At 45.9% G+C, this 288358-nt stretch overlaps 3 protein-coding genes, 1 long non-coding RNA gene, 1 other non-coding gene and 1 pseudogene across 5 annotated transcripts; 2 read left to right on the forward strand and 4 right to left on the reverse strand.

The window, feature by feature from the left end:
• Positions 1–20411: 20411 nt before the first annotated feature.
• Positions 20412–20540, reverse strand: LOC139014796 (small nucleolar RNA SNORA11). Its single transcript, XR_011472342.1, has one exon. It is a non-coding gene; the product is annotated as a small nucleolar RNA SNORA11 (small nucleolar RNA).
• Positions 20541–32477: 11937 nt separating this feature from the next.
• Positions 32478–39715, reverse strand: LOC139014366 (large ribosomal subunit protein eL18-like; annotated as a pseudogene).
• Positions 39716–41484: 1769 nt separating this feature from the next.
• On the reverse strand, positions 41485–43282 carry LOC139014489 (uncharacterized). Its single transcript, XR_011472234.1, has 2 exons — positions 43239–43282; positions 41485–42157 (listed from the first exon to the last, which is right to left on the reverse strand). It is a non-coding gene; the product is annotated as an uncharacterized lncRNA (long non-coding RNA).
• Positions 43283–55923: 12641 nt separating this feature from the next.
• SLC23A2 (solute carrier family 23 member 2) lies at positions 55924–190300 on the forward strand. Its single transcript, XM_070419956.1, is given in 18 exon segments — positions 55924–55971; positions 75114–75237; positions 107805–108066; positions 125599–125697; positions 140280–140396; positions 143835–143992; positions 158362–158450; positions 159416–159471; positions 159473–159487; positions 160370–160551; positions 169190–169310; positions 169829–169985; positions 173261–173408; positions 174535–174640; positions 180771–180900; positions 181552–181689; positions 183856–183951; positions 185525–190300. Coding segments are annotated over 16 exon segments (1953 nt in total). The 5' UTR covers positions 55924–55971; positions 75114–75237; positions 107805–107958; the 3' UTR covers positions 185758–190300.
• Positions 190301–213174: 22874 nt separating this feature from the next.
• RASSF2 (Ras association domain family member 2) lies at positions 213175–249203 on the forward strand. Its single transcript, XM_070419957.1, has 11 exons — positions 213175–213459; positions 231952–232042; positions 234018–234093; positions 236526–236677; positions 239219–239307; positions 240877–241037; positions 242035–242136; positions 243049–243100; positions 243585–243706; positions 244962–245059; positions 246468–249203. The coding sequence occupies exons 2-11, from the start codon at positions 231984–231986 to the stop codon at positions 246535–246537; spliced, it is 981 nt and encodes a 326-aa protein (XP_070276058.1). The 5' UTR covers positions 213175–213459; positions 231952–231983; the 3' UTR covers positions 246538–249203.
• Positions 249204–283339: 34136 nt separating this feature from the next.
• On the reverse strand, positions 283340–283888 carry PRND (prion like protein doppel). The gene has a single exon (XM_070421448.1). The coding sequence runs from the start codon at positions 283886–283888 to the stop codon at positions 283340–283342; it is 549 nt and encodes a 182-aa protein (XP_070277549.1).
• Between the last annotated feature and the right edge of the window lie 4470 nt (positions 283889–288358).

Below are 288358 nucleotides of genomic sequence, written 5' to 3' on the forward strand. Positions count from 1 at the left end.
GATTCCCATTTTTACTTCTTTCTGCACTTCCTCTCCTCAGTCTTGCCCCTTTGCTTTTCAGAGTGTTCTGTGGACCAGCAGCATCAGCATCACCTGGGAGCTCCTTAGAAACGCAGAATCTGGGGCTTGCCCCAGCCCTGCTAAATCAGAACCTGCGTTAACACGATCTCCAGAGGGTCCATTGCATGTCAGTGTCTAAGAAGCACTGGTCTGGGGTACCCTGCACCTTCTAGTCCATTTCCTCACTTTGAGACTGGACCTCGTGGCAGTCACTGGCTGGGGGTGGGAGGCACCTAAGGTATAGCCCAGTGGTCGGCAAACTCATTGGTCAACAGAGCCAAATATCAACAGTACGACGATTGAAATTTCTTTTGAGAGCCACATTTTTTAAACTTTAACTATATAGGTAGGTACACTGTTAGTAACTTAATTAGGGTACTCCTAAGGCTTAGGAAGAGCCACTCTCAAGGGGCCAAAGAGCCTCATGTGGCTCGTGAGCCGCAGTTTGCCGACCACGGGTATAGCCCCTTGTCCACCCACCATTACTCTCCAGCTAAAATAGCAACTCCCAGGGTCTTGAGGAAGTTTCACAGAAATGGCATGGAAATAACGCAGGGAGCTATGTGAAGGTGTTTTTTGTGAGCAGTGATAAATCAGAACAATCCCCATGGGTGGGGAGGGTCCATGGCAGGACTGGAAGCACACTTTGATTCTCTGAAGGCCAAGGGAAGGGAACAAGATGTAATTTATGACCCAGCGAAAGTCAAGATATCTTTTCTTTTGGTTTCTGTGGAAGGTAGGCCTGGTAGCTCAGGAGTTTAGCCTGACCCTGGAGGTGCTGGATTCTCTCCCCCTACCCCTCCCATCTCTGATGCCTCCCTATGTTCATTCCTCTCACTAACTTGAGAAGAGCAAATGCTAGAAAATGCTCCAATCTGAAGGATCAAGTTTCTTGGCCAAAACAATAATCCTTTAAGAGGGTTTTCGATAGGATTAGTATCTGCAGAGTTTGCTCTGAGACCACCACCCACATGACTAATATCCTCATGCAACTGAAAAGATGGAAGCAGCAGAATCACCAATATAGCTTAGGAGGGTGTGTGGCCTGGCAGGAGTGAGAAAACAACTTGCACCGGGTGAGAGGAGTGACTATGACGAGCTGGGGTAAGTCAGATCCCTCTCCGGACATAGCCACAGGCTCCTATCCTGCAGCTGTGATCTGGACGTTTTAAGACTTACTGACAGAGGACTTGCTGAGAGCTCAAGTTTCCCTTTCTTGGGGATGTCAGAAAAATGTGAGTTTCCCCCATTTAACGGTGAATGAAACCACCCACCATGAGACCAGGAGAGCCATGGAATGATGCTGGTGCAAGATCAAGGAATCCTGCTCATTTTGAACATTGACTAGAGGTGATCTTCCATCGTGTTTCTCTCCCAGGGATGTGTACCCTGCCTCCAGCAAGGGGCTGGGGAGCCTTCTCTCTCCTTCAGTCTTATCTCATCTCGTGGATTGGCAATAAAAGGAGTTAATTTGTCAAAGCACAGAGATTAGGACTTTGCAATCTTGGAAAACAAAGCAGGCATAAAGTCTATAAAGTCATATAGGGTGTTGGCAGGGTGGACCCACATTTACTCACCAAGGCCTGGGTCACTGAACTTGATACTTGAAAGTACTTTGGGGGCAAAATATCTTTATTAAAACAAGTCAACTTAAATATTAACCAAAAAATAGGCCACAGAGCTTTGAAAGCAGCTCTAAATACAATTAGGTCCTCTCCTCCACTTGTCTCAACTATTATCAGTCACAGCTGTAATCTAACCTTGGTCTTATCTCTGGAGTTTTATTTTAACTTGCCTTTTAATTCACCTTGAATTCTCCTTTTAAGTTCATCCATGAAACATGTTTGGGCACCTATTATAGACTTTGCTAGGTATCAAAAAAGAGTCATCTACTTGCTTCAGAAGTTTGCAATTTACTTAAGGAAAAAGATCCATACCGAAACTAGCTAACAAGTAATAGTAATAAACTAGAGGCCCAGTGCATGAAATCGTGCACAGGTGGGGTCCCTTGGGGTGGCCTGCGGGGATTGGGCCACAGCTCGCACTCCCAGCCCCACAGCCACGCCTGGCACCCACCATGGCCTGGCGCTGCCCCCTCACCTGCCCCACCATCCCGCCTGCGGGGTGATTGATCAGGGCGGGCCCCCTGCCCAGCTCCCTCAGCGCCTGGGAGCTGCTGCTGGTGGCCATCTGCGGGGCAATCGGCAGGGCCGTCGGCCCCCACTCACACCCGCCTTGGCCTGGCGCCACCCGCTCACCTGCTCCACCATCCTGCCACAGTCCTGCTCTCAGGGCCCATCGGGGATGGCAGTGTCATTCCATATGCTTAGCCTTCCATGATCAGCGCACTCTCTCAGTTATTAGACCTGGTTCATTGGCCTTGCTCACACTTCCGCTGACCTAGCCAACTTAGGAGACACAGGTACTATACTCATTGGCTTATATACCAAAAGTGCTCAATACTATAGACCAGGGGTGGGCAAACTTTTTGACTCGAGGGCCACAATGGGTTCTTAAACTGGACCGGAGGGCCGGAACAAAAGCATGGATGGAGTGTTTGTGTGAACTAATATAAATTCAAAGTAAACATCATTACATAAAAGGGTACGGTGTTTTTTTTTTTTTAGTTTTATTCATTTCAAATGAGCCGGATCCGGCCCGTGGGCCGTAGTTTGCCCACGGCTGCTATAGACACTCAACCAGGAATAGCTTCCCACCTTTTCAAATCTCAAATTCCCATTGGAAATACTGTTTGTTTGTTTTTTAAGGGAAATTTAATTAGAACTAATTGTGTTTGAAGGAACTTTTTAAAAATTTTCTTTTAATTTCAGTTGCTCTTGAGACCTTAAAAGCCCCTGGAATGTGCAGAGCCAGACCTGGCAAAGATTAGGTCCTGTGGTTCAAAACCCTGTGAGTGATTGACAGTCTGCAATTGAGGGTAGAAGGCATCAGGTCAAGGCATGGTTGTCTGTGGTCCAGGAAGGAGAAAGCTGCATGTTGAAATCTCTCGGGACATAGCCAAGACTGTGAGAGTGTCTCTGGTCATCTGCGGTCAGACCAGCGTTTTCCTGCTATGTGGTCATTCTCTGGGCTTTGAAAAATAATACTTTAATTTTTAAAAATATGGAATTGTATTAAGATTAAAGACCCCTCTCCCCATTAACATTTTGCCATTGTATTCCTCCAGAAAACAATGCATATGTAAAAATATGTATAGATGCTTTAAAACCCTTTTCATTGTGAAATATACCTGTACAGAAAAGTACATGAAATATAAATGTATGGCTTAATTATCATAAAAATGAAAACTCAAGCCCTGGCCGGTTTGGCTCAGTGGATAGAGCATCGGCCCGCAGACCAGGGGGTCCCGGGTTTGATTCCGGTCAAGGGCACATGCCCAGGTTGCGGGCTCGATCCCCAGTGGGGGGCGTGCAGGAGGCAGCCAACCAATGATTCTCTCATCATTGATGTTTCTCTCCCTTTCCCTTTTTGAAATCAATAAAATCAATCAATAAATAAAAGAACTTTTTTTTTTTTAAATGAAAACTCAAGGAAGCACTTCCCAAGTCAAGAAGCATGACACGGGCATCCTGGATGGAAGGGGTAGCATGGGCAGCATGGTAAGAGCTAACAGAGCAGATGTGGTCTGAGAACTGGCTGACTTCTTTATGGCTGGTAGGTTGTAACAGGTGGACTTAAGGAGGGAATGCAGGCAGGTGAGATCTTGGAGACCTCTCTATGCCATGGGAAAGAGTCTAGTCCCGTGGTGGGCAAACCACGGCTCGCGAGCCACATGGCTCTTTGGCCCCTTGAGTGTGGCTCTTCCATAAAATACCGGCTCTTCCACAAAATACCGACTTCTGCGCATGGGCCACGAAGTTTCAATCCACTGTACGTGTGCGCCTGCACGTGGTATTTTGTGGAAGAGCCACACTGAAGGGGCCAAAGAGTCGCATGTGGCTCTCGAGCCGTGGTTTGCCCACCACGGGTCTAGGCTATTGGGGGTCCAGCTTTACTCTTCACAAATAAATCCAGAGAAAGTATAACTTTTCTTCTCTAAGCCTAAAAGATTAGAACAGGAAACCCGTCTTTGATCAAACCCATGAAACTCCTGAAACTGTACCAAACAGTCTCCTCTGGGGAAAGATGAGAAGAAGCACTTGGCTCGTGAAAAGATTCAGGAATACAAAAGGAAAATGGAGCAGAAGAATTGGAAGAGAGTTGCTTTCAGTAACAGGGGAAGAGCACAAAAAGAAAAGTCACTTATGTGATGAGATTAGAGAGGACATTACAGGTGGCCACCTGGACTCTAAGAATAGTGCTTTCAGATGAAACAGGATTCAGGGGTAGACGCTCAGAAGAGATTATTGGGTACAACTTTAAGAGTTTAAAAATGGAAATGAAATATATTTTATTTCAGGGAGGAAGGAAGGAAGAGGGAGAGAGAGAGAGAGAAACATCAATGATGAGAGAGAATCATTGATCGGCTGCCTCCTGCACACCACCTACTGGGGATAGAGCCTACAATCCAGGCATAGGTCTTTGACCAGAATTGAACCTGGGACCCTTCAATCTGCAGGCTGATGCTCTACCCACTGAGCCAAACCAGCTAGGGCCAAATGAATGTTTTAAAAAGCACACACCAAATTCACTTATGAATGTTGATCTTTTTAAAATATATATATATATATTTTTTTTTTTCTATTGATTTCAGAAGGAAGAGGGAGAGAGAGAAACATCAATGATGAGAGAGAATCATTGATTGGCTGCCTCCAGCACGCCCCCCACTGGGTATCAAGCCCACTACCCGGGCATGTGCCCTTGACTGGAATCAAACCTGGGATCCTTCAGTCCGCTCTATCCACCGAGCCAAACCAGCTAGGGCTGAATGTTGATCTTAAAATTGTAAGTAATTTTTTTTTTTTTGCGGGGGCGGGGGGGGGGGGGGGGGGGGAGAAAGTGGTGGTTTATTGGTTTTGTTTTGTCTTTGTTTTTATTCTCTAAACCCAGACCACAGGACTTTTCAGTTGGAATCACTCACCCTAGGCTTTGGGAAAGGGAGGGATGCATGGACTTGAGGTGCTTGAGGAGAGGTGGGGGAGGAGGGGGGAGAAGGGCAGGGAGATGTGGCCAGGAGTCCTCCATTGGAAACTTCTTAAGCTTCCAAACCTAAATGGCCATTTCTCCCCAGAGGATCTAGCCCCTCCCAGTAGCCTCAGGGCAGGTGATACAACCTGCCACACCCTGCATTTTGAGATTTACATTGGAAACCAAGACAGAGGCCAAGTTTAAGAATCTGAATAGACTCAAGGAGCTCTCAGTGACTGGATTAGAAGAGGGGCCATCAGCCCTGCTATTCTGGGAACCAGACTGATAAAAACTCCTGCTTTCCAGACCACCCCATTGGTTTCTGTACAAGGATCTCTGTCCAACAAAGGGCAGAGTGATATTTTGGGCCACTCGCAGAGGAGTAACTCTGGGACAGGAAAAAACATCCATCATATTCCCTGAAAGTGACACAGCACCAACCCCACCTAAAGTCCTGTCAGAAACAGATGCTTGAGTGATTAAGATTGATAGTTGGCAGACAGGCAAAGAGGGCGGATTGGCCCAGCCTGCTTGCAGCCAAGGCCTGTGGGGACAGACACAAGCAGAGGTCCAGAGGAGCAAGCCCGGTGCTAAAAGACAAAAGACCAATTGTAAGTAATTTTTAAGATCAAATACAACTGTGAGTTAAACACAGGCAAAGTCAAAGGTATATTAAGAAAATCTATTGTGTACTTCATTACCTTAATAAGTTAAAGGAGAAAAATTATATGACCCTCTTGACAGATGCCAAAAAGGCATCCTGTATAATAAAAGGGTAATAGGCAAATTGACTGAATGGCGGAGCAACCAGTCGCTATGACGCACACTGACCACCAGGGGGAAGACGCTCAATGCAGGAGCTGCCCCCAGCCCTCAGGCCCCGATCACCTCTTGGTCTCTTCCCCCACCAGCAGGCTCCTATCACCCGATGGCGAATAGGGAACTGGTGGTGGGTAGTGGGTGGTGGTGGGGAGCGGGGAAGATGGCCCTGATTGCAGGCCAGACTTAGGGACTGCACCTGTGCACAAATTTTGTGCGCTGGGCCTCTAGTTAGATAAGATTGTGCATCTATTCCTGATTTAATAAAACAAATTAAATCTCTCTAGCCAACTTCATATAGATAGATCTTAACATTATAAAAAAATCAATAGCAGATGCCATACAGTAAAATACCAGATGCTTTTCTATTAAAATCAGCAAATAGGTAAAGGTACTAATATTCACCATTCTGATTAAACAAAGCAAAAGCAGACATCAATCTCAGTTCATAGACTCAAGTTTGGAATAAGGTGTTCCAACTTTTTCTATTTTTTCTGCTTTTTAAAATAATTCCATTGAAGCCCCAGCTAGTGTGGCTTAGTTGGTTGAGAATCGTCCTGTGCCAGTTTGATTCCTGGTCAGGGCACATGCCTGGGTTTTGGGTTCAATCCCCAGTCAGAGTGCATGTGGAAGGCAACCAATAAATGTTTCTCACATTGATGTTTCTCTCTCTTTCTCCTCCCCCTTCCTCTCTCTCTAAAAATCAATAAAAATAAAATTTTAAAAATAAAATAGCCCTGTGCCAGGGTGGTTCTCAGCATCTAGGAGGGTTCAGGAATCTGGAGAAGGGCTGCGAGTAAATTAAATAAACTAGACATGAAATATAAATTTGGAATACATGGGGGAGCCAGGGAAGGCTTAGTTCTAGTGACCAAGCTCTCTCCCAATCTCGGAATCTCTGAACCCAGGGCTTTTTATTCACACATTTTTGCCCTAAAGCAAAGCAAACACACATATTAAAGGTAAAGTTTGGTAAACAGTAAGAAGATCAGGTTGGGAGAACTGCCTCAGCTGTCTGGCAGCAGGCAATCATATATGCAGATTTTCAGGTTTGGGGAAATGCTTTCAGCTATTTCAGCAGCAGGTAATATGATTCAGCCCTGCTGAATATAGAAGCCCATCAACCTTTTGAGGACTTTTTGCATTTATTATGACATGCTGGAATTAGCCCCCAGCAGCCCTGGCTGAGGTCCTCAGTTGGTTAGAGCATTGTCCCAATAGGCAAAGGTTGCAGGCTTGATCCCTGACATACAAGAAGCAACCAAGGAATGCATAAGTAAGTGGAATAAAAAAATCGATGTGTTTCTCTCTCTCATTTCTTCTCTCTCTGAAATCAATAAAAATTTTTAAAAATTAAATTATTCCCTTGAATTTCAATCATGAGTCATCATTCTCTCAGGTGATTAAAATTTACCCTGACATTATGAGTATACCCTTTCCTGCCAGGTTTGTCATCTCTGTTGGAGAACGGGGTTCCAGCAGTCTCGGGGCCTCCAGGGAAGGAAAGCACACTAGCATTTTCTGAGATGTACTTTATTTTGTTTAGACCTCAGGTGTCGGTGCATACAGGTAGCTGTTAGTCACTGAAGGAGGAACACATGAGGCCGAAAGGGGTAAAGAATTATGAATTTATTAGGTCATCTGGAAAACCAGATGGGCTGAGCCCAAAAATGGTGCCAGCACCCAGTGACGGGGAGTCAAAGATTTTAAAGGACTCGAAGCAGGCTTTTTCTGGTTAGAGAATTCTCTGGGCCAGTCCTGAGGGGACAGATAATGGTCTCAGCAAGTGGAATGTGGCCTTAGCAAGTGAAATGTGGTCTAAGTAAAAAGGAATGTCGGTTGTGAAGCCTAAAGGTCAGTTCCCAGGGGAGTGGGTGTTGATTTAATTATTTGATCAGACCTAACAGTAGCTGTGGTGTTGTCCCTTATTCTCAGCAGCACATTTTCTTGAGGTCTCTATCTCTCAGCTTCTTCTGCACCCCACTTGGGCACATGAGAGCATGTGGTGGCTCGTATGCCTACCTAGTGAGTGTCCAAGGTTCTTTACTGCCTTTAGGCTCCTTCTGAACACTTAAGAAATTATTCTGCGGCTCCCAGTCCCATGATGGGGTGTGTGGGAACTGTGTGGGCTGTCTCCAATCCAGCTGTCCAGCTCTGCCTATCATAGCCTTTTCATTTCTCAAAGAAATGATAGGAACTTGCCGCTTCCCAGGCTCTACTTAGGAAAAGGGCATGGGTTCCTTCCGATTCCAATTTCCCAGTCTGTCAAGGATATCACTTGTTCTCCTGTTGTCAGCTTTCCCCTTCCACTCCCCGCCCCGCCCCCCTGCCCTCCATTTATGGCAATGCTTGGGCTTCTGAGGGAGGGGCACAGGATGTGGGGGACACTGAAATTTTCAACCGACTTGCTTCCTTCTAACTCCTCTTTTCTCTGAATCCAGAGCCTTTCAGTTAATAAAAGCACCAAACCAAAGCACATTAACTAAAGATCAAACAATCTGTGGTGAAGATCCTTTCGTTTTACTTGCAATTGTCACGGATTAATGTTTTTGACCTACACACTGTTCAGTAAGATGAGTCTGCCAATCCTGCATTTGGATATTGTGGCAACATCGAATTGCTATAAGTTTCTAAATTCTTGTTCTCAATATCTGTACTTAACTACTCACAGGCAGTGACGAAGAGCTCATGGACCAGCAGTGGTCCAGAGGTCACACTGAGTAACCTGATATAAAGGCTCAGTCACCTCATTTGCTCTTCTAAGCCTGATAAAGACATTCAAAACTAAAAATTCCAAGAACTTGACTTTCTTTTCCTGTGCATTCTTCTGTGTCATCCCTTCCCTAAGCCAGTAGGCAGAGAATACTGTAGCTGCTGCCAGACTGGAGAAAAGTGGTCTGGAGGGCAGAGAAAATAGTGGAAATGAAAATTGTACAGTTAACACAACTGTAGTTTCACTCTTGCTGCAGAAATGAGTATACATTTTTTTTAAATGAAGATAGCAAGAGACTAATTATAATTTGTAAATAAATATCAGTAGGATGCAAGCTACAAAAACTAAGAGATTGGCAATAAGAGAGCTCAGTTGGATGAATAGTAACAAACTGTTAAAGTAAGAAACATTCAAACCTGTAAAGAATTTTTGTGAGTTTATTTGAGCCAAACTGTGGACAATTGCCAGGAAGCAGAGTCTCAAGGTATTGAAATAATGCTCTGGAGAGTGGCAGCTTTTTACAATGTTTTATAAATTACAATTAAAGGAGGAAACTATAGTGGGTTGTGTGAAATCCATTGGTGATAGATTAGGGAGGTGGGAGAAAGCAAAGGGGGGACGTCCCCTCGGGGTGGATAAAAAGTAAAATGATTGACACATGCTTCTTTTTTTTTAAAATATATTTTATTGATTTTTTACAGAGAGGAAGGGAGAGGGATAGAGAGTTAGAATCATTGATGAGAGAGAAACATCGATCAGCTGCCTCCTGCACGCCCCCTACTGGGGATGTGCCCGAAACCCACGTACATGCCCCTGACCAGAATTGAACCCGGGACCCTTCAGTCCGCAGGCCGTTGCTCCATCCACTGAGCCAAACTGGCCATGGCTACTCATGCTTCTTTTACATAGGTGGGTGCTGGCTACCTTGGTGTTAACAGTCAATAATTAACATAATGATAATAACAATGAGGGAATTTGTGGTCACAGCCCAGGTGCATTGGTTGTGCCCTGAGGGGCCTGGAAAAAGGGAAGTTACAAGTTATCCTGACATTCCAAAGGTATGTTATCATAGTTGCAAAAAAGACAATAGGCTAGGTTAAAATCAAAGTTGATCTTTGTCAGGGAAGATACTGGCTTAGACTTGACTACCCACCATAAATTGCTTTTTAATTTAAAAAGTTTTAATTTCAACCTGAGCATGGCTCAGTGGTTGAGCTTCAACCTATGAAGAAGGAGGTCAGTTTGATTCCTGGTCAGGGCATATACCCGTGTTGTGGGCTCCATCCCCAGTGGGGGCAACTAATCAATAATTCTCTCTCCTCGTTGATATTTCTATCTCTTGCTCCCTCTCCCTTCCTTTCTGAAATCAATATATATACTTTTAAAAATTTTCATTTCAGACCATTCTTTGTGGTTACTCTAGGTCCGTGGTCGGCAAACCGTGGCTTGCGAGCCACATGAGGTGTTATGCCCAGATTTCAAGATCCCCAACAGACCAACAGGGAGCCGGCCAAGTCCGATGCAAAAGCAGAGAGTCCTTTATTATTATTACAGACCCGGGTCTGGCTCCCAGCCTCTTCCGACGCAAGGGCAAGAGGAGAGTGAGACCGCCGTGAGGAAAAACAGGGTTTTAATAGGGGGGTGGAGTGAGGGGAGGAGAGATGACCATGGGCCCTGCCGATTGGCCAGGCACAAGCCGGTCTTGTTACATAGGATGCGGTAATTTCTATGGTGCACACGTCCCTCGACTGTCATTGGTTAGTTTAAAGAAATCCCAGGCGTGGCCAGCAGAGGCCTGGGCTTCCAGGAAGAAGGTCTGAGCACATGGCTGCTGCCCCAACATGGAGGATACGGGGCAAGATGGAGGGCATAGTCCTCAGCCTTTCAGAGGCTCTTTGGCCCCTTGAGTGTAGCTCTTCCACAAAATACCATGTGCGAGTGTGCACGTACAGTGCGGCTGAAACTTCATGGCCTAGTGGACAACAGGGGGTGAGGGTGAGGGCAGGATTAGGGGGGTGAGGGGACATTGGGGGGATAAGGACACATTTGTAATATCTTATTCAATAAAGGGAAAAAAAAAGAAACTTCGTGGCCCATGCACAGAAGTCAGTATTTTGTGGAAGAGCCAGTATTTTGTGGAAGAGTCACACTCAAGGGGCCAAAGAGCTGCATGTGGCTTGCGAGCCACGGTTTGCCGAGCTGCAGTTTGCCGACCACTGCTCTAGGTCTCTGGGTTTGTAAGACCATGCAGGCCTTGCCTGAGCTAGTCAGGTTGGCATGTGGCCCCTTTTCTTCCACACAACTCTACTAAAATAATGATTAGAAAACATAAAATTAGGGTCTCATTCACATTAACTGTGAAACAAGAGATTTGGAGATCAAATTAATAGAAAGTTACTGAATAAAGTTGAAGAAAATCACAAAACCTTACTGAGACACTTGACTTAAAAAGCGTTTTTATTAAAGTAGTAAATACCATATTGTAAAGAAATGTATTCCATTCTAATAGAAATCACATAGGAGGGGTAAAGAGGACTTGACAAAGTGATTCTCAAATCTGTCTAGAAAGTAAAGGCATGATAATAGCCAGAAAACATTTCAAAGAAGAATCTTGAGCCCTAACTGGTTTAGCTCAGTGGATAGAGCGTTAGCCTGCGTACTGAAGGGTCCCGGGTTCAATTTTGGTCAAGGGCACATGCTCAATTGCAGGCTTGATCCCCAGTAGGGGGCGTGCAGGAGGCAGCCAATCAATGAGTCTCTCTCATCATTGATGTTTCTATTTCTCCCTCTCCCTTCCTCTCTGAAATCAATAAAAAATATATATTTTAAAAAAAGAGAGAAAAAGAATCTTAAAGGAGTACTTATGTTAGGGGCAGAAATAGAATTTTGGGGACTAGCTATAATTATAAGAAATATTAATTATGCTCTGTTAACCATGATTGTTTTGCTCTGATTAAAGAAAGCACCTTCTAACCTGGTTGGGAATTGTACGAGAGACCTGAGTAAACCTTGGAATGAGGTCCATTCTCATCCAAGAACTGCCTATTATCATGGCAGAAACAATGGAGGTACCCACTCTGCCCTTTTCAAACCTCCAACCTACATTCCCTGCATACCTACTAGTATTCTTATCCCTTTTGCCTACTTCCCCGTGCAATCTTTGTCTTACCCAATATAAGCAGCTGACTTATTAGGGGGAGGGAGGCTTAGATTTTTGTGGGTGACCTGCTGCTCTCCCATACTGTCAACATTACTGGAATAACTGTTCATATATGATTCAACCCTATGTCTGCTTATTTGGCTCAAGTAGCGACAGGCAGTCCAAGACCATTGGTTGTCCAGTCTCACTTACCCTTGTTGATATTAAATGGCATTATAAAGCTACAGAAATTAAAACAGGGCAATTCTATACAAGCATAAAAAGAGAAATCAGTGGAACAGAAAGACTACCCAAAAAGAGTCCTATCAATTAAAACTTTATGATATATGGGCAATTAAAATCACTAGAGAAAGGATGGCTTGTTTAATAAATGGTGTTAGAACAACTGATTAACCAATGTTTGTGGTTACTTTGGGTCTCTGCCTCAGCTAACAGGCTCAGTTTTCCTGGGTGTCTATTTGTGTTTTGTTTTTTTTAAATATATTTCTTTATTGATTTCAGAGGGGAAGGAAGAGGGAGAGAGAGATAGAAACATCAATGATGAGAGAGAATCATTGATCGGCTGCTTCACGCACGCCCCCAGCTGGGGATCAAGCCTGCAACCCAGGCATGCTCCCTTGGCCGGAATCGAACCTAGGACCCTTCAGTCTGCAGGCTGATGCTCTAGCCACTGAGCCAAGCCGGCCAGGGCCTGGGTGTCTATTTGTATTGTACTTCCTCATGCCTTTAAGCTGGGTGTTGCTGTGTGACTTTCATTGGCCAATGAAATGAGTTGGAGTGATGCCTCCCTTCTGAGAAGAAACTTGAAGAGCCAGGCGAAGGAATTGGGCTCTGTTCTCCTGTTCCCGTCTTTGGCTACAGGCCATGGGGAAGTGGAACTTCAAAACACTCAGGCACTTCCCTCTGAAGGTTGCTGGTGGTAGCCATCCACAGCAAAGATGGCGGGAGGTGGTTGCACAGAGCTGGTCAAAGGTGGGCCTTCACCAGAGTCTACTGCAGGGTGGGCATGGCCAGATCTGCTGTGAAAGCTGGTGCCAGATGATCAGGCCCAGGGAGCCCAAGAGTGGGGCGGGGGGCAAGGATAGTACCTTGAGGTGAGCTGCTGCCAGAAATGCACACAAAGGAGTAGGTGGCAGGTGTGGCATAAGGAGCAGCCCACCACGGGCCTGGGAGAATGTAGTTGTGGAAATGAGAACAGCAAAATGTGGGTTTGAGGGTGTGGGAAATGCTCACCTGTTTGAATTCAAATGTCGGACTCTGAGACAGAAAATATGGTGAAAATGAGACTTTTAATAATAGGTTTCGAGAACAGGTGTCTTTGGTCACAGGCATACCTGGTGCAGCAAGCATAGTCCATTTATTTAGTCCCTTCTCTGGTTCCTCATTGGCTGAGTACTGTTGGGTCACCTGTTTCCTCATGGGTGGCCTAGGTCTAGCTGTCTCCTATTGGGCCACTTAAAAAAGTCAGGCCGAGGGCTTTCTGCCTGCCTCCACCTCCCCTGTCTAGCTGAGGCTGACGCCTTGGGATTTTCACCATGACATAGGCCCATGGCCTATGTGCACAGTTCTTTGTTCCTCTTCCCTCCTCCCTACATTCTGTTTGCCCTGGGGATAGTCAGTAAATTCCATCAAAAGTAGACCTTGCTGGAGATGGATCACAGAGGTCCATTTCCTACCCTGGGGACAGGAAGGCCATTTCCAGCTTCCCCCATCTTGGTGTATCAGCCCCCAACAATCTGAGCCTCAGACTGGCCTTAGGCTTGCCTGTCTCTGAGCTGGCAGCCTGCTCACCCAGGTTCTGTGAGCTGCTCTTCACCAGGTCCCAGGGCTGTCACTGGTGCCAGGCCTCAGCCCCAACCTGGCTCCAGCTCTGATCCTCCAGCAGTGCCCTGACAACACCCTGGAGCCGGTAGCTTGAACCACCAAAGCCAAGACCCAAGGAAGGAAGCAGAAGGCCTTCCAGGCTGGCTCCATCTGGGGGCTCTGCCTCCATTTGCACAGTAGTTGCTGTCAGCACTGTATCCAGATCTTCTCACTGGGTATGTGTGCCCAACCTTGGGCACTTCCCTTTCCCATGCCTGTGACCTTCCTGGGAGAATTGCCCTGGAGTTTCTGGGGCTGTTTTGTAAGCACTGGATTTTACATCCCCCAGGCAGCCCTTAATCAATGAGTGATAGTATGGGAGGAAAGTTTGGTTCTCTTGCTTGGAAGCAGGATAACCCTGGGGTATAATAGAAACTAACAGCAGACAAATACATTCTTTAAAATTATTATAATTACTTAAAAATTTAATATTACTTAATATTATTTTAACAATTTTGCATCTTAGCTCGTTTGGCTCAGTGGATAGGGCGTCAGCCAGTGGACTAAAGGGTCCTGGGTTCAATTCTGGTCAAGGGCACATGCCCGGGTTTCAGGCTCGATTCCCAGTAGGGGGCATGCAGGAGACAGCTGATCAGCAGCTGATCAATGATTCTCTCCATTGATTTTTTAAAAATATATTTTTATTGATTTCAGAGAGGAAGGAAGAGGGAGAGAGAGAGAGAAACATCCATGATGAGAGAGAATAATGGATCGGCTGCCTCCTGCAAGTCCCCCCTCTAGGGATCAAGCCCACAACTCAGGCATGTGCCCTTGACTGAATCGAACCTGGGACCTTTCAGTTCGCAGGCCAATGCTCTATCCACTGAGCCAAACCGGCTAGGGCTCTTCATTGATGTTTTTATCTCTTTCTCTCTCTCCCTTTCTCTCTGAAATCAATAAACATATATATTTTTTAAAAAGAATATATTAGATAAGCAAAAAGGAAAAATATCTACCTGCAACCTCACCATGCATAGGTAAATAAACTCTCTTATACATATGAAACACCTTTTTATATTTTTCTGTATATCTTTCTCTAAATGAACATATTGGTATCTATATCCATCTTGCAATATATATCACTATATAAGTCTATATATCCTTATGTGTATATTCATGCCTGTCTTTCTCCATCTCCCTGTCTCCACATATCTGCTCTTGTGTCTGCTTCTGTCTGTGTATTTGTGTTCTTCTCTTGCCCCTGCTCGACAGTGAACACATACAGCCCAGTGATGCATTCTTCCTGAGCCGAGACCGTCACTAATGGCTGGAGTCAAATATATTCCCAGTTCCAAGTTTCACCATCACTTCTTTTTTTTCTTTTTTAAAATCCTCACCTGAGGATATTTTTCCATGGATTTTTAGAGAGAGTGGAAGAGAGCGGGAAAGACAGAAACAACAATGTGAGAGAAACACATTGATTGGTTGCCTCCTGCACGGGCCCCCGGCCAGGTAGGAGCCTGCAACCAAGGTACATGTCCTTGACCAGAATCGAACCTGAGACCCCTCGGTCTGCAGGCCGACACTCTATCCACAGAGCCAAACCAGCTAGGGCTTTACCGTCACTTCTGAGGCATCTAAGGATATGATCATCTATCTTTGGAATACCTCCTGGCAACCACTTTGTTCCATTCTCCTGAAAATGGGGCATTGTCAGCTCCTAGCCAAAAAGGAAAAACAGAGAAGAAGGAAATCTCACACATCTTCTAAGAAGGCTTTTTCTCTTCCTCTGCTGCACTTGCTCCAGAGCAACCAACAACAATAACAACCAACAAAACCTGCCAGGTTTTCTGCAGATATTTGTTGAGTCTTGTCCCACTCACTAACTAAATACTGCTTTCCACCTGGATGAGTGGAACCATTGTGGTGGAAGAGTGCCACCTGTCACCTGCCACAGCCCTTAGCTCACCTGGAATGAATATGGCAGAGTAGGTGAGCTGTGCTGTGCTCTCACAGTGAGATTTCAGGTGATCAAGATAACTTCCTTAGGTTCTCTTCCTTCCCTGTATCACATCCCCACTTTCTCCTGGAATCACTTGCAAACAAACTACTTGCACCCAGAATCGACTTTTGCAGGAACTCAGACTGAGACCAGCTACACGTCAATGGGAGCACCTAGAAGCTTTAAACAGGGGATCAGGTTGTACTGTTTGCAGCCGGGAATCCTAGCAGTCAAGGCAGGAGATTGGAAACAAAGAGGTCAGAGGGGAGATGAACAAGTTCATGTCCACAAGGGGTGGTGAGAGCTGACCCAGGTCAGTGTTGTTCTGTCTGATCCCAGAAACATTCAAGGTGTAAACCAAGTGAATCATAGGTCTGAGTAACACAGGAAGGAAGTTATTTGGGTATGTTCTTTGGGTTTTTTATGTGTGTTTTTAAAATTTTATTTATTGGTTTTGAGAGAGAGAGAGAGAGAGAGAGAGAGAGACATCGACTTGTTGTCCCACTTACTTATGTATTCGTTGGTTGATTCTTGTGTGTGCTCTGGTTGGGGATCTAACCTGCAACCTTGGAGAATCAGGGTGATTCTCTAACAGGGCTGATGTTTTTGTTTTTAACCAAGTGCAGTTTTATGTGCTTCCTGATCTTGCCATTTCTGGGACTCTCCAAAACTCTAGGAGGACAAAGGAGCATTTCACATCCTTCTCAGGGAATACAGTGACTTCCAAGAAGAGCGACCCCACCCTGACTGGCTGGTGGAATGGCCCAAGGCCAGTCCCAGGCGCATCAGAAGGAGGCCTGCCAGTGTGGCAATGATGTGTCACCTACTTGGTTTACTGCCTGTGACTGGCTATTTCTGGGCAAGGCTGTGAGTTTTCGCAGTCTGGGCCAGTGTGGGTGTGTGGGCAGAATGGAACTGGGGATGAGGGCAGAGACTGAGCAGAATGCCAAAGCTGGGAAACTGTGGGCTCTTTCCTTTACATGGTGGCCCCTCTCCACCCTTGCTCAGGTCAGCCCCTGCTTCTCCGGTCCTCACAGGGACAGGGGTTTCCAATGCAGTCCATTGCCAGCATGGCACTGCTCATTTCCACTGCAGCTTCGAGCTGGCCTACAGTTGTGGTTTCGGGCATGGCAGGGACATGGCCTGTTCCCCACACAACTGGTGAGTCACAGCATATGTGTCCAGTCTGTGGGCTGGTCACTTTCTCTCATTCATGCTGGAGTCCTGCCCCAGAGCCCAGTCATTAGACAGGCCCTGACTTGAACCCAGTTATTCTAGAAGCATTCCCACCCACTTGTGTCCAGGGAAACTGAGACACTGCTGGTGGTAAGAGACCTCTGCTTTGCCAGCAGTGTGGCTCAGTTGTTGAGTGTCGACCTGTGAACCAGGAGGTCACCACTAGATTCAGGTCAGGGCCTATGCCCGGGTTGCAGGCTCGATCCCCAATGGGGGGCATGTAGGAGGCAGCTGGTCAATGATTATCATTATTGGGGTTCCTATCTCTCTCTCCCTCTCCCTTGCTTTCAAAAATCAATAAAAAAATATTTTTTAAAAAAGAAAAAAAAAAGAGAGAGACTCCTGCTCTCGGGCCCCTTCTAGGCCCCAGCAAACAGGCCACACCCACTGACTCTCCTCTGCCCTCTCCTCTCTAAGAGACCATCAGAGCAACCCTGCTGCCCATAACAACAAGGGCCACTGGGAAAAACAATAAACAGCCAAGGAGGTGGATCATGGAAGTCAAAGAAATAGAGAATTCTTGTTCTAGTTCCCCCAAAGCACCAGCCTCATTGCTCCTGACAGCTGGTGTCTCAGCCAGTATCTGAGCCTGTGCTGTTCCCTTTCTAACACAGGTCATCCTATTCATGGGTTATCCCAGTCTGTTAGGAAACTGGTCCTTATAATGAAACCAAACTTGCTTTCCTATAATATTTTCTACCTTTTCATATGTTTACTGAGCATTTGTATTTCATTCACAAATATCATATCATTTTTTTCTAAATTTTCAAATTTATTGCTATAAAGTTGTGCCTAGTATTTTTTCTGTTAGATATCTATACATTGTTCTTCTTATTGAAAATGTTATTTTTATTTTCTTATTTAAAAAATAAATCTTTATTGTTCAGATGATTACAGTTGTTCCTCTTTCCCCGCCCCCCCCCATAGCTCCCCTCCACCGGGTTCCCACCCCACCTCCTGCCCTTAGCCCCGCCCCCCCCACTGTCCTGATCCATAGGTGTACGATTTTTGTCCAGTATCTCCCCACACCCCCCACACTCCCTTCCGCCTCGAGAATTGTCAGTCCACTCCCTTTCTATGCCCCTGATTCTATTCTATTCACCAGTTTATTCTGTTCATCAGATTTCTTATTCACTTGATTTTTAGATTCACTTGTTGATAGATATGTATTTTTTGTCACTTTGTTGTTCATAATTTTTATCTTTACCTTTTTCTTCTTCCTCTTCTTAAAGAATACCCTTCAGCATTTCATATAATACTGGTTTGGCAGTGATGAACTCCTTTAGCTTTTTCTTATCTGTGAAGCTCTTTATCTGACCTTCAATTCTAAATGATAGTTTTGCTGGGTAGAGTAATCTTGGTTGTAGGTTCTTGGTATTCATCACTTTGAATATTTCTTGCCACTCCCTTCTGGCCTGCATAGTTTCTGTTGAGAAATCAGCTGATAGTCATATGGGTACTCCCTTGTAGGTAACTGTTTTTCTTTTTTTTTTTTTTTTTTTTAAATATATTTTATTGATTTTTTACAGAGAGGAAGGGAGAGGGATAGAAAGTTAGAAACATCGATGAGAGCGAAACATCGATCAGCTGCCTCCTGCACAGCCCCTACTGGGGATATGCCCGCAATAAAGGTACATGCCCTTGACCGAAATCGAACCCGGGACCCTTCAGTCCGCAGGCGGACACTCTATCCACTGAGCCAAACCGGTTAGGGCTAGGTAACTGTTTTTCTCTTGCTGCTTTTAATATTCTCTCTTTGTCTTTTGCCCTTGGCATTTTAATTATGATGTGCCTTGGTGTGGTCCTCTTTAGATTCCTTTTTTTGAGGAGCTCTCTCCATTTCCTGGACTTGTAAGTCTATTTCTTTCACCAGGTAGGGGAAGTTTTCTGTCATTATTTCTTCAAATAGGTTTTCAATATCTTGCTCTCTCTCTTCTTCTGGCACCCCTATAATTTGGATGTCAGTACGCTTGAAGTTGTCCCAGAGGCTCCTTGCACTATCTTCATATTTTTGTATTCTTTTTTTCTTTTGCTCTTCTGATTGGGTGTTTTTTGCTTCTTCGTATTTCAAATCTTTGACTTGATTCTTGGGATCCTCTCCTCTGCTGTTGGATCTCTGTATATTATTCTTTATTTCAGTCAGTGTATGCTTAATTTCTAATTGGTCCTTTTTCATACCCTTAAGGGTCTCACTATATTTCTCGGAGGTTTCTAGAAGATTCTTGAGTAACCTTATAACCGTGGTTTTGAACTCTATATCCAGTAGTTTGCTTTCCTCCATTTCTTTCATTTGTGACCTGTTTCTTTGTCTCCGCATTTTGGCTGCTTCCCTGTGTTGATAGAGTGGCTTTGTGTGCTAGGTGTCCTATAGGGCCCAGTGGCTCAGCCTCCCCAGTCACCTGAGGTGGACGATCTTGGTGCATCCCTTTGTGGGCTGTGTGCACAGTCTTGTTGTAGTTAAGCCTTGATTGCTGTTGATATCACTGGGAGGAGTTGACCTCCAGGTCAGTTGGCTGTGAGAACTAGTTGTGTCTACAATGGGAGAACTTCTGTGCTGGAGACACCCTTATGGGGCAGGACTTGCTTCAGTGGGGCTTTGGTGCTCACTGAGTCTGCCCCCTGAGTGTGTCTCTTATGGATGTGAAGAGTTGTAATCTGGATGGTCCCACTCTGACCACTGGGTAGACTGGCTCTTGGATCTCCAAGGAGATGGAAAGTCAGCCACTACCTAATGCCACTGCAGGAGCTACAGAGAGATCTGCAGATTCCTCCTCTTTATTTGGGGTTTGGAGGTGCCCAGATGAGGTGCAGCTGTGAAGTAATGGAGGCTGCTGACGAGCCTTAGGCCTTCTTTTGGAAGCTCTGGGGTTCTCTGACCCAGCTACAGTTTGACAGGTTTTTAGGCCGAGAAAGGCCAGGCCATTGGTATGCAAAAGCCTCTGCGCACAGCTTGGGCGGGGTTGTAAATTGGGTGGGGCAAGGTCTCAGGGAATCACCAGGGTGGAGCAAACCGCAATGGCTGCCAGTCTGCTCTGCCTCGGAGAGGTCCCGGGGTCTGTGTCCCGGGGCCTGTGCAGGAACAATGAACACTGCAAGCACCTCTGCGATAAAGCTGCCCTCACATTCTGGTCCAATGCCAGACAGTCCAGTTTCTCTCCGTGTGAGTCTGGGTCCCCAAATTCTTGCCCGGAACTGGATTTCAGAGCATTCGGGAGCTTGTATCTCTCTCCCGGTGAAAAAGATAGCAGTGTATCCATCTGCCAGACCCTTTCATGGGCGCCTCTGTACCTCCACACTTCCACACCTCTGCACCTCCTACCGGACTCAATGTGCTTTTCTCTTTCCTTCTAGTTGTAGAATTTCCACTCAGCCAGCCTTCCTATGGTTCTGGGTGATATTTGTTTTGTCTTTTAGTTGTAGTTTTAATGTGGTTGTGTGTGGCAGCAAGTTCAGGTGTTTACGTATGCCGCCATCTTGGTTGTCTCTTTATTATCTCTTTTTTATTATTTGATAACACTTTTTTTTTTTTTATGTATAGGGCGTAATGTCACAGGAAGGCCATAGTATTCTGCCACCCATGAGGAGTAAGCCCAAGTTGCTGTTGGATGTGTTGTACACAGAGAAGCCATTCTTCAGGTACTCTGCTCTCTCCACACCCAAATAACACTTTTTTTAAAAAAAGTTTATTTTGTTGTTTTTCCTTCAATGAATTAGCATTTGGTTTGATTGGTCAAGTTTATTATTGGGTTTTGTTTTCAGTTTATTTATTTCTGCTTTTATCTTGAATAATTCCTGCTTAGACCTCCTTTGGATTTATTTTGCTATTCACTTGCTAGTTTCTTAGGTTGAACACTTAATTCAGCCCTGGCTGGTGCTGGCTCAGCTGGTTGGGTGCTGTCCTGTTCGCTGAAAAGTTGCCGGTTCCATTCTGGGTGAGGGCACATGCTTGGGTTGCAGGTTCAATCCCTGGTAGGGGGAGTGCAGGAACCAGCTGATTGGTTTCTATCTCTCTCTCTCTCTCTCTCTCCCTTCCTCTGTCACTAAAACTCAATTTTTAAAAATCTAAACACACACACACACACACAAACTTGCCTGGCCGGTGTGGCTCAGTGGTTGGGCATTGACCTCTGAACCAGGTGTGGTCTCACTGTCCTGGGGTTTGTTTCTGGAAATGTTTGAACCTTTCAGTGTCCCTGCTTAGCAAACCTATGAAGTCAACACAGTGCTCATCGGGCTGCAGGAACCTGGCACCTCCTCTTTTAGCCCTGGAGATTGTCCTTCTCTTTACATGTTTCAAAGGTAGCTTGGCTTTTCATAGCCCAGAGCATAAATTAAAGCACCAAGCTCATGTTTCCCATACTGTGTTCTATGGAACACCAATTCTGTAGATATTAACAGGGAAAGTTCCATTGGGGACTACTGAATTAATCAGAACTGACAAGTGCAGGCACCTCAGAGCTTCTGTATTACTTAGTGTGTTGACTGACTTTGTAAGAGAAGGAAAAAGCACAGTTGTGTTTCTCAAACTAATGTGGATGCAACCCTTCTGTGGGACACCAGGTTAATGCTCCAAAACAGACACTGTATGCCATGCTGCCCAAAGCCCCATTTTCAAATATACTTCTATGAAGTCTTTTGTTTGTCTAGTCATATTTTATGTAGCCCAGTGGTTAGGGTCAGTCCTTCACTCCACCCTCTCAAGGTGCTTGTACACAATCCAGTGTTTCTGCTACTGCTCTGAGATTGTTACTGTCGCAGATCAGATCAGCCTGCTACCTGTGTTCTCATGCGATGCACGGATAAGCACTTGGAAAGGACAGGACCAAGGACAGAGCCTTGCAGTGTGCCTCTGAATAGGGAAGACACACACTGTTCATCGTGGAATGACTTTGATTAGTAGGAACTGCCCAAATCAGCACTTGTCAGACTTCTTTGTGCAGGCGAATCATCTGGGAATATTGTTAAAATGCAGAATCTGACTCAGTGAGTTTGAAGTGGGGTCTGAGATTCTGCATTTGCAACAAGCCCCCCCGTGTTGTTGATCTGCCAGTCCTAGGACTATGTTTTGAGTACAAAGTATTAGAGCACTGAGTTGAGAAGGAACCTGAGGCAAATTTCTGCTCAGTGGGAAAGTGTGTCATGATTCATTAGTAATGTCAGCCATGAGCAGAGGAGCAACCTGTGAATATATGCCATCTTTGCCCTACAAATCTCTTTGTTGAAAATGATTCAAGACAGTAGAGAAAATATGTTATCCACACCATAGCATGTTATACAAGCATGAAGATGGCTCTATATATTCTAGATGGCTTAAATTCCAAGATATAATGTTATATGATTTAAAAGGCAAGGCTGGAGAATAACCTATATACACTTTGCCATTTGTGTGAAATAATCAATATTCATATACTCTCTGACACAATACCAAGAGTTGATAAAGCTGTGGAAAATGGGAACATTCTTACACTGCTGGTGACAATGTAAGCAGGTATAATCACTTTGGAAAACTGGCATTATTATTAAAATTGAATACATTATACTTTATAACCCAGTGATTCTCTCTGGGAATACACAGGTGAGAAACTCATGCATCTCTCCACCAAGACCCATGGACAAGAATATTCACAGCAGCATTTTTATGTAACAGCCCCAAATTAAAAATGACTCAAGAGGAAAATGGATAAATTGTAGCAAATTCCTAGTGAAATACTACACAATAATAGAATGACAAAACTACAGCTATACGTGGTTGAATATCACAAATAAAATGTTGACTGAAAGAAGCAAGAGACAAGAGAATACACTCTGTATATTCAAAACAGGAAAAGGTAAATTATATCACTTAAGGATAAAAATGCAGGTGCTAAAGCTTCTTTCTCTCACAAGAAAATAACTATCAGAAGAGTAAGAACCGGGGGTAACTAAAAGAATGAGATGGTTATGACTAGGGAGGGCCACACAGGGAACTTTGGGAAGGGAAATTCTCATTTCTATTCCTTCACCTAGATGTTGGTTAATTTTTTATTAAACTCTACATGCAAGGGTTTTTTCTCTTTATGCTATATACAACAAGCTCATGTGTATAACTGTGTGATTACTGTAGATAATTTTTTTGGAAGGAGACACAGGAAACTAGTAATCATGATTATCTTATAAAGGAGAACTGGGGGTTGGACAGGTTTACTTTTCATCTTATTTCTTTTTTAAAATCTATTTTTATTGATTTTAGAGAGGAAGGAAAAGGAAGAGAGAGATAGAAACATCAATAATGAGTGAGAATCATTGATTGGCTGCCTCCTGCACGCCCCTTACTAGTGATTGAGTTTGCAACCTGGGCATCTGCCCTTGAACGAAATTGAACCTGGGACCCTTCAGTCCGCAGGCCGATGCTCTATCAACTGAACAAAACAAACTAGGGCTCATTTTATTTCTTTAGTTTACTTTGAATGTCTTTACCAACTTTTTCTATTAAAAACAGTTCATTGAAAACCAGTATCTCCCATTGCCTGCCTGTCCTCCAGTTCTACAAAATAACAAATAGCATCACTCTGCCTAAACATAGAACCTGTAACAGACATTATTTCATCCAATTCCCCTCATATCTTGGTGTAGGGGAGATTCCATTGAAGTTGGGCATAACCATGTGACTTGATCTTGCTAATGAAATATGAATAGAGGTGATATGTGCCACATCTGAGGAGAAGCCGTTAACAGTGAGTGTGTATTCTCTGTCTTCCTTTCCTTCTGTGGTGGTGACCAATGGTGTGACAGATGGGGAAGTCTCTGTTAATTTGGGGTCCTGAATTTCAATGTACAGGTAATATGAGTGAAAAAGAAACATGTTGTTTTGAGCCACTTCCATTTTGGCATTATTTGTTATTGCAACATTACCTAATCTATACTGACTAAAATTGAGCCCTTGTTTTTCGAAGCAGAGTTTTGTGAGGGCTTGAGCAAGTTCATTTTCCCTTTCCTGGCCTTTTAACCTATTTCCTCTAGGGAAAGATAAATGACCATAAGTAACCATGGTGGGTTTTTTTAGGTATCTAAAAGATGAAAGTCAGATTCCTCTGAAGTTTAAAGAAAATCCAAATTGATGGTCATCTGCAGAAAGGACTGACTTACACATTTTCCTACAGGTGAACTCTTAGGTGAGTAGTATGTCTTCTTGTGGGGAGGAAGACAGTGGAGATCAGGAGAGGGACAAAGGATGCTAATAGACTTACTTAGTCCTGAAGGGATTTTTTTCTTGCCAGTTCCTCTGCATTTCCTTTCCCATAACCTAGAAGGCTGGTAGAGAGTGAGGTCTCTGTGTGGCTCACAGACCTAAAAATCTGCCACCTCAGTATTTTTCAAACTTACCAAATGGCAAGAATTACCCAGGTAATGATTGAAAATACAGATCCCCAGCCCAGCCGGCCTGCATCGACCTATGAACCAGGAGATCATGGTTCGATTCCCGGTCAGGGTATATGCCCGGGTTGTGGGCACAATCTCCAGTGTGTGGGGCATGCAGGAGGCAGCTGATCAATGATTCTCTCTCTTCATTGATGCTTCTATTTCTCTTTCCCTCTCCTTTCCTCTCTGAAATCAATAAAAATATATTTTAAAAAATACAAATCCCTGGAACCTACTTTGGACCCAATAGTCAAAAAGCAGTAAACAATAAAAATCAGTGGGTCTAAGAAAAATAAGCCGGGAAAAGGGGAATGACTTTGAGGAGACTCAGAAAGATCCTAATTGGATCAGTGCACCAGAAACTGCATTGTGTTACACACCTTCTTATGGTTGTAAACTTTAGCAGCTTAAAAAAGAAAAGAGCTCTGCCCTGGCTGGGTGGCTCAGTTGGTTGGAGTGTTATCCCGAATGCCAAAAGTTTTCAGGTTCTATTCCCAGGCAGGGCACATACCTAGGTTTCAGGTTTGATCCCGGTTGAGGTGTGAAAGGGAGACTGCCGATCAATGTTTCTCTCTCACATCGATGTTTCTCTCTCTCTCTCTCCTCCCTAAAATAAAAAAATAAAAAAATAAAGTAAACAAAACATAATCATTATAACTATTTAATTCAGCTCAGTATTACCCTACCAAGGAGGGCAAAAAATAACACTTTAGAGGTTCTAAATAACAGTTAATAAACTGATTTGTTAATTATAAATAAAAATAATTATTTTATTTATAATAATTTTTATTTTTATTATTTTTATTATATAAATAAATTTTTATTTATATATAATTTTTATTTATAATAATTATTTTTATTTATAATTATATGTGGAAACATACACTATGCAATTATATTCAGCATCCAAGGGACACTGGAAATATGCACTCTTTATTAAACTACAGAAATAAAAACAAAATCAGTATATTTCAAAAAGGAAAAGGGGGTGAAAATCATGATGAAAGTGAAAGAAGTTTAAATTTTTGAAAAGGCCTAAATAAGTAAAATGTGAGTTTAGAAAATAACCTTTATTCGAAAAACTAAGTCCAATGAGAAATTGTAAAAGCTACATGTATTAGTTATCTATTAATGACTGGTATATTACCTCAAAATTTAGCAACTTAACACTACAATAAGTACTCATTATCCCACATGGTTTCTGTGGGTGGGTCAGGAATTTGGGGGCAGCTTAGCTGGGTGAATGATGAAGGTGGGGGTGGGGCTGCTGTCATCTGAAGTCTTGACAGGCTGGATCCACTTTCTAGAATCACATGTCAATGGGCACGAGGAAGGCCTCAGTTCCTCAGGCCCTGACAGCTGGCTTCCTCCTATTGAGTAAAAGCAGATGACACGCGCCAAGACTTAGAGGCCTTCCATCATCACTTCTTTCTAAACATATGACCAGAAACAGCCATTTCTTTTTCTGTTTTTTAATTCTCACCCGAGGATATGTTTTGAGAGAGAGAGAGAGAAAGAGAGAAAAACATCAATGTGAGAGAGAAACATGGATCAGTTGCCTCCCATACTCACCCAACCCCAACCTAGGGATGTGCCCTGACCAGGAATCAAACCCACAACCTTTGGGTGTCTGGGATGACACTCTAACCAACTGAACCACCCAGCAAGGACCATCATCATTTCTATTATTCATTACACAGGTCACCCCTCAACCCCATTCAATGTGGGAGGGCTCTGGAGCTGGAACATCAGGAGGCAGGGATCTCTGGGGACCATCTTGGAGACTGAATATCATACTGATACTGTTGTAATTAACCTGTTATTAATAACAGGAAAGGAGCAAAGGGAAAGCCACATTTTTTAGGCATGTTATTTGTGCAGCTTTGCCGGGAGCTACCGATCTATTCCTGGTAGATCCTTGGAGGAAGGGACTGAACAGGGTGGGGAATAGACGCATGCCCAGTCAAGTCTGGGTGACATAGGAAAGGTATTGTCTGTCAGTCACACCTGGGAACAGGTCATTGGCCAGAGTAGGCCTGGCCACTGCAAGCAGAGGAAGATTTGAGATATTTAATCTCCTTAAAAAAGGAATTGGCTTTCTTGGCTCCTGGCACTCTTGGTTTGCTCTTGGTTTCTCTTGGCACTCTCTTGGATCCCCTGCATTCATCCATACCATGTGGACCCCACACACAATGGACTAATGGACTACAACTAGCCTGATACTATACTGAACCCAGTCCTGACATGGAACAGAAACTTTGAATCCTGGCTTTGATTTTAGCTCTACTGAATCCCCACCTGCATTTCTTTCAGGACTAGATTAAGGGAAGTGGAGCTTTGGAAACCCAGGGATGTAATTTCCCACAAATAAAAATCACTCATCCTCCAGTGCCAATCTCAGAAAACTGCTTTTTGCCCTAGCCAGTTTGGCTCAGTGGATAGAGCGTCAGCCTATGGACTGAAGGGTCCCGGATTCAATTCCAGTCGGAGGTATGTACCCGGGTTGCAGGTTCGATCCCCAGTAGGGGGCGTGCAGGAGGCAGCTGATCAATAATTTCTTTCATCATTGATGTTTCTGTCTCTCTTTCCCTCTCCCTTCCTCTCTGACATCAATAAAATATATTTTTTTAAAAAACAAAAAAACCCAGAAACCAAACCTATGCATAAAGGATACTCAGTGAGGAGGTCAAAAAGAATAGATAAGGGTAGGAAAGTCTTGCTAGAGGCAGCTGAGGAGAGACTGAAAGAAGGTTTTTAGGACACTTGACTCTCCTAGCCTGACCTAAAATAGACAGGAAAGCTTCGGGAACCCGCTTCATCTTCTGCCTTCATTCTCTGTGGCCCGGTCACCTTGGCTGGGCCCCTTACTTCCACCCCAGGAAGTCTGGGACAGAGTTTTCTAGAATACTGCTTCTCAGTGGGGCCCTTGAACCAGCAACATCTGTCTATGAAGCTCATTAGAATGCAGTCTCAGGACTCACCTTGGGCCCACTGGGCTGATTCAGCATCTGCATTTAAAATTATATATATATATATAATTTCAAAGAGGAAGGGAGAGGGAGAGAGAGAGAGAGATAGAAACATCAATAATGAGAAAGAATCATTGATCGGCTGCCCCCTGCATGCCCCATCCTGGGGATCAAGCCTGCAACCCGGGCATGTGCCCTGACTGGGAATCAAATCATGACCTCTTGGTTTATAGGTCGACACTCAAGCACTAAGCCATGCCAGCCTGGCCCAGCGTCTTCATTTTAACAAGATCCCAGGGGATCTGGGTGTACATTAGCATTGCTTTATAAGAAATAGCACATTTCTTTCTTTGCCTTTTAATTTATGACATATCTTAAATATCCAAAGAAGTATGAGAATAATGCAGCAAATGCTTAGGAACCTACAGCTCACATATTACAAGTATTAGCATTTTGACAAATTTGCCTCAGATCTACTTTTTTCCCCTTAATAAAACATCAGATGTGTAGTTTCTTCCCACACCCACCCTCCTGCCCCCTCAATTCTCTTCTCTTCCCTGGAGATAGCTGCTTCTATGAAGTTGGTATGTTTCATCCGCTGTACTTTATTTGCAACTTTATTACAAACTAGAGGCCTGATGCACGAAACTCGTGCAAGAGTAGGCCTTCCTTCCCCCGGCTGCCAGCACCAGCTTCCCTCTGGCACCCAGGACCTGGGCTTCCTTCGCAGCCAAGGCTTCATCTGGTCTAATTAGCATATTACGCTTTTATTATTATAGATGGTAGAATCCATAAACACAGAATTGTTTTGTGTCATTTCATTTTACATAAATAGTATCATACCCTATGGCTCTTTCTGCAACTTGACTATTTAACTCGGCATTGAGTCTTAAAGGTTTATTCGTGTTGATGTACATAGGCGGAGTTCCCTCATTTTCATAGCTGTGTAGAATTTCTTTGGTTGCATTTTGTGAAATGTTTCAGTTCTCCAATTGAGTGACAGTTAGGCTGTTCTCAATTTTTTGCTATTACAACAAAAAAATAAAGCTGAAATGGACATTTCGGTCTCTGTGCACATATGTGTTTCACAATTGCAGATACGTAGAAGGGGATTTTCTGAGTCACCTCATATTTAGATCTTCATTGGATATTGTCAATTGCTTTACAAAATGGTTGAGCCAATTTACTCCAGTCAACCATGTGTAAGCTTTCTTCTAGTTCAAATCCTCATCCACACTTGACTGTGTTCCTGTGACCAGGAATTGAACTGGTGACCTTTCAGTGCACAGGACGATGCTCAATCAACTGAGCCACATCGGCCAGGATTGTATAGGTGTTTTAGACACTGTGGGTGGCTAACCAAATACCTGTTCTAACCCTTTCTGTCTGGCTTACTTCGAATATAGATTTGGAATATCCAAATTGGTAGAGAATTTTTTAGTTTATTTGAGCCAAACTGACTATAATTGCCAGGAAGCAGGATCTCAAATGCTTTCAAGACCTGACAATATGTAGTTTTTTAATGCATTTGGAATTTAGGAGGGAATATAGCGAAGATTAAATGAAGACCAGGAAAGCAATTATCCCACCAGAAGGGTCTGCTTCTGGGGGAACCCAAAAAAGAAGTCTAAGTGTTTTATAAAATGGTTGATGAATTTGAACTTATCACTTCCTTTTTTTCTGAATCTACTGAGGTGACCATATGGTGTTTGCTTCTTTAATCTGCAGTTAAGTAAACTATATTGCTATCTTCTAATGGTCCAATTAATGACATCTTTATCTTCCTGGGATAAACACTCCTTGGTAATATTTGTTTTCAATGTTACTTCAATAACATTGCTGCAATTGGTTAGCTAAGAGTTTATTCATAATCATTACATCTATATAAGTGACACTGAGCTATCACTTTTCTTCTTTTAATGACTGTCCTTTCTGGCTTGGAGTCAGGGTTACACTAGCAGTAGCTAGTGTCCAGCCTCTTACCCATTGTCGACTCTTGTTTCTTGTTTGAGTAAGAGAGGTTTTCTGTTCCTTGAAGGTGATAAAAGTGCACATGAGGACATCTGGATGTGGTGAAGTAATCTGTGGCTAAAATTTCTTATTCAAACTCAATTTCTTTAATGTATAGTAAGCCTAGTCAGGTTTTTCATTTCATGAAAAATTTTTGGTAACTGATGTTTTTCCTGGTAGCTACCTACTTTATCTCATTTTTCAAACATACAGTTTAACATACAGAGTTCAAAACTTCAGAAGGACAACTGCTTCTCTGTCCTCCCTTGTCAGAGTTGGGCAGACATGGATAGGTGCAAAGAAAAAAAGATGCTTTTATTTGTTTCTGATGAGCCCCAACTTCAAGAAGACACAGGGGACTCTAGCCGGTTTGGCTCCATGGACAGAGCCTTGGCCTGCGGATCAAAGGGTCTCAGGTTCAATTCTGGTCAAGGGCACATACCTTGGTTGCAGCTCCTCCCCAGCCTGGGCTCTGGTCTGGGCTTATGCAGGAGGCAAACAATCGATGTGTTTCTTTCACATCGATATTTCTCTCTGTCTTTCCCTCTCTCTTCCACTCTCCCTAAAAATCAATGGAAAAATATCCTCTGGTGATAATACGTAAATTAATAAATAAATAAATACTTTTACTGATCTCAACTTCAGTTTAAAAAAAAAGAAGACATGGGGAAGAGCCACTAATTTCTCAAATACTCCTAGTTATACTCATTGTAACTTTTTAAAAGCTCACTAGATCACCTGGATGCTCTGAGCGTGTAGGGACAGGTGAACAGAGGTCCGCAGGCCGGGTAGGAACGCCAAGGGTGATTTCAGGCAAAGGTAACACTGCCTGGGCAGAGAGGAGGTTTTCCTAGCTGGGCTCAGAGATAAGGCAGGACGCTCACCTGGCACTACCTGGCACAGAGGCTGTGGCCATGTGATGGAGACCTGGAGCCAGGTCAAGGAGGTAGAATTTTATCCTGGAGTTAGTTGGCCTTCCACCTTTGGTCAAATGCATCATTTTGGAGAGAATTACAGGGAAGAGAGGAGGATGAGACAGACATTTTCTTGCTCCTTTTATTTTTCTCCCCAGAGGGAGGCCCTTTATTACAGGCGGGACTGGGGGGAGGCGGGGGAAGGGGAGAGGGTGACCTGACAGGCAGAGCCCCTTCTATTCACTGCCTCTTCTTGCTACTTTTAAGCCCAGTTTCAAAGATTGCTTGGGGGCAAAGGAGAGATAAGGTCAGGAAGAGGCAATAGGGGCAGTGTCCCCAGAAGAGCTGAGTGTCAGGTATGAGCAGGATGTAGAAAGCCTGCAGTTAAGTGGAGGCTTTGGCTTGGGCTGTTGGGAGGAAAGGTTGTGAATGTGGCCTTGAACAAGAATGCCCAGGGGTTTTGGGAAATCCAGGCCTTTGCAGCTGTTGTGACCTCCGGCAAGTTACTTAACTCCCAAAGTCTTGGAATACCAGACTGTGACCTTTTCTTTTCTTTTCTTTTTAAATATGTTTTTACTGATTTTTTTTTTAGGCAAAGAGGAAGGGAGAGGGATAAAGAGATAGAAACATTGATGAAAAAAAAAAAAAAAAAGAAGCATTGCTGAAAGAGGAACATCATAGATCAGCTGCCTCCGGCACACCCCTTACTGGGGATGGAGCCAGCAACCGGGGCGTGTGCCCTAACCAGGAATCCAACCGTGACCTCCTGGTTCATAGGTTGATGCTCAACCACTGAGCCACACAGGCCAGGCTGATTTTTCAAGAGAAGCATGAAATCAAGCTTTCCAAGTGAAACCTCCCAATTTAAGAAAAATGTTTTTATTGATTTTTAGAGAGAGAGGGAGGGAGACGAAGAGAGAGCAAGACACAATGATGTGAGAGCATAACATTGATGGGCTGCCTCCTGCATGCATGCCCCCTACCCAGGAGTGAGCCTGAAACCTGGGCATGTGCTCTGACCAGGAATGAAACCAGCAACCAGGACAGTGCCCAACCAACTGAACCACGCTAGCCAGGGCAAATCAAGTCTCCTGACTTTTTAATCTTGACAACCAGAATTTTTTATTCCAGTATCCAAAATCTGCCAGGGTTCTTATTCCAGCAGCGTTCAGCAATCTGGAGAAGGCTGTGCGTAGATTAAATAGGAGTCCAGACACGAAATATAATTTTGAAAGGCATTTGGGGGTCAGAGGAGCCTAGTTTAAAGGAAACTAAGATCTAAGATCTCCTGTCTCAGGACCCCATGCTTTTTTTTTTTTTTAACACAAATTGTCTTGAGGAGAGGCAGAGATATACACTTCAAAGGGTCAGGGTTTCTTATACAGAGGCATTGTCAGATTTGGGGGAATTAGCCTATGGCTGTTCAGGTGTTTGGCCAGTAGGAGGCAATAACATGTAGATTAAGATGCCCTGAGCTGACCTAACCGGTTTGGCTCAGTGGATAGAGTGTCGGCCTGCGGACTGAAGGGTCCCAGGTTCGATTCCGGTCAAGGGCATGTACCTTGGTTGCAGGCACATCCCCAGTGGGGAGTGTGCAGGAGGCAGCTGATCGATGTTTCTCTCTCATCGATGTTTCTAACTCTCTATCTCTCTCCCTTCTTCTCTGTAAAGAATCAATAAAATATGTTAAAAAAAAAAAAAAAAAAAAAAAGAAGAAGATGCCCGGAGCTGTCTGGCAGCCAACAATCAATTTAATGTGTCCTCTTTAGGTTTGGGGAAATGCCATCAGCCTTTCCCAAAATCAGCCCTGCTGTCATGCTGGAATTGGTTTCCGGCAAAAATCTATATGTATTAAAAGGCTAAGCGACTGACTGACTGGTCAACCGGCCAACTGGCTGGGAGTTACGATGCACACTGACTACCAGGGGGCAGACGCTCAACGCAGGAGCTGCTGAGCGACAGCAAGTTTGCAGAGTGCCCTCTCGCATTCTGGGACCCCTTGGGGGAGATTGGAGAGCTGGTTTCGGCCAATCCCTGCAGGCCAGGCTGAGGGACCCCACCTGCCAGAGAGGCTCCACCCACTCTGCAGACACACTTGGAGCCATGGTGCTGCCCCAGGTGTGGCCAGCCAGGGAGGGACCACAGGAGGTTGGCTCCAGGGCATGTCCAGCCAGTCTTGCCCAGTCCCGCCCCACCAGCCACCTTCTAATTAATTCCCTTTCAATGTGCATGAATTTGTGCACCGGGCCACTAGTCTTTTTAATAAAAACTTAATAAAAGGTTAGTTTTTGCAGCCTTGGCTGGTTTATAGGGCTCCAGAGGCCTTGAACTTCTGGCCCTGGGAGCACAGGTAGGATTTGATGTGGTTGTGATGGGCTCCTGGGACCTTCCGGAAATGCCTGTGCATCTCTCAGCCTTTGTGAGGACCAGACAGCAGGATCGTGCCACTGTCCTTGGGGGAGTCCAGGGTCAGACTGCCCAAGGTGAGAATCTTGCTCTGGCCTTGAGAATGCACCTCCTGGTGCAGCTCCTCAAAGGAAGTGCGCACACCTTTAGTTTGGACGTGTCCTGCGTGCCCACGTTATTGGTTATAGTCCCTACAACCACAGAGGTTTCACGTCCAGCCAGGAAGCTTCCTCTTTTGGAAAGGGACAGAGGCAGCTGGTTGGTGCAACTCATGAACAGACAACCACTACTTCAGCACTACTTGGCTGAAGGTGGGGTTGGCTTGTCTGGCTAGAAACCTGTACAGTTTGACCAACAGCCTTAGGCGGATGTCCTGGCTCTAGGGCGCCTCGCACCGGACTTTGGGTCATTGTTGTGGTGCATGTGGACTCATTCCCACGATGGGCCTCCTGCTTCACCAGGTCAGGAAAGTGACAATCGGGTTTTAAAAATTGTGCTAAATTCTGAGAGAAGGATTTGGGCGCAAGTGGTTTGTTTGTGAAGTGAGCTTGGGGCATGCTAGGAAGGGAGTGAGGAAGTGAGAGAGGGAAAGGAAGACAGCCAGGAATGGGTGGGCCATCCCATCAATTACTACTGCGGGCTACTGCAGCCAAAGCCTGCTGAGAAGCTCTGGGAACCAGCATAGAACGCCAACTCTGAGTTATCCCGCCAGAAGGATGGGGGGGAGCTGGGGTGTTAAGATACGCCTCCTGGGTGGCAATAATTACCCCTGCAGGGCCTGTCGCCAGTGCTTCCAACAGTTTTCCCCTTCCAAGCCCTTGGGCACAGAACCACACTGGCTGGCGGGTGAGTCTGTAGAAACACACTGAAAAGATAAGATCCAACCGATGCAGACATTTAATCTTTTCCACAATCTTGAGAAAGGTACTCGTTATGGGACCTCAGGCAATTACTTATCCTTTCTGAGCTTAGGTGTCTTATCCGTCATATAGGGACAATAATGGTGCCTATATCGGTTTGTTGTGAGAGTTAATCAAGAGTAACAATTGTAAAGTCTTTGGAACAATGAGTAAGTACCTCCATCACAGTAAAGTGCTCAATAAATGTTACTACCACTACTGTTATTTTTCACTATGATTATAATTGGCCCATTTCACAGGTGAGATATCTGATGCCCAGGGAGGAAGATTTTGTGGTTGAAAAAATTAAATAGTTAAGCCCTGGTCAGTTACTCAGTGGTTAGGGCTTTGGCCTCCAGACCAAAAGGTTTCGTGTTCAATTCCTGGTCAAGGACACGTACCTCAGTTGCAGGCTTATTCCCCAGCCCAGGTCAGGGCATGGGCACATGTGGGAGGCAACCAATTGAGGTGTCTCTCACATTGCTGTTTCTCTCTCTCTCCCCCTCCTCCGTCCGTCCCTTCCACTCTCCCTCCAAAGACCAATGGGAAAAAATATTCTTGGGTGAGAATTTTAAAAATAATAATTAAATAGTTAAAAGAAACTGGCATGGATATTCCATCTCTTCCAAGCTCACATAGCTGGGTTTTTCCAGTCTGGAGGGATGATAGAATGCCGTTTTTTTCATGCCTGTCCTCACTGCCATAGAATAAATTTATCAGTCACATCCGGACTTTTTCATCACTTTCTTCTTCTCTCTCTTTTTTTAATTCTCACCTGAGGATATTTTTTTCCATTGATATTTAGAGAGTGGAAGGAAGGAGAGAGAAAGAAAAGCATCAATGTGAGAGGCATTGATTGGTTGCCTCCCTCATGGGCCTTGATCTGAGTCGAGGGATCAAACCTGCAACCCAGGTATGTGCCCTTGACCAGGAATAGAACCCACGACCCTTCGGTCTGCTGGCCAATGCTCTAACCACTGAGCAACCGGCTAGGGTTATACTCTTTAGAGGACTGTCCTACATCTCTCTGGGCCACGGGAACTGCTCTGCCCACAAGAAAGGACAGGAGCTTATTTCTTGGCTGACAGACAAATGCTGGAGCATGAGCACCCTGCTCCCTTGTCTTGAGTAGGAACCAACTTGGAGCTATAATTTATGTGCCAGCCCTCCCCTATGGGATCGGGCTAAGGCCTCAAATCACCCCTGTCTTAGGTCCTGTTCCTTTCTTTTCTTTTTTTAAAGATATTTTTATTGATTTTTTACAGAGAAGAGGGGAGAGGGATAGAGAGTTAGAAACATCAATGAGAGAGAAACATTGATCAGCTGTCTCCTGCACACCTCTACTGGGGATGTGCCCGCAACCAAGGTACATGCCCTTGACCGGAATCGAACCTGGGACCTTTCAGTCTGCAGGCCGATGCTCTATCCACTGAGCCAAGCCGGTTAGGGCCTGTTCCTTTCTTATTCTGTTTCCCCCACTGCCTTAACAATGTCTCCTGGGAGCCGTTCCTTCATAAATCACTTGGAAACAAACTTATCTGAGGTCTGCTTCTGGGAAATCTGATCAGAGACATTGGTTCTTAAGAATGATATACAAGGCTCTCAGGAGTTTGGTCTGACCTCTTCCTTTAGTTTCCTGGTGCTTGACATCTGTGAATGAACCATGCCTGTATAGTCTTGTGGATTGCCTGGAGAAGAGAAAATTTGACTGCCAAGTGAGACATCACACTGTAGGTGAGCCAAGAAACTCATGGGAATGGAGCAGGGGCTAACCTGAGAGCAGGTGGGAAGAAATGACCAAAGAGAGAAGGGCAATGTGAAGATTTAACCACAAACACCAGAACTTAAAATCCAACAAAGATACTAAAAGTCACTGGCAATCCTACCATCCATAGAAAATTACTATAAATATTGATATTGTATTATATTCCAACTAGAGGCCCGGCACGTGATTCGTGATTGAAATCACGCGAGGAGGCGCCCCCCCTCCTGCTGTGCCAGGAGGCACCCCGCGGGCTGCCGCGGGAGTTGGGCTGGACCCAGGCCGCAGGCGGCCGGGACCGCGCCTGACTTTCGCTCCAGGCTCCCTCTGCCCCCCTGCCTGTGTCCACTCTGGGCTGCCGGAGCCACCCTGCAGGCTCGGACAGGCCCCGCTGTGTCTGTCTCCGCCTCCGCTCTGGGGCCTCACCTGCGTGTGCAACCTCCTCCTGTCTGGTCGTGACCCATTACGGCGTTCTGGACTAATATGCATATTACCTGCTTATATATATAGATTAGTTACATATTGCTGTACAACAAATGATCTCAAAAAGCAGAGGCCTAAAACAACAATAACTATTAACTCAGTTACTTTTGGTGGGTCAGGACTTCTGGAGCAGCTTAGCTGGGTGATTCAGGCTCAGGGTCTCAGGACTGTACAGTCAGCTGAAGGTCTGACTTGGACTGAAGGATCCTCTTCCAAGATGATATGCTTACATCAACTGTTGTCAGAAGGCCTCAGTTTCTTGCCACAGGAACCTCTCCATAGGACTGCTTGAGCATCCTCCAAACACGGCTGCTACCTTCTCCCAGGTACTAGGGTGGGTATGGGAGGCAACCAATTGATGTGTCTCTCTCACATTGATATTTTCTCTCTGTCTCTGTCTCTGTCTCTGTCTCTCCCTCCCATCCCTAAAAATCAATGGAAAAAATATCCTCGGGTAAGGATTAACAAAATGAAACAAAAAAGATGCATAGGAAAAATAGTCCCTCTTCTTCATTTGGGCATTACCATAAATGCATGTTACACCTGGACCCATGGAGCCATCCTGCAACCATGAGGGTACTTAGGCTGATATGTTGATGAAATGGATGAGATGGGATGGAAAGATGAAAATCACTTGCGACCTTGAAGATGTCATCAAACCTAATCCTATACTTACCTCTGGGCTTCTTGTTAGCAGGGAGAATACATTTTTATTACCTCTTTATGTATTTTATTCTTTATACATAAATAGGACCCAGCATTCTTTGTTATTTTCAGCCAAAAGTAATCTAATTTATATACATTTTAATCTGCTTTTGACTTAGTTTTGTGAACACTTTTTTCTGTTATTTGATATTTTTGTACATCATCAAATAAAATGATTGCATAGCACTTGTGCTGAAATGTACTTAACAATTTCCCTGTTATTCGACATATAAATTTCTAATTTTTATTATTACAAAAAATATATGTAACATATTTTTAAATGAAAAAAACACATTCTAAGTTGCCAATAATTATTTTTTAAAAATATATTTTATTGATTTCAGAGAGGAGAGGAGAGGGAGAGAGAGATAGAAACATCATTGATGAGAGAGAGTCATGTATTGGCTACTTCCTACACGCCCCACACTGGGTATTGAGCCTGTAACCCAGGCATGTGCCCTGACCGGGAATTGAACCGTAATCTCCTGGTTCATAGATTGATGCTCAAACACTGAGCCACAGAGCCGGGCTCATTTTTAATATTTTGAGAGAACTCCGTATTTTTTTCATAGGGCTATACCAGTTTGCATTCCCATCAGCAGTGCCCAAGGGTTTTCATTTGTCCACATCCTCCCCAACACTTGTTTACTGATTTATTAATAGCCATTTTGACTGGTGTGAGGTGATGTCTCATTGTGTAACATTAAAAGGTGAGTACCTTTAAAGTTTTACAATATATATTACTAGGATTTCCAGAAAGGTTGTGCCAGTTAAAATTCCCACCAATGTGTGGGAGAATTTCCATTTTCTCACATCTTTATCAATACTGGGTATTACGCTTTCAGAAATTTTTTTAAAAATATTTTTTATTGATTTTTTTACAGAGAGGAAGGGAGAGGGATAGAGAGAAATATTGATGGGAAAAAAACATCAGCTGCCTCCTGCACACCCCCCACGGGGGATGTACCTGCAACCAAGGTACATGCTCTTGACTGGAATCGAACCTGGAACCTTTCAGTCCGCAGGCCGACGCTCTATCCACTGAGCCAAACCAGTCAGGGTGCTTTCAGAAATTTTTGCCAATTTGAGAGGCAAAACACCAAGAGGAATGAGGAGAATACCCCCCTTCTATACTTTAGTTCTTCTGGCAGACTGGACTAGTACTAAAATAAAATTGACACAAGGCTAGATTAACAGGAAGAAAAAAAAACACAATTTAATGTGCGCACACAGGAGAATAGCAATAGGATGTTTAGGTTATAAAATGAGGTTCAAAGAAATTATTGACGTAGGCATCCTTTTATACCTTTTAAACAAAGAATAATAAATTTGTGAGAAATTGACAGGACAAAGAAAGTTAGTGCCCATTAGAAAGGAATCTAAGCAAGGTTTAGGTTTAGGCAGTAAATTAGTAAAGGAGGTACAAGGTTTGTTTATACAAGCTTTTTTAGACTGGATTTAAATAAACTCTTGGGATAAGGTTATCTTTCAGCCCTCAGGAGCAGGGAGAAACCCTGTCACACAGAGAATTATTTTCTGCATTTCCAGAGTCAGAGAGTTCATCCTGCTCCCACTGCTTCTCCAATAATTTTAATTCAAAGAATCAATATGCCATTAGAGCATATCTTGGGCCCTGACAACATGCTATTGTGGTGTGTGTGTGTGTGTGTGTGTGTATTATTGATTTCAGAAAGGCGGGAGAGGGGGAGAGAGAGATAAACATCAATGACGAGAGAGAATCATTAATTCCTACCTTCTGTACGTCCCACACTGGAGATCAAGCCCACAACCCGGGCATGTGCCCTTGACTGGAATTGAACCTGGGACCCTTCAGTCTGCAGGCCGACGCTGTATCCACTAAGCCAAACTGGCCAGGACTGTTGTGTGTTTTTGTGTGTGTGTGATTTTTTTTTTTAATTTTTAGAGAGAAAGAGGAAGGGAGAGACTAACATGGATTTTTTGTTCTACTATTTATGCATTCATTGGTTGTTTTTGGTTGTTTCTTGTATGTGCCCTGACTGGGGATCGAACCCACAACCTTGGCCTATCAGAACAATCCTCTAACCAACTGAGCTATCCAGCCAGAGCCTATTGTGTTTTATTTATTTATTTATTTTTATTAAATATATTTTATTGATTTTTTACAGAGAGGAAGGGAGAGAGATAGAGAGTTAGAAACATCGATGAGAGAGAAACATCGATCAGCTGCCTCCTGCACACTCCCCACTGGGGATGTGCCCGCAACCCAGGTACATGCCCTTGACCGGAATCGAACCTGGGACCTTTCAGTCCGCAGGCCGACGCTCTATCCGCTGAGCCAAACCGGTTTTGGCGAGCCTATTGTGTTTTGATTTATATTTCCTTATGACCAGTATTTGTCATGATAAAAATTAGAGATTATAAAAATGTTGTATCTTAATTATTTTTATCACTTAAGAAATCTGTATTTAAAAATCTAATTGTGGACTCTATTTTTATGCCCTGAGTAAGCATATAAGCTTTTCCACATATATCTTCTGTTTATAGAAACCAAGTAGAAAAGACACTATGGGGAACAAACAGGATAGTTAGCAGCTTGGGGACAGCATTTTGACATGTGGTGACAGAAGATTGCTCTAGCAGAGAATGTCCTAAGAGGCTGTCCAATTGTCCAAAGGAGTGCCTGCAGAACAGTGGCAAGGCAACCCCCAAAGGCAGCCATCACCGTTTTCTAACATGGAATTCCACATCTCGGTATTTTGGATCTAGATTCTAGAATAAACTTTTTATTAAAAAAAAATCAGGCCCTGGCTGGTTTGGCTCAGTGGATAGAGCATCAGCCTGCAGACTGAAGGGTCCCAGGTTCGATTCTGGTTAAGGGCATGTACCTTGGTTGTGGGCACATCCCCAGTAGGAGGTGTTCAGGAGGCAGCTGATCGATGTTTCTCTCTCCTCGATGTTTCTGACTCTCTGTCCCTCTCCCTTCCTCTCTGTAAAAAATCAATAAAATATATTAAAAAAAAAGAAAATCAGGCCTGGCCAGTGTGGTTCAGTGGTTGAGCATCAACCTATGAACCAGGAGGTCACAGTTTGATTCTGGGTCAGGGCACATGCCTGGGTTGTGGGCTTGATTCCCAGTGTGTAGCATGCAGGAGGTCGCCGATCAATGATTCTCTCTCTCTCTCAGCACTGATCTTTCTCTCTCTCCCTCTCCCTTCTTCTCTGAAATCAATAAAAATATATTTTAAAAAAGAAAATCAGAACAAACAAATAGATATAGATCTCACCTATCCAGAGATTGAACACCATGCTAAATGTCTCAGGAGGCTTTTCCCCCGGAACTACTTGTCCTGAGTTGATGGAGGTTCAGTTAATTCATGTTCTCCCCATCTTCTCTTTTCCATTCATTAAACAAAAATATTCTATTAAAAAACTACCATGTGTGTTCTGGCTGGTGTGGCTCAGTGGATTGGAGCATCGTCCCGTGTACCAAAAGGTTGTGGGTTTGATTCCTGGTCTGAGTACATACTTAGGTTTTGGGTTCGATCCCTGATCCGGGAGTGTAGGAGACAACCAATCGATGTTTCTGGCAGAGGATTAAAAAACAAAACAAAAAAACCCACCATGTGCAAAAATGAGTGTAGGTCTGATAGGGTTGCTAGATTTAGCAAATAAAAATACAGGAAGCCCAGTTAAATGTGAATTTCAGATAAATAATAACCAATTTTTAGTATAGTATAGTATGTCACCAATATATATGGCACCCTACTTAGAATGACTCCTACTTGTGTATTCTTTCCATTTCCTTGAAAAGATAAGTATCTCCTGATACTTATCTGAGGCTGTTCTGAGAACCATATAAAAATGAAATGCAGCCAAAACCGGTTTGGCTCAGTGGATAGAGTGTCGGCCTGCGGACTGAGGGGTCCCAGGTTCGATTCCGGTCAAGGGCATGTGCCTGGGTTGCGGGCACATCCCCAGTGGGAGATGTGCAGGAGGCAGCTGATCAATGTTTCTAACTCTCTATCTCTCTCCCTTCCTCTCTGTAAAAAATCAATAAAATATATTTTAAAAAAAGAGAAATGCAATCCTTATACAAAAGACTTGCACAAGGATGTTTGTTGCATATTGTAATAAATGGTGGTATTTGTGCAATGGAACACTGTGCAGCACTGAAAAAGAATGAACTACTGCCTGGCTGCATTGAACATCCTCCCATGCATGGTCACTGGTTCAATTCCCAGTCAGGGCACATGCCCAGGTTGCAGGCTTAATCCCGCAATTAGAGGGTATGTTTCTCTCTCATCATTGATGTTTCTATCTCTCTCCCTTGGCTTTCCTCTCTAAAAATAAATGGGGGGATAAAAAAAACCAAAAAACAAAAAAACAAACAAAGAACGAACTATTGCCATTTGCCAAGACACAGATTACTATCAGACATAATGTTGGGTGAAAGCAGCTAACTCAAAGAGCATATGCTGTATGATTCTGTTTATACAGAGTTAAAAAAAACAGCCCTCGCCGGTTTGGCTCAGTAAATAGACTGCTGGCCTACGGACTGAAGGTCCTGGCTTTGATTTCGGTCAAGGACACAAATCTCGCTTGCAGGCACCATCCTGGCCCTGGTGGGGGCCTTGCCAGAGACAACCAATCGATGTATCTCTCTCACATTGATGTTTCTTTCTCTCCCTCAAAAAACAAAAACAAAAACAAGACAAAAATAAACAAATAAATAAGCTTGGCTGGTGTGGCTCAGTGGTTGAATCTATGAAGTAGGAGGCCACGGTTTGATTCCTAGTGAGGGCACATGCCCAGGGTTGGAGTGCAGGAGGCAGCCGATTGTTGTTTCTCATCAATGTTTCTCTCTCTCTCTCTTTTCCTTCCTCTCTCTCTCAAAAAAATAAAAAACATTAAAAAAACTAAAATGGGCAAAACTCGCTGATGGTGATAGAATAGTGGTTTCCATAAGAGGTGGGTGATGATGGGCAGAGGGCACAGAAACTTTCTGGGGGGTATATTTGGATCTGGGTAGTACTTACACAGGTGCGCCCATATGTAAAAATTCATCAACCAACACCTTAATCAGTGCATTTTATTGTAACCATATTATACCTTAGTTTGAAAAAAGAGTCTAACCTCTCTCAGGCCAACATCTCCAGTTTTCTCTAGGCCGGTTTTGTGCATGAACCCATTTTTGCATCATGATTTTCCTCTCTAGTGCCTTCATCTTGGATGAGTACAAATTCTTTTTTTTTTATGTTGGGGTCCAGCCCCAGCGGGTCCAGGGATCCCCAAAGGTGTGAACGGAGTCGGCGAAGAATGAAGGACATGGAGACTGGTTTCAGTTCATCAGCATAGCGAGGTCCTCCCTCCAGGATCTCCAGCGAAGTTCTGGTTAGGAACTCCAACCAAGTTCTGGTCAGGATCTCCAACCAAGTTCTGGTGCCATGTTCTCTCGCTAGGTTCTCCAGCCATGTTCTCCAGGTTCTCCAGCCAGGTTCAGTCACCAGGTTCTTTAGCCAGGTTCTATCCAGGTTCTTTTGCCATGTTCTGTCTAGGTTCTCCAGTGAAGTTCTGTAGCCAGGTTCTGTCCAGGATCTTTTGCCATGTTCTCTGGCTAGGTTCTGGTTAGGATCTGATGAGGATCTGATGAGGGTCTGATCAGGAGCTGATGAGGAGCTGATGTGGATCTGATGATTATTGTCTTGTTACATCCGTATTTATACCAGCCGATTTTAATCCTGTCAATTTCTATTACAAAGGTTAGGGCGTTTCTTATCTCCATTCCAGGGAGTAAAGATTATGTAGCTTAACTACCCGCCTGGCACTTAATTAAGGGGTTGTATCCCCTCCCTAACCTCAGGGAAAAATCCCCACCTGGGGAAACAACCTTTCTTGGAGAGGTGACCTTGGTTAAAACACATAGCGCCAAGAAGGTGAGCAAACATATTAAGAATAGTATGCCATATATGCCAGGTCCCTTGAAATAGCAAGGATGGACCGGCTCCTGGCATTTTTAGAGAGAGAGAAAGAGGAAGGGAGGAGAGAAAGAAACACAGAGAGAAACATTTATTTGTTGTTGTTCCTATTCATGCATTCACTGATTGCTTCTTCTTTTTTTATATTTCATTGATTTTTTTACAGAGAGGAAGGGTGAGGGATAGAGAGCTAGAAACATTGATGAGAGAGAAACATCAATCAGCTGCCTCCTGCACACTCCCCACTGGGTATGTGCCTGCAACCAAGGTACATGCCCTTGACCGGAATCGAACCTGGGACCCTTGAGACCGCAGGCCAACGCTCTATCCACTAAGACAAACCGGTTAGGGCAACTGGTTGCTTCTTGAATGTGCCCTGACCAGAGATCAATCCCACAACAACCTTGGTGTATCAGGACGACACTCTAATCAACTGAGCTACCCAGCCAGGGCCTGCTGAGTACAAATTTTTAAGGGGTGTGTTATTGCTGGAGTGTCCCCATCATCTATGGAGATGATGTCCTATGTCCTCTTCACCTGCTGTCCTCTCCTGCCTAAATGAGTTTCCTGTGCTGGAGGAGCCCCCTGCCACTCATTCCTGAGCCTTTGCTCTTCTCTGTCTAGACTCCCTCCCAAATGATCCTATTGAATCCATTGGCTTTAAATACCACACAGTACTGATGATTCCCATGTACGTAACTCCAGCCCAGTCCTCCTCCCATATACATGAATCTGGTCTCAGTAATCCAATTGTTTCCCCTGGGGACATCACAGGTTGTAAGTCTCTGTCCTAGACTGACCCCCTCCTGAACCCTCCCCCATCCATCCCCTGGATGGAGAGGTCCCTCATTTACCTGGCTGCCCAGGCTCCAACCTTGATTCCTTCCTTTCCTTTATCTCCATATATAGTCCATTAGCAAGCCGTTTATGTTTATGTTCACAGGGTACTTTGACTCTGCCCTTTGTCTCCATTTCCACTGCTCTTACCCTAGGCCAATCCAATGTTTTCCACCTGAATTATGTAACTCTTCCTGAGCTATTTGCTTTACCCTTGGCCCCTCCAATCCATTGGGGACATCACAGGTTGAAGTCCACAGGGGAGTGGAGTGATCCTCTTACGACTTCCTATCATAATGAGGACTGCTCTATCTTGTCCTCTCATGACCTTTTCTTCAATCTCATCTCATATTATCTTCCCACTTTCCAATGACACCAACTGTTTTTCAGTTTCTCAAATGTGACATATTCTTTCCTGCCTCAGGACTTTTGTACTTGCAGTTTCCTCTTTTTTGAATGATCTTTTCCCAGCTCCTTTAATAACTGGCTTCTTCAAGTCTCAGCAATGGTGTTCCCTCTTAGTCCTTCTTTACCACCTTACCTGAGATGCCTGCCCTCCAGATCAGTCAGCCCCTTTTATTTTTCCTTTTTAGCACTTACAGCTGTGTGAATTCAACAGTCACCCCAAGATATGCTTCTTTAGTATGCAGATTGTTTGAGCTAAAGGCAACTTAAGCTGAAGATTCCACTCCCTGGCTCTCCCTTAACTACCTAGAAGAACTTGAATTAGGGACCTTGTCCATAATAAGAGATTATCAGAAATAACTTCTTTTGACCTTTCAATAGGAAAGAACAAACTTTTATTTACTAAGCATTTGCTCCTCTTATCACCCTGCAATGATCCTTTGAAGCCCCCAAGGTACCAAGATACCTCACCTCACCCCTAGCTCAGGATGTCTTAATACCCACGTTCCATTTTTATTTCTGAAGCTCTCTTGCATATGGGATCTCTGACTCTCTCATGTAAGCAGGGTTCCCATATATATGTATGTATTAAAATTGTTTATTTTCTCTTGCTAATCTGTCTCAATTCTATTTGATTATTAGACCAGCCAGATAATCCTTGAGGGTATAGAAAATTTTGTTCTCCCCAAAACCACAAATATAATTATTATTTTAAAAAATATGTTTTCCGCCGAAACCGGTTTGGCTCAGTGGATAGAGCATCGGCCTGCGGACTGAAAGGTCCCGGGTTCGATTCCGGTCGGGGGCATGTACCTTGGTTGCGGGCACATCCCCAGTGGGGGGTGTGCAGGAGGCAGCTGGTCGATGTTTCTCTCTCATCGATGTTTCTGACTCTCTGTCCCTCTCCCTTCCTCTCTGTAAAAAAGTCAATAAAATATATTTAAAAAAAAAAAAAAAAAAATATGTTTTCCCTACCCAGTTTGGTTCAGTGGATAGAGCGTCGGCCTGCAGACTAAAGGGTCCTGGGTTTGATTCCAGTCGGGGCACATGCCCGGGTTGTGGGCTCGATCCCCAATAGGGGGCGTGCAGGAGGCAGCCAGTCAATGATTCTCTCTCAACATTGATGCTTCTATCTCTCTATCCCTCTCCCTTTCTCTCTCTCTAAAAATCAATAAACATATTTTTAATATATTTTTATTGATATCAGAGAGGAAGGGAGAGAGATAGAAACATAAATGATGAGAGAGAATCATTGATTGGCTGCCTCCCGCATGCCCCCACCAGGGATCGAGCCCACAACCCCACACATGTGCCCTGACTGGGTGGGAATCGAACTGTGACTTCTTGGTTCCTCAAGAATGTTGACGCTCAACCACTGAGCCACACCAGCCAGGATATAATTATTTTTTACATGTTTATTTACTAGATGCCATTTTATGTCTTACAACACAGGCCCACTGAGCACTTGGAGCCCAGTCAAATACTGGGGGGTACAATTATTTGTCTTTTGTTCCCCCATACTTACTAGTATGCCAGCTCTATGAGGGCAGGTGAGGTGAATTTTTTACCCACATTTTGTCATTGGTGTCTAGACCTGTGCCTGCCAGGTAGCATGTGACCAGTAAAGAGTGGCTGTGCTAATATCCGAAGAATGAATGGTGCAGCCAACAATCTGGGCTCATAGACCCGAATTTCAAGTGACCTTACATAATCGGAGATCTTATCAAAAACAAAGAGAATGAAATTTAATGCAGACAGAGTACAAACATAGCCTATGGCAGTGGTCGGCAAACTCATTAGTCAACAGAGCCAAATATTAACAGTACAACGATTGAAATTTCTTTTGAGAGCCAAATTTTTTAAACTTAAACTATATAGGTAGGTACATTGTTATTAACTTAATTAGGGTACTCCTAAGGCTTAGGAAGAGCCATTCGCAAGGGGCCAAAGAGCCACATGTGGCTAGAGAGCTGCAGTTTGCCGACCACAGGTCTAGGGGAAGATTGAGTATGTGATATTATGGCTTAAAGCAAATTGGGGGTTTTGTCATTCAACTAGATTGGGTCTCTTATACTAATTAATACCTCGTATTTGTAAAGCACTATAGGAACATTTCCAGAAAGCACGTTCACAATAATTATATCATTTAATCCTCAAACTCACCTACGTGGTAGATGGGGCAGACAGAATTATCTTGAGTTGGCATATTAGGAGTCCTACCTGGAGATTGTGAAATAATTTCTCCAAGGTCACCCAGCAAAGCAGAGATGGGGCAGAGCATCCTACGTCTTTCCTCCAAGGCTGCATGAGTTGTATGATACATTTGTTCTAGGACCAAAGGGATATTCAAAATTAAACCTTTGCTCAGTGGTTAGAGTGTCAGCTGCTCACTGAAGGGTCCCAGGTTCCACTCCCTGTCAAGAATAGGTATCTGGCCGAAACCGGTTTGGCTCAGTGGATAGAGCGTCGGCTTGCGGACTGAAAGGTCCCAGGTTCAATTCCGGTCAAGGGCATGTACCTGGGTTGCGGGCACATCCCCAGTAGGAGATGTGCAGGAGGCGGCTGATCGATGTTTCTCTATCATCGATGTTTCTAACTCTCTATCTCTCTCCCTTCCTCTCTGTAAAAAATAAAAAAAATAATAAAAAAAAAAAGAATAGGTATATGGCCCAGCCAGTGTAGCTCAGTGGTTGAGCAGCAACCTATGAACCAGGAGGTCACGGTTTGATTCCCGGTCAGGGCACATGCCCGGGTTGTGGGCTCCCTTCCACTCTCCCTTCCTCTCTGAAATCAATAAGAATATATTATTTTTAAAAAAAAGAAAAGAAAAGAAAGAGCCATACCTGGGTTGCAGGTTCAATCCCCAGCCCTAGTTGAGGCACCTGTGGGAAACAACCAATCAATGTGATCACATCGATGTTTCCCTCCCTCCCCTCCACTCTCTCTAAAAATCAATGGAAAAAAATATATCCTCAAGTGAGGATTAACAACAACAAAAATTAAACCTTCACATCCTGCAGTATATACATGCATCTGCATTTCCTAAAGTGCACATTCCTGGAGACAGTAACTCGGACCAGTTCACCTCCCTGGGCCTAATTTTCTGTCTCAGGGCCCATTGTAGACGGGGGCTTTATCCCACTGCTGGAGATGGACCATGTCATCTAAAACAGGGAGCATGCAATTTATTAAATATAAATTTGTTCACTGGATTTTTTTCTAAGTCTAGTTGTTGCTTTTACCTAATAATTTTTTTTAGTATACGTACAGAAACATGCACATATCGTAAGTGTGCAGATTAATGAAATCTCATAAAATGAATATGCCCACATGATTGATCTAGGCATAGACCATGACCAGCTCCCCAGAAGACCCCGTGGGCCTCTCCTTTGTCATATACCCTCCCTCCCCCACTCCCCCACAGGGGGACAACATCTTGAATTCTAACAGTCGGGATTAGTTTTGCCTCGTTTCTACTTTGTATAGTTACTGATACAGTTTTGTGTTATTTTTCTCCAAAGACTAAGCATGTCCATGAGGTTCTAGGTTCAAATGACTTCTTTATTAAATAAAGCCCCATTAAAATTTTTTTTATTGCTTTCAGAGAGGAAGGGAGAAAGAGAAAGAGAGAGAGAGAAACATCAATGATGAGAGAGAATCATTGATCGGCTGCCTCCTGCACACCCCCACCAGGGATCAAGTCAGCAACCCGAGTATGTGCCCTTGACCAGAATCAAACCCAAGACCTTTCAGTCTGCAGGCCAATGCTCTATCCACTGAGCCAAACCAGCTAGGGTTAATGCCCCATTTTTTTATTGTGACATTTGAGGCCTTTTGTGTTTTGTCTCTAACCTATATGTCTGCCTTGGCTTCCAATTTTTCAGGAATTTGGGGGTTAATTCCTTCTCATCTCATCTTCCACCTATGGTCAGTCCATGTTGGTTCAGTCCAATAGCTGAAATCATTGAATTCTTACTGAGCATCTACTATGTCGCAGGCACTACATGAAGAGCACATCAATCAAGATCTCTGCCCTGGAGGAGCTGACAATTAGTGAGGCAGGAGAGTGAGACAGAGAAACAAATATTTTCAAGATAATTTCATTCTAAATGCTAGGAAGTACCCAAATACACTCATACCAGCCTAAGGGCTCAGGGGAGGTTTCTAGGAGAGGCCAAGAGACTTAAAGGATGAATAAGAATGAGCCAGAGGAAAGGTTAAGGTGAAGGGCTTTTGAGAGGAATGGACACAGCCACACTTCCCCTGCCCCCAACACCTGTGTTTGAAGCGGGGAGGGGAAAGGGGAGTGTGAGAAGGAGACAGAAAAACAGGGTCAGAGAAGTAGAAGAACCAGTAGGAAATGCAGCCACAAAACCAAGGGAGAAGCTTTTCCAGGAAATGCAGTGTCAACTGTGCCAAACGCCTCCAGAAAGTTCCAGTAAGATACTGCAGAAAAGATCCTCTGGACTGTGCAAAAGGCTAATTTACCTGGTGGTTTCCAAGGAAAACAGGGACAGAAACCAGATGGCCTGTTTTGGTACCAGCTAAGAATGGTTTTTACAGGTGAACATTTGCAATCAATTTGATAGTAGGAGACACTAACTGATTTTTGAGCAAAATCTTATTCCCTTCCCAATTCCATTATTATTATTTTTTTTAGTGGCCTGTATTGCAAAAAGATTAAACTCAATTATTATTGAGGAGAACCAAGATGGCGGCGTAGGGAGCGGACCTGTGTGTGCTGCTCTCTCACAGCATCATTGAAACTATCAACTATGAGGTAAACAACTGCCACTCAGAACCATGGGGAAGTTGGCCCAGTGGGAGATCTACAACTGGAAGAAAAGAAAGAAGCGCAGTGAGACTGAGTGGGAGCTACGGAGGCACCAAAACCAGAGGTACGCAGTCACACGCCACGCGGGCTGCAAATGGATTCTCTGTTTTTTACGAACCCTCGAATCCTCTGGGCTTGCTCGGGGCGGGTCTCTGAGGCCCCAGATCCCACAGGGAGAGGCGGCCACGGCCTTGCAGTGGTCGGAGAGCGAGGGAAACTCTGACACGCAGCTACTCGCCGGCACTGAGGGACAAGAAGTCCTGGTGTCCCGGGGAGGCAAGGGGCGCGGAGACGCCGCCATCGCTATTTCCTCCACGCTGGCGACTCCCTGTGACCCCGCCCTACCCTCAGGGCTGTGCCGGAGGCACAAGAGGGAATGACTGTGCTTTTACAAACTCTCAAATCCACTGAGCTGGTTCGGGCGGGTCTCTGAGGCCCCAGGCCCCTAGGCGAGAGACGGCACGGCCTTCCAGCGGTCGGAAAGCGAGGGAGGCTCTGGCGCTCAGCTGCTCGCCGGCACTGGGGGACACAAAGTCCTGGAGTCCTGGATAGGCAAGGGGCCGCTGAGTCTCCGCCCCGGCGACTCCCTGTGACCCCGCCCTACGCAATTTACATTCCCATCTGGGCTGTGCCAGACCCACAAGTAGTAACGCCTTTGCTTCTGCAAACTCTCAAATCCACTGAGCTGGTTCAGGCGGGATCATGAGGCACCAGACCCTACGGGGAGAGGCAGCACGGCCTTGCAGCCATCAGAAAGCGAGGGAGACTCTGTTGCACAGCTGCTCGCCGGCACTGGGGAACACAAAGCCCTGGCAGAGACTCAAGGGGCCGCGGAGACTCAGCCAGTGCTATTTGCTCCGCCATGGCGATTCCCTGAGACTCAGCCCTAATCAATTTACATCCCCATCCAAGCTGTGCCAGGTGCACAAAAAGACCCACCTGCGCTTTTGCAGCCTATCCCAACAAATTGCAGACTTCAACTGCTCGCAGCCATGGGAGACACACTCAAGCAGCAGACCCAGGAGAACCAGGATGGCGACATAAGGAAGAGACCTGTGCGTGCTACCTCACACAACAACATCGAAACTACCAAATATCAGACAAACACCTATCATACAGAACCATGGGAAAGTTGGCCCAGTGGAAGCTCTACAACTGGAAGGAGAGAAAGAACATTGAGACTGAGTAGGATGTGACACCAAGTACAGAGCCCAACCCAACAAACTGCAGATTTCAACTCCTCGCATAGAAAGAAGCGCATTGAGACTGAGTAGGATGTGCAGAGGCACCAAGTACAGAGCCCATCCCAACAGGCTGCAGATTTCAGCTCCTTGCATCTGGGAGGGACGCAATCGGGGGGCAGAGTCAGATCCAGGGCCGGCCAGGGCTGGGCCTGACTCGGCCGGCACTGTGGAACTGCTGTACCAGCAAGCGCACAAACATGCCCACTGGTCCCAGTCTCTTTGGGGCGCTGGGGGACAGCAGACAGGCAGTCTGTGCACTTGGTGGAGGGCAGGAGTGCTGGATGTTCAACCACCAGGAACGCCTGGAGATTTTGTCTGGTGGGGAGCCGCCGGCAGGGGACAGAGGGCCAAACTTCCTGATTCCCCGGTAAGGCTGGGATGGCCCCGGTGAGGTTGAAACGGCCCCGGTGTGGTAGGGACGACCCCGGTGAGGTTGAAACGGCCCCCGTGAGGTAGGGACGACCCCAGTCAGGTCGAAACGGCCCCGGTGTGGTAGGGACAACCCCGGTCAGGTTGAAACGGCCCGGTGTGGTAAGGACAACCCCGGTGAGATTGAAACGGCCCCCGTGAGGTAGGGACAACCCCGGTCAGGTCGAAACGGCCCCGGTGTGGTAGGGACAACCCCGACCAGGTTGAAACGGCCCCCGTGAGGTAGGGACGACCCCGGTGAGGTTGAAATGGCCCCCGTGAGGTAGGGACGACCCCAGTCAGGTCGCAACAGCCCCGGTGTGGTAGGGACGACCCCGGTGAGGTTGAAACAGCCCCCGTGAGGTAGGGACGACCCCAGTCAGGTCGAAACGGCCCCGGTGTGGTAGGGACGACCCCGGTGAGGTTGAAACGGCCCCCGTGAGGTAGGGACGGCCCCGGTCAGGTCGAAACGGCCCCGGTGTGGTAGGGACAACCCCGACCAGGTTGAAACGGCCCCCGTGAGGTAGGGACGACCCCGGTGAGGTTGAAACAGCCCCCGTGAGGTAGGTACGACCCCGGTCAGGTCGAAACAGCCCCGGTGTGGTAGGGACGACCCCGGTGAGGTCGAAACAGCCCCCGTGAGGTAGGGACGACCCCAGTCAGGTCGAAACGGCCCCGGTGTGGTAGGGACGACCCCGGTGAGGTTGAAACAGCCCCCGTGAGGTAGGGACGACCCCAGTCAGGTCGAAACGGCCCCGGTGTGGTAGGGACGACCCCGGTCAGGTCGAAACGGCCCCGGTGTGGTAGGGACAACCCCGACCAGGTTGAAACGGCCCCCGTGAGGTAGGGACGACCCCCGTGAGGTTGAAACAGCCCCCGTGAGGTAGGTACAACCCCGGTCAGGTCGAAACAGCCCCGGTGTGGTAGGGACGACCCCAGTCAGGTCGAAACGGCCCCGGTGTGGTAGGGACGACCCCGGTGAGGTTGAAACGGCCCCCGTGAGGTAGGGACGGCCCCGGTCAGGTCGAAACGGCCCCGGTGTGGTAGGGACAACCCCGGTCAGGTCGAAACGGCCCCGGTGTGGTAGGGACAACCCCGACCAGGTTGAAACGGCCCCCGTGAGGTAGGGACGATCCCGGTGAGGTTGAAACGGCCCCCGTGAGGTAGGTACGACCCCGGTCAGGTCGAAACAGCCCCGGTGTGGTAGGGACGACCCCGGTGAGGTTGAAACGGCCCCCGTGAGGTAGGGACGGCCCCGGTGAGGTTGAAACAGCCCCCGTGAGGTAGGGACGACCCCAGTCAGGTCGAAACGGCCCCGGTGTGGTAGGAACAACCCCGGTCAGGTTGAAACGGCCCCGGTGTGGTAGGGACGACCCCGGTCAGGTTGAAACGGCCCCGGTGTGGTAGGGACGACCCCGGTGAGGTTGAAACGGCCCCCGTGAGGTAGGGACGGCCCCGGTCAGGTCGAAACGGCCCCGGTGTGGTAGGGACAACCCCGGTCAGGTCGAAACGGCCCCGGTGTGGTAGGGACAACCCCGACCAGGTTGAAACGGCCCCCGTGAGGTAGGGACGACCCCGGTGAGGTTGAAACGGCCCCCGTGAGGTAGGTACGACCCCGGTCAGGTCGAAACAGCCCCGGTGTGGTAGGGACGACCCCGGTGAGGTTGAAACGGCCCCCGTGAGGTAGGGACGGCCCCGGTGAGGTTGAAACGGCCCCCGTGAGGTAGGGACGGCCCCGGTGAGGTTGAAACGGCCCTGGTGAGGTTGAGACTACTCCAGTGAGGTTGGGACAAATAAAGGGGACCAGTATGGACCGATGAACAGGGGTAGATACAGAAGCAGAGCAACATTGAACAGAATGTTAAACTACAGTGGGAAGCCTGGGGAGGGTTGGGGGGAGGATTAAGAGACCAACTGAAGGACTTATATGCATGCATATAAGATTAACCAATAGACACAAGACACGGGGTGGGGGGTTGGGGGGTAGGGGCCGGGGGAATGTCAAGGGGGGGAAAAAAGGAGACATATGTAATACTCTTTGTAATACTTTAAGAAATAAAAATTATTAAAAAAAAAAAAAAAAAAAAAAAAAAAAAAAACTCAATTATTATTATGACTAGTGGCCCAGTGCACGGATTCATGCACATTGAAAGGAAGTTAATTAGAAGAAAGATTCATGTGGTAATTACGTTACTGCAAAAAATTACATGTCAAAATAGTATATATATATAAAAGCCTAAGTGACTGTTATGATCAAATGATCAGAATGACCGGTCGACCGGTCCCTCTGCCGCGCACTGACCACCAGGGAGCAGACACTAAATGCAGGAGCTGCCCCTTGGTGGTCAATGAGCTCCCACAGCCAACCTCCTGCAGCCCCTCCCCCTGCCAAACAGCCCCCCTGATAGGTCCCGATTGGGGGGCTGGCTGGGCAACCTCTGGGGTCCCTCCCCCTGGCTGGTCAGCCCCTGATAGGCCTTGATCACTGGCTAGGCCGAGGGACCGCACCCATGCATTAATTCGTGCACCAGCTCTCTAGTACATAATATAGTATTATAAATTAAAATACAAAATATTTTAATATTGCTATTCGCCCTTTCTCTATAATAGAAGTGTCAGAGATGAAAGAAAATTAGTAAAATGTATATGAAAATAATATATAAATTGATTAATAAATAAACAATAACAAATGACATAAAAACAACAGACATGATATAAATAACAAAAACATGATATAAAAACAACACTGATAAAAACAATGATTGATAAATTGATTAATAAATAAACAACAACCACATGATAGAACAACAACAAAGACATGATATAAAAACAACAAAAACATGCTATAAAAACAACATTGATAAAAACAATGACTGATAAATTGATTAAATAATAGTTGGTCTTCAGATACATTCTGGCATCATGTGTGATTGGCGCCAGCGAGAGCTTTATATGTATCGTGCATGCACACGTCAACGTTTATTTTTAAATTGCCAGTGTGCATCATATGTACCGGCCAGTAGGTCAGTTGGATGTCAGACAGACGTATGGTCGGTCACTTAGCCTTTTATATATATAAGATATTTTGAATTTCATCAATAAAAATTTGTAGAAATTTGTTTTCTATAATTATATAGTAGTAAGTATCTATATAATGTCCTTGATTTTGCATCCTGGCCCATAAAGCCTAAAATATTCACTATCTGGCCCTTTACAAAAATAGTTTGCCAACCTCAGCTCTAGACTCCAGAGAGATACTGGATATAAATATTGTAAAGAAAAGCACTGTATGAAGATGGAATAGTTCCAAGCTACAATTACCTTTCAATAATAACACAGCCTGGAAATGATAGAACTTTCAATCAAATTATCCAGGTCACGAAAAGATCTTGATATATTCTGCTGATTTAGTTTAGAGAAGTTAAGGGGGGAGGGAAAAACCCTATTTGTGTCAGCTGTAATAGGAAAGGGAAATGAGTAGAATATAAAAGGAAAAGAATAGGAAAATCTTCATGTATTTTTTGAATTGATGATGATGATAAAATAATTATATAAAATAAGGACACTGATGGAACACTTACACAGTCAAGCACTGAATAAGCATTTTTTATAGACATGATCTCATTGAAGCATTACGACCTTGCAGGCAAGGTTGCAGCCAGGGTCATCCCCTGATACCAACTCCAGTCCACCAGCAGAAAAAAGTAATATTTTGTCCAGAAAAGAGAAATAGCTGGAGACTAGTTGAAGGGAAATGTCCTGCGAAATAGCCCATGCTCTGCTTCTTTTTTTCACCAGGTTATTGTATAGACTGGGAGGCTCTGAAGGCTTTAGAGAAGGGGTGTGAGGTGGTCAGTTCTGTGTTTGGGGAAGATAGCAAGAATGGCGTTGGGAGATAATTCTTGAGTCCAAGAGGCCAGAGAGAAGCTTTTTCAGCAATTCAAGGAAGAGCGAGTAAGGGTCTGGGATAATGAATGCTGAGAGGAGAATTTCAGACACACTTCCTTGTTCCAGTTGGTCACAGGTGACAGACTGATTGGTCATCGGGGCTGAGACAGGCAGTCAAAGTCGGCTTCAAAGTTTCTGGTGGCAAAATGAGAAAAACCCAGATAAGAAACAAGTTTGTGGGAGGAGAATAATGAGTTGAGTAGTGGGGAGGTTGTATTGAAAATTCTTGGCAACTATCCCGAGGAGTTTGTCTAGGGAACAATGAAAATGTGTATCTGGAAGTTCAGGGAGAGATTTGGGGACCAGGTGGAGATGGCTGACCTTTAGAGGGGGTTTGGGGAGAGAGCAGGGGAAAAGACGGAAAGAAATGAGAGAAGGAAAGCTAACACTTCTAGAGGTGAGCGTGGCCAGCTCATACATCACTGATAGGAAAGTGGGGGAAATGTAGGAAGGACAGTAAGCAAGACCAAGTGATATCACTAGGAAAGAGTTTCAAGCAGGAGGGCAAAGTCAGTGGAATGTTACAGAGCCATCCAAGAAAAAAAAAGGACCTTAAACAGGCAATTGGATTTGGCAGTTAGAAGGTCACTGTTGACGTCTGAGAAAGCTGGGAGAAATGGAGATCAGGGGGAAGGAAGAGGCATGAAGGCCAAAGGCTGGGAGCTGGGGCAGTGGAATTTTTTAGGATAGTTCTAAAAAGAACTAATGCCTATGGAGGGGGAGGGAGACACTGAAGATGCAACAGTTTGCTCCCAACTTCTGCTCCAGAAGATGTCAGCATCCCTGGCCGGGCAGAACACATAGTACTCCAAAAATAAAAAAATAAAAGTAAAATAAAAAAAAAAGGTTGTCGGAAAACCTCTTGCTGCTATTAGCAGGATGTGGGGATGTTACATGCTGTACAGGGCAGTGTGAATTTTTTCTCTAGGTGCCTGTCATAGAATCTTCATCTCTTCTACTTCCCATTTTCAATGGGGATCAAAACACCTGGCCTTCCAGTGTGGGCTGAATTTTACAAGCCAACTGACATATTTTAATAATACATGTTATTAGAGGCCACACCTATAAAGTTTCCACAGTTGCTGGTTCTCTCTCTCACACCCACTGACATGTGTGGTACCTATAACATGGAGTCCCCCAGACTGTAAAACTGGTAGAGGACTCCGATGATAAAATCTGCCCCCCCACCCCACGTGATATCAGCCACGGTCCACACTTCTTCAGCTCTCTCAAGAGTTGCCTGGGAACTGGTCAGTTATCATTGGGTTGTAATAGCAACCACACAGTGGTTTCAAGATGGAAGTGCTATGAGAGTGCTAATTGTTTTTGGGGTGTGGGGGCGGCGCTCTGTATTCAGAGGGTGGCTCGCTAAGTGCGATCCCCGAGAGCCGCAGCATCTGCGTCACCTGCGAACTTGTCGGAAACGCTCGTTTCGGAGCCTCACTCCAGACTTCCGGCCGCAGCGGCCCCGCGGCGGGGTCCGGCCGTCTGCGCCTTAAGGAGACGCTCCAGGTGAGGCTGCGGGCGCGGGAGGTGCTGCACCGCCGACCTCCCTGCAGCCTTTCCGCTCAGCGGCCCTCGCCCGGCGGCATCACCCCGCGCATTTTTAGAAACGCAGCTGCCCGGGCGGCACCTACACCCGCTGAGTCAGAACCGCACTGAAGCACGAACCCCAGGACTTTGGAGCCGGGGACCCCCCGGTCTTCACGATCCTGTGATGTAACGGGGAGCTCTCCGCCCGCAAGGAGAAACCCGCTGGCCCGACTGCAGACAAGGTGCCATCGCCTGACAACCCCCCACCCGCTCAGCCCCATGCCCCGCGGCTGCTCGATTAGCCTCCCCGCGCGCCGACCCCGCTCGAGAGAGGGGCGCCGGGAGGGGGAGACTCCGGGCGCGCGCTCTGCATTCCAGGTGGGTCCCCGGGAGCAGGTGTGCCGGGGAGGGGCGGGCCGGGGGGCCAGGTCCACGCCCGGGAGGGAGATGCAAGGAACAGAGGATCCGGCGCGGGGCGGGCGGGGCCAGAGGCCGGGGATGCCCGGCGGCGGGTTCCGGGTGCGGGGGCCGCCTCTCCCCTGGGGGGCGCCGGAGGGCGGGGGTCAGGGGCGGGGAGGAGGTGGGCCCCGGCGGGCGCGGGGGCGGGCGGCTTCGCGGCTCCCCGCCCCCGGCCCGCCCCTCCGCGGCGCCATTTTGCAGCGGCGGCTGCGGGGACCAGAGGCAGCAGCGGCGGGCACTGCGGCGGGAGGCACGCGGCGACGGGAGCCCCGCGAGCTGCAGCCAGGTGAGCGCCGGCCGCCGCGCCCCCCTCCCAGCCCGCGGGCGGCGCCTGCCGGACCCGACCGGGCCGCGAGGTGCCCGCAGCGTCCACGAGGCCGGCCTGGCACGGCCCCCGCGCGCTGTCACCGGCCCCGCGGCGCGGCCTGCGCGCCCCCACCCCGGCCAGTCGCCGTGGGGCCCGCGGGTGTCCGGCGACCTCCGGTCCCCGCCGGGCCCGGCCGGACCCCCCGGACGCTGACCGCGGGAGCCGCAGCTCTCGGGGCCTCAGGCCGCGCCGCGGGGAGTCCAGTGTGGGGTCCCCCCCGGGGCTGGGCTGGCGCCGCAGCCGCCTGCTCCCCGGCCCTCGGCCCGCGCGTCCCGGGGTCGCTTTCCCCTCGCTCCGCCGCGGGAGGTGCGTGCGGGCCCGCGGCGCCCCTGCGGGAATCGGGGTCATCGAGAGGGGCGGCGAGCGGCGGGGCCGGGGGTGCCGCCTGTTCCATTTTTGCTTTCTTGTCTCCTACAAAGGCTGCGCCAAGTAATTTTAGAAGCAGCTGCTCCGACCCCAGGCCCTTCCCTCTGGCCTGTCCCACCCTGGGGTCGCGGGTTCCCCTGGTTGCCACCATGCTGCAAAGAGAAACTGACATTTTTGAGTGTGACCACTTTAAGGGTGCAGAATTTCCTCCTCCCTTTGAGTTTCTGTGTCCCCTCGGATGGGTAGCTGTCAGGAACTGGGCCTGCAGGCTGGGGGTTTGAAGCATGACTGATGGGAAATTCTTGATGATCAGGGCAAAGGGTAAATGAGGGCAACTGCAGGTGGAAGAAAGGCACTCAAGGGATTTCCCGGGCGTTAGCAGTAGCTGCTACTTTTCTCTTGGAGCCGGGAGGGGGAAGATGCTGTCCCTGCTGACATTGGAGTCATCCGTGGGCAGAGAAGGCCGGGGATGTGGGACGGGGAGTCCCGAGTCGGTCGGTTTTGAGCTGTCATTAGTTGGCCATGTGACCTCCCTCCGCCAGCTTCTTCCTCTTTAAAGCCACAGGCTAGAACCTGGGGCATCTGGAGCATTTAAATTATGTTTTTGCATTTGAATGCTGTTAGGCAGGGGGCCTCACCATTTCCCGTTGTTGTCTACGCCAGCCCTCCACCTTCTCACTTGACTTTGTCCTCCTATAGCCCCTGAAGGTGTTTGATTCTGGTGGGATTTATAAAGGGCCTTTCAGCTCAAAAATCCTGTGCTGGGTTATTGTAGCCTCTGTCAGGATCACTTGTGAACCCATCACTGCTGGCCTCTTTTCACTCATCTGAAATTTACTAGCTTTTGGGCACCGACCTTTTAAAAGGCCAGCGGTGGGCATGCACAGTGTAAGCCCTCGTGGCACACCTGCTAGATACAAGGATGTGTCCCTCACCTGTTTCGCCTGCCGGCCTGAGCACGAGCTCTCTGCGTTTCAGACTATTTCCTTTGCTAAAATGGCTTCTTTCTTTGAATACCAGGGTATTTTTCTTTTGGCTTCTTTGCTTGGAATGGGGAGTGATTTTTTTTTTTAAGCTAGCTATTTCAATAACTTTTCATATTGACAGTCTTTTTTATTTCAGACGGTTCAATGACAGTTTTGTTTTCTGACTGTGACCCAGGTAATTAACACTGAGGTTGAATGTCTGTTAAGGTGTTTCAAAGATGCTCATGAAAGTCCCTGGCTGGAATACGGGAGAGGGTTTTGACAGGGTTTATGCTACCCTCCCTATGCTGTTCGTGTAGCAAAGGCTAGTGGACTTAGCATTGTTACCAGAAGGGGGACCTGGCCCTGAGCAGGTCTGCCTCGGGCGGTAGCATGTGATTTCTTGACTTTGTGCAGGAAAGATTTCACAACACAACTCCAGGTGATTTTTAGAGGACGTTTATTTTATTTTAAAAATATGTTTTATTGATTTTTTACAGAGAGGAAGGGAGAGAGATAAAGAGTTAGAAACATCGATGAGAGAGAAACACCGATCAGCCGCCTCCTGCACGCCCCTCCACTGGGGATGTGCCCGCAACCAAGGTACATGCCCTTGACCGGAATCGAACCTGGGACCCCTGAGTCCACAGGCCGACGCTCTATCCCCTGAGCCAAACCGGTTCTGGCAGAGGACGTTTATTAAAGCTGGGGACAGTGACACAAGGAAGGGCCTAGGACAGAAGAAGCAACAGGAGAGAGACTAGGCAGGGAAATGAGCCTAAGCTGGCCTACTTTGGCTAAGAAGAAAAAAGGGGGCCTTGGGGACAAGGGGTTAGCTGCTGCTGCCTGTTGCTCCCTGGTTGCAAGCCTCAATGGGGTCCCTTAGAGTTTGGGAGATGCATGCCTGTTGGGGGAAGAGCAAGGCTCCTGCATGCTCCTGGGAGGAAGTGCGAGCCTTAGGACCTTCCCTTGGGATCTTCCTTTTGAGGTTTTTGTTTTAAATATTTTTTTTTATTGATTTCAGAGAAGGAAGAGGGAGAGAGATAGAAACATCAATGATGAGAGAGTCATTGATTGGCTACCTCTTGCATGCCCCACACTGGAGATTGAGCCAGCAATCTGGGCATGTGCCCAGACCGGGAATCGAACTATGACCTCCAGGTTCATAGGTAGATGCTCAACTAGTGCACCACTCTGGCCGGGCCATTTTGAGGGTTTTTAAAGACTGGGCATTTAGGGGAGGATCTAAATAGAATATTTGTCAGTTTTATGCTGATGTGGCAAAATGAGATTTATTCCCTTAACTTCACCTGTCCTTCGATTTCTGCTCACCTATCTCCTGAATAGGGTGATTTAATGCTATTTACTCTCTGGTTGTGGAGAGGTATAAACCTTTTACTCTTAAGTGTCCTTGGTTACAGAAGAAAGGATTTTGCGATTTACTAGATGGCTGTAAACTGCTTGGCCATTTAACTATCCATCTCAGTTTCCCTGTTCCCACTTGTCCTGGCTTACTAGCCTGTCTCAGCATTGCAGAAATGAATTAGATGGCCCAGGAGTGAGCTCATGTGTAAGAAGTAAGCTCCATCAATCCATAACGCTAATTTGGTGCCAGGTGCTGTTGATCAAATCATTGTTGATAAAATTCAATCTTTTGCCCTCAAGGAACCTAAGGTCTAGTATAGACTCTAGTTTGTTGGATTTTGGAAATCCTGAGTTGGCTATTGTCAACTTCTTCAGGATCTCTAAAGACAAACTTGAGATCCATTTAGGGACTGATTTCTGGCACCACTCGTACCTTAAGGAATTTTCCCATTTTGGTTAAAGGAATTAAAAATCAGCAGTTATAATTTGCAGTTATATAGTGCTTTTTAAAGACGTATTTTTTAAAAAAAATTCTCTTAGGCTTTAAAAATTTAAACATTTTACAGTTCTTCCATGACCTGTTTCCAGGCCTTGCTTATAAAGCTCCCAACACACTAATCTCAAAGCCGGATAACCTCATTAATTCATTTTCACTCCCTGCTGTTCTTCCAGTTATTCTCTCTCCTCAGAGGGCCCCCGTGTCTGGGCTTTCTTTTATCCTTTTGCTAGGGAACATTGCTGCTCCAGGTTAAGCTGTGCATTACTGCCACGGGTTTTCTACAAGCCCTTTGTGTGCTTATGGCACTTCATTTTCTCCCTGGCTTTGCTATTAGTAGCCTGTTATTTATCACAGATTCTAGATTGTTGGCTCTCCAATAATTGAGGTCTGCTTGAAGCTTATACTTTCCATAGGCCTTTCACACATTTAATGCATTTATTGAGAGACTGCTGTGTGACTGGCAGTGTTTTGGGTACTCTGGATGCTGCATGGAGATTCCCTGCCCACATGGAGCGCACACACTGGTGGGGAGTTAGACAATGAGACTATGTGCTCTGAAATAGAATCTGAGAGGATTGGGGGTATTGAGTACTATTGGGGTGGGAGCTGAACTTTTAGGAAGGGTAGACCGGGAAGGCCTGAGTCATCCTTGAGTGAAAATGTGGAGGAAGTGCGTCATCGTTGGAGGAAGAGCATATCCAGTGAGGAAGACAGCAACTACAAAGGCCCTGAGGCAGGAGGAAGACAGTATTTAGTTTTGAGGTCAGAGAGACAATGGGAGTGGGATCATGTAAGGCCGCATGGAACATGCAGAGGCCTGTGGATTTTACTTTGTTTGAAAGGGAAGTGGGGGCCATTAGAGAGTTTTGAGTAGAGGAGCGATGTGGACTGACTTAGCTTTTAACAGGACATGCTGGTTGTTGCTGTGTAAGAATAGACTGAAGACAAGGAGGGCTGTTCTAGGAGGTGGGAATGGCACCAGGTGTCTGACCCATGGGGTCAGACCAAACCTGGGTTCAGCAACCTCGGTACTTGAATTCTGGCTAGGAAAGAATTCAGAGCCAAGACCCAAACTGTAAGAGAACATTTATTTGGTAAATCTGAGGTAGAAGAAGTAATTGCTAAAATAAATGGGCTTAGGAACTGAGTGAGGTAAAGGAAGCGCCCTTAGAGCTTGGGAGTGAAGAAGCTAATGGTGGCTTGCCTGAGGTAGGGAGAGGGAAGGAAAAGGCACGAGCATGCATCTGTGAGGGAGAGCCCTCTAGGTCTGGTTCTCAACCTTCCTAATGCTGCGACCCTTTAATACAGTTCCTCATGTTGTGGTGACCCCCAATTTCATTGTTACAAATTGAACATAATTAAAGCATAGTGATTAATCACAAAAACAATATGTAATTATATATGTGCTTTCTGATGATCTTAGGCAACCCCTGTGAAAGGGTCGTTCGACCCCCCCAAGGGGTCGCGACCCACAGGTTGAGAACCGCTGCTCTAGGTTTTCCTACCTAAGGCTTATAGGGGTGGAGATTTTAGAGGCGGTGCTAGGGGAAGATCTCAATAGAACATTCAGCAGTTTTCCAGGTGTGTCCTTTCTGGGTTGTCATCTCCCTGGATTGATTGGTTGGTGCCAGGAGAGTCATTATTCAGTGCATCTGGTCCTGATGTCAGCCCTGACTGCTTTTGTTGCTTATCTGGTCTTGGAGCTGAAATGCAACAGATGCATAGATGTTATCTCTAGGGAGGACAGGTTGGGGGTCGGGGCCTCCCGTACAATTGTACAATTGATTTCTAGGCACCTGGGTCTTTCCACCCTCCTTATCTGCCCTTGGTCCTTGCTCTGCTCATGTCTAATTGCCTGCAACACAGCTACTGCAGGGCTGAGGGTGGTGAGTCAGATCCGGGAGGTTGGGGATTGGGCATGGGAGGTAGTGAGAAGTAATCTGCTTCTGAGGTGGGTCTGAGGAGATTGCTGATGGACCAGATGTAGGGAGTGAGAAAGAGAGTTGAGGGCAATACCAGAGTTTCTTACCTGAGCACCTAGCACTCAGATGCTCATGTAGCACTCAGATGCTCATGGAGCAGATTTATTTATTTATTTCAGAGAGGGAGGGAGGGAGGAAAGGAGAAAGGGAGAGAGAGTCACCAATTCGCTGTTCCACCCATTTAGGCATTCATTGGTTGATTCTTGTATGTGTCCTGACTGGGGATTGAAACCATAACTGTGATATATTGGGACGACGCTCTGACTAACTGAGCTTCCTGGCCAGGGCCGTGGAGCAGTTTTAGGGCGTGTAAGTTGTCATGCCAATCTGTCATACCCAAATACAAGTGGTAAAAGAGGGGGCGGATGTGTTGGGGAGGTCCTTTTCCATGGAAATGTAAGTCTTCTTGGGAAGGTCTTACTGCATTTTGTCTTAATTTTTGCTCCTGACCTTAGGTAATTCCTTGACTTTAGGTTTAAAGTGTGACCTCTAAGTCCCTCTATAAAAACTTACTCCACGAGAGTTCTTTCTACTCATTTACTCATTAACCATTTCTTGTACTATTTAGTGGTGTTACATGTTATGTAGGCCTAGAATCGAAAGATGGCAGAAAAAGCAAAAATCTGGATTTATCAAAAATGACCCTTGACAAGTCCCTAAATCCCAGGAAGTGTGGTAGACATGATTTGCAAATATAGTCTATAAAGAAATATCTAAGTATTCAGGTGTAATGAATGCAGTAGCAGTAGACAGTATATAATTTCAGAGGATTCTAATTAGGACTTAAATCAAGTGTTCTCACTGCCATGAACATTTCAGAGACGGTGTAGCTCACTGTCTCTTCCTATTTGCCATCATTTTGACTCAAAATTTTCCTTATTCATTGTTTCCTCTCTGCAGTCTCAATGAGTTCTTCAGTTTCCTCCTTCAGTGGGGAAGAACCTCCGATTGCCTGGCTGCCCCAAACCATGGCTTTCTCTGATCGGTGATCAGGAAAACCTTCTTCATTCATGGTCTCTTTCCATAGTGTCTCCCAAAGCAGCTGATCCCTCAGGCTTTCTTGTTTCAGTTGTCCTGGGGCATCTCAATAAGCGCCTAGTAGAGGCTCATCCAACTAGAAGGCCACCTCTTTCATATGTATGTGAATCTTACAGAGTTGAATCTCCACATCTTCTAAGTTGAATATGAGAGCAGTTTAAAAGATGTACTTTGTCTCCCTAGGAGCCTCTTCAAGCAAGAGAGGGGACCCAAGAAAGACTAGACAACCTTATATGATAGGGCCAGTGCAGTAATGATGGTGCCAATGGGTATCAGCTATGTCCTGGGCACTTGAGGTCATCATTGTTTTTGTCCTAACAGTTGGCAGGCAAGGTGGTTCTGGTCTGCATTTTATCAGGGAAGGAACAGAGCTTGGTTAACTTCTCTAAGTTAACTCCTGGGTCTTGAATTCTGATCTTAATGCTCCAGTAATCCATGGCGCCCTCAATGATAGCATGCTATTCCCAGGTCTTGTCTGGGTTTTTAAATTCCTGTTGGCAGACAAGAGGGCAGAGAAGCTAGCATTAATCAGGTGGGTGCCAGGTGCTTTGCTGGCACTTGCTGTGTCACTGAAGTTGTTTAATCACAGCAGTTCTGTGGAGTAGTTATTACCGTTACCATTTGACAGCTGAGGGTGCTGAAATTAGGTGGGAGAACAACCCCTTGCCCAAGGTTATAGTGCTGCAAGTGGCAGAGTCCGAATTTGACTCCAGGCTGGTCGGATTGTCAGGCTCCAAATTAGACTTTAATCATGCTGTCTGTGACTTTATGTTCCAGGATGCTTTTCTTTTTCTTTCATTTTTTAAAAATAATTCTTTGTTGTTGAAAGTATTACATATATCGCCCTCCCCCCTCTTCTCCCCACCCCCAGGATGCTTTTCAAGAACTTGGGACTGAAGGTAGAGGTGGGCTGGGGAAGGTGGCATTCCAGATGGAAGGAGCAGCATGAGCAGAGGTGGAGAGGCATGTGAGGGGTTGACTGTGTCAGGATGCTTGGAGGGAGGCTGAGGATATGGTGAGTGGGAAGGGTGTACAGAGCATATAGTTCCTTTGACACTATATTGTGGGGCTTGAATTTTGTCTGGAAGGCCCCGGAGAGCTTTCTCGAAGGGCGTGTGACCGATTAAGATGTGGGTTGTAGAAAACTCTGGAACAGCTTGGAGGGTACATTGGGAGGAGACTGAGGACCCTTCTCTCCTTCTCCTGTTTTCCTCTTATCCCATCTGTCGTTCATTCCTGGCTACGGTGTTTGCCTCTCTGCACCCTGGCTTGAGTCCTTTGTTCCTCCATTTAGTTCCCCGATTTGTTCCTGGAAGAACCTTCCACAGCCTTCCTCCCCAACACATTCACTTCTTTCACATTGGTCTTTCTTTGAGGTGGCTTTTCCTTGATCAAGCAAACAACCACACCACACCGAGGCCTGCTTTAATTCAGCCTGCCTTAACTTTTTCATTCTGGGCTATCACTTCCCAGGGAGAGGTCTTGGCATTACAACTCCTTGGCTGGTCTTCTCTCCATTTCTGGTGGAAAGCACTGCTGGAAACTGCATTTCTCATACATTCCACTGTAGTTGGGGTTTTAGCCTCAAATGCGGTTTGTCTTTCTTGTCCTCTCTGCAATGCTGGCTCAAATCCTTTGCTCTCTCCAAAGGCAAATCACCTGGCAGGGGGTGCAACCTCTTCCTTGTCTAACAAGATGGATCTCAAAGGAGAGCTTCTTATTCAGAAGGTTTGGGTGGGGCTTGGTAATTTGCATTTCTAACTGTTGCTAGGTGGTGAGGATGCTGCTGGTCAGAAAACCCCCAGCATCTGTTTTTGTAAGTCAGGTTTCATTGGAACACAGCCACACCCATTCAAGAGACCATTTGTCCTGCCAGCCTAAAGTATTTGCTATTTGGCCTTTTATAGAAAAAGCTTGCTGCCAGGGCACGTGGCTCAGTGGTGGAGAGTTGACCTATGAACCAGGAGGTCACAGTTTGATTCTCGGTCAGGGCACATGCGTGGGTTGCAGGCTCGAAGCCCAGTGTTGGGTGTGCAAGAGGCGGCCAATCAATGATTCTCTCTTATCATTGATGTTTCTATCTCTCCCTCCTTCTCTGAAATCAGTACAAATATATTTTTTAAAATTTGCATTTTTTGGTTATAAGGTGCAAATATTCTATGCTTTGAATTCAAATCTGTCAGTCTTTTTTTCCCCATGATTATAATATTCACCTATATTTTGTTTACTTTTTTAAAAAAATATATTTTATTGATTTTTTACAGAGAAGAAGGGAGAGGGATAGAGAGTTAGAAACATCAATGAGAGAAACATCGATCAGCTGCCTCCTGCACACCCCTTACTGGGGATGTGCCCGCAACCAAGGTACATGCCCTTGACCGGAATCGAACCTGGGACCCTTCAGTCTGCAGGCCCGACGCTCTATCCACTGAGCCAAACCGGTTAGGGCTTACCTTTTTTTTAAATCCACACCTGAGGACATGTTTGGGGTGGGGGGAGGGAAGAGAGAGAGAGAGAGAGAGAGAGAGAGAGAGAAAGAAACATTCCCAACTGGGGATCAAACCCTCAACGCAGGCATGCGCCCTGACCAAGAATCGAGCCATGACCTCCTGGTTCATAAGTTGATGCTCAACCACTGTGCCATGTCGGCTGGGTAGTTTTTTTTTAAATTGGCTACAATCAATCTGTTTGTATATGAAGTAAGAATTATTTCATCCTCTACATTTATTCCATCACCATTTATTCAGTGTCACACTTTTCTTACTAACTTAAAATAGCACCTTAATCATGTGCTAAATCTTTAGATCTGTCATGGGACTTATTGTTTTATTTCATTTATCTGCCTATTCCTTTGCCATGACTTTGCAATTTTTGTCATTATAATCACGGCTTTACTAACTATCTGACAGTGCCTATGCTCAATTCCCCTCTTCTCCCCAGTATTTTTCAGTTTAAGGTTTCAAAATAATGGGTAATTTCATTAAATGTTTAAGTTCTTTTGGGGAGACTTATCATATTTATAATAAATATTTTGGTCACAAGCAAATCTTTTGATTTACTAGTATGCAGGTTTGTTTTTTTTTAATCCTCACCTGAGGATATGCTTTTATTGATTTTAGAGAGAGAGGAAGGGAGAGGGGGAAAGAGAGAGAAACATAGATGTGAGAGAGAAACATTGATAGTTGCCTCCCGTATGTATCCTGATTTGGCCCCAACTGGGGATTGAACCTGCAATCTAGGTTATGTGCCCTGATCAGGAATCGAACCCGAAACCCTTCAGTGCATGGGACAATGCTGTAACCAACAATGTTCCAATCAGCTGAGCCACACCAACCCAGAGCTATGCAGGTCTTTTATGTCTCTCATTTTTCTAGATTTCTTTTCCTAATATGTGGTCTACAGGTTACTTGTTTATTGCTCTTTATTTAAATTTAGAGTGAGATGATTTCCCTTTGGTCCTCCCTTCCTGCCACATACACTATTTCCTAACTGTATTATTCAGAGTAGTTGTGCTAGCAAAATCTGTGTCCTCATAAAATAAAAATTTGTTTCTTGCTCACATTTTTCTAGGTGGTTCCTCCCCACTAAGTGATGAGTTGGGAAACTAGGCGCCTTCCATCTTAGAGCACAACTGACTGTGGCCTCTAAGTTTGCCATGGAATTTTGTGCATGGAAGATGTTTTTATGGGCCAAGCTTAGAAGTAGTGGTATTTGCCCCAGTCTGTTGGCCCCATCCAAGGGAAATGGAGTTATTTTGTGTGCCCATGAGGAAAATGAAATAGCACTGTCTGCTATGCCACGTAACTAAGCTCTGTTTCTGTTTTTCAGTTGATTCTCTTGAGTTTCTTAGTAATCATAATAGCTGCAAATAATCACTTTTTTTCCTTATACAGTGGGGCCTTGACTTACGAGTGTCCCGACTAACGAGTTTTTTGAGATACCAGCTGTCTCTCGGAGGATTTTTTGCATTGAGTTGATAGAGTAATTTGAGTTAACGAGCTCCTTAATGAGCTCGGTCTCGGAACGAATTAAACTCGTAAGTCAAGGCCCCACTATACAGTTCTTATAATTTCAGAGTACTTACAGAAAAGGTTTAAATGTGACAGTCAATTTTTTTGGAATACCATATTGTATATAGTCTTTAATGATATTGAAAAATACCCTATTTTTAATATCCTTTTCACTAAATTACAGTATTATACATGGTGTTTTTTGAATGAACAAACCTTGTCACCTTGATATTGACCCTGACATTTTGTATACCACAGAAATTTTTGATAGTGTCTGTCCCTGTTATTGTGGTAATTTTCCAAGTAAGTTTAGTTTTCCTGCTGATTTTAGGGCGACCTCAAATTTCTTGCCAGGAAGAATTATATGAGTTATATCTTTCCTTTGGGTTCATCCCAAGGGCTTCTATTTTCTAGCCACGCTGTCATCTTTTGTGACCGGGATTCTGACCCACAGTCTTTTGAAAGTGTTCTTTCCCTCAGAAGTTTTGTGGGTTATTTTTTCTCTTCCTTTACTTTTTTTATCCCTGTGAAGATAAACTGAACATGCTAGCAATACCGATTTTACCCTTTCTGTTCAAGTTCTCCTTTTTACACCTGCTTCCTGACACCCAGTGTGAGCTCGGGCCCTGCATGTCCCCATTTTGAATGGTTGCTGCAGATTGCGGTGTTTGCCCCCTCATCTCCTGAGTTCCCGGTTGGATCTGCTCTAGATGATACCAGCAGGGGCCCTGAGTGTGGGGGAGCAGGAAGTTCTTTTCCTCTGGGAGTCACATGGGGTAGGGAATTTTATTACTTCAATTAACAACAACAACAACCACCACAACCACAAACCCCACAAAAAAAACACCACAAACAGACATGGGGTTCAATTTACTTTTTCTGGTGTTTAGTTCAGTGCCTAGGGCAGGGGTGGGCAACCCCTGGCACACATAGTGCCTTTTGCTGGCACTCGAAATCCTCTCTTATAATCTTCCATTTACAATTTTTTTCTTAATATCGACTTTTTTATTTTTTAGATAAATTCAGTGTGGGTGCATCTTAGATAAATAAATAATTTTACATAACAAGTTACCTTAAAGACCATAGACATGGATTGATGTATTTTTCATCATCATATACTGTGGTTTTGTCGCTCAGATGAATTTTATTATTTCTTCAAGGTTCTTCACATATGTACACCTTAAGAGATATCAACTAGGCGTAACATGTTCTCAAAAAATTAGGGTTGGCACGCAGAAGAATTTTGAGTCAGAGATTTTGCTCGTTTTGGCACGCACTCACAAAAAGGTTGCCCACCCCTGACCTAGGGTAATGCTCCAAAGTAGCTTCAACTTTTTTTCAGTTTCTGCTTTCAACTCTGAGCTCTTGTGCTTACCGTTTTGTTTCCTGAATAGATGCTGGCAAAGTCCTAAAATGTACTTGCCAGGCTTGTTTGTTTTTTTAATATATTTTTATTGATTTCAGAGGGGAAGGGAGAGGTAGAGAGAAACATCAATAATGAGAATCATTGATTGGCTGCCACCTGCACGCCCCCTACCGGGGATTGAGCCCACAACCTGAGCACGTGCCCTGACTGGGAATTGAACCAAAACTTGGTCCTAGGTCGGCGCTCAATCACTGACCCACACCGGCGCTCAATCACTGACCCACACTGGCAGATGGGCTCGTGACACAGAATAACATTGAAAAGAACATAGCTTTATTGATACGCTGTAGTTGTTTTTAGTATATTCGCTGAGTTCTATAATCATCACACTATCTAATTTCAGAACGTTTTTATTGCCCCCAAAAGAAACCCCGTACCTAATAGCAGTCATTCCTCATTTTTCCCTCCCCTCTGTCTCTGGCAATCACAACTCTATGCTATTTCTATGGATTTGCATTATCTGGACATTTTATATAAATAGAATCAGTATCTGTGATCTTTTTTTGATTGGCTTTTTACTTAGCATAATGTGCTTATTATGATTTATCCATGTTGTAATATGTAACAGTACTACATCTTGAACTTGAAGATTTTTCACATCATGATCCCAATAAATGGGAACTTTAAGTGGGATGGCCTGGAAGTTGGGTGCTGTAACGCTAACCCAGCGGTTCTCAGCCTGTGGGTCGCGACCCCTTTGGCAGTCGAACGACCCTTTCATAGGGGTCGCCTAAGACCATCCTGCATATCAGATATTTACGTTACGATTCATAACAGTAGCAACATTACAGCTATGAAGTAGCAACGAAAATAATTTTATGGTTGGGTCACACCATGAGGAACTGTATTTAAAGGGCCAGAAGGTTGAGAACCACTGCAGCAGTCAGAAAGGGAGGTGAGGTGTCATTTACAAGCTTTCCACTCAAGTGGATACTTTTGGTGTTTAGAGCTTTTCCTTTTGGGCATATATGATGTCCTTTCTGGGTTGATAGAGCTCTTGTGCCTTAATTTATGTGTTCCAGTAGAACTAAAAAAATAAAATTTGCATCAAACTCAGAGAATAGCCTGTAGTGACTCTTTCTAATTATGTCTTTTAGGCTTTTTTTTTTTAAAAAAGAAAAAGAAGAAGGGCTTTCCTTTGTGTTCCAGGTTTCTGAAATACTAGTCCTAACTAGACGTTAGGGCTTAATAGTCTGAGGTTGTGGCTGGGAAACTTAATTCGTGTAGCACACCACCGGGAGTAGGCACTAAGACCCTCCTTGCATTTCCTGGCAGTATTGTTCTCTCCACAGTTCCTAATAAGAAATGAGATGGGTCCTGGCCGGTGTGTTGGTTAGAATGTCATCCCGTGCACCAAAGGGTTGAGGGTCCGATTCCTAGTTAGGGCACATAATCTGGTTGCGTGTTCTATCCCTGGTTGGGGTGGGTGCAGGGGGTCAGCCGATGAGTTTCTGGTTTTCTCTCACGTCTGTGTTTCTCTGTCTCTCCCTTTGCCTACCTCTCTGTCTAATTTAAATAAAAAAACCCTTGTCCTCTGGTGAGGATAAAAAAAGAAATGAGATGGGTCTGGATTCTGGTTCTCCAGCTACCTCCAACTGAGTGGAGCCTCTGCTCCCTGTCTCTATCCCCCACTGCCCTCGGAGGGTGGAACTTCCGGATTTCTACACCCTTCGTGTTTTTCCTCCCACCCACCTTTCTTGAACCCTGTTCTCAGGCAGGGTGCTGGGTTAGACAATGGGGCACAGTCTGGGAGAAGTTGCCTCCCTGGAGCTTTGGCGTGTCCATCTCCAGGTCTTCCCTGGTTCTGAGTTCAAAGTTCTGATATCCAGTCACTTTAACCTGGTTATCATCTGATTGTGAGCACTCCTAGACATTTTGGAAAGGTTTTAGGAAGTTTTGGGTTGAGCATACATAAAATAAGCTTCTCATCTTAGTTGCACTCAACAGTGTTTGTTCACATGCTAAGAAACAGTTTATTAAGGGGAACATGGAACAGTTATGTTAGCAGGGTTTAACTTGACTACCACGGATAATTGTCATTGGGTTGCATGTTTAACTTGGCCATTTCGCCAGGAATATAAATCAGGTATTACTCCTAGATCTTTAGGTAATTAGGAAGTTTGGTGCAGCCCCCATTTTTCTTGAATTAAATGTTTCCCCTAGCCCTGGCCGGTTTGGCTCAGTGGATAGGGCGTCGGCCTGCGGACTGAAAGGTCCCAGGTTCGATTCCGGTCAAGGGCATCTACCTGGGTTGCGGGCACATCCCCAGTGGGGAGTGTGCAGGAGGCGGCTGATCGATGTTTCTCTCTCATCGATGTTTCTAACTCTCTATCCCTCTCCCTTCCTCTCCGTAAAAAAATCAATAAAATATATTAAAAAAAAAAAACATTTCCCGCTTAAAAAAAAAAAAGTTTCCTCTATGTGCCCCAAATGGGGATCGAACCCGCAACCCAGGTATGTACCCTGATTGGGATTTGAGCACACAATACTTTTGGCGTATGGGATGATGCTCCACTAACTGAACCACCTGGCTGGGGCATTGTTACTCTTGATATTAGGTGTCTCGCTTGCCTGGCTTGCCAGATAAGTGTAGTTTTATATAACTGGAGATGTTCTTTTTTTCCCCACTTCGTAACAAATTATGACCTTCTCCATGTCACTAGATAGTATACTATAGAATGGCTTTATAGAATTTTATTGTAAAGTATTTTACTGTTATATTTTAGCCATTTCTCACTTGTTTTACAAGTAAAGTGAATATAATTAGGCTCATCTATTTTCTTAGAGCAGTGATTTTATTGAATATGCATTTTTAAAACGATGGCCGCTCATCATTTTTAAATTATTTTGACCAAAAACATCTAGCTGAAAATGATGGCGAGTATTTCTCTGATCTTGGAACAGGGCGGGACTTTCACAGCATAAAAGTGATAGAAGAAATTTCGAAAAGATAATTAGATTTAACATCAGAGAGATTTAAAAAGTGTCTTTTATTTCAAGTGGTATAAACAGAATGGCAAAGCAGTCATTTGCTTTTTCTGGGGAAAATGTTTGCAACTTGACAAGGGTTAATGTCCTTAATTTACAAGGAGCTCTAACAAATGAATAAGAAAAGGCCAAACCTGCTGGAAAATGGACAAAAGGCACACATGGTTCATAAGAGAACTTATACACAGGGATCAAAGAAATCAAGACTGAAACCAGATACCATTCTTTTCATGCCACATTTGTAAAAGTTAAAATAATCTAGGAAAGGCAAGTGAGGTTAACATAGTTTTCTTCTCTTGGGCTTTCTTTGTTAATTTGTCTGTTTTACAATTAGGAATAGGGAAGGTTTCCTGTTTTCTGTTTTTTACTGAAAAGGTTAGGGAATAACGACAGTGAATTTGAGCCTGGCACCTTTTTTGAGCATAGTTCTTTGCTTTTATAATTTTCTCTATTTGTATGTTACTTGTTTAGGTTTTCAAAAAAGTTTTCATTTAAAAAATTGCCCATTTCACCAACCTTTTCAGGTACATTCATGTGCCCCTTTTGCAACTCCTTTAAAAAGTACAAACTAAAATAAGAAAAAAAAGACCCCCCAAAAATATTAAAAGTACAAGCTAAATATAAAAGCATGCTGAGTACGTAGCATTTTTATTGGCCCTTGTTTTCAGATGTTCTTTGTGATATTCAGGTATCATTTTAATTTTTATTGAAAAGGTTTTTGTTTTTAAAATCAGGCGTTGGAGTTTTGTTAGCTTTTTTTGGAATCTACTGAATTGATATAATGAGTTAGTTGCTCAGAGTTCCTGGGCTGTGAGTGGTATTGGCTCTGGGCTTAAATTCTTCCCGCTTCAGAAGTGTTAATGTTACCCTTTTTAAGGAAATGATAAAAGACAAAGACTAGAATTCTATATTTTTCTAAAAATTTTTTAATTCTAAAATTCACCTGAATTTTTTAGTGACTGTTTTTCTCTCTATGAAATAAAAAGTTGGGAATCACCACAGATAGCATTTTGAAAATCCCAATGAACAAACAGCAGAAGCACTGTGGACAGTTTTTGTAAGTTCCCAGTGGCCTTTCTGGGGGAAAGTCAGGTGTCTTTGTGCTCCAAGTGAGGTTCCTCTGACCTGCTCATGGGGCCTGGCCTTTGACCTCAGCCCGTAGCCCTGTGCGCGAGGGCTGGTGTTCATGCTTCCGAGTGTGGTGGAATGTATGAAGGGTGGGGTGTTCCAGTGGTGCTGTGACGCAAGTTCAAGGATGCTCACGGATGACGCAGGCTTGTTTTTGTTGAGTGACCCTTCCTGCTTAGGTCTTTCCTCAAAAATAAACTTGCGTTTTTCCAATATTAGAACTTCTGACTTAATTCTGTGTTTTGGTCTATGATAGTTTGGTCGGTGAAGTTTGAAAGCCAGTTCTTCCAAATACTCATCTTACCAATCAGCTTTAAGAAATATTTTCCAAAAATACATCTTCATGGTCTGTGACTTTTACTTATCCTTTCAGAATTTTCCCATGATTTGTAGCTAAAATGACATTTGGTAGATTTGCAGCTTTGCCTTCATGGAAACTTAAAAAAAAATTAACATGGTTTTTTCAGCTCTTTAAAGGACTTACAAAGGAAGCATACACATGTTGGAAAAGAATTCTAACTGGTCAGAATTGTATAAAGCAAATTTCAGAAGTCACCAACTCTTATACCCCCTAGACTTCAAGTTGGTTTGATGTTTACCCTTTCTAACCCTTTTCTCTGTCCACAAATATGTACTATATAATTATACTTTTAATAAAAGTGGGATTATACTACACGTGTGCAACTTGTATTTTTGAAAGAACAATATATATGATTAGAGTTTATGTAATGAAGAAATAAGCTGTTCTTCCAAAGCTTTTCATTACTTTTTTTCATGTTCTTTCCATTATTCCCAATCCTCACTAATGGATGTTGCTTTTGTGCCTCCCTCTGACTCTGTAATTTTTATTTTTATTTAAAAAAATATATATTTTATTGATTTTTTACAGAGAGGAAGGGAGAGGGATAGAGAGTTAGAAACATCCATGAGAGAGAAACACCGATCAGCTGCCTCCTGCAAACCCCCTACTGGGTGTGTGCCCGCAACCAAGGTACATGCCCTTGACCCGAATCGAACCTGGAACTCTTCAGTCCACAGGCCAACACTCTAGTCACTGAGCCAAACTGGTCAGGGCTCTGTATTTTTTAATAGACATAGCTTAAAATAGATTGTTAGTTACCAGTAATTTATTTTGGGAAATAAGTTACTTTATTTATTTTGCCTCACATGCAAAAATATGTTTTAGAGAAAAACAATTTCTCCATTCATATTCTAATCACTCAAACTTACTAGTAATATTTTTTGTCCCAAACAGCGAAAGGTTAATGTTTAGTGTCTGAAGTTAATTAAAAAATGAATAGGATCACTGGAGGTTCATTAAAGGCTGGGCTGCTACAAGTGTGATGCCTTTTATGTGCATATTGACTTTGGGGTCATTGGTGAATGGTGATGCTCACTCTCCCAAAACAAACAGTGGAGGTGAAAGATTCACAGCTTAAGTATTTTCTAATGAGGAATGTGTTGGTATCTGGCTAAACTATCTCTACCTCATGCAATTTTCTTTTCCAGAGACCGCCGCAGGAGTCGGGCTGTTTTATTTTAATTGATTTTTGGAGAGAGGAAGGGAGGGAGGGAGAGAGAGAGAGAAACATTGATCTGTTGCCTCCCGCACTCACCTGACCAGGTAATCAAACCTTTTGGTGTATGGGGATGCGCCAACCAACTGAGTCACCTGGCCATGGCTCTGGGTTTTCGTAAAATTGTGAAATATATGCATAGGTGCAAGTATGTATAAATACATTCATTTAATAAACAATAAAATGAGCATGCGTACCTAGTAATAGCCCAGCTTAAATAGAATGTGACCTGCTTTTATGGAAGCACCCTCCAATGTATTATTTAAAAGAAGTTGGTTTTTGAATAATTAAATCTTTGATTTCTCCACAAAGGCAGTATCTTCAGTTCATTCTAGGGGAGGCATTGGGGGCATTGTAGAGGTAAAATGAGAGGCAAGGGCTCTCACGCTGTGATGCCACATCTCATAAGCTCTGAGGCCTTGACGAGGAGCCCTTACCTCGCTTGAGTTTCTTACCTATGAAGTGTGGGCCCAGTGGTTCCCAGGTTGTAGAAGAAAGTTCTTAAAAAGTTTTTGTTTTGTTTTTTTAAAACAAAACCCTGTTCTAGAGAATATGGAATTAAAAAATTATCAAAGAAAATGCCCTCGCCGAAACCGGTTTGGCTCAGTGGATAGAGCGTCAGCCTGCGGACTGAAAGGTCCCACGTTCGATTCCGGTCAAGGGCATGTACCTGGGTTGCGGGCACATCCCCAGTAGGAGATGTGCAGGAGGCAGCTGATTGATGTTTCTCTCTCATCGATGTTTCTAACTCTATCCCTCTCCCTTCCTCTCTGTAAAAAATCAATAAAATATATATAAAAAAAAGAAAAAAAAAAAAGAAAATGCCCTGGCTGGTGTGGCTCAGTTGGTAGGAGCGCTGTCTCATCCTGTACACCAAAAGGTTGAGGGTTCAATTCCCTGTCTGGGCACATACCTAGGTTGCCAGTTTTGTCTCCGGCCCCAGCCTGGGCATGTGCAGGAGGCAACCGATCAGTATTTCTCTCTGATGTTGACGTTTCTCTCTCTCTCTCCCTCCCCAGTGCTCTAAAAATCAATGAAAATGTTCTCAAGTGAGGCTGAGAGGAAAAAATTGTCAAGGAAAAAAGCCCAAATGAGCACAAAATTGCTTTTTCCAGATGTTCTAAAATACCATCTTCCCAAATATTTGTGCAAATGGAGAGTTGATTTTTAAGGGGCCAAAGGTGCACTCTGTGATCCTGCCCAGGGCTGGGCTGGGCCTTGGAAATACTCCTTAGAAGCGAAGAAGTAACAGCAAGTTCCAGGAGTGAGAAGTGGATGCCGTCCATGCAGTGTGCCTCCTGCTGGGTTTGCTATTGCTCTTTATTTATCATCTGTTTCTTTTCTGGCTAGGTCTTAACTCTGCTCATCGGGACTCCCTGCCTGGCTTCGAGCTTGGACCTCGACAGCACAAGGAAATGGAGCTCAGTGGCGTGTAATGGAAAGCACATGGACAGGTCCACGTCCTGGCATTTAGGTGCGTCTGAAATACAATCTTTGTCGTCCTGTGTTTCATGATAGAGTCGTGCTGACAGCTTGTAGCCTTGTAGTGTTAGAGCTCATCTGCGCTTGACCTCACCCTTTGCATGTCAGCAACAGTCTAAGTGTAGTTCTGGGAATAATTGTTAGGTTAATGCTAATGATAAGGTAATGGACTTCTTTAGGCCGCATTCCACGTAGATTAAACTAGAAAATAAGTAGGCACAGTCTTGCCACTTACATTAATAACAAGGTAGGAGGTAAGTCTTTTTGTTTTACATGTTTTTGAGTGTTTGTTTGTTTTTATCAGCAAACACTTGAGTACCTACTATTGTTGGTGCTCTTGGTCAGGGTCATATGTATGAACCCTGGGTGTAAAGACATTTAAGACCTGTTCCCTTACTCTCCCTCTCAAGCATTCTGCAGTTTAAGCAATGAGGCTAATTATGTATACGTTACCAAGGAGCATTCCTTGTTTCCTTTTCTTTCCGCCTACCCTCTCCTGCTACCAAAGTTTGATGGGCATTTTGGTTATTTTAATTTTTTTTTCCTATTTTAAACAATACAACAGTGAAATTTCTTGTACATATTTTGTTCATAATAAATTCCTGGCAGTAAAATTGTTGGGCATAGTGCAGAAGGTCCTTCAGTTTTTAATTTTTGTCGTTAATCCTTACTCCAGGATATTTTTTCCATCTTTTTTTTAAAGAGTGGAAATAGAAAGAAAAAGAGAGAGAGAGAAACATTGATTGGTTGCCTTCTGCATACCCCCCAACTGGGGCTGGGTTTGAACCTGGGAGTCGAACCCAAGACTCTTCAGTCCGTGGGGTGACATTCTAACCTCTGAGCCACACCGACCAGGGCGTCAGTTTTACAATTTTGTTAGATATTGGCACTCTTCTGAGAAGTTGCAAGAATTTGCACTCTTACTGATAAACATTTTTTTCACTTGGTATTGTCAAAACTAAGTTTATTCAGTGTAGTGGGTGTAAAACATTGTTAATGGTATTTTTATTTATTTTAATTTACATATAATAAAATTCACTGTTTAGGTGTACAACTATAAGAGCTTTCACAAATGCTTAGAGGGGATCATTCTTTTTAAAAGTTTACTTGCATTTTCTAATGAAATTGTCTTTGTTATTTAAAAAAATAAGTAGAGCCTAGGAACTTCCAAAAATTAAGAAGAAAATATCCTTGATGTCAACACCTAATGACACCATTGTGATTATTTTTGCATATTTCTTTTAGTTTGTGAATGCCCCCCCACGTCCTGCGTGGTTCAGGGTTCGGACTCTGGAAGAGGGGCCGCACGCAAATGAAAGAGATAAGACAAGAAATAATAATTTGGAAATTGGGGGGTCAGGCGGGAGCCCATCCCAAGAGGAAGGACTCCGCTTGGACTCAGGCCTTGCCATCCTCTTATTCATTTTGGGATACATCTATAGCCCTTAGGCAGGCAAGTTCCAGTAACAGACAGACTATCTTATCAGTAAGGATTTACATGACTCTCTGGTGGGGAAGCTGCTTCAGCTACCATTGTCTCGACTAAACTGGGTGCCTCGCCCTGACCTAAGCCAGAGCTCAAGGGTCACCAGCATCCCTGGCTCCTTGTCCACACCTCTCTGCTAGAGAAGACAATAGGCGGCTTCCCATATCGTTTTTTTGTTTTGTAGCCTTTTTTTCCCCCTAAGCCATCATCATCAGATTGTATGAATTACATTCTAAAAGTAATACTTATTAATGATTAGGGAAGTGAGGGATACCCGCAAAATAAATGCTATCCCAGTTTCACTTACCACCCTTATATTTCAACTAACAAATTTTTCTCTGCTGTGTTGTTTCATAGAGCTACTTTCTCACATTCCTGGTGGTCTGTGGTGGTCACTTGTCAGACGGACGTGCCAGGACAAGCTCAGGTTTAACATATTCAGACCTTGACATTACTTGTCTTGTCAAGCCCACATCCTTACTTATTTCTGAAGGGGGCACTCTTGTTCTTTTCTTAGAGGTCCTCTTTGACACCAAGTTTTTGATTTGTTTTTGTGTTTTTTTTTGACATCGCTCCCTCTGTTCATCCCCTTTTCTTTGTCACTTCCATCATCCCAGTTGCCAAGATTCTTGTACTTGGATTAACACACAAGCTTCTTTTTTTTTTTTTTTAATATATTTTATTGATTTTTTACAGAGAGGAAGGGAGAAAGATAGAGAGCTAGAAACATCGATGAGAGAGAAACATCAATCAGCTGCCTCCTGCACATCTCCTACTGGGGATGTGCCCGCAACCCAGGTAAATGCCCTTGACCGGAATCGAACCTGGGACCTTTCAGTCCGCAGGCTGACGCTCTATCCACTGAGCCAAACCGGTTTCTGCACACACAAGCTTCTTGATCTTCCATTTTAAGATAATTCAGCGGTGGGCTCCTTCTGCTCTCTTCTTCTGCCCAGAAACCCAGGTTTCTTAAAGTTGTGTTTACATTGGACGTTTGAGAGTCTTTTGACTCTGCAAGGGGTTTTCTTCCTCCACCTCCCACAGCTGCTGGGGGTTGGCTGTGTTCATGTCCTAAAGACATGCCCTACTCCTACCTGTCTCTGGACTCCATGGTTGCCTCCCACTTGGGACTCTCCACCCTTTGAGCCTGACTTGAGCTTTCACTTCCCCAAAGTCATTTCTGACCAATCAAGCCCTGTTGAGTTCCTTTTACTCTGAGCTCTCACGCACAGCTCAAAAATGATGATGTTTCTGTAATTCATTAGTTGCCCCAGTCTGTCCAGTCAGATGGTAAATTGGCTTCACGTGTATGCCATTTCCACCTCATTGTTTCGACTATTGTGGCAGTGCAGGAAACTGGCTGAATGATTGGCTTATCCCATTTTCTTTGACGCTATCAGTACAGGTTCCAGCAAATTAAGCTCTTATTAAACAGAAAAGAGAAGGCTTGGTAGGAGGTCATGGTCCAATTCCTAGACAGGGCACATGCCTGGTTGCAGGCTTGATCCCCATGGTGGGACGTGCAGGAGGCAGTGGATCAGTGATTCTCTCATCAATGATGTTTCTATCTCTCTCTACCTCTCCATTCCTCTCTGAAATCAGTAAAAAAAAAAAAAAATGTATATATGTAAAGGAGAATACCAGCTCTGCCCAGTGCCTGTAGCCTGTAGACCAGAGTGCCTGGTTCAGGCTCATTTTAGAAGTTGATCCACATATGAGCGGGACTTGGATATAAACTGGATCAAAAACTTTGAGGATTGAGGAGAAATTTCTATTTTAGCAGCTTATTTCTGAGAGGCTGTCTGGTAATTCTGGTGTTTTTGGTTTATGGACTGTGTGCTATTGACGTCAATGTCCCTCTTATTACTAAACATGTTATAAAAGTGCTGCGTTGTTTGTAGTAGGATCAGTAGCAACAAGAGAATTAAATATTTACAGAAAAACTTGAGTTTTCGAAACCCTATGTAAACACTGATGATTTCAGAGCTTATATAAGAAGCTAAGGAAGGAAGGGTTGTGTAATGGTTACTATGAAAGTGATTCTAAGCATATTAGAACAACTCCAGTTGGACAGTTTTTTTTTTTTTTTTCTTAAGATGCGTTTAAAAATCTGTGTTAGTGTTGTTGGATAAACTGTCTGAATTGTATGCTGGCTTTCTGTTTGGTATGGGAAAATCTCATCAATAAACCTGTTCTATTCCTTCTATGATAATTTTTTTTATGTGCAGGGATTACTTTGATTTAGGTTTGCCTATAGAATCAGAGCTTGCCGTGTGGTCGTTATAAAGGCCCTCTAGATCTGAGTAGTGTTCACCCTTGGATGGACGCTGTGTTTTATTTAGATTTCTTGGTGCTGGTTTTGAGCTTCCAGAGAAGAGCTCCAACTCCGTTATGACCTTTCAGTTTGTGCTTGTGAGCATGTGGAGCTTCACTTTGGCCTTCCTCAGAGCTGGCTCCCTCCCTCCTTCCCCCAGTGCTGTGATGTGAGAAATTAGGTTATGGCACCTGCTCCCCTCCATCAGATTGCGTGCTGCACAGCCGCTTGAGTAGGATAGTAATGTAGAGTTTGTTTTGATGTTTGGATTAAAATATATGGCCATCCCTGTGTGGTATGTGTGTTTGTGAAGTCAGAGTGTCAGAGCACGTTCTTTGGATGGAGTCTGAGCGTGATTACCATGGTTGTGTACACTGAAATAGCATTTACTTTTCTCTTTTCCTGGTAGCCACTCTTTTTGGACCAGCGCTGTCCAATACAAGCATAGTGGGAGTCACTTACATAATTTTCTTGTTCTTTTTGGTTGCTGTTGGTCATTACTAAAACCATCCACCATAGGCTAGATGGCAGACCCATGTGATAGGACTGGGCAGGAAGCAGTGTTTTGTTGAGGTTGGATGTGCAATCTGCATGTGGTACCAGATGCAGCACCCGGCGATGCCATTCACTAATGTTGCAACACTAGAGGCCCGGGACATGAATTCGTGCATGGGTGGGGTCCCTTTGCCTTGCTGGCGATTGGGGGGTGGGGCTGTGGGAGGCTGGCCGGCTGCCCTGATGGGGCTATGAGGCCGGCTGGCTGGGGGGAGGGGCTGCACCAAGTTGGCTGTGGGAGTGCACTGACCACTAGGGGGCAGCTCCTGCATTGAGCATCTGCCCCCTGGTGGTCAGTGCGCATCATAGTGACAGGTCAACCAGTCGTTTGGTTGTTCGGTTGCTTAGGCTTTTATATACATAGACTAGAAGCCCGATGCATGAAATTTGTGCAAGGGCCTTGGTCCCAGCCCCTGCCGGCCCGCCCACCCGAGGCTGGGGGCCTCTGCCGCCTCTGCCTCGGCCCCTACCTGCTGTGGCTTTGTCCAGAAGGAAGGATGTCCGGAAAGATGTCTGGTCTAATTAGCATATTATGCTTTTATTATTATAGACTAGAGGCCCAGTGCATGAAATTTTTGCATGGGGCGGGGGGGTCCCTCAGCCTGGCCTGCACTCTCTCGCAATCTGACCCCTCGGGGGATGTCCGACTGCCACTTTAGGCCCGATCCCTGAGGAATCGGGCCTAAACTGGCAGTCGGACATCCCTCTCGCAATTCAGGACCACTGGCTCCTAACCACTCGCCTGCCTGATCGCCCCTAACCACTCGCCTGCCTGCCTCATCGCCCCTAACCGCCTCCGCCTCTGCCTCGGCCCCAACCTCTGTGGCTTTGTCTGGAAGGATGTCTGGGAGGTCATTCGGCTGTCCGGTCTAATTAGCATATTACGCTTTTATTATTATAGATGATTCATAGAAGGATAGTGTGCAGAAGTATTTCTCCTCTTATGTCTGGGCTGTTGTGCTTTTTCCAAAATCACCAGCCTTTCCACGTAGCATAGAAATTGCTCTCTGTGTCAGATGCTGCAGCAGAGGACGCAGTATCAGCTGCAGGAGAATTGCTTCTTTCTGGAACAACACTTGGATAGAAGATTCCAACAGGAGGAATTCTTTGCATAGATCTTGAATGTGTGAATGAGACATTTGTCTATAGCTTGTCTACCTTTGCTTCCAGTAGCTGGGATTTGGCATCAATAAGTTTGGCCAAGTTATCCATCATAACTTGTAAAGAGAAGATCTTCCTTGCCAGTTGCTTCTGGAATATCTTTGAATCAGCGTCAAGATCGCTTGCGCCATCATTATGTTCCCCACTTTTCTTCCATTTTGTTCTTGCCTCTCATTGAACAAATTCTTCTGTAGCAATTTCCTCCATTGCCACTTCCTGTCCTGGGACATCTGGGTATGATGCTTGGTCCTTTGGTCCCTGTGCCTGCTCTAGCCATAGGGCAGGAGACTTGGTGTGTGCTGGGGCAGGTGGTGGTTCCGCATGCTGCGTGTCTGCTGGATGGGAGTTTATCTGGAGGACTGCTTGTTTGGGCTGCATTGGTTCAGACCTCCTGCGCTGCGATTGTTTATTCCACATATGTAATATCCTAGTAGCTATATTAAATAAGGTAGAAAGATGCAGCTAAAGTGAGTTTTTAGTAATATATTTTATAACCTAATATATAAAAAATTATCACTTAAAGTAATCAGTGTTAATGTAACATCCCCCCGCCCCCATAGAAACTCTGAGGTCTGGTGTGTATTTTATACTTAACAGCCCAGGTCAATTGGTCTGACCTCATCTCAGTTGCTCAACAGTCACTTGGGACTGGTGGCATAGCTCAAGGCCCACATTATTTTATCTACTGCTGAGTAATAGGTTTTCAGCTTGTAAGCTTTTGGATTTTTGTGTATTTCATAATGTAAGCCACTTCTATGGACTCATAGTCAAATGGTGCTTCTGTCAGCTTCCCCTTTCTCATTCTTTTCCTGTCAAATTGAGAGGTCTCCCATTGCCTGGAAACACTTCTGAACCAGTTCAACAAGTACATTGATTGATAGGCAGTATTTCTAGCTGTTAATTAATTTATTCCCTGGCTTGAGAAGAAAAAAATTATTTTTAACATTTAAAATATACACTTGTATATATAATTATCTTTTAAAAAGTAATTTCTCTTTTACCCAGGATTCACAAATATATTTTGTAGCTTATAATTGTTGACATGTAAATGTGTAGGGTCCAACAAATATTTCTCATTTCTTTTAAAATAAAGAATGGATGATCTAGGGAAATGTGAAGAAGTGTAGTATTATTGTTAGATAAAAACAGCCTTTGAAGAATCGAGGAGAATGAACGGCTACGAGGAAATACAGGAACACTGGGAATCCCTGAACACAGCTGGTTTGCAGAACATTAAGAGTGCCCACCACCCTGACCACACCTTTGGTTAATGTTCCTTGTTCCTCAGGTGTCGGCAGCAGGTCCTCAGAAATAAGGAACTTAAGTCTCTAGTTACAGGGACACGCTGACCACCCTGCTGCTGCTGCTGAGGGAACACGTTGACTGCATCGACATGGTGTGTTTCTTCAGCACCGGCGTTGAGTGCCATGTCGTTTCCTAGTTTGCGTATTTATTCAGTAGTGCCCTCAGGCAGTGACTTCAGGTGTAAGTATTAAAGTGATGCATAATCTCCAAGTCCAAGTCGTTGGCTCTTCCAGCCTCCAAACCTCGCCAGCCCTTCACATGGTCTTTTCCAGGGAGTTTTACCTGCAGCTCACGTCATCCTCCAGGTGACACTTGTGGGATCTTGAGCTTGGAGAGTCTCCTGTCTGCACACATCCTGTCCTTCCTAGTTCTCATTTCTCCTCCTCCAGTGGTCCTTGTTCCGTGGGCACTGCTCTTCTCTGGTTCCTCTCGCCTCCCTCGCCCTTTTCCGTAGCTGGGGTCTCCACAGGGATTCATGTGACTATCGTCTTATTAGCCTCTGGATTTCCTCACCCTGAACTGGCCCTGTAACTTGCGGACCTTCCTCAGTGGCACAGTCCTACTATCTAATTTTTCTGTGTTTTTTGTTTATTGGTTGGTTTTTGTTTTTTCCTCCAGTTGCACTGTGCTGGAGAGAAACCGGACACCCAGGTCACTCTCCCTATTACGCATTTACAAGTTTGGGGCTCAGCCAGACGCTTGACTTTCCCCTCCCTCTTTATGTCATTCTTTTTACTCAGTCTTTCCTCAGTCTCATTGTTAGCCTCCTTCCTCTCCACCTGACTTCCACTTCTTGGTTCATTAAGAAAATAAGTCATTGGATAACTGCTCCCTCAACTTCCTGCCTCTTACCTCATCAAGTATTGAGAAATAGTAACTATCTGTACACATCTCTATCCACTTGAGTCCACAGAGGATATGAGGCAGTCGCACACAGGGTCATGTGGAACTGCTGTAATAGACTAAACGTTTTCCTGCCAGAGTTACAGGAGAACTACTGATTGCTTCCTGTGGCGTAGTTAGACCTTATCTCTGGTTTATGGAGATGACTTTGTGTGTGAGAATTGGTAGTCTTTGGAGAAGGGCAGGTTAAATCACCTCCCAAGAAGACATTGCTCATTCATAGCACAGTCAGGGCTGGAATCTCCATCAGTAGCATTGCCTTAAGTATTCAGTAATAGCAAAAATACTTAAGGTAAATTTTTTGGTAGTTAAAAAAAAAGTTGATAATGGATGTACACGCAACACACTCTGAAAGGTACACGAGGACAGACATGGAGCGTTAAGTCCCTCCGTCTCATCCTGGTCCCCTCTCTGGAGGCAACCACTTTTCCCAGTTTTTGTGTTTTTTCTGTGTATCCTTCTAGAGAACATCTTTAAGTTTGTTTTTAATTGTGAAAATTCAAATATAAGAAAGTAATTTATATAAAAATAAATACTCATATGCCAGATAACCAGGCCTAATAAATCCAAACATGTTGTTTTTGCTTTAGGATTAAAAAACCAAAAAAACCAAAACATTTTAGGTACCTCTTTGCTAATGTCACTTCCCTCTCTCTCACTCCTAGAGGTAACCATTTTGCCCATATTTTTACTTTTGTATTATTACATGTTTAGATATCCATAAATCATGTTGGCTGCATGATTTACAACCTTATTTTAAAAAGATCTCATGTGGTGTGTGTTCTGCAGCCTAGTTGATCATTCAGGAATATGTTTTCAAGCCACATTGACTAGAGTTCAAGTGGCTAGAGTCCTCCCTCTCCCTCCCCCTCCCTCCCCCCCTCCCTCCCCCTCCCTCCCTTTCCCTCCCTCCCTCCTTCCTTCCCCCTCCCTCTTCTTCCCTCCCCCTCTACCTCCCCTCCCCTTTTTACATATATTTTTATTGATTCAGAGAGGGAGATAGAAACATCAATGATGAGAGAGAATCATCGATCAGTTACTACTAGCACACCCTCTACTGGGATCAAGCCTGCAACCCAGGCATATGCCCTTGACTGGAATCCAACCTGGGACCCTTCAGTCTGCAGGCGGACGCTTTATCCACTGAGTCAAACAGCTAGGGCTAGAGTTCCTTTGTTTTAACTGCTGTTTTATTTTACTGTTTAAACATATCAGAACTTATTTGTACATTCTGTTGGTGTATTAGTCGTGTACTGTTAAAAATGGGGTGGAATAGGCTGAGAAGTGGCAATGCTGGACCATAGTGCATATACTTCTTCAACCTGCTAGATGTCAACAAATCGTTTTCCCAAGTATTTGAGCCTATTTACATTTCTGACAACAGAGTGGGGAAATTTCTGTTCATCCACAGCCTTGCCAACACTTGGTATTACTGAACTCTTTTGTTCTGGCCTTATCTAATGTGTGTGAAAGGACACCTTAAAAACAAAAGGGGGCCGAAACCGGTTTGGCTCAGTGGATAGAGCGTCGGCCTGCGGACTGAAAGGTCCCAGGTTCGATTCCGGTCAAGGGCATGTACCTGGGTTGCGGGCACATCCCCAGTAGGAGATGTGCAGGAGGCAGCTGATCGATGTTTCTCTCTCATCGATGTTTCTAACTCTCTATCTCTCTCCCTTCCTCTCTGTAAAAAATCAATAAAATATATTTAAAAAAAAACAAAAACAAAAAAAAACAAAACAAAAGGGGATATGCCACAGTTTAGTCACTAGTGAAGGGTGAATGTTGTTTCTAGGTTTGGCTATGGTAAATAAAGCCATGGTAAATATTTATATATAGGCTTTTGTTTGAACATAGTTTTCATTTCTCTGGGTAGATACCCTGGAGTAATATTGTTGGGTTTATATAAGAAATGGCCACTGTTTTTCCAAAGTGGTCATTTGATTTCACATACCTGTCAGCAGTGTGTGATGGTTCCACTTGCTCTGTGTCCTTATCACACTTGATACTGTCTTAGCAGTTTTTCTTTTATAGTTATTCTTAAAGGTATGTCACATATTTTTTTAACCCAAAGAGTTAAAATTCAAAATAGATTCTATTTTAACATTATCTAAAATAATTAATTTTTACCTTCTTTGGTCTTGAATGATTTTTTTTATCCCCTTTAATGAACAATCAGAGCATTGTGTTTGGGTAACCAAATAATGATAAAGAGGTGGCATATTGCAGCATAGCATTTGTAGGCTGCTGCTAGAAAATTAGGTAAATGTGTTTTTGTTGCTATTAAAGTTCATTAAGCTATGGAATCTTTGATTTACTGGTTGGGTTTTTTTGGGTTTGTTTTATTTCTGGAAAATACGTATTTAGACTTTATAGCAAAAGAGTTATTGAATCCACATTTTAATGATATCATCCACCTATTTGTGTAATTATTTTCCCCAATCCAGGCTTTTGATAAGATTTAATTTGAGGATGCTGGTTCCATTACTAAAAACAGAAGTGCAAAAACCACAGACATAGGCCAGCACTGCTAATTTACAGTGCAGGACATTTGAGGCCCACGGGTAATGACTTTCCTGCATTTAACCCCACCATGCATGGCCTACAGTGTGGGCTTCCAGATTCCCAGTGCTATTTTTCTCCTGTCCCTTGTATTCTTCTGCACTGTGCTGACCAGGACACCCTGTAATGTGTGTCTTAAGTTTGAAGAATGCTGTCTTTCCAATGCATTTGCTTTCTGAGTTGGATAAGCTTGTTTGTACTTTAATGCTGAATTCTGCCACATACTGTCAGCACACACTCTGCATTGTGCTTTGAGATTATGAATGAGTAGCCATCCATTAAGTGTCTGCCAGAGAAGCCAATTTAATGAGTCTTTTTTTTTTTTATAGTTATGCTATTCTGGGATGGCTAATTAAAGAAAAACATTTTAGCCCAAGCCGATTTGGCTCAGTGGATAGAGCGTCAGCCTGGGGACTGAAGAGTCCCGGGTTTGATTGCGGTCAGGGGCACATGCCTGGGTTACGGGCTCAATCCCCAGTGGTGGGTGTGCAGGAGGCAGCCGATCAATGGTTCTCTCTCATCATTGATGTCTCTCTCTCCCTTCCTCTCTGAAATCAATAAAAATATATTTTAAAAAATTTATTGATTTTACAGAAAGGAAGGGAGAGGGATAGAGAGTTAGAAACATCCATGAGAGAAACATCTATCAGCTGCCTCCCGCCCGCCCCCTACTGGGGGTGGAGCCTACAACCAAGGTATATGCTCTTGAGCCTGGGACCCTTCAGTCCAAGGGCCAATGCTCTATCCACTGAGCCAAACCAGTTAGGGCCAATTTAATGAGTCTTTGATAGACAAGTTGAACAGTGAATTTTTTCATCTTACCCCCTTTATTATGATCCTTCCATTTGAAGGAAAATAACATTCAGCTGGTTTGAAATATGTACTGATCCATTTCCTTTTGAAAATTTAGTAAGGGTTATTGCAAATATGTTATCTTACTAGATTTTTTTTCTCTCCTTTTTTTCTTTTTTTAAATATATTTTATTGATTTTTTACAGAGAGGAATGGAGAGGGACAGAGAGTTAGAAACATCAATGAGAGAGAAACATCGATCAGCTGCCTCCTGCACATCTCCCACTGGGTATGTGCCCGCAACCAAGGTACATGCCCTTGACCGGAATCGAACCTGGGACCCTTGAGTCCGCAGGTCGACGCTCTATCCACTGAGCCAAACCGGTTAGGGCTCTCTCCTTTTTTTCTTATTGTTTCACCATTCCCGTGGAAAGAGAGAAAGGAGAGGGTGTGTTTATTTCCACTCAACATCCCATTGGCTAAAACTTAGCCATATCTTGCTGCAAGGAGGGCTGGGAAATATTGCCTGAATTTAGTTGGTTGTGTGTCAGATCAAAATCAAGGGTTTTCATTATGTTACTTACAATTTTTAAATACTACAGGACTGTATTTTATTTATTTATATATATTTTAATCCTCACCTGAGGATAATGCCTCCGTTGATCTTAGAGGGAGGGGTAAGGGGTGAGGGGGGGGGTGGAGAGAGAGAGAGAGAGAATGAGAGAGAGAGAGAGAGAGAGAGAGAAAGAGAAAGAGAGAAAGGGAAATATTAACTGGTTACCTCCAGCATGTACCCTGTCTGGGGATTGAACCCGAAATCCAGGTATGTGCCCTGACCAGGAATTGAACCCAGAACCTTTTGGTGTATGGAACCATGATCCAAACAACTGAGCCAGCTAGCCAGGGCTATTATATTAATTCTTAATTGAATGAGAGAGAACTCTGAGAGATAGCTGGTGGTCTCTGATACTTCTGCTAATGAAATAGAGAAGTTGTCATGTGTATCAAAACAATTCATAGCCTGGCCCATGTGGCTCTGGTTGAGCTTCCATCCATGAACTGGGCGGCCTGTTTAGGGCACATGCCCAGGTTGTGGGCTCAATCCCCAGTAGGTGACGTGTAGGAGGCAGTTGATCAGTGATTCTCTGTCATCATTGATGTTTCTCTCTCGCCCTCTCCCTTCCTTTCTCTGAAATCAATAAAAATAGAAAAAAAATGCATAGTCCGAAATAAGTTGGCTATGAAATGAAAATGTATTCTAGTTCTACTTTTCTGTATGTTTGAAATTTTCCAAAATAGTTTTTTTATTTTTTTTAAATTTTTTTTAAAATATATTTTATTGATTTTCCACAGAGAGGAAGGGAGAGAGACAGAGAGTTAGAAACATCGATGAGAGAGAAACATCGATCAGCCGCCTCCTGCACATCCCCCACTGGGGATGTGCCCGCAACTCAGGTACATGCCCTGGACCGGAATCGAACCCGGGACCTCTCAGTCTGCAGGCCGACGCTCTATCCACTGAGCCAAACCGGTTTCGGCCCAAAATAGTTTTTAAAAACAATTTTGTTTTATATTTTACGCAGTACCATTTGAATATTGTAACACTAGAGGGTGCTGTTAGTTAATACATTTGCTTTCAGTGTTTATAGAATTTTATTCCGTTTATTTTATTCACTGTTTATTACGGAATAGTTTTTGTTCATCTGATAACCCTAAATTTCCTGGTTGATTTACTCAGTGCCCTACGGTTATGAAACTAAAATATCACCATGTAATATTTATTTGAAAGGCAGTTAAAAATGATCACCAAATGTGTAAGGGTATTTTTGTTTTTTAAAAGACATAGTTTAGATTTTGTCCTTAAATGGAAAACATAGATCAGATACTATATTAATCATATTCGATATTTGTTTTTGTTTGTTTTTTTAAGAGAGGAAGGGAGAAAGAGAAACATTGATTTGTTGTTCCACATATTTATGCATTCATTGGTTGGTTTCTTAGGTTCCCTGACTAGGGATTGAACCCATAATCTTGGTGTATTGGGACAATACTCTAACCAACAGAGTTACCCAGCCAGGGCCAAGTTTGATATTTTCAAATGCATAGTTATTTCTGAAGAAAATAGTCTTTTTTTCTCCCTGTATTTGGCCAAGCTTAATCTTTTAATTGTTTTGCCTTATTTTTTTGTCCTAAATTTTTATTACTTTACGTGGATACTAAAAATTGAGTGACTGCTAACTTTTGCTCTCTAATACAATAAGAGGGGCATAGCTAAGACTTGGAAAATCAAAAGAACACACAGAAAAAACAATTGTAATTCCATTTTGCAGAGAAAACCACTGTGAACTGCTTGGTTCAACACCACCTGCTTTGGGAGCACACCTGCATGTGTGTGTAGTATAAAAGGGGGGCACCATGTGAGTTAATGCTATTGTGCAGGATGTTTTTTCTATGTTCATATTGTAAATGGCTGCTTTTCTTTTTTCTTCTTTTTTATGTATTATTATTATTTTTAAATATATTTTTTATTGTTTATAGTATTACAGATATCTCCCCCTTTCTCCTCTCCTCCTAGCCTCTACCCACACCCCTAACTGGCCACTTTTCTGAAGTATCTTATTCTAGTGCCTTTTTAAAACAAAACAACACACTTCATTTTCACCCAGACTGGGTTGCTCAGTTGGTGAGAGTGTCATCCCGATACACCAAGGTTGTTGGTTCCATCCCTTCAGGGCACATTCAAGAATCAACCAAGGAATTCATAAATAAGTGGAACAACAAATTGATATCTCTCTCTCTCTCTCTCTCTCTCTATTGAGAGAGGAAGGGAGAGGGTGAGGGAGATAGAAATATCAATGATGAGAGAATTATTGATCGGCTTCCTGCTGTATGCCCCCTATTGGGGATTGAGCCCGCAACCCAGCATGTGCCCTTGACTGGAATTGAACCTGGGACCCTTCAGTCCACAGGCCGATGCTCTATCCACTGAACCAAACTGTCTAGGGCTAATTTCTCCCTTTAATTTTTTTTAATCTTCTTTAGGGCATTTTGCTGCTTATTTTTTCTTGTTTAATTGTAAGGGTATTTTTACAGTTTCAATTTAATCTTTGACCCAACAGTTAAGGGTGAAAATTGTGAAGTGGTTAGGCTTTCTTGGTTGATAATTATTTTTTCTCTTTTTGGCATCATAGTCAGGCAATGAGAAGTATTTTTTTGTCAGGGCTGAAATTTTCATTTGGCATGATGATCAGTTTTCACAGATGCTCTTTAGTAATTGAAAATACAGTAAGAGCTCTATTTTCTATGGGGTGCAAAGTTTAATACCTATTATATTAGCCTTACTCATTATATTGGCCAGATTCTCTAATGGATATAAAATATAATTAATGTGCTCATACCCTTCTTGCTCCTCATCTCCTTGGATATATAGTTAGGTTTATGAAGTGTGGTCATTTCTTCTATATTGCTAACCATTATGGGCCTTATTTCAATGAAATAATGTTCAGAACATAAAAATTGACATTATTTTCGTTGTGAATTTTATACTTTAGTAATATAGAATGATCATCTTTTCCCCATCTTATACTTTCTGGCAGGAATTCACTTTGTCAGACACTCAAAAAATAACAGTAAAGCAGCATTAATATTGTTTTATCTTTATTTCACTTTGTCTTATTCTGTAGTCTGTTTCAAATTCTAATAGTGGTTTTCTTTAAAAAACATTTTTAAATAGTTAAAATATTTTTTACCTCCCTTAATTTAGGTAAAAAACATTTTTTTAAACCTGTTTTCTGTAGTTGTTAGAGCTAAGATCTGATATTATTTTGCCAATAAGGCTTTAGCATCATTCCCTTTTCAGTCTTTATTAATGTACTCTTATTTGATCTGCTTTATCGTTATTAATTATATATTTTACATTGCATAGCCTATGCTTACAGAATAATTTGACACATGCATTTAGTTTTATGACTGGGTTTATGTTCCTTATTTAATTTTGTCCAGATCTTGATGGTTTTGGTTGGCATTTATTGTTAGCAGCCTTGTGTATTAGTGGTCTCTCAATCTTGCCTTTTGTGTGGTTGGAATAAAGTCTCAAGCTTTTTCTATTTTTTTCCCCTTTTCTTCCTCAGCCCATACATATCTGAGATTGCATATTTGGCTTTTCCATATGAAGGCCAACTTGTCTGGGTATAAAATTCTTTGGGAAAACCTTTTCCTCAGTTCTCTATAGAGCTGCATTTTCTATTGACTTCTGGCATTTAATCCTGCCTTGGAAAATCCTAGGGCTCATCTTAATTATTGTTGCTATTTAAGTAAACCAAACATGATCTCCTTTTCCCTGAATATTTCTATGACTTTTTCATCCAATAGTTAAATTATTTTATCAAGTATAGGTTTCTTCTGTCTGATTTTGTGATTCTAATGTGCCCCTGTAATCTCTATACTCAAATTTTTCTTCAGAATAGTTTTTTTATCATATACTTTTGTATTTAATTTAAGTCTGTTCCATTTGTTCTTTTTTTAAAAAAAATATATGTGTATATATATATATATATATATATATATATTTTATTGATTTCAGAGAGAGGAAGGGAAAGGGAGAGAGAGATAGAAACATCAGTGATGAGAGAGAATCATTGATTGGCTGCCTGCCTCCTTTGATTGACTGCCTCCTGCATACCCCGCCTACTGGGGATCGAGCCTGCAACCCAGGCATGTGCCCTTTACCGGAATCGAGCCAGGGACCCTTCAGTCCGCAGGCCGACGCTCTATCCACTGAGCCAAACCAGCTAGGGCCCATATGTTCTTTATAACAAAGTTTTATTGAGATATAATTCACATACCATAAAGTTATTCCACTTAAATTGTACAGTTCAGTGGCTCCGAAATCAGATTTATGCAGACATCACCACAATCAAATTTTAAAGCACTTTCTTCATCCCATAAAGAAATCCCCAACCTATTAACAGTCACTCCCTATTCTGGTCCCCCATTTCCACCACAGCCACCACTGATCTGCTTTCTGCCTCTAGCTTTGCCTGTTCTGGACATTTCATAGAAATGGAATCATACAACATGACTGGCTTCTATGTCCGTTTTGTCTTTAAGGCCAGTTAAGAAACACAGACTGCTCATGGCTTGGCTGTGCTCTTTGCTTTTCCCCCTCGTGGTTCTGTCTCTGAACTGGAGTTGCCTTTCAGGCAGTAATCCAGGCAGCAGCAGAGTTTCTCCAGCTTACCTTCCACCTTTCAGTTTTCTACAATTTCACTTCTCTTTTTTTCTTCTCAGTTAATTTTAGTTTTCTTATAATTCTTCCCCTTCCCCTTGGTTTCAGCCCATTTTCATCTGCTCTTCTTTCCTTTCTTTTTTCCCCTTTAATAGCAACTCTCTGGTTTGTTTTTCATTTTTTTCTCCTTGGTTCAAATGGAACTTTTCCTTTCTACAGTAGCATCTTTCTGAGGTTACTGGCTTCACAGAACATCTTGAGCACAGTTCTTGTGTTCAGGATACAGAAACTCGGAGTGTCTTTTTGGTTGTAGGCTGCATGCCGGATTGTTTTTCTTTTTGCTCACTGAGGAGCAAGGGGTGTGCTGGTCTACCTGGGCATGTTGACCCGATGGGCTGGGTGTGTCCCGTGTGACCTGTGGCACTTGTGGTGAATTCCTATCCAGTTAAAGTATTTGGCTCTCAGCCTTCTCTCCAGTTTCTCCTGTGGCTTCTCCTCCAGTCAAGTGGCATCTTCCTCTTATGCTCACTGCTGATTTCCTTAAGTTTATTCACAAGTAAGTAACACTTAGAATTCCTTTCCTCCAGGAGTTGTCCTGGCACCTCTTCTTTCTTTGTCCCAGAGACCCCATCTTCTAAGATGTGCTTGGTTGCTGGTAGTGCCCCTTCTTCCTAGCTGTTTCTTATGTGAGCCTTATGGTCCCTGTCTGGATTGGAGAAGTGTAGTCTGGGTTGGGGAGATGGAGGCAGGGATTTGTCCTCGCAGCACATTCCGAGGTGGGGAGGTGCCCACTCCTAGGTTTCTGGCAGGTTCTGGCCTGGCCTCAGGACTAGAAAGAATAAAGCCTGACTGCAGATGTGGCTTCTTCCCTCTTCTTTGTGTCTTCATGGGCATTTCATTGGGGCCTCTGTCACTGGCACCTGCACACCAGATGCCTCATCTAACAGTTTCACTGGTTAGTGCTCAACGTTACAGCGATTTGTTGGCTTTGCCTATCATTTAAGGAAGAGATCATACCTTGAGATCTATTTTTAATCTTTGAAAACACTTGTCTTTGGACCCCCAAATGGGGAAATGAAAAATTACCAGGGAGTAGAATTAATCCCCCCTTTTTACTAAAGCTGAAAGCAGTGTGGGCGGACTTGTTCATTTGAACGGAAGGATTTGGAAAGATAGGTTTTAATTTCCCTTATTTGTGTGGGTTTGAGAAATGTAATCCCAGCAGCTGCTTGATTTCCACAATAGAATATCCAGCCGGCCGTCTAGAGAGGTGCAGACACGGTAAGCAGGCTATGCTAAGGCTTGTAGCTACCGTTTGTAACCAGGTGGTGGCTGTTGTGTAACAGAAACAGATAGCATTCCTGACTGGGTGGTGTGGTTAGACAATGTTGGCAAGCCCAGTGTGGGGTTATAAAAGCGGGAAGTCCTTCAGCACCTGAAGTGTCTTGTGCTGAGCATGAGAAGGATCCCAGCCTTGCAGACGCCAGCACAGATTAGAGAACATTTTTGTGGACAGGGTATGAGTTCCCTCTGCAGGTAAGACCATTTCGTGGTACATAAGCTTTGCTTTGGGGAATTAGTGTCTTTGTGTCTGTATATGTCTGTGCCTGTGTGTGCATCTGTGAGTGTGTGCTCCTCTCTGTGTCCATGTGTCTGGTTTTCTGCAAATAAATGACTGTGTGTGTGTGTGTGTGCGCGCGCCGCGTCTGCGTTTCTGTGAGGTGGGTTAGGAGCCTGTGGCTTAGGTTTGCCCAGCTGGGTAATAGAAAATCTCCAAAGTCTTTCTCAGTGCTGTCAGGCATTATTTAAATAGGAATAACTGAACATTAACATCTAGGCAACTTTTAGGAGGCAGTGCCTTTCATTAAATATGGGAGAAAGAGTGATGATAAACATCTATTACAACCAATAAAAATGTCAGATTCTGTTTTTCAGGTGCTCAGTTACCTTATTCTCTGAGTTAGTCCAGTCCTGGGACTTCCAAGGCTCGGTGTGATCTTTTATGTTCTGTTTGTAAGGAGACTCTTAAGGGTTGGAGGAAAAGCACACAAGCCAAAGGAACATAGATTAAACAAACTCGACCAAGATCCTGGGTCTCTTGTAGCTGACTGCATCTGTTTTTAATCCTTTTAAGGTTTTGGGGTTATAGAAATATCAGGTGCAGACACACAGAAAGCAATACATCTGTGGCACAGGACTCTAAGTGATCGCAGTCTCTGAATTGAATGGGTATGTTTTTTTATTAACCGTTTGAGTCCCAAGCAGCGCGATCGTGCTGCTGAGATTTTATGTCGAGAAAAACATACGATTCGTTTGAGTCCCAGGGGGTATTGAAAAAACACTGTCGAAGAATCCCGAACAGCGCAACCGCGCTTTCTCTAAATGAGTATGAAAAGACCCAAACAGCGTGATAGCACTTGTTTTATTTTATGTCGAGAAATACCAAGCAGCGCTGCTTGGGACTCAAACGATTAATTTAGAGGAACATGCTTCTTTGCATAAAAATGTGCATAACATATTCACAGGCGTGGGATGTTTATGGAAGGTGAGGGAAAAGATAATTTTGATCACGGTGTACTTGGTGTTAATCTGGAGAATAATTACAGCGTCCCAGCCCCAGGTAATTGCAGTGCAGTTTAGCCAAACCCACTCTTCAACCATCAGGTCGCCCGGCAGGGTAGGTGAAATTTCAGCATGCCCTTCCCCTTCTCTTGGGAGACTCTGCAAGAAGGAGATGGAACTCTTGGTAGGCTGGACTAGGGGACAGTGGGGTTGGGGTGGGGAGAAAAAGGACATTCCAGAAGAGATTTGCAAATAGAATTTTTTCCAGACAATAGGAAGACAGCAGGTGGTTGAAGAACTAGTCAGTGGTCAGCAAACTGCGGCTCGTGAGCCACATGCAGCTCTTTGGCCCCTTGAGTGTGGCTCTTCCACAAAATACCATGTGCGGGTGTGCACGTACAGTGCGATTGAAACTTCGTGGCCCATGCGCAGAAGTCGGTATTTTGTGAAAGAGCCACACTCAAGGGGCCAAAGAGCCGCATGTGGCTCGCGAGCCACAGTTTGCTGATCACTGAACTAGGTAAATGTACCGAAGTCCAGCAAAACTGAGCAGGTGTAATGGGTAGTTAGGAAATAAGGGAAAGGTGGAGCTAGACCTCTCTCTGCAGGTGACAGAAGGAAATTTGGCTTTGGCACTTGGGACAGAGGAAAGGATGAAAACATGCCAAAGAGGAATGGTATGGTCTGAAGAGTAATTCAGGGAGCGGGCTGATAAGTACATTGAACTTGAGGCATGGAATGAACAGTTACTTGAAATGCTTCTCCTAGCACACAGGCAGCAGTGGCAACAGTAGCTGGAGGTGACCGAGGAACCATCAGCTGTGCTGCAAAGCAAGGATGGAGCTGGGTGCTAGAGCAATAGAAAGTGGGGGTACAGGGTTAGCAGGGCAGAGCCAGCCCCTGGAAGTTACCTTGGCACCCAAGGCTGTCCTTGTACTGGAATGTGGGTGAGAAGGGGCATCAAATGACATTTGGAGATGTGGAAGAGGAAAAAGCTTCTTTCTTTCCATTCCCTGACAGTAACGGGGCATTCCTTGGCTTCCTCCAGAATGACCTTCAGAAATGACCTCTGGTTGCTCATCTTCAGAGCCTTGTTCTGCTGGTCTCTAAGGGAACAGGAGCAGCTTTCGCTCCCGAAATAATTGCTGCTTTTGCCACTTGTCCTTGGCTTTTGTCCAAGGGTGAGTCAGCCTTTCCGTGCATGTTTTCTAAACTCTAGAACCAATAACCACCCTTCTTAGAATTTTGATGAGGACTACATGAAATCATGTTTGCACCACAAAATATTTGCTTTCAATTAGGAATCATGCTCACTATCCACCTCACCCCACCGATATGATAGGCAGTCAGTTCTGCGCTTTTTATGCTGTCATTAAAATTCTGTATAAAATTAACTTTTTGGTGTCCCCTGTAATGACTGATTAATACATTAAAAGTAGTGTTTTAAATGGAAAAAAAAATCATTTGCACAAGAGATGATACGTTAAGTCACACACAGTAGAAATAAATGCAGTAAAACCCATCTTGATTCTGTTTGACCTTTTTCAAATATACATTTATATTTTAATTCTGGTCCACAGGCTATACCTTTTGCTTCACTACTTCTCCCTCTTCCCTCTCTTGTCTCAGCCACACGATATCCTTGAATAAACCTGGAGGGCAGGGATTAGGTTTTGTTCCTAGTATATGACTAACTGGCCCATGGAAAAATGTGTAGGTTTTCTCTAAATATTTGAATGCCTTTCCTGTGATGGACACTGTGTTCCTGTCCCTATCCCTTCCTGGTCGGGGAGCTGGACAAAGAAGCTATGTGCCTTGGAAACATATAAGAAGGGCTGCTAACCCAGGAATGCTTCTTGGAGGAGGAGGCTTTTTGAGCTAAGACCTGGGAGTTGCAGGTCAGTGTGGACCAAGTGGATGGCACCTGGGGCAAGAGAGGAATGGTGAGGATGATGAGTCTTAAGGTCTTGTCATAATTTTATTGAAATAAAATTTCGGGAAGAGATTTCTGTTAGATCATCTTTCCTACAACAGTAGGTCAGAAAACAAAGATCGCTGGTGACTTTGTATTTTAAAGGCCCCACACCAACACGATGTCAGCAGCTTTGAGCTTTTACTGTACATTTGACTATCTTTTTCCTAACCGGGTAGTTGATGATTCAGTACCTTTTCATCTATATAGATTGGCCATTGCTTTTCATGACTCAGGCAGTGTAAACCAACATCAGCAAACAGCCATATTGGGCTGGATTTAAGTGCTTTTTAGGACTTAGAGTTTATTTTGGGACTAGAGCTTATTCTTTACCAAGGGCTTTTAGGACTGAAGGGGTCTTCTGAAGGCAGGGCATAGTCTTTAACATCTGTTTTGTTTTTATCACTTGTGCATTTTACTTGATGCACCAAAATTTTTTGCTTTCAATTAGGAATCATGCTCCCTACCCACTTCACCCTGTATATGATCCAGGAATATCTGCCACGTCTATCCAGCAGCTGTGTCCTCTCTTGCTCACAGTTGAGGTCCTCCTCTCCATTTTAAGTGATTCTTAAGTAATCCAGCACTATTTGCCCAGGGGCCCCTTTCTTCCACCTTGGAGCAGGGTTGTTGCTATGGGGCAAGTGAGTCTTATCACAGATTCTTTTTTTTTTTTTTAATATGTTTTATTGATTTTTTACAGAGAAGAAGGGAGAGGGATAGAGAGTTAGAAACATCGATGAGAGAGATCGATCAGCTGCCTCCTGCACGCCCCCCACTGGGGATGTGCCCCCAACCAAGGTACATGCCCTTGACCAGAACCGAACCCGGGACCCCTCAGTCCGCAGGCCGACGCTCTATCCACTGAGCCAAACCAGTTCGGCTTATCACAGATTCTTATTGTATCATTTGTGTTTATGTTTTCTATGTAGTATTCATTCAGTGCCATTTATTTGGGGTAAATGTGTATCATTAACATTTACTGAGAACCTATTCTGTGCTAAGAGCTGGGAATATAAAGATGAATTGTACACAAGGGCTAGTCTTGGGGAGCAGTCTTAGTGAGTAATGCATTCAGTGGTTGAATGCTTTGAACTAGGGACTACTACTAAGTGCTGATGATGGGAGGGCACGATTTCTTAATTTCAGGAGCAGCTCAGCCCTTAATTCCTCTTTAAATAGGCCCATCATGCTTCCATGTCAGGTGGGCTATGGGGGTGTGGCCTTGAAAGGACACTTCCTCCTGGGTTCTCAGTGGGTGGTTCCCGAGATGGAACCTGGACCCTAATCCTGGGTTCCCCCTCAGAAGTCCGGCTTTTATCTGGCTTATTTATTTATTTATTTTTTCAGAGAGAGAAACATTGGCTTGTTGTTTCACTTATTTATGCATTCCTTGGTTGATTCTTTTTTTAAAAAAATATATTTTATTGATTTTTCACAGAGAGGAAGGGAGAGGGATAGAGAGTTAGAAACAGCGAAGAGAGAGAAACATCGATCAGCTGCCTCCTGCACAACTCCTACTGGGGATGTGCTCGTAACCAAGGTACATGTCCTTGGCCGGAATCGAACCTGGGACCTTTCAGTCCACAGGCCGACGCTCTATCCACTGAGCCAAACCGGTTAGGGCCCTTGGTTGATTTTTTTTTTTTTTAAATATATTTTATTGATTTTTTACAGAGCGGAAGGGAGAGAGATAGAGAGTCAGAAACATCGATGAGAGAGAAACATCGACCAGCTGCCTCCTGCACATCTCCCACTGGGGATGTGCCCGCAACCCAGGTACATGTCCTTGACCGGAATCGAACCTGGGACCCCTCAGTCCGCAGGCCGATGCTCTATCCACTGAGCCAAACCGGTTTCGGCGCTTGGTTGGTTCTTATGTGTGCCCTGATAAGGTATCTAACCTGCAATCTTGGCATATCTGGTCAGTGCTCTAACCAACTGAGCTACTTAGCCAGGACTATCTGGCTTATTTTTTAATTTTCTTTTTAAGAGAATAAATCTACAAACCAAAACAGTGACAGAAGACTGACACAGCTCATGAGGTATAATAGGAGGTTTTCTTAATTTCTTCTCTCTTTCCCTCCCCCTCTCTGTCCCTCCCTTCCTTGATCCCTCCCTCCCCCTCCTGCCCCTATTTATTTATTTATTTATTTATTTATTTACTTACTTACTATTGGGGGTGACATTGGTTAATAAAATTGTATAGGTTTCAGGGGTACACAGAGGTTTTCCTTTTTTTATTTTATTGGGGTGATTTTGGTCAACATGAAGGTTTTCTTGATTACAGTTATTGAAGTGGATGGTTATTTTGGAGCTCGATAGATTTTTTAAAAATATATTTTTATTGATTTCAGGGAGGAAAAGAGAGAGAGAAACATCAGTGATGAGAGAGAATCATTGATTGGCTGCCTCCTGCTTGCCCCATGCTGGGGAGTGAGCCTGCAACCCGAGCATGTGCCCTGTCTGGGAATTGAACCGTGACCACCTATTTCATAGGTCAACACTCAACCACTGAGTTTGGAGCTCGATAGAGTTTGAAGAAAGCCACTCTGAGGCCTTGATTCTGGGCACTCCATCGTTGTAGAGCGGGGATAGTATAATATTAGTCTCAGTCACCTTTTACCACTTTGGCAAATTATCTTTATGGGAATATTAGTTGAAGCTCAGCAAATAACCTGATTTAAATTGGGTTCTTGGAATATGCCTTTTATGTTACTGGGCAGAACTTTAGTTACTTTGGTGACTTTTATGCCGTATTTGATGGGCCATAGTACAAAGCATAGTACAAAGCCATAGTACAAAACTGGGTTCCCTTGTGAGATGTGCTCTGAAGATTTTTGTCCTGTTATATTTAATCATCTAAACAATTCTGTTTGAGATCCACTAAGTTGATTTCATGGCCCACAAGTGGGTAGTGACTTGCAGTTTGAAAAACAAGAGCAAGAGTTCTTAGAATGTTTTGGAAAAGGCTGTAGGATGACTTGCGTTTTTTCAGTTACACCCTGTTTGCATAACCATTATCACAAGATCAAACAATAACCATGCCCTCACTCATTGCCGCTTAAGTAGAATAATGACAGCTAGGCTCAGTGTCAGAAGCGTCAACTTCCTAAGGCAGGACCCTATGTATTAGGCAACCATTTAATTAAGTACACTTACAGGGGGTTGGTCATATACAAATAGAGGTTATTTGTTCCAGTAATCTTTTTTTGGCTTGGGTTCAAAGGGTTCGGTCAAATGACAGCATTGAGTAGAATTTAATGGAGCAGCCACAGCTCAGCTATAATCCCCTAATGATGGGATTTAAGCAGCGAACCATGAATTGGCTTTTAAAATGTGCTTTATCATTGAACCTGGCCACCTCTGAAAGCTCTTGTCTGTGTCTTGGTAAAGACCAAGCTACCACTTGGCCAATAAAGGTTTTGAGTTTCTTTATCCCAGAGTCGTCTTAGTGATACTCTCACCTGTCGGGATAGGTTTATGGAAGCAGAGAAAACAGCTGTATGCCACACCAGGCCACCAAAGGTGTAGGGCAGTGGTCGGCAAACTCATTCGTCAACAGAGCCAAATATCAACAGTACAACGATTGAAATTTCTTTGGAGAGCCAAATTTTTTAAACTTAAACTATATAGGTAGGTACATTGTTATTAACTTAATTAGGGTACTCCTAAGCTGGCCTTTGCTAAAAACGTCCTCAATCTGATTGAGGTATGTTCGCTGAGGTTGACCCCTTCCAACTCTCCCATCCACACTCGTCTTGTATACTTGTTTCGTCTATCTCCTTTCGTTCATCCTCTCTATATGTCCAAACCATCTCAACATACCTTTCTCAATCCTCAACACTACATCTTCTTTCACTCACCTCCACAACGTTCCCTAAAATTAACTAACCACTGCACAGTGAGACTGCTGACTGACTGACTCACTCAACTCGTGCATGAATCGAGAGTGCCTCCCCCGCGCCGCGTCTCCCGTCGCCCGACCAACCGACACCCCCCACTTCTTCTAACACCACTTCTTCAAAATAGATTCGCCCAGGCCGAAAACCGACTTCTGCGCACGGGCCACGAAGTTTCAATCGCACTGTACGTGCGCGCCCGCATGTGGTATTTTGTGGAAGAGCCACACTCAGGGCCAAAGAACTGCATGTGGCTTGCGAGCCTCGGTTTGCCGACCACTGGTGTAGGGGATCTGAGGACCATTAGTTAACATCAGAACATTGTGCATTTGTTAACAATGATGGTTCCTGGGTTCCAACCCAGACCCCTGGAATCAGACTGTATGGGAGAAGACACTTAAAATTTTTTTCTTCAAAAATTGATTTTATTGAACTATAGTTTACATATAGTAGATGCATATACATACCAATGGGGCCACCAGAATCATAAGATAATCTGGTTATTTAAACCTCTTTTATAGATCTTAGTTATAGTTTGTAGTTTTATTAACCTCTTTCATGGCTCTTAGTAATAGTTTATAGTTTATGTACATTTTTGGTTAAATGTATTAAGTGTTTAAAGCTATTGTCATTTAAAACAGAATTCTTTTATCCTCTTAACCTTTTCTGTAAATATCTTAGGTTTTGTGTGCCAGGTGGCCTCTGTCACTTGTTCTTCCTTGTTGTTGTTTATAACCCTTTAAAAATGTGAAAACTATTCTTTGCTGGGGGCCATACAAAACCAGTCCAGGCAGTAGTTTGCCATCTTCTGATCTAGATGCTTATTCCTGGCATCTGGGGTGTGTTTCAGTCAACATCAAAGGAGGTTTGCTCATGTGTTTTCTACCTGGCCATTTATGTATAGATTCTCTCAGATTTTCTTACCTTTTGATATGGTTATAATTTGGTGTTTTCCTTTCAAACACTTCCCTCATCTGTTAGTTGAATGATAGCAGCAATGTCTGCACCCTGCCTTTTCCCTGACATTAAAATGTATCTCTTGTTAATCTCAGATATCAGGTATTTATTTTTGATTGTTTTCATTGATGAGAGAGAGAGAAAAAGAGAGAGAGAGAGAGAGATATCAATTTGTTGTTCCACTTATGTATGCATTCATTGGTTGGTTCTTGTATGTGCCCTGACTGGGAATTGAATCCACAACCTTGGCATATCAGGACAATGCTTTAACCAACTGAGCCAACTGGCCAGGGCCCTTTTTTTAAAGCATCATTTATTCATTCCACAAATTTTGGGGAGCCTTTTATATGGGTGCCAAATTCGGCACTGCGAGTTGGGGCTGCAGGCTGTGAATACTGCCTCTTGTTCTGTACCTGTCTGGTGCAGAACGCCGTCTCACTGTGTTAGAACCATCTTCATGGTTCCCAGACATGCAAAGAGGTGTGACCCCATCAAGAAGCACTGATGGGGGCTCCCCCAAGGGAAAGGATGCTTGTTTGGGAGGGACTGCTTGTGCAAGAACCCAAAGGCTAGAAGAGGACCCAATACCTTCAACACCCGAAAGACAGAGATGACAGCATGGTGGGGGCCAAGCTTCACACAGTGAACCTGTAGTCTTCCTAAGGAATTCGTTGTCATTTGTGACATCATCAAAGAGTGTGGCAGTTTCCATAGCATGGTTGTGCTGGCGGCAGTATGGACAAGTGGTAGAGATGGAATAAGAAAATGACAAGAGGCTGTTGTACTGCTGACAAGAGGATGGCTTGGGCTGTGGAGTGACCAGGCTGCACAGGTTTGGGACTCTTGGTCTGAGGAGGGCGGGCTTTAGCCGTCCCTGCCCCTCAGAGCTCCCTCACATCACAAGGAGGGCAGGGACTGCACAGCAGGCCGAGCAGAAGCAGTGCTTGCAGGCCAGCTGGCCTGGGCTGTAGTCCTCTAGAACAGCGGTTCTCAACTTGTGGGTCGCGACCCCTTTGGGGGTCGAACGACCCTTTCACAGGGGTCGCCTAAGACCATTGGAAAACACATATATAATTAAATATTGTTTTTGTGATTAATCACTATGCTTTAATTATGTTCAATTTGTAACAATGAAATTGGAGGTCACCACAACATGAGGAACTGTATTAAAGGGTCATGGCATTAGGACGGTTGAGAACCACTGCTCTAGAAGGTTGGTTGTCACTTGAGCATAATTTTATGTATTGTTTGTATAAACATTATTAGGACAGGACTATTGACCGTAGTTTGATCTTCCACGGCTTATAGCTGTGCATCCTTTGGCAAGTTACTTAACTTTACTGAAGCTCTGTTTCTACTTTTGTAGAGTTAGTGTGCAAGTCAAGTAACACTATGGGAAAAAGAATTCCATTTGCATAATGAGAAGGAAGAGATGTGCCTGGCACACGTAGGTACTTAGCTAGAAAACTGTTACTACTCTTAATGGGTATCCTCCTCATTTTCATTGTTGGTGAACCTGACCTTTCATCCGTCAGCCCCTCCTTTTCCCTTTGCCTTGAGGTCAGGGCCAAAATAGCAAGTAGCCTTGTTGATTTTTCTTTCCTAAGGAGTAAGAAGAGGGGTGATGGGGGACTGTGAGTGGTTAGACCCCAGTGTCAGATTCCCTGGGGGATTTTGCCTTTTGTTTTCACAAAAATTTTAACACATACCCTAAATTCCACTCTCCCCCTTCCTTATCTTTTGCTGTGCTTGCCTCTGAGCCTTGGCATTTCCCTGCACAAAAGTTCAGTCTGCAGGTTGGAACATTCTGATCTGGTTAGTGGGCTGTTTCTGCCCTCGAGGCTGTCTTTACTTCATCACTCCTAATGCTGGGCTGTGGATGCTGTCATTTTGGGACTTCCAAGGATCCGGTTCTTCGTTCAGTTTTCACTGTCCTCTCCTCTTCTTCCTTCCACTTGCCCAGGCTGTGCAGTCCTCTGCCCCAAGCCCTTCTCAGAACATCCTGCCCTGCGCTTTCTTGGGTCTCCTCCCCTCTTGTGCTCATTTGAGTTTTCAGGACACTCTAAAGCAGGAGTTCTCAACCTGTGGGTCTCGACCCCTTTGGGGGTCGAACGACCCTTTCACAGGGGTCGCCTAAGACCATTGGAAAACACATATATAATTACATATTGTTTTTGTGATTAATCACTATGCTTTAATTATGTTCTATTTGTAACAATGGAAATACATCCTGCATATCAGATATTTATATTACTATTCATAACAGTAGCAACATTACAGTTATGAAGTAGCAACGAAAATAATTTTATGGTTGGGGGTCACCACAACATGAGGAACTGTATTAAAGGGTCGCGGCATTAGGAAGGTTGAGAACCACTGCTCTGAAGGATGTTGCTGTGTAAGAGACAGGCAAAAGGAGGGGGTGGGTCCTCCCAGTACAGCTTGTAGAGTCAGTTAAACGCCTGGTAGGGAAAAATGTACAGACTACTTGGTGGAAAGTGTTCTTGTCAGGATGGAACTTGTCCCCTTTGTGCCTGATGCTGGGGACAGTGTGGAGGGTGAATGGCCATGTCTGAAACAAACATGCAGACCAAATTAACCTGGGAGAGTAAATATATTCTACATTAAAAAGTCCATCCTTTTGCCCTGGCCAGGTAGCTCAGTTGGTTAGAGTGTCGTTCCAATACACCAAGGTTGCGGGTTTGATCCCTGGTCAGGGCACATATAAGACATAACCAGTGAATGCATAAATAAGTGGAACAACAGGTTGATGTTTCTCTCTTTCCCTTCCTCTCTCAAATCAGTTTTATAAAAAAAAGTTCATCATTTCCCCTGAAGCTAACATGGGTCCTCATGGGTTGGAAAGCTCTTCTGGCAGGCTAAAGACGGTGGGGCGGGACTGTGGAGCAAAGAGCTTGTGGGTGTCTCTGAATATGACTGTATGGCATGTGGTCTTGTGAAAATCTAGCAGTATTTCACCATCTTCTTTGCCTGTCATATCTTTTGGAAAACAAGCTGCTAGCTGTCAAGGTAAAGATCCCTGGGACTACTTCAGGCAGATCTTCTTAGGAATGTTCATTGTCATGTTGTATCTCCACCCCTCTTACCCCCCCGCCAGATCTGGGGACGTTATGGGTGGCAGTGGCTAGATCAAGATGTAGATTGTTTATTATTTTTTGAATTGTTGCAGAACACTTTAATTAAAAATGTAGGGAAAAGATTAATTCTAAGTAAACACACACAATCTCTGTCAGGGCTACCAGTAGAGAGAGCCTTTAGGGTTTTCTAAGTGATGTTTGCAACTTCCCCTTTGAATATAGAAAGTCCCCACTTTTATGCTTTGGAAAGTGCATAAGTGGGTCTTCATATCCCCTACAAATAGCAGAAAAGATGAAGAAGAAATATAATAATCCACTTGTCCCTGTTCTTGAAAAAGGAAAGTTATTTAAAAAGTCACTAAGCCACAGCAAGTCCCATGGACTTGTTCTGTTATGGGCTTTGCTCTGTTTGGTGACAGGCATGTCCCTGCTTCTCGAACTGGCACGTGTCTCCCTTGGGGGACGTGACCTTGTGCTAAGGACCCATACGGCACGTTTGGGATGCCATTTTTGGGAAGAGGGAGGTACCTTTTTAAAAATACATATATACAACATAATAGGTTTATATTTAATATAGTATTTCTCTCCGTGGGGGTGTTCCTCAGTTAATAGGGCTTTTTAAAACATTAAACCTCTTCTCCATTTCAGTGTCAACACAAAGTATTTTTTTTATATTACAGTATTTTAAATCTTATTATTATTTTTAAATCATTATTATTATTTTCAGTGTCAACACAAAGTATTTTTTTTATATTACAGTATTTTAAATTTTATTATTATTATTATCGGAGCGTTTATTCTGATAATTCCAGCATTATGGGAGAGCAGCAGGTCATCCACAAAAACCTGCTCTTACATTAAATCTTTTCTCCATTTCAATATTAGGTACATTGAACTTATTTTTTAAAACCTTCCCTCTCGTCCTCAAATAAATTAAAGTTTTGATGGCCTGTATTTCATATCTAAGTATAGTATTAACTTTGGGGATAACAAAACAAAAATCTAATAGAAATATGGAGAAAAGATTCCTCACCGAAGTAAAAGGCAAGTGACTACAACTGAACAGTGGTGACCGCCTAGGGTTCTGGGCAGGAGCTTCCTTCTTCCAATTTCATGTGCTTTGTGAATTTTGATGCTATGAAATATTATTTATGAAAATTTCTTTGACCCTCTTTCTAACTAGCAGATATAAATTATATTCTACATATTCAGTGCATTATCTGTTGTGTGAAAAAAAAAAAAACTTCATGTAATACATATCAGTTTATTCCCATTTATAGGGAAACAACTACGAATGTTTCAGTACCCTAGTTACTGTTTCTTGGGAACTTTCAGACACCAAAAGCTCAGTTTTTAACCTCAATAGCACAAATGCTTTCAGGGCAAGTTTAATTCAGGAGGCCCTTCAGTGTCACATCTGTCCATTTCCTTTTGTGCATGTGCCTCCAAACAGGCACAAACGCCTGTAAGGCTGACAACCAGACCTAATGAGCGATTGCATCTCCGGCTTCTACTTCAACAACAGACAGCAACAAACACAGTGAACTGAGGACTAACAACAATAGTATAGAAACTGAGGTCATGATGTTGGTACCTTGAGGTGGCTAGATCTTGAGCACTGAAGGTTTCAAATAAATGATCCGTGTATAATTCTATCTGACACTTAAAACACTTCCTTCTTGGAGCTCTGAATGCTTAGGCTAAGAGGTTCCACGTGACGACTTGCCTTCCAGGAAGCAGCCATTACAGGAATGGCCAGGAGGGAAATATCTGAAAACCAGGATGCTGTCTTGGCACTGTTGATGTTTGGGCCAGATAATTATTATTATTTTTAAAAAATATATTTTATTGATTTTTTACAGAGAAGAAGGGAGAGAGATAGAGAGTTAGAAACATCCGTGAGAGAGATCGATCAGCTAGCTGCCTCCTGCATGCCCCCCAGTGGGGATGTGCCCGAAACCCAGGTACATGCCCTTGACCGGAATCAACCTGGGACCCTTCAGTCCGCAGGCCGACGCTCTATCCACTGAGCCAAACCGGTTCGGCCAGATAATTCTTTATTATGGGCTCTTTCCTGTGCACTGTAGGATGTTTAGCAACACCCCTGGCCACTACCTGTTAGACACAAATCATTCTCCCCCAGGTGTGATGACCAAAGAAATGTCTCGCTGTTGCCAAATGTCCCTGGAGGGAGAAATGACCCTGGCTGAGAGCCACTGCTTTAAACAAACATGATATGAACAAGAATGCAAAATGTGCATGAACATTTAAACCAAAAGAGCCACCTCAGAAAAAAAAAAAAAAAAAAAAAAAAAAGACGTGTGCACCCAGCTCCTCTATTGCATTGGGGCAGAACTTAATGTTCTGGCAACTATTTTAACTCTTGAATTCTGTATAAATCTTTCTCTTTTTTGTTTATATTTCAAAATTTCCTGGCTCACCCAAAGTATCTGTTGAATGAAAAGTGCCCTTAACAGAATTCCTTGAACGGGAGGTTTCCTACTTGTATTTCTAAACGTCTTATAGGTGCGTCTCCACATTTGCTGGACAGCTTGGCCAGGTTTATTCATTCTCAGCGGGAAATTAATTGGTGCTAAGACCTGACATCATTCTAATCAGGTTGCCGGTGAATGTGCTGTCTGTCCCTTCTCACCTAGAAGCCTGCTGTGCTCCTTTCCCCCATTAAAATGTAGGCATACCTAGGCATGTTTTATTTTACACGTGCCAGCCCTCGAAGGGAGGGATCCTTTGTGTCTTTTATTTTTGAAGCCATTGGGTAGATCTTTATTGTCCAAACTATACTCCTGTTGTTTGAAATTGAGGTTTTTATTTTCTTCTTCACCAAAACTTGGCTGCATAGGATTCTTTCAGTAATTTCCTGCTTTTGACTTCCGGCTAGGTTTTCTCTTAGCCTGCAGCATTGCACTTTTCCTTGTTAAGTGTCCGCTTCTCTGAGGTTCTTAGAGCACATCAGGTCCATCTTGGGCCCCAGTAGTGTTGATCTCCTACCTCCTCCCCCCTGTCCCCTAATCTCTCACTGTTTAACCTCCCCTCCATTGTGGGGGGAGGTGGTTGGATTTCTTCTTTATGTATATGTTGTTATTTAATAGATACTGAATGTTTTGGTTCTATTTTTTGTGTGGTATTCTAGCCCATTTAAAGTTCGTCTTGCCACTTATCTGGAATTCTGTGTGGTCACTCGATCCTAGATTGGTTCTATCCCCCTCCTTTTTTTATGCATTTAATTGGGCACCTATAGGGAATTTAGAATTTTAATATCCAGGCAGTCATAACAAACTGGCTATAATTGCACTGTGTAGTATGATTGCCATTAGCCAGAAGTGGCTATTTAAATCAAAACTAAAATGAGATACAATTAAAAATTCAGTTTTTCTTTTACACTAGTCACATCTCTTATGGAAAGTGACAAGGCAGCTGTAGAACATTTCCATCATTGCAAAAGGTTCTGTTGGATAATACTGGGCTATAAAACATAGACCATAATGCACGTCAAAGAAATACCTATTTCTTAATCCCTAGTATTCTGATATTTTTTATGAGATATGATCTCCTCTCCAGGGGATATTGAGAATCAGTGAATGACTGTAAATGCAGAGATGTGGGGACTTGAAAAGTGTAGTAAGTAATATGTTTTTGGATGTTTGGGCATAACTTGTACTTGGACTTTTCTGAAGAAAAATGCGATGACCATGTGTCTTGTGTTGTTTCTGTGCTTGTGGTGATTTGGCTGCTCTCTCTTTTCTAGGTGCTAAGAGATGGTGCTTGTGGGGTTCATCTCTGCCTGAGAATCAGGTGCTCTAGGCGCCAGAAAAGCCAACTCGGACCCTGGGATCGCTGCTTGAACAAGCCTTCTCTTCCAGCCAGTGCAGCCCAACAACCAAACCAGCCACTTTCTCTTAATGATGGGCATTGGTAAAAACACTACATCCAAGTCCATGGAGGCTGGGAGTTCAACGGAAGGCAAATATGAAGACGAAGCGAAGCACCCCACTTTCTTCACCCTCCCGGTAACAGCATTCCCCGTCTTCCTTTCTTCTTGGATCACTCTAGAGTAGTTTCTGTATTGAATCAACATAGGATTAGCTTTAATACTCATGTTTTCAGTGAAGGCTAAGGCACTTGAAAACCAAATGCTTTTCACGTGAGCCAGTCTCCAGGAGCCCTGTTGGCTGCGTATGGTTTTGGCCCTGTTCTCTGCCTAGAGCTCACCTGATGAGATTAACTCCAGGAAGGAAGCATGTGTTGCGGTCAATGTTGTAAAGCAGGCCCAGTGCTTACTCAACACTGGAGGATGTCTAAGGCTTAAGTTCATCTCCAAAATTGTGTTCTTTTGAAATCACCTGTAACCCAACGTCAGACTTGTATTTTAATGTGGGAGATTGAATGAATGACTTAATGAACCCAAATGGCCATGCTTTGCATTATGGCAGCAGCGTCCAAGATAGAAGTAGTTTTACTAGACAGGTGATATCACTCAGTAAAGACTAATGACACACATCATTATATTCATTGCTAGTATTTTCCAGATTAGGATTATGGCTTGATGTGTAGAAAGTTACCTAAAGTGTTGGTTTAAAAAAGAAAACCACTTGCCCTGGCTGGTTTGGCTCAGTGGATAGAGCGTTGGCCTGCGGACTGAGTCCTGGGTTCGATTCTGGTCAAGGGCACATGCCTGGGTTGTGGGCTCAATCCCCAGGGGGGGCGTGCAGGAGGCAGCTGATCAAAGATTCTTTCATCATTGATGTTTCCATCTCTCCCTCTCTAAAAATCAATAAAAATATATTAAAAAAAGAAAAAAGAAAACCACTCATGAAAGGAAAAGATGATGGAGTAGATAAACATAGTACTTACCTCCTCACATAACCACATCAGAATTTACAACTAAATTACAGAAAAACCATCATTCAGATGGTTGAATGGAAGCCTTACAACTAAGAATTGAAGAAGAAGCCACAATGAGACTGGTAGGAGGGGTGGAGGGGTGGAACAGGCTGGTTTGACACCTCTGTGTGGTGGTTTTAATTGGGAAGGATATCTTGGCTGCAGAGGCCCCTGTGAGGAGCAAAGGATCCAAGGCAAACTCCCCCCACACGCCTCCCCCCCCCCCCCCCCCCCCCCCCCAGACCCCTCAGTTCAGGGTTCCAGTGCTGGGAAGAGAAGTCCCCATAACTTAACCAGTGGGAATTGTAGCTGAGTGACACGAAGAGATGCTACTAGTAAAATTCCCAGGCAGTTCCTCTTAAAGGGCCCATACGTGGACTTATTCAGATTCACTCCCTCTGAGCTCCAGCACTGGGGCAGCAGCTTGAAAGGGTCCAGGTACGTACAGGGAGGAACTAAATTGTCTGGCATCCGTACAGGAACTAGGGGGCAGTTTTCTCCCAGACAAAATTACTGGGAGAAGTCATTATTCCTTTGCTGAGACCTCCCCACCATAGAGCCAACAGGAGCCATATGAATCTTCATTAACTTGGCCCACACTGTTTGCCCTGCCCTTGTGATTCCCTGAGACCCTGTCCCACCCAGTTTACAGTTCCACCTAATCTGTTTGCAGTAGCTTTTCCATATGAAGGGCCAGCCCTAGCTCAGGCTTCAGACTTTCCTGAAATCTCTCAAACAAGCAGCAGCTAGCCTCAGTGTGCCCCATACCTCTTAATAAGTGGCCCCAGGCTTGGCACTAGCAGCAGACTGCCAAGGTTCACAGCTTGGCCTCTCCTGGGCGCCTCCAAGCCCAACACAAGTAGCAGCCATCTGCAGATCACTCTGTAGCTTATGCTGGGTAGCCCAAGGCAAGGCACAGGCAGTAGCTGACTTTTACCTCATGGAGTCCCCAGAGCTAGGACACCTGGTTGGTCAGCTTCAGACCACGCCAGATTACAGCCCTACCACATCCGAGAGCGATACTCTCAAGGGGCGGACTCTAAGCACCAAAGCCCCACTGAAGCAAGTCCTCCATCAGGGTGTCACCTGCACAGCAGCCCTTTTGCTGTAGTCGCAGCTGGTCCTCACAGCCTATTGGCCTGGAGAGAAATCCCTCCCAGTGATGCCAAGAGCAATCAGGACTCAATTATAAGAGGACAGTGCACACAAACAGAGGCGCATCTAGAGTGACCAGCTCAGGTGACTGGGGAGGCTGAGCCACTGGGCCTTACACAGGCCACTCTACCAATTCCAGGGGACATAGCAGCTCTACCTAATACATAGAAACAGAGGGAAGCAGCCAAAATGTGGAAACAAACATGTCCCAAGTGAAAGAACAGAAGAAATCTCCAGAAAAAGAACTAAAACAATGGTTATAAGGATGTTCAAGGAACTTAATGATAACTTCAAGGAATTTAATGAGAACCTCACAGAACTTAGAACATCAACGACATAAAAAAGGATCAGTCAGAAATGAAGCCTACACTAACTGAAGTGAAGAATAACTTACAGGGAATCAGCAGTAGAGTAGAGGACACAGAATCAAATCAGCAATTTGGATTATGAGGAAGCAAAAAACACCCAATCAGAACAGCAAAAAGGAAAAAGAATCCAACAATATGAAGACAGTGTAAGGAGCCTTTGGGACAACTTCAAGCATCCCAACATTCCCATCATGGGGGTACTGTAAGGAGAAAGGAGGGAGCAAGAAATTGAAAACCTATTTGAGAAAATGACAGAAAACTTCCCCACCTGGTGAAAGAAATAGACTTACAAGTCCAGGAAGTGCAGAGAGTCCCAAACAAGGCCCATGCCAAGACATAATAATTAAAATGCCAAAGGTTACAGACAGAGAATCTTAAAAGCAGCAAGAGAAAAGCAGGTTACCTACAAGGGAGAGCCCATATGACTGGTAGCTGATTTCTAACAGAAACTTTGCAGGCCAAACAGTAGTGGTAAGAAATATTCAAAGTGATGAAAAGCAAGGACTTACAACCAAGATTACTCTACCCAGCAAAGCTACCATTTAGAATTGAAGGTCAGTTAAAGAGCTTCACAGACAAGCCTGGTCAGTCGCTCAGTGGTTAGGGCATTGGCCCTCCGACTGAAGGGTTTTAGGTTCGATTCTGGTCAAGCAGCTTTTTTTTTTTTTCCTGAGAGAGAGAGAGATTTGTTGTTCCACTTATTTATGTCTTCATTGGTTGTTTCTTTTCTTTTTTTTTTTTTAAATATATTTTATTGATTTTTTACAGAGAGGAAGGGAAAGGGATAGAGAGCTAGAAACATCGATGAGAGAGAAACATCGATCAGCTGCCTCCTGCACACCCCCACTGGGGATGTGCCCGCAACCCAGGTACATGCCCCTGACCGGAATCGAACCCGGGACCCTTGAGTCCGCAGGCCGACGCTCTATCCACTGAGCCAAACCGGTTTCGGCGGTTGTTTCTTATATGAGCCCTGACTCGATCAAACCTGCGACCTTGGCATCTTCTGAGGATGCTCTAACCAGGATTATTGCAGCTTGCTTTTAATTTGAATAGAGTTTTGGTAGTTTTTTTTTTTTTTTTTTTTTTAATATATTTTATTCATTTTTTTAAAGAGAGGAAGGGAGAGGGATAGAAAGTTAGAAACATCAATGAGAGAGAAACATCAATCAGCTGCCTCCTGCACACCTCCTACTGGGGATTTGCCCGCAACCAAGGTACATGCCCTTGACTGGAATCGAACCTGGGACCTTTCAGTCCGCAGGCCGACGCTCTATCCACTGAGCCAAACCAGTTAGGGCGGTAGTTTTTTAAAAAAATATATATTTTATTGATTTTTTACAGAGAGGAGGGGAGAGGGATAGACAGTTAGAAACATCTATGAGAGAGAACCATCGATCAGCTGCCTCCTGCACACTCCCCACTGGGGATGTGCCCACAACCAAGGTACATGCCTCCTACCGGAATCGAACCCGGGACCCTTCAGTCCACAGGCCGACACTCTATCCACTGAGCCAAACTGGTCAGGGCGAGTTTTGGTAGTTTTAAATGAAATTCGAGATGTTAGTAGTACAAAATGCCTATTTAATAATTGGGTCACATACAACTTGCTATGAGCGATCATAAAAGGACAGAGCTGCTGCCATCATTTCCTAGAGCAGGCTTACAATGGCGATCCTCCTCACCTTTGTGCGAGGCTGGAGTCACAGTCTCTTGGTCCTGGAAAGGGCCTGCAAGGGACATCTTGTCCATTCTGCTTGTCTTCAGTGCTTGTGATCAGACTGTACCAGACATGACAGGAGCACCACAGAAGTGGCTGCCCAGGCGTCCTGCCTTCCCCGCCCTGTAAGGCTCACACTCAGTGCCTTCCCTGCCGCCACTGCTTTCTCTGGGCCATTTCTTGTCTGTCATCATGACGCCTCCATATGGTCCTCCTGCCTTCCAGCCTCATTCATTTCCCATCCTGATTGTCATTTCTGCCTGTGTCTTTTGCATTCCTGGATTAATTAAGATCCTCTTCTAGGTGTAGATACCTACTGAACCCCTTACCTTCAAATTCTCCATTCACTCCTAACCTGTGTTCAGTTAAGCTAGGTAGGCAGGCTCCTGACCTTGAATGATTAGAGCAGCGGTTCTCAACCTGTGGGCCGCGACCCCTTTGGCGGTCGAACGACCCTTTCACAGGGGCCGTGTAAGACCATCCTGCATGTCAGATATTTACATTATGATTCATAACAGTAGCAACATTACAGTTGTGAAGTAGCAACGAAAATAATTTTATGATTGGGTCACAACATGAGGAACTGTATTTAAAGGGCCAGAAGGTTGAGAACCACTGGATTAGAGGAAAGATATTTCAGCTAATCAAAGCATAATCTGTTGGAAAAAAGAGCAGATTTCCTGTTGGGATTTGATAAGTGGTCTAGGAAGAAGATAGGCTATGGGAGGTTGCACGATGGTAATTACTGGTGGTTTCTTCCACCTCCTTTAATTTTACATGTTTTATTTTATTTTATTTATTTTTTAAAATATATTTTATTGATTTTTTTACAGAGAAGAAGGGAGAGAGATAGAGAGCTAGAAACATGGATGAGAGAGAAACATCGACCAGCTGCCTCCTGCACATCTCCCACTGGGGATGTGCCCGCAACCCAGGCACGTGCCCCCAACCGGAATCGGACCTGGGACCCCCCAGTCCGCAGGCCGACGCTCCATCCACTGAGCCAAACCGGTTTTGGCAATTTTACATGTTTTAAAGTATCCATATTTCTTCCCAGGCTTCAGGGTACACATGTATTGTCAGAGTGAAATGGAAACAGGAAGAAAACGTACGTGTTCTTTCACTATATCTTTTTAATAGTTTGCGTATATTTCTATCCTGTCATTTTATTATTTGCATAACTATTTACAAAGAAATACGTTCATTGTGGAACATTTAGAAAACATAGAATGCTTTAATGAGGGGGAAATCCAAATCATTTAAAATCCTGTGAGCCAGGAAAACAACATTCTTATATTTTGTTGTATTTCTTTCCAGAGATGAAACAAATATTTGGTGGTTTGTTTTTTTAAATTCTGCTTTATAAAGCCCTTTAACGTCATGTTATATCATGGCATATCAATGCCATTGAAAACATCTTGTCATTGACATAATAGCAAATCTTGAATCTAATTTTTCTACTTTTTCTTTTCTTTCCAATTTTTCTACTTTGTTGACGTAAAGTTCCAAATCTGCAGATAATTTTTGTCGTAATTTATTTGAGCCAAATTGACCAAGATCTCAAATGCTTCCAAGAAATGACAGTTTGCAGCTTCTTTCATGCACTTGGAATTAAGGAGGATTACATGAAGGTGGGAGAAAGCAAGGTGGGGATTAGATTATAGGACAGCCAACAAGATTATGAGGGTGGGTGAGTTTTGGAAGGCTCTGAAAAGAAGCATTTCAAAGGTGTGTTAACCTAGATTCACAGAAACAATGGATAGGGCTTGCTTAAGGCAAAAATAAACCTTGTACTACAGAAGTTATATGCCTGGGACATGGCTACCCACTGTGACCTGCCTGGTTAGGAATTTACAGTCCCATTACCCTGCGAGGTCACTTTCTGTAGAACCTGCTTTTGTCCACATCTTTCATTGGGACCTTGGGTTATTTCGAATTAATTGATATCATAAATGATCACTTGGTGTATGTAACCTATCGCAGTGGTTTATACTCCCAGCAGCTCTGTGAGAGGACCCTCCCCTGCCAGTGCTGGATATTAGATTTAAAAAGCAGGAAATTAGTAAGTGAAAGACTTAACAACGTTTTAGTTTTGCATTTCAATGAGTTACGACACTTTTATCCCTATGTTCCTTGGCCATTTATATTCTCTCTTTTGTGAGTGTCTGTCTTCCCTACTCTACAAGTTAACAATTGCAGAGAGAATCCCTGGATCATATGTAGCAGTTTGAGGGAAAAGCTAAAGCACTGCCTGCTTTGGCAGCGCTGAGCCTGTCATGACCCATAGCCCCAGGGAAGAGGGATATCTCACCTGGCTCCATCTATGGAGAGCAGCTCCATGTTGGCTTTGTGCCTTAAGTGTCAGCCTCAGTTTACAGCCCTCCGTGCCTGTAAGAACCTGTGCACTTACTCATGCTGGAACCGCAGGATGATTGAGAGTGCATGAGCTCATACATATCAGCACCAGATCATGTACCCAGTAGGCAATTAATCAGTGTTTGTTCCACTTCTCTCATGCAACTCCAGCATGCCCCTTGAACCAGGGAACAATGATGCAAAAGGGCAGGTAGGGGTCTGAAAGGGAACTAATGCTAGGCCTGTTGTACAGATGTAACTAAGAGGCTTTGGGAAACAGTCTTGACTCCCTGAATAGGCTTCTTCCATCCAGGGCTCACAGGTGGGCCATGGAGGGGTGGGGACCACATGGGGAGTGATTATGTAGGGGTTTTGGTTTTAACATTTTCTCCCCTTTTTGATTTTTAGAGAGAGAGATAGAAAGATAGAAACATCTATGAGAGTGAAACATCATCAGTCGGCTGCCTCCTGCATGCCCCCTACTGGAGATTAAGCCCGCAACCTGGGCATGTGCCCTGACTGGGAATCACACTAGTGACCTCTTGGTTCTGAGTAGATGCTCAACTGTGCTGAGCCACACTGGCCAGGCTGTAGGTATTTTTAATAGCCTCAGTCAGGATCCTGGAGGAAAGAGCTTATGGTCTGGAGTAAGGTCTCAATGCAAATGTGACAAAAACGGAAGGAATTACTTAAGCTCTCTGGCCATTAGTTTTCTACATCTATAAAAAGGGACTAAGTATAGCATTGGTCTCAGGCTTGTCACAGGGGTTAAATAAAAGCATATGTAAATTTATGAACACAGTACCTGGTACATATGAAATGTGCCATAAAGAGGAGAATAAAGAGAAACTAGTGGTTAGTTTAGCTAAAAGGTGAAAATACTTGACTTTTTTTTTTTTAGCAAAATACTGAGATGGGGGAGAATCCTTTTGCTTCATCCCATCTTGAAGGGACTTCCTTGTGGCCATATTCATAGAAATCAGAAAAGAAAGGGATCCAGCTGGAATGGTTTCCACTCTCACGCTTGATATGGTGGTGTGAGGGCCAGGAAAAGGGTTCCACGTGATACATGGTTGTAGGCAGAAAGCACACTTCTGTTGTTATGTGTGTTTTGCTTAAAAGGGCTGGTACTTCTGCAGACAGTTCTGTAACCTGCTTCATCGCATTTAACAAGACACCCTGGACCTCTTTCCCAGAAAGTTCATATGTATTTGCCTCATCTTCCTTTGCAGTAGCCGGTACCATAATTTTGTTAATTGTTCTTTAAAGGAGTTCTAATTTTACATTTTTATTTATTTTTTAAACACTAGGTAATATACTAGAGGCCTGGTGCACGAAATTTGTGCATGGGTAGAGTCCTTAGGCCTGGCTGGTGATCAGGGACGATCTGCAGGGCAACCAGCGGGGCAATCTCGGGGCCCCCACTTGCACCTGCCTTGGCTGGCCTGGCGCCACCCGTTCGCCAGCCCCGCCCCCCACTGCCCCTGCCACCGCCACTGGTTGGGGCCTGCAGGCTAGGGGCAGCTCCTGCGTTGCCCCCTGGTGGTCAGTGCACGTCAGAGTGACTGGTCATTCCGCTGTTTGGTCGATTTGCATATTAGAGTTTTATATAGATAGATGATTCAAAATGTAAGAGTATAAAGGGTATAGAGTGAAAAGCCCCTTGCCTGGCCTTGTATACACCAATTCTCCCCACACACCACTTTTCAGAAATGCCTTACAAATGTGTAAGCAAATATATTCTCATCTCCTTTTATACACACGTGTGTGTGTGTGTGTATCTAGATGTCTATATCTGTAGTTCTGCTCTTGTTTTTTTCACTTACTAATATACAGAGTGGGTTTACAGTTGTGAGTATGCAAAACAGTTTATTCTTGTATTATTATTATTATATTATTTTCCATACAAACAACTGTAAACCTACTTTTGCCCATCCCCGTAATGTTGTTGATGTCTGTACATCCCTATCAGAATGTAGAGTGCCCTATATATAACTACAGATCATCTATGGGGTGGATGTCCCATAATTGATTTATATATTCCCATTTGATAGATGTCCATTGTTTCTAATATTTTGAATAACCTTGCACATAGGATGTTTCACTCAGATGTAAGAAAAAGATAAATTTCCAGGAATGGGAGGGACTGTTGGGGCAGAGGGTGTGCCTTACTAGGTTGAAGGGCACCACTAAGTGCCCTGTGTTGAGATCATTTCATTCCCATCAGCAAGGTGTGAGTACCTGTTTTCCTACAGGCTTGCCAATAGAACATGGGTTGGACTGGTTTTCTTGGCCAATTTAGTCTGGAAAAAGTTTTCTGTTGCATCTTCGTTTGAGTGAGGTTGAGACTCTTCAAATGTTCAGGAGCCATTTATATTCCTTATTTTCCTTTTGGGATGTTGATTTTGTTTCTTGTTGGTTCGTATCCTATCAGAAATATACCTTTGTCAGCTATAATGTGTTACCACCTGGAAAGAATGGAAGATGACGGCTCTCTTGGGGGGCGTGCTGGAACTGGCTGGGTACCTTTGGGATCTGTTTTGGAATCAATTTGTGAATGGGGCTTCATAGCGACTTCCAGTTCAGCTCTTGCAGACATCACCTTGAAGGGGAGATGTTCGGTGAAGTGGCCAGTTCAGCGCCACATGAATCTGTGCACAGCAAATGTTACTTCTCACCATCGTCATGGGATGTGTGGGAGCAGGAGCACCAACAGGGTTTTCAATGTGGGCCTGTGACAGGCACACCAAACCGCCTCGCCCTTCAGGATAGGGGCCAGGAATGGGGAGAGGCAGGCATCTTCTGGCTCTTTTCAAAGGGCAAGTTGTGCTGGGGAACAGGTGGGACGAGCTGGAACCCTGAAGGTGCTCTGGCTGCTGCAGCCCAGGAGCCCTCTGGAGGAGGCCGGCTGGGAGAACAAGCGAAGGAGGCTGCGCTTTGCAGGATTGGCTGAGCTGTGGGTGAAGTATTGGTTGCTCCAGAGGTTTTGCTTGCATGTGTCCACCCTGGGCTGCCATGTTTGAAGAGGCAGTGAGAACAGATTAGGGGCTTTGCTGCCTCCACCAACTTTGGGATTGCTAGTGTAACATTAAACCTGTCAGCTACATTTTTTTGGGTTGTCATCTAAGATTGACAAGCTCTGTAGGTTTAGCATATGCCATATTATACTCACTTTGATTTATTTTTCATGGAAGTTAATTTTGAAATTTCAGGTAATATTGAAGGCAGGTGGGAGATTTTTATGTTCAGTTAAAGGACTTGGGTTAAAGATGGGGAAACACTAATCTTGATATCTTTAGTCTATTCAAAACACATTTTAATTGTGGATATAGAGGAAATCGTGTGTGTGTGTGTGTGTATGTGTGTGTGTGTATGTGTGTGTGTGTGTGTGTGTAGGGAGGGTAAGAATAGTGTGTTATCTTTTTATTAAAGAACTAGAGGCCTGGTACATGAAATCATGCATGGGTATGGTCCCTAGGCCTAGCCTGCGATCAGGGCCATCTTCTCCAGCTGTCAGCAGCCAGCCACGTCCCCCGCTGCTACCCACCCCGGTTCCCCATTTGCCATCCAGCAATGGGAGCCTTACGGCTGGGTGAGGGACTGAGAAGTCAGCCGTTCCCACCCACTTGCCGGCCCCAACCCTGCCGCCGGTCGCCCTCTGTGTGTGGGGTGACCGGTGGGGCAGGGGCCTTGGCCTGGCACCGCCTGCATTCCCCCTACCCACCCCGGGTCCCCGTTCGCCATCAGTGATTGGAGCCCGCCAGCCAGGGAAAGGGACCGAGAGGAGGTCAGTGCATCTCATAGTGACTGGTCAAGCGGTCGTTCTGCCTTTATGGTCGCTGGGCTTTTATTATATAGGACTAGAGGCCCAATGCATGAAATTCATGCAAGGGTCTCAGCCCTCACAGCCCTGGCTTCGTCCAGAACGTCCGGCTGTCTGGTCTAATTAGCATATTACACTTTTATTATTATAGATAGAAAGCAGTCAATTTGAGGAACTGTATCACTATTCTGAACATGATTATTTTAATATAAAATGGTTCACTTAGCTATTAGACATATGACAGTGGTGAGCAAATCATACCAGATCCCAAAGAGAAAATAGATGCTAGTTGAGCCCTGAACCCTCTGATCAGAGGTTCAGGGTTTCCCAGGTACTTGAACTTTTCACCTTACAGGTACCTGCAGCCACTGACTGATTCCCTTTGGCTTCTGTTTGAGTAACACAGGCTTATTCCACTGTCAGTTTAAACAGGCATTGCTGTGAAATTGACATTCAGCGTGATCAGCTTCACAATTGCTCCTGTCATTCCTGTTTCCTGTACATTTGACCGTTTTAGGATTACTCTTCAAAACACATACTTAAGCATTATTGTCTTAGCTTAGTAGAAATAAAGCAATAAAGGCATGATTTTTATTGAGCAATCGGCACACTCCTGCATCCAAAGGCAACATAACCCTGTATATTGGAGACAAGCAGAATCAGCTGACAAACTTGGGCAGAGAAAACCTGCTTTCATAGCTGATGGAGTGACTGTGCAGTATTACTTTAGGAGGGGCATTTAACGCCGCAAGTTTGGTTTCAAATAATTTTGAGAGAGAAAGGACATGTTGTTCCCAAAGGATTTTTAAATCATCTGTGGATATTTTTAATAAAAACCTGATCAATTTCCTGAGATGGAAGATGCCAAGATTCCCCTCTGTTATCTGTGATGCTATTAATAACACAAAAGGAAAGCTGTTTTTATTAAGTTTAGACAGTTTTCCAAGACATGTTTTATTTCCCAATTGAACTAATGTTTAGAGGTTTAAAAATATGAAGCTTTGATAGTGTCAGACACATTTTTTATCCTTTTAAAAAATAAAGAGCTCAAGGCCTTTCCTGAACTGATTTTAGCATTATTTTTAAAATTATATTTTATGTTTTTAAAAAAGTAGACCATCAGAATAGCTAACTTAAGAAACCAAAGGAAAAATAGTAAAACAAACTAGTGTTTTACTCCCTGGTGCCCTGATGTATCTTGTGTTCAGTCAGTGGGTGCCATTAACCTGGTACCCACCCATGTGACACTGAGGGGGCTCTAGGGGTGCAGATATGTGGCAGGACTGCATCCTCATTGCCTGGGCACAGCAGGTGCTCAAACACAGTTTGTTGAATGAAAATATGAGTCCTTTCCTAGCCTGGGGAGCATCTGAATTTTATAGCACTTATTTAATTAAGTATGGGAATGGAATAAGTCTGGGGGAAATCTCCTCTTTTATGCCACATATACAGATTAAAATTTTTTTTGAGGTGAAATTCACACAAAATTGAAATTTAAAAGTGAGCAGTTCAGTGACATTGAACACATTCACAATGTTATGGAGCCATCACCTCTGTCTAGTTCAAAAACATTTTCATCACCCCAAAAGGAGACCCTGCGGCCACTGGGGATGAATTTGGGTGAAGGTTAGTTTTGGCAAGGATAGGGCGTGAACTCAGATATGGGCTTCTCTGATGATTTAGTAACTAAACATTATTGTTTTAAGACAGTTCATCCTGAATGTATGTACCTCTTGGCTTCTCAGTGGGTGGAGTGCTGCTGTGCTAGGACTTGGAGCCTGGTTCTGATAGTAAGGTAGAGTTTCGTTTTGTGGACGTAAACTTGTCTGGGAACATGTATCCCGCTGGCAGCTAGTTTCACAGGCAAGCAAACTCCACAGACCCTGTTGGCTTGTGTAAAAAGACATAACATGTCTTAGAGATAGTTTTAAAAGCAATCTTTGGCCTTGGCCGGGTAGCTCAGTTGCTTATAGCATTGTCCCGATACGCCAAGGTTGAGGGTTCAATCCCCGGTCAGGACACATACAAGAATCAACCAATGATGGCCTAACCCAGTGGTCGGCAAACTGCAGCTCGTGAGCCACACGCGGCTCTTTGGCCCCTTGAGTGTGGCTCTTCCACAAAATACCACGTGCGGGCGTGCAAATACAGTGCGATTGAAACTTTGTGGCCCATGTGCAGAAGTTGGTATTTTGTGGAAGAGCCACACTCAAGGGGCCAAAGAGCCGCATGTGGCTCGCGAGCCACAGTTTGCTGACCACTGGTAACCGGTTTGGCTCAGTGGATAAAGCATCGGCCTGCAGACTGAGGGGTCCCAGGTTCGATTCTGGTCAGGGGCATGTACCTTGGTTGTGGGCACATGCCCAGTGGGAGGTGTGCAGGAGGCAGCTGATCGATGTTTCTCTCTCATTGATGTTTCTAACTCTCTCTCCCTCTTCCTTCCTCTCTGTAAAAAAAAATCAATAAAATATATTTTAAAAAAAGAATCAACCAATGAATGCATGAATAAGTGGAATAACAGGTTGATGTTTCTCTCTTTCTCCCTCCCTCCTCCCTCCCATTCTCTCGCTCTCTCTAAAATCGATCAATAAAAAAAGCAACTCTTTATTTGAAATGATATAAGAAAATTTGCCCTGTAAGAATGATGTACCAGTTAATCGAGATCTTTGGCATACGGTAAAACTAGCTTCAGACTGGGGTTGTAATCGGTGTGACCTTGAATGAGAAATTAAATTTTTCTTTGGTCCTGTCTTCAATCACAAAAATAAGTGGATTAAATCTCTCTGGACTGCTTCAGTCTAAGCTGTATTGGAACTTTAGTCTTTCTAATTTCTTGCTGTTGTAAAAATTAATTGTCCTCATTATAGAAAATTACCAACATATATAAAGGGAACAAGAAGGTAAAAATGGTCCCACTGATTAAAGACAACCACTGTTAATATTTTGGTGTACACTTTTTTATTACTCGTTTAAAACAGCAGTATTCAAATAACATATGAATATGTACTGATTATGAAAGATCCAAATGCTAAAAAGGATGGTTGGGAGTGAGAAATGAAAGGTGCCCATCTTTTCTCCTTGCCCCTGGGTAAGCCTTCATACTGGTTAGTGACTGGATCCTTTACCAAACATTTAGACACAGGGAGGTTATTACATTTTTATCTTATTTTATTTTATTTTACTAGCACAACTGGGATGATTCTAGGCTTACTGTTTTGTGACTTTTTTTAACCGTATTTCTTGGAGTTCTTGTCAGTACATCAATTTTCTTTTTTTTTTTTTTTTTTTTTTTTTTTTTTTTTTTTTTTATATCTTCAGTTGGTCTCTTAATCCCCCCCCCCCAACCCTCCCCAGGCTTCCCACTGTAGTTTAACATTCTGTTCAATGTTGCTCTGCTTCTGTATCTACCCCTGTTCATCAGTCCATACTGGTCCCCTTTATTTGTCCCAACCTCACTGGAGTAGTCTCAACCTCACCAGGGCCGTCTGAGCCTCACCAGGGCCGTTTCAACCTCACCGGGGCCGTCCCTACCTCACGGGGGCCGTTTCAACCTCACCGGGGTTGTCCCTACCACACCGGGGCTGTTTCAACCTGACCGGGGTTGTCCCTACCACACCGGGGCCGTTTCGACCTGACCAGGGTCATCCCTACCTCACAGGGGCCGTTTCAACCTCACCGGGGTCGTCCCTACCTCACGGGGGCCGTTTCAACCTCACCGGGGTTGTCCCTACCACACCGGGGCTGTTTCAACCTGACTGGGGTTGTCCCTACCACACCGGGGCCGTTTCGACCTGACTGGGGTCGTCCCTACCTCACGGGGGCCGTTTCAACCTGACCGGGGTTGTCCCTACCACACCGGGGCCGTTTCGACCTGACCAGGGTCGTCCCTACCTCACAGGGGCCGTTTCAACCTCACCGGGGTTGTCCCTACCACACCGGGGCTGTTTCAACCTGACTGGGGTTGTCCCTACCACACCGGGGCCGTTTCGACCTGACTGGGGTCGTCCCTACCTCACGGGGGCTGTTACAACCTCACCGGGGTCGTCCCTACCACACCGGGGCCGTTTCGACCTGACCAGGGTCGTCCCTACCTCACGGGGGCCGTTTCAACCTCACCGGGGTCGTCCCTACCTCACGGGGGCCGTTTCAACCTCACCGGGGTTGTCCCTGCCACACCGGGGCTGTTTCAACCTGACCGGGGTTGTCCCTACCACACCGGGGGCCGTTTCGACCTGACTGGGGTCGTCCCTACCTCACGGGGGCCGTTTCAACCTGACCGGGGTTGTCCCTACCACACCGGGGCCGTTTCGACCTGACCAGGGTCATCCCTACCTCACGGGGGCCGTTTCAACCTCACCGGGGTCGTCCCTACCTCACGGGGGCCGTTTCAACCTGACCGGGGTCGTCCCTACCACACCGGGGCCGTTTCGACCTGACCAGGGTCGTCCCTACCTCACGGGGGCCGTTTCAACCTCACCGGGGTCGTCCCTACCTCACGGGGGCCGTTTCAACCTCACCGGGGTTGTCCCTACCACACCGGGGCTGTTTCAACCTGACTGGGGTTGTCCCTACCACACCGGGGCCGTTTCGACCTGACCGGGGTCGTCCCTACCTCATGGGGGCCGTTTCAACCTCACCGGGGTCGTCCCTACCTCACGGGGGCCGTTTCAACCTCACCGGGGTTGTCCCTACCACACCGGGGCCGTTTCGACCTGACCAGGGTCGTCCCTACCTCACGGGGGCCATTTCAACCTCACCGGGGTTGTCCCTACCACACTGGGGCTGTTTCAACCTCACCGGGGTCGTCCCTACCACACCGGGGCCGTTTCGACCTGACCAGGGTCGTCCCTACCTCACGGGGGCCGTTTCGACCTCACCGGTGTCGTCCCTACCTCACAGGGGCCGTTTCAACCTCACCGGGGCCGTTTCAATCTCACCGGGGTCGTCCCTACCTCTCGGGGGCCGTTTCAACCTGACCGGGGTTGTCCCTACCACACCGGGGCCGTTTCGACCTGACCGGGGTCGTCCCTACCACACCGGGATTGTTTCAACCTCACCGGGGCCATCCCCACCTCACCGGGGCCATCCCAGCCTTACCGGGGAAACAGGAAGTTTTGCCCTCTGTCCCCTGCCGGCGGCTCCCCACCAGACAAAATCTCCAGTCGTTCCTGGTGGTTGAACATCCAGCACTCCTGCCCTCCACCAAGTGCACAGACTGCCTGTCTACTGTCCCCCAGCGTCCCACAAGAGACTGGGACCAGTGGGCATGTTTGTGCGCTTGCTGGTACAGCAGTTCCACAGTGCCGGCCGAGTCAGGCCCAGCCCTGGCCGGCCCCGGACCCGACTCTGCCCCCCGATTGTGTCCCTCCCAGATGCAAGGAGCTGAAATCTGCAGCCTGCTGGGATGGGCTCTGTACTTGGTGCCTCTGCACATCCTACTCAGTCTCAATGCGCTTCTTTCTATGCGAGGAGTTGAAATCTGCAGTTTGTTGGGTTGGGCTCTGTACTTGGTGTCACATCCTACTCAGTCTCAATGTTCTTTCTCTCCTTCCAGTTGTAGAGCTTCCACTGGGCCAACTTTCCCATGGTTCTGTATGATAGGTGTTTGTCTGATATTTGGTAGTTTCGATGTTGTTGTGTGAGGTAGCACGCACAGGTCTCTTCCTTATGCCGCCATCCTGGTTCTCCTGGGTCTGCTTCTTGAGTGTGTTTCCCATGGCTGCGAGCAGTTGAAGTCTGCAATTTGTTGGGATAGGCTGCAAAAGCGCAGGTGGGTCTTTTTGTGCACCTGGCACAGCTTGGATGGGGATGTAAATTGATTAGGGCTGAGACTCAGGGAGTTGCCATGGCGGAGCAAATAGCACTGACTGAGTGTCTGCGGCCCCTTGAATCTCTGCCAGGGCTTTGTGTCCCCCAGTGCCGGCGAGCAGCTGTGCAACAGAGTCTCCCTCGCTTTCTGATGGCTGCAAGGCCGTGCTGCCTCTCCCCGTAGGGTCTGGTGCCTCATGATCCATCAATTTTCTTTTAATGGCTGAATATTATTCTCAAAATGCATATAGCACAATTTAAGAATGTCTTTTTGATGAACATGTAGGTTGTTTCCAAGTACTCAGTGTTTTGAGTAATGCTGCAGTTTTCATCCTTGAACATACACTTGCATGGCTCTGTTTGAAGGATAGGTTTCTCTGAGTAGACTTGCTGGCCCCAGAACATGCCTGTTCTAAATCCCAGTGCTAAGTTCCCCTTCACAAAGGGAACCAAGGTACCCCATTCCACCAAGAGCATAGTCTCTGTAATACCTTAAAGTAGCTTTTCTCCCACACCCTGCTCAACACCAGATTCCCCTCGAAGAATTTCCCCCTAATTTATGCTACAAAACTCAATTTAATTTTAATGTTCATTTCTATAATTTTAAGTGAGGTTCAACAGCTCTCTGTGTTGTGTTTTTTTTTTTTGGGGGGGGGGGGGCAACTTAATTTTTTTCTGTGAATTTGCATGCTCCTACCCTGTGCCATTTCCTTTGGATTGTGTGTATGATGGATTTGCAGGTGTTCTTTGTGAAATTCTGATGCTGATCCTGTTAGGTGTCGCACCGTATTTTCTCTTATGCCATCACTCATCTTTCACTTCCCTTTATGGTAGTTCACAATACCAGAATTTAAACATTTTTATACTTTTCTTCTCGGTGTTTTTAAAATGTAGTTGTTTGATTCATACGAACAATTATTTTCAGTATTATTTTTCAAGACAGGCAACCAGGACCTAAGGTGCCTGTGTCACAGGGCATGCATGCAAGGGGGTTGTTACTAAGTCAGGAGAGCGCAGTGTGAGAGTGCTGTTAGGCCACTTCCTGCCGTATGGATGGCACTTGGAAGTCATTATCTTTACTCGGGAAGGCAGCTCATTATGTCTCTCCCTGGCTCAGAAACAGCAGTTCTTCTGCTTTCTTTGGATGTTCTATTTTGAGTCTCCCTCAGCTGACCCTCCTGTTCACGCAGCCTCCCTCTGTGGGACACGTGCTATGTTTCTCCTCTATCAAAACACACGTGGTTACTAATGCAGCACACACTTGTTGCGAGTTTCATTTAAGAACACCGCAGATTTGGCTAAATTGATAGGTAGAGAATGCACAGTTTTTGTCTCTTATGAGAATTACAAACAACTTTGGGGGGAAATGTTTCTGTACTGCAGAGAGAAATACTGTGAAACAGCCTTTAAATGCAGTGTTTCTCTTCAGGTGGTGATAAATGGAGGCGCCACGTCCACTGGTGAACAGGACAATGAAGACACAGAGCTCATGGCGATCTACACAACAGAAAACGGCATTGCAGAAAAGGTACCCACTTCCATCCCACCCCCCCCCCCCCCGCCCGCCGCCGCTGCTGTCTCAGGTTCTGTCCAGGACGTGTTCTTCATCTGGGTTTTGTCTCTACCCTGCGGAATGGGTGTTCTCTGTATAATGGAAATAGAAGTGATGAGGAGTGGAAGTTACTAATTTTTTAAAATCCTCACCTGAGGATATGTTTATTGATTTTATTTTTTTAGAGAGAAGTTGAGAGACCAAGAGAGACAGAGAAACATTGATTGCTCTCGTACGTGCCCCAGGAATCAAAAGAAGTTACTAATTTTTAATTGTCTTAATGGCAATTAAGCTAAGTCTCATATAGAGGCCCTTATTTATATATTTTTAAAAGCCTCAGTCAGCATGCCAGAGGGAAGGGGTTAAGAGTTTGGGTCTGGGTGCTAATGTGACTCAGACCCTGATAATTACTTAAACTCTCTGGGCATCAGTTGCTTCATCTCTAAAATGGAAGTAAACAAATTTGTCTTAGGGTTGTTGTGAGGGTTAAATGAAATAATATATGTAAAGTTATTGGCATTGTGTCTGGTACATACTACGTATGCATTGACTAAGAGAATGAGAGAATCCAGTAGCTAGTTTATTGTAGACTATGAAAACGCCTTTAATGAAGGAAGCTCTGACCAAAGCAATAGAAATCACACTAAAAGTGGGAGAATCTCCTTTTGCTTCATTCTGTCTCCTTAACGGTCAGTCTGTGTGACCATTTTCCTAGATGCCAGGAGAGCTGCCCAAAGAGGAGCCACATATCTGGATTTTTTTTTCTTTGTATCTAACACATGTGAAAAGTTTGATAATATGGCATTTTCAGATTGCATTGCAGTCCTGAGACTTCTCACTTTCATTTGATAGACTTATTTGTTGATTTTATTTTAGAGAGACAGGAAAGTGGGGGGAAGAGAGAGAAAGAGAAAAACAGTGATTTGTTGTTCCACTTCTTTATACATTCATTGATTGATTCTTGTATGTGCCCTGACTGGGGATCAAACCTGCAGCCTTGGGGTATCAGGACGATGTTCTAAATAAATTTTAAAAATAGATTTTAACTTTATGGTGACAATTACTAATTTGATGCACTTATATAATGAGGCATTAATTCCAGAATCACTGCTTTGTATTATAGACAATAGATTCTGTATATTCTACTCACAAAGACCACTAGAAAGTTGACACATGCAAACATAGTACCCAACTTGGCTGAGTGCAACAATTTTGCAGTATAGTCACTACAGTGATAACAAATATTCTATTGGAATTTTGGAATAATCAAATTTTTATGTATGTGTGGTTTCTTTTTAAAATTTCTAGTCTGTGAGATAGACATTTCATTTTTGGGTATCTTGATCAGTATTGCTATTATTTGGTTAAGCTATTATAAATTAGACTAGAGTCATGCTGAATGTTGAAATTCCTGTGGTGTTGGATTCCACACTGCTCCTCAGAGTGCAGAGATGAGAGCAGCTACGGTCATCGTGTAGACTGATGCCTGTAGACTAGGCTTGCTTGGGTCTCAGCATCTTGTAGCAAAGTGCTTCCGAATTTATAGACTTGTTGGGTTGCATCCAGTGCTAAGGTCCTGGGTCCTTAATCACAGAGTTAGATGTTTCTAACTCTCTATCCCTCTCCCTTCCTCTCTGTAAAAAAATCAATAAAATATATATATAAAAATAAAAGAAACATCGATCAGCTGCCTCCTGCACACCCCCCACCGGGGATGTGCCCGCAGCCAAGGTACATGTCCTTGACCGGAATCGAACCTGGGACCCTTCAGTCCACAGGTCGACACTCTATCCACTGAGCCAAACCAGTCAGGGCTCATTGTTGTTTTGATTTGCATCTCTCGGACGATTAGTGACTTTGAGCATGTTTTCATATGTTTCTTGGCCTTCTGTATGTCCTCTTTTGAAAAGTGTCTATTTAGGTCCTTTGCCATTTTTTGATTGGATTGTTTATCTTCTTTTTGTTAAGTTGTATGAGTTCTCTATAAATTTTGGGGATTAAACCCTTATCTGAAATAGCATTGGCAAATGTGTTCTCCCATACAGTGGGCTTTCTTGTTGTTTTGTTGATGGTTTCTTTTGCTGTGCAGAAGCTTTTATTTGATGTAGTCCTGTTTGTTTATTTTCTCCTTAGTCTCCATTGCCTTAGGAGCTGTATCAGTAAAGATATTGCTACGACATATGTCTGCTATTTTGCTGCCTATGGAGTCTTGGAGGATTTTTATGGTTTCCCGTGCTGCTCCCATTTTCTGATACTGAATGTGGCAGTGAAGAAATGTGATCAGTCTTTTTCTTCTTATCAGTATATTGATCTTTTGCCTGTCTTATGGATTCTTTATCTTTGATATTCAGTAACTTTACTTAGATATGTGTTGCTGTTTTTTTTTGTTTTTTTGGGGGGTGGTGGTGATGGTAAAGAATTATGAATTTATTAGGTCATCTGGAAACCCAGATGAGCTGAGGCCCAAAATGGCGCCAGTAGCCAGGGACGGGGAGTCAGATTTTAAAGGACTTTAGGCGGGCTTTTTCTGGGCGGAAAATTCTCTGGGCGGTCCTGAGGGGAAAGATAATGGTGTTAGCAAGTGGAATGTAGTCTTAGGGAAAGGGAATGTCTATTGTGAAATGATTTGAAGGTCAGTTCCCAGGGAAGGGGATATCCATGCGATATTTGATCAGACTTAACATTCCAGCCTTTTGTTTTATGGAATAGGGGGAAGGTCATATCTTCCGTAGTTACTTCCTGCTGAGGGATGGACTTGTAGTTGGCTGGAACACTATAGATTTCTCATGGTTGGAGCGAGGGGTTGCAGCAGCATGATTTCCCCAAGAGACTGGTTAGTGAAGGCTCAAAAGCCATCCTGTTGAGTGGCTTGGTAGGTAAAAGCTGGTCCTGAGGCTACCAGTGTCACTTGTCTGGTTTTGCTGCTTTTCTGGACCTGGATCTGAAATACAACTGAGGCCTAGATGTTATCTTTAGAGAGGAAAAGATCTGGGGTCTAAGCTGCCTGACTAGTGATATGAAAGATCAGGGGTCCAACCACATGACCAGTTAGTTACCCTGGGGCAAGGTTCTTGTTTTCCCAGTTTGCCCCTTGCTCTAGGCATCCAGAATTTTCTGACCTAGCCCATTGTCCTTGCTCTGGGAGTCAAAGGGAGATGAGGTCTGGGCACAAAAGGCGGTTGTGATGGTGCCTAGGGGTGGTATTTCCTGAGTACAAGTAGGGGTTGTAACCTGTGGAGACAAACTTTTGTACATTTTAGTATTACTGGGGCAAAAGCTGGAACAATAAGAATTGACAAATGGTCTGATGGAAGGAAAGAGACATTAGTTTGGAGGGTTGTAGTCTGAGATACCAAAATGAGGTTTATTCTCTTGGCTTCATTTGTCCTTGGTTTAGGAAGATAGAATTTAGTAGATGGCTGCCGACTGCTTGGCACCTGGCTTTTCTAGGTGGCTGGAAACTGCGGTTTAATGATCTCAGTTTCCCTTCTGCTTGTCTTGGCTCAGTGCTTACAGATTTAACTCATTTTCTTTTTCTCTCAAAATGCCTGCCCATGCCTCTGCCTTTTATTACCAAAACCATACACTTTCTTTCCAATTTAATTAGAATTCTTAACTCTTAGAAACCTTAATTTTCCAATGATAACCAAGAAGTAAACAGCCAGCACGTCTTAGATTGACATTTATGAACACTCTCACTTTCAAGAAACACAACTTCAATAAGGCATCACATTAACACTATGGTGTCGGGTGAATTTCCCGCCAAAATATAAGATGGCGCGGGCAATTATTTAGGTTTCCCGCGCAAAATCAGGGATTTTTATGATACCTATTACCCCAATGGGTATGAAACGGTTCGCATACGCAGGTAGGTATCTTTGTGAACGGCAAACAAACAAATATTTGGTAATACGCAGTTACAATCGGCCCGAGTTTACACGTTTCCCGCACTCCACCGCAAATCTATATGAACCGAGTTAAGACGGCTCCCGCGGAGTACGCGCAATTCACGCGAGCCGACTTAACTCGTTTCCCGCACTCCAAGTGTTAACAGTTCCAAATCTACTTTATAGATTTTCTGTAACAAAAGCTATAATCAGGTGAACTTAAAATGTGTTGAAATATTTAGATGTTTATCATTTAACCCAGCAATGTGCCAAAGCTTTTAAGAAGACTTTGGAAAATTATGTATAGGCCCTATGAAGCTGGAGGTGGGGGGGGCGGGGAACAGGCCCCACAGCCTGTTCTAGGACGGTAGTTTCCAGGCCTCTGGCCACTTGTATTAAAAGTAGCACATTTTTCCTTAGAGATAACATGCTAAGATTTGGGTAATAATGAGTTCAGCCTCTGATAATAGCCACTGTTAAGTAAGAATTTGCAGTTTTGCAGTAAAGAAAGTAGTTCTTTGGGAAGGGCAGGGAGGTGAGAAGGTGCTGAGGTGAGAGCAGCTTTCAGAGCATTAAAGGGAGTGAGAATGCTGGCCTTGGGATCTAAAGGCTCAGTGAGGGGGTCCCTTCACTGCGTCATGGAGGAGCTTTGTGAGACGGCTGAAGTTGGGAACCCAGAGGTGAAAGTACACAGCGAGCCTGAGAAAGGAGAGTATTTCTTGTCTAGAGGAGGGGACAGTTATGGAGGAGATAAGGTGTTTACGGTCCAAGGTAATGGCTCGACTTTGCGGGGTGAGAGTGAAACCAAGGTAGGTAACTGTGGTTTGGGACAGCTGGGCTTTATGAGGGGATACGTGGTAGCCCTGGTTGGGCACGGAGGTAGAACGAGGAAAGAGTGGATAGAGCGGGTATTTTAGTAAGATGCAGTGTAGAGGTGAGGTGCGGCTAGTGGCTGTGAGACTAATCCTTCAACCCCCATAGTAGAGACTGAGGAGGGGACAGTGAATTCAGGGAGGGCAGAATGAGTGGCCTCCGTGTCAGTTAAAAAGGAGACCAACTTACCTGCTCCACAGTCGTCACCGAGGCTCTGTTCTAGTGATATAAGTCTGTGGGGCTTTGTCAGGGCCTGGGCAACTTCAGTTTTTGGTGGCCAGTCCCAGGAGGTGTGGAAGCTCCAGACCGGATCCAGAGGGCGGCCTTGCTGGACTGGCTGAAATTTGACTTGGAGGGGCCAGACTACAGTCTCATTTCCAGTGGCCTTCCCTTCCGCACCTTGGGCAGGGTCCAGGCGGGGTTCTCGAGTTTGGGCAGGACTTGGCCAAGTGTCCTTCCTTCTTGCATTTGAGGCATGGGCCTGGAGGAGGCTTAGCCCCTGACTTCTCCTTGGTTGGAGGACCGGCACTTCAGGAGAGTAGTGGCTAGGAGCTGAAAGGCTTCCCCTGGGCCCCAGCCTTGTCCTGATCTTGCTTTTGTTTTTGGATTTGTATCTCCACATCTCTATTGTTAAGACCTTAAAGGCCAGATTAACGAGGTCTTTTTGAGGGGTTTGTGGACCTGTGTCTATTTTTCAAAGTTTGCGGCGTATGTCGGGGGCTGATTGGGATATAAAGTGGGTGTTCGGAAGAAGGGTTCCCTCTGGGGAGGTGGGGTCCAAAATGGTAAACTTCTGTCAGGCCTCCGTGAGGCGGGAGAGGAGGAGAGCTGGGTTTTCGTTAGAGCCTTGAGAGATTTCATTAAATTTGTCATAGTTCACTGCCTTATGGGCAGCCTTTTTGAGTCTAGCAATGAGACAGATGATCATATGACTACGAAGCCGGCGCCCTGGAGAATTGACCTGATAGTCCCATCTCGGGTTAGTTTGGGGGAACCAGTCAGCGCCAATCGGGTTGGCTGGCGTGTCCTGTCTATGGAGGGCATCAGCATGGTCCTGAGCTGCTTGCCAAATGCACTCCTCCTCTGGGGTCAGAGAGGAGGACAGGATGACATAGATGTCGTGTCAGGTCATAGGAGTGGGTCAGGTACCGGAATTCCTTAGTAAAGGTGGTTGGATTGGTGGAGAAAGACCCAAGACGTCTCTCAATCTGTGCGAGGATGGACATTGAAAATGGGATATGTACCTGGACAATACCCTCGGCCCTGGCCACCTCTCGCAGGGGAAGGACAAGGGCTGGAGGCTGGCTGTCTGGAAAATAGTAAAAGGGGAACTTGGTAAGGAGGTTGAAGGGGTGGACAAAGGGGTGGAGTCTGAAAATGGGGGCATTTGGAGGAGGGACATAAGGAGGTGGGCTTGGGGGATCTGTAGGGGAGTGGAGAATCAAGTGATCAGGAGGGTCTGAAGGACCTGGCGGGTTGGAGAAGGACGATCAGAAGCCTTAGGGTGTAAAGGTCCGGGGTTGGCAGAAGGGCGTTTTGGGTGGAGTCGGATTTGATAAGGAAGCAAGTTTGAGAGAGAAGGATGATTGCGGAGAGTAAAGAAGGCCTGGACGTAGGGGATCTCTGACTACTTCCTATTGCGGTGACAGAAATTATTTAAGACGCAAAGAATGTTCAAATCGAAAGCTCCATTCTCGGGCCAATGCGAAAATTTAGATTGTGGATAAGGCGCTTTGGCCGGACCTCCGTGGAAGGGCCGAGTGTGTGAAGATTATGGGGGAGACATCCCAGAGGAGTTTTTTTGGGGGGTGCGGGGGGGAAGAGATGGTAAAAGAACTCCCAGTGGTGTAAATTAGGAAGAGGAGGGAAGAAACAAAGGGAGACCCGGGGGAAAAAAAACAACAAAAAACAAAAAAACAACAAAGGGAGACCCAGGGAGCTAGACTAGAGGGAGGGCGTCCCCGCCGGCTAGTCAGGCTCCAGAGTGAGGAAGATGGTCTAATCCATGTGGTGGGCTCCTGGGGCCGAGGCCGGACTGGCGAGGCTTTCTGGCCTAGCGCTAGGTCCTTTGTCTGAGATGGCAAATCAGAAACCCAGAGGGCTGACCCAGTGTCACTTACCGGAGATGAAATGCGCTGGTGTTGAGTGCGGGGTCAGTACTGAGAAGGAGAGAGAGGTCCCAGATCTGGCAACCTCCCTGGCTGGTTCGGGCGGGCCCGTGAGGGAGGGAGGCCTAATCGAGGCCACAATCATGTCACTCGAGTAGGATTTGGAGGTGAGCCCGGGTCAAGCTGCTGCCGACTAGCAAACTTGGGGTGATTGAAGCCAGGGTGATGGCTCCCCTTCCCCATGGAACCCTCCCGGGTTTCTGCACCTAATGCTAGGGTCAACGAAGGAGGAACGCATGAGGCCAAAAATATAAATAAAGAATTATGAAATTATTAGGTCATTGGGAAACCCAGATGGACTGAGCCCCCAAATGGTGCCTGCCTGCGTAGATATGTTTTGATGCTGACCATTCTGGGTCAGTTTTTTCTGGCACTTTTAATATGTAGTGTCTAAGCTCCTGTTACTTTAGGAAAGCAGTCTTGAATTATATCTTTACTTTTTGTTCCAGTCTGTTCTTTTGATTTTATTCCGTGGCTCCAGTTACAAATATTTTGGATCTCCATTGCCTGCTTTCTCTAGCTATCATTTCTCTCTAATATGTTTTTTTCACTTACATTGTTTTATTTTATTTTTTATTTATAGTCTGTGACCCTTACACTTCTTTTAAATGTCTATTTTCTCTTGTGCTCTCTGTCTCTTTTTTTAAAAAGTCCTCACCCGAGGATATTTTTTCCATTGATTTTTCAGAGGGCAGAAGGGAGGAAGGTAAGGGAGAGAGAAAACATCGATATGAGAGAGACATATTGAAAGGCTGCCTCCTGTAAGTGCCCCTACTAGGAATGAGGAAAGAACCTGCAATCCAGATACGTGCCCGTGACCAGAATTGAACCCGTGACCCTTTGGTGCACGGGCCAATGCATTAACCACTGAGCCACGCCAGCCAGTGACTTTCATTTTTCTTTTTCCCCCTTTACTTTTGTCCAAATTCTGTCAATTCATGTTTTATTTCTGTTTGTCTTTTAATTTCTGTTTTAAGGTCTTCCTAATAACTTGATTATTATTAATTAAAAAAATATTTTTACTATTGATTTCAGAGAGGAAAGTAGAGGAAAAGAGAGATAGAAACATCAATGATGAGAGAGAATTATTGATTGGCTGACTCCTGCACTCCCCCCACTGGGGGTCGAGCCCTCAACCGGGCATGTGCCCTTGACCGGAATCGAACCCGGGACCCTTCAGTCTGCAGGTCAACATTCTGTCCACTGAGCCAAACCAACTAGCTAGGGCTACAGTTGATTATTGAGGTTTTTTTTTTTTGTTTTTTTTTTTTTTAATATATTTTATTGATTTTTTACAGAGAGGAAGGAAGAGAGATAGAGAGCCAGAAACATCGATGAGAGAGAAACATCGATCAGCCGCCTCCTGCACATCTCCCACTGGGGATGTGCCCACAACCCAGGTACATGCCCTTGACCAGAATCGAACCTGGGACCTTTCAGTCCGCAGGCCGATGCTCTATCCACTGAGCCAAACCGGTTTCAGCATGATTATTGAGTTTTTAAGATATCTGAATTGTTCTTTATAATTCACTGAGTACTTGGAGGGTCTTTCTAATTTATAAAAATGTCCTTTATTTCTTGGAAATGTTCTTATTTCTTTGATTAATTCTTATATTCTGTTATCTTGGTTGTATTCTGACTTTTAAAACCATTACAATTTCTTATCCATATTTGTCTTTTTGTTATTTTTGGAACATATCTATCTTGTTTTTAGTTTGTAACACCTCTTTTGTCTTTTTTTTTTTTTTTTAAGGAGAGAGGGAGGGAAAGAAACATTGGTGTGAGAGAGAATCATTGATTGGTTGCCTCCCGTTCACACCCTGACTGGGGATTGAACTGCACCCTGGGCATGTGTTCTGACCGGGAATCAAACCCTCAACCCTTTGGTGCATGGGACAGCACTCCAACCAACTGAGCCACACCAGCTAAGGCTACTGTTGTGTTTGCTTTTATTTACTGATTAGAGCTTTTTAAAATGGCATTTATTTCTTCCCAGGTTCAAATTAAATTTTTTTTCCATTTATTTTAGAGGGAGAGAAGGGAGGGGAGGGAGAGAAGAAGGGAAAGAGAGAGAGAAAGAAATATGGATTTGTTATTCCACTTTTTTATGCATTCATTGGTTGCTTCCTGCATGTGCCCCGACCAGGGATGGAACCCCAAATCCTGGCGCTTGGGGATGACTCTCTACCCAACTGAGCTATCTGGCCAGGGCCAAATATTTTTCTTTTTATGATACAAGTTTTATTTTACTTTAAAAGTTTCTTCATACTACATTGGCCTTATTTCTTCTTATTTTGGGAGGCTTCCTTTGTCCCAGGTTTGTGAGGCAATAAACATGAGTGTAGGGTGGTTGTCTGGGAGTGAGGTTTGTCTGCTGGTGGGAGTTGCCACTGAATAACCAGGAGGAAAGCTGTCTCGTTGCGGTGGAGTCTAGATATCAGCATGTTGTCTCGGGCTGATCACAGTTCCTGTAGAGGAGGGTTCTTCTAGTCTCCTGCGAATAAGCCTGGTTTCTGTAACCTGCTCTGGCATTCTGGAAGCAGATGAGGATTCCACTGGTCATGTTTGCATTTAACCCCACCTAGTATTCCTGAGTCTGATGTCTTTCTGGTTTATATTCTTCAAACCAGTGGTCGCCAACCTTTTGGACCTCATGGACCACCAGGGGTCCGCGGACCACCGGTTGGCGACCACTGCTTCAAACAGTACATTGTTGTATCTTGAAGGATGAGGATAGCAGCAGGCAACAGGATGTCTGCTTGTTTTGCATAGTTAAAACCTATCCTCTTCCCATCCTTTTCTGTCTTGTGCCTCCAAGCTTGGAACCTTTCTGGGCTCCTGTTGGTCACTCAGCTCACTTCACACTATCCTCCTGCAAGCACACAGATTGTCTATTCCTTCCCTCTCCCTTACGAGTTACAGCTCAGGCAAATATTCCAGAAATGTGTTCATCTCATTTCTTTTCCATATTTTCTTTGTTCTTGTAGATTTGTGACATATTTATTCCTTCTGTGTGTTTTTAGGAGTTAGAGGAAATTGACACATGTGGCCAATCTAGCATGTTTAACTGGCACTCAAAAGCTGGTTCTTTAAAAAAAAACCACAACTGATGAAATTGATTAAGGAAATAATGAGAAAGCACAAATAAATATTAGCAGTGTGAAAGGAGATATAAGAAAAATGTATAAGAGAATATTAACTATGACATTATGATAATCAGTTTGAAACTCTATAGCAGGGTTGGCAAGCCATAGCCCATGCAAGCTACATCTGCCCAACACCTGTTTTGATAGTTTCATTGGAATATAGCCATACTCACTTGATAAATATTGTCTAAGGCTCTTCTGCATGACAGTGGCAGAGTCGAGCAGTTGTGACAGAGCCTTGATGACCCACAAAACCTAAAATATGTACTGTATAGCCTCTTACAGAAAGGGTTTGCTGGAGAAAATGATTTCCTAGAGAAAAAGAGACCGCAATTGACCCCCAAAGTGCTGGACTAGCTAAATAACCATTGAAGAGATTGGAAAGGTTATTAGTGATCTTAAGAAGGCTTCAACCAGAGAACTGAGTTCTGAGTTCATTAATCTTTGAAGAACAGGTAATTTCCTTGCTCTCTGATTATTTCAGACCATGGAAGAAGATAGAAAAGTCTTCCAAATGACATTATTAAACTATTAATGCAGTCGTCTTTTAAAGAAACCTTGCTCTTGAAAGTTATTGTTATTGAGGTTTTGCAGTGATTTATATTGTTAACGCAGTGATACTGACTCTGGTACCATAGCTTCTAATGACCGAGCACACGCCTGTCTCAATGAGGGCAGCAGCGTTTATGTGACAGAATTAACTGATCCCCTTGACCACACAGTTCCCTAGTCAGTGTCATCTTAATACTATTTGTACACATTTACATTTGTTCCATTTCTGTGTTATAGAAGCACCTTCATTACTAAGAAAGATAGAGATAGAGATAGAGATAGAGATAGAGATAGAGATAGAGAGAGAGAGATAGAGAGAGAGAGATAGAGAGAGAGAGAGAGAAAGAGTGTGTGTGTGTGTGTGTGTGTGTGTGTATTTGTACGTACACATGTCTTAATCTTAGTCTGCCAGGCCTGAAAGAGGACAGATATAGTCTCTTCATTTCTGTGCATTAAAACAATAGTTAAAACTAGTTGTACTAAGGGACATTGTAGTGTTACTGTACTTTCAGATATCTCTCTTTATTACTTTGTGAGCAGCAACACTCCCCACTTGGAGATGCAGATAATGTGATGGTGTTGAATTGCACAAATCCAATATCCACAGTAGCATCATGTTAGCAAAATGGTCAACTGAGTGTAGTGATTCCCAAGACCTGAGTTGGGGGTTCTCTAATCAGGTTCAGTGATTTGCTGAATTCAGAGAAGCGGTTGCACTCCTGGTTACAGCTTTTTTCAGAGAGAGGATACCGATTAAAATCCATGGAAAAGGCACGTAGGGAAGGATCCAGGAGACACCAGTTCAAGCTTTCAATTGTCCTCTTCCCATGGAGTCGGGTGGGCACTGCCTAATTTTCCCAGAAACAATGTGTGGCAGTTCTCAAGGAGTGTGCCAACCTGGGAAGCTCACTGGAGTCCTGGTGTCCAGGCTTTTATTGGGGAGCAGTCATGTAGGCGTGGCTGACCTTAATGTCCAGCTCCTTCAGAGGTCAAACTGATACCACGTAGCCCAAGGCCCCACCCCCCCAATGGATCACATCATTAGCATAAACTATTTGGGGCAGTCCAAGGCTTCAGGTAAACAAATACATTCTTTTTTTTTTTTAAATATATTTTATTGATTTCTTACAGAGAGGAAGGGAGAGAGATAGAGAGTTAGAAACATTGATGAGAGAGAAACATTGATTAGCTGCCTCCTGCACATCTCCTACTGGAGATGTGCCCACAACCCAGGCACATGCCCTTGACCGGAATCGAACCAGGGACCTTTCAGTCCGCAAGCTGACGCTCTATCCACTGAGCCAAACCGGTTTCGGCAACAAATACATTCTTAAGAAGCAGGATGTCCCAAGAGGGTAGGTATTACCTCCCAGGTGCCAAAAGGGCCAAACCTTTCCCTGACATGCAGGTTTGGACATCCCACACCTGCTGAGTTAATTCTTCACTGCATATCACTACGTATCAAATTCTTCACACATGCGTACTCTCTCTACCAACAGATGTTTAAAAGACATGCATATCCCATTTTACCCATTCAACAGTGAACTCTCCCACTATCCACTTTTTGAATGGAGAAAAAGTTCTCTCGGGAAGGTCATATTCAAGTCACATTTGGATTAGATCAAATATAGACTTACACGGGATTTACCTTTAGGCTTCAGAAGGTAAGCCTGAATTGCATCACTTCTTTTGTGCAAGGGTATTTGTCCTCTAAGTCCCTGTTGTCCTGTGCATGGAAAATTGAGTAATAATACATGGAGTCACCATCTTTCTATGGGTTAGATGTGGTCAAGGGTCAGAATGTTTTGTCTCCTGGTAGACACTCTGTTTGTTAGGTTATAAAAGATTTTTTAAAAAAATGCACATCTCAGGTCCCAAGAAATTGTTCATTGGGTTTTAGGAATCAGAGCAGTTCTGAGTTTTCTGTTTGGCTCAGATGCTGGATGACTTCAGAAGTGATGCTGACTTGACTTGGAATGATGAACACACAATACAATATACAGATGCTGTATTACAGAATTGTATATCTGAAACCTATATAATTTTATTAGCCAACTGGAGGCCCAGTGCATGGATTTGTGCACTCGTGGGGTTCCTCAGCCTGGCTTGCACCCTCTCCCAATCTGGGACCCCTTGGGAGATGTTGGACTGCCAGTTTCGTCCCGATTGCTTTCAGGGATTGGCCTAAACTGGCAATCTGACATCCCCGGAGGGATGCAGCAGTGCACAACGCAGGTGGTCGGGGAGGAGCCCAAGCTGGGCACTGTGCCGCTCCCGCTCATCCCGGTCCTGCTGCACCTGCCGCAGTTGCCTCTTGGTAGCACTGCAGCTGAGGTGGGAGAGGCTCATGCAGCCGCAGCCGCAGCTGTAGCTGCGCTCTCCAGCCGTGAGCCTGGCATCTGGCACCTGCTGAGCGGTGCTCCTGCTGTGGGAGCACACTGACCACCAGGGGGCAGGTCCTGCATTGAGAGCCTGCCTCCTGGTGGTCAGTACACGTCATAGTGACCGGTCATTCGGTTGTTTGGTTGCTTAGGCTTTTAGATATAGATGTTACCCAATAAATACAATTGAAAAGAAAAGGAAGTGATGTCGATACTGACTGGGAATGTCTAGACTATGACCTAGACCAGTGGTTTTCAAACTTTTTCATCTCATGGCACACATAAACTAATTATTAAAATTCAGCACCATACCAAAAAGTATATATTTTGCCAGTGTGACAAAAAAAATAGGTATAATATTGATTCATTTACACCGGATGGCTCTTGTTGTGTTGGCTGTTGTCATTTTTTTTTTTTATTTGATAATCTAAGGGAAAAGAGGTCAGTGCCCCTAATAGTCAGATATTGCATGTTGTAAAAATTCTTGTGGCACACCAGTTTAAACTTGGTGAATGAGACTATAACCTAAAGTGTCTGGTCTTTGTGAAGATTTTGTCTCAAAAAGCATGCAACACTTAATATATATAAAAAAAAATCTTTAGTAGTGGTGGGAAGAAGAAAAAGAAAATTGCCCCCTGAAACTAGAAATTCATTTTTGGTCTGTTATTTTAAGTAAAGTATGAGTCACTTATCTGTACACTGAATTTCGTTCTTTTCACTCACCATTGTGTCTGAGTAGCAGTGTTTTGGTACAAGGTTGTAGGACTTTATTTTTAGGTACAAAAAATTCTCTTTGCAGGGATGGGGGAGGGCGGGAGCAACAGATTAATGCTCTCTGTTTGAAGTGGTTAGCATTTCATATTATTTCTTCATTCTGGTCACCACTGCTCATGTCCAGGTATTACTTTTTGGTCCCATCCTGGGAGCATCATCTCCACCCAGGTGGTCTCTAGGCTGGGGAGAAGCTCTGAGCAAACTGAATGCTCTAGGGCAGTGGTTCTCAACCTTCCTAATGCCGCGACCCTTTAATACAGTTCCTCATATTGTGGTGACCCCCAATTTCATTGTTACAAATTGAACATAATTAAAGCAGAGTGATTAATCACAAAAACAATATGTAATTATATATGTGTTTTCCGATGGTCTTAGGCGACCCCTGTGAAAGGCTCGCGACCCACAGGTTGAGAACCACTGCCTCTAGGGGTTGAGAAGATGGCAATGGATACTGAATCCCCAAAGCCTGAAGATGGGGTGTCCCACTGAGCCAGTGTGTTTGAGTATTGTGTCAAAGGTAGCCAAGGCTTAATTTTATGGGGAAGTGGCAGCCACTTTATCAAATTGTGTTTTAGTAGTGGGCCTGTACTAAACTGAGCTAACGTCACTCCTTACATTTATTTATTTAGTTATTTAGTTAGTTAGTTAGTTATTGAGAGTGAAAGGGAGGGAGAGAGGCAGAGGGAAACATCCATGTGAGAGAGATACTGCTGAGCCAAACTAACTAGGGCAGTCCTTGTTTTTATTAAACAACTCCTTTGTCTCTCTTGCTTACAGAGCTCTCTGGCCGAGACGTTGGATAGCACTGGCAGTCTAGACCCCCAGAGATCGGACATGATTTACACCATAGAAGACGTCCCTCCTTGGTACCTGTGCATATTTCTGGGGCTGCAGGTAAGATGGTTCCTTTAGGATGTAACCACCAGCAGATGCTTGAGTTCTCTGTCTGGATGTTTTTTAAATTCAGTTTTGATTTTGATTTATTGAGGACTTTATTATAAACTAGAGGCCCAGTGCACGAATTCGTGCACAGGTGAGGTCCCTCGACCTGGCCAGTGATCGCAACCTTCTCGCCCAGTCCCAATCGTGGCCAGTGGGGGCCAGCCAGCCGGGGAGGGACCGCGGGAGGGCTCCAGGGTGTGTTCGACCATCTCACCCAGTCCCCATCAGCCGGACCCCTGCAGCAAGCTAACCTACCGGTTGGAGTGTCTGCCCCCTGGTGGTCAGGGTGCGTCATAGCGACTGGTCGAGCGGTCGACCACTTAGCATATTAGGCTTTATATATATAGACTAGAGGCCCGGTGCACGAAATTCGGCCTGCACCCTATCCAATCTGGGACCCCTCAGAGGATGTCCAACTGCCACAAGGATCAGGCCTAAACCAGCAGTCGACATCCCTCTTATGATCTGGGACTGCTGGCTCCTAACCGCTCGCCTGCCTGCCTGATCGCCCCTAACCGCCTCTGCCTGCTGGCTGATCACCCCCTAACTGCTCCTCTGCTGGCCTAATTGCCCCCAACTGCCCTCCCCTGCCGCCTGATCACTCCCAACAGCCCTCCCCTGCCGGCCCGATCGCTCCTAACTGCTCTCCCCTGCTGGCCTGATCACATCCCTAACTGCTTGCTCCCCTGCCAGCCTGATCGCCCCTAACTGCCTCTGCCTTAGCCCCCACCACTATGGCTTTGTCCGGAAGGAAGTCGGACATCTGGAAGATGTCCAATCGACCCGGTCTAATAAACATATTACGTTTTTATTAGTATAGATTACTCTCTTAAGAATGATGAATGGAAATTGTTAACATCAGTTTCATAGTAGTGAAAGGAAGAAAAGAAAGGAGGAGGAGATTAAACAGAATGAAGGAAGGAAAACGGAATAAGCAAAGGAAATGACATGGAAGGAAGGACTGAAAATTGTAGAGATATAGAAAAAAGGAAGAACAGAGGGAGAGAAAAGTAGAAGAGAAGAGAAAAGAACTAGTTTTCATTTCTCATTCCCGGCTTAGTTAACCAACTCACAGTCACAGTCAGTTCTGCCATGAAACATGGGCGACACTGAAAAATGCCATGTTGGCCAGATCGTAAACGGCATGTTTCAGTCTTTTTAAAGAAAGGCAAACTTTGCCAGAGAAGCAGCTGCTTTGTCTGCTGTGGCTTCCAGTGGGAGCAGAGCAGGGATGCTGCCAGGGGAGGGAGTGGAACAGGGCTGGGCTCCTATGATTTTGGTGCTTTCCCTCATCTCAGCACCCTCTTCCCACTTAATGGACTGAAGTGGCGCTCTAGAGAAAGGGGACAAGACAGGAAGCTCTTTTCTAGGATTCACACCCATGACCTGGGTTTGCCTTGGTTGTTTTATCCGTGTGAAAGCTGCGACCTGCATGGCTAGGGTTCAGGACCTAGAGAAGGGCTGTGCACAAATGACGAGACTAGACAAGAAATACAAATTTGGATATCATGGGGGGCCGGGCAGTGAGCCATTCTTTAGTGGAAAGGTTTCACTGGTGCCCAGGCCCTGCCAACCTTGTATTCAATTTTAGATACACATATTGCCCTTAGGCAGTAATCCCGGCAGCAGACAGATTATCTTAAAGGTCAGTAAATATTAGTAAAGATTTACTTTGGGACTATTAGGTCAGGAAATTGCTTGAGCTACCATTGTCTTGACAGAACAATGGTGCATAGCTTTAGCCCTTGCCAAAGCTCAAGGTCCATCAGCCTTCTGGGTTCCTTGTTTGCACTTTTCCGATAATGTAGACCAGTGGTCGGCAAACTGTGGCTCGCGAGCCACATGCGGCTCTTTGGCCCTTGAGTGTGGCTCTTCCTAAGCCTTAGGAGTACCCTAATTAAGTTAATAACAATGTACCTACCTATATAGTTTAAGTTTAAAAAATTTGGCTCTCAGAAGAAATTTCAATCGTTGTACTGTTGATATTTGGCTCTGTTGACTAATGAGTTTGCCGACCACTGGTGTAGACAATGGATAGCTTTCAGCATAGCCAGACTCTGTTCTCAGGTCTGACTTTCCATTCTTCATTTTTTTTAAGTTTGAATGACAGTTTAACCTGGCGTATTTCAAATGCTGAGAAACTCAGTCTCATTGCCCGGACAGGTTTATGCACTTGGAGGTGAGGCTGTACCTGCCCCGACAGCTGATGCTTTGGTCTGGGTTTCCAGCCCTCCCGACCCCCTTTAGGTATCACAGCACTTGGTTACCCGACCTGAAAGGTGTCTAATAAAGGAGAAGTCACAACCCAAGGAGCTGAGTGGTCGTGGGGATAATTTTCCTTGGGTTGAACATCCTGAAACAGAGTGAGGAGACTTGCTTTTTAAAATGTTTATATTCTAGGTGTTTCTAGAAGTGTTTCCTGGTCAAATGGGATTGGGAACCCTGCATGCATCATGGCCTTCTTGACGATGCACAGTGTTCTTAAGCTTGTGAGCATCCCTGAGAAGTCCTGGATGGGAATGTTCTGTTTCCCTGCACGAAACACCTGTTAGTGTTATGAAATTTGGGCTTTATGGGCTGCAAGCAACACATTTTGGCAAACAGGAGCAGAGATGGGGAACTCTTGGGAATAAAATTGGGTTTGCCGAACAGAAGCAGGCACTGAACAAGCAGGCCCCTGGGAGGAAGGGAAGTGAGCGTGGCTGCTAGGAATATCCTGCTGGGAGTGGAGGTGGGGCCCCCAAAGGAGAGTGAGCTGGCTCTTTGTGGAGCATTCTCCAGCTCCTGTGTGACCTTAACCCTTCCCTGATTGTTATGAAACAATGCCACCATAGAAAAGGGGGGGGGGGGGGAACACCCTGTGTAAGGAAGCTTTAACCCCCAGACCCATTATTTCAAGAATACAGATGTAGAATTCTACATAAAATATTGGCAAGTCAAACTGCAGAAGAAAGATATAGCAAGACTCCTAGAGTTTGTTTCAAGAATGGTTCCACGCAAAATAATTAATGTGCACAAATCAGAGGAGAAAGACGTATGATTTTAGCAATTGATACTGAAAAGCATTTGAAAAAAAGCAGGTAATTCCAGTAAGAATTGCAGGAGTAAAATATTAATAAAATATGATTGCATTAAGTGTTTCCTTTATGCTGACCTGGACTCATGTGAATAATAAGTAATGATACAAGTATAATGGAAATGTAATGGAAAGGAGAAATACTGAAAAAGAAACGTGATTTGGTATATGATACTAGTGTGTACCTAAGCAAACCAAAGAGTTCCTTTTTTAAAAAACAAAACAAAACAAAACATTTTAGGGGTGAGTTAGGATGAAATCAGAAAATAACGAGGAAGGGTTTACTCTTTCCTCTGTCTCCCTGTCACCCACAGCACTATCTGACTTGCTTCAGCGGCACCATCGCAGTGCCCTTTCTGCTGGCCGACGCCATGTGTGTGGGGTATGACCAGTGGGCCACCAGCCAGCTCATTGGGACCATTTTCTTCTGTGTGGGAATCACAACTCTGCTGCAGACAACGTTTGGGTGCAGGTGAGACTGGAGTACTAAATGGGATCCCGAAGCCCCTGTAAGGAAGGCATCGAACGACACCGTTTACCTAGGCAGCTTAGGAGGACTGACTGGTGGGTGGGTGTTGTTGTAGTGAGCCCTGCCCCCGCCTACCCTGCACCGTGTTTCTTCTCTTGGTGGATGGCACCACCCCCCACCTGGCTGTGCACGCTGGAAAGTCTGATGCTCTCAGCTCCTTCCATCCCTCCAGCTGCAGGGCAAGCTCTCCAGTGCCCGTCCTGCCACGTTCCTTTAGTCAGACCTGGGCTGTTGCACTAGGTTCCCAGTTGGTTTCCATGCCCCCAGGGCCACTCTCCTTGCCCCACTCTGTGCACCAGCCCCCCGAGCCTTCTTTCCAACATTGGCATCTTCCTCGGAGCTGCCAGGCTGCAGCCCCACTCCCGGTGTAAAACCAGGATGTGCCCACTTTTGAAGCTTCTCCCTTGCTCTCTGTCTGTCCTGTCCCCTGCCTTTCCAGCCATGCCTCTGATCCCTGCTGTCCCCTTCTCTGGCTCTCCCTGGGGTGGCCTCCCTGAGCCACCTGCTACTTCACCCTGCTGTGCTTGTGTGCCCCAGCACCCCATGCACCCTGCTCATCCTTCCAGTCTGGCTTGCTCCTCTCCTCGCTGAAGCACCCCGACTCCTCGAAGCCTCCTTTGTTCTCTCAGTTCCCACACATGCATCTTGTGTTCATTCTTCTAATGTGGCTCTTCTTCCACTGTGTCCTTTTTTGTTTTTGTGTCTTTTCCTGTTGGATTGTGCTCCCTTCCTTGATGCCAGGGCTCTGATTGTTCACCTTTGCTTCCCTGCTCCCGGCTTAAATGGGCAAGGAGCTGGCTGAGGACGGGAGGAGAGCCCCTCTCTCCTGCCGCCTCCTGCGGGCTTGCTGTTTTCTCCTGCCCCCTCTTTTGCTCTCTTCACACTGTAGCCTCTTCCTCTACCCGGAGGCTGCAGGGACAGACTCTTCTTGGGAAGGGTAGGGAGTAAGCTTCTGAGTTCTGGTTCTGTCTCTTGCTCTATGAGAGAGATGCTGGGGAAGGGCTTCGCCTTGCCTTCTGGGGGAAAGAGAGGGCGATAGTACAACGGCAGCCTGGGAGTCATGGACTGTATTCCAATGAGTCAGAATCCACAGGGACCTTGAGCGTGTGGGAGACCCAGGAGCAGTGTTAGGGTGTCCCAGGTGGTGGCACAGGCAACGCCTGGGAAGGGAAGTGGTCGTTTCCTTGCAGGTCTGCTGATGGGAGGGAGCCATGTGGTCTGAAGGCTGTGGGGTTGGCCAGCTCTTGGAGTTCTCAAAACCCCAGCCTCTGCAGGACTGACTACCTGTGGCCACCATGCTGAGCAAATCCCTTACCTCAGAAGGGAAGGTCTCCTTAGGGGACGCTGAAAGGAAGGTCAGGGTGCCATTGACCTAGAGCAGTGGTCGACAAACCGCGGCTTGCGAGCCACATGGGGCTCTTCCACAAAATACCACATGTGGGTGCGCATGTACAGTGCGAAGTTGACTTAAAACTTTAAAGTTTATTAAGTTAATTTTAGGGAACGTTGTGGAGTGAAAGAAGATGTAGTGTTGAGGATTGAGAAAGGTATGTTGAGATGGTTTGGACATATAGAGAGGATGAACGAAAGGAGATAGACGAAACAAGTATACAAGACGAGTGTGGATGGGAGAGTTGGAAGGGGTTGACCTCAGCGAACGTACCTCAATCAGATTGAGGATGTTTTTAGCAAAGGCCAGCTTAGGAGTACCCTAATTAAGTTAATAACAGTGTACCTACCTATATAGTTTAAGTTTAAAAAATTTAGCTCTCCAAAGAAATTTCAATCATTGTATTGTTGATATTTGGCTCTGTTGACTAATGAGTTTGCCGACCACTGACCTAGAGGAAGGAGGTGTGTTCTGGGCATTCCAGGGAGGACTTGATTCATTTTGTCAGTACCAGGAAGCAGGAGAAAACAAATCCAGGTAGTTAAATTTGGCTGACAACAGCTTTCATTCTTTTGATATGCACTTAAGGTTCTGTATTCCAAGTCCAGAGTGGACTAAAAAGCTTTTGTTGGCTGACTCGGGAGCCTTACTTTGTACATAGGGCACTGGTTCTCTGGGGGAATTTTTATTTTTATTTTTTTCTCTAAACAGCTGATTCATCAAGGAGCTTATAGCAGAAACTGTAAATTTGGGCAGTGCCTGTAGTTGAGAATTGTTGGTTGATAGGAAGAAGGAATGAAGACATCGATATTGTGGTATAATATGCACGGTGTGCAACTCAGGCCAAGGTCAGCATGGTCAGCGCATTGCCAGTGCTGGTGACATCAAGTTGTTGGATATTTTAATGATAAACTGTAATCCCATGGGCAGTCAGAACCTACAGTTCCCCGTATAAACCAAGAGTTTACACAGTGTGGCAAATGATGATTTCTTCTCCTTCATACTCGGGGCAGTGGAACAAGCAAGCATGAGAGTTAGTGGGGCCTGGGCAGGTGAGTTCTCCAGCTTGGTTTCCTTTCGTGAAAACGAGAGGAGGCTCTTCCTAAGGTGTTCTGTGGATGACATTGGCCATTATTTGAATGGACCTATTGTGCTTTCATGGATTATAAACTTCCTGAAATACGTTTGGGGAGTCATCATGCACGAATAACAGGAAAAGCCTTTTAGTTTTGCTAAATGCTAACATAGACACTTATCATAGGCTGTGAGTGATCATTTTAACAGTCTTGTGTATTTTACTTACTGGTCACAACAGGATCAAAGAAACAGAGAAAGCAATTGGGACTGAGGTTTGTTAGGTTGGGGGGCAGGGGGACCGTGCAGGAGGGAACTGCTGACTAGCCAAGAGTGGAGTTTATTCCCAGTGTCAGCCATGGATTGCAGATGGCCTGTTCATGTGTTTGTTGTTGGTTTTTTGGGGGGGGGGGGGGGGGGGGGGGGGGCGGGGTGATGCTGGTGGGGCAGTTCAGCACTTAGGCTTAAAGCAGCAGGAGAAAAAGTTTTTCATGTTCAGCTTTCATGATTTCTAAGATGGATTTTCTGACATTTCTGGTTTATAGTATTGTGTGTGCGTTCTGTATGCTTCTTTGCTATTTGCCGACCACCTGACGAGTACTGGATAACTCCATTGCACTGGATGCCGCCGGTGCCTGGGACCTAGAGACCAACCGTGGTCTGTGCTTATGAGGAGGGGGCCCTTTATTTTGAGGAAGCTAAGACTGCTGCAGGTCTAGCTCAGAGGAAGAAAGTGTAAGCATCCCGAACTGTGGGCAGCGGCAGGCCATCACTCTTCCTCATTTCACACGGGTACCCCGGGGAAGAGGGGCCCGCTGTTCTCAGACACCTGCTTCATCCCATAAAAAACTCAGAATTGGTAGGGAGACAGTGAAGGGGACACAGACGTGCGCTTCTGCAAGCCTGAGCATGCGCTCTGACTGCAGCTGTCAGCTGTCACATCACTCCTTTGGAGGCTGTTTCCCACGGGCCGGGCTGAGGACACAAAAAATATGTCTGGGCCAGTGTGGGCTGCAGAGCCTCCTTCCTTCACTGCGCATCTCCCCTGGCACAGGCCCCGGGCCCAGGTGTGGGACTTCGGTGGCTTTCCTGCTTCCCAGAGCTTCTGCTTGCAGCGGGCGGGCGGTCTGTGCCCTGCCTGCTTCTTTCACCTTCTCCTGCTCCCACCTTTTCCTCCTCCTCCTCCCTTTGACCTTGACCCGCACTTTGCTTTCAACTAGGTTTTCCCTGAGTGAGGTTTCCTTGAGTGAGGTTTCAACATCTCTGGTTCTGTTTCATTATGATGTCAATCCCAGCCACACCTTGGACTTGTTCCAGGAATTAGTACAAAGCCTTTAAAATCCTGAGAGATCAGGGCAGGGGTACGAGCCAGCTTGCAGCCGTCTCGGTGCATCATCCCCACCCCCCAACCCCTGGGTGTCAGTGCAGAGCTGGGGGTGAAAGAGGTCCTTCGGCACCTGCCCCTTGCCTGCCACACTGACCTTCCCTGAGGTGTGGCAGGCTCTGTGTCAGGGGGTCACTTGCAGCCTTTTGCTTCGGGCACCTCTCGGAGGCATCACTGAGCTCTCCAGCAAAAGGAAAGACTAGGCTCTCCTTGTTGTGGTAGCCACTGTTGTCATCTGCCCTGAGAAGGCAGCGTCCCCCACTTCCATCTCCTTGGGTCTGGGGGCCTGTATATGTTGTGTGTCACTAGGTACGGGGACCACTCCAGGATACTTCAAGGTCTCAAGTCCAGGACTTTGAACTATTATTGATGAGACTTGGGAGAATCGAGGGGTGCAGTGCTTAGATTGAGGTGGGGAGACTGGGGTTCCCCCACACTCTCTGTATATGCACTTTGTGTGGGGGGCATATGTACTTTTTTGAACTGCTTAAAAGTAAAGTTGCAGACAACATGCCAGTTCACCCTAAATATCTCCTGGGAATGAGGGAAAGTCTCCTGTGTAATAACCGCTCACAGCAGTCGTTCTGCCCTATCATCCAATATGCAGCCACAGTTAACTGCCCAAGTTGTCCCTAAAATACCTTTAGGGCTAGTCCCTCCACCTCCCTGAACCAGGATCCAGTCAAGTTCATGTGGTGCATTTGTTTGTTGCATCGCTCTGGCCTCAATAATAAACAGTCCCCACCTTTTCCCTCCAATCACCCCCTTTTAAAGAGTCTAGGCCAGCTGTCTGTCAAGTGTTCTGTGGTCTGAATTTGTCTGTGTCCTTATGGTGGTATTCGATTTGTTCCACAACCTCCCCCCCCCACCCCCCTTATTTGTTCTAAACTGGGAGGTGGGGCTAGAGGCATGGTTGATTCAGGGTGAAAATTTTGCAAAAATTACTAGATAGGTGACTTTACATTGGGCTCTCCCCCACCAAATTAAAAAAATTACTGTTACTGTCCATTTACTACAAGTTTTAGGTAGTATAGTGTGGGGCAAAAGTAGGTTTACAGTTGTGAGTATGTGAAGCCATTTATTCTTGTATTATTACTTATTAATGACTATATTTTGCATATGAACAACTGTAAACCTACTTTTGCCTCACCCTGTATATTAATGAAATGGGCCCCGTGAGAACCTGATGCTAATGACCGTGGAGGAGGGAGCTTTCCCGCACCCCTGACTGCTGCAGGGCTGGCGGAGACATCGCCCTCGTTCCACCTTTTTCATGTGACTGTGGGCAAGCCGCCTGATCTCTCAGGGCCTCCTTCTGGTTAATCCTGGGCACCTGTCCACGCTTGCCTGCGGGCGCTCATTATTTCAGGGGCCTCTGGAAGGGGAGGAGGCAGACAGGCGCCGGGGAGAGAGGTTGCAGTGAGCTTGGGGCTGGGGCAGCTGCCAGCAGCGTCTCTGATGAGCGTAGGGGTGGTTGGGCATCGTGCTCCATGGCCACTGCCATCAGCTTTGCTCCTTCGACTCGATCCTTGGTGGTCTTCCCCCTTCTCCTAACACACTGCTTCTCTGTTCATATTTCTGATGCTCCTGGGGACGAGGAGACTGACTGTGTCCTCTGAGGGTATATGGGGTGAATGATTCTAGTTCTCCAGTCTTTTTTTGATGTCACATCCTCCTTGCCCGGCACATTCTCACATGCTCTGAATGGCTCCTCCTTCTCCTCATGGCCCACTGCCCCTCCCTCTTAGCCATCCTCGCAGACGCTGTGCAGGATTAGGGCAGCTTTACACAGACCTAGAGGACAGAGCCGCTCACCAAATACCAAAGGGAAACTTTTGTCTTTTTCCAATATTGTGGTTTTTTGTTAACTATTTAACATCACTCTAGTATTTAAGGAATGTGATGTCATCCTCCTCCCATTCCTTTTTAAAAAATATATGTATTTTTATTGATTTCAGAGAGGAAAGGAGAGGGGGAGAGAGATAGGAACATCACTGATGAGAGAAAATCATTGATCGGCTGCCTCCTGCTCGCCCCACACTGGGGATTGAGCGCGCAACCTGGGCATGTGTTCTGACTGAGAATTGAACTTTGACCTTCTGGTTCATAGGTTGACATTCAGCCACTGAGTCACGCCGGCCAGGCAAGACACTTACTTTATAGACATAATTTAAATCAAAACTATTGAGGGGTAATTGACATACAGTAACATTGAACCTTTTTTATATGTACAGTTATATAAGGTTTTACTCAACGGATACAGTCATATAACCCACCCGACAGAACATTGCCACACCCCAAGGACTTCTCTCGTGCCTCCCTGTGACTCCTTAGATCTTTAAGTAATAAAAGTATTTTAGGCTACTAGCCCTTGACCTGAAATAGGTGATACTATCATGTTTGAAAAGGAGGTTATCAAAATCACACCCAACTAGCCCTCTGGGTTCCTGCGCACTGTCTGAGCCAAGCCTGCTGCTATGAGCTGTGGCTCTGTGGGGGTGGGGTGGGGGGGGAGGGTTGAGACGGGTGCCAGTCAGCTGCTTCCTCCCCACCGAGGCTCTTCAGGAGCCTCTCTGGTTGACAGTGCTGACCAGAAGAGTTCATATAGTTTTTAGTGTTTATCTATAAAACCAGAATAACATGACCTTGAAGATAATGGTTACACTTGCTTTTAGTTGAGTTTTTTTTAATCAACTCAAAATGAATTAGCAATAAAATGCAAGAATCATGAAAACTGTAAGTACTAGAATGAAATCAGAGTGATTTCCCTTTTTAATCTAAAAGTGGGCTTTTAAACTTTTAAACGCAAACTCTAGGAACCATACAAGGATGGTAAATTTGATGACACTGAATATAAGAACATGTTTTTAAACTTTGTAAAAATACACCGTAAACAGACAAAATGACAAACTGGAGAAAGTATTTGTATCATATCCCAGAGAAGCTCTACTGTCTCCACTATAGAAAGAACTTTAAAAAATCAGTGTTAAAAAATAGCAAAAATCATATAGAAAAGAGCAAAAAGACATGAACAGACAGTTCACAAAAACCATTATGCCGTGGCCTTTCTTCACCCTGTGAAAGGATCCTCATCAAACTGACGGATAAGAGAAACATAAATGAAAGCCACCCTAAGATACCATTTCCCCTTTGTCAGACACAAAATGAAAACCCCGACAAGCCGCTCTTTCGCCAAGGCTATGGGCGTGTAGGGTTTCTTACACATTGCTGTCAGGAGCGAAAATAGGGCAGCCCTTATGGAGAGGAATTGTACAATCTAGACTGCATATGCATTTACCATTTGATCCAATAACCCCACTTCTAGAAATTTATCCTGAAGATACATGCCCACATGTGCAAAATAATACACCGAAAGTTATTTCTTGCTGTGTAATTTGTAATGGCAAAATAGTTAACAGCCTAAAGGTCCATCTACAAGAGACTGGCTGCTGTGGGTCAGCACACAGCAGGGTCCTGTGCAGCCCTGAGAAAGAATGACGAAAGCCTCTCTGATCTGTTTCAGGATATATTGAAAAAGCAAGTTGCAAAAAAGTTATGTGTATGTATGTTTGGTAAGAAAGAAGAAATACCAAGGAGAAGTGAGGAACAGGTGAAAATGATTAACTACAGTAAGAACGGGTTGGAGTGGCTAGGGATGGGAGTGAGACCTTTTAGTATAACTCTTCATATGGTTTGATTTTTAAACTGTGTAAATGTTCAACATACTCAAAACATAAAATCCAAAAGGATGAAGCAGAGCAAACCCTAAAATTGAAAATGAACAGAAACAAATTAACCTAACTATATGTCAAATTGCTAACCACACAGCAGAAAAGAATTAATTCACAGACTTTAGAACAGTACTTTGCATACCTTGAATAGGATATTTTCTAAGGACAAAAGAAAAGAAATTTTATACTCAGTAGTGTTGTTGTTAGTAATGTAGGTATAATTCTGGAACTGTGTCCTGTGATGTTATAGCATAGAACAAATCAGTAAGAACATTGGAAATCAGGATGCTCAGTGTAGGAGGAGAGATGTATATGAGAAGAAGGTAATCTTTCAATTGTGTTGAAGTGGAAGGGTCATTTTGATTTAAAAATATTGTATCTCTGTTCACTAAATGATACCAGTTTAAAAAAAAAAAAAGGATACCCAGTAACAGCAAGCCACCTAGTGCTCAGATCTTGGTTTCTAATAACATTTTCTGCCAAAATGAACCTGGACTTCTTGGAGAAGTGCTTGACGCCAGGGCTGAAAAAAGTACAAGTTGAACCTGAAACATCTAATGCCAGAAAGCAAGGAACAGCTCGAAAAGTGAGGGAGAGGTGTGGGAAGAGGGAACCTGCTTGAACAGGCTGCTTTGGGCAAGTTCAGGACAATTTAATTATTGAAAAGAACAGTCATGGAAGTGAGTTATAGAACTGAATATAAAAAGGGAACCCATTTATCTGTAGTGATGGTGTAAAAAAGAGGGAGATAAAATTGGACAAAAAGGAAAGCTTTTTTTTTTTAAACAAAAGGACACTAATAAATATGGATGGAATGATAAAATTGGAAACTAATAATTTTTAGGCCCACTATATAAGGCTGTTAATAAGCTAGTGGGAATATAATAATTTCACAGACTAAGAATCACTCTACAAATTTATTAATTGCAGAAGGGAAAAGGTACTTTTAGAAGTGGAGAGTGCCAGCAGTCACAACCCTAACCAAGCATTGCACCTGGTGGGGACACCTGACGACAGGCCTCAGGCCTCCTGATGTGAGGCAATGAGGAGGGCACCGCACCACAGCAGTCTCCTGGCTCTAAGCAGGACATTGGATAACCACACACAGTATAGGGGCTCTGATGAGATTGGGGGAGTGGGGCAGACGTAACCACTTTTATAAGCAGAAATTTATGGTCTGAATATTAGATTACATTATTAACTTAGTTTCACATTTCTTGGGTGTAATGGGAGGGAGGCGATGATGGAGGAGAATACACTCATTCTTGGGTGATACCTGCTAAAGTATTCCGGTGGATTGCACCACATCCACAAGCTACTCTCCAGCGGTTCAGCTGACTGATGGGTATATACGGACAATAAACAACAGGGCAGTGTTATCAATCGAGAGAAGGTTTTTTTGGGGGGACAAGTTGTGTTTTGCTTTTCTTTATAGGCATTTAGGACACACACTCCTAAAGGCAGATTCAGAAATGAAACTATAGCTCCTCAGAGCCAAACCCCTTTATGTTTCTTAGAGATTGTTTTACAATGGCAGTCTTTGGGGACTGGAATAGTTACCTGCTTTTCTCTTGAAAATTGATGCACATTTTACTCTCTACTCGCTCTGTCCAGTGCTTTTCATCTAAAAGTCCTCTCTCAAATTTGCAGTTAAAATCAACATGCGGAAAGACTTAGCCTCTTATTTTTACTCTAATAAAATTCCTTTCAGACAATAATATTTGTAAATAGCACCTTCAGTTTATTTTTTATTAAACTTGGTGCTGGGGATACAGTGATGGCTGGAACAGTCCCAGTTCCCGCTGTTAGGGCGACTTCAGCCCACAGGGTGAAATCAGCATGTAGGGAGCTTGTCTGAACAGATCGCTTTAGTGCTGTGAGGGGAGCAGACAGAGGCCCAGCTGCATGCAGAGACCTACCCTGGGCTGGGGGCTGGCAGCTCATCTGAGCCAACACCATAGGATGAGTGAGACCGCAAATGATGCCGGGCCACACCCTGTCGGAATGCCTTCAGAGAACAGCTTTGGGGTTAAGGATTAGCTTTCCCAGTTCTCCCAAAGTGGACTTTTCAGAGCAGGGCCCTCTAGTAGTTTTCCCCTGGCCTGCAAGAGGAAAGCCAGGTGTTTGCCCGCCGGCCCCCTCTGACCGTCGCCACTCCAATCCCCGCTTTCCCCATAGTAAGGTCTCTGCAGTTCTCCAGGATTCAGGTCTGTTTGTAGCTCTTGATTTACACTTGCTCTTCTCTCTGCCTGGACTACTCAACCCCTTGCACATGTGATGGCGTGCTTCTCATCCTTATGCTAAGTGATTCTTTTGCAGACTCCCACAGCACCATGCATCGCCTTGTCACCCACCACTCTTCACGTGTGGCCACAATTAGTGTCTCCTTCACAAAACAGAAACTCCTCAACAGCCTAAGGATAGTTTTTTCTATCATCATACCTGCTTATAATGTGTTAAGCAGACACCCAAGAAATGGTTATCAAGTGACCAGAATAAATCCTTTCATTTGACATAGGGGTTGTCTGTTTTTTGGTGCCTCAGCCACCCCCAGAAGTCATTGTTCAAAATCCAGATGTGAGGACCCCACATGTGACTCCTGTTAACCAGGACTAAGTGGAATGCAGAAATTTCCATTTTAAAATTAAAAAAAAATTAAATGACAGTTGACAGCCAATATTATATTAGTTTTGGGTGTATGGCATAGTTATTAGACATGTAACTTATGAGTGATCCCCTCAATAAGTGTAATACCCACCTGGCACCATGCATAGTTATTACAGTATCACTGGCTCTATTCCCTAGGCTGTACTTGACATCCCCTTGACTATTTTGTATCTACCAGTGTGTACTTCTTAATCCCTTCACCCTTTTCACCCAGCCCCCCGATCCCCCTTCCATCTGTCAACCATCAGTTGTTCTCTATGAGCTTGTTTCTGTTTTATTTTGTTTTTTAGATTCCACATTTAAGTGAAATCATAAAGGTATTTGTCTTTGACTTATTTCACTTAGCATAATACCCTCTAGGTACATCCATGTTGTTGCAAATGGTAAGATTAGAAATATACTCTTTTTCTTTTTTAAACCCTCACCTGAGGATATTTTTTTATTGATTTTTAGAGAGAGAAGAGGGGCGAGCAGAGAGAGAGAGAGAAGAGAGAAGAGAGAAGAGAGAAATAATGATGTGAGATGAGAGACACTTCGACTGGTTGCCTCCCACATGTGCCCTGACCTGAGCTAGGGAACGTGCAACTGAGGCATATGCTCTTGACCAGGAATCGAACCTGTGACCCCTTGGTCTGAGGGCCAATGCTCTAACCACTGAGCCATGTCAGCTAGGGCCAAAATTATCCATTTTTAACCAGTGACCCCTGGGGAATCAGAAACCAGCTTTCTGACCTGGGGGTGGGTGACTTTTATAGAAATCATGGCTGGAGAGTCCTGACTAAGAACACATCACAAATCCCAAGAAGGAGATCTTGGAATATTTCCTAGAGGAGATGGTATTTGCCTGTTCCTTGAATGATGAATAAAAATTGAATATTAGAAATGATGACAAAGAGAAGGGATGAGCAAAGGCTCAGAGGCAAGAACCTGGACCAATTTGCTTGGAGTGCAGGTGTGTGAAGGGGCTGGTGAGATGTGAGGCCAGAGGATGTTTTGAGGTCACCTGGGTACCAAGAGGGAAATGGGATACCTCCAGCAGGGTTTCTTTTTTTTCTTTTCTTTTCTTTTCTTTTCTTTTCTTTTCTTTTCTTTTCTTTTCTTTTCTTTTTTTAAATTTATTCAGAGAGGAAAAGAGAGAGAGGGAGAGGGAGAGTGAGGGAGAGGGAGATAGAAACATCAGTGATCAATGACGAGAGAGAATCATTGATCGGCTGCCTCTTTCATGCCCCACACTGGGATCGAGCCTGCAAACTGGCCATGTGCCCTGACCGGGAATTGAACTGTGACCTCCCGATTCATAGGAGCCACGCTGGTTGTCGGGCTGGGTAGGTTCTTTTGCTGTCCTGGGGTAAAGCCCACCGTGGGGATGTATCATGACAAAGGTGCCTGTCTGCTCAGAATTTTTCTTACATCTAGTGACACTATCAACTTTAAAAACTTAAGTCTGAAAAAATCCACTACCTCTTCACATATTTAAAATATATTTTCCTGTAAACAAAGTCAGCCAGCTTTTTCTGTCAAGGGACAAGCAGTAAATATTTCAGGCTCTTATCGTCTCTGTTGTGACTGCCCGACTCTCCCATCGAAGCTCGAAAGCAGCTGTCAACACCTCGGAAATAGATGAGGGTGGCTGTGTCCCGTAAAACTTGACTCATAAAAACAGGTAATTTGCCAGATTTGGCTCATGGGCCCGTTTGCCAACCCCTGGTGTGAAGTAGGGTAGGGATTAATTGGTTTCCTTCCCAGTTGTCAGTACAAAATAAATGGCAGGCAGTCTTGGCTACCTGGGGAGGGTCAGATGCTGGTGTGAGTGAGGTGCAGAGAGGAGAGCCGAGGGTTGACCGTTAACCGGGGAAGTGCCTCTTGTTCAGTGCAGCCACATGCCCTTGTAGCAACTTCCCTGCGAGTAATTCAGCCCAGCCGCTGAGTTATGCTGCCCGTTATGGAGACCACACATACCTGCTGGGGTGCTGACTGCTGCCTCCTGCAACACGGCCGCGTGTCTTTCAGACGGCACTGCTGTGGCAGACAGTGTGTGTGGCCAGACGTGGGCCATCAGCCGCCACGTGCAGCCTTTTCCCATCCTCGGGAAACTGTGTCTGGGGCAGCACTACGGGAATCATCACCCACTTTCGGAGAAACCCAGGGTCCTGGTGGTTTGCAAGTGAGTGAGCTGGTTTGTTTGCTGCAGTGCTCTTAGGGCTTCTGGTCGGGGTGACGCCATAAAATGCTTGCCCAGAAAGGTGCCTCGGCCACGTGCAGACTGAGGTCGAGTATAGGTCATGCCCCAGAAGGAGAACCCAGAGCCAGTGCTGATTGCAGTGGTTCCCAAGGACAAGCTCTCTAAGTGCAACAACCCATGGTACCTGGTCCTAAGATGCATCGCTTGAAATCAGAAACAACAACAAAACAGGTGCCGCTTAGACCATTTGAGATGGCATCCATTTCTAACTCGATGCTGACCTCCCTTTACCTTTTCTGTACATTTCTGAAAAATTATGCTTAAGGAATTTGTCTAAATCAAGCATTTTTTTTCCTCTTTTGATATACTACATTCCCATGTGAGGTGACTTCACTTCCATTTTTTTTTTTACGACTTTTTATTGATTTTTGAGAGAGAGAGATCATTGTGAGAGCAAAACATTGATCAGCTGCCTCCTGCATGACCCTCATTGGGGATCGAGCCCACAACCCAGACACGTGCCCTGACTGGGAAACGAACCCGCCATCTTTCGGTGCACGGGACGGCACCCAACCAACTGAGCCACACCTTCGAGGGCCACTTCCACTTTTGACGGTACTGTGCTCTGGGATGGTTGGTGGAGGGCATGCCCATGCGACTGGCTGCCAGCAGTGCATCTGGGCTGTACCGTGCAGCCTGCCTCTGTGTCTTGAATTTCTGGCCCCTGCCTGCTCTCAGCCTGCCTGCTCTTAGTTGATTCCATTGCATGATTAAAATGGCCAGAGAATGAGAATCTTGACCCTCCTCTGGCTCAGAATGATGTGTGCCGACTCTGCACTTGTAAAGCAGATGCTTGTCCTCCAGCCAGAGCCACTCTGTCTCCCAGGCCAGTTCCTGTTTCAGTCAGGGTGGGACCTGCTGTCAGCCCAGGGCGGGATGCTGGGTTCCCGCCCCGCTGGCCAGGGCACTCACACAAGGCTGCTTCGTGGTATTTAAGAAGGATCTGGACACCTGGGAGTTCCCAGCCCTGCAAACAGGAGCCAGTTTTTCATTTTACCCTGAAGTATGTTAACAGTAGCGGTCAAGGTCTCATGTTAGCCCATAAAGCCACCTTAGCAATACAGCTGTAGCAACATCTTTTGAATTTGAGTAGCTCAAGTGTTCATAAAGTTAATGTGACATATCTCAAATACAATTGAATGATGGAATCTGAGTATCTGCATTTAGTTGGAGGATGGGGGCAGGAGATTTTACAGAGTCTGCACGTTTTCTGGGTCCTTTAAAAATAAGGTTTAGAATGTTTGAGTCTTTTCATGAATATTATATCTACTGTTGGTTTGTAACTTACAGCTTTTCTTTTCCTCAATAGATGTAGAACCCTAACATGATTTTGATGCTTACCTCTGATTTAGGGCAGTCTTTGACTATAATATGGAACAACAGGAAGATAAATGTTTTTCTATGCTATTCGATAATTTGAAAGGGAGGAGAAGGGTGGTGAAATAGAAGACATACACTGATGTTTAATGAGGAGCTCACAAGCTCAGCAGGAAAGAGAGACTCCCAAATGCAAAACACCCCACCCCCAAGGGGAAAGGTGGCGATGGCAGGGCTCGTCTTGGGGTGCTGGTGCTGACTCCAGGGCTCCCCAGGGCCTGCCCCGAGGCTGTCTGGGGGAAGAGCAGCAGAGGGGAGGATGGAGAAGCCAGTGGCCCTGGCTGCCTGGCCGAGGCAATCTTTGCAGACCGGGGTTCTTTCTTCCAGGTGTGCCTGCATTTACTCATGTGCTGTTTGTCTATGGAAAAGACTGTTAAGCTATCAAATAGTGAACTACCTCGGTAGTTCCTGATGCCGTGATCATGGTTTTGGTCTCGTTTCTTTTAGGTTACCCCTGTTTCAGGCCAGTGCTTTTGCATTTCTGGCCCCTGCTCGAGCCATCCTGTCTTTAGATAAATGGAAATGTAACACCACAGGTAATTGCAGTTATTTCCACATATGTCCTTGGGGTCCTTTAACTCAGGTGATAAAAGGGAGGCCTGGACATGCTGCCCTTGGCAGCCTGAAATCCTGTCTGGAATCAGGCACAGAACACACAGACCAGCAAACAGCTTAGAGCGCTCCCATCTGTGGATCATGTTTCTGTCTCTCTCTGTCCACTCGTTCATCCCTAACCCCAGAGCAAGTGAGGACCAGAAGGGACCGCATTTCTCTATGCTAATGAGATGGATATGTATGGGAATGAAGAGAAAAATATTTGTGCTATTTTTCTGCCTCTTTCTTTCAGTGGATTTTATGAACCACCAGTAATCACTCTCTTTGCTGCATCAGCATCCCTTCTCTGAAACATCTCTGCTTTTTAAGGATCTGGCTGCTTTGGTTTTCTGCAAATGACTTTCACCTCCCTCTCCCCTTTAATGATAAGATCAGGAAAAGATAAGATAGGGGACTTGAGAAAACCAGACCTGTGGTACTCTCAAAAGACTGTTCCGTTTTTAGGTTCTAGGAGCAAAGTTTTCCAGCTTTCATTTCCTTCCATGCTCCTTGGAGTTACTTGGTGACCACTGAGTTGATTTGGAAAAAGGAGAAGGCCCTCCGTTTTATCGAGGTTTTTAAGTCTTAGGCAGCCTTGCTAATGGTTTGCAAGTTAACTGCTTGCAAGGGTTGGTCTTTGTGTGAGGCTGGCACGAGCCATGTGCATCACCAGCTCAGTCAGCTTCTGACAAGCTGGGAGCTTCAGCCCATGAATACATTTGGTTAAGTTAGCGCTGGGGAACCCGCCCCTCAGTATGGTAAGCCACACTGTTGAATTTCAGGGATGGGTATTTACACACATATACTTAAAACAGGGAGGAGATTCTTCTTAAGAGTGAAATGAATGTGTCTTGTGAAATGTCAGTGTTGTTTCAAGAAAAATTTTGTCTTTGTTTTTGTTTTCAAGATGTTTCGTTTGTCAACGGAACCACAGAACTGCTGCACACGGAGCACATCTGGTACCCCCCGCATACGCGAGGTAACGGCCGAGCATGCCTGCCTGTGGCTGCTTTGTGTTTCTCCTCAGCTTCACTGTTGATTGTGCCCAAGAAATTGCAGTTGCTTGACTAAGCCGTCCCTTTCTTCTCAGCTACTGACATGTTTATCTCTGTCATTAAAGATGTCGTTCAGTTTAGATGGCATCCCTGTAACATAAAGCATGCAGAAATGCTTTGTGCAACCAGACAGTCTTGTTTCTCACCCTTCATTTCCCTCCTCTTTCTGGTGCACCCACAGGCCTGCCCACTGGCACCCCCAGTGGAACCAGCCGAGGGGCGTGGCTCCTTTGGAAGGAGCTACAGAGGCTTGTCAGCAGGCAGCAGAACTATTCACTCCAGCCTCCGTGTTTGTGCCTGTATTTGTGGAAAGAATTAAGATAATTGTCTATTCAGTGCACTTGAACAGAACAGGTCGTGGGAATCCTTAGGCATGAGAATGGCTGACAGTTTATTCAGATCTTTTAAAACCTGTAAGATCATTCACCCTTCATTCGGAATCAGCCCAACTATTCTGTACAATAGAAACATTCCTTTAGCATTTTTGTCAATTGTGCTGTCTTTTAAGTGTCCTGTAGGGACTCACTTTTTAAAGTCAAGAAGCTTTATATTGCAGTGTCCCTTAGGAATTATTAATTACGCCTGTCTCATTTATCAGCGGAAAAGGCAAGTTGCATCCAGTGCCCAGTCCTATAATGCTATTCTTACATTAGTCCGGTCATACATCACACCGGGAAATTTCCAGCCGTGTCATGCCAGTTGTATAATGACTTGATGCTTCACAAAATTGTCAGTTTTGGATGTGGGTGACATTGAGTAGTGACGTATAAGCAGCTTACTCATGCCTGTGCCCGCTCTTATTCCAGATCCAAGGAGCCATCATCATGTCCTCACTGATAGAAGTGGTCATCGGCTTCTTAGGCCTGCCCGGCGCTCTGCTGAAGTACATCGGGCCCCTGACCATTACGCCCACAGTGGCCCTCATTGGCCTCTCTGGTTTCCAGGCGGCAGGAGAGAGAGCGGGGAAGCACTGGGGCATCGCCATGCTGTAAGTGTTCTGACACCACTCAGTTGTGGACGGTAAAACTCTCCCCTCTTAGCTCCCCCAAGGGGCAGCCTCTTGGAACATTCTGACTTTAGGAGATAGGTTTTGTTTTAAGTCAGAATAGTCTGACAGTTTGAACTTGATTGACTTCGTGCCAGGGAATTGATGGTGTTTTAGAGTCTGAGTTGGGAAGTGATTTGCCGTCAAGGTATGTCAAAGACTTGGCAGTGATGTGTAGGGGAAAGGATGTAAGGTTTCAAACTTCGCGTGGTGCCATTAGCTCTTGACTTTTGAAGTCATACCAAGTCTGCATGAATTGAAATACCTAGAATCCGCCTTAGCTGGTTCGGCTCAGTAGATAGAGCATCGGACTGAGGACTGAAGGGTCCCAGGTTCGATTCCGGTCAAGGGCACATGCCCAGGTTGCGGGCTCGATCCCCAGTTGGGGGAGTACAGGAGGCAGCCAATCAATGAATTCTCTCTCATCATTGATATTTCTATCTCTCTATCTCTCTCCCTTCCTCTCTGAAATCAATAAAATATATTTTTAAAAAAGAAAAATACCTAGAATCCTTTAGAGGAGACTCAAAAATATGTCTCGACTAGCAGGAGACAGATGCAGCAGGAAGGTCTGTTGGTATCGGAGGAGACATGGCTCCCAGGCCAGGCAGAGCTCTGCACACATGTGTGGAGGCCAGAGTCCTGCTAGTCATCTCCGGTCCTTCTGCACAGAGCTTCAAGCCCATTAAACATGTCACTTACCCCTTTAAGTAATGTCAGTAAAGATGTCCAGGACTTCGATAATAGTGTAAGGTTGATTATTAATTAAAGCCACGGAATTCTGTATACCACAAATAGAACTCACTTTCTCTTGTGTGTCTGTAGATGAGTTGATCATATAATATCGAAATAGTTCCAAGACTGGAATTTTACCAATCAGTAAGATTTCTGAAACAAATTAATAACACAAGAGGATTTCCAATTGTTTTTGTATTGCTTTGTGAAATATTCTGTAATTATTCTATACCAGGCAGCACTTACTGAGCCTATGCGTCACTGCTATACATAACACTTGCACATATTATAAATTAAGGTAGGTATCAGTGTTGTCCCCACTAAGGAAGCCGAGGCATAAGGATCTAAAGCAGCGGTTCTCAACCTGTGGGTCGTGAACAATGAAAATACATCCTGCATATCAGATATTTGCATTACGATTCATAACAGTAGCAAAATTATATTTATGAAGTAGCAACGAAAATAATTTTATGGTTGGGGGTCACCACAACATGAGAAACTGTATTAAAGGGTCGCGGCATTAGGAAGGTTGAGAACCACTGATTAGCTGCCCAGGGTCACACAGCTAGTAAGCAGCTGGCCTGGTTTTCAAAACCCATTAACACTTAATCCTGCCTCTCTGTGTTAAAACATGCTATACCAATAAAGTGGATCCTGGCATAATCATCACCCACATATCATTACAAATGAAGGTATGTGAAAATACCCAGGATTGTTCTGAATTTTCTCATTTTATTGAAGGTTTAGTAATACACACACCAGGTTTGGTGTAGAAGGCATGTAAGAATGCTCAATCAGTGAAATGCAGTAAGTTGCAAAAAGGAGAAATTGTATTTACCATCATATAGTTAATTTAGAAATCAATAACAAAATGGTGAACAAAACCCCCAAATGGCTTAGAATCTTAAAAAACACACACCAAAAAACAAAACAGTTATCAATAATTTGTAGTTAGAGTTATATGTAACTTATTTATTGAAACTTCAGAATTGCTTAATTGAGAAAATGACGATAGTAACTGCACTGATCACACTTGGCCGAGTAGTCAGCGTGGTCTCCGGCTTCTCTTCTCCCTTCCTGATGGTTCTCAGTGCTGTAAAGTGCTTGGCCATTATCTGTTCAAAGCCGCCTCTTCTGCAGCCTCCTCTGAAAGCTTCAGTAAGACACATGCTAGACTTGTGGAAGCTGCTAGGCTTGTCATGTTGTCTGAAACCTCGCTGGGCACTCAGGTGTGCACAGGTGGGAAACGATCTTATTTCACAAATCCTTCCTCCCTCCATTCCTGCTCATCTCTTTCTGGTACTTCTAGACTGTTGGACCCCGAACTCTTCCTCTGCTTCCCTCTTCTGGTTTTTATCTCTTCATCTTCTTTCTGTATTCATAGGAATTTTCCTCAGCTTTATCTTAAATCCTTCTGTCGAGCTTTTTATTTTTGCTCTCATGTTTCTGTTTTTTTTTTTGTTGTTTTTTTTTTTATTGATTTCAGAGAGGAAGGGAGAGAGAGAGAAACATCAATGATGAGAAAGAATCATTGATCGGCTGCTTCCTGCACACCCCACACTGGGGATTGAGCCCACAACCCTTGCATGTGCCCTGACCTCCTGATTCATAGGTCGATGCTCAACCACTGAGCCGCGCTGCCGGACTCTCACGTTTTTTCATTGCCACGAGGTCATCTTCTCACCTGGGGTGTTCACTGTGCGAGGGCAAGGCCTCCACTCTGTGTCGATCACCAGGGCACCCTGAAGCACCTGGCGCGCCGTCCGTCACAGAGGAGGCAGTTAGTAAGCACACTGTAAGTGAGGGGAGGACTGGAGTGGGGGTGAGACTTCACCCATGGCCCTGGGAAAAGTCGAGACTAATGTCAGAGGACTTTTATCCCTAAAAGAAGCGCTGGTCTCCAATGGTGAGACAGTGAGTGTATTACATCTTCAAGGAAGAGAGAATTCCTGCACTATTTAAACTTTTCTGGAGCTTTAGAAAAGAAGGGAAGCAACTCAGTCAGTTTTATCTTATTGGCAAATACCGACAGAGCTAATGAAAAAGAGAGTCTGACCAACTTCTTCCTTCCTGGGGTGTGGAGCACTCAGAGCCGAGGGCAGATATGTTCAGGCATCTTTCTCTACTGTAAAGCTTCTTAAAAATGTTATTTTAAAACTTATTTTTATTGTTGATACTATTGCAGGCGACCCCATTTCCCCCCTTTGCCCACTCCCCTCCATCCCCCACCCCCGGCCATCCTCACACTGTTTCTGTGTCTATGGGTTATGTATATATGTTATATGTTCTTTGGCTCATCCCTTTACCTTCTTTCATCCAGTCCTTCCCCCCACCTCCCCTCTGACAGCTGTTGAAATCTTTTAAAACACAAGTGTGCAGAAGATTCTCCCAGAAAGGGCCTTTGGATCCAGCTCTGCATACATCTAATTTATTTTTTTAGAGCCACATCTGTAAACATCTGGGAAGAATGTCGCTTACAACGTGGTTTGGGAAAAGGCTGCTATAGATAATACAATAAAAAGACAATGAATTTTGTGTTATTTCAGGACCTCAAGGAAGGATGATTATTAGAAAACTAGAGGCCCGTTGCACGAAGAGATTCGTGCAATAGGCCTTCCTTCCCCTGGCTTCCGGCACCCGGGATCCAGGCCTTTGCTCCGGCCGCAGCAGAGAAGCCAAGCCTCTTTAGTCTTCAGTTGTCTTCAGTCTTCGCTCTGGCGGAGCTTTCAGTCTTTGCTCTGTGCCTGCATATGCAAATTAACCACCATCTTTGTTGGGTTAATTTGCATACTCATCCTGATTGGCTGGTGGGTGTAGCAGAGTGACACCAATTTACATGTTTCTCTTTTATTAGTCTAGATTTATTAATAAAACCGTTATGGGTCCATGTTGATTTTATTAATAAAAACTGCAGTTACAAAAAACAATAGAATTCAGTTGTATATCTCTACCGCAAACTGTTTGCAGTGTGGGAATAGAATAATCTTTCATGAGTAAGATTTTTAATTAAAATGCCTCATTCTTTAATGACAAAAGACTTAAACAGGCCTCCCTATTGTAATCAGAAACCAAGATAAGCATGCTTATTACTACCGTGTCATTTAAAGTTGTCCTGAATGTGCTAACCAATGCCTAAAACAAGAAAACCTATAATAATAAAAGCATAATATGCTAATTAGACCAGATGTCCTTCCTGACGAAGCTGGGCCAGAGGGAAGCCTGCATCCCAGGTGCCAGAGGGAAGCCAGTGCCAGCAGCTGGGGGAAGGAAGGCCTACTCTCGCATGAATTTCGTGTATTGGGCCTCTAGTCTACACCAATAAAAGAAACATGCAAATTAGTGTCACTCCGCTACGCCCACCAGCCAAATCAGATGAGTATGCAAATTAACCCAACAAAGGTGGCAGTTAATTTGCATACGCAGGCGCGGAGCGAAGACTGAAGACAACGTGGAAGGAAGCCAAGCGCTGCAGAAGGGAGTGAAGCTGCAGAGAAGCAAGTGGGGCGGTGGAGGTGGGAGGGAAGCAAACGGGGTGGCCGAGGCAGGAGGGAAGCTCGCCTTGGCGGGTTTCGCTCCCTTCTCTGCTTCGCTCGGGCTGCAGGAAGCCCTATTCCTGCAGGAATCTTTCTGCAACGGGCCTCTAGTTTAGCAATAAGAGGAAATACAAATAGCTAATTAGTGTTTTAAAAGGGTTACCCTTCCTACCCAGTTATCAAAGCGCATATTCACAAGGATTCCGTTAGCTGTGTGTGTGGGGGCGGGGGTGCAGGGTGGGGATCAGGTTGTACAGCATGGATCCCTTAGTCACTCCAATAGAAATGGCATTTAGAGACACTTCTTAGGGGAAGGTAAATGTGGTGACATTTCTAACACCTTGCGTAGGGCTTTAATGGGAACTGCTCTTTTCTTGAGAAAACTTTTTTTTATTTAGGGATAATTTCAAACCTTTTCAAAAGTAGAGAGAATAGTGTAACAAGCCCTCCTGTACCATCACCAGACACTCATGAGAAGTCTCATTTTATCTGTACCCCCCAAATATTAAATTCTTGCCATTTGAAATTTAACAGTAAATAAACAGGGAAATCTAAGGTAAAATAATACCCATCCTCAAAAAAATCTGCTCATGATTAACTAGTAAAAAGTTAACATTTATCCTTTCATATTTTTGTTGTTTATGCATAAATATAAGCATATATATACATACAGCTTTACCATTATATTATTTTATAATTTGATTTTCACCCCAACATTTTTTGTTGGGCTCACCTTCCCAAGACAATGTGTTTAGATCTATTTCATTCTTTGTAAAACTGCACAATGTTAAATAGAAAGAAATAGTCTGTAATCTCTTTAACCATTCCCCAGTTGATACTCATGAATGTTGATTAAAGTATTTGCTGTTGCAAACTATGCTAAACTAAGTAATTCTTTTGTAAAGAATGAATGTTAAAGTACATGATGGTAAGTTTTTTTTAATTGATGAAATTGGTAGAGACTTTAAAATATAAGGCCCTGTGGTACAGAGAGCAACAGATGAGTGTTCTTGGTCCCTGGGTGGTACTGTAAGTTCACCCAGCCTTTCTGTTCATGTTTGGCGGTGTGCATCAGGAGCTTTTACGTAAGTTATTTACTGTTTGACAGATCTGTTCTAGGCCTGGGAACTTGTCTTCAGGAGATACTCAGGCAGGCACCAGGGATGGGCCATCCGCCACAGTTTCTGTTGCTCCCCGGGTCGCACCTATGGGAATTGTTAGACAAGACGTGCTGTGTCTGTAAGATGGAATGCTGAGCAGCACGAAGGTGCTGGTGCAGATCTCTATCTTTCAAGGTCCTGGCATTAATAAGGCTACAAGCTGGCTGGGCAGCAGCATGTAAAGTATGATCCACTTTGGGTCAGAGGATGACCTGTTTGTGCTCCGAGGGCAAGGATCACTGCAGGCTGTCCTGTCTCCCTTTCTAACCCCAGGATGACCCATACGCATCCCAGGATTGGAAGCCGTTCACTATTAATAGACCAGAATGCTGCATAGTTGATACCAGTGGTGGAATGATGGGTGATCTTAAGGATTTTGTCTTTTTTTTTTTGCTTATCTGCCTTTTATAATTTCCCTGCATTTTAGTGTATGTTTCTTGAATAATATTTGTAAGGTAAAAGAAAGGTCAACAAACAAGCCGTATATAAATGTGAAGTGGGACTAGCTGGCTGTGGTGGCAGAACCCTGGCCTGAGGATGTGGGGCTCAGATCCTTGTCTCTTTTCTGTTCAGCCAAGGTATGTGAGCATGGGCACCCCCCCACCTCGTGCCTCTGCTGTGAGACTGCCTGGCTTACCTGCCCCACAGGTGTATTTGTGGATGAACATAAATTAGAAGCAGACTAGTTTTAGAGTGGAAAGAAAATGAGCACTCATCTGCCAGTCTACTCCCTTAATTTGCATTGCAAGATTTGGGCCCAAGATCAGGGTGTCCTTCCCTGAATTCTGGGTGTGTCCCTCATCTTTTTAAATTAATTAATTAATTATTTTTTGGGTAATCTTCACCCAATTCCATTGCTTTTTAGAGAGAGTGGAAGAGACGAAGAGAGAGAGAGAGAAACATCGAGAGAGAGAAACATTGGTTGTCTTCTGCACACACCCCAACTGTGATCCAGAATCTAACTCACAACCCTTCAGTCAGTGGGCCGACGCTCTAACCACTGAGCAAAATCGGCTAAGGCCCTCACCCTTTTTAATTAATTTAAAATATGTTGTTATTGATTTCTGAGAGGAAAGGAGAGAGAGAGATAGAAACATCAATGATGAGAGAGAAACATTGATCAGCTGCCTCCTGCACGCCCCCTACTGGGGATCGAACCCTCAACCCAGCCATGTGCCCTGACCTGGAATTGAACTGTGAACTCCTGGTTCATAGGTTGACACTCAACCACTGATGCATGCTGGCCAGGCGGAGCATTCTTTTTTAAATGTGCTTTGAAAAATGACCACCATAGTGCAGGTGTAATTGTCACATGGGTGTCACCTGCAATAATCTATATATGTAAAAGCCTAAATAACCGTTATGACCGGGTGACTGGCCGGTAGCTATGACGCGCACTGACCACCAGGGTGCAGAGGCTCAACGCAGGAGCTGCCCCCTGGTGGTCGGTGCGCTCCCACAGCCAACCTCCCACCCACGGCTGGCCAACCTCCTGTGGTCCCTCCCCCTCAGCCAGCCAACCTCCCGTGGGGAGGGGTGACTGGACAAGACGGCCCCAATTGCTGGCCAGGCTGAGGGACCCCACCCGAGCATGAATGCGTGCACCGGGCCTTTAGTGATAATAGTAATAGCAGACATGGGGCCTTTTTGGCTCTAAATGTTCACTTTGAAATAAATCAATAGCATTTTTTAAAACATGAAAATTTCATGTTGGTCTAAGTTTAAAATAAATCAGTTTTAGTGTCATTGCTATACCATTTTTGTTGTTCAACTTCACCACCCCAGAGAAATTGGAATCACTTGGGTACTATGCATGTTTTCAACCTTGAACTGGTACTGGCCTGGTGACCTTGTGGTAGGGCAGAGACCCACCCCCGTCACTGGGATAGCGAAGCCCAGGGTAGGCAGGGAGACAGCAGAGCACAGGCCTGTGCTCCAGCCGGCTGCAGCCCCCACCTCATTAGGAGTGTTACAGTGAAACTGCACTTGACTGACCGCTGTCAATGAAGCGGATAATTCCATCTCAGCCATGGGAACCGTGTCCAGGAACAATTAAGCTTAGCTTTGTTCCCACTCTTCCTGCCAACTCTATCTTGGGTTATAAGTGAAAGAGTGAGTCCCACTGGATGATGAAATACATCACTGTGCACCTCTATTGTTTCAGCAATGGGAAGCCATCCCACACCTGCCACACTCGGGCACTGGACTGAGGATGTGTCGGGACCTGCTGCAGGGAGGGCACCCGACATCACTGCCTCCTGTAGCCCTCAGTGCAGCTGGGTCAGGAGTGTGGGTCAGGGTACAGGGGCCCCTGCACCTGCCCAGGCACCCCAGCCCTTATGGCCCATGTTGCAAAGTGGTTCAGAGTTCAGGCTGTAGAGTCCTGGCCCACCCACCCAGCAAACTTGAGCGACATGATCTTGGACTTTGTCTGTCAAAAGTGGATGATTATAGAAGCTACTGCAGAAGGTTGAGATGATGGGTGGGAAGACCTTTGCATAATGTCTGACATACACAAACATCTCACAAGTATTAATATTAATATTGCAATCTACTGTATATAAGTTTCTTAAATATTGAAGCTTTTTTGCTTTTTAAAAGTAATTTTTTTCCTTATAAGTAAACCAGAAAATACAGAAAAGTAGGAACAAATTTGCGTATTATATTGCCACCGGAAGCCAATTCCTCTGAGCATTTTGGGTCCCATCTTCACTGTTTGCACGTATGTGTGTGCGTGTGTACACGGACACTTGTGCGACAGTTGCTTGTTTTTTAGTTAATTTGTAGTTATAATTACACTCCACTCTGTCTTGTATCTGTCAGCCTGTCTTTTTCTCTGACATAGCATGAGTGTCTTCCATCAGTGTGTACATTCTTTGGGTTTTCTTGTTCTATTTTGGGAAATTTAGCCAAAGCATTTACATGGTGACTTTCATTTCTATATCAAGAAATGCTAAGAGAAAGAGTTCTGATATCTTTTCAAAAATGGCCTTTACAAAATATATGATTTCCCAAGTAATAGTTAAGAGGACTAGCCACTTTCTAGAGAAGTGAGTTGAACATATGTGATCACTTTGCCATTGAAGGTTTGAGTAATATTTTAAAATATGGACAAACAGCTTTGGAACTAGTTTATTTTCTCTCTCTCCTCAGGACAATTTTCCTTGTATTACTGTTTTCTCAATATGCCAGAAATGTTAAATTTCCCCTCCCAATTTACAAGTCCAAGAAAGGATGGACTGCGTACAAGTTACAGCTTTTCAAAATGTTCCCTGTAAGTAGTTACTTTTTTTTTTCTCCTGACATATTGCCCTTGGTTCATGATGTAAAATGTTTAAGTGGAAGGAGGGTTTCAGCAGGTCTGCACAGGGGCCCTAGGCTGTGTGGTAACATTGAGGTACTAATGACCCCCCCCCCCCCCCCCCCCCAACTTGCTGTGCACTTCAAGTCTGAAAGTGGTAGAAGCTTCCGATTCTGAAATCCTTTAGGGGGACGTTGGCTGTCCTGGGACTGAGGGCGGTCTGGTTCCACGCTGCCTCTGAGGGACATTGTCCGTTATCTTTATTTTATTAGCCAGACTTAGGGTGAAAGTAACTACCTGCAGACAACTCCTCTCTCTAAATCTGATCCCATTCAAGCAATAGGCTTTCAGCAGATCTGTTACGGGTGTTTTGAGTGAAATAGTGGCAATGGTGGGTTCTGGGCTGTGGCACTCAGACTGTAGGAAGGCATACGTTTTGGCAGCAGCCGCCCCCTCTGTGGCTAACAGAGCCTTTGTTTTGACCCCTTCAGATCATCCTGGCCATCCTTGTGTCCTGGCTGCTCTGCTTCATTTTCACAGTGACAGATGTCTTCCCTCCCGACAGCACCAAGTATGGCTTCTACGCTCGAACAGACGCCCGGCAGGGCGTGCTTCTGGTGGCCCCGTGGTTTAAGGTTCCGTACCCCTGTAAGTATTCTCGTGGCACGGGGGTCAGGAGATCACGAGGGCAACTGAGAGGCCTTGGAAGTTAGCAGAAGGCTCTGCAGCAGGAGAAGCCTTCTTGTCCCTGTAGGTCTTACCATTCTGGTCATTAGAGGATTCAACCCCCAAAGAAGGGAGGTCCTGTCCCTTCATGAACACACAGAGACTAACCAGCTCCCTTCTCAGGTTAACTAGTTGGTTCTTTGGGTTCCACTAGGGTGAAATCCTAGACAAGAGGCCTCTTGCCAGGTTTGAGGTCTGGTGGCCTGGATTTAAGGGCAGCTCATAGAAATACAAGTACAGAGCCATGTACCCAGGCCCAAGCCTCTGAAGTGAGCAGACTAGAGTGGGAGGGTCCTGAAGATTAGCAAGCAAACTGCTCAAGCATGATGGGATTTGTATAATCTTATAATGGGGAGCTCTAATCTTTTAAAATTTGGTCCAGCTGTCAGAGGTAAACTGATATTCACAAGTGCATGGAAGATGGATCATAAGTTAAGATTTAAGTGTTGGATAACCCTTGGCAAGGTGGTGGGGGAGGCAGTCCCCAGCTGAGGTATCATTTGGATTCACTGGTGCTGGGAAGACCCCTCCCCAGTCGTTATAAACGCTGAGTTGTTCTGTGGCGTAGACTCCGTTCTGACATTTGGGGCTTAGTTACAGAGCCTGAGCTTGTTCATTCCCCTGCTCATAGCAGACACATTTTCACGTTTATAATGACAAGGAGAGAAAGCAGGAAAGGCCAAGAATATTAGGGCTGGGTCAGAGACAGCTGTTGTACACCTGTTAAATGATGGCAACATTGGCAGTTGTCCTTTCTGTTCTTGACACATTTACAAACACTTAAAAAAATGTAGCCTTTCTAAAATAACACTTTCATCAGATCATATGGTCAAGTATATATGTATGTACATAATGTACTCCTCTCCTTTTTAAAAAAAATGCATAGTTCATAAATCTGTAATAATAAAAGCATAATATGCTAATTAGATCAGACGTCCTTCCGGACGAAGCCCGGTGGCAGGGCCGAGCCCCTGGCACAAATTTTGTGCATCGGGGCTCAAGTATACATCTAATCTGAGATACAGAGATGAAAAGCCAGTTGTTGAGGCAGCCAGGAGGTGGCCTGGGAGGGCAAGTAGGAGGAAGCCCCCACGGCACATGCTGGGTGGTCCTCCGCCTGTGCAGGTGGCTCCTGAGAGTAGCACAAACACGGGCGCAGGTGGGCTCCTCGGAGAAGCCGCTGAGAGACAGCTGTCTGGCTCCCGTCCTGTCACCCCCAACTGCGTGAGCTGCTGTATTGCCTAGGGAAAAGCTACCCCAGAAAGCCAGGTGGATTTGGCTTAATTTGGAGCCCAGCTTTCAAATATGTCACTGTCTTTATGTTCTGTCTCTAGCATGCTAAGAATTTCCTGGACTGGCTGTTAAAATACAGATTTGGGGCCCAAAATGTCACCAGTGCTGAGGTTGAGAAACCCTGCTGTAAATAAAGGAGAGATGAAACAACAGTAAATATAGAAGGCTGGAAGCCAACAAGGTTTTAAGTATATATCATCTGAAGAAAAAAGGTCCAACATGTAAAAGATTACAAATTTAAAATGTTGAAGTAGATGGAATAAGGATCTTATAAATCAAAATTAAGGACTTCAGGCACAAGGGGGCAAAAAATAGAAAACAGAGTAAAAGGCAATTTCTGAAAAAATAGTAAGTAACAAAATGAAATAAAAATTTCTCCCCTAAATCAAGACACTAAACTGAAACCACAACATGACATCAGCAACAAGGTAATCATAGAAAATATATTAAAAATACAAAATGTTGCTTGATAAAGAAATTATCTGCATGAGAAAAATCTGTTCCAAACCCACCGGAGATGAGCTGTTGACCAAGCCCACTTAGGGTAGGCATAGAGCATGCTGGGCCGTTGCCCGTGGACGTGTACCTTGACCCTCTGACCACGGGCCTCTGAGTCCTCTGTCTGCTCCCATGGAGTGAAGTAGCCCAGGTGGGAGCAGTTAGTTCTGTCCTCATGCACACTCCAGGCATATTGTGCACATCTGACTTCATGTGTCACCTTTTTCTTCCCAAACTTGAAGTTGCTCCCCATTACCTCTGAGACAGAGGCCAATCACCTCTAGGTGGCGCATGGAGCCCTCCTAAACATGCCTGCCCCCCTGGTCCTGCCCACCTGCTGATGGGTGGGCGCTGCCCTTCTGAATGCCCTCTCCACTTAGCTCTTGCTCTCTAGACCCTCTCCAGACAGGGATTGCCCTCTTCCTGCCTTCCCAACTTCCTCTCGCTGTGACCCAGTTTGGGTTGCCTCCCTTTGATGTCTAACCATTACACTGTTCTTGGATCATTCATCAAATGACCTTAATGACCCCTGCACAGGAGACCATTTTATCTTATCCATCTTCCTCTTCCCACTGTGTTTTTTCTTTTTTCTTAGTGACTATATTATAACTAATGGTTCCAGGGAAGAAGGTCTAGGTACTTTATCAAAGAAGTCTATTCACCTTCACAGTGAAAGCTCCTCATGGTATTTTTATTAAGATCTATGGCTTGGAAAGTCCAAAGAGATTTTTTTCCTGTCAAAGTACAGCTAATGAAGAAGGAATCAAATCCATATCCTCAAATTGAAGCTACCTGGGGACTTCTCTTTGCTTTCTTAAATAAATCATTTAATTTTCCATAACATGGTTTACAAATAATAATATGAAAGTGCTGCTCGAACACTAGGGAAGGGTTATCTGCACCTTCCATGCTCTGTTGTTGGGATCTAAATTTAACTGGTGACTTTTCACTGCTTTTTCACTTGATGCCAGTCCCAGAGCAAGGGCACCATTGGTTTGTACCATACTTTGCACAGCAGGGTTAAAGACCTTTTGCACAGCAGGGTTAAATTCGTAAAAATACAAACTTCTATCCCAACACAGCAGACTGTTTAAATTGTAATTTAGACACTGGCTTTGAAGCAGGAAGAGAAGCACCCACCTCTTTCTGCCGAACAGTGTCTTTTAAATAAGGACATAGAACAGGCCGAGCCTGGTGATGGACATCTTCATCCGACTCAGGAGCCCTTCCAGGCATCCAGCCATTGGTGATGTAGGTTTACTAGTAAACATCAAGTTTCCACCATGAGCTTCAGATTCTGAGTGGACCTTGTGGAGTCCTTGGGCGTTCTGAATGTCTTGGTATGCGGTAACATTTGCCTGCCCCTCCAAGCAAGTGAGGATTTCACGTTTGTCGTCTTTCCGCAGTTCAGTGGGGCCTGCCCACCATCTCTGCGGCTGGTGTCATTGGCATGCTCAGCGCTGTTGTCTCCAGTATTATCGAGTCTATTGGGGACTACTACGCCTGCGCAAGGCTGTCCTGTGCCCCACCGCCGCCCATCCACGCAATAAACAGGTACGTTCCTGAGGACACAAGTAATTCACTGGGCCCACCACCTCACTCTGTTAGCTTTGGTTTGGATAATCTTGGAGAAGAAACCAAGAGTTTCAGCATGGAGGCAGGCAAGAACAGGGCTCTTCCTTGGCTATTTGTCTTCGGACAAGTCACTGCCCTAATTTTGCCCTCATTCTGCCCTCGTTTCCTCATTTGTAACAATGAGCAGAATTCTCACCCTTTCTTCTTCACAGTGACAATTGCATAAGGCATTCTCTGAGGTCACTCTAGACCTTAAATTCATCTAAACACAGGCCAGACACCACCACTGTTACTTGCTTGGCTTGGGGTCATGGGTGTATGTCCCCTTTATTCCTGTTTTCCTCAACTGTTCTAAAGGGTGGATGCTGTGTCATCTGTTCACATTTACAATTTAAACGTTTTTTTATTGATTTCAGAGGGGAACTGGGGCGGGGAGGCGGGGGGGGTGGGGGTGGGGGAGAAACATCATGATGAGAAAGAATCATTGATTGGCTGCCTCCTGCACGCCCCCTACTGGGGATGGAGCCCGCAACCTGGGCATGTGGCCTTGACCCGAATCGAACCTGGGACCTTTCAGTTCACAGGCTCACACTCTATCCACTGAGCCAAACCAGCTAGGGCAGCATTTCTTATGTTGGTTCTGTAAGGGGTGTCAGTCCTGGATTTATGTCTTTCCCCAGGTGAGCTGTTGCATATGATTAAATTACTTGTATGTTGATTCTTTTAAAATGTGTTAATGTTTACAGAATTACAAAGCATGTCCTTCCTGGTGAAACTATATATTAATAGCAGAGGAATCAAATCTATGGACGGCCTATATTTGTCTTAGATTCCAACAAATGGCTCTGTTTTCTGGCTAAAAGCTTTTAATTTGGAATGTTGTTTAAACGCCTGTGTCTAATGGGTGGTTCACAGAGGTGCTTTCAAAGCTGAATGAGCATGGAGGTCTGGCATGGGGCTTGAGGCTGCCTTGTTACCCCTCCCAGGCGTGCAGAGGCTGCAGATCTGTGGCCCAGACCTTTGGGTCATGGCCACTTAGAGCCTATTGCAGAGTGTTCCCCCATTGAATGAATGTTTCTTTTTGCCCCATTCCTTTACATTTTAGGGGGATTTTCGTGGAGGGTCTCTCCTGTGTTCTCGATGGCATATTTGGTACTGGGAATGGCTCTACTTCATCCAGTCCCAACATTGGAGTTTTGGGAATTACTAAGGTACAAACATTTTACTAATTAAATGGTTGGGTCACTAAGCGTTGATCCATTTCATTCATCGGTCTGACCACATGAGTTCCACAGGGAAGGCCTCCAATTCTGAGATCGTCTTCCCCACCCCTATCTCCTTCTGTTGTTGTTGATGGATTTTTGGAATGCTGGCTTATTAAACTGTCTTCTTTGAGATTCTGTAGCCAGATAAAAAGAAACCAAATATTGAGTTTGATGGATCTTGACTGTAAATTCAGGTAAGAGGGGCAGGGCATGCCCAATACACACCGCTGGTTTTCCTGTAAGTTGGGGGGCCATCACAGAGCTCAGCCTCACGCGTGCAGATGGCGCCACCTGCTGCCCGTTGCTCCTGATGCAGGGCATGTGAGGGCTGCCTGATGGGCACTTCCTCTAGCCGCTAGCGCCACCGCTGGGTCTGTTGCTGCCAGTGGTGAGAACCAACGCTGCACAGGGTGTCTCACATGGACACCAAATGGGGCACAAGTCACTCACTTTTATTTATTTTTAAAGTATTTTTATTGACTTCAGAGATGAAGGGGGAGAGAGAGAGAGAGAAATGTCAATGATGAGAGAGTCATTGATTGGCTGCCTTCTGCATGCCCCACACCGGGGATCAAGCTCAGAACTTGGGCATGTGCCCTGACCGGGAATCAGACTGTGACCTCCTGGTTCGTAGGTTGATGCTCAACCACTGAGCCACGCCGGCCAGGCTCTCTCGCTCTTTAGCCAGTTTGCTGCATGAACCTGTACACATGGAACTAATCTGAAATAACATCAACATAAAATTGTAGACGAAGGGACTGTTAGGGGAAGACAGTTTACTGAGCCAGCTCCCTTTCTGTGCCCCTTCGGAACACACCAGGAACAGGGTCACTGTAGGAGTAAGTGGTGCTGCTCGCGGAGGTTCCTCCTAAGATAGGACTGAGGTGGTCGGGGGAAGAATTCTCTTTATTACAGTTTGAATGGTGCCAGCTTATTCTGAAAGACAACCTGCCAGCGCTGATTTTCAATGAGTTAAATTGATTTTCCTTCTGAATCCCTTTGGGTCACTCACCTCAGGCAAAGGCTGCATCCATTCAAGGGCAGCGTCAGCCCTGGAATCGGTTTTCATCGCCTTGTGTAGATGGTACAATCCAGTCATCTGCACAGCTGCCTTGGTGGGGAAGTGGGACTGGCAGCAGCCTTCTTTCTCTGTGGCCTGAGCCATGTAGCTGATGGGAGGTCCCGTCTAGAAGAAAGAGGCGCGGGTTCTGGGCTGTGGTCTGCCTCTTATCCAGCTGAAGGGCGAGTCCTTTGCTGAGTAGAACTGAGGTCTGACATCAGACGATTCTAGTCTGCACTGTCGGCGAAGGATTGTGACAGCCACGTCCTGCGTGGCTTGGGTTCAGGACCCGGAGAAGGGCCGCGCACAAATGACGAGACTAGACAAGAAATATGAATTTGGAAATTACAGGGGGCCAGGCGGAGAGTCTTTCTCAAGAGGGAAGGCTTCACTGGTGCCCACACCCTGCCAACCTTGAATTCAATTTCGGATACACATATTGCCCTTAGGCAGCAATTCTGGTAGCAGACAGACTATCTTTTTTTTTTTTATAATATATATTTTATTGATTTTTTACAGGGAGGAAGGAAGAAGGATAGAGTTAGAAACATCGATGAGAGAGAAACCGATCAGCTGCCTCCTGCACAACCCCTACTGGGGATGTGCCCCCAACCAAGGTACATGCCCTTGACCAGAATTGAACCTGGGACCTTTCAGTCTGCAGGCCGACGCTCTATCCACTGAGCCAAACTGGTTAGGGCACAGACAGACTATCTTAAAGGTCAGTAAATATTAGTAAAGATTTACTTTGAGACTATTAGGTCAGGAAATTGCTTGAGCCACCATTGTCTAGACAGAATAATCGGAGCATAGTTTAGCCCTTGCCAAAAGTTCCATTAGCTTTCTAGGTTCCTTGTTTGCACTTTCCTGATAGTGTAGACAATGGGTAGTTTCCAGCAACTGTCCAGTATGGTAGTCAGTAGCCACATGTGGCCATTTAAGTGTAAATTAGTTAAAACAAAAGATTTAGTTCCTTGGCCACACTAGCCACCTTTCAGGGGCTCCATGGTCACTTGTGGCCAGTGGCTGCTATAGGACAGCACAGATACAGAATATTCCCATCAGTGTGTAAAGTTCTGTCGAATGGCTCTGGCCTGGGCCCCTGCATCAGAATCCCAGGGCATATAGGAAGAGGGTGACCTGTGGCTCTTGCAGAGAATCTGCCTCCGTTTCCTGGCAACTCTAATAGTAGCTACTCTTTATCCAGTCATGGATTTCCATGGCCATGGACATTCTAACCTGCTTGATCAGAAGTTGGGGCTGCTTACCCCATTGTGTTCTGAAGTTGTAAGGGGTCAGGTTCACAGGCAGGACTTCTCCACTGTGTGTGTGCCAATGTGCGTCCACAGAGAGGGGCAGGCATGGGGGTGGTGGCTACTTTGGATTTCGGTCCTGGCTCCATCACTTTCCCAATGTGAGGTCATCTCTCTAAGTTTCCAAGATAGTATGCAAGGCTCTGGAATTAATAACTTGATGTAATGCACTTAGCAGAGTCCACCATGTGGTGGGTGTCCATACAGTAAGCTATTGATGTCGTCTTCCTATGATATTGTCGAGTGAATGCAAAACGAGCTGAAGGCTTTGGCTGGAAATAAATGATATTTATTCAAGGGTCTTAGAGTTTGCAGATTGGGAATACAGCTAAACAAAAACCTACAAGTATTATGAAGAAGAAGGAACATTTAAGAGTTCTTACAATAAAAACGATACTCTTAACAATTATCAGTCCTGCATTCTTAGCCCTAGGATTGGTCCAGAATGGTGATCAGATGTCAGGAAGTCAGAAAGATAGGTGCCAGGAGGTGTGGTTGGGATAATGGATGTCAGGTGGTCTGGATACATGAGTCCTTCAGGGGGTCATCAGAGGGTTACCTGGAGGTCTGGTGTATGTATATCCGGGATTGACACAGGACTGGAAAGTTCAAAAGTTTAAGCTCCCAGGCTAATGAGAACAAGAAAAAGCTCATTTCCTCATGCCTCAACCAGCTTGATTTTAGTAATTTGGCAGCTCGACTATAGTCACTGTGTATTATTTCTTCATCCTATTCCTTAATATGTAGCTCAAAGTTTATTTCTAGAAACAGTGAGCACCATGACTCCTATGCTGCATTCCACACTGTGCAAAGCCTTTGGGAAGTCGGAAATGATGGCCCTACAGGCAGAGCCGAAGTTCAGGAAGGAGGTCAGGAGGGAGGTGGGCAGCAGGAACGTAGACGAAAGGCTCTTTGTCAGCAATGGGAGGCAGGAATTTTTTTGTTTTGTTTTTTACGATTTTTAAATGGAATTTTAGAGCGAGAGAGGAAGGGAGAGGGAGAGAGTAAGAGAAACATTGATGTGAGAGCTTAACATCTCTTGGCTTCCTTCTGTACACCCCCTACCTGGGATCGAGCCCACAGCCCAGGCATATGCCCTGACCAGGAATCAACCGGCAACTGGCAACCTTTCTGTGCACAGTACAGAGCTCAGCCAACTGAGCCAGTGCTGGCCAGGGCGAAGCAGGGGTTTTAGAGCTGTGTTTGGAGCATCAGTATATAATAGGATTCAGTTCATATTCGTTAAACACAAGAATGGCTCCATTGCTGCTTTGTTTTTGTTGTGGTGGTTTGTTTTTTTTGTCCGCATCTAAGGTGGGTCATCCTTCCAGGCATGGTTTGCATGTAGGATTTATGGTTTCAGGCATCCCAGAGGCCGGCCTGTCCCTCTCCTTGCATACCTGCAGGGCTGCCTGACCCTGCTGGGAGGTGGTCTTTGCACAGGTTGTTTCTTTTACCTGGTTGGTCTTCCTCCAATGAATTCATCCCGCAAGACCATCTCTGGGGACCCCTTTCCGATTCTTCAGTTTTCCCCACTGGGTTCCCACACAGAGAAACTGCAGCAGTACTAGACTTTCACCACAAGCTTGTGACTTACTCATCTTTGTATCTGCCCTCCACCCCCCAGTTTAACAAGTGGTAGTTACATAGTAGGTCCTTAAAATGTTTGCTGAAAAATGAGCCATTTATAAATGAAAGTGTTCCTTATCATGTAATACAGCCAAGCACAGGTCATTTTTACTGGATTCGCCAGTTTCCTGACTCTTTTCACTGCTTCTCTGCATTTGGTGCTGTGTGGGAGGAGCCGGAGATTGAAACAGTCGAGACAGCAATCTGCACCATGAGAGTCCACTGACTCTTAGTCAGCTGATCCTTGGGTCCCTAGAGAGGCTGTTGGACGCTCTGGCCCAGCATCACCCAGCAGAACACTGTGCAGTGGGGGCGGTGTTCTGCACCTGTGCGGTGGGGGTGGTGTTCTGCACCTGGTGCGGGGGTGGGGGCAGAGTTCAGCATCTGTGCGGTCACATGTGGGCCACCAGCCACAGGAGCCTGGGGAGCCCTTGAAATGTGATGAGTACAACCGAGGGAGTGGATCTTAAGTTTCATTTCACCATAATTAACCCAAATGTAAGTAGGCATTTTCTCACTGTAAGTCACACTTCAAGCCAGTGAACATTCCCCCAAACATTCTGGAACCTCCTATGTATCAGTGCGTCTTCCTGGGAGAGGCAGCACAAAGTAGAAGCCAAAACACAGGGTTCTTGAACCCAGTGCCATCTCCACCTCCGCTGCCTGGGTGCAGTGGGCTAGATGGTAGCTTCTAGAAGGCCGAGATCAGATGTAACAGATAAAGATGAGACCACATTGAAATGATAAGTGGTGCTGCAAAAGCCAAGGGTGCATGGGGGGAGGAGGTGGGGGGAGCCTTGGAATGGAGGAAGGCTTTGCGGAGGAGGTCACATTTGGGTTGTGCTTTGAAGGATGTGTCTGGGATGCAGCCAGAAGGGGGCTGGGGGAAAGGGTGTTCCAGGCAGACAGGCCGGGGCAGGCAGTAAGCCCCCAGCATGATGGGGCGGGGCCTGGGGGTGGGGGAGGAGTTAGGGAGCTTGCCGGTGTGCAAGGGCCTGAGACTTGTTTTAATTCATGAGCACCAGGGGACTTGTGCAGAGGACTGACTTCCCAGTGTGTTTGAAAGGTCCCTTTACCACTGGACAGAGACGGAGGAAAGCCAGAGGCAGCAGGCCCAGTGGGAGGCTATCAAATAGCCTGATGCTGCCAGGTGCTGTTCGAACTATTTTATACATCATCTCATTTAACCCTTAAAGTAAAACCACAGGTTTAGCATTCTGACACCCAATGAGGTTGGGTAGCTTGCCCAGGTCACGTGGATAGAGGTGGAGTGGAGATGCCATCCAGGCAGTGGGCCCCGAATTCTGTGCCTTGTCCTCTAGGCCAGCAGTCACCAACCAGTGGTCCGCCGACCACTGGTGGTCCATGAGGTCCTAAAGGTTGGCGACCACTGATTTAAGGAAACCTTTGGAGCAATGGTCGCCAACCAGTAGTCCGTGGACCACTGGTGGTCCGTTAGGTCTGAAAGGTTGGCGACCGCTGCTCTAGGCTGTGTCACTCTAATGGGAAAGATACCATGAGGAGGTTCCAGAAATATTTGGGGTTTTGTCTGATTCAGGGTTCAGGGAAGAAGGGGTTGTTGAGGCTGCAGTGCTTTGAGTAGGTTAGCTTGCTGAGTGAAGGGTGATGCTAGAAACCCAAAGGACATGGAGAAGCAAAAGTTAGCTTTTACGTTTTGCATTTGATACACTAAAAGTTAGTCCCTGCCAGTGACTGTGGGCATTCGAAATGCAGGACCTGAGCGCTCCTAGGAGCAGGCCCACACCACGGGACAGCATCCAGGGCTCAGAGAAGCAAAACTAAGTCCTGCCCCGCCCCCTCCCCAGAGTCATGGGGGGAGAAGGAGCCCAATGGGAACAAGGAAAGGTAGTGGGAATCTTTTTACTCTGGGTGCTTTATAGTAATTTATAGTAAATGTACATTGAGATCAATCCTCATGAAATGAGACTGATCCCTCTTAACTAAATATTTTTTAGAATGATCTAGATTTTGAATAAGAGTTTTGTTACATTAGCCCCAAGGGGCTGGGGAATTCATGTTGAACTGAACCCCTGCCTCTGCCTCCGTCCTGCAGGTTGGCAGCCGCCGGGTGATACAGTACGGGGCCGCCCTCATGCTGGCCTTGGGCATGATCGGCAAGTTCAGCGCCCTCTTCGCCTCCCTTCCGGACCCTGTGCTTGGCGCCCTCTTCTGCACTCTCTTTGGTAAAAGGCCATTTCCTTGATGGTGGGCTGCCCCTCTGAGGCTCCTTTTCTTCTTCTTTGCTAATTTTTCATAGAGATTATGGTTTTTTGCTAAATCTCTTCAGTAAGATTGGAGGTAGCAATACATTTCTATTTTATAATATAAAAGGATAGACATTTAAAACTTAAAAATCTGTATCACTCTTTGAGTTGAATTTATGTTGAAGGTACAACCAAAGGAAGAATATTTAGTCTAGGAAAAATAGGATGACATAATCTCTTTAATTGGTGATTTAACTGAATGGACTGTTTAAAACAGACCATCTTTACAGTGGGTCTCTGTTTGGTCTCTGTTTGGCCATTTAGTAGTTGTAATCAGGGACCAGCTCTTTGGGTGGGTTTCCCAATTTAATAGCAATGTTTGCATAGAAGTGTCAAGGGGCAACCCGTGTCCTTAGTTTCCTGTATGTACAGCCTTAGAACAGTGTGATGCTTACGCCTGTGCACAAGCCGAGCGGCCAGCTCGTCACGTCCCCGTCCTGCCCTCGCCTGGGCTTCTGACCTGTTTCTGATGGGACAGAGGAAGGACATTGAGTCATCCGTCCCCCATGCTGTAGTGTAAGCTCCTCCATGTGAGTGACTGGAACTTGCTATCTGATGTTTTCTTTCCAGGAATGATCACAGCCGTTGGACTCTCTAACCTGCAGTTTATTGATTTAAACTCTTCCCGGAACCTCTTTGTGCTTGGATTTTCCATCTTCTTTGGGCTCGTCCTTCCAAGTTACCTCAGACAGAACCCTCTTGTCACAGGTAGGAAAAACGGGCCTTGAATCTTGCCCAGGGGCGGGTGGTGGGGGGGATGGGGAAGGCAGGGGTAGGGAGGGGTGTTGGAACCAGAGCCACCAGTTTTCGAACAGCTCATCACGGTTGGAGAGGACGTGGGAACTTCAGGATTGGTTTGGCGAACGTTCACCTGCGTGTTTCATTTGAATCTCACTTTGCTGCACTTTCTCTGGAAGCCCTTTGCACTTCCCACATGGGCTGGCGTGTGCATGCAGCTAACATGCATGTCAAGGTCTCTCTTTTCACCACCAGGACCCTCGCCTTCGGGAGAATGCCTGTGTGTAAAACCTTAGATTTCTCAGACGAAGGCTAAGTTGAAGTTTATAATTCCTTGAAGCTCTGTAGACTTTGAAATACTTGTTTTTCTACAGGAATTATAGCTACTTTGAATTCAAGATGAACCTTTCAGACCCTTTCTTTTAATTTTAATTCCCCAATGTCATGGGGAATGAGTAAAGGGGAACCATCTTAAGAAATAGCCGTTGCTGCCAACATTTAATGTGGAATTGGGGACCATTTTATATATATGTACATACTTACATTTTCTGAGGGGAAATTCACATAACATAAAATTGACCATTTTAAAGTGAATGCTTGAATGGCATTTTAGTACATTCATAATGTTGTATAACCACCATCTTACACCTAGTTTTTAAAACGACCTCATCACCCAAAATAAAGACCATGAAGAAGTTAATCCCTGCCTTCCCTCTTCTCCCAGCCCCTGGCAGCCAGCAACCTGCTTTCTGTTTCTGTGGGCTTTTCTCTTCTTACATTTCATAGAAATGGACTCCTGTGAGGTGGGCCTGGCTTCTTTCACTTAGCGTAGTGTTTTTGGGACTGACCCATGTTCTAGCATGTATGAGTATCTCATTCATTCTATGGCTAAATAACATGCCATTGTATGTATACGCCATAATCCGTTCATCTGTGTAGTCATTGATGGACATTTGAGATGTTTCTACCTTCTGACTGTTGTGACTAGTGCTATTATGAAATTTGATATTCAGTCCAATCAATTTTTTAAAATTTTATTTTTCAATTATAGTTTATATTCAATACAATCGGTGCTCATTCTTGGTAGTTATGTTCTGTGAGCGTGAAATTAGCAAATCCTGGCCCATTGCTCCCAGGGGGAGGCTGCCGACAGCACTGTAACTGATGCCTGAATGAAGCTTATCTAACACGTGTTTCTCCACGAGGCAGCTCACGGCCCTCTTGCAGTTAGGACACTAGACAGCACTTCAGCACAACACTTGGGGGCCATTTTAATCAGCAAAATCAACAACAATAAAAGCACAGAAATGTGAAGCGAGTGGTACTGAATAGACTGCTAAAAGGACGTGTGTTCACAGGACAAGCTGAAGCAGAAGGCAGGGTGTCACCTTGTTTGACCCCAGCGGGGAACATGCGTGCTGGGCGACTCAGGCTTTTCACTGCTCTGTTCGTGTCCACAGATGACTGAATGCATCACTAGTATACATCTTGGGCTTACAAATAAACTAGTGTGTAGGCAAATTCACAGGCACAGAATTGTCCAATAATGAGAATAGACCGTATTGTTTTGAGTAACTGTTTTTAATTCTTTGGGGTATACACCTATGAGTAGACGTGCTGGCTCATGTTTTAAATAGAGAAAGTATGTGAACTTCTAATAGCAAGGAGATTCTTGCCGCTTTTGATGTTTTTACATATCACATTCACGTAAGGACATTTTTATAAATCCAGTTGTTCCTAATTAAAAGCTATGCACAAATTAGTAACTGAGGATTCTGAAAACCTTTTTTTGATGGCAGATACCACAAATATTTTAATTGTCTTATTATTCATTCACTTTTAATTTTTTCAGCCTGACACAGCCTTCTTTATATTGATTTCTTTTTAAATCAGCAAACAACACCCCCCCCAATGGCTTCACATTTCATTGTAGGGTGACTTCACCCTATTAGGTGTTAAGGATTTCCCTCTGGTTATTATCGAAGGTATTCAGAGTAGTTGAAAGCATTACTACACATGAACACGAGGGCGGCACACTTCGTGCCCTGCATTGACTGGCGGCTAGTGCCCACCCCAGCGCTCCTTTCCAGGCGCGTCCTGGCTGACAGTGACCCCACCGCTGTGTTCTGTTTCCAGGGATATCGGGCATTGATCAAGTGCTGAACGTTCTCCTCACAACGGCTATGTTTGTAGGAGGCTGTGTGGCTTTTATTTTGGATAACACCATCCCAGGTATGTGGTCGATGTCCAACATGCTTACTACTTATGTGAATTACTTTTTTTGCCAAATAAATATAGGAAGCAGGAAGAGTGAGTCTGTTCAAAGCCATCACTGGTCAAAACTATCTTTTCTGAAGTGGTTAAGATGACACTGCCAGCCTTCTTTATGAAGTCAGTTTTTTGCTAATAAACTTATCGAGCTGTTTTCCTTCTTGCTGAGCTACTTTTTAGAGAAATTCCTTGCATGGGGTGAAATGGCAGTGGGCTACCCTGGGCACACTCTAGCCTGCCTGCCCTCCCTGCACAGCCTTGCCCAGCACCCTGCAGTTTGGTTTCATTGGCAACAGTCTTTGGCACTTCTCCTGCTTGGGGAGCCTGTCCGTTGAATGAGTCCAAGTCCTTCCTAAGGCAGGTGCCAGCCAACTAAGACCAAATGCCACGAGGACAGTGGGCACAGGCTGCTGCCAGGATCAGCAAGTGGCACAGGTTGGGAGGCAGCATTTCTCCAACACCCATAATCCTTGTTTCTCAGCTGGGAGATGCCAAGTATTGGGTGGTGGACCAGGATGTGACCTGTGGCCTTCCCAGCTTCCTACAGAGGCTGCTCTGTACTGTTGTAAATGCCACAGAAACACCGGTAGACTTACCTGCCAGCAAGAAAGGGTAATGTTTATTCTTGAGCTTTAAGTCTTATTGAGACGACCTCCCCCTCCCCCCTAAATCCTCAATCAAGAGGATGCTGCGGGAACTGGGATGAACACATACATGAATAGGTGGAAGGTGTTAGATTTATGAGGGTCAATAACTAACACCCTCTTTCTCTCCTAAGTCAGAGCTAATTGAAGGAGAGACATATGAGTCAGAGATGGAAGTTAAAGTCAGTTTTGTTACTGAAACACCAACGGGGTGGAGACATAGCTTAGATGTAAGAAAATAATGAGGATCCTAAATATTGCACCATAGACTCAAGATCATCACCCAGGCTCGGGCACAGCGGTATATTGTTACATGGTCTGTTGTAGCTGAGGCAGGCAACAGTGCTCCTCTGCACCAGGCTCATCTGTCAGAGCCCAGAGTATTAACCAGTAGAAGTTCATCCTCACAGGAGCACGGCAAGTGGGGCGTAGCCGAGTGCAGCATACACACAGGCGCACTAAAATAGAGGGAAGCAGTATAAAACTCAGAATGTCCGGGTTGGGGGGCTGCCACGACCAATTGATGAAGGCATTGTGTATAACAAGTACTCGGGGTTCCATTTTGCAAGATCAGATTTGCATTTGAAAGCAATGACACTTCCTGGGCCAGACTTCCTCAGGAAAAACTGCAGTAAGAATATGTATCACGTGGAAGGATGGGGTGAGGTAGAGACCTCGGAAGATCATTTGGACATGGAGCACCAGGAACAAGATGGATTAGCGATTCTTAGATTTCTGGGTTGGGCCCCTGGATAGCCGAGTGCCGTCAAGGGTGCTTTGCTGTCATCCTTTAGGTTTGCTCTGTGGGACGGCATGTCAGACTCTCTGCTTCTGGAAGAACTGCTAAACTCAACACTCCATTGCTTTGTTTTGATGTGTGTGTCCTGTAGGTACTCCGGAGGAAAGAGGAATCCGGAAATGGAAGAAAGGCATAGGCAAAGGGAGCAAGTCGCTTGATGGCATGGAGTCCTATGATTTGCCATTCGGCATGAACATTATTAAAAAATACAAATGCTTCAGCTACTTACCCATCAGCCCAACCTTTGTGGGCTACACGTGGAAAGGCCTCGGGAAGAGCGCAAACAGCCGGAGTCCGGACAAGGACTTGCAGGCCACGGTATAGCCGTAGCTTGCCCTGTGGCCTGGCCGCAGTGAGGCATGATCTGTAGTTTCTTGCTGAGTAACAAGCAGTGACATATATGTTTGTGTATCTGCATTTACATTCTGTACCCCAGAGCTAAGACAGATTGCAAGTAGCTTTTTTTGTTGTGAGTGGTGATCGTGTCTAATATAGTGTCTCACCTCTCTCCTTATTTAAGCCCCAACCCCTTGCCCCTGAGAATGTCCACTGCTGGCTGTGGTCACTGAACTTGAAATTCCTGTCCTCCTGTGGGAGTAGATGTCTGAAATCCACAGCAATTCCTTGTTTTCAGCCCCCCTTCCACCACCCATGCTAGCTTTCTTACAGGCTGCCTCCAGGGCAGGGGTGGGGAACGTCTGGCCCTGCCAAGGCAACCTCTGGCAGGACTCGAAATTCAATAAATCTAGGAGCTTTTTTCATAGCAACATTAATTTTTATTAAGTGAATTAAGTGAACGGTGTTATAAACATCCAAAATGTCCCTTGGCAGAAAAAAGGTTCCCACCCCTGGTCTGGGGGCTTTCTGTCCTGGAAGCACCTGGACCTGCTTGCTTTGTTGGTTTGTTGGTTTGTTTGTTTGTTTTTATTTGACCTCCGCCTGAACCACAGAGCCCTCCTGTGGTGAAAGGGCACCAGTATCCTCGCATTGTCACAGCTGGTCAAATGTGATGCGACGCTCCCTGCTCCTCCTGTGGGGAACAGCAGCATGTTGTTGTACCGACCTATGCCCCATCTGCTTGGGGAAGGTCTGTACACAGTGTGTTAGCATGGAAATGTGTTTTGGGGGACTAAGGAGGAAGGAAGGTACCTTGAAGTCAGTATCTGGTTCTCAGCTGCTCTATCTCGGTGCCACCTGGCCCAGGCTGGGCCAGCACATTTCACACTGGCCTCTCTCTTCACTAGCAGCTGGGACACTCTATCTGGCGCTTCTCACTCCTGGTGGTGCAACAGGTGTGGAGTGCCACACGGAGGCACCAGCCAGACGTTTATGGGTGTCTTGGCTCTGCTGTCATGTGGATGTCGGTTATTGTCACATGTGTCTATAAATACAAGATTTTATTCCTATTTAATATTACTGACTATAGCAGATTTTTGAAATCAGTGTTTTTCCATGTGACCCTTTTACCTTCCATCCTTATTACTGTGCCCCTCCCACTTCTCCCATTAAAGCAAGAAAGAACCAGCATTTGTAAAGCTGTGGACACCATCAGGGAAGCTGTTGTCATGGCTTTTAAGGGCCAGTAACCATTACTGTGGTTGTATTGCTTGATACCATGAAAGTGTAAATACTGTAATGCCTAATCTATTTATCAAAACTAACTACTGGACCAGAGCCCAGAAACCATGGCTTACTTTATACGTGAATTTGTTTTGTGAAGAAGGGAAGCCAGGGAAGGTACCAAGCAGCTGCCATCTCGAATGGTGGGTGTGCTGGTACACCCACCGCTGCGGTTCTGTTGCAAGTCGTTCCTCACAGTTAAGAGGGGATTTCTGTGGGTTGTCATGTGGCATGTCCACTGGGTCTTGATTTGGCAGAGGGGAAGGTTAGATCCCTGGACATATGCTGCCGTTCTTGTTTTAAGTTCCTGAAGAAGGTGGCGGTGAGAAAGGCAGCATGCAGGTCTCCTCTGTTGAGTTCTAATTACATAACACTAAATTCTTTTTTGGGGGGAAAAGAAACTTCTTGAATTTGGTTTGAGGTTTTTCAGCCAGAAAATTCTGAGACATAACGTAGTGAGCTCACTTCATGAGGTCATGCTTCTCTTCCTGTGTATTCATTGACCTGGCTGAGGCTTGAATGCAGTGGGTGTTGCTGTCTCCAACAGCGGGCCATGGGTCTGGGTCTCAGCCCTATTGTGTCCATCTCGTGCCCTTCCTGTCCCCTGGCTGCCTCTGTGTCACCTCCTTGACTCCTGGGAAGTTGGGGACTTCAAGGCTTGTTCTAGCAAGAACTCTCTTCGGAACCACTTCATTGTTTTGCCAAGACCTTATTGCAGATTAAGTAAAGAACTTAGATTATAAATTACATTTAATTTTGTATGTTACTTTTCTTTGATGTGTATTTGATGCCTAGTTTATTTTGAAGCACATCCGTTAACCATTTCCATCCCTTTAACTTGGTATGCCCTCCAGGCTGACAGTCCTTTGATACTGACTTGCTCTCTGTTCCTTCTATTTGTATTTCTGCTCAGCATCTAAATTTCTCAGCTTTGAAAAATGGGGAAAACTGTTACACCTCCCAAAGATTTGCAGTATTCTAGCTCTATAGGTGAGCAGAAGAACGAAATACCCAAATAAAAGCATCCGGGCCATCAGTAATTCAGAAACAAACAAGTTCCTTTCAACATAACTTGACCGGGCTTGTCCAGAAACCCACTCCCTTCTGAAACCCCTCCTTGGGTCCGTTTCAAATCTGCAAGCATTCCTATGTGGAGGGATGTGTGCAAGCATTCCTATGTGGAGGGATGTGTGCAAGCATTCCTACGTGCAGGGAAGCCCTGTACCCACACCGCCTTTTGGAAAGGGGTTTTGCCCTTCTTGTTCCATTGTCCAAGGGAGGGAGTTGAGCCTCAGGATGACGCATAAATCTTGCACAAGCAGCACACACCAACCATTTTAGGAAGTGATCCTTCTGCTAGCAAATATGCCACAGAATGAGTTTAATAGAAAAAAAGTGTGTTCATCTGCTGCCTGGGTTTGAAGATACCACCTGTAGGGAGGTTTGGAGGGACACGGTGGCCATGCATGATCTGTCCCTGTGAGCTCACTCATGTAAGTGCCCTTGAGCAAGGCATTTGCTTCCAGTTTCCACAGTGACCACCTACCCACCATCTTCACATGTATGTGAACCATTTTGATATAGAAAAGAAATGGAAAGTATTTATAAGGATAGTTGATGCTGCCATATCCCAGTGGGGGTGGGTCATGGGGCCCCACCACCGGTTTTAATAAAATACCTAACAAGGTTCACAGAGAAATTGGGAAATAGCTCCAGTCTTTGTAAGCAATTTTCATTCTCATTCTCACTAGGGAGTTCAGTGCAGACTCATTAGAATCAAATCTTTCTTAAGAGGGCGTCAAATGTTAACTTTTAGTGAGTTGGTTGTGATGGATCAAAGCAAGAGAAGTGGCTTAACCAGGTCAGCCGCAGTGAAGCATCATGGGTCCTGATGGTTTCCCGTTTTCATGGTAACAAATTCACACACAGGATTTGCTTTATACTGTAGAACTCTGACTTTCATGATGACAACTTGGTTTATGCATGAATATTGCAGTATTTCCATATAGTAAAATAACATTTCTGCCCAGGATAATAGTTACCGTTTTCCAGGGAGGGAATGATATAATTTTCATGACAATGTCATGTGATGATAGAATTTCTCCATTGATGAATCTCTAGTATGTGTGTATACTTTATTTACCCATGCGTATATTTTATGACCGTCAGCTAAGTTGTTATTACTTTAATTCATGTCCCTGCTGAAATACTGGTACTAGCAACCTAGACTTGAAGTTGGCGACTATTATCTTCCTTAATACTGATGCCGCTAAGAGTGGCCAGGCCAGATAGAAGGTGAAAAGGGAGCTGTGGCAGGAACCTCGTTCTAGAGCCTGTCTGGTGCGAGGAGAGGCAGCATCCTGTGGGCCGCTGTGCTTGGGGTGTGCGCTCGGCTGCAGACACCACGCCTGGTGTGGCTGTCACTGGAAGCCTGGTGTGCACCCAGCCACGCTTCCTGGACACCGTGGCTGTGCGAACGAGCCTGAGCATTGGCAGTTCTCCGGGGAGCTGGCCCTTGGCTTTGGAGAAGAGCCTGGATTTTCACCTGCTGCATGTGTAGTGCTCTGTCCACTTACGACTTGAACATGAAGAACAGGACATTCCCCCCCCGCTACCCGACCTGCAGTCACCATCCGACAGTGCAAGAAGACCTCGCGTGTTTTGCCAACGTTTCCGCCCAAGGACCCAGAGAGCACGCCCTTTTCAGCAGCCTCACACACATTCCTGTTCTTCTAGGTTGTTCTTGACTGTGCCTCGTCGTCACTCTGCATAAGTAACTCCCAGCGTCCTTAGAATTGTGTGTGTTTTCTGGCATTTAGGACACCCTCACCAGCCTGGTCATGTTACTGACAGTTCAAGTTAATACCCTCCTTCGTTCGTGCGTAACAACCTTTGTTTGATACGTTAATAAATTTCTGACTGTTTTTAACACAGTGGGGATGCCTATATTTTCCTTGAGTTTTTGTGGCTGACTTTGGCTACGTACCTTTTTGGGGTTTTGTTCGTTTTTTTATTTTGCATACCGAGGGTATTTAGGGTGGGGTTGTTTTTGAGATGTGTAATTCTTTTATGGAGTTTTTAAAAAGAAATTTCATATTGTTTTTCTAACATGGCTTCATTAAACGTTTAAGTATTTTAAAAATATGTAATATTTGGACCAGACGTTGTGAATAATAGTAGAGATAAAAGCTATTTTATTCTGTATTTTTAAAACTGTTCCGTACAAATAAAAGCTCTCCTGGGCACAGCTCTGCTGTTCACATGCCTCCTCCTTTGGCTGGTCTTTAAGACACTTGTCATCACCTCGGGGAGGGAAATCGGCTGGTGAAAAGTTCAGTTCATCAAGTTCACAGGCATCATTGTTGGGTGCCGGGGCGATGCCTGGAGAACCACGGCGGCTCCTCGGGAGGATGCCTGAGGGGCACGGAGACCTGCTGATGCTGGACTTTGGAGTGAAATTGAGTCTCTTATTAAGGCAGCACAAACGATTGGGGATCGTTTAGGAGCCGGTGATCAGAAAGCCTATCTGTCCACACGGTGGTGCCAAAGGCTCTGAGAGCAGCCTCGGCCGAGTCAGGTGCACTGAGTAGACAGGCAAGCAATGTTGGGATCCAAGCCTCAGAGCAGCCAGTGCCGGCCAGTCATGGGGCGTGCACCCCCCCAACCCCCCCGCCCCCCATGAGGTGTGAAGATGAGTCCAGAGGTGCTTCAGTGTATTTAGAGAAGATGTAGAGCTCCCAATCCCATCCCATCGCTGATTCGTCTCTGGCAGTTTGGGCCATGAGTGGCCACCACAGCTACCATATTCCCAATATCCCGACCTGTGAGCCGTTGCTAGACAACCAACCACAAGATGACATTTTTACATGTGTGAAAATAGTCAAGTATTTTTAAAAATAAAAAGAATACCCATGTTTTCAGACCCCCTCTCCCCCATCCCGTGGGCCTCTCTCCTGTTGCATCCCCATCCCTCACAAAGAGAGAGCCACTGCCTGAATTTTGGGTTCATCTTTTCCTTGCTTTCCTTCACAATTTTGCCATATACAGGGGTTGGCAAAAGTAGATTTACAGTAGTTCATAGGGAAAAATATGTAACACAAGAATAATACAAAATAAACTTCCACACACTCACCACTGTAAACCTACTTTTGCCCACCCCTTGTATACATATTCCTAAACAATTTACTGTTTTGTGTTAGTTTTGCATGTTTTTGAACGTTATGGAAAAAGCATGACACATTGTATGTATCATCACGTTCCACCCGCTGTTGTGAGGTTCATGTTGCTACATACCTAGAATGTAGTTCATCCACCTTCCCTGCAAGGTAGTGAAATTTAAGATAAAATGAAGACCATCCTGAAAGCTCCCAGAGAGAGTGAGCAGAAGGCAGGCCTGTAGGGCGGGACCAGTGGGTGTCGGTCTCCACCAGCCGCCCTATCTGTGGAGCCACATGCTTGAGGACTGCAGAAACTAAACTTGCAACTTAGAATGTTACATCTAGCCACTCAAAGGCCCCCATTCACATACTTTGGATGAAGAACTTAAAAAAGGAGAAACCTGGGTAGTCATAGGAGATGCTGAGGAAAGGTAAACAAGGAATATCTTGCAAAACTTGGTTTCTTGGTCCGTTCTGTTGCTATCACAGAAACCCATAGACTGGGTATCTTAGAAACAAACACTTCTTGCAGTTTCGGAGGCTGGAAATCCAGGCATCCACAGATTTGGTGTCTGGTGAGAACCTGCTTCCTGGTTCATGATGGCCATCTTTTCGTGGTGTCTTCACCTGGTGGCAGGGGTCAAGGGCCCCACTTTGGGGCCTCTCTTAACGACTAAACCCATTGAAGAGGTATCTGACCTCATGACAAAATCACCTCCCAAAGTCTCCCCCTCACACTAGGGATTAGGTTTCTACATCAGAATCCTGGGGTACATGGTCAATAGCACCTGGTCATAAAAAAGGGAGGCCAAAGGTAAGAAAAAAGTCCATAATGATCTCAAATTACAATTCAAGGCCATATCACCAAATCTGTGGATGCCTGGATTTCCAGAATTGTATTAATACACTAGAGGCCCAGTGCACAAATTTTGTGCACTTGGGAGGGGTCCCTCATCCTGGCCACACTCTAACATCAGTGTTGTAAACAGCGTGTATCAGGATTTTGTTCTGCCATCTGGTCCAACAATCTACCTTTTAATTGACAAGTTTGGTCCTTTTAGCTATTGGTACACTTGGGCCCGTTTCTCTCATCTCTGTAAATCTCCTCTTTCCCCATCACCAAGGTGATATGGCCTTGAATTGGCCATAATTGTTGAAGGCTGCAACAGGTATGTTCAGAAGTTGATAGTGTTCCAGAAACTATATAAAAGTTTCTAAGCAATTTGACAGTTATTCTATGTGTTTAGTATTAAAATATCTGGCTTATCCTTTAATTTTAATAAAATAAACTTCCAGAATTTTATTAATATACTAGAGGCCCAGTGCACAAAATTCGTGCACTTGGGAGGGGTCCCTCAGCCTGGCCTACGCCCTCTTGCAATCCGGGACTCCTCGGGGGATGTTGGACTGCTGGTTTCAGCCTGTTCCCCACAGGCCGGGCGAAATGGGCAGTCCAACATCCCCTGGCTTCTAGCTGAGTGGCGCTCCCCCTGTTGGAGCACACTGACCACCAGGGGGCAGCTCCTGCATTAAGTGTCTTCACTACCCTATTGCCCGTGTCCATGGGCTATGCATATAAGTACGTAAGTTATTTGGTTTATCTCTTCTCGTCCCCCCAACATCACATGGAGGTATGTCAGGCTGTTCCATGCCTCTCTGCTTCGGGTCTTATTTTGTTGGTCAAAATTTGACTTTGTAACTGTGTTTCAAATTATAATCTCCCACAATGAGATCTTTTCAAAGATGCAATACCTCTCAAGTTCCACTGAAAAGTATATCCTAGGGACTTTGCTTAAAACTTTTCTCCCATTTCATATTTTTGTTTCATTGGGGAGTGTTTTTTCCAGTTCCTCAGAATAAACCCTTCTTTTGGACTATTGAATCTTTTCACATATTTGGTGATTTTTAAAAACTGCTTATACTAAAGAAGGAGGTCTGTGTTCGTTCAACAATAGGATTTACTGTGGATTTGATTGAGTACTTTCCCTGCAAAGCTCACAAGTTGAAACTAAAATCCTTTAGTCCTTTAGAGTTGGCCACTCCTTGGACTTTCTTCAGCTCGGTTCCATCTGTATCCATTTATTCAGCAATAACTCAGAGATATTTTTCTAACATTTCAATTGTATTACAAATACCTTCATAGTTATATGAATGTATGCTTAAAAGAAAGTAATGAAAATATATTCCAAACCTTTGATTATTATCTTTGGGGAGTGGGGTTACAGGTTACATTTATTTCTTTTTTTTTCTATCTTTTTATTTTTCTTTATTTTCTAACTACTTTAAATACAAATTACTTTTATAAATGTTTTTTTTACACAGAAGATGAAAATTGTATTATAAATATTCAGTAATACTGTGGTTTAAGAAGTAAGAAAGCCCCTGTTCTTCTCTAATACTAATATAAAATATTGTACTTCCTCAAATTATACTTGACATTTAAATAACAGTTGTAGCCAAATATATCTCAGTAAAAATATGAAAGTGCTAAAAGTACCATGTATGTATTTGCCATTTTATGTCCTATATAGGAAGGTTTTGTCTAATAAATGACGTGGCTTGGTGGATGAAGTTTTCCAGAACATTCCATCCTGGGGGTGGAGGGGGGTGGGGGAACACAGTGGGGGATGACTCTCAGAGGGTGGGATTTAGGCATCTGCCCCTGAGCTATACCCAGAAGTATAGTGGCCACCCCTGCACCATCCCCTGCCTCCCAAACACACATGCCAGGGCAGCCCTCCAGACACATGCCTGGGCAAAGGGACAAAACTTCTCTTGTTAGAGCCCCAATCTTCCAAACACTGTGGAGTTGGTGAGCCTCAACATCCCAATTCATATCACCTATGAAGCAGCTGTATTTGGAGACTCAAAGATGCCAGAGTGCCGTGTGTGTGTGTGTGTGTGTGTGTGTGTGTGTGTGTGTGTACAAATATATACACATGTACCATTTATTTGTTTTGGGTAGTAAGTGATCCATTGTGGCCTTGGGAAAATTGTGGGAATGAGTTTGAAACAGGAAGAATAACCTTCAGAGAAATCCTCACAGGAATGCTTAGATGATAGATAGATATTTACATGGTTGTATGAATATAGAGAAATGTATGAATGACACAAAGCAAGTAGCTAACATGGATTAGTAGAAGAGTGCAGGAGGATGGGCAGAGAGAGAGGCAAACGAAAGTATGGAAAAAAGAATGCACTAAAAAGAAATCAGTGTATATAAGATTTTGTTTATGATAAATTGTATCTCAGTGCATAAAAGATCAGGAAAAGAGAAGATAGATCTACATCTTCCCATCTGTAGGAATGTGGATGCTATACTGTGAAGTGAAAAAAGCCAATACAAAGTGTAGTCTGCTATTATTCTATTACAATAAAAACAGATAGGCAAACACAACCCTCCTATATGTGTATTTATGATTGTGTACTAGTAAGTAAGGAGATCACTGCGAACGGGTACAGGTGGGTAACAGTGGTTACTGTATGGTGATGGGAGTGAGTTGGCGGGGGAGTGGGTTGGGGACAGCTTATTGCCTAACAGAAAAATAAAAATATTTTACCCCAGGTAGCATCCTGAGTGTGATCATGTGACCAGGCTCTGGCCAATGAGCTGTAAACAAGGCTGAAGGTGCAACTTCTGGGTTGTGTTCTTAAAGGGTAGATGTTTACGCTCATGCTTGCCCTTTCTTCTCCCTCCCCATGGCTGGAAAGCAGAGGTGGCAGCCAAACAACTTGGTCCATTTAGACTAGGGCAACACTTGGGGTGGGAAAGGGAAATATGAAAGAGCCTGCACGGCTCCTGATGACAGAGAGCAGCCCAAACTTTGATGTGAAAGAGAAATACACTTATTTAAACTATTATTACCTGGGTTTCTGTTGCAGCAGCCAAAACCACATTCTAACTATTAGAGATTTTGTAGATCAAAAACAATCTAAAATTAGACGAGCAATTCATGCGCTTCAACCTAACAATTGACCACCTGTATAAGCTTCAGCGTGTTACCTAACCTCTGGCCCTCTGTTTTCTTCTCTATAAACTGAGGGTGATCCTCACCCAGAGTACTAGAATGGATTCCAGGTAATGAGCCTCAGCAAGCCCGGCTCCACTCCTCCTCAGCTCCTCTCCAGGCCCTGTCGGCACACACAGCTGCTGTTATAGAGCCACAGTCACAGTGTGAGTGCTTTGGGAGAATTAGCCAGGCCAGAGCTGCTGATACTGGGGGTGTCACTCTGTAGACTGTGGGCTGCATCTCCAGTTCCTCTGTGTTCTCTGGACTAGTCAAATCCTTAAGTGGGCCAGAACTTTCAAAGGACCTTGTGAAAGGTTAACCTCAACTTCCTCTGCAAAGGGGACTCAGGCGTCTACACGGGTGAGGTGGACTAGGACAGGGTGGCAGCTGGGGTGGGGTGCTGGGCTACGTTCAAAGCCAAATGTTCAGGAAGGAACAAAGAACAAGAGAGAAAGAAACCGATTACTACTTTAGGGTGTTTTTTCTCTACTGATGTTCTGAAACGATCAAAGTAATATGTGCTTAATTGTGACAAGTGAAATAATGCAATCAACACAAAGATGTGAAAATTGAAAACTATCTCCCTCAACCCACTCCCGAACCATGCAGTAACCATTTTATCCACCTGGTATCTCCTTTCACCGTGATCTCTTTGTTCCACAAACTTACACAGTCATAAATACGCATATAGGGGAGTTGTGTTTGCCTATTTGTTTTTATTAATATTGAATAGTAGCAGACTACATTTTGTAACTTGCTTTTTTCACTTCACAGTATAGCATCCACATTCCTACAGATGGAAAGATGCAGATCTATCTGCTCCCTGGTGGCCAATGCGCGTCATAGCGACTGGTCAAGCTGTCATTCGGTCACTTAGGCATATATATATAATGAAAACAGGACACAAACCACTCCTATCACTCCCCCTCAATAAGTTGAGACAAACATAATACTTTCATTTTCCTATCTTCCCAGATGAGACATTTAGAAAGCTTTCACTTCTGGATCCTTTAATGTCTAAGTTTTGCTGACAGTTTAATACTCTTCATTCCAGTTAATATTTGAATTTCTCTTGTAATATGTCTCTCCTATTTATAAGTACGTACTTAGTATTTATGCTACACAATTTCACACAGTGTTTTATTCTGTTAGATTTAACAGTATGTGTTTTGAAAGGCCCATTGTTCGCCCAAAGGCCCAACAGATGTCTGTTGGGACAGAAAGAATAACCCAGATCCCTGGAATAAACAAGGTCCCAATGATCAATACAAGTTCTACTCAGTGAGTGAATGTAAATTACAGCAAACTGAAGAAAGAAGGGCTGGACTTCTCAACGAAATGTTTCACATTAAACAATAGAATAAAGGTCTTCCAGGAGCCATCCAACAATTTTTCACTTAACCAGGAAATATTTCCTTCCCAAATACCTGAAATCATGTGGTGTATTGTGTTGAGGTTTACACTGGATGAATAAATATGTGAAAAAAAAATGTAAAGCCTTCAATGGCAGCCCAATGCAATTTCTTAAAGATCAAGTACTTTTTTTTTTTAATCCTCACCCGAGGAATGAGGATATTTTTCCCAAGATCTTTAGAGAGAGTGGAAGGGGGAGAGAGAGAGAAACATTGACGTGGTTGTCCCCCGCTTGTGCCCCAACAGGGGCCGGGATCAAACCTGCAACAGAGGTACGTGCTCTTGAGCTAGGCATCAAACCAGTGATTCTTAGGTCCGAGGGCTGACACTCTAACCACTGAGCCAAACCGGCCAGGGCAAATAAAGTACTTTCAATGATAAAGTCATTAAAGGGTTTAAGTGTGCAAATCGCAAAATGATAAACAAAAGATAGATGCACTTATCAAGTAAAGAAGGAATTCAGTAAAAATTGAGACCAAAGAAATCCTATGCCATCACTTCTACAAATAAAATTTTTATAAACAGCATTTAGAAACAATGCTAAGTTTGTATGAGTGCATTTGGAATATTAAACAAAACCAGCATTAGAGAAAGCTCTCAATTTATGCTACACCCAGGTCTCTATTTGGGAGTCTATGGGAGCTGGTACTGTGTCAACCAAGCTAAGCTGGAGTTACATTTCTCAGCATTCCCTTCACTGTACAGGGCCGGATCAGGGTTGGCCACAAGAGAAACCTGTGCAAAATTTGGAAAGAGACATCAAGCAGCAGCAGGGGATATTACTTTTGGAAGACGGGTGCAGGGTCCCGTGTCACTGCAGTGGCTTCCGTCCTGGTCCCTGATCTGCTGGATGGCCTCATTGGTGGCAGGGAGAGGGGGAGTGGGAGGGGGGGGAGGGCGGAGGGGGGCAGTCAGGCCACCAGCTCCTCTTCCTCATGCTAAATTCATGCAGCTCTGAGGTGAGTGCGCTGGTGTGTCTGCAGGTCACCCTCAGGCTGTGAAAGACAGATGCAGGTTCCGGTTTGTCCTCATGGATTCTGGTGTGTCTTTGTGGGTTCCCATTCATTCTTCCTGTCCCCCACTTTGATCCAGCTTTTTTTTTCAGCCTGCACTGGCTGACCCAGGTTTACCACTGATTACAGGGGCAACAGCCTCTTGTAGATTTCTTCATCACTTCCCCTGCTTTGTGGTTCCGGTTTGTGACTTTTTTCTGATCTCCAACCGTCTCCTTCCAGATGTTACCTCCCTGGCTTCCCCCACAAAGGTGGAAGGACTGATCACTGTAATAAAGCATTCTAAGGGCATCCCATCGCTATATGAACGCAACCCCACACTCCTCACTGTAGCCTACAGTTTAAGGCATGACCTGACCTCTCCCACCTCATCCTGTGCCCATCTCCCCTTGCTCTCCTCCCTGCCTGCCGGGGCACTGTTTTCACAGCACAAGAGCCAGGTGACTGGATGTTGGAAGTTACATTCTCCGTCTAGTAAATTAGCTATTTCAAGATGGCCTGGGTCTGGGGAGGAAGAGGTTAAGGTTGTTGGAAGGCCTGGACAGCCCAGGCCTGTTCTCAATCAGGGGCACAGCAAGAAGGCGTGAGCTGCTTGCTGCATCTGGGAAGTCTCCATAGCAAAGTGATTAGGGAGTGTGGGAGAGAACATGCCGAACTTTCATTTCTGTGCACGGAGAGGATGGGGTGGGCCAGGGCCAGGCAGGAGGGGCTGTCAAGGTCTCAAAGTGGTGACATTGGGCGATAGCCCTGAACACTGGCTTTGCAACTGCAGAGATCTGGCCAGCTCTGGGCGGAGGGTCAGTGTCTCACGAAGCCTGGAAGAGGCCCATGGACCAGTCCCGCTGGTTTGGCTGTCCTGCTCTCCCTTCCTTGGCTCCTTCCAGAGGCTTCTTGGCCCAGTAATCATATTTATCCTCCAAGAAACTTCCCCCAGCTGGCTCCTCTCAGCCGGGCTGCATCTCCATGAGAGAGGAGGTGTTGGCTCCCTCTCTGGCCATGCAGTTTGGACAACCTCCACACATTAGGGAGGGGCAGGGCAGCTGTGTTTGAAACACTGCAGGCACCAAAGACCTTGACTGGTCTTGAGTTTTCTTTTTTGGCTGCAAAAGTGGAATATAAAACACCTCTCACTTCCCACCTTCTGTTCCAGCCACACTGGACCACATGCTGATCTCTGACCAGCCAGGCTTTTCATGGCTTTGAACTTGCTGTAGTGCTGCCTGGAATGTTCTTCTCCATCTAAGCAATTCCTGCTCAGTCTCTAAGACTCAACCCAGGTGTCACCTCCTTCCTGAGGGCTCTCCTCATACACCCTGTCTTGTCTTCCTAGGCCAGTGGTTCTCAACCTTGGCTGCACATTAGAATCACCTGGGAAGCTTTTTAAAATCCTGATTTCTGGGCCTCATCCTCCGGAAATTCTGTTTCTTTGTTATGGGGTGGGGCCACAACATTAGTAACAAAGAAACAATTTCCGGAGGATGAGGCCCAGAAATCAGGATTTTAAAAAGATTCCCTAGTGATTCTAATGTGCAGCCAAGGTTGAGAACCACTGTCCTACCTAGGCGCTTCCGTGTAGCACCTGAAAGTATTAAAACAGGTGGTCTCCATCTTTAGCACGTACGCAGAGCACCTGGCCATCTCGTTAAACTTGAACATGGCCTGAGACCTGGTTCTGTATTTATAGCCAACTCTTGACTTAGATGATGTTGATGCTGCTGGTCTAAGGACCACATTCTAAGCAGCAAAGATTTTAAAGCATTTCTCTCATTCTCTTACTTGAATTTTTAAGTCAAATGCTTTGACGACAGATGAAACTTAAAAAAAAACACACCAAAAAAAACCCCACACAAATTAATTTCTACTCTTTACCTTCATTTTTCTAGAGCAGAAAACATCTTGGTTAATTTGTGGTAAACTTGGTCATTTTAAGTTAAATTCGGTTAATTCTGAAATGTTCTTTTCGGTCTGCCCATCCCCACCTTCCTGGGTCTCATTTCAGTTTTGCTGCTGCTGCTGCTGCTGGTGGTGGTGGTGGTAGGGTCATAGAGCATCTTGGCAGTTGGGGGTGGGAGCAGGCATCTGGTCCTGGTGGGTGTCATGCTGGTTCTGGGTACAGCATCCTTCCACCCTGACTCCCTCAGCATGTCTGAGTTCCAGTGTGGTCCCTGGCATGGCCCAGACCACTTCCTTTTGTGGGTCCTCTTGTCTCAACTGTGATATATCCTCAGGTCCCTCAGCTTTCTCCCATCTGACTTCCATGCCCTCCTCTGGGGTATAAAAATGTTGGTTGTCTCCCATGCCCTCTATAGCCCCCAGAGTTTTCTGGGTCTGCCTAGGTCCCTCCCCTCCTGAAGATGCCATGGCTGCCGGGTTACTCCAGGTTATGCCTGATAGAAAGTGGCATAGTTCTTCTCCACTTTCAGATCCAAAACTGTGCTTAAATCTGAGGGTCTTATTGTCCACCGCCATCCTTCTGGGTATAACTCTATTGAAGAGGCAACATGCTGGACACTTCAGAAATCTCTACCAGTGCCCTGGCCAGTGTGACTCAGTTGGCTGGAGCTTCGTCCTGTACATTGAAAGGCCAATTCTGGTCAGGGCACATACCCAGGTTGCAGGGTTGGTCCCTGGTTGGGGTGCAAGTGGGAGGCAGCTGATTGATGTTTCTCTCTCTCTTTTTCTCTCTAAAAATCAATAAAAAATTTAAAAAAGAAAGAAATCTCTATCAGCATCTAACTGACTTGCTTCACTATCAGCCCACCACTTCCTGCATCCCATAGGACTATCTTTTTAAATTTTTTGATTAGTTAATATATGCATATGAAACAATTCAAATAGTACAAAAGGCACTCAAATTGCTATATAGTTTAGTTAATCTTCTTAAGACAATATCCTTTGACTCTCCACAAGTGATGATGAATCAGTGTGCTTCTACTTTATCCCATCTCTCTTCTTTCCTCTCCTGCCTTCCCCTCCCCTCCCTTCTCCACAGTTTTGGTTGGTTATTACTACTGTTAGTTCCAGTGCTTTATTTCTCCATGGGGATGAGTGAATGTTTTTATATGAGACAAATCTTCTTTGTGCAAGACTGTTGAGCGCTTTGCAGTTTGCTCATTTTCTTTGATCCCAAAACACAAAATGACATCAGCGCTGCTCAAATTTCAAGACCACCAGTGATGCAGGCACCCCCCACCCCCACCCAGCTGAAAAGCGCTATCTAGTGGGTATTGTACAACTTTATATCTCTACTAGAGGCCTGGTGCACGAAATTCGTGCGCGGGTATGGTCCCTAGGCCTAACCTGCAATCAGGGCCATCTTCCCTGGCTGCCGGCAGCTGGCCCTGCCCCCCGCTGCCACCCACTCTGGTGCCCAGTTTGCCATTGGGTGATCGGAGCCTGCCGGCTGGGGATAGGGACCAAGAGGTGGTCAGTGCACCTCATAGTGACTGGTTGAGCAGTCGTTCTGGTCATTCTGCCATTATGGTTGCTGGGCTTTTATTATATAGGGTTACCTGGGCTATTTACTTTAAACATATCTTTTTATTCCCCTCCTATAAAAAGTGAAATCTGAATACTTAACAAATTCCTACCTTCATTGGTTTTATAACTTCTACATCATAAGAGTTTATATATTTTTGTTGTGTTTTAACTTTAATCCCAGTAGTCGTTTTACCTATACTCTCAAATATAAATGTATTCGGTACCCACTTTGCTGCTTTAGCCTATGATTCTCTATTCATTTGTTTTCCAAACTTGGTCTTTTATTATTTTCTTTAAGGTGACTGAATTTCTGTAATTTTGAAAATATTTGCATGTTTTTAGATTTGAAATGACAGTTTGTGATGACATGTAGTTAGTTCCTGGGTCATATTTTCTTTCTCTAAGGACACCATGGTTCTTTATTTATAGCCACTTATGACATTGTCTCTTAGCTTTGAATGTTTTGGTACTGAAGTCTTTAGCCAGCCTGCTTTTTTTTTTTTTTTTTTTTTTTTAAATGGGTGATTTGACCTTTCTGCTGGGGAACCAGAGGAATCTTTATCCCTGCAGTGTGGTGACATTAATAGTGTGTGTCAGTGTTAGTTGGTTTATTCCTTCAGCAATTCAGTCAATGAATGTTTATTGGGGGCTCCTAGGTGCCATGCATTATTTTATACATTAGGGACATTGCAGTGACAAATAGAACAAAAATCCCTGTCCCCATACCTCCTGGAACTTACATTCTGGTGCAAGACTTAGGGGGAAGAAAAAACTATATCCATTATCTCAGAACATAGTGTGTTCTTTCAGCCAATAAGTTCAAGTTCTTTTGTTTTAGAAAAGTTTTTTAAGTGTATAGGGTGTTCCCAAAGAATGTATACTTATACTTTGAATAACTATAAAGGCAGTGTTTATTAAAATACATTTCATTTCCAAAATTGAGCTATCAACTGTTAAAGTGTGTATACATTTTGGGGGACACCCTGTATATAATTGGATGCCAATTATACATATGTTGGATTTCCTTGGTCTTTGTTCGATATCTATTATTTCTTCTTTTTATTTCCAAATTCATTGCCATCCTGCATGTTATTGTGTTCATTTTTCTGAAGTCGACCTTCCATGTTCTTAGCTGAATTTTCACTAGCGTTTTGATGCTTCATTGGGTCCTTCATGTCTATGATGATTTATTTTCTCTTTCTTTTTTTTTTTTTTTTTTTCGTCCCTACCTCACGGGGGCCGTTTCAACCTCACCGGGGTCGTCCCTACCACACCGGGGCTGTTTCAACCTGACCGGGGTTGTCCCTACCACACTGGGGCCGTTTCGACCTGACCGGGGTTGTCCCTACAGACCGGGGTCGTCCCTACCTCACGGGGGCTGTTTCAACCTCACCGGGGTCGTTCCTACCTCACGGGGGCCGTTTCAACCTCACCGGGGCCGTCCCGACTTCACCAGGGCCGATTCAACCTCACCGGGGTTGTCCCTACCACACCGAGGCTGTTTCAAACTGACCGGGGTTGTCCCTACCACACCGGGGCCGTTTCGACCTGACTGGGGTCGTCCCTACCTCACGGGGGCCGTTTCAACCTCACCGGGGTCGTCCCTACCTCACGGGGGCCGTTCCAACATGACCGGGGTTGTCCCTACCACACCGGGGCCATTTCGACCTGACCAGGGTCGTCCCTACCTCACAGGGGCCGTTTCAACCTCACCGGGGTCGTCCCTACCACACCGGGGCCGTTTCGACCTGACCAGGGTCGTCCCTACCTCACAGGGGCCGTTTCAACCTCACCTGGGTCGTCCCTACCACACCGGAGCCGTTTCGACCTGACCAGGGTCGTCCCTACCTCACAGGGGCCGTTTCGACCTGACCGGGGTCGTCCCTACCTCACGGGGGCCGTTTCAACCTCACTGGGGTCGTCCCTACCTCACGGGGGCCGTTTAAACCTCACCGGGGTTGTCCCTACCACACCGGGGCTGTTTCAACCTGACCGGGTTTGTCCCTACCACACCGGGGCCGTTTCGACCTGACTGGGGTCGTCCCTACCTCACGGGGGCCGTTTCAACCTCACCGGGGTCGTCCCTACCACACCGGGGCCGTTTCAACCTGACCAGGGTTGTACCTACCACACCGGGGCCGTTTCGACCTGACCAGGGTCGTCCCTACCTCACGGGGGCCGTTTCAACCTCACCGGGGTCGTCCCTACCACACCGGGGCCGTTTCGACCTGACCAGGGTCGTCCCTACCTCACGAGGGCCGTTTCAACCTCACCGGGGTCGTCCCTACCTCACGGGGGCCGTTTCAACCTCACCGGGGTCGTCCCTACCTCACGGGGGCCGTTTAAACCTCACCGGGGTTGTCCCTACCACACCGGGGCTGTTTCAACCTGACCGGGTTTGTCCCTACCACACTGGGGCCGTTTCGACCTGACCGGGGTTGTCCCTACAGACCGGGGTCGTCCCTACCTCACGGGGGCTGTTTCAACCTCACCGGGGCCGTCCCGACTTCACCAGGGCCGATTCAACCTCACCGGGGTTGTCCCTACCACACCGAGGCTGTTTCAACCTGACCGGGGTTGTCCCTACCACACCGGGGCCGTTTCGACCTGACTGGGGTCGTCCCTACCTCAAGGGGGCCGTTTCAACCTCACCGGGGTCGTCCCTACCTCACGGGGGCCGTTCCAACATGACCGGGGTTGTCCCTACCACACCGGGGGCCGTTTCGACCTGACCAGGGTCGTCCCTACCTCACAGGGGCCGTTTCAACCTCACCGGGGTCGTCCCTACCACACCGGGGCCGTTTCAACCTCACCGGGGTCGTCCCTACCTCACGGGGGCCGTTTAAACCTCACCGGGGTTGTCCCTACCACACCGGGGCTGTTTCAACCTGACCGGGTTTGTCCCTACCACACCGGGGCCGTTTCGACCTGACTAGGGTCTCTCCCTACCTCACGGGGGCCGTTTCAACCTCACCGGGGTCGTCCCTACCACACCGGGGCCGTTTCAACCTGACCAGGGTTGTCCCTACCACACCGGGGCCGTTTCGACCTGACCAGGGTTGTCCCTACCTCACGGGGGCCGTTTCAACCTCACTGGGGTCATCCCTACCTCACGGGGGCCGTTTCAACCTCACCGGGGTTGTCCCTACCACACCGGGGCTGTTTCAACCTGACCGGGGTTGTCCCTACCACACCGGGGCCGTTTCGACCTGACCGGGGTCGTCCCTACCTCACGGGGGCCGTTTCAACCTCACCGGGGTCGTCCCTACCACACCGGGGCCGTTTCAACCTGACCGGGGTTGTCCCTACCACACCGGGGCCGATTCGACCTGACCGGGGTCGTCCCTACCTCACGGGGGCCGTTTCAACCTCACCGGGGTCGTCCCTACCACACCGGGGCCGTTTCGACCTGACCAGGGTCGTCCCTACCTCACGGGGGGCCGTTTCAACCTCACCGGAGTCGTCCCTATCACACCGGGGCCGTTTCCACCTGACCGGGGTTGTCCCTACCTCACGGGGGCCGTTTCAACCTCATCGGGGTCGTCCCTACCTCACGGCGGCCGTTTAAAACCTGACCGGGTTTGTCCCTACCACACTGGGGCCGTTTCGACCTGACCGGGGTTGTCCCTACAGACCGGGGTCGTCCCTACCTCACAGGGGCTGTTTCAACCTCACCGGGGTCGTTCCTACCTCACTGGCGCCGTTTCAACCTCACCGGGGCCGTCCCGACTTCACCAGGGCCGATTCAACCTCACCGGGGTTGTCCCTACCACACCGAGGCTGTTTCAACCTGACCGGGGTTGTCCCTACCACACCGGGGGCCGTTTCGACCTGACTGGGGTCGTCCCTACCTCACGGGGGCCGTTTCAACCTCACCGGGGTCGTCCCTACCTCACGGGGGCCGTTCCAACATGACCGGGGTTGTCCCTACCACACCGGGGCCATTTCGACCTGACCAGGGTCGTCCCTACCTCACAGGGGCCGTTTCAACCTCACCGGGGTCGTCCCTACCACACCGGGGCCGTTTCGACCTGACCAGGGTCGTCCCTACCTCACAGGGGCTGTTTCAACCTCACCGGGGTCGTCCCTACCACACCGGGGCCGTTTCGACCTGACCGGGGTCGTCCCTACCTCACGGGGGCCGTTTCAACCTCACCGGGGTCGTCCCTACCACACCGGGGCCGTTTCAACCTGACCGGGGTTGTCCCTACCACACCGGGGCCGTTTCGACCTGACCAGGGTCGTCCCTACCTCACGGGGGCCGTTTCAACCTCACTGGGGTCGTCCCTACCTCACGGGGGCCGTTTCAACCTCACCGGGGTTGTCCCTACCACACCGGGGCTGTTTCAACCTGACCGGGGTTGTCCCTACCACACCGGGGCCGTTTCGACCTGAATGGGGTCGTCCCTACCTCACGGGGGCCGTTTCAACCTCACTGGGGTCGTCTCTACCTCACGGGGGCCGTTTCAACCTCACCGGGGTCGTCCCTACCACACCGGGGCCGTTTCGACCTGACCAGGGTCGTCCCTACCTCACGGGGGCCGTTTCAACCTCACCGGGGTCGTTCCTACCTCACGGGGGCCGTTTCAACCTCACCGGGGCCGTCCCGACTTCACCAGGGCCGATTCAACCTCACCGGGGTTGTCCCTACCACACCGAGGCTGTTTCAACCTGACCGGGGTTGTCCCTACCACACCGGGGCCGTTTCGACCTGACTGGGGTCGTCCCTACCTCACGGGGGCCGTTTCAACCTCACCGGGGTCGTCCCTACCTCACGGGGGCCGTTCCAACATGACCGGGGTCGTCCCTACCACACCGGGGCCGTTTCGACCTGACCGGGGTCGTCCCTACCTCACGGGGGCCGTTTCAACCTCACCGGGGTCGTCCCTACCTCACGGGGGCCGTTTAAACCTCACCGGGGTTGTCCCTACCACACCGGGGCTGTTTCAACCTGACCGGGTTTGTCCCTACCACACCGGGGCCGTTTCGACCTGACTAGGGTCGTCCCTACCTCACGGGGGCCGTTTCAACCTCACCGGGGTCGTCCCTACCACACCGGGGCCGTTTCAACCTGACCGGGGTTGTCCCTACCACACCGGGGCCGTTTCGACCTGACCAGGGTCGTCCCTACCTCACGGGGGCCGTTTCAACCTCACTGGGGTCGTCCCTACCACACCGGGGCCGTTTCAACCTGACCGGGGTTGTCCCTACCACACCGGGGCCGTTTCGACCTGACCAGGGTCGTCCCTACCTCACGGGGGCCGTTTCAACCTCACTGGGGTCGTCCCTACCACACCGGGGCCGTTTCAACCTGACCGGGGTTGTCCCTACCACACCGGGGCCGTTTCGACCTGACCAGGGTCGTCCCTACCTCACGGGGGCCGTTTCAACCTCACCGGGGTTGTCCCTACCACACCGGGGCCGTTTCGACCTGACCAGGGTCGTCCCTACCTCACGGGGGCCGTTTCAACCTCACCGGGGTCGTCCCTACCACACCGGGGCCGTTTCAACCTGACCGGGGTTGTCCCTACCACACCGGGGCCGTTTCGACCTGACTGGGGTCGTCCCTACCTCACGGGGGCCGTTTCAACCTCACTGGGGTCGTCTCTACCTCACGGGGGCCGTTTCAACCTGACCGGGGTTGTCCCTACCACACCGGGGCCGTTTCGACCTGACCAGGGTCGTCCCTACCTCACGGGGGCCGTTTCAACCTCACCGGGGTCGTCCCTACCACACCGGGGCCGTTTCGACCTGACCAAGGTCGTCCCTACCTCACGGGGGCCGTTTCAACCTCACCGGGGTTGTCCCTACCACACCGGGGCTGTTTCAACCTGACCTGGGTTGTCCCTACCACACCGGGGCCGTTTCGACCTGACCCGGGTCGTCCCTACCTCACGGGGGCCGTTTCAACCTCACTGGGGTCGTCCCTACTTCACAGGGGCCGTTTCAACCTCACCGGGGTTGTCCCTACCTCACGGGGGCTGTTTCAACCTCACCGGGGTCGTCCCTACCACACCGGGGCCGTTTCGACCTGACCGGGGTCGTCCCTACCTCACGGGGGCCGTTCCAACCTCACCGGAGTTGTCCCTACCACACCGGGGCCGATTCAACCTGACCGGGGTTGTCCCTACCACACCGGGGCCGTTTCGACCTGACCGGGGTCGTCTCTACCACACCGGGACCGTTTCAACCTCACCGGGGCCATCCCGACCTCATCGGGGCCATCCCAGCCTTACCAGGGAAACAGGAAGTTTGGCCCTCTGTCCCCTGCCGGCGGCTCCCCACCAGACAAAATCTCCAGGCGTTCCTGGTGGTTGAACATCCAGCACTCCTGCCCTCCACCAAGTGCACAGACTGTCTATCTGCTGTCCCCCAGCGCCCCACAAGAGACTGGGACCAGTGGGCATGTTTGTGCGCTTGCTGGTACAGCAGTTCCACAGTGCCGGCCGAGTCAGGCCCAGCCCTGGCCGGCCCCGGACCCGACTCTGCCCCCCGATTGCGTCCCTCCCAGATGCAAGGAGCTGAAATCTGCAGCCTGCTGGGATGGGCTCTGTACTTGGTGCCTCTGCACATCCTACTCAGTCTCAATGAGCTTCTTTCTATGCGAGGAGTTGAAATCTGCAGTTTGTTGGGTTGGGCTCTGTACTTGGTGTCCCATCCTACTCAGTCTCAATGTTCTTTCTCTCCTTCCAGTTGTAGAGCTTCCACTGGGCCAAGTTTCCCATGGTTCTGTATGATAGGTGTTTGTCTGATATTTGGTAGTTTCCATGTTGTTGTGTGAGGTAGCACGCACAGGTCTCTTCCTTATGCCGACATCCTGGTTCTCCTGGGTCTGGTTCTTGAGTGTGTCTCCCATGGCTGCGAGCAGTTGAAGTCTGCAATTTGTTGGGATAGGCTGCAAAAGCGCAGGTGGGTCTTTTTGTGCACCTGGCACAGCTTGGATGGGGATGTAAATTGATTAGGGCTGAGACTCAGGGAGTCGCCATGGCGGAGCAAATTGCACTGGCTGAGTCTCCGCGGCCCCTTGAATCTCTGCCAGGGCTTTGTGTCCCCCAGTGCCGGCGAGCAGTTGTGCAACAGAGTCTCCCTCGCTTTCTGATGGCTGCAAGGCCGTGCTGCCTCTCCCCGTAGGGTCTGGTGCCTCATGATCCCGCCTGAACCAGCTCAGTGGATTTGAAAGTTTGCAGAAGCAGAGGCGTTTCTACTTGTCGATTTATTTTCTCTTTCACTTCGTTCCTGAGCCCTGGTGGTTAATATTGCTCCTCTTTCCCTAGTCTTGAATTTTTTCTCTCATGTACTTGTAAGTTTTCTTTGAATTATTATTTAGAGGTGATTTAAAAAAATTAAGTTATTAAATTCATGAGAAAATCCTTGGTCTCAATTTTCATTCATCCAAGACAAAGTCTTTCTCAACTGTTAGCAAGAAGGCTCTCTCTGGCTCATTGGAAGCTGTGAATAATGTACCAGGTGTGTGTGTGTGTGTGTGTGTGTGTGTGTGTGTGTGGTGGTGGTGGTTTAGCCTTTCCTATGTTAAACAGAGACTGCAGAGCTACTTATCTCACCATACTGTAGCCCTTGGACCTGGCTTACTTCTTTCTCATCAGTCTTGTAAGAAACTGTTCTTTAAAATCAAACTCTCTTACTTAGGCTGGCTCAAATGACTTCTGTTTCTTGCAACCAAATGGTGTAGTGAGTTGGTTTCTCTAAGTTTCAGTTTCTGAGCCCACCAAGTGATGTTAGATGAGAGGCTGCCTAATACTTTTTTGGCTCCATGATTCTTATTTTTCTTATCCTTCCTCATGCCTAGCATGACACCTTGCATACCACAGCTGTCCAGTAAATATCTATCAATATAATTTTGAATGCATACTCAATTTGTGTTATGAGGGGGTAACATTGTCACACTAGGTAATTAATATTTCAGTACAATCAGAAATGGAGGGGGAACTTTGATGGAATGCAACCTTGGGGTTAAGGAAACTTGAATGGATTCCTAGAAAAATTAAATAAAATCTCCCATCTAATTTGAAACACAGTTCAGCTACTTTGTTTAGGTGGATAGCTGCCCAGAAAGTTTAGCCTTAAGGCTCCCTACCAAATATTTTATGTGAAAAAAAGATATATTGGCTGGAAATAAATAAGTCAAGGCCATGTACTTTGGATCCTTTGCTCTCATTCCTTTCTTTCACTAGCCCCTGTTTATTCTTTGACTGGAGGAGGAAAAATCTAGAAAAATAAATCTCCTGAGTCTACTTAGATACCTATGGTACAAGGGCTTTAACCCACCCAACCAATCTCCAGGCTGAATCCAGACACGTTCCCTCTGAGTCCCCATCATGACCTCCTGCCAGCGCTTGCCCTAGCCTCTATGGTCAACATGCCTTTCCATGCTGGCTCTTAGAGCCAATGATTCGTGTGTTCTGTGTCACATCCCTTCGGCCCACTTCTCATCCCAGCATAGCTGTGGTGGGCAGCTACAAGCACGACTAGTTCCACCTCAAGTGCCAATGACAGCGGCTCCTGCTCTTCTGCCTCAAATGTTTTCTGGAGGCCAAAGATGTCCACACAGCCAGGAAGTAAGAAGAGGTAAGTAAAGCATTCCCAGGAGTAATCCTCAGCTGGTGAGGGGTGAGATTCAGCGGATAAATGCCCCAGGCCCCTGACCTACAGAAAGGACAATTCTGACACTAATTTTACACAGTTCCTGAGAGGGGTCCCCAGAGGGATGGAGCCCCAGTTGTGCATCCTTTATTAGCTTCTTCTCCTTGCCTGTCTCATTTTCTTGCTTTTTGGGATCAACTTTTAAGTAAACAACCTGCACCCATGTCTTTGTCTCAGGTTCTGCTTTTGAGGGAACCCAAACAGGCCTTATGGAAGGCCCGTGCTTCACACTCTAGTCTCCTTCTGAGGCCTCTGGTCTTTGGGAGCAAGTGGGACCTTCTGCATCATGTCTATGCCATGCAGGAATTGTGAAGAGACTCCAGAAAGCTAAACCCAGGCCCTCCCTCTGTGTAGCCATGGTGATCTACTAAGTTGACCTTAGTGAGGCTGCCCCCCTCCCCTTGGTCAGTGCCTGAGAACAGGGGAGAGCAGCCAGTGTGGCAGTCTTCTCTCTTCTATTCCCGGAACTCCATTCACCCCTCAACGTACATCTTCACTCTGGTCGAAGGCCACAAACCGAGTAGATGTGGCATTTCCAACTGTCTGTGTCCCCTGCTTCCTCCCTTCTCCTAGAATCTACTGGGAGCAGAAGGGTGGGCTTTGGACACCCACTTCTTCTCTGCATAGCCTGCTTCTACTCAGGCATAAAACAGAATCTACTGGCAAAAGCTGCCTCTTGAGATGTTATAGGGGGACATAAAGGAATCTGGAAAATAATTTTCTGTCTGGCCGTGCTTGACATTTCTGCTACTGTTCTGTAAATGGTGACGTCGTTGCTTCCTAAACTTGTGCAGGCCCAATATGGTAGCCACCAGACACCTGTGCTACTGAGCACCTGAAATGTGACTAAAAATTCAAATGTGGAATTGAATTTTAAGTTTATGTAATCTTAATTAAAACTTTAATTTAAAAAACGAATATTTAATTCAGTTATAGAGAAACTTCTACTTTTTCTTTTTTCTTTTTTTAAAAAAATATATTTTATTGATTTTTTACAGAGAGGAAGAGAGAGGGATAGAGAGTTAGAAACATCGATGAGAGAGAAACATCGATCAGCTGCCCCTTGCACACCTCCCACTGGGGATGTGCTCGCAACCAAGGTACATGCCCTTGGCCAGAATCAAACCCGGGACCCTTCAGTCCGCTGGCCGATGCGCTAGCCACTGAGCCAAACCAGTTAGGGCCACTTTTTCAAGTAGAACTTTTATAAACCCCAAATACAGGTCAAGTATTTTTGATGAAAATTTAATGTCCATATTGAGATGTGTGTAAATGCACACCTGATTTTAGCTTTGTTAGAAAAATAGAATATAAAACACCTCATGAAGATTTCTTTATATTGTTTACACATTGATATGGTAACATTTGGTTTAAATACAACATATTAAAATTAATTTCACTCATTTCTTTTTACTACTTTTAATGCGGCTAGAAAGTTTTCAAATTCTTCTGTGGTTTGCATTGAATTTCTACTAAATGACTGGTTCTAGGCATTGCCTATCTGCTGCTTTCCTGAGGCTGTGTGCCTCCTGGCCCAGTCCCTGGGGGTGGAAGGCTGCAAGAAGCAGGGCTTAAGGGGGTGGGGGAGTCTTCAATGTATTAGTTTGCAAAATATTATCCTTGTTACAGATGTATTTTCCCTATATTGCCTTGAAGGATAAAGGCCTATTCCTTTCTCTCCTGTGGCTCCCATATGGGGAAATTGATGAAAAGAAAGACGGTTTCTGGTGTCTTGAACTAATCAATCAATCAATCGATTTATTCACCACCATGGAGAGTACAAGTGGAGGGGAGTGGATTTTGTTTTAAGCAGGGTATATGGCTAGGGTTCCTGGCAGTCTAGTTTGAACAAGTTAAGCCTGCTCCTGTCTCCAGTTGATTGGGCTTTGGATGGTCACCTGACCCAAGCTGGGCCAATGAGTTGCTCTTCCGGGAGATAGGACTAGAGACTCAGGAATTCTAGCTTCACCTGGTGGCTTTCTTCAACAGGGGAGCTCCAAACCCCAGTGATGAAAGTAATTGCCACCCTTTGTCATGTGTCTGGGGTGCAGAAAAGGCCAGTCTATGATGAAAGGGGAGAGTTGGCCCCTAACAGAAGACTTCCTGTGTTACTGGAAGCCCTCTAGGCTCTTGATTTGCCTCTTACTAAGCTTTTCCTGCAATCCTGACCCAGAGGCTATAGGGAAACCCTCATGTTCTCAGAATACATTCCCCTGAGGGTGCTCATGTTACCTGCAAAGAAACTTAACTAATATATAGTAATGGGACTTCATGGGAGAACCTTGTGTTCATAGCTCAAGGGGAAAGAACCAGGCCCCCCCCCCCCCCCCTAAAAAAAGCTGGTCAGTGGCCTCCTTGTTCCTGGGTAGCTGACACAGTTTTCAGCACCACCCTACAGCTGCTTTAGGTTCAAAAGACTTTTGTGGCTGGCCTGGGAAGCAGATCACCATGTATAACATTGTTTCTAAGGGAGACACATTCCAACATCCAAACAATGAATTTAGTGAAGAATGTTTGGCTTTCAGGAGGGATGAGCTGATCCTGTTGTATCTTAGGGGTTGGCTACCATCCACTTTTAGGTCCCTTTCCCTTTTGGCGGGGGGACTGACTCTTCAGAATTGGGGTATGTATGTGGGAGGAGAATTCTGAAAATAGGGAAGAAACAGATAAGTCCCCAATCCTCCCGCAACCCCCCCCTCCCCCCCCCCCCCCCCCCCCCCCCCCCCCCCGCCGCCCCCGCCCCGCTCCGGGGCAGCTGAGATGTTCTAGGGCTTCCTATGCACCGAGAGCCCCTGGAGGTCCAGGGATGGATAAGAGGGGGAGGTGAGAGGTGGACAAAGACACTTGGCCTCCTTCACATTATTGTCACGTCGGCCAGCCCGCCAAGTCGAAGGGACCTGGCTTAGCTCCTGCTCGGCTCAACCCCTTTTTGGAATAAGCCTGTGTGTTAGGAGGAAAAAAAAAAAATCCTACATGCTCGCCTGGGAAATCCGGGGTGCTCGAGGTGGGCTCCCCAGGACAGCGTGACTGTTCCCTGCGAGTGGCTGTCACAGCGCGGGGCCAAGACCCCATCCCTCTTGGAGAGGGCAGAGCGAATGGGGGAGGGAAACCAGCTCATCCTCCCCGCCCTCGCACACTCACCACCCCCTCACACACTCACCACCCCCCCCGCTCCCCACTCCCCGCCCCCCCCAGAGCCCGGAAGAGGCACTGACAGTCCCAGCTCTGACTCAAAGGCAGGGATGGAGGGGACGCTCAGCCACCCCATTGTCTGGGAGGGAGGGGGAGAGGCTCCGCCCCCCTGGGGGAGGGGAAGGGGGGGAGGGGGAAGGCGGGAGAGCAGGAGAGGAAGAAAGGCGAGGGGAGAGGAGTGTGGGGGAGAGATGGAGAGCTCAGGAAAGAAGTGGAGGGAGGATGATCACACCGGATAGGGGAAGATAAAGGCTTAGGGGCGGGCAGAGGGCGAGGAGGGGCGGAGAGGGAGCGAGGAGGGCGGGGCGTCCGACCCCCAATCTCGTGGCGGTCGCCAGCCCTGCCCTTCCCCGCCGGATTTGATCCGAACCCGCTGAAGGCTGACCCAGGCGCAGGCTGGAGCAGCCCCCCCTGCCGCGGCACCCCGCTTCCAACCCACGGTCTCCGCGGCGCGCGCGATGCTGCGGGCTCGGAACGCAGGCAAGGCTCTGGGCGCGGGGCGCGGGGGCGCGGGGCTCGGGGCGCGGGGGCCAGGCTCCGGACGCAGCACGCGGGACGCCGGGCGCGGGGTCCCCGCGGTCCTCTCTCCCCTGCCAGTCTCCGCCTCCCCGAAAGTTTCCCCCCGCACGGCCGGGTCCAGGTCAGCCCCTCTCTCCTCGCCTGCCCCCCCGGTCTCCTCCCTCCTGCCCCAACCGTTGGGGGTTCCCGTGGGGTTTCTGGGGGTGTGGACTCCCCAGGGACTGCGTAGGCGTGGAACCCCAGCCGACCTGCCTTCCGGCCGGAGAAAGTTGTGGCTCCAAGTTCGTCCTCCCGCCCCGAGCCCGGGGGTCCTTCCTTCTCTCCGCAACCTGGGCGGCGGCTGGAAGGCTCCTCCGCCCCGTCCCCGGGGTCCCGGCGACTCCCTGGCGAGGTGGGGCAGGGCGGCAGGTGCAGGCAGGGGAGGCCCCCACAACCCTGGTGAGCGCCCCGACTCCAATCCGGTCCTCTCCTTCCCGGCCCAATGGACAGTTCGTTCCTCGGAGGCGGGTTCCAGCCCGTCCCCCCTCCCCCGGGCTCCCTCTGCCTCCACAAGGGCTCAGGGTGCTCAGGGGCCCCCTGGTCCCTCGGGGGCACTTCCCCTCTGCGGTCTCCCGCCCGCCTCCGGAGCTAGTGCTTGAGGTCTAGGGGACCTCAAGCTTTTCGTCCTCGGCGCCCGAGAGAGGCAGGTGCCTTGGGCGGACGCGGCCACTTCTGCATTTCGAGCCCCTGCTTTGCATTCAGCTTCTAAACTGGGAGGAACCGGGGACAGCCGCGCGGCGCAGTGGCCGGGCCTGGGAGGCCCAGGGTCCCCCTCTTGCCCCAGGGCGCTCTGTGGGGCCTGGGAGGTTCGCAGCACCTTTGCACCTTCGTGACAGGAGGAACTGAGCAGGCGGTTTCTCCGGGTGCCATGCGCATTCATTCCCAGGTGGCCGGAATCTGGGCCCTAGAACGTGTTCGAGAGGCCAGAGGCTGTGTCCAGAGCCGGCCAGGCTTATAGTGAGTCCCTTACATGTAATGAATGAACGTCTGAACCAGTGAGCTGACCGGTAACAATTTGCCCTGGAGCGGGACTCAGTTCCTGCCACAGTTGATCTTGGTACAATGGGAGGAAAGAATTAGAAACAATGATTGTTTTGAGCAGCTGCCTCAGCCAGAGCCAGGAGCCTTCTTTCCAGATTATCTGGATGAGGAATCTGGGGTTGGAATGATGGTACTTATCAGTTCATATTTACCTACCGGGAACTTTTTCTGCAGGAGGGGGGGGGGGAGGGTCTGAAAAATTCAAGACACTTCTCTTGACTGAGACATATTTATCGCGTTGTTTGAGGAGAGTTCTTTCTTTTTAGCTTGTGTCCAAATTGCAGTGTCCTCGGGACAAAGTGTGGAGTTGGCGTGGGAGGTGCCCATTGGGGAACAGAGACCCTGGAGTGAGGCCATGAGTCTGCGCACCAGCTGTGCTTTCTCCTCTAGACAGGCCAGCTGATGCCGAGGAGCTGGGGCAGGGAACCTGGAGGTGGGGGGAGGGGGGGTAGATAGAACAGGGAGGGCCTCAAATGATGGTTGAGCTCAGAGAGGTGGGGTATTTTGGAAAGAGAATAGTTCTTGCTCTGGGAGAAGGAGGCATAGCAAGCAGCCTGCGGGGCACCTGGGAGTCTGGGCTGGTACAGGTTGGGGCTCTCTGTGCTGGAGAGGCTGGGGGTAACTCCTGCTCCTGCTTCAGAAGATGGGAGAGCAGAGGTGGAGTATTTGGGGAGATCGGATAATTGTTGTAGTGCAGCCTACACATATCCCATGCCCCTCTGGCTTCATTTTTATGCTGGTGAATCTGTTAGAATGATGAGGGGCACCTTTGGGGAGCCTGGCTGAGAGGAGGTCAGGGGATCTGGGGCCCCCAGTCATGCCCTCCTCCTAGGGAAGGTGGGGTGTACCTTCTCCACCAGGCTGAGTGGGCCAGGGCATATGCAGTACCTGCACCTGCTGCATCTCTAGCTGGCAGCACCCCACCTTCCTGAGGGTGGGCTCCCCCTGCCCTGGGGGCTCCATAACTCACCTCTCTGCTTTTCTGCCTGGCTTCTGTTTGGGGGGTTCAGGCCTTCTCTCCAGTTTGTGTTATCTTGGGAGTGGGAGGTGACCCTACACCTTGTTTTTGATCCCTCAGTCCTCCTCAACTCTCTGATGCACTGGCCTAACTTGGGACTTTTCAGTCATCTGCTGGTTTTGCTTGGATTTCTCAGTCTATTTTCCTGGTGCCCCTGGAGCCAAGATTTGTGTCTGCCTTCTGTGTGTAAACTGCTTAGGACAGCGGTTCTCAACCTGTGGGTCGCGCCCCCTGTGGGGGTCGAATGACCCTTTCACAGGGGTCGCCTAAGACCATCGGAAAACACATATATAATTACATATTGTTTTTGTGATTAATCACTATGCTTTCATTATGTTCAATTTGTAACAATGAAAATACATCCTGCATATCAGATATTTACATTACGATTCATAACTAGCAAAATTACAGTTATGAAGTAGCAACGAAAATAATTTTATGGTTGGGGGTCACCACAACATGAGGACCTGATTTAAAGGGTTGCGGCATTAGGAAGGTTGAGAACCACTGGCTTAGGAACGGCTGAGAGAGTGGGCTAGAGAGATGCCCAGGAGCACACATCCTGGCATCTCTGCGGGGTGCCAAGGGCTGGACTCTGGACCTTGCCAGAAAGGGGTCCTGTCACCAGAGGACCTCGGCCTGATCATTGCTTTTCGTCCTGTCTAGGGTACTTTGGCAGGACGTGTGCTCACTGGGAGGTGGGGTGTAGAATCAGGACCAGATTGCCAGAGAACCCCATGGAGAGAAGGGGATTCGAACTGGGTGTTCTAAGAGCAGCTCCGGGACTTGCCCACGTTTCCTTCTCCTCTCCTCTGAGTGAAACACTGGGCAGGTCTCCGCTGTGCAGTTGGAATGGAACAAGACCCCCAGTCTCTGTCTGTATCCGTAGTTGCTGAGAACTGCTACAGCTGGGTTTTGTAAAACCAGGGCAGCGGTCCTCTCCCCGCACCGGTCACAATATGGTCCAGTGATTTACCCCAATGACACACTGTCCTATTTAAACACCTCCCTGCCTCTCCAGAAGAATTTAAAATAAATCTTAAGATGGGTTATGGTCCCACAGACCCATGATTGTGGTTTTATTTATCTGGCCTGCTTGTGGGTTCCCATGAAGGACGTTGAGGGGTGGGGATGGGGCAGGAGGCAGAGGGAAAGCAGGACACAGAAAACAGGGACAGTCTTCAGCCTCGACTGGCTGGGGGACTAGGGGGTCATTGTTGGTCATCCCTCGGATGGCAGACTAAGCCTGTAATCACAGGTTGATGCAGCTGCTGGGATGATGACAGCTTGGCTCAGGACTCCTGCCCAAGGCAATTGTGGCTGAACCTCAGAGGGCAGCCTCTCACAAGGAGAAGGGGGTGGGGAAGGGCATTTGGCCTGTTCCCGAGGGAAGAGCAAAGGAAGTTAGAAGGGCTTTTCTATTCCACTGATAGAAATTGGTAAAAAGATACCTTGTGCTTTCCTTGGACATGTCCACACCAAAGTGCTTGGACAAAGTAAGTATACTTCACCAGCAAGTTTACCCATAAGTGGCACTCATTTGAGTGTTTGTTTGATTAATGGCTCATTTCTTCAAGAGTAATGAAAACAGTGTTGAATTTGGAGTTGAATTGTATTTGTCCATTTCCTAGCTGCGTGGCATTGAGCAATGTCAGCACCCTTCCCAGGTTCCTTTGGCCTCGAGCAATGACTGATGGGAGAAGGTGCATAAACACTCCAGCTCCCTCCCCTCTTGGTTGGGGTAACTTCGGGACATGTTGTCTGCTGGCTCACAGGTAACTGGCTCCCTCCATTGGCTGCCTTCCCTTCCCTGTGCACTTTCTCACTGCCTTCCACTGGCCCTTGAACCCTTATCTTAGGGTCAACATCTGGGGAATACCACCCTAAGAGAGGCTTTAGTCCGCTATTAAAAAGTCATTGGGAGTCTCTAGAGTTTCAGGTTCCCCAACTGTAAGACAGAACTGATAACTGTCTCACAGGGATATGGTGCTGTGAGCTCAGCCCGGGGCCTGGCAGACCGCAAGCATTCAGGCAAATATTTACTGGCGCATTGATTAGTACCAAAGGGGCTGTGGTGGATTTGGGAGTGAAAATTATAATGGACCATGGGGAATTATAATGCTGTCCTTAGGTTAGGTGAGGAACCCAGGTCAACTGCTCATGGTTTTCACATCTAGATTGTGACCTGTGATGTGCTGAGGAATGTTTGGCTCTGCAGGGAGGTGAATAAGCCCGTTTTGTGGCTTTTGCTGGTTTCTGTAATGTAAATTTACCCACATGGCAGATTTCAAGCTACTAACATGGCATCGCTCAACACTGAGTTGGGATGAGATGTGCTCCATCAGCACTGGAGAGCCGGTAGGAGTCAACCTCAGCACACGTCTGGTCATGTGTGAGCTGGGATATGACCTCAGATCTTTTTTTTTTAAATACATATTTTCATTGATTTCAGAGAGGAAGAGAGAGGGAGAGAGAGATAGAAACATCATTAATGAGGGAATCATTGATTGGCTGCCTCCTGCACCCCTCAACACGAGCCGGAAACCCAGGCATGTGCCCTGACTGGGAATCAAAACGTGACCTTCTGGTTCATAGGTTGATGCTCAACCACTGAGCCACACTGGCTGGGCTGATCTAAGATCTTGATTTCCAGTTTCGTACACAGGGTGAGGAGGATAAGAATTGTACTAGGCGTCAAAATTTGGAGTATGTTCAGCCCTGGCCGGGTGGCTCAATTGGTTGGAACGTCGTCCCATACACCAAAATGGTTTTGGGATCCATTCCCCGGGCAGGGCACATACCTAGGTTATGGATTTGATTCCCAGTCAGAGTGTGTGCGGAAGGCAGTCGATGGATGTTTCTCATCCCCCACCCCTTTCCTCTCTCTCTAAAATCAATTTTTAAAACCCAAAACATATCCTCAAGTGAGGATTAAAAAAAATTGGGAGTATGTTCAACGCTGCCCTGAACTGGCTGATTCACTGTGTGTGACATTTCTTGGTTCATTGAAAGATTACTGGAATGTTTATGCTATGAGTTTTTCAGTTTCCCTATCTTCAGGGCACGGGGTTAGATGATTCCACAAGTCCCTTTTAGCCTTTGGTCTCTTTAGGAAGGGTCCATTGCATTTTTCCTTTGTCCACATAAGAACAAAACCTTTCACAAAAGAAAACCTTTCACGTGTCCACACGTGTGTTGCCCACTGTGGGGCACCCAGCACTGGGCCATCCTAGGTTTTGCTATAGTCTTTTTCTGCTGGCCCAGGGAATTCGGTAGGCATTAACCCAGTAAAATTCCACCTTCCTTGTGTACCAGTGTCACTTCATCACACAGGCATGGTGTGTCCCCAGAGGAAGCCCAATGGGGACAGAGCAGAGAGATGATTTCTCAGGGAAAAGGCAGTCCCTACTTCCCTGAACCACTATGCAATGTCATAGACGCCCAAGTGGAATCCAAGAAATGCCCACATGGAGAAATGGACTTTTATATGACAGAATTCAACATCCCTGCTTCAGTTTTTTGTTGACAGTCCTCCCAAGGGAGTCTTGGACTCAACAGTTCCACCTGTAGGAATTCTTACCCTAAGGATTCAATTGGACAAGTGCAGAACAATACGTGCACAGCGATGTCCTTTGTAGCATTCTTTATAATAATAACCACCAGAATAAAAATGGAGACTAGATGGCCAATCATAGTAAACTTGTTAATTACGGTATATCTATGTGCTTTGGAATACTGCGTGGCTACAGAACGTATAGGACAAAAGAAGTATATATATTAACATGGGAAATATATATTTCTAAAGAGATGGTTCCTAAACAGTATGCTATTTTTATAAAATATATCATGTCATCCATTTATGTTGCCTCTGTGTGGGGAGCCGCTACAGTGTTTGGACAGGTTCAAGCCTTGGACTGATGAGAGGGCACAGTCCTCTCATTGCCACGTGCAAGTCCCAGCTTGGAGGGCAGGGCCCTCCCAGCACAATTATAGCCAACAGCTGTAGTTGTAAGCTTGAACCTATGGTCCGAACACATGGCCCCACGTGCCTGAGTGATGTGGGCTTGGTAGAGTTCAGGTGCATGTAGTTGAGTAGGATTGAAACCCAGAAGAATGTTGTAAACATCTTGGTCACACCCTTACTTTGCCTCGTGGAACCCGTCTATAAAATAAAGACACGGCTTGTGGGCGTTGGTGCTGTCTCTCAGGGAAGCAGCCTCCCACTGAGACCCGGCTTTCATTCTCTTGTCTGTCTTTTCTAAGCCTTTCAGCCGCCCCCACTCAGGTTCACCCTTGGCCATGCTGGCGCGGCACACCTCTGAAATGATGTTTGGCAAAATGTTACTGCTGCTGAATGCCTCATCATCCCAGGGTTTTTGTATGTGTGTGGGGCGGGGCGGGGGTCGGGGGGTGGGGGGGTGGGGGATAGAGAAGTTGTGCTTGGGGTTCACGGCTCTCCTGCAGTGAGTGAGGTCCAAACAAGGTGAAAACCATCTTCCTTAAAGATTGTGAACGAGACGTCAACCTTTCTATTTCTATTTGTGTGTTTCAAAACTCTGCTAAGTATCCACATGGTGGCTGTGGATACGGCTGCTGGATGTTTGTGCACAGTCAGGGTCCGCTGTCCGCTGCTAGAGTCCGGGAGGTCCCCAGAACTCCGGGGAGATGGGTGGTAGCCTCAGATAATGGCTGCTGTCTTCCTAAAGCTCATACACATCTCACAGCCGCTCATATGGACATCTGGGGCAAGGATCGCTCTCTTGTGCGTGTGCTGGGTTGTGTGTGTGACAGGGCAGTCAGACACAAGGTGCAGTGGGGTGGGGGGAGGCGGGGAGGCAGGGGAGGAGGTGTGTACGCTTTAGTCCTGTCTGAGGTGAGAGGAGGTTGGGAAACGTCTGGACCCAGAACCAGGAAACCAGTTCATGGATCTGTTCAGGGGTCACAGGGGTGGGTCAGATGGCTTTGCTCTGGGACAACTAGTTCTGTGGGGAATGCTCTACCTTCTTCATTGCGGGAGCTCCCGTGAGGGCCTTCGAGGCTTCCACTGAGTTGAGGAGAGTTTGTAGGTCTGGGAGGGACACGTACCGCTGGGCTCTCCAGGGCTTTCTTTACCTGGTGCCTGGCTCTGCCTGTTTCCTGTCTGCCCACTAGGAGGCTGCTCTTTCACTCCCAGGAAGTTGGGGAAATGCAAAGAGTTTACAAATGTAAAGAGAGGCTTCTGAAGGCCATTTTGAGGAGAAGTTCTGCTTTTTTGTGGTGCTGGTTTTCTGTCAGGGTTAGTCAGCTGGGGACAAGGCAGCAGGGGAGAGTGTGAATGTGGTTTTGTGAAAAACTTCCCCTCCATCTCCTGGAAATGTTCTGGAAAACCCCAGGACGTGCCCTCTGTCCTGGCAATTTGAGGGGCAAGAGATCTGTGTGAGGGACCTGCTGTATGCAGTTGTAGGGAATACACGAGGTTAAAGGGGAGCGGATGTAAGATGCCCCCCAGTGGCTGCCCAGGGGAGGGCTCAGAACTGGGAACCCTGCCTCCACTCCCCCCCCCCGCCCCCCCGCTCCCCCCCCCCCCTGACTGCTGCCCAAGTGCAAGGAACCTCCCTTCTAGGCTGGAGGAGGCCAGTGGTCCTGGCTGTTGGGTTCCAATTCTGGCCCCAGGTAGCAGGGAGGGGAAACCCGAAGATCTTGGTGTCAGCCTATAGCACCAAAAAAGGAAGCAGTGCTGGGGTTCCCTGAGGAAGGGGATGTGAGGTCAGAGATGAGTCTTAGAGAAAGAGCTCAGTAAACAGGAAGTGTGGCCCGAGAAACCTGTGCTGGTCGGAAATGGGGAACAGGAGGTGCCCCTCCTCACCTGCCCGGAGAGGTCGCAGGTCCCTGCAGAGCTGAGAGGCTAACCCACAGCCAGCCAGTTGGGGCTCTGAGCACCTGGGGTGATACAGGCCCCGATCACATGGGTCTCCACTTAAATCCTGTAATTACTGGACTGGAGAAGAGCTTAATGTGCCCTTCTTCCTGAGTTAGGACACGAAACTACCCTGTAAAAAGGCCCTCCGTCTTGCGAGATGCAGGTCAAGGAATGCTTCATCTTATTTGCCTCATTAGGGCCAGTGTCACCTCCACCAACTTCCCATGACTTCCTCTCAGTCGCACGGAATTTCACACTCTGTTGGCTTTTAGCCCATGAGGGGTGCGTCCTGGCTGGGCCCCTCTGGTGGAAGGGGATGTGGGTGCTGCTTTAGAGAGGCTGATGTGACCATGCTCTTCCCCGGGGGTCTGGAGATATCATGAGAGAGTTAGCTATCTATTTCTTTGGTTTCTCTGAGCCAGAATCTAAGTTGCGCGCGCGCGTGCGCACACACACACACACACACACGCGTGCATATACACTCCATACACACACTCTCACAGATCCATAGTATACATTCACATACACACACACAGCTTTTTCTGTCTGGAGTTTTTACTTCCTTTATGCCTTTTTTTGGTCTCACTCCAACACCCCGATTCTCTGATGTGAGGCTATGGGCCTTTGGGCTTCTTTCTAAACATCTATCCAGATGTTGGGATTTCCGTCTTTCTTCCTGGGGTGGTTGTGGGGATGAAGTGAGTCGGAGCAGGTAAGAGCCTGCAGTAGGCTGGCATTTATGGTAGCTACCTGTTATTCACATGTGTCGTCTTATTATGAGCACAATAATAACACTGTGATTGCTCTGCTCCTGATTTATGGGGAACAGGTGTCCAGGCCTCCTGCAACTAGTCTGCTAGTTCTCTTTTCTACCTGCCTTCAGGTAAGTGCCTCTCTTGTCAGGCAGGGCAAGCCACCTTCTCCCATATGCCTTTCCCTTCCTTCTTGTATGATGCTTGACATTCTTTGAGGCGGGGAGGGCAAAGCCTTTTATTCACAGTCACAGTAAAGCTGAGAAAGTGCAGTTCATGCACTAGCACACTTGACCTTAACTTTCCCCCTGGTGGTGTTTGATACTTAGACCCTTTCCTGAGCAGAGTGCTTGGGAGAGCTGTGTGGGTGGACCACAGGGGGCCTGGCCGCCCCCGGGGTGGGAAAGAGGATGGAGGTACATTTCAGGAAGGGAGGTTCAGGGATCAGTGGGGTGGGCAGGTCCCAGAGAGGACATGGGCCTGGCCAATAAGTGGGCTTTTAATTGAATAACTCAGGCAGGCAGGAGGCAAAATTGCATCCTGTTTCTTTCCAAGGCAGCCCGAATTTTGCCCAGGTCCAGGACAGGCTCGTGTTCGGGAATCGGGAGGTGGAATCTCTTGTAATATCTAGATCTTGGCAGGGCCCCAGGCCACAGCTCAAGTCTCATTCCTCGTGTGGCAACAGGGCTGGGGTTTCCTGTTTGCCATCTACATTTCTTCCTGCCCCGATAGCAGCGGGCCGAAGTGCAGAGGGGCCAGCACTATCTCCGTCAAAGCTGCTTGGCTGCAAAGCAGAGTCCTCAGGAGACCGACTGGGGCGGTCTTTAACCCTGTAGCACGAAGCGCTGTGTCCGATAAAGTGCTTGTCCAACCCAGGAGATATAGATTGTCCCCGGAGGGCAAGGCGGAGTTCAGAGGAGAGGTGGGGAAGGCCCCAAAAGGGGAAGTCTCCAGCGAGCATTTCCTTTGCATCTGGGCCCGGGGCTGGCTTCCTGGCTTCCCGGCCTCTGTGGTGTGGTGCCTGGCTTTGCGTGACGGGCCCTTTGGGTTGGCTCTGCGCCTGCATACACTGGCCCTCTGGGGGCTCAGCGTTGTCCCCTTACCCCTTCGGAATATTAGTTATGGGGGAGGGGGGGCGCTAAAGGCCACACTCAGTTTGCTTTTAGGAAATTCTGTCCTCTCCACTCTCGAAAAGCTGCTTTGAGAGGCGGGTGTTGGTGTCCTCGGTCTCTGTTCCTGTCAGATTTCACGCTGGTTCTCAGCCCCGGTTGTACATTGGCAGGACCTGGGGAGGCTTTTAAAATGCTCACCCTGGGCCCCACCCAGAGCGTCTGATGTTACAGCCTGGACGTGGGTATTTTAAATCACCATCCTGCCTCCCCCAGCCCCACCCTCTGACCTGGGGAGTCTAAAGAGGACCTCCTGTGGTGTCTCAAGGTCAGCTGCTGCTCGTCGCCCCCCCCCCCCCCCCCGCCCCCCGTTAGGTTTCAGCGGAGGCCCTGCCAAGTGTGCAGCCCTCTCACTGCTCAGGGGTGGTCCTGTGGGGTGGCCCCCGGTATTTTCTGTGGAAATCACCCTCCTCCCCCGCCTGGCCCTTTTCCTAGCTATACTTTCTTAGACGCGGAAATTGCCTGTGTCCTATAAACTAGCTGTTGTCCCCCACCTTCCATCCTACTCTGGGAGCTCAGGTGGGAGTGAGGAGGGGCCGGGGCTCCTGCTATACAACCAGGAAGACAGTTTAGGAGACAAAAAAAAAACCAAAAAACCCCACCAAGGCGGGTGGGGGGTGGTTCTTCATCTCACCCTGGACTTTCCTGCCAGGGTTTGCCTACCTTTCTGTTCTGCATTTGTGTCCCCTCCCTGCCCTTCCTTCCCCCTGGGGACTTTCCAGATAAGTGAGCTGAGAGCCACTTTGTCTCTGGGCTGGAACTGTATAGCGATTAGCCCGAGTCCCAGGGATGCTCCAATACCCGATCAATCGCCTTGTGTTTTCGGGGCTCCCTGGCAGAGTGGGAGTGAGGGCACTGGAGCTTGGAGGAACCAAGAGCTAGGAACAGAGGAGCGTCTACTCTTTGGAGCAAGTTTTGTTTTATTTATTTGTTATCATTTTTTTGAAGCGAGTTTTGGATGGCTTTCCCCACCTGCTTGCGTTTCTTGAGATTTGATGTTTGCCCTCTTCACAGGAAGCTGAGCTGGTGACTTCCATTTATCTGGGAGGCCCTGAGTGGGAGGCTGGAAGCACCTGTGGGTGGGAGGTAGGTCTGTGAGAAGGAAGAGGAAGGGATCCTTCCTGCAATAACTTCAGGGTTTTGACTGGTCCAGAGCTTGGGCAAGTCTATTCCTCGTTCCCACAGCTCAGCCCCTCGCTGCACCTGGCTATCCTGTGTGGGCAGCTCTTTCCTCCCAGCCTGAGGGCGTGTGGGAGAAGGTGACAAAGCCAGGAGCTGCTTCAAGCCCAGACATAGGGCAGGTAGTGGCTGATGCGGGTGCCCACCAGGATCCCCTGTATCTACCGCATGTTGTGGGTGTTGACTAAGGGGCGTGTGTGTGTGTGTGGGGGGGGGGTGGGGGGGGTGGGCTTAGCTGCTCCCTAGTCCTGAGGACTGCTCTTGCAGGGAAATGCCTGGTTGCTCAGCCCGTCCTCCGAGGGCTGGCCTGGAGTCGGTGACTGACTGGCACTGGATACAAAGGCCTGGCCTCCTTGTCTCAAGGTGGGACAACTGTGCAGTTATTCACACCCTGCAGCTCCCATGGGATCAGGCTGTGGCTGGACTCCAGCTGGGCCCACGTCACTCCCGGTCCTGCTTCCCTCGCTCCCTTAATGGGTTCTCCTGAAAGCATTTCCTCAGTAGTCACGTGCACAGGAACCCTCATTTCGGGCTGTGCTTCTAGGTTTTCCTTGGGCTGGCTGCTGAACCCACTCCCTCCCTCGAAAAAATAATGATAATGAGAATATTTGCCGGAGAGGCTCTGTGGCAGCTGGGGGTCCAGAGAGAGGAGGCTCCAGGTCCAGGAGGGAAGAGAAACACCAGAGGATGGTTTCTGTGCGGGAAGTGCTGGGAGGAAGGACAGGCTGAAGGGTGAGCTCCTGTCCCTACCCCTCCTGCCCCCCTCACAGCTCAGGGGCAGTGGGGTCAGTTTGTGGGAAGAGCTGGGTTTTGGATCAGGGTCCAGAAAACATGTGAGGGTGCTCGGGTCTGAGGAGGAGCGTGGGCACACTCACGGCGGGTGAAACGCAGGCCCAGAAAGTTCTCTGTGGCTGGGATGTCATCATACTCAATGGCTTAGGAATCTTCCCTTTGTCAAGGCCTTCTCTTGAATCTTAGGGAGGGTCTTACCTCCGGGTTGTCTTTGAAGCAGGCAGCAAGTATGGATGGGCCTCCACATGGGACATATGAGGTTCCACGGACAGGCTGGATGGCATCGCCCAGGCCTTTAACGGAGCTGAGGAGAACCTGGAATATTCTGCCGGGGCATGTCGTCAATGCCAGAGACTGACTGGTCGGTGGCCCCAATGTGTCTCCAACAGGATTAGGTCCTGGGAGGCTCCCGTCCCACCTTGGCTCTTGTAAATGATTCTTACAAGGCATTTTGGCGTCCAGGTAGGGGCCATAAATTCTTTCTTAAAAACTTTTGTTGTTGTTGTTAATCCTCACCTTGAAAATATTTTCCCACTGATTTTTAGAGAGAGTGGAAGGAAGGGAAATAGGAGAGGGAGAGGGAGGGAAGGAGAGAGAAAGAGAAAGAGAAACATTGATGTGAGAGAGACTTGACTGGGAATCAAACCCCAGACCCTTCCATGTGCAGGCTGACCCTCTAACCAATGAGCCACACCAGCCAGGATGGGGCCTTAAATTCTTAGTAATAACAGAGTTGCAACAGCCAGCTGAGCGAATCCCTCTCTTGAAGGCTGCAGATACTGGCAGGCACCTCGGAGGAAGTGTCCTCCACATTCCAGCCCATCAATGGTTTTCCTCTGGCCCTTCCTTACGTGAGAAACAATGCTCTGTTAAGGAGTCTCGGACTGAACTCTGAATTTCCGGCCTTTTGTCAGCTCTGCTGCTGTGCTGGCCTTAAAGTGTCTGTAAATTTAGCTGGCTTTACTTTTTCTGTCCCCTCCACCCCCCAGCTGGCTGGAATAACCAGTGATTTGTGGTGATGGCTGGAAAGTTTGTTGGGGGGAGACACAGATGTTGTCCCTGAGGCAGACCAAGGAGGGGCGCGGTTGGGTCCTATAATCAGTTACCTGTAATTTCAGTTCGACAACGTGGTAGGCGATGTAAGTATTTTCCTAACACTTTTAACCCAAGGAATGTAAAAGTACCAAGAAAAAAGGTGGGGAGGAGTCCAGCTTGAGGTAAAGATTGGGCAACATGAGCCTATAGGTCGGATTTATAGTGATGGCCTTGGTAGGATCACCTGACAGATTGAGTGACCAAAAGTCTTGGAGAATTCCTGCATCTTGGCCTCATGACTACTTGATTTATATCTGTAACCGAGAAAAGAGTTTGTCCACCGGGCGCTGCAGATAGCCAGTTGCGCTGACACCGGGTGCAGAGAAAGAGAGTGGCGGTGACTGTATAGCGCTGCAATGGGGAGACCGGGTAGTTTGTGCTGGAAAAACCCAAGCTCCTTAATGCTTTACAGACAAGGGCTTTCACAGAACAGAAACCATGAGCGAGGGGCTCAGGGTCCTGGGCTGTGTTGATTGGTCAGTTCTTACTCAAGCTTCAGCAACCTGATTGTTTTCAACCCCTGGGGGCATCCTGTCTGGGTCTACTTGACTGTGGGAGAGAACACATCTTGGGGTTGTGAGTCAGTGACATTATCCTAAGAACAGTAGGAAAAGAACAGAGCTTTGCATTCCATGCTTCACAGTGTATGTTTTCCTGTTATCTTAAGCGGATTATACGTACCTTCTGAAACTTGCTTTGCAGGCAGGCCTGCAGGCCCCAGGACATGACTACATTGCAATGCAGCTATGACTCTGAAGGGCTAATTGAATAATTTTAACTAAAATTATTCTAATACTAGATTATAATATATCTAGTATGTTATGATTTGCTGTTTGCTTCATATCACTTGGTAGGTAAAAGTAAAGTGATGAGAAAGATTTCATAGTTTATTAACTATTTGTGTTTATTTCTCTTCGAATTGTCTGTTCATGTCCTTGGACCAATTTTTACTGAGTGTAGAATCTTTTTCTTTCTGATTTATTAAAGCCCTGTACGTAGTAAGGACTGTGCCGCGCCAGCACGGCCAAGGGTGAGCCCGAGTAGGGGCAGTGAAGGATGGAGAAAAGATAGACAAGAGAAGAAAGCTGGGTCTCGGTGGGACGCTGCTTCTCTGATGGAGAGACAGCGCCAGCGCCCACAGGCCATATCTTTATTTTATAGCTGGATTCCATGAGGCAAAGTAAGGGCGTGGTCAAGATGTTTACAACATTCTCGTGGGTTTCGATCCTACTCAACTACATGCACCTGAACTCTATCGAGCTCACATCACTCAGACACGTGGAGCCATGTGTTCGGACCATAGGTTCAAACTTACAACTCTAGCTGTTGGCTATAATTGTGCTGGGAGGGCCCTGCCCTCCAAGCTGGGACTTGCACGTGGCACTGAGAGAACTGTGCCCTCTCCTTAGTCCAAGGCAGGGGTCCTCAAACTTTTTAAACAGGGGGCCAGTTCACTGTCCCTCAGACCGTTGGAGGGCCGGACTATAGTTTAAAAAAAAACCTATGAACAAATTCCTATGTACACTGCACATATCTTATTTTGAAGTAAAAAAAACGGGAACAAATACAATATTTGTATTTGCATGTGGTCCGTGGGCCGTAGTTTGAGGACCCCTGGTCCAAGGCTTGAACGTGTCCAAACACTGTAGCCACTCTCCACAAAGGACATTAGCCTTTTGTCACGTTTTGTAAATATTTTCTCCCAATTTGTCATTTGCCTTTTGACTTTGGGTAGGGAAAACATTTTTTTAAACAGAAATTTAAAATTTTTACAGATTGGTATCAATTATGTTTTTATTATGCCTTCTGGGTTTTGTTTTTTCCCCCACCCCGACACGTTCTTCCCCTTTGGCAACCATCAGCTTGTTCTCTATATCTATGGCTCTGTTTCTGTTTTGTTTCATTTATTCGCTTAATTTTTTAGATTCCATTTAGAAGTGAAATCATATGGTATTTGTCTTTGTCTGATTTATTTCACTTAGCATAATACCCTGTAGGTTCATTAATGTTGCTGCAAATAGCAAGATTTCATTATTTTTTATTAATGAGTAATTTTCCATTATATGTATCATCTTTTTTTGTATGTTTTTATGATTTTTAGAGAGAGAGGAAGGGAGAGGGAGAGAGAGATAGAAACATCAGTGAGAGAGAAACATCGACCAGCTGCCTCCTGCACACCCCCTACTGGGGATTGAGCCTGCAACCTGAGCATGTGCCCTGACCGGGAATTGAACCGGTGACCTCTTGGTTCATGGGCTGACATTCAACCACTGAGCAACACTAGCCAGGCTATATCTTATCTTTTTTAATCCATTCACCTATTGATGGACATCTAGTTTGTTTCTGTATCTGTTTGTTTTTATGTTTGTTTGTTTTTTCCAGATAAATACCCAGAAGTAGAATTTCTGGGTCATCTAGCAGCTCTGTTTTTAATTTTTTGAGGAACTTCCGTAGTGTTTTCCATGGTGGCTGCACCAATTTATAATCCCACCAATGGTGCATGAGGGTTCGCTTTTCTCTACATCCTCACCTACACTTGTTGTTTGCTGATTTTTTGATGATGGCCATTTTGACAGGTGTGAGGTCATATCTCATTGTGGTTTTAATTTGCATTTTCCTCATGATGAATGATGTTGAGCATCTTTCCACGTGTCTATTGGCCATCTGTATGTGCTCTCTGGAGACATGTCTATTCAAGCCCTTTAGCCATTTTTAAATTGGATTATTCATATTTTTTGCTATTAAGTTATATGAGTTCCTTATATATTTTGGATATTAGTCATTTACCAGATACATGATGTGCAGATATTTTCTCCTGTTCTGTAGGTTGCCTTTTCATTTTGCTGATTGTTTCCTTTGCTTTTTAGTTTGATGTAGCCTCAATTATTTCTGCTTGTGCTTTTAGTATCATATCCAAAAAAGATTTTTGCCAAGATCAATGTCCAGAAGCTTTTTCTCTGTTTTTATTTTCTAGAATTTTTACAATTTTAGGTTTTACATGTAAGTCTAATCGATTTCAAATTATTTTTTGTAAGTGGTGTAAGATAAGGGTCCAATTTCATTCTTTTGCAGGTGAGTTTCGAGCTTTCCCCAATATTTATTGAAGAGACTGTTGTTTCCTCACCAAGTATTCTTGGCTCCCTGGTCAAATATTAGTTGACTGTATATGCGTGGGTTTATTTCTGAGCTCTTAATTTTGTTTCATTGGTCTGTGTGCCAGTATCATACTGTTTTGGTTACTAGACTGTTGTAGAAGACCAAAGAAACCCAAGCGACGCTTAGAGAAATGGAGTTACACAGCTTTATTACGCCGGCGGTCTCAGAGGAGTTGCCTCCCAAGTCTGAGCAAACCAATATGGTGGAAGCTCTTCTTACCCTTTGGCTTCTTTGTCCCCCAAATATGGATCAGACTTCTGGACCTTTCGCGGGCTTTGCAAAAAGCCCCGTGTGTTGGGATGGGGGCCTTCACATCATATCTAAGGGCCTGGCCTGGTGCCAGTGTTGATAACCCCTTCCGGGGGTTCATGGTTTATGGCCTCTGTAAAATGTGAGCGTTTAGGTAACAGGCCTTGCAAGACCAGATTGTGGAGAAAGGGGCAGTGATTTAATTATAGGTTATCAAGAATGTACATTAGATTATTGGCACAGATTCAGATTGCTAGGCCCCCCCCCCCCCCCCCCCCAAACATCAGGGTTACATTGGAATTAGCCACTTAGCCTTCTCAAGACCTTTGCAGTATAGTTTGAAATCAGGAAGTTTGATGCCTCCAGCTCTGTTCGTCTTTGGCAGGATTGCTTTGCCTATTTGAAGTCTTTTGTGGTTCCATACAAATTTTAGTATATCTTATTTTATTTCTGTGAAAGATGCCATTGGAATTTTGATAGAGATTGTATTGGATCTAGAGATAGCTTTGGGTAATATTGACATTTTAACACTGTTCTTCTGATCCATGAGCATGGGATATCTTTTATTTTAGTCTTATTCAATTTCTTTCATCGAAGTCATATAAGTTTAAGTGTGCAGATATTTCAACTCCTTGCTTAAATTTATTCCTAAGTATTTTATTATTTCTGATGCTATTATAAATGGAATTGTTTTCTTTATTCCTTTTCAGATAGTTTGTTGTTAGTGTATAGATACGCAACTGATTTTTGTATGTTGATTTTGTGTGCTGCAACTTTACTGAATTCATTGATTAATTCTAACAGTTTTTTTGGTGGAGTCTTTAATGTAAGATCATCTTATCTACAAACAGAGACAATTTTGCTTCTTCCTTACTGATTTAGATACCTTTTTAAAAATTTTTCTTGCCTGATTGCTCTGGCAAGGACTTCCAGTACTATGTTGAATAGGACGGTGAGAGTGGGTACCCTTATCTTGTTCCTGTTCTTAGAAAAAAAGCTTTCAGTTTTCATCGTTGAGTATGATGTTAGCTGTGGGCTTGTCATATGTGGCCTTTATTATGCTGAAGTACATTCTTTATATACTGAATATGTTGTAATTTTTATCATGAAAGGATGTTGGATTTTGTCAAATGTCTTTTTTTTTTGGCATCTATTGAGATGATAATATGATTTTAATCTTTCATTTGATTAATGTCATTTCATTCTATGGCATTTCATTATAATGTTGATGAAATGCCTTAGGAACTTAACTCTTGTTTATATCAACTAGCCTATGGTAAAATTGTGTCATTATACATCGTTTTGCTTAAAGTTATAGAACCAATCGATGACATTGAGGCCTGACTGCATATATATAATTGAAATCTGAATATATATTTATTCAAGTAAATGTATATATATTAATATTTTATGCTTACATACTAGTATATATATATATATATTTAAAACACGTTTTTATTATTGATAGTATTACAGATATCTCCTATTCCCCCTCATTATCCCCCTTGCTTACATATATTTTAAACAAAACTAGACTCATAGTTGTGTAGCATGTGTTTTCATAATGTATTGTCATTTTCCCAGGTAATTCATTTGCCTTCACAGTATCATATTTTAGTGGTGATTATAGATGTGTACGCTGCGATTTTTTGCCCTTAGCTCTGTTTGGGCATTTTTAGGTGGTTTACCAATCTTTAGTAGAATCTGAGCCTTCCTGTCAGATGAATCTCTATTCTGTGTTTGGAGGTCTCTTCAGGGAAGACTCACTGGTTGACCTTGGGACCAAGTTGGGTGTCAACATTCTCTGTGGCTAGGGCACTCGTTCTGGAGCTGTCCACGGTGGTCATCTTTCCTTTGGGCGTTTTTTCTCTCAGAGGCTGTGGCAAGCAGAGGCAGCAGCCGGCAGTGTGGCATCTCACTAGCCCTGGGTCACCTATGGGCTGCCCACGCTGTGGGTCTAGAAGGGGGACAGAGAGCCACGTGCCCCTGGTCCCCTGGCCCAACTTCTGCTTATTCCTAAGGACACAACCTAACTCTAACCTCTGCTTCTCCTTTCAAATACAGGTCTCTCCTTCTGATGAAAAGAGGAAAGAAGAATGGACTACAGTCACCAGACTTCCCTCGTCCCATGTGGAAAAGATAAATACATTTCCAAGTAAGTCTTTTTGCTGTCGTGTTGTGTCCCCATGTGGATGGAAGCCACTGGCAGAGGTGCCTCCTCTGTACATGAGAGAGCTGAGGCCCTTATGTGTGAGAAAGAGCTAAGTAAGTAGCTGACTGTGGACTAGTAAAGGCATCAGCAAGGCTGCTGCTCTAGATAACACGTCCCCAGAGTCTGGCCATAGAGAGTGAACTAAGGGGGGATCTTTAAGATATGGCACCTTTGAAAACTCAGAAGAGATGGTGTCCTGGAGGGCTCCCAGGAGGAGGAGTCAGCAGTGGCTGCTTACTGTCCTGTCTGTGGTGTCTCCCGGGGGAGTCCCAGCTGAGTTGTGTCCCTATACTGCTGCGGTTCTGGCTAAATCACAAGTTCCCCTGAAAAGGAGAAGACAGTGTTATTGCTTTATAGGCAATAAAATCTCCTGAACTCAGCTTTTTGCTAATGTGACGGGGCTGAGCCAAAATGGGCTTTTTTGAATTATAAGTTTCAGGTTATATATTTATATCCAACACAGGGATTTACACATCCTGGAAGCTCTCGATCTTAATTAAATGTTTAATTTTTCTGAGTTCAAATTGTACTAATTTTTTAAGACACCCTTGGCCATCTACAGACACATGTTGTGAGAGATAATGGATCATTCCTATCGCTACGCTGAAGGATTTCCCCAGGGACTTCTACTGACCAGTAATTTTGCATCCTAGTTTCAGATCTGTGTGTTCAAAAGTACCAACAGTTTTTTGGTTTAGGTTGTTTGGAGTCACATTTTTCACTAATTCATTTAGGCTTGTGTAGAATTACTCCAATTTATCTGGACTTAGCTTGTCAAGAGCTTCTTAGAATTCCCAGCCAGCTTTGATCTCTGGCATGGCCCCAAATATCCCCATTGAATGGCTCCATTGCCCCTTGTCTGAGAATAGACAAAAGCAACTAGCAGCCTCCTCAAGCTTCCCTCCCTCCCAGCCCTCATGCACTACCATGCATTTTTAGACAAAACTCAATCAGACTATTCTTAGGTTTGATGCGGGCTCACCCTGATCACAGAGGGATGAAGCCCTCTCTCTCCCAGGCTCAGTAGAGCTGGGTCCCAGGTGGAACACCTGGAAATCAGTATTTAGCAGCTAAGAAAGCCTGGTAACAGGCTTGTAGGTTAAAAAACATTTTTTAAATAAATGAAAAGCACCTAGAATAGAATATTGCCAGGGCCCAGAAACCCTCTCATGCCCACTTCTAGTCACTGCTCCCTAAGGTGAACCACTATCCCGAATTCTAATACCCATTTCAAACTTTATATAAATGGAATCGTACAATATGTGCTCTTTTGTGCCTGGCTTTTACTCAGCATAATATCTGTGAGATTCATCTATGTCATGTGTAGTTTATTCACATTCTCATTGCCATCTAATATTCTGTTGTGTGACTGTAGCTGCCTTTATTCATCCATTCACTGTGGATGGGAGCTTGTAAGTTTTTAAACACAGGTCATGTCCATGAAGCATAAGTCCGTGTCTATGAAGCATTCTCAAAAGCCCAGAAGTTCCTGAGTCTCACGAGAAAAGCCTCCAGCGATTGTCCTCTCCTAACGCCCAGCATGTACGAGGGAGGAAAGGCTGAGAGGCAGGAGGCCTGTCTGTGAGCTCATTTACTGGGCTTTGAAGAGCAGCGTCAGAGCTGCCCACCTCCACCAGCAGACAAGGCCCGCCTTGGTTTTCTAGAGTTGCTCCTTACGTTCAGTCTGTTCTAGGTGGTGTTTACTATTGATCTTAATCCTGGGGGAAGATGGCGATGGGGGTGGTGGTAGACTCTGTGTGTGTGTGTGTGTGTGTGTGTGTGTGTGTACACACACGTGTGGACAAGCACCCAGACTAGGGTGAACGAGGCCAGGTTAGAGGTGAGAAAAAGAGGGAACAACTGCATTATAAGTGGCTTCAGCTACGACTGTTTTACCTCTTGTATTTTTTCGCCTAAGGAATGAGCTTCTCCTGCATCTGAAGACCTACAACCTGTACTATGAAGGCCAGAATTTGCAGCTCCGACACCGTGAGGTGAGGAGGCCCCGGGGAAGGCCTGTGCGGCTCCTTCTCTGGTGGGCCAGCCCAGTCTTTGTCTCAACGTGTCCTGGGTCTGAGGGGCCCTATGTCCTGGGTCCCTGTCACTCCTGCCACAGTGAACGGCCTCTCATTTAGGGCTAGTACCAGCCTGACTGGGGGGAATCCTCCAAAGGGAGGCTTTTATGAAATGACCCTTTCAGATGGCTTCCAAGCAGACTTCTGCCTTTGGGGCAATTCAGGTACTTCCCAGTCCTCTATGTTTACACATTTTGGCCCACGTCTTACGTGGCAGCAACCCGGGTACATCATCTAAGCTCTGGGTGGTACCCTTCGCCTTCTCCAGAACTGCAGCAGCCTTCCTAGGTGTCTGCTTGGAAAGCCACTTGTTATCCACCTGTCTCTCCCCAGCCGCCATCCTGCATCTAAGCTTACTCCTCTTGTATCCATTTCTGTAAAACCTGTTATCAGATAGGTGGTGAGTTATACAGGAGCCTGGCAGAGTAATTTATACTCAAGTGTTCTTGACTGATAAGAAGGTATGTGTAATACCCTTCTAAATACATTTTCAGGTTATCAAGCCAGGGTGATTTAATCCATAGAAAAAGATAGCAGTTGGTAGAATTTCAGCCACTAAGGCAGGCTGGTTGGGGATGGGATGTGGACGCAGTGGCCTTCTCTGTGTCCCTCAAATAATTCTACTTAGACAAAGCCCTACTGTGGGTTAAATTCTGTCTTATAGGAATGTAACGTAAAGCAATGATGCCAGCATAGACCATTTAGAAGGCCATATATGTCGCTTGTACTTAAATAAAGCCTTTCTCCCCAAGACCCACAAATGTCCTAAAGTTGCTCAGCTCTTCTACATTCTTTTTTAAAAAATATATATTTTTATTGATTTCAGAGAGGAAGGAAGAGGGAGGGAGGGAGGGAGAGAGAGAGAAGAGAGAGAGAGAGAGAGAGAGAGAGAGAGAGAGAGAGAGAGAAACACCAATGATGAGAGAGAATCATTGATCGGTTGCCTCCTGCACCCCGCCCCCCTACTGGGGATTGAGCCCGAAAACTGGGCATGTGCCCTTGACCGGAATCGAACCTGGGACCCTTCAATCCACAGGCCGATGCTCCATCCACTGAGCAAAACCGGCCAGGGTTCTACATTCTTTTATTCCCTCTCCCTGTCTAAGGATGATGCTGGGGCTCAGGTTAGTTGTCCCCTGGACAGGTATCATTTTCACCCAGGGGGCTTGTCCTGAAGATGTGTCCATGGCTCGGGTCTGACATCTGTGGGCCCTGCCCAAAATAGATTTTTCTGCGACTTGGAGACAAGGCCTGACCCTTTTAGGCACTGACCTCAAAGCTTCTACTATTTAGTGGTTGGGCCATTAACAAGATTTTAGTCCTTAAACAGCTTTTTCGGGGTGTGTCCTATAGAATAAATTCCCAAAATGCTTGGTAATTAAAGAGTTTCATGGTCATAAGTGAAATCCATTTCTCCGGATCATGCAAATACCCTTAGAATGCTTTCACATTTAACTTATTAGTGAACAACCCTTGAGTATAAATTTGGAATTCTTGCAAGATTTATCTACCTCTTGCATAGTCACAATCTAGCCTGTAAGGTTATTATAGGCTCTGGGAAGTTCTGCTGTTAAGAATTATGATTAACAGCATCTCCCAACACATGATCACGTGACACCCTTTTAAAGGTAACAGTTGATCTGCTAGAGCAGTGGTTCTCAACCTTCTGGCCCTTTAAATACAGTTCCTCATGTTGTGACCCAACCATAAAATTATTTTCGTTGCTACTTCATAACTGTAATGTTGCTACTGTTATGAATCGTAATGTAAATATCTGATATGCAGGATGGTCTTAGGCGACCCTTGTGAAAGGGTCGTTCGACCCCCAAAGGGGTTGCGACCCACAGGTTGTGAATCGCTGTGCTAGAGGATTCTGTATTCTGCTAGGTGTTCTGTGTATTCTGTAGAATAAACTTGGGGAAATGTTACTTTAAATCTCCTTCAACCAGTAGGTCAGATTGCTAAATATATGTTGTAGCTTAAGACATCATTTTTTTCCATAGTGGGGGAAGGGGGAAAAAGCTAATTCTGTTAGCAAGGCTAGTCTCATTTACTTTAAGAGATGTATTCTTCTTTCTTTAAAGTCATTAGTATTAAAAAAAAAACCCCAACACACTCCGTTCTTACAATTTGCACATGTGTACTTGAATCTCGAGGCAACTTGTGTGCTGACCTGCCAGGTCCCCCTCAGGGTGGTTTAGAGTGGAGAGAGGCTGGGAGCTGGGGTGTGAATATAACTCACGTGCACCCAGCCAGGACCCCGCCAGGATCCTGTCCGTTGCCCCACAGCGTGATGCTGGCTTCCCCAGGGCTTTTCTGCTGGACTCACCGCACCAATTGCTTTGTGGCAGGAAGAAGATGAGTTCATCGTGGAGGGGCTGCTGAACATCTCCTGGGGGCTGCGCCGGCCCATCCGTCTGCAGATGCAGGATGACAACGAGCGCATTCGCCCTCCTCCCTCTTCTTCCTCCTGGCACTCTGGCTGTAACTTGGGGGCTCAGGGGTGAGTGAGGAGGGATGGGACTGGGATGTCTGGGGGTTCTGTGTGTGCTTGAGCAGGTAGATGCCACCTGCTTCCAGCCAGCCTTGACCCCCGCTCCTATTCCTACCTCCTCCATTGCCCACCTGCTCTGCTCTGGGATAAGGAGAAAGGGGCAGGTGTGGGTGTGATCAGGCTTCCATGTAACCTGTCACCACAATTACTGAGTGACAGTCAGAGTGAGGAGGGGAGATGCTGAGTCAGAGGGACGTACCAAAGCCTGGGTGAGCAATGTGTCCTCCCTCATAGAGAATTCCAGAGCCTCTGAGAGGTGTTGGTAGCGGCCAGCCAGGCCCAGCCTGCAGATGTCTGATAGGACAACTGGGGCCCCACAGCCTCCCCACGGGAACCACCTCAGAGAGAGACCCTGCTCTGGAGATATTTAGGGCTTTCCGTGTCTTGGGAGGATGTGGGTGAGGAAGTGAATGTCAGACCCTGTTCGAGGCAGCCAAGAGAGGTGGGTGGTGGCATGATGGTCAGTCTCCTGGGAGGTCCTCTCTTCGGAGCCCCCACTGGAAGGTCTGCAAAGACCACGCCTGTTCCTCCCCTCCCTTCACCACCAAAGGAGAAGCTGAGGGTTCTGGGAAGGCACACCCTCCTTACTGTCTTTCTGGGACTTCAGTTTTCAGGGTCAAGTGACTAGCCTTGTGCCATCTTGAAACTTGCTGATGCTGACTGCCTTCTGGCCAGAGCGTGGGTGGAGCGTGCCAACCTCTCGGCCAAAACCACAGTGATGTGTTTTTTTTTATATTTTAAATGAGAACCAAGCCCTCTCTGTTGGCCACCTTGAACATTTTGTTAAACTCCACAGCCAATGCGATCTTTCTCTAAAATTGAGAGGAACCCACATTGTGACCAAGCCCTGGAGCGGACCTGGTTGTTTTCCAAGGGAATTCAAGGAGGAAAGCCTGCCTATCCCATCAGATGCTGGGGTGGCTGGTCATGGCTCTGATTTTGCTGGTTTCAGACTCTGCTTTGCATGCAGAACGTCTACGGTGCTTGGTTTCCAGTGGGCCAACCCCTTTCCACAGCCCTATCCTGACCCCCAGACTAGGTTACGTTCTGTTCCCTGAGTGAGATGATTTTTGAAATTCCATTGGACCACGTGGCCTTTGGCTGGGCCTGCTCACGGGTCCTTCTCTCCCCACATTTGTTCCTTTTTCTCTTCCCCGTGGCATCAAGCTGGTGCTGGTTGGTTCTTGAATCCTGCAACTACTGTGAGAGAGTTCTCAGGAGTGGAAATAATGTTACCCCAGATGCCTGCTGTGATAAAGCGGGTGCCTGGACCGAGAGAGAGAGAGAGAGAGAGAGAGAGAGAGAGAGAGAGAGAGAGACAGACAGACACAGACAGACATCTGACGGGAATTGAACTGTAAACTCCTGGTTCATTGGTCGATGTTCAACCACTGAGCCACGTCGGCTAGGGTAGATTTTCAGTTTTAATTGTCTTCCCTTAAAACGATCATTCCCTGAACATGAGTCCTATCTGTCTACTGGGTCCCAGGGAGACCATGCTCTTCTGTCCATGGGATTATCCTAATCCTATATAATAAAGATGTAATATGAAAATGATCGTTACGTAACGACCGACCGAGTAACGACCGGATCACGGATCAGCAGGAGGGTGGGGTGAGCTACAAGCAGGCGGCAGAGAGATACAGGAGGGGGCAGGGCAGCAAGCCAATGGGGGGGCGGAGCTACAGGAGGGCGAGGCAGCAGGCAGAGAGCTACAGGAGGGCGGCAGTGAGCTACTGGCACACGGATTTGTGCGCAGGGCTACTAGTTGTTAAATATTCTTCTTTCTGGCGAAATCCTCTGTTGATTTGAGTTATGTTTCTTGGAGCTGCTCCCATTGTCCTTTTGGCTTTGAGGAGTTATTTGCCAGTTATGGCAATACCAGGTCTCAGCTCAGACTGCCTGCTTGTGGCCCTTTCTCCAGTTTGGCTCACGAGCACCGCTCAGTCCCTGCAACCCCGAGAACACTGTCACTAGTGCCCTTTCCAGAGCCACCCCAACCCGTGGCAGCCAGCCTGTTACTTTCCGTTCCGTTTAGATGCCAGAAGCAGTTTCTGAGTTACTCCTCGAACAGCAGTGGATCAGAACTGGAATCTTGTCTGAGAAACGAATGACCATTATTGGGGATTTCCAGATAAGCTATAGAACCTGCACCTTCTTAGAAACTCAGCCCAGGGAACACATGGATTTTGTTCTTTGCCGTTCCCCACCCTACGCTTGACGAATTGGGTGTTTATGTTGCTGCAGCTGCTGGGAATGAGCGTCTTCTCCCTTCATACTTCCCCCGCCCCACCCAGTGCTCAGCCTGGAGCTGGGCCAGCCTCATGGCACACTCAGCACAGCCCACCCAAATCCTTTATCACCTGATGTGTGTTGGTCCCCAGCCCGGCACAAGCAAAGTGCCCCCCGTGCAGGTGTGGGTGGGGTGGGTTTGGGGCATCTCCCCACAGGGGCTGAAGCAGCCTCTCTTTGTTTGTTTTCTGCCCCCAGCACCGTCCTGAAGCCCATCACCATGCCCGACATTCAGATCACAGAGGTGGATGCTTCAGCTGAGAGTGACCAGGTGTCAAGCCCCACAGGTACCTTATGGTGGGAGGAGCCTCCAGTTTGGGGCCAGCCGTGTGAAGACCGATTTGATAGATGCTGTAAACTGTTATTTACTTTTTGAATAAATAAAGTCCACATGGATCAAGATTCAGAAATATTAAAAAGAATGAAAAGGTTTCTATGTGGTTCCCTCCATAGAAGCAACTTCAAGGCATCCTCCTGAGATATTCTTTGCAAATATAAGCAAATATACACCCAGAGACCTTTATGGCTGGATGTCAATTCTTTTCTTCCCCTTTTTATATAAGTGGTAGCATTTGCACATCCCTGTTTCTATATCAGTTTGTCTTGAGGGTTGTCCCATACAAATCCATAAAGAACTTATGCATTCTTCATACCTCTGCAGTATCCCACTGTATGGAAAAATGACCATTTCTGTTCCCTATTGATAGACATGTAAGTCATTTCCAGTCTGTTGCTCTGACAAACAAGGTTGCAGTCAGTGGCCTTGTTGACGTGTCATTTCACACATTTGTCTGTGTCTGTAGGATTGTATCAAGGGGGGATTGCCAGGTCTGAGGCCATAAGCATTTGTAACTGATAGTCAGTTTGCAATACCTTGCAAGTCCTTTTATCGTGCTTATCCTATGTCAGGCATTGTTCCAAGTGCTTTACATGAATTGACTCATTTAAACCCTCACAACAACCCCATGAGCTGGGTGCCGTTATTATTCCCATTTTATAGATGAGGAAACTGAAGCAAGAGAGGTTAGTGATTCATAGCAATGGTAGAGTTGGGATTAGAATCTGGGAGTCTGGCTCTGAAGTGTGGGCTCTAAACCTTGTATTTCATCTCAGTAAGTTATGCATTGTGTTGTTCCCTGGCAGGAAATACTGATTTTATAAAATACTAGAGGCCCAGTGCACGAAATTCATGCACTGGGGGGAGGCAAGAGGGCGGGGGTTGTCCCTCAGCTACCAGCCTGCACCCTCTCCAATCTGGGACCCCCTCACAATCTGGGACTGCTGGCTCCCAACCGCTCACCTGCCTGCCTGCCTGCCTGATTGCCCCTAACCACTTCTGCCTGCCAGCCTGATCGCCCCCTAACCACTCCCCTGCCAGCCTGATTGATGCCTAACTGCTCCCCTGCTGACCCAATTGCCCCCAACTGCCTTCCCCTGCAGGCCTGGTCCCCCCAACTGCCCTTCCTTGCAGACCTGGTCCCCCCCCCAACTGCCTTCCCCTGCAGGCCTGGTCCCCCCAACTGCCCTTCCTTGCAGACCTGGTCCCCTCCCAACTGCCCTCCCCTGCAGGCCTGGTTGCCCGTAACTGACCTCCGCTGCTGGCCTGGTCCCCCGCAACTGCCCTCCCCTGCCGGCCTGATCACCACAACTGCCCTCCCCTGTTGGCCATCTTGTGCCCACATGGGGGCAGCCATCTTGTGCGAGGGTGTGACCATCAATTTGCATGTTGCCTCTATTATATAGGATATGTTTGGGCAGTAAGTGAGTGCTATAGCGTTGGCCACCAAGAGGGTACCGTATGCAAACTGCCACACGTTGGTGCTGGCAGACAGAGCTCATTTCCCTCTTCCTCTCAGACTCCAGGGACCTGATGCCCGTGCAGGAAGACACCCCGCAGCTGATGCGCACACGCAGTGATGTTGGGGTGCGCCGCCGTGGCAATGTGAGGACAACCAGCGACCAGCGGCGAATCAGACGCCACCGCTTCTCCATTAATGGCCATTTCTACAACCACAAGGTAGAGGGGACAGGGTGGCGGGGGGCAGGGGGCAATCTGAAGGGGGAGTGGGCAAAGGTCCTTCCTAGGCAGCTGACACCTCAGGGCGACAGACACCAGGGAAGCCAAGTATTTACCATTCATTCTTTGAGTTGTGGGTGGGCTGCTGGCTCTGTGAGGAACAAGGAATCCCAGAGCAGGAAACCCCCTAGGTGGTGGGTGAGATGATCCCACAGACACCCCTCATCGGATACCAGAAAATCCCTGTGTTATCCTCTTCCTGCCTCCCAGCTGCTGTGTGGTCTGACTTTTCCATGAGCTAAGGCCACCCCCTAAGCCAGTGATGGCGAACCTATGACACGCGTGTCAGAGGTGACACACGAACTCATTTTTTTGGTTGATTTTTCTTTGTTAAATGGCATCTAAATATATAAAATAAATATCAAAAATATAAGTCTTTGTTTTACTATGGTTGCAAATATCAAAAAATTTCTATATGTGACACGGCACCAGAGTTAAGTTAGGGTTTTTCAAAATGCTGACACGCCGAGCTCAGAAGGTTCGCCATCACTGCCCTAAGCAGAGCTGTGGGACTCAGATAGGGGGTATTAGGAACCCACCCCAATGAGCTGACCCTCCTTCCCTCCTACTGCCTGGGTCACATCTGGCCCCAGAGGCAGGTGCATCGTGAGAGAGTGGTCAGAGTCCTTGCGTTGAAGTCGCAGTGGAAGGGACTTTGTGTGTTTTATTGGGAGAGAGGGCCTCCCTTATCTAGTCCTGTCCCCTCCCCAACCCTGCCCCTTGGAGATCAGCCCCCTCGAGCTCCTGAGTTAGGCAAAGCCGAGGGCTCTGTTGACAACATAGCCCAATACTTGCCAGGTTATTGGAGGGCTGTCAGTGAGCACAGGTTGAGTGTGATTGTCCCTGTGCCCTTTAGTTCTGGGAACTGGGTGGGACTCCTCGGTGTTTCCCGCCCTTGTCCCCACTCCCACCCTGAGCTGGACCCCTCTATTGGCAGACGTCGGTGTTCACCCCGGCCTATGGCTCCGTCACCAACGTCCGCATCAACAGCACCATGACCACCCCGCAGGTCCTGAAGCTGCTGCTCAACAAATTTAAGGCAAGTTCCCTCTGCTGGCTGGTTTCAGGAGGCAGCACGTGTGCCTTGGTGGCCCCAGAGGTGTAGAGGTGGGGGCTGTGGAGAGCGTGGTGAGGGGGGCATCAGGCAGAAGTTTGAGTTCTTTGGACCCCAGGCAGCAGCATCACCTGGGAACTCCTTAGAAAAGCAGATTCTCAGGCCCCACGCCTGAATCAGACTGTCTGGATCTGCAGCTCGGAGGTGAGGCCAGGGAACCTGTTCCACAAGGCTCGCAGGGAATTCTGGGGCCACAGAAGCCCGAGCAGCTCCAGCCCTTGAGTGCTTTATGGACCCCTGGAAGGACTTCGGGCCTCACAACTAGTTTGGGGTCCTGTGCACTAAGTAGGTTGGGGAACCTACTTTGAAAATGAACCTTCAATAAGATGTGCAAATGATAGTGCATGAATGTTTTTAACATCCTGTCATTCTGTGTGTTTTTCACAATCCCCTTACTATAAATCTTTGGGAGACCAGGTATTCTTATTTTAATGGAAGCGAGTGTCACCTAGTGGCCTAAGGGCACAGGCTCTGGGTTCAAATCCCGTCCATCACCTACTTACTGATTGGATGAGTTACTTAAGCTCTCTGTGCTTCTGCTTCCAAATCTGTAAAATGAGGATAACAAGACCCTATTACGGGGGATTAGGTGAGTTAAGACATAAAGTGTTAAAATGTAGAAACACTTCACCCAATCCAATAAATGGTAGCTCTTATCTATTATCACTGATAACGTCACCTGCTGCCCATTTCCTTATCACTTCTGAGAGAGCTGCAGATGAACAGCCCTCCCTCAAAAGAGCCACAAATCTATGTAGCTTTTCAGTGAGGCAGGAATGGCTCGGGTCCGGGTGTGTAATGTGTGCTTTCACCAAGCATCTTTTGCTCCTGATTCAGATTGAGAATTCGGCGGAGGAGTTTGCTTTGTACGTGGTCCATACCAGTGGTGGTAAGTCTGAAGAACATGGTGTACTTTAAGACTTGTAATTAACTCAGAATAGTAAGTTAAAAAAACACACATACACAAACCAACCTCTGCCTCATTTTGCTTGTTGTTTATCATTTGGAAACTTTCAAGTGCCGTTTGCCTCCAAGGCTGGTGGAATGCCAGGTGTGGTCAGTAAGCAAGCCCTAGAACCTAACTGCCTATTAAAAAAGGAAGTGGATTGTCTTGGGAGACAGATAAAACCAATTCCTCCATTGCAGCATCTTCCAAAGGGTTCGAGGCACAGGAGTATTGCTGGGGAGAGGAGAGGGAACAGTTGCATTGAACAACATTTATTAAATTGCACATTTGCAAATCAGTCTCCTGACTTGTATGGCCGCATCTCCTAAGGTGCCTGTTCCATTTGGGCCCCTGAGTGGGCCCCTGCTTATGGTGACAAAGGCCTCAGGCCAAACTCAGGGCTGCTTTTGGTTGTGTGTGGTTCCAGAAAAACAGAAGCTGAAGAACACCGATTACCCGCTGATTGCCCGGATCCTCCAGGGCCCGTGTGAGCAGGTCTCCAAAGTGTTCCTTATGGAGAAGGATCAGGTGGAGGAAGTCACCTACGATGTGAGTCCCCTTTTAGTAGATGGACTGTCCTCAGGAGGGTGGGGGTTTGTTTGGTTTACCTGCAACTGGGATAGAGCTTGATTTTCTGGTTAAGGACCATGCCCCGTGTTGTTGCCATTCCTCAATACAAAGTTTTGTCGAAGCAGTAATCACCATGGGCCAGGAGAATAAATGTAAGGGATTAGTTTGAGGGTATGCCCCGTGGGATTTGTTGGAGGAATGTTTAAGCACGAAGTGATTTCCATAAAAGGAATAAATGTCTTGAGCCTGTACTGTAAGTGGTCCTGTAAGAGGGCTGAGAAGTTTCTGAAAACCATCTCTTAGCAAGTTCAAGAAGTTAGCAGTGATTTCACCTTATCTTGTGTATTAGTCAGCTTTTGCTACAGTAAGAAACATCCCCAAATCGTAGCCACTGACAACAGCAAACACTTTTTGCTCAGGATTCTGCAGGCTGGTAGCAGCAGCTCTGCTCTAGGCTGTGGGTTGAGGATCTGCACTGCATGTCTCCTTCAGAGACCCAAGCTCAAGGGGCAGTGGCTACCTGGGGTATGCTTCTCATGGCCGATGGCCAGGATGCAAGAGACCAGGCCAAACCATGTAAGCTCATTTGAAGCCTCTCAGATTTGCTGTATGTCGTGTCCATATACATTCCACTGGCCAAAGCAAGTCACATAGCCAAGCCCAACATGAAGAGGGTGGAGAAATATACTGCTCCCAGGGAGAAGAGTGGATAGGGTAGGGTGGGGATTCTGGTGGGGGAGGAAGAAATGGTTGTTTAACTTCAAGTCACCTGGGAGCCACCCCACCCACAGCATCTCAGGGTCAAGTTCACATTCAGATGCCTATTTGAGACCGGAGACACAGTCATCATTCTTAGTCACGGTTCCTTAAATTCTCTTAGGGGAGAGCAGGGAGGTGCATTAAATGTTATGGGTTCAGGCCTTGTTCTGCATCGTGGAATTTGGAGAAAGTGCTATTCCATGTTGGACATCAATCAAGCATGGATTGGATACGTGAGACGAGAAATGCGAGGTATGAGATATGTGCCATGTATGGTACATGAAGGGATCTTCTCTGCAGACTCTATATCAGCCTTGGAAGAATGAGGCCTGGCTCCTGCCTTTAAGGAAATCCAGGATCAATGCAGAAATAGATTCCCCAAGGCTCTGTGCCTTATAGGAGAGGGACGCCCAAAGGCATTGGAATAATGCTGGGAGGGGGAGGCACCCACCATTACTTACTTCTTCCTCCCCAGGTGGCCCAGTACATAAAGTTCGAGATGCCTGTCCTCAAAAGCTTCATTCAGAAGCTCCAAGAGGAGGAAGATCGGGAAGTAAAGAAGCTGATGCGCAAGTAGGCATGGCCCCCGGGTGGCTGGTTGGGTTTCCCCTGGGGCCTCAGTGGGAGGCCTCTGTTCAGGTGCCTTGCCTGGGGCTGAGCTGTTGCACTGGCCCGGGTCTTCTCAGCCTTCTTCAGGAACCTTCCCTTTGATGAATCCAAATCTCAGATGGCGACACCAAACGTCAGTGCCTTGGTCTCTCTGCTTCTCAATTTGATGTGAGACATGGACATGTTCTGGAGACTTCAGGCAGGTTGTCTTAGCAGCGGCGAGTAGCCTGAGCAACCTACCTCTGAAGTCCTTTCCTCACACCCTTTCTCTCTTTTTAACATTTCTCTGTGGAAATTGCACTTGGCTGGCAAGTTCAGTAAAACTTCTCTATGGAAAGGATTTTATGATTTTTTTTTTGAAATGCACAGTCATAAAGTAGAATGTGGTAGAACAATTGATTGGTTTTTGCCATTAGAGAAGAAAGCCAGTGCTATATTTGCTGTATCGATGATAATAGCAAGTATGATAGCAGTTAACATTTATTGAACATTTACTATGCACCAAACTTTAAAAATAGCATTTTCTGTGCAGTGCAAAGACCTGAACATGAGGAATTTCCCCTTTAGCCCTGCATTGCTATAGTTCAGGGAAGGGATGGGGATATTGCGTTCACCAGCGAGCCATGGGCCTCCAGGCTTGGTAGTTGCTATGGCCTCTTCTGTAAAATTCAGGAACTGGTATCAGGTTGAACCACATGAAGTGGTCATTTTTGTAGGCCCCCTCCCCCCACACCCAATAATAGTTAGATAATGGTAATTTCATACGGTCCAGCCTAGGTGAGGGTCTATATCAGTGCTGGCAAACCTTTTGAGCTCGGCGTGTCAGCATTTTGAAAAACCCTAACTTAACTCTGGTGCCGTGTCACATATAGAAATTTTTTGATATTTGCAACCATAGTAAAACAAAGATTTATATTTTTGATATTTATTTTATATATTTAAATGCCATTTAACAAAGAAAAATCAACCAAAAAAATGAGTTCGCGTGTCACCTCTGACACGCGTGTCACCGGTTCGCCATCACTGGTCTATATGCTATTGTGAGTATAAAGGACTATGCACAGTGCCTCGGGCACAGTAAGCACTCAGTTAATGGGACCCTTATCATTGTTTCTGTTGTTATTCGACCTTCTCACCCTTCTTTGCCAGACTTTCTAACTATAGGAAAGCAATCTAGGTTGGGGTTAGCTTCTTTAGTCCCTCTCACCAGGTTGTGGAAATGAACACAAGCAGCCAAGTGGCTAAAGAGTGGGCCACTGACAGAAGCAAAGGGACAGGACAGTCGCCCACACTGTGACCTGGGTTGGGAAGCAGGGTGGAGAGGAGGTGTGTGTTGCTTCCTGCTCTCCAGTGCGGCTGTTTCTGTTCCCAGGTACACCGTGCTCCGGCTAATGATTCGGCAGAGGCTGGAGGAGATAGCTGAGACTCCAGAAACAATCTGAGCCACAGAAGGAGGGGATCCAGACACCACAATGGCCGCTGATGACACGAGAAGACCCACAGGAAGCTGGGTGCCTTCCTTCCACAGAAGCACTGAAAACCTTCAGCTCCTGACAAGCCACCATTGGCAGCCTGGATGGAGAAGCCAACTGACAGCTCCCCATCCTTGGATCTCTGCTCTTCTCCTTTCCTTCATTTACAAGGACTTTTGATTTTTGTTATAAGGAGGACCCAAAATGTGTATGTGCGCGCACACACGTCCACACACATATACTAGTACATGTCCACGTGCCTACCTGATACAGTCACATGCAATTAAATTCCAAGCAACCAGCACAAGTGCCGTGAGGCTGGCGGAGGTGCTGCTCGTGGTCAGGAACATCAGGGGAGTCACCAATCTGAGGGGTTTTATGCTGAAAAAAAATTTCTCCCCTCAAGTGCCTGGGAGCAGCCACATATATCTGCCCATCTTTAGAAAGGAAAGGGACCTCAGCCAGCTCACAGTTGGGGTATTTACATTAGTAGGGATTCTCCCTGTAAGCCTAGAAGGGTCTGTGAATGTGAGGTCCTTGGAAGTTAACAAAATAACAGCCCATGCACTTGGGGCAAGTCTGATGGGAAGAGAAAGAGAAACCATCAGTGGGGTAGCTGCAATAAGCCCACAAGTTGTTACACTGGAAACTTGGATTTTAAATAACAAAGATGTATGTGATGAACTACGTGGATGCCTGTAGAGAACGGATTCTGCCTCCGTCCTTGCCTCATTGGCCACTTCCTCTCAGCACGCCAAGCTGCTGACCCCAACTCTGGTGCCTCCTTGAGTTGAAGGAAGGATCTCATGAGACAGGCCTCACTCTCGCTGGTTTGCACATGGCACTGACTGGCTAGTGCGACCCAGGCCTGGGCTTGATCTGGCCACCTGAGGGTAGGGTAGAGGTGCCTATGAGCCCAGCCCATTTCACAGCGTCAAGGGGGCTCGCTGCACTTCTGTGTGTTTGAAGTCAAGGCTTTGTTCCTTCCAAGGCTGGATTCTTGCAAGTTGCCCTTGCTTTGTGAAGATAGACTCCGAGGATGAGGACTTGTCCTGCTGCCGAACCACTGTGGGGTCCAGGGAAGCTCTTCGGGCTGCCCTGTGAAGGTTCAGAGCGAGCATGGAACTTCAATTGCAGCGTCCCCCAGCAGCCACCCCGGTGATCTTTAGAGCAGACCCCAATTGGGGATGGGGGAAGGGAAATGGCAGGGACAGTCTGTTCCCCTGTGGCCCCCATCGGGAAGATTGCCAGGCAGCTGGTCGCCAGTGTGACTGATGCTGTTTGATGAGGGGCAGACAGATGCTTGGAGAAGGGTGCCTGGCTGTGGAGATCAACCAAGCAAGGCCAGGAGCTCCTGAGAGCAGGCATCTGTGAGCCCTGTGGGGGCAGGCACGCTTCCCATCTCTTCACCTCCTCGCCAAGAATGGTTTGAAGAGCTGGCCAGTTGAGGAAAGGAGAACCACTGATCGGTACCTGCAAGGAAGGTGGAGCTTTGTAGCAGTCAGTGCCTTTCCTGCTCCAGGCACCCTCCTGCTCTCCTCCACCCCTGTGGCCTTTGTGGCCTCTTAAGCTGGCTCACAGCTGGTCTTATTGTTGACTTTCAAAAAGATGGCATGCTGCCACCTGGCCCTTTGCCAGGGTCTCTTAGCAAGCCTACCTCCTGTGTTGGGACAGCACCCCGAGCCCAGTGGGGTGTGGACTGGAAATCCGGAGGGCCTTGGTCTCAAGCAGACACGTCGGTGGGCTTTGCAACATGCACAGAATTGGGGAGCAGGGGTGGAGGGGAGGCTTCCTGTGTTACCGATGAGAAAAGGGCAGTTTTGTGAATGCAGACATACTTCCTGAGTGTTGCATTAGAGAAAATGAGTTGGAAAACTTCTCTTCCAGTTATTTTTAAGTGCTCAAAGCCTTTGTTGGCCCCAATGATTCTTCTTGGGGGCCAGGGAGAAGAATTTCCACCAAGCGAATACTAACCACTAACTTATTGGACAGCTTTTACTGGGTTATAAGAGTTCTCCTTAATTTGCACTAGCACTACGATGGTGTTAAATGTGGAAATGTTGTAAAATGCCAGGTTTGCCCGGTCACTTTGTAAGAATGTGGTAAGATAGACTTGGGGGTCGGGATGAATATGAGGGGAAACGGTTATTTTCCACGGTGCATTGCATTTCATGCAGGCCACACGTTTCCATCTTGGCCCAGCCTGGTTAGAGATCATTTCTCACGTCCTTAATAAACACGATCAGGAATTTTGGAAAGGTTCTTTGAAACAGCAGCAGCTGAAACAAATACTTCTCCACGGCATGGAGCTGGATTTTCTCATCGGTATCACATGGCCCTGCAGCTTTGAACTTCTCCACTGATCTGCGTGGGTTTATGTAATTGCGTGCAATGAACCTGAAATCGCGTGAAGAACAAAGGCCAATTTATAGGGTTTTCCCCTAACTTGTGACAAGCAGTGTAGCCACAATCGCTTTCTTTTGCCAGAGGCTTGTGTTACAAGGTGATCAAATGAAGGAAAACCTGAGTCCATCTGGCTGGGAAGGAGTTCCTGCTCCCCCAGGTGATGGTGGAGTCTAGCACAAGGTCACCTCTGTGACCACATTAGTGGGAAGGTGATGAGTTAAGTGTGGGGGGCGGGGGGGGGGGGCGGTTACCTGGGGGAGGGACTGGAAAGCACAAAGGATGGGCGTGGCTGTGCGGCTGGTGAGGAATGTGCACACTGGTCTCCAGGCCGGACAGGCTTGACCTAGACGTTGAGGCGTGAGGATCTCAGATTAGCTACCCATCCACGTGAAAAATGCTGAGACCTCAGGTTGAGATTTTGGTCTGAGAATTCAAAGAGAAATATTTTTATTCTAGTCTCCTCCATACTGGGGGAAAAAAAACAACAACCCATACTCTCTCCTGGAGATATCCAGATAAAGACATTTTACTACAAGTGTAGATAACACTTTGGCATGAAGTGACCAAAAAATAAATAACTGTTCTCCAATGCAAAAACATCTTGGCAGGAATTCTTTTCTGCGGAGTTGGGCGGTTATCTGAGTGTCCGTAGGGAGGGATGGGCCACAGAAAGGCATGGAGCTCTATTAAAAGAGCAGCTCTTAACGCCACCCCCCCCCTCCCCCCAAAACCCACCCCCACAGTTATGTCAAAGCTCTATAGCATGGAGAACATGGTGTCATAGATGCATCTCCAAGACATAACTTTCTATATGAACAAGTGAATCTCAGTCTCATACAGACCAAACCATGATGTGGGGGCTGAGATAGGAGACGGAGGAGGTCTGGAGCGCCCCTGACGCAGCAGCAAGAACTTTCCAGACTCTGCTTAAATTGTTTTACACAAAGCCTTGTTTGAATTAGATGAGATGGGAAAGATGTCCTATCTAGATAGAAATAAAAATAAATACGGCACTCCTTTCTGATGTCACTGAAAGCGTTTACCCCGTCACGGGAGGTTACAGCGCCCCCTGTGTTTTAACTGAGCACAAGACACGGACAAGCTATGGAGGGAAAGCCTCCATTTACTTTTGAGTCAGATCGCAGACCTGTTTCCCGGGCTGTTGGTTTCCGTGTGTTTTTGCTAGTGTTTCCGAAGGGTTTCCCCCACTTGTTTTAGCTTTGTGAAGTGTTCTTTTCTTAATCATAACTTGACTTTTAGCAAAGGTACATGACCTGGTTTAATGCTTGGTTCTGAACTTATGAATCGATGCGTTTAGGTGTCTTAACATAATTTGACAAGGCCTCATAGGGAGCCGTGTAACGTTTTGATATGTTTTAAAGCATCTGATTTAGATCTTGTTAAATAAAGCACTTTTCAAAGAGCAGTCCCCTGAGGATGGTCTGTGTGTGTCGGCTGGGTGGGAGCTCTGTGCTATGTGAGGGTGTGGGATGGGAATGTGAGAGTGCGCCCAGGAGGAAAGTTGATTTCCTTGGCCTAGAGTTTACGGTTTGAATGGATTAGGACCTGGCTGTAATATTCCAAATAAGTGAAATGAGGGTGTTCCTATATATGTCTTGAGTTCAGGCCCTGGTGGAGACAGGAGTAGCGGTGGAAAGGACTGGGAACTATCATTTGATGAGGCTGGATGTTTGTCCTGACTTGTTGGGACTAACTCACGGAACCTTTATCTAGGACTTGGCTTTCTCGTCTACAAAATGGCCAAGACACCTCTGTTGGAGGCAGCCCCCTTGGAGTCACCAAGTGTAGGACCTCAGACTAAGGCCAAGTTCCACCCTATGGTTAATTTTACCCGTCAACTTGGCTAGGCCACGGCACCCAGGTATTTGGTCAAACACTAGATGTTGCTGTGGAGGTATTTTTAAACATGAGATTAATGTTTAAATCAGCAGACTGCGAGGAAAGCAGATTCCCCTCCACAATGTTGAAAACAGTCGGAAAAGACTGATTCCCCTGAGGGAGAGGAATTTTACCTCCAGTCTGCCTTTGGCCTTGAGTTGCAACATCAGCTCTTCCCTGGGTCTCCAGCCTCCCCTATTGTGTGAGCCAATTCCTTAAACTAAATCTCTCTCTATGGATACACATTCTATTGGTTCTGTTTTTCTGGAAAACTCTGATTAACTCAGAGGAGTATGTGGTTGGTCCATAATGTTTGAATGTGTGATTGATAGTTACCTTCCTAGGAAACTGGCCATGGAGCATAAACAATGACCAATATAATTTTATTTCTACTTTTAGGAGATGGGGTGTTCCTCTCAGCACGCCCAGCTGCTGACCCCAACTCTATAAAGGTAACATCCAAGACAAGGTTTTAGCAATGCCCTCACACAATGCTTATATGTTTTTTTAAAACAGAAAAGTTTAGTAAATCACGATTCCCTTTAAGAGTTGTTTTGATTTCCTATATTTAGAGTTTTCACTCAAAGCAGTTGCTTTTTAGTTGCTGAATTAATGAAGCTGGGTGCAGTAGAGGGGCAGATGGTTGACACTTCTAAGGCAGAGAGGTTTTTGGCTGTACAGCATGTGGATGTACATGCCAATGTAGGTGACATAGACAAAATATGATAAATGGTCCATGTGGGGGCCCCACTGAGACTCCAAATCAGGCAGTAAGCCATAGAAGTTAGAGTGCTTACAACCATCCAACAAATGCTAACAGCCTTCCGCCAACGGCGCCAGCAGTTCTTGCCTTGCTTTGTGGAGACAGATTTCATGAATAATTTGGCGTTGCCCATTTTAGGCAATGAAATTTTCACTGACTGGAGTTTGCTGTGAGCACAAGACTTTGCTGTGAAGTTTTGAATACATTTGATTAGGTTTCAAATTCATTTGAACAGGCTTGGCTGACATGCTTAAATGCAAGCAAACATACTGAAAATTGAACTTGTTCTTTTTATTTTAAAATCATGCAACATAAAAATTACTACTTATGAATTAAGTATATGTTATATAAATAGATAAATTAACTTTATATAAGTATATACTTTATAAGTATACTAGTGGCCCAGTGTACGAAATTCGTGCACGGGGGTGGGGTGGGGGGTCCCTCAGTCCAGCCTGCACCCTCTCCAATTGGGGACCCCTTGGGAGATGTCCGACTGCCGGTTTAGGCCCGATCCCTGTGGGACATCAGGCAGTCGTACATCCCTCTCGCAATCTGGGACCACTGACTCCTAACCACTCACCTGCCTGCCTGCCTGATTGCCCCTAACTGCCTCTGCCTGATTGCCCCTAACCCCTCTGCCTGCCTGCCTGATCGCCCCTATCCTATCTGCCTGCCTGCTTGATCGCCCCTAACTGCCTCTGCCTGCCTGGTTGCCCCCAACTGCCCTCCATGCTGGCCTGATCTCACCCCCAACTGCCCTTCCCTGCAGGCCTCTTTGCCCCTAACTGCCTCTGCCTCGGCCCCCACCACCATGGCTTTGTCTGGAAGGAAGTCAGACATCCGGAAGATGGCTAGTCAACCTGATCTAATTAGCACATTACCCTTTTATTAGTATAGATAAGTTAACTTTAAAAGTTTTAAAACTACAGGCCCTTTGGTAGGGGCTGTAAGTCCTGGTTTGGCCAGGACAGTTCCAGTTCTGTCTGTTGTTCCGGTGTAATTGTCAACAGCACCCCTGTCGCTCTCACAGAGCCCCAGGTGGAGATGATTATGGTTCTCTACACACTGGCCCCAAAGCAGCTTATTGTAATTTTCATATGTGAGGTTTTTAAGATGAAGCCGTAAGTTGGAAAAAGTTCAAGTTTTATAAAGTATAACAGTTTATAAAGTTTAAACTTTATAAAGTTTAAAAGGTTAAGTTTATATCTTAGGATATCTAAACACATGTTCTGGTGGAAGGCAAACAATAATTCGGATATTGTATATGTCAGTGTTTTGATAATACTGATTCCAATGTTCTTACATTACAAATCCATTTTTCTCAGTGGGTTTTAACATTGGGCACATTAGCGTTACTTTGTGACTTTGAATGTCACCCTGACGATGCCCGCATAACCATCTAAGGGTCGATAGCACCCAGGTTTGGGTCTTTTACAATATCCGCCGCTGAGGGAAACCTGGGCTCCCGGGACGGTTAGCGGGTGCCAACTTTGGGGCAGGATGAACAGAACAGCGTGGGCATGTTTGCCAATGGAAAGTCGGTATGTCTCCGAGGTGTCCGGGGTATAATTTCCGGAACAAGCTGCCGATGAGAACTCCCACGCACAGCAAATATTGAATGCATGGGACTATACAAAGTCTGGAATCCAAAATGTCCCCAAGGAAAGATTCTAAAGGTAAGGGACAGAATTACAGAAATGTAATGTATTGTTCACTTATATTGGTCAAGTTCCTTAACCAAATTTTGGCAATAGCATGAGTTGTCACAAAAATAAATTTAAGTAGTTTGGCCAAAAGTGCTTGCACTAACTAAGCAGAAAGAACAAATTCTAAATCTATGACCCATTAAAAAAAAACACAAGTAAAAGTTGAATTTAAAATGGTCATGATAGAGACTTCATTAGAAATATTCAATAAATTTTGCAAGGTTGCCAAAACAATGTGAATATATACACATTTTACTTCTAGGTATCAGCAAAAAAAATCTCCTGATTCTAAAATAAAAATGAAAATGGAAAGGTAAACCTCTTTATGGATTACAAAGACAGAAGCTCTCCCCAAAATGTTGTAAGTAATGCTCATAACAAGCCAAGTAGGTATGTCTTGATTAAAACAAAAAAAGCCAAAGAGAACTTCTTCCTTCTTTTTGTGAGAAGGCAACAGGTAAAATAAGAACATAATTATGAATATTATTTAGCCATTACAAGTATAGTATACAGTTTATTTTAAAACTTAGAAAACAATATTATTAAAGTGAATAAAATAGCATCTTCAATATGATTGCAGAGCGATGTATAAAAGTCTATGAAAAAAGTTACCTTGGAAGGGGGAGATGACATTTTCTTTATATTTTGTACCTGGCTTTCTTAATGTTTCTACATTAAGAAATATTGAAGTTCCAAAAACACATATATATGCAAAAACACATAAAAAACAAAAATTAAAGCCAGCTAGGCTCTCATCTCACTGCTGGGGCCAGTTTCCTTCAAGTAAAAGGCCTCAACATCCCTGTTGTAACAGGAGGCCCAGCATGCAATTGAAATGCAGTCCGTATGTGCCCAAATCATGTGTTTGTGCATGTAATGTCACACACACACACACACACACACACACACACACACACACCAGTATGGGAGGATCACACCCATAGTGCCAGGGCCTTTGAGAAAGGCCAGTCACCGTGATGTCTTGCATGTACAGCAGCCTGAAGGATGGAGTCTCCGGGTGAGAAATTGGGGGATTCCTTGGGTTTATGCTCAGTTACCCTGGATACCAAACCCACTTTCTAATTGTACTCTCAATGCTTTCAGGCACTGGACAAACAAAAGCTTTCAAAAGGAGGGGGAAAAAACCTATTGGAAATTCTGGAAACCCGAGGTTAGCCAGAATACATTGTCAGGCTGTCTGCTTTCAGTCTCTTGCATTCTGAAATTCTCTTGATTGTGAGTTCCGACCCAGATGCACTGCCTGCGTAGCTAAGCAAGGCCTTGTATGGAAGATTCTGGATGTGTGTTTTGTCCCCCTGGGCACACAGGACACTCGTTATTCCCCATCCTACCTCGTGCACCTTGAAAAATAAACCCAAATGTATTTATTTAGTATGTTCATCACAGGGGCTCGACCAGAGACAATTTAAAAAACAGAAACAAGACAAAAATGACATCGCAGTTTAAGATTCAGAGTCCTGTACAGAAAAGGGGAAAACCGACTATCCAAGGACAAGTTAAGACAACACAAGGAGAGAGGCTGAACAGCCTGGGGCAGGGCTCCTGGCTGGAGACAGGCTTTGAGTCGGTTTCTTTTTTTTTTTTCTTTATTAATTAAAATATTACATATGTGTCCTATCCCCCTATTGCCCCCCCTCCCCCCCACCTCACTCCCGTTCATGCCCTCACCCCCCTGATGTCTGCATCCATTGGTTATGCTTATAAAGGCTGAGAGTCTTTCCAGAGCTGGCAGGCAGCATGTGTGTTCAAAGGGCTATACCCCTGAAAGACCACAACAATGAAAAAGGCCACAAATAACCTTAAGGAAGTCAAGATATAATTAAAAAGCTCTAACTGACACCAAATGCTAAATAACCTTCAACAGTTCCAAACCACTGTAAAACCTAAAACGTTTAAAATCCAAATCCTTAACAACAATAATTATGCTAAATGATCCTGAATGAATTTTTAAAATCCTATGCAGCAAGGAAAGGTCCTTAAGTGGTCATAAAAGATCCTAAAGGATCCTCAGTGGCTCCTAACACTCCCAGAGGGCCTAAGCCTTCAAGGAACCCACTCGAAACCTGAAGAACCCACATGCTATTTAGTGACCCTGATTGACCTTGAGACTTGAAAAGAGAGCTAAGTCCTTATCCAGCCTATCTAGACCGAAGTGGTTCCTCCCCACCTGCTCCGGGACCCCATTGCCTCCAGCCTCCTCAACAGTCACCGTGCTGTGCACTCTGGCCTTCTGTCCTTCAAACAAGCCAGACTTTGTATTCACCATTCTCTCTTTCTGGAACATTCTTTCTCCAGCACATCACATGCTTGGCTGCTTTTTGATTTAGGTATCAGAACAACTTTTGCCTCCTACTGAGGCTGGTCTTGAGCGCCCCAATTCTATCAGCTGCTCTTCTGCCAATTACCCTCTGCTTCTATTTTCTTCAAAGCACTTCTCGCTGCCCGGATATATTTGTTGATTTATCTATCTCCTCTACGAGAGCTCAAACTCCATGAGGGTAACTCCAACATCTAGAACAGAATATGACCTTTGGCAGGCACCTTGGTAATGTTTGTGGAGTGCATGAATGGATATCCAGATGTATCCTAAACACAAAGACCCCAAGAGGACAAGAGCACTAATATTTTGACAACCCCAATATCTTGACCCAAGTTTCTTAAAAATCTTAATTTCTGCTCTGTTGATTAGAGCGTCATCCCAATATGCTAAGATTGCAGGTTCAGTCTTCAGTCAGGGCACATACAAGAAATAACCAATGAATGCATAAATAAGTGGAATAACAAATCGATGTTTCTCTCTCCCCCTTCCTCTTTCTCTAAAAATTAAAAATAAATAAATAAACAAACAAATCCTGAGATATCTGCTAAAATGACCTCAGATCATTGCAAACTATCAAATGGGCCATAAATCGCTCCAAATGCTTCTAAATCCTTTGTGATCCCCAAATATTCAAAATAGTCTAAGACTTCAAACAATCTTAAAGATTCTGAAGAGGCATACATTACTCAAGATAACTTTAAGCCCTAAATGATCCTCAGTGACACTAAATGATGCCAAATGATATTAACCATCCTTAAAAAGCTCTAAGCAACCCCAAGAGAACCTACATCTTAGAAGTCTCTTAAAGACTTTATATTTAAACCCTAAACTATTTTAACTCCAAATGTGTAAAATATCCTGAATAAAAAATAAAATGAGCCTAATTCTAAGGACTCTAAAGAACCCAGTCATTTTAATGATCCTGTGGCTAATGTGTGACAACCCTAAAGCTCCAATGACTGGAAATGATCCCCAATGACCCCAAATCCTTCTAGAACAGAGGGTTTCTTGAGGGGGGAGGGGAGGGTTGCTGTCTTATTAAAATGTTGACTCAGATTCAGCAGATCGGCTTGAGACTCTGCCTTACTATCAAACTCCCAGAAATGCTGATGTTGCTGGTCCACAAACCACACTTTGAACAGAAGCTACATAAATCCCAATGACCCCCAAAATCCTAAGAGAACTAAAACTACCCCATATTCTAAAATGTCTTCAAAGATCCTAAACAAAACTAAACCCTAAATCCTAAGCAACCCTAAATATCCTCAAGTTTCTTGATGCTTAAAACCCAAAGCCCCAAAATATCCCACGTGACCCTAAACTAACTTCAACAAGTCTAACTGCTCCTAAGGATTACAGTAGACTCGAAAAGACTGTAAACCTACAAACAATACAATTGAAAAATGGGCAAAGGTCCTAAACAGACACTTCTCCAAAAGGACATACAGACGGCCAAGAGACATACAGAAAAGTACTCAAGCTTTCCCTGCCGATAGCGCTCTCGCAAACATGGTGAACGTTCCGAAAACCCGCTGAACTTTCTGTAAGAAGTGTGGCAAGCATCAACCCCACAGAGAACACAGTACCAGAAGGGCAAGGATCCTCTGTATGCGCAGGGAAAGCAGCCTTATGACAGGGAGCAGAGTGGCTATGGTGGGCAGACTAAGCCGATTTTCCGAAAAAAGGCTAAAACTACAAAGAAGATTGTGCTGAGGCTTGAATGCGTTGAGCCGCAGATCTAAGAGAATGCTGGCTATTAAGAGATGCAAGCATTTTGAACTGGGAGGAGATAAAAAGAGAAAGGTTCAAGTGATCCAGTTCTAAGCTTCATTTTTTAAAATTATATGACAATAAAATCTTCATATGTTCACTTAAAAAAAAAAGGTACTCAAAGTCACTAATCATCAGAGATGTGTAAATTAAAACCACAATGAGATATCACCGCACCCCTGTCAGAATGGCTACCATCAGTAAATCAACAAACAAGTGCTGGCGAGGATGTGGAGAAAAGGGAACCCTAGCACACTGCTGGTGGGAATGCAGACTGGTGCAGCCATTATGGAAAACAGTATGGAGTTTCCTCAAAAAATTAAAAACTGAGCTCTAGCCGGCCGGTTTTGCTCAGTGGTTAGAGTGTCAGCCCGCGGGCTGAAGGGTCCTGGGTTCGATTACGGTCAAGGGCACGTGGCTCAGTTGCAGGCCCAATCCTCAGCCCTGGTCTTAAACCCTATACCCTTGAATGATAAAGCAATGTTAAGGTAGCCCAACCATGGCACAGACTCTGGTTCTCGGGGTATGGAGCACCATAAAACCTCACCACAACATACCTTGTGTTTAGCCCCATGTGGGTGCCCATCATCTGAGGAACTAGTTACAAAATAAGGCGAAGTAAATACTCCTTAGAAGTTTATTCCACTTTTTACCTGGGGCCCCCAAATCATCTGAGGACTGTGCACCATGGTTTTTCAATAGAGTTCATCCTGAATTAAGATGAAAACAATGTGGATTTTAGGCTTTATAACACTAGATTTAAGCTGCCCTTAAAGTCATGAAGTTGCTTTTTAGGCTAATGTGGCATTTAACATGTTGAAGGAAAAAAGTAAAAAATCCCTGGGTGTGCCTTAAAGGACAAGCCAGGCACAAGAACTTATACGGGATGTTGTGAATGAATCCTGCTAGGTGTCCTGATCTAAACGGCGTCATCGCATCAAGAAAAATGGTCCCCAAATGCATCCCCTGGAAATTCAAGATCTATAATACTTGCTTGGACATATTGAAAGATAATAACTTGATTTCAATGAACTACTTAAAGGAGCCTAAAGCCCTGAAAATAAAGGTTTGTCTCACAGTGAGCAATAATTTCTTTAGTCAGAATTTGTAGAGAAAATAAAGTCCATAGATCTAGCACAAAATCAATTCCACTAATTGAAAGTAGGTGTCAAGAAATAATGTTTTTTTTTCCACAGACAATAGTGTGGTGAAGGCCTGGGGCAGGGGTAGGAGACAGGTTACAGGGGTCAATGGGGGGGAAAAGGGCACATCTGTATCACTTTCAATAATAAAGATAAAATTTAAAAAAAAATGCTTAAAAACAAACAAAAATACTAAAAAATTAAAAGAAAGAAAGAAAGAATGTTGCCAGGCCAAAGTGGCTCAGTTGGTTGAGCATCGTCCTGTGTACCAGAAGGTTTGCCATTCAGTTCCTGATCAGGACACACACCTGGGTGGAGGGGTCAATCTCCTGTCGCGGTATCGAAGGCAACCAATTGAAATTTCTCTCTCTCTTGCCCTTCCTTTCTCTAAGCGTTTCCTTGGGTGAGAATTAAGAAAAAAAAGAAAGAATGTTGAGTGAAAATAACTAGTTAGTAAAAGATACAGACAGGATGGCATTATGTGTCACACACTCACACACACACACACACTCCATATATAAACATAGAAAAAGGTTGGAACAGTATATAATTGTTAAAGATTACCTTTTGACTAGGATGGGTAGGGGTGGTGGTGTCTTTTCCTGTGATGGATCTGTTGTAGAAGACCGAAGAAACCCAAGCGATGCTTAGAGAAATGGAATTACACAGCTTTATTATGCCAGCGGTCTCAGAGGAGTTGCCTCCCAAGTCTGAGCAAACCAATATGGTGGAAGCTCTTCTTTTATCCCCTTTGGTTTCTTTGTCCCCCAAATATGGATGGGACTTCCTGACCTTTCATGGGCTTTACAAAAAGCCCCGTGTGTTGGGATGGGGGCCTTGAGACCATATCTAAGGGCCTGGCCTGGCACCAGCGCTGATAACCCCCTCTGGGGTCGTGTATTATTCATGGTTTATGGCCTCTGTAAAATGTGAGCATTTAGGGTAACAGGTCTTGCAAGACCAGATTGTGGAGAAAGGGGCAGTGACTTAATTATAGGTTATCAAGAATGTACATTAGGTTACTGCACAGATTCAGATTGCTAGCCCCCCAAACATCAGGGTTACGTTGGAATTAGCCTTTTAACCTTCTCAGATCAACTTTTTTCAAAACACCATTTCCCTTTTCTTCAGTGATACACACATACATAGTTTAAAGAGGCAAAAAACCCTCTCTCTCCTGCTCCTCCGTGGCCTCCCTCCCAGGCCTCCCCACAACACTCACAGCATTCAGGCGACTCTTTGTTGTCTTCCAGTTTATCGATCAGTAACACATTGATGTTGCCCTTTCTGATTTATTTTTCTCCCTCTTCTTTTCCGCCTTCTTGTGCCAATCATAATTTTTGGTTGGACCCATGGCCAGCCTTTACATTATATGACTATATGAAAATGCATTGTAAAGCTGAGCTGTGTCCTCTACCAGAATTATTTTTCATTTCTTAGCCGAGGCAGGGCTGACCCCACACCCCCAGCGCTCAGCGATCTTTCCCTCCTCTAAGTCATCTCAAGGTCACCATAGGTTTATGAGTCATTCCCAAAGCAGTTAGTGAACGGTGGAAGCTTCGGTTCTTTCCCCCGCATCGTTCATTTAACACTGGAAACAATGAAGGCATCAGACAGAGAGACAAGCAAGAGGAGCCACTTGGCAAGTCCGAAGGCCGAGCCCTTCTCTGTGAAAGCGTCGAAGGCATGAAACTGCCCCTCTCTTTCCCTGCTCCCCGCCCACGCGATTGCTCCAACTTGTCTCCCCTGGGGTGAGTCTCTGTTCTCAGATGATGGCAGATGACCCCATTTCAGATATTTCACTTGGCTTTTCCTCCTGTAAGGAGTCCAGGCCACTGGGTGTTGGAGGTCAGCTTTGAGTTCGTTTCCTTCATTCTTCTAAGCACACACAGCTGCAGACCTGTGGGTATCCTCCAGGCAGAAATGAGTGAAGGCATTTTGGGGACACACTGCTGAGTTTCCAGCCAACTGCCCCGATTACAGAAACACTTCTCCCTGTAGGCTCAGGGCTTGATTTATGCACCACATGGACCACCCTGTCACCTGTTCCCTGAGGCGTCCTTAGGCTGTGTCCACAGGGTGGCCTGTGGATTCACAGGAGGCAGCATTTACAGCGCTCAGGTCAGGGGCTGGGCAGTGCCTCCCTGCTGATGGCATTCGGCCTGGTCCCTTTTCTTCTGACTCACCTTTTGGTGTGTTCCTGGGGCTCATTTTAGGGGCATATGTTAGTGCCCACTTGCTGAGAACCCCAGGCCTTGAAGCCCTCCAAGTGAGCCTGGCTCTTCCTGTTTCTAGGTCCTGCCCATTCCCTGCTGCTTTTCCCTCTATGGCCACAATGCCCTCCTGGACAACCTGGACTCCAGTTGTCCACCTGCTTAGGCCACTCCTACCACCAGTCCTCAGGTAGCTGCTTCCTTCTCTCTCTTCCTTAGACTCAGCCTGGAGGTGGCTTTGGGGTTCATGAGGTTGGGGAGCTCTCTCCTTTCTCCATCTAGTCCCCTAATGGCTTCCACCTGAACTTAGAATGAACTTCTATACATCAAGGCCCTTATCACCAGCCCCTGGCTCCCTCCTCACACCTACCTTCCTGCTCCTCTCGCTCACACTTGCCTCCCCACACCCTCAACACATTCTCAACTAGGACCCTTTGAACACACAGTTTCTCTTCCTGCCAAGATGCTGCAGGAAAGAGACACCAGCCATTTTGCCACGTCTGCTTCATTCTTAGTTTTCAAGCCTCAGCTCAATGTCCCTTCTGCAAAGAGGTCATCCTGATCACCCCAGTAATGTCCCCCTTCCCCAGCCACTCTTCTTTATTTAAAAACGTTTATTATCGTGATAAAATCTACATGCATTGAGACGCACCCAGCTTAAGTGCACAGCTTGGGGAGTTTCGACAAATGAATACATCTGTGTAGCAACACCCCAGTCAAGATTCAGCCATTCCTCGGTGCTGTGTTATCACATTGCCTTGTTTCATCGGCTTCCCTCAGCTCTATTCAACACTGTCTTGTTCATTTGCTTGTTTGTTTTCTGTCTCCCCTTCTACCATGGAAGTCCCTATAAAACAGAGATCTTCTCTGTCTTTTTCACTGCGACTCCCTCATGTTAAAGGCATCCTTCTTGGTTGCACTGAATGAATAAATGACTGATCTTTCCATCTCTATGAGCATGTAGCCCCTGACTTATAATGCTGCACACTCACCCACGGGATTCTGTGGGGTTAGGCACTGCCCTCCGCTTGGTGGAAGGGACTCCAAGGTGCAGTTACTCCTGGGGTGAGTAACACTCTAGTCCCTCTGCTGGAATGAACTTGTCAGAACTCTTTCCTCCACCTGGCGCTGGGCCTCGCTGCTTCCCCATCTCGCACCTGCCCATCTGAGAATGCCATCTTGGAAAGTCATGGTCAAGGCGGTGAAACTCAGTCCAAAAGCCGATGCCATTCATGTTAACCTTGGAACATTATAGGGTGAAGCATGAGTGTGTGCACTAGATTTTGTGTGAGTGAAGGGCACCTTTCAAAATAGATTTCTGTTTAAATGGAATGTCCTCACAGACACTTCTCCCTGAAACCATGAAGAAGGTCTTTAAAACCTATCTTCAGGAGTGGTAGGTGTGGAGGCAGAGGGCGAGGTGTCGTCCCTGTTGGTACCCTCAAGCTCTGGGATTCCCTGAGCATTCCATGGTCACTGTCCCATCCCTGTATTAGCTGAGTGTCACACCTTGCTCCACATCCCAGGCCCAGCCCTGAGAAGGATTTGGGACCAAGAAAGACAGGGCATCTTTCAAACCGGTGGTGAATGAGAGTATGAAACACCAACTCTCAGAAGGCGTTCAGGTTCATCTTGAATCCTGCCAGGAGCATCCCTTGCCCATCAGAGTCGGTGGCTTGAGGGCGCCACCTGGTGGTGCAGGCGCTGTGCTACTCCCACTACTCCCACTCTCCCCACTCTTCTGAGCAGTGGCCGCCGCCAAAGTGGGTGGGAAAAGACTACAACCCCCATTTTAATGAAAATCATTGATTTTTTAAAAACTTCAAAATAGTGACACTTTGACCTCGATGGCTTGTGTGTCAGCCCCGTATCACGTTGCATGAGGTAAAGGGGAAGGGGTACCGGGGGACACATGAGAACCTCTTACCTTGGAGAGGCCGCTGGAGAAAGCTTCTGTGGGCTCAGTGGCTTGTACATGATGCTTTTGACACATCCCTGGTGTGCTTTGGTGATTTCTGAGCCAGGCTGCTCAGGTTCGAATCCTTGTTGCACTGCTGAGAGTCCTGGATTACTTCCTGCCCGCCTCCATTTCTTCATCTGTTTAATGGGGCACATATGAGGGCCCATCTCCTGGGACTACTGCAGGGACTAAATGCCTTTAAACCATTTAGAAAAGTATCTTGGTGGGGACTTCAACTATTATTTTTTAGTTTTACTTGGACTAATACTCTCACAAAAATCCTAAGAATCTTAACAATTACTGCAAAAATATAGGTAAAAAAAAAAAATAATAATGCAAGTGCAAGAGGTAGAGAAGATAGACCACTAAAACTGATGACATTTAAAAGTGCACGTACTAAATAAATAAATAAATACCAGAACCCATTAAGATTGCTCACCGAGTGGGTGTCCAATCTGAAGTCTGAGGACCACGTGTTCTGAACCTGGATGGGGACGAGTGATCCCCAATAGAGGTATGGGCTTCTCATCTCAATCGAAGATGAGAAATAAAAATATTAATCATAAATCAGTTGAATGACTGCCCTGATTCTTCATCTCTCCATGCATCCCCATGCCTGCCTGGACTCATTATGAGCGGAGGGCACTGCTCCACTCCTTGACTTTGGGTGTGATCACAAGATTTGCTTTGGCCAATGGCATGTGGGAAGAAGTGACAGTGTGTCAGTTTTGAGCTTAAGTCTTAAGAGATCTCACACATTTCTGCTGGCCTTTTTGTTCCTCTGTCATTGCCCTGAGAAAACAAGTCCAGTTTGGACAGTTGAGCAAATCCATCTCCCTGGATTTGCTCAACTGTCCTTTGGGTTGCCTCAGTCTTGCATTTTATGTGGGGGCACTGAAGCACAGAGAGGTCAGCATCTTTGTTTGAAGTTATAGGGTGTGTCCACTGGCGAGGCAGGGACTCTTCGCGGCAAAGGCTGCTGGTTCTCACATGCTCCGGGTGCTTTCCATGGTAGTTAACCTCTTGTCGGCCCCATTCTCCCTGGAAGCTCCACGGGAAGACCACCAGCCTTTACAACTTGCTTCTGGCTCCCTTCTGCTCCCCTCTTACTCCCTTCCATAAAGGATAAGCAAGTTTGGGATCAGAGAAGTTTGGGGTCGGGTCCTGCTTTGAACTTGATCAGTTTTGCCATGTCCAGGGTAGAGAATGCCCTGCATGGTCTTTGTCCCAGTCAGAGTCACTTTCCTGGGCCTTTTCTGCCATTCTGGACCACAGGTTGGCTATTGTGATTCTCAGGCCATGTTCAAAGCAGTCACTAACAAGCAGGTCAAGTTGCACATCTATATTATAAAAGGCCAGTGGTCATAACGCTGTAACAACCAAAAGACCGGTCACCAGGAGGTGCATTGATGGGTCTCGCGGCGTGGCGGGTCTGGGGTCTCGCATGATTTTGTGCGCTGGGCCTCTAGTGATTAATGAAAGACTCCATTGTTAAGCAAAAGTTGATCTCTAGCAAAAGCCATTTCTGAAAATCCAACCATCATGGTGGTTTTATAGGACAATTGCTTGGGCTCCAACATGGATTTTTGGTTCAGAAGTTCATTCAAATGTACAACAAGGGACTGGTGGTACATGTCGGACACTGTTCTAGGTGCTGAGGAATACCAGTAAAGATAGTAAGACAGACAAGCTCCTTGCTTTCTCAGAACTTACTTTCCAGTGGAGAGGGAGAAATAAAAATATTAGTCTTAAATCAGTTGAATGACTGCCCTGATTCTTCATCTCTCCATGCATCCCCATGCCTGCCTGGACTCATTATGAGTGGAGGACACTTCTCCACTCCTTGACTTTGGGTGTGATCACAAGATTTGCTTTGGCCAATGGTATGTGGGTAGAAGTGACAGTGTGTCAGTTTTGAGCTTAAGTCTTAAGAGATCTCACACATTTCTGCTGGCCTTTTTGTTCCTCTGCCATTGCCATGAGAAAACAACTCCAGTCTGGTCCCAGCAGGAGAACAAGGGACGTGTGGATCGAAGCTGCCCCCGACTGACCCACAGCCATTCCATGAGGAGTTTAGCTGTCTAGCTGAGCTCAGTCTAGATCAGTGAACCGCAGCCAACCTGCAGATGTGAGTGGTAATGCAGAATTGTTGTTTTAAGCCATAGAGTTTAGAGGTGCTTTGTTACACAGCAATAGCTGACTGATACAAGTGCTTTGAATGGAACAAGAAGCTGAAATAGATGCAGCAGAAGGAACCTACTTTTGGCAGAATGGTCTGGGAAGGTCTGGTGGGGAGCTGACATTTAGGCTGAGACCTGAAGGTTGAGAATGAGCTTCCCACATGATGAAGGGAGAGGAGTAAAAGCAGACAAAGTGCCTGAGACTGGAGAGAACTTGTGTTTCAGGATCTGACAGAGACTTGAGTGACTAAAATAGAGTTAGTCAGGGAAAGAGAGACCAAGATGAAGTTAAGAGTTTGGATTTTATTATTGGTACAACAGAAGCTTTAAATGTGTGTGTGTGTGTGTGTATGTGTGTGTGTGTGTGTGTGTGTGTGTGAGAGAGAGAGAGAGAGAGAGAGAGAGAGAGAGAGAAGCATTGATGTGAGAGAGACACATCAACTGGTTGCCCCCTGCATATACCTTGACCAGGGACGGGGATCAAACCTGCGACCCTTGGGTGTGTGGGATGACACTCTAACCACTGAACAACACCTGCCCGGGCTGTTCTATGTTTTTAATAGACCATCCTTATTCCTGGGTAAACAGAGGCAGGAATACCAGTTAGGAGCCTGTTGTAGACATCCAGATGAGATGGCAGCCAGGACCAGGTGGTGGCAGTGGCAGTGCTAAGAAGTGAGTGGACTAATGATGCATTTCCCTCCCCCAAAGCCAGTCCTGGGAATGTAGAGGGGAGAAAGGAAGGTAGGTTATGAGTATGTATAAGGCATTGGACTGAGAGTGCAGAAGTAATAGCAGCATGCACTCACTAATATCTGTTGAGTGCTTCCTATGTTCTAGGTACTGCTTGACTTAAGCACTTGGCATTCTCACTCCAACCCCAATGGCAGGTCATCACCTACACTTTATAGGTGAGGAAACAGACACCAGGAGGATCAGGGACTGGCTCAAGGGCACACACAGCTGGTGAGAGGAGCAGAGGGAGCTGGGATTCAGCACACCTCTGTGTTGGCCATGCCCCAGGGGAGGACCCCAGGAAAATGGGGTTGGAGTTAGCCTTTTAAAGCTTTTCCGAGGTCCCTCATTCAGATTGGAGTGACAACCCCTGTACACAGTGGCACCCTGGCTTGGATACCTGGAAGCCCAAGGCCCTGAGTACCCCACATGCCATAAGTTTCTCAGAATCCTTGTATCCCCATCCCCAACCCCAACTTGCAAACTCAGCTTTGCTCCCATCTCTGGATAGTGGCTAATTCATTTGAGAAACCTCTTTTTTGGCTAGTAATGTAAACACATGTGGTATTTTTTTATTTTTTGCTTTTTAACATGAGTTTTATTTTTTAAAATATATTTTTTATTGATTTCAGAGAGGAAGGGAGAGGGAGAGAGATAGAAACATCAATGATGAGAGAGAATCATTGGTCAGCTGCCTCCTGCAAGCCCCACACTGGGGATAGAGCCCCAAACTCGGGCATGTGCCCCGACCAGGAATCGAACTGTGACCTCCTGTTTCATAGGTTGACGCTCAACCACTGAGCCAGGCAACATGAGTTTTGTTTTAAACACATACGGAAAAGCTCTGGTTTTTAAAAATAAGTCTCTTTTGAGATCCCGAAAGTCAAACTCTGGGTTTAGAGCCTGGTGTGGTGTTGGCAGCCAGGGGCTCTCTAGGGCTTTAAGGCCTGTCCCAGGCAGTGGCTCATTCTCGCCCAGGTGGCTCCCTCCCCGGTACAATGAGCTCCTGGGCCAGCTGTGACTTCTCCCCAGGCAGCCTCTGATTGTCCTCTGGCTCTTTGTTCAGGGGGTTTCCCTTCCTGCCAGCCCCCATTCTTCCCACCAGCAGGAAGAGCGGACAAAACCCGGAGCCGAAGCTTCCTTCAGCTGGCCCGCCGGTCCCTGGACACCCCCGAGCTTGCAGAAGATGATGGGACTGCGGGCGCTCAGGAGAGCCTGCGGCTGCTTCCTCTGGACCATCCTCATCCTCACCTGCCGTTTGTGCTGACTGAGCTGTTCTGATTGATCCTCATGGAACGTTTCCTGTCGGAAGCGCCTTGGGGTGATTTTTAGAGAGTGGAAGGGAGGGAGGGAGTGGGGGCGAGGTCTCTGCATCATGGCAGGTGAGAAGAGAGACAGTGGGCTAAAGCGGAAGGGAAGTCCCTGAACTCGGCTCTCTCAGCTTCTGTGGCTCCTGGTCCCTCATTTCCTAAATGAGAGGGCAGAGCTCAAGGCAAGCCGCCTGGTGCTTTTCTCTCACACATGCCTTTGGAACTCCCTAAAACCCCTGGCCATCGGCTCACAGCCTGGAGGCCACCACAGTGGCTCCCTGAGGATTGGCTCGAGCCATCTTCAATATTTTATTGAATAATAAATTCCATGGGCTGACACTGGTCAGTAAAATTATGTATGTTTCAGGTATACAATTATCCTATACAATAAAAGCCTATGTGGTCGTGACACCCTCACACGGTAACAACTGATCACCAGGAGGCTGCATGCGCAGCAGGTGCGCATGGATGGGCGGGGCTGTGTGCACGGTGAGGTGCACGTGGGTGGGCGGGGGCTTGATGCTGCATACCCGTAGGTGTTGGCGGGTCTGGGTCTGTGTGCGCAGCAGGCGCATGCAGGTGGGTGGGGCTGCGTGCTCAGTGAGGCATGTGCGGGTGGGCGGGGCTCGTGTGGGGCTGGATGGTGACTGCTGCTGCGAGGGCTGGGCCGAGGCTCAGGCAGCCCCGGCAGCTGGCAGTGGCAGCAGCAGTGGCGTGATGGGGGTGGTGCCTTCCATACTCTCTCTGAGCACCACTCTCCCCAAATATTCAACTGTTCACCAACCAGAAGCCTCCTAAGCCCCATCCCTTTGGGTTTTCATGGTGACTTCATTGCATAGGTATGACTAATTAAATCATTGGCCATTGATGATTGATTCAACCTCCTATCCTTTTCCTCTCCCTGGAAATCAGTGGGTGGGACTGAAAGTTCCAACTCTCTATTCTTGGTTGATACCCCTGGCACCTAGCACCTATCCTTAGGTGCTTTCCAGAGTCACCTCACTAATAGAAACCCAGGAGTGTTGGAAAGGGGCTTGTTATGAATAACAAGACACCCATCGCACTTTTGTGCCTCAGAAATGATTTCAGGAACCGAGGACAAGAGATCAAATATTATAACACAAGATGCTCCCATTGCTCAGGCAACTCCAAGGGTTTTGGGAGCTGTGAGCCAAGTACCAGGGATGAAGACCACATATATATGAGAGATGTATTTTGGTTATTTGAATGACCAAATCTATATTTCTTATAAGTCACATCACAGATGTCATAAGCTCTTTTATTTTGTTCTTGGTTGCCAAGTAGGCCTTAGCCAAAAAAGCCAGTTAAAAAATCAGAAGCCTTAATTATGGATTTGGAAATTCAAGCACAACACAATCGTTATGGCCTTGTTTATCCAGGACCCTACTCTGCACCTTTCCCTCTGCTCAGCCCTTGAAAATCTCTCTCCTTGGTGCTGTTTCTTGAGCCAGAGCCCTGGGGTCATAACACCCACCTTGTTGGATGCTGACATGGCCTCTGATCAGCTCCTGTGCTCCCCTCCCCATGACCTCCCACCCTTGCCCACTTCCCTCCATCTAGGGAGACCAGCTGGGTTAGGTCCTCTGGCCCCGACCTATTTCCAGCTCTCTTGAGTTCCTCTCTGGCCCTCTGCCAATTCCCTTTCACAATTGTGGCCATGGCTGTAGGAGTTAAAACAATCTGCTTTGTTGAAGAAGGAAATCCTTTCCCACAAAAATGTTTGCATTGAAATAAGATCTGGGAATTCCAAGGATGGACTGGGTGAGTGGGTGGATGGAGATAAGAAATTCTGACCAGAGTAGAGGGAAGCACCTTGGGGACACAGTGACAAGGAAGTTTTGGAGGATAAGTTGTTTTGAGGGTCGGCTCTGGGCTGGTGCAGCATCAGGAAGGCTCCTTTTGAAGGAATGTAGGCACTGCATCGGACCTATTTCAGCATGAGGCCTCCATGGGCCCAGGTGAAGGCTCTCAAGGGCTTCAGAACAGGCCTCCCCAAGATGTGCCACTTTGGCATGTGGATTATTTTGAGCTGAAGGCAACTGAGATTCTGCGGGCTCACAAGGAATGTTTACCTCTCCCTTAAAAGAATTCCATTTGGGGCCTTGCCCATAATAAGAGTTATTGTTACCAATGAGTTTGGGTTCTTGTCTCTGATATAAAAGTATTTATACCAGGGACACTGACAAAAGCAAAGGCAGATTTACCGAGGCTCTGCAGAGGGCGAGAACACTGAGATAGGGCCTCAGGTTCTGTGCCCTGAATGTGGCGCTTAGGGGTTTTTCATTCCTTGGGAACATGGAAGTTGCTGGGGTTAACCAATCCGGGTATAGGTTGGCTGGCTTTTTCTTTTTTTGGAACACTGATGTCCTGGTACATGTCAGCCAAGCAAGAGGTTCTGAGATTGTGCAGCACTTATTATGGGATGCAGGAAGGGACCTGGCTTGGCTTTAGATCTGAAAAACTAACTTAAAAGGAGGCTGGTTAGTTCTCAGACCATTGTTTGTTTCCCCTCTGGATTTAAATTATGCATTTTGTACTTAGAATGTCATTTTTATTTTATTTTTTAAATTTATCTTTGTTGTTGAAAGTATTAAAAATGTCCCCCTTTTTCTCCCATTGACCGCCTCCCCCTCAACTGTCCCCCCCGCCCCCTCCAGGCCTTCCCCACAATATTGTCTGTGTCCATGGGTTATGCATATATGCATATAAATTCTTCAGTTAATCTCTCCATCCTCCCCCACTCACCCCCATCTTCCCTCTGAGATTCGTCAGTCTGTTCCATGTTTCTATGTCTCTGGATAGTTTATTTTGTTCATTAGATTCCACATATGAGTGAGATCATGTGATACTTGACTTGCTCTGACTGGCTTATTTCACGTAGCATAATGCTCTCCAGGTCCCTCCATGCTGCCTCAAAGGGTAAGGGATGCTCCTTTTTTATAGCTGCACTAGAGGCCTGATGCACAAAATTCGTGCAAGAGCAGGCCTTCCTTCCCCTGGTTGCTGGCACCAGCTTCCCTCTGGCACCCGGGACCTGAGCTTCCCTGCGGTTGCCAGCAGGCACCCAGGACGTGGGCTTCCCTTGCAGCCCCGGCTTCATCTGGAAGGACGAAGGATGTCTGGTCTAATTAGCATACTACCCTTTTATTAATATAGTCTAGGGGCCCAGTGCACAAAATTTGTGCACTGGGGGGGGGTCCCTCAGCCCAGCCTGCCCCCTCTCATAGACTGGGAGCCCTCAAGGGATGTCCTACTGATGGCTTAGGCCCGCTGGGAGCAGGCCTAAGCCGCAGTCTGGCCTCCCTCTGTGGAAGGCGACCAGGCTGATCAGGGGAAGGCGCCAGCCCCATCACCCTGCTGCTACAGCCACTGCCAGCCACCACAGCCGCCAAGGTATTTTCATCAACATGGACTCCAGTCCCTTCATGAAAAAATGACAACTTTCTTTATGCATTTTCAAGATTTGTCTTTCATAGGATATGACATTTCTCTCTTTATTTCTTTTTTATCCACACCTGAGGATATGTTTCCATTGATTTTTAGAGAATGTGGAAGAGAAAGGGAAAGACAGAGAGAAACATCAAAGTGAGAGGAACACTTTGATTGGTTGCTTCCTGCATGAGCCCTGACCTGGGCCCTGGCCAGGGAGGAGCCTGCAACCTAGGTACATGCCCTTGATCAGAATCAACCCGGACCCTGCCATCGGCAGACCGAGAGTCTATCCACTGGGCCAAACCAGCTAGGGCAGGATATGACATTTCTTAGCCCTCCAGCGGCGGACCTTCGTTTTTTCCTCCAGGAGTGAGGTGGAAAAACCCTAGATCACCTTTTTGGATTCTTATTACCCAAGTTACCAAGAACATTACCAGTGGCATACAGAGAGCTTAGCCAATGAGCTGTCAGAAAAGGTGTTTCCTCTGCAGTTCACCCGCAGAGGCACAACTGCTGGCAAGCCTAGGTTGGCACACCCCCTGTCTCTGGGCCTGTTAAAGCCTCCAGTGCGGCTTGGGCAGGGCCCCCCAGCTCTGCTGAAGCCTCTGCCTGAAGCTTGGGCAAGGCCACCCACCTCCCCTCCACTCAGGCCCTGCTCAAGCCTCCGCTGGGGCTTGGGCAGGGCCCCCCGGCTCTGATGAAGCCTCAGCTATGGCTTGGGAAGGGCCCCCGCCGCTCTGATCAAGCCTCTGCCATGGCTTGGGCAGGGCCCTCCGGCTCCGATCAAGCCTCACCTGTGCCTTGGGCAGGGCCCCCCGCTCCTCTCCAGCCCTGCTCAAGCCTCTGCTACCACGGTGCCAAGGTCTGTAGGCCAGGAGTGGCCAGGGGTTTTTTGGGACCGAGGCCACTCAGGGCCTACGCTCCGGCCTGCAGGCTCTGAGCTTCCTGGGTCCCTAGGATGTTCCTGGGACCCAGGCCGCTGGGTGCCTGCATATGCAAATTAACCCACCATCTTTATCAAGTTAATTTGCATATTCGCTCATGATCGGCTGGTGGGCGTGGCTGGTGGGCATCACAGAGGTACGGTCAATTTGCATCTTTCTCTTGTATTAGTATAGATAGTATTCCGTGGTGTAAATGTACTACAGCTTTTTATCCACTCATCTACTGCTGGGCACTTGGGCTGTTTCCAGACCTTAGCTATTATAAATTGTGCTGCTATGAATATAGAGGTGCATATATTCTTTCTAATTGGTGTTTTGGGGTTTTTTTAGGATACATTCCTAGAAGTGGGATCACTGGGTCAAACATTCCCAGGCAGTTCCATATTTAATTTTTTGAGGAAACTCCTCCTGGACCATTGCTTTATAGCTCCTAGTGATAACTGCCACAGTTCTGGCAGGGCTTACCTCAACGGAGCAATTTGTCCCAGCAGGGTTTGATTTGATGGAGCAATTTTGGGGAACATTTTATTCCACCTGTTTCATTATTACCGGAAATAATGGAGATAAGTTTTACCACTTATCTATAGGGCAAGGCAAGTATCTAATTACTGAGCATCAGCTTTTCTTATTATCCTGCAAATGACCTTCCTCCTCTTGAAGCCCCAAGGCCCCTTACCTTATCCTGAGCTCAGAATGTCATATCTACTTCATTGTCCCTTTCTATCTCTAAACCTCTTATGTATGTGTGATGACTGACTTTCTCATGTAAGTGGGATTCCCGTACATACAAATGTCATTAAATTTGGTAATGTTTGTTTGTTAACTTAATCTCTGGTGTGGATTTAATTATTAGACCAGCCAGAAGAACTTAGAAGAGTAGAGAAAGATTTCTTCCTCCCCCACCGCTTCCACTGTCCAGAGGAAACAGCTGAGTCTATTTTTCTGGAGCAGGCTTTCAATGGTCTGGGGTAGGCTTAAAGATGCATCAGAAACAGTACTTTATTCCACCTTTTCAAGGAATTTCTTTTTAAAAATATTTTTATTTGAGAGGAGAAGCAAGATGGCGGCGATATAGGCAGACGCGTCCCAGGTCTTGTCCCGGAGGAAACGGAGTAAGCAGCTGAAACTAATAACACCCACCCCGAATTGGCAAATTTACTCAGCTGGTGAGACGGTTTGCAGCCGGGAAGGGCAGACCTCCCCTGGAAAGGTTAAAAACCAGGGATCTGGGCAGGAAAGTTTGCCAGACCTGAGCCCAGAGGGTCGGAGGGAGACCGCATGGCAGACAGCCGCGTCTCTTGGGACAGACACAGACCCTGACCGGGGTAAGGAGTTCCGCGGGTTTGCTGGCGCCAGGAGATTTGAGATTTGGATTTTGTGATTGCGGAGAACTGAGACTAAAGGGGGCATCCTGAGGAACTGATCAGACCGTGCAGTGCCCATAAGAGAGGAGCGTTTCCCAGACCATGCAGTGCTGGTAAGAGAGGAGCGTTTCCCAGACCGCAGATCCAAGCAACAGCAGCCCCCTGATCACCGCAGCCTCCTGATCACCACAGCCTCCTGATGACCACACCCTCTGTCTGTGGAACAGCAGCTGTACGTGAAGCCTCCCCCCACCAGCCAGAAGAGCCAACACAGCTGTGAACAACACCCACCAGAGGAGCTGCTGCCAACTGGAAAGCAGCTGCTACCGCAACCGTCTGAGCAGCAACCACAACCCAAGGAGCCCCTGCCACCCAGGGAGCAGCCACTGAACATCTCAACATCTACATATGTCAGCGAGATCAAACATGGGTAGGCAAAGAAACCCCCAAAGGAAAGAAAAGGAGGACTCGCCAGAAAAGCAGCTAAGTGAGACAGAGATATGCAACATGACGGAAAAAGAATTCAGAATAAGGTTCCTAGAGTACATGCACCAGATGTTCAAGAAGCAAGAAGAAACAGATGAAAAACTCAACTACTTATGCAAGAAGCTAGAAGAAACAGATGAAAAAATCAACAACTTAAGTAAGTCCCAAGAAGAAATGAAGAGTGACATAGCTTCAATAAAAAACTCCATTGAAAGTATCAATAGTAGACTGGGAGAAGCGGAGGACCGAATTAGTGAATTAGAAGACAAGGAAGCAAAACACACTCAAACTGTACGGCAAATGGAGAAAAAAATTAAAAGACAGGAGGAGAGCCTAAGGGAGCTTTGGGACAACATGAAACGAAACAACATACGAATAATAGGGGTGCCAGAACAACAGAAAGATGAACATGGATTAGAAAACCTATTCGAAGAAATAATATCAGAAAACTTCCCTGAGGTGGGGAAGAAAAAAGTCACACAAGCCCAGAGAGTCCCAAACAAGGTGAACCCGAAAAGACCCACACCAAGACACATCATAATTACCATGGCAAATGTTCAGGATAAAGAGAGAATCTTACAGGCTGCAAGAGAGAGACGGAAAGTAACATACAAGGGATCTCCCATTAGATTATCAAATGATTTCTCAACAGAAACACATCAGGCCAGAAAAGAATGGACGGAAATCTACAAAGTGATGCAAAGCAAAGGACTGAATCCAAGAATACTCTATCCAGCAAGGCTATCATTCAAAATTGAAGGGGAAATAAGAAGCTTCACAGACAAAAAAGGGCTAAGGGAGTTTATCACCACCAAGCCAGCCATGCAAGAAATGCTAAAGGGACTGGTGTAAAAAGAAGAAATATCAAGCTCAGAAAGAAAACAGCCACACACACACACACAAAAAGAAATGGCTACAAACAAGTACCTTTCAATAATAACTTTAAATGTAAATGGACTAAATGCTCCAACCAAAAGACATCGAGTGGCTGAATGGATAAAAAAACATGACCCATACATCTGCTGTCTACAAGAGACCCACCTCATTAGAAGGGACTCACACAGACTGAAAGTGAAGGGATGGAAAAATATCTTTCACGCAACTGGAAAGGAAAAGAAAGCTGGGGTAGCAATACTTATATCTGACAAAATACATCTCAAAGTGAAGGCCATAACCAGAGATAAGGAAGGCCACTTCATAATACTAAAGGGATCAATACAACAAGAAGATATAACCCTGGTAAACATATATGCACCCAATGCAAGAGCACCCACATACATAAGAAAACTTCTGGAAGATATCAGGGGAGAGATCGACAACAATACAATCATAGTAGGGGACTTTAATACACCACTGACATCACTGGATAAATCCGCTAGACAAAAACTCAGCAAAGAAACAGCAATCCTAAATGACTCACTAGATCAGATGGACTTAATTGACATCTTCAGAACACTTCACCCCACAGCTGCGGAATATACATTCCTCTCAGGTGCTCATGGGACATATTCAAAAATAGACCACATATTGGGTCACAAGCAAAGTCTCCACAAATTCAAGAAGATTGAAATCATAAAAAGCTTCTTCGCAGACCACGATGGCATAATGTTAGAAATAAACTACAATAAAAACAACCCAAAATACTCAAACACTTGGAAGCTGAATAGCATGTTATTAAATATTGATTGGGTTACCGATGACATCAAAGAAGAAATTAAAAACATCCTGGACACTAATGACAATGAAAACACAACAATCCAAAACCTCTGGGACACAATGAAAGCAGTCCTGAGAGGAAAGTTTATAGCTCTACAGGCCTATCTCAAAAAACAAGAAAAAATGCTAGTCAATCATCTAACTCTACAACTCAAAGAATTAGAAAGAGAGCAACAAGAAAACCCCAGAGTGAGCAGAAGGAAGGAGATAATAAAGATTAGAGCAGAAATCAATGAAATAGAGACCAAAAAAACAATACAGAAAATCAATGAAACCAAGAGCTGGTTCTTTGAAAGGATAAACAAGATTGACAAACCCCTAGCCAGGCTCACCAAGAAGCAAAGAGAGAGGTCCCAAATAAACCAAATCAGAAATGATAGAGGCGAAATAACAACAGACCCCACAGAAATACAAATGATTGTTAAACAATACTACGGGCAACTCTACTCCAACAAACTAGACAACCTGGAGGAAATGGACAAATTCCTAGAAAAATACAACATTCCAAAACTCAATCAGGAAGAATCTAAAAACCTCAATAGGCCAATAACTATGGAAGAAATTGAAGCAGTCATCAGAAAGCTTCCAGCAAACAAAAGCCCAGGGCCAGACGGCTTCACAGGGGAGTTCTACCAAACATTCAAGGAAGAACTAAAACCTACCCTCCTCAGACTACTACAAAAAATTCAAGAGGAAGGAACGCTTCCAAGCTCATTCTATGAAGCCAGCATCACCCTAATACCAAAACCAGGTAAAGACATCACAATGAAAGAGAATTACAGGCCAATATCCCTCATGAACATAGATGCCAAAATCCTCAACAAAATCTTAGCAAATCGGATCCAGCAGTACATCAGAAGGATCATACACCATGACCAAGTAGGATTTATCCCAGAGATGCAAGGATGGTACAACATCCGTAAATCAATAAATGTGATACATCACATAAACAAATTGAAAGAAAAAAACCACATGGTCATATCAATTGATGCAGAAAAAGCATTCGACAAAATCCAACACCCATTTTTGATAAAAACTCTCAGAAAGGTGGGAATAGAAGGATCATACCTCAACATAATAAAAGCCATATATGACAGGCCCACAGCCAACATCATACTCAATGGACAAAAACTAACACCATTTCCCCTAAGAACAGGAACAAGACAAGGATGCCCACTCTCACCACTCCTGTTCAACATAGTACTGGAAGTATTAGCCATTGCAATTAGGCAAGAAGAAGAAATAAAAGGCATCCAAATTGGAAAAGAGGAAGTAAAACTGTCCTTATTTGCAGATGACATGATATTATACATACAAAACCCTAGAGACTCCATCAAAAAGCTACTAGACTTAATACATGAATTTGGCAATGTAGCAGGATACAAAATTAACCCCAAGAAATCTGAGGCATTTCTATACACCAATAGTGAACTTTCAGAAAGGGAGATCAGAAAAACAATCCCATTTACCATCGCACCAAAAAAATTAAGATACCTAGGAATAAACTTAACTAAAGAGGTTAAAGACCTCTACTCAGAAAACTACAGGACGTTGAAAAAAGAGATAGAGGAAGACATAAACAGATGGAAGAACATACCATGTTCTTGGATTGGTAGAATCAACATCATTAAAATGTCCATACTACCCAAAGCAATCTATAAATTCAACGCACTTCCCATTAAAATACCAATGGCCTTCTTCAAAGATCTAGAACGAACTCTCCAAAAATTCATCTGGAATAAAAAAAGACCCCGAATAGCTGCAACGATCCTGAGAAAGAACAAAGTAGGTGGGATCTCAATGCCAGATATCAAGCTGTATTACAAAGCCACTGTTCTCAAAACTGCCTGGTACTGGCACAAGAACAGACATATAGATCAGTGGAATAGAATAGAGAGTCCAGAAATTAGCCCGAACCAATATGCTCAATTAATTTTTGACAAAGGAGGAATGAACATACAATGGAGCCAAGATAGTCTCTTCAATAAATGGTGTTGGGAAAATTGGACAGACATATGCAAGAAAATGAAACTAGACCACCAACTTACACCATACACAAGAATAAACTCAAAATGGATAAAGGACTTAAATGTACGACAGGAAACCATAAAAATTCTAGAAGAATACAAAGGCAACAAAATCTCAGACATATGCCAAAACAATTTCTTCACTGATACAGCTCCTAGGGCAGTTGAAACTAAAGAGAAAATGAACAAATGGGACTACATCAAAATAAAAAGCTTCTGCACAGCAAAAGAAACCATCAACAAAACAACAAGAAAACCCACCTCGTGGGAAAACATATTTGCCAACGTCATATCTGATAAGGGCTTAATCTCCAAAATTTATAGGGAACTCATACAACTTAACAAAAAGAAGATAAACAATCCAATCAAAAAATGGGCAAAGGATCTAAATAGACACCTTTCAAAAGAGGACATTCAGAAAGCCAAGAGACATATGAAAACATGCTCAAAGTCACTAATCATCCGAGAGATGCAAATCAAAACAACAATGAGGTACCATCTCACACCTGTCAGAATGGCCATCATCAACAAATCAACAAACGACAAGTGCTGGAGAGGATGTGGAGAAAAAGGAACACTTGTGCACTGCTGGTGGGAATGCAGACTGGTCCAGCCACTATGGAAGGCAGTATGGAGGTTCCTCAAAAAATTGGAAATGGAACTCCCATTTGACCCTGTGATCCCACTTCTAGGAATATATCCCAAGAAACCAGAAACACCAATCAGAAAGGATATATGCACCCAGATGTTCATAGCAGCACAATTCACCATAGCTAAGATCTGGAAACAGCCTAAGTGCCCATCAGTAGATGAATGGATTAGAAAACTGTGGTACATCTACACGATGGAATACTATGCTGCTGTTAAAAAGAAGGAACTCCTACCATTTGCAACATCATGGATGGAACTGGAGAGCATTATGCTAAGTGAAACAAGCCAGTCAATGAAGGAAAAATACCACATGATCTCACTCATTCATGGATAATAAAGACCATTACAAACTTTTGAACAATAATAGATACAGAGGCAGAGCTGCCTCAAACTGATTGTCAAACTGCAGTGGGAAGGCCAGAGAGAGTTGGGGGGCAGGAGGGAGGGGAGTAAGAGATCAACCGAAGGTCTTGTATGCATGCATATAAGCATAACTAATGGACATAAGACACTGGGGGGTAAGGGAGGGTAGGGGTTTGTCAAGGGCGGGGGGGCAAAAAGGACACTTATGTAATACCCTTTGTAATACTTTAAGCGAAAAAGAAAAAAAAAAAAAAGAAAAAAAAATATTTTTATTTATTTCAGAAAGAGAGGGAGAGAGAGAGATAGAAACACCAATGATGAGAGAGAATCATTGATTGGCTGCCTCCTGCACACCCCACACGGGATCAAGCCTACAACTCAAACCTATGCCCTGACTGGGAATCAAACCATGACCTCCTGATTCATAGGTTGATGCTCAACCACTGAGCCATGCCCGCTGGGCTTCAAGGAATTTCTGATTTTTTCCTGTTTTGCAGGTACACGTCATTCCCAGTGGCATCTGAGTTTGACTCCCTTCTCTTCCACCAGGGAACGTGGTACCCAACTGAGACCAGGTCTTCTACCAGCAATGAGAAAAGGAGAAAAACAAGACATGTGTTGTGTCTGCTGGCATGGTCTTGGGGCAGACAGAGCAAACACACAGCTGCTGGCATGAGCCGAGTTTGCTAGAAGTCTGCTCTTCAACAGAGCAGTGCCTGAGCTTTCAGTTGGGGAAATTGAAACTTGTCATGATGCCATATTTATGTGTCTTCTCCATCACTTGCCCAGCTGTAGTGTCACCAGTGTGTTATCACTGCCTGCATGTGGGCACATGGACCCTGCTGTCAGCATTTCAGTTGATACCCTGGCAGACTCTGGAATGTGCCATGCAGCAACACGTGGGCATCTTAGGGCATCTCTGTCCAACCATACACAACACATGAAGAAAACGTGTTGGGTGGGGATTCAAGATGTGACTAAACTGCAGGTCTGAAGTAGGGCCAGGGATCCCTGACCCAATGGGCCACTGCTCCAGGTCAGTCACTTGTTACCAGAAAGCTTGAGGTAGTGTGGGCATCTCAAGACAATTAGTGGCCACTACCTGGGACACACCTCACTAGGACCAGAGGGCTGGGTGTCTAAATGTTGCCGGGCACATCCTAAGCAAGGTGGGGTGCAAGGGGCTCCGGAGAGATGCTGTTCAGGGGCATCAGTATGCTGGGATTCTTGTCCCAGCATCAAGAAGGGTTCAGGAATCTGGAGAAGGGGCTGTGCGTAGATTTAATAGGAATCCAGAGACTAATAAGGAATCTGGAGATGAAATATAATTTTGAAAGGCGTTGGGGGTCAGAGGAGCTTAGCTAAAGGAGCTAAGATCCAAGATCTTAAGTCTAAGGTCTTAGGTTCTCCCTGTCCCCAGGACCCCATGCTTTTTATTAACACATCTTGTCCTGAGGCGAGGCAGAAATATACACTTCAAAGGGTATACAGAAACATTGTCAGAATGGGGGAATTAGCCTACGGCTGTTCAGGTGTTTGGCCAGTAGGAGGCAATAACATGTAGATTAAGATGCCCTTTAACTGTCTGGCAGCTACAATCAATTTCCTATTCAGGTTTGGGGAAATGCCTTTAGCCATTCCCAATAGGTGACTATGTGTGTGACTCAACCCTGTTGAGTCCCCAAGTCTCATCAACCTTTTGATGAAACTCTTAAAATTATGACATGCTGGAATTGGTTTCCGGCACATCGGGGGGTACTTTAACCAAGTGTGCTTGATGCCTGCTCCTTTAGATCTTTATGACCTAAGAGGACATTCTCACTGGCAAATACTTGCTTGTGTAATTTTACTGGAGATTTATTAAGGAAACAACAAACTTTATGCCTTGTCTTGCCATTTGAGAGTATGGAGTCATGCAAACATACCACTCTGTGAGCAGGAAGCTTGCACACACACTGCCTGCTTTCCAGGGTTCTCATCCAGATGTTTTGGGCCAAGGACCAAATTTAGAATGGGAATTGCTCACAGTTTTAGGACTTTCAAATGGTCCATGGTCAGAAATCACGTGGGAACCATTAGGTGTGTCATCTGCAAAGGGGAGAAGATGCTTAAGCAGCGCTTGTAGAAAAGTCAGCTTCTCACACTTAAAGGACATAGAAACTCCTACAAGTTAACACCATACACGCTGCAGGTGGCAATGGGAATTGCTCCTCCCATGTGAACATTATCTAGTCACGCGGAGAAAAATTTAAATTACTCACAGTTTTGTTCCAGAAATTCTGCCTGTACAAATCTATTCCACAGAAATAAAAGTAACAGATTGCAAAGTTGTACATATAAAGATGTTTATTGTTTTCAGCGGTAAAAAACTGGAAACAACCTGAAGGTCCATCAACAAGGAAATGATTAAATTAACCAGCGTCCATCCGTACTGTGGAATATTACACAGCAATGTAAAAGGATGAGTTAGCTAACTAGCTAGCTGTTGAACTGGAGAGAGGTTCTTGATGCAGTGTTAAGTCACAGAGGTGAATTGCAGGGAAATAAATGTGATCTGTATGATTATAGTATTTTTAAAGACTTAATCAAACAAAAAACTCTCTCATATATCTGAGCACAATGAAAGTGCAGGCGTCATCTCAGGCAGAAAGGGGAGGGGGTTAGGGAAAGTAGAGGGGGAGGCAAGAACAAAAAATCTTAGGAAAAAATGAAAAAAAAAGTTGAGGGAAAATTTAGAATATAAATGCTGACCTATATTATTATTGCACATATGTACATTTGTATATGCAAATGGTAAGGGCTAGGAGGTTATAGGAAAAAAGGAAAACACTGACTTAATCAGATGCTAGGATTGTGAGCAATGTTCTATTTAAATTTCTGCTGTAATTTTCATGTCACAATAAATGTTTTTTTTTAAAAAGTCAACACTAAGAAGGAACAAGAAAGCAATGGTGAAATTATTCACATTTCAAAGGACTCTCAAGAATAATTCAGAAGCTTCTCACAGTGTCTTGCGCATAGTAGGCACTTGGCAGTCCTTTGCTAAAATGAAGAACCAGACTCACATAGCCTTGGCTTGACCTCATAATTCATAAACATGAGCAGGGATGCTCAAGTACATACAGTTTTGATTAAAAGCTCCATAAATAAAGTGTGCATCTGAGTCACCATGTACAAATTCATTTCACGCTCCGCTTAAATCTGAGTTCTGGAACTATTAAAGAAATGAGAAATGACAGCAATTTTAGAAAATGTGCTACATATGGACTAAGTGTTTTCAGATCAGAAATGAAGTCATTTTGCTTATGTGGCTGTGTGTGCCCTTGTAATTAAACTCAGCAGAACCTGGACCTGAAATTTCAACATCAGTTTCTAAGTAATTGTTCTTTCTGTCGGGATTGTTATTATTTAGAAAATAAGAATTGACATGTAAGAAATATGTGGTCAGTACTTTACTTTGTGAAAGGATTCAAGAGGGCACTGGAAGCGGTGGTGAGCGAGGTGCTGGCAGAGTGAGAACCAAAACCACCTTTTCTTTGGGGGGGGGGGGGGCTCTGCTGTTTCGGTGCAGGGTGGGCATCTCCCAGGGGCAGGCTGCTCCCCTGAGATGCCCCGCCCCCAAGTCCTCCACCCCGTTTCTATGTTAAAAGCTTCCAAATGTATCCTTGAGAAGAACACAGATAACAGTGGGGGCTCAGAACAAGAGGTACCCTTATCAACATTCATGCCCTAAAAGACTTCATATAAACGGTCTGATAATGCACTTTTTTTTTTCTCTTACGGACTCTTTTTATAGGAGAATTGATAATATTCAGCAGCTGTTATCTCCAAATATGGTTCAACAACTCCCGGGGGAGGGGGGGGGGGATCTCTGAGAGCACCCCAGAGGGCCTCTTAGAGCTTTTGATTCATTATTTTCATTTATGCTGTATTCATATTTTAAAATATGTACTTTAAGCTAAAATTAACAAATGACATTTTATAATATATATTTTAACTAATAAACAGATCAGAAGTGATGGGTCTATTCTTGCTTATGGCATGGGTTAATTATTTTTAATTTTATTTTTCAATTACAGTTTGCATTCAATGTTATTTTGTATTAATGTCAGGTGTATAGTATAGTGGTTAGACAATCATATACTTGACAAAGTGGCCCCCTGATATTTCAAGTGCCCACTGGGCCCTGTAAAAGTTATTGCAATATTATTGACTATATTCCCTATGCTGTACAGCATGGATGGATTCTTTATTAGGTCTTCCTTAAGTTTATTTTTAACCTTTTTGGCGAGGAGGAATTATTTTTCCGTAGTGATCAGTGGTTCACAAAAATGATGGCCTGTCCCCAAAGTGGTGGTAAAAATACTGCTAGAGATTGTGTGGAGTCCCTGGGTAAAGGAAGGATACTTAAAGATGCTCCTACACATGTCCCTAAAACCATGCACAGAGTCAGGAGAGTATTAGAAAGCAAGTATGTTACTTAAAAAATATTTTCTTAAATACATGGTCTGTTTCAGAGATGGGAACAGCAAACATTGATTCTTCTTGTGGGAAAAAAAAAATCTTCATGTGACAGACAGATCCTGCCGTGGCTCTAGTCTGCTCTGGGAATATCACGGGCTTGGCAATATTTCCTTACAAGATAATCTCTGGGCTTATGTCTAGTTTTATTTCTATTTTAGTTTAATCCCTTTGTTACATTTTAGTATAATTAGAAGAATTAAATGAGACCTCCATGGAAGAAAGGTATCAAACTACATGACCATCAGCTGTGGTCTTCTCATATTTCTAAAACTGGCATCTCCCGTTTCATCAGAGATACATTTGGATGTGGCCTTGAGGGCCACCAGGGATCACAGGACAGCCCTGGGAGTGCCCAGAGCCCAGAGCCCAGAGTAGGCAGTCTGGGTTAGGCAAGCCAGGGTTGAAGTCTGGTCCTACCTCTCAAAGCCTCAGTTTCCTCTATGCTGTGGGAATAACGCCTACCTCTGAGAATTGCTGGGAAGTATTGCGAAGTGCTTGGCACAGTCCCTGGTGCGTTCTTTCACCAGCTCACCAAACATCTATGGTGTAATACGGTGTGCCAGGCACTCCGCCGGGAGCTGAGGATGCAGCGCCGAACGCGCGCCCTCGGGACGGCCTGCAGGGGGTGGAGACCCGAACCATCACATTCAAGCGGATACCCGGGTGGACACGGGAGAGGCTATGGAAGCGCGGAGGAATCACTGCTCTCTGGTACCTTCAGAACAGGGGGTGGAGACCGGGGCAGAGAATTGGGATGACTCTGTGGTTGGCTCGCCCGCTTAGCTCATCGCTGCGGCTGCCCGCCTGCCCGCAGGCTTATTTCACAATGAACCAAATGGAAACCAGCAGGCAGGGCATCACGGGCCGGTTCACGGTGACCCAGAGACCCGCTCCGTTTTCCAACCAGAAATCGCAGTGCTTGACGGAGCAGAGCTCCCGGACCAGCCGCCACAGGATGCGCCGGTGAAGCCTGTTGTCCGGTCTCTCCTGGGACAGCTCCTCCTGGTTCGCAGCCTGGGTGGCGTTGATGCAGCCGCTGACGAACTTCTCCCGGGTCACGTTGGCCTCGGAGCAGCCGTTGTAGTGGATCTCGTCGGGGAACTGCCAGTAGTTGGCCTCGTAGTACCTGTTGGCCTCGGCTCCGAAGTCGATATCCAGCTTGCGGCCGTGCTTGATGAAGGCCCCGGGGCGCAGCTGCATCTCCACCCTCTGGGCCTCCGTGACCTGGGAGCTACTGGGCTGGGCGGCCGCCTTGCGGTTCCACTTGATTCGGTGCTTTATGCCTCTCGCCTGCACTGCGGCGAGCTGGCTGAAGAGCAGGACGCAGACAATGGCCAGGCAGCACCCACCCAGTTGCTTCCTCATGGTGCCAGAATCTGCAACAGCAAAGGATGGGGCGGTCAGGTCTCCAGCGTGGTTCCCGGCCCCCTCCCCCCTCCCGCGTGGAGACTTTAAACGAGTGACACCCTTGCCTCTACATTTGGCCTGAAGCATAATTGTTTTCCCACGCTCGGGCTGCACGGGGTTAGGCCCGTCCCAAGTGTTTTGCGTCTGCCTGGAACTAGATCCATTCAGGGCGGTGACCCTGGCTTTCTCAGACAGATAAGAAGCTGCAACTGGCAATTACACAGCCTTTGAATGAGCATGGGAAAGCGAGTGAGTGCTGACTTAAAACATACAGGTTGTCTTTGGTGCTGCAAAGTTCTTCAAATCAGGGGGCCCCTGGGAGGCAGACAGTAGAAGAGCTGGAATCAGAGGCTTCTGGGCATAGACTGTATTAAAAAAAAAAAAACCCACACTTTGTTAACCAATGTTAACACATAAAATGAATCTATACCCTGCCAATCAGAGCAGCTTACATAATGCAAAGGCTGTGTTGTTGTTGTTATTATTGTTATTTTATGGCTGACACTCTTATATAGGCTGTGTTTTTTATTGTCCCTCTTTATTCTGTATTGCTCTGAGCTGGCACTGGCTTGGGCACTTTCTGCCGTCTATTCTAAGTCACTGGCTGCTGATCCCAAAGACCTTTAAGGCAATGAGAGAGAGCGAGGAGATGAGTGTGGGGAGAGAGGGGGGGGGGGGAGTGTACGGGGACCGTGCCTCTCTCTATGGCCAGGAGTAATCCTTTCATTTTTCATCTCTGGGTACAGTGTGACCCCATCCGCCTCTCCCAGCTAGCTTCTTCCACACTTACTGTGTGTCAGCCTCTGACATTGTCTAACTTACTTTGCACATGGGAAAGGTATAATATGATCCCAATTTTATAAAAGTAGTACCGGGAACTAGAGAAATTAGGTAATTTGCCAAGGCCGCACAGTGGCAGGAGGCAGGTTTGAACGCAGCTCTGACACTGTTCCCACCATGCCCACTGCCCTCCTGGGCTGCCGGAGGGGCTGGTGCTCAGATATTGTGCTTTTGACTAACTGGGCATGAAGACCAACCCAATGGGCTCTAAGCTGAGCAAGGAGCTTGGGGGGCATTTCAGAGGAAATGAGATGATGGGGAGGAGAGGAGGGCTAGGGGAGCACTGAGGTGACCCTAGGGTATCTGGAGGGCTGCTGATGACATCATGGAATGCCCCTTCCTTCCAGCCCCACAATCCGAGAGTCTGTGGCATCTGGCTCCTGAAACTACAATAGTTATTGTGGAAATCCACCTTCCAAGGTCAACCATGGACAAAGGTCCAGGGCATTCCAACACCTGGACCTTTGTCCATGGGGAGCAGGGGCACGGGAAGTTATTACAGCGGAGCGTGCTTAGGCTGTCTCCTAGATAAGGCTTATTGTAAGTCCGTAAGTGCCAGAGCTGGAGGAGGTTGGAAAGTTACCTTGCTTAGCTCCTAACACACCCTCCACCATCCCCTTGCAGTATTCCTAACAGTACACCTCTGTTAAAACATTCAAATCTAGTGAGACATTGATCCTTATGTAGAAAAATAGGGAAAATCAACCCAAGTGTTTTTCTAGCCTCCTCAGGGCATCTGCAAAGAGGCCTCTGCTAACATTTCTTAACATGCAGGCATCACCTGGCTTCTGCCCCAGGGTGGACATGAATGTGCCCACAGCAGCCTACGCACCCAGGCCCAGCACCCCACCCCTCATTGCCCCCTGAACACAGTGAGCTCAGAGCAGCTTTCTCCAAAAACACTCATTAACCTCCCAAACAGGGGCCACACCCCATGTCATAGCCCTTACTCCTTGGGAAGAGAAATCTTAAGTAAGAATAATAACATCAATTACAGGCACATCAAATTAAATAAAAGCATAGAGATCTTGCGAAAGAAATTAGTCTTTCTAGGCAAGGGCTTAAAAGCAAGAGAAAATCCCAACCAGCCAACCCTACAATAGCCTTTTATTATAGCACCGAAACGTAGACATGCAGCACCTGGATGACTAACCATTCTCACGAGTGTCCCCTGACTTGGGACCCATCCCAGGAGATGGGAGTCAAGTAATCATTGCATGGTTTGCAGTCTGATTAGAAATGAGCAACCCCAACCACAGAAATGGAATCCTGCACACACTCTGCCTCCGCACCTACCTTGGACTGTCTCTGGGAGCGTGCCTCTGGAGCGGTGGCCACACTGTCCTGGAGCACACCCTCTTGGCAGCCAGGCCTGCCCAGCTAAGTAGGAGCTGGAGAGGGAGTGGCATCTTGCTTCTCTCCAAATATGGCAGCCTCCCCTCCCTGCTGGACCAATCGGGAGTCCCGGGAGCTCCTTTGTCTTGAGTAGGATGGAGCTCCTCATCACTTTCTACTCATAGGCATCACAGGAAGATCTTGATGAAGTTCAGCAAAACTTGCCTGAGAGTTGCCTTTTATTTTATTTATGTATTTATTTATTTACCTACTATTGCCAGTTTATTATAAAGGATACAGATAAACAGCCAGGTGAAGAGGTGTAGAGGGCAAGGGCTGGACTCATTCCAAATACAGGTGCCCCAAAGAGTTTGGGGTGCATCACCCTCTCAGCATGTGGAGGAGTTCACCAACCTGGAAGCTCTCCGAACCCCAAGTATTATTATAAAAGCTGCTCCTTCCTATCACCCCCGCCACTCAGGAAGTTAGACAATTGTAGAAGCTTTGTGCCAGGAACTGAGGACAAAGATGAAACATATATTTCTCATTACATGAGGACGTCGCAGCTGGACAGATGGATGGATGCGTCTGTCCAGTTGTGGCTATTTTTAAGACTGGTATTTTTAGAGGTGCCCTTTAGAATGGAAAGGAAAGCGTTAGAAGGAAAATGCTTTCCCATCAGTATCTACAACAGAGGATGGATTCAACAGGCCTTGCTGGATATGCATACTGTCCTGCACCTCTGGACCAGTCAGAACGAACGGGTGCCCTTTGTGGGAAGGGGCAGGTCAGGAAGAGGGCGAGTGTTCAGCTAGAACCCACAGGGAGTGAGGGGCCGGGCTGGCATTGGGTAGCGGGTGAAACAAGACTAATGGTGGGTGGAAGGCCAAATCAGAGGACGTGCCTGCACTTTGGGCTGCTGGGGTCACGGGGGGAAGCTTGAACCACTGAATTAGTCCAAACGCCAATGAGTTGAAGATCTGTGACAACCCAGGGAACAGAGAGAGATAGGTGGCAATGAAACAAACACAGTTTAAAGATGGAGGGCGCTGAGAGCGGGTTTCTTCAGAGTGTCTCTGTCTATACATGATGCCCAGTGTAGCCGGGAGAGGAGCTGGGGAATCAGTCACTCCATGCATAAGGGACTGCATAGGTAGCTATTACCACTCCTTATACGAAGGATCTTGTTCAGGTGTCCCTGTTATGATCATTATTGCAACTTGAAATAAAAAGTGAATTGCGGATGTGTGCATGGAGCCTGATTTGCCTGTAAATAAAAGATGATCTTCAGCCTGAACGTGACTCCATCTATTCTCTAGATTCGCTTCAAAGCCCTTTTGCAAACCAAATTAAGCGATTAATTCTAAATCGACCAGCAGATGGCGCTAGGAGAGTTTACAAAGACTTTTTGCCCTTGAGGTAGGAAACCCCCCAGCAAACGCTGCCCTTGCAGAGCTTCTGTGCTCCAATTGGAGTTGGGGCCTCCAGTTGGACCTTCCTTTCTCCTTTGCCTTTTCTTTTTAAATTTTATTTCATTTCTCTCTTCAAGAAAACATACCACTTTACCATTTTTATCTAGAACAGCGGTTCTCAACCCGTGGGTCTCAACCCCTTCTTAGGCGGTCGAACGACCCTCTCACAGGGGTCGCCTAAGACCATCCTGCATATCAGACATTTACATTATGATTCATAACAGTAGCAACATTACAGTTATGAAGTAGCAACGAAAATAATTTTATGGTTGGGTCACAACATGAGGAACTGTATTTAAAGGGCCAGAAGGTTGAAAACCACTGATCTAGAATCCTAGATATTTGGTCTCCTGAACACAAACACAGCAGTGCAAACTTAGTATAATCTATTTGCAAAATTCAGAAGTAAAAGAAAAAAGATCTCAATATTTCACTCTCCAGAGACAAGTGTCAGTACAATTTTGTTCATTGTGTAGGTGTTTAGGGTCATAATTAGGGTTTGGGGTGTTCAGAACTGGAAAGGACTCAGAATCCTCCAGTCCAGCTTTCACACTGTGTGAGGTCATGGGACCCAGATAGGCCCAAGGCCACCCAGCCAGGCAGGCTGTCCGTGCAGGCCCATTGCCCTGTTCTAAACTGTGTGTACTGTTCACCCTGTCTGTCCCCATCTGGTACCATCACCTCCCAGCTGCCTCCATCCCTTTCTTTCCATCCCTTTCCGAGCAGGACTTTGCCCAGAGCACAGTGGGAGGTTGGTTTAGAGCTGATGAGGCTGCAGATT

The sequence above is a fragment of the Myotis yumanensis genome, unplaced genomic scaffold (genome assembly GCF_028538775.1).
Source record: "Myotis yumanensis isolate MYYU_CA2020_CCGP unplaced genomic scaffold, mMyoYum1.0.hap1 SCAF_7, whole genome shotgun sequence".
Lineage (NCBI taxonomy): Eukaryota > Metazoa > Chordata > Mammalia > Chiroptera > Vespertilionidae > Myotis > Myotis yumanensis.

Bases quoted from the DNA above. Each gene is read 5' to 3' on its own strand.
- PRND (XM_070421448.1), bottom strand. From the start codon at position 283,888: ATGAGGAAGCAACTGGGTGGGTGCTGCCTGGCCATTGTCTGCGTCCTG.
- RASSF2 (XM_070419957.1), top strand. From the start codon at position 231,984: ATGGACTACAGTCACCAGACTTCCCTCGTCCCATGTGGAAAAGATAAA. The intron at 232,043-234,017 runs GTAAGTCTTTTT...TTTTCGCCTAAG, and splicing joins AAAGATAAATACATTTCCAA to GAATGAGCTTCTCCTGCATC. The intron at 242,137-243,048 runs GCAAGTTCCCTC...CTCCTGATTCAG, and splicing joins TGCTGCTCAACAAATTTAAG to ATTGAGAATTCGGCGGAGGA.